Source organism: Eutrigla gurnardus (genome assembly GCF_963514095.1).
Source record: "Eutrigla gurnardus genome assembly, chromosome: 22".
Classification (NCBI taxonomy): Eukaryota; Metazoa; Chordata; class Actinopteri; order Perciformes; family Triglidae; genus Eutrigla; species Eutrigla gurnardus.
In genome coordinates this window covers 9695160-9918767 of record NC_139933.1, presented here as the reverse complement: position 1 = coordinate 9918767, position 223608 = coordinate 9695160, and the positions used below count along the sequence as shown (strand labels likewise).

General features: G+C 42.6%; 17 protein-coding genes and 1 long non-coding RNA gene across 31 annotated transcripts; 11 read left to right on the top strand and 7 right to left on the bottom strand.

Moving 5' to 3' along the window:
• Positions 1-1829: 1829 nt before the first annotated feature.
• On the top strand, positions 1830-7991 carry LOC311008492 (chymotrypsin-like protease CTRL-1; the record flags this gene model as incomplete). The annotated part of the gene is made up of 5 exons (XM_084002181.1): positions 1830-1863; positions 5689-5863; positions 6146-6375; positions 7154-7302; positions 7590-7991. The coding sequence occupies 5 exons, from the start codon at positions 1830-1832 to the stop codon at positions 7974-7976; spliced, it is 975 nt and encodes a 324-aa protein (XP_083858307.1). The 3' UTR covers positions 7977-7991.
• Positions 7992-9423: 1432 nt separating this feature from the next.
• Positions 9424-16622, bottom strand: LOC311008491 (chymotrypsin-like protease CTRL-1; the record flags this gene model as incomplete). Its single annotated transcript, XM_084002180.1, has 7 exons — positions 9424-9531; positions 12922-13158; positions 13446-13594; positions 14555-14820; positions 15705-15879; positions 15990-16004; positions 16598-16622. 7 exons carry the CDS (start codon positions 16620-16622, stop codon positions 9424-9426), a joined length of 975 nt encoding a protein of 324 aa, XP_083858306.1.
• Positions 16623-18974: 2352 nt separating this feature from the next.
• On the top strand, positions 18975-28112 carry LOC311032665 (uncharacterized protein). 2 transcript variants are annotated; one of them, XM_084039600.1, is made up of 13 exons: positions 18975-19164; positions 20968-21294; positions 21430-21723; positions 21903-22208; positions 23862-23972; positions 24506-24667; positions 25255-25569; positions 25657-25707; positions 25803-26057; positions 26142-26483; positions 26626-26895; positions 27429-27704; positions 27883-28112. In XM_084039600.1, exons 1-13 carry the CDS (start codon positions 19113-19115, stop codon positions 27912-27914), a joined length of 2793 nt encoding a protein of 930 aa, XP_083895726.1. In that variant the 5' UTR covers positions 18975-19112; the 3' UTR covers positions 27915-28112. The 2 variants fall into 2 exon arrangements, with proteins under 2 accessions (XP_083895726.1, XP_083895727.1); XM_084039601.1 differs by having other exon boundaries at positions 18976-19164; positions 25339-25569.
• A 1748-nt stretch (positions 28113-29860) lies between these two features.
• On the top strand, positions 29861-35099 carry LOC311033302 (uncharacterized protein). Of its 2 annotated transcripts, XM_084040610.1 has the most exons (8): positions 29863-30021; positions 30482-33655; positions 33749-33947; positions 34055-34134; positions 34298-34511; positions 34589-34668; positions 34750-34835; positions 34939-35099. In XM_084040610.1, the coding sequence occupies exons 1-8, from the start codon at positions 29962-29964 to the stop codon at positions 34997-34999; spliced, it is 3954 nt and encodes a 1317-aa protein (XP_083896736.1). In that variant the 5' UTR covers positions 29863-29961; the 3' UTR covers positions 35000-35099. The 2 variants fall into 2 exon arrangements, with proteins under 2 accessions (XP_083896737.1, XP_083896736.1); XM_084040611.1 differs by lacking the exons at positions 33749-33947; positions 34055-34134 and having other exon boundaries at positions 29861-30021.
• A 483-nt stretch (positions 35100-35582) lies between these two features.
• LOC311032798 (uncharacterized protein) lies at positions 35583-40978 on the top strand. Of its 3 annotated transcripts, none has more exons than XM_084039847.1 (9): positions 35583-35748; positions 36019-38057; positions 38188-38233; positions 38527-38676; positions 38883-38975; positions 39130-39255; positions 39745-39870; positions 40035-40106; positions 40618-40978. In XM_084039847.1, exons 1-9 carry the CDS (start codon positions 35745-35747, stop codon positions 40632-40634), a joined length of 2673 nt encoding a protein of 890 aa, XP_083895973.1. In that variant the 5' UTR covers positions 35583-35744; the 3' UTR covers positions 40635-40978. The 3 variants fall into 3 exon arrangements, with proteins under 3 accessions (XP_083895973.1, XP_083895974.1, XP_083895972.1); XM_084039848.1 differs by having other exon boundaries at positions 38524-38676; positions 39745-39864; XM_084039846.1 differs by having other exon boundaries at positions 38524-38676.
• A 170-nt stretch (positions 40979-41148) lies between these two features.
• eif3c (eukaryotic translation initiation factor 3, subunit C) lies at positions 41149-50304 on the top strand. 3 transcript variants are annotated; one of them, XM_084040328.1, is made up of 24 exons: positions 41149-41306; positions 42161-42278; positions 42374-42439; positions 42526-42715; positions 42849-42974; positions 43293-43344; positions 43926-44050; positions 44160-44284; positions 44597-44744; positions 44865-44968; positions 45269-45410; positions 45694-45819; positions 46050-46143; positions 46306-46493; positions 46660-46884; positions 46972-47163; positions 47824-47995; positions 48089-48248; positions 48446-48511; positions 48625-48712; positions 48798-48963; positions 49139-49180; positions 49755-49799; positions 49911-50304. In XM_084040328.1, the coding sequence occupies exons 2-24, from the start codon at positions 42181-42183 to the stop codon at positions 49964-49966; spliced, it is 2796 nt and encodes a 931-aa protein (XP_083896454.1). In that variant the 5' UTR covers positions 41149-41306; positions 42161-42180; the 3' UTR covers positions 49967-50304. The 3 variants fall into 3 exon arrangements, with proteins under 3 accessions (XP_083896454.1, XP_083896455.1, XP_083896453.1); XM_084040329.1 differs by having other exon boundaries at positions 49755-49820; positions 49938-50304; XM_084040327.1 differs by having other exon boundaries at positions 49755-49874; positions 49938-50304.
• Positions 50305-51517: 1213 nt separating this feature from the next.
• On the bottom strand, positions 51518-56461 carry prodh2 (proline dehydrogenase 2). The gene is made up of 11 exons (XM_084039606.1): positions 56361-56461; positions 55836-56223; positions 54933-55123; positions 54577-54703; positions 53889-53960; positions 53709-53789; positions 53442-53585; positions 53158-53324; positions 52958-53068; positions 52017-52105; positions 51518-51904 (listed from the first exon to the last, which is right to left on the bottom strand). Exons 2-11 carry the CDS (start codon positions 56043-56045, stop codon positions 51726-51728), a joined length of 1371 nt encoding a protein of 456 aa, XP_083895732.1. The 5' UTR covers positions 56046-56223; positions 56361-56461; the 3' UTR covers positions 51518-51725.
• A 758-nt stretch (positions 56462-57219) lies between these two features.
• Positions 57220-60516, bottom strand: tbx6 (T-box transcription factor 6; the record flags this gene model as incomplete). The annotated part of the gene is made up of 8 exons (XM_084002179.1): positions 60439-60516; positions 60013-60226; positions 59665-59932; positions 59429-59572; positions 59242-59312; positions 59090-59148; positions 58713-58992; positions 57220-58615 (listed from the first exon to the last, which is right to left on the bottom strand). The coding sequence occupies exons 1-8, from the start codon at positions 60506-60508 to the stop codon at positions 57220-57222; spliced, it is 2502 nt and encodes an 833-aa protein (XP_083858305.1). The 5' UTR covers positions 60509-60516.
• A 3019-nt stretch (positions 60517-63535) lies between these two features.
• On the bottom strand, positions 63536-66642 carry nif3l1 (NIF3 NGG1 interacting factor 3-like 1). Its single transcript, XM_084040736.1, has 7 exons — positions 66610-66642; positions 65534-66141; positions 65213-65363; positions 64684-64807; positions 64389-64527; positions 64012-64095; positions 63536-63883 (listed from the first exon to the last, which is right to left on the bottom strand). Exons 2-7 carry the CDS (start codon positions 66129-66131, stop codon positions 63699-63701), a joined length of 1281 nt encoding a protein of 426 aa, XP_083896862.1. The 5' UTR covers positions 66132-66141; positions 66610-66642; the 3' UTR covers positions 63536-63698.
• A 2577-nt stretch (positions 66643-69219) lies between these two features.
• Positions 69220-71816, bottom strand: cabp5a (calcium binding protein 5a). The gene is made up of 7 exons (XM_084040737.1): positions 71615-71816; positions 71291-71340; positions 70991-71021; positions 70711-70854; positions 70220-70329; positions 69955-70102; positions 69220-69829 (listed from the first exon to the last, which is right to left on the bottom strand). Exons 1-7 carry the CDS (start codon positions 71652-71654, stop codon positions 69801-69803), a joined length of 552 nt encoding a protein of 183 aa, XP_083896863.1. The 5' UTR covers positions 71655-71816; the 3' UTR covers positions 69220-69800.
• A 2140-nt stretch (positions 71817-73956) lies between these two features.
• taok2b (TAO kinase 2b) lies at positions 73957-94259 on the top strand. 3 transcript variants are annotated; one of them, XM_084039593.1, is made up of 20 exons: positions 73958-74525; positions 75768-75908; positions 76913-76984; positions 77080-77181; positions 78363-78408; positions 78534-78630; positions 78886-78999; positions 80281-80372; positions 80544-80637; positions 80935-81016; positions 81640-81807; positions 82262-82468; positions 83021-83268; positions 83497-83674; positions 84122-84250; positions 84517-84720; positions 85266-85505; positions 90391-90603; positions 92042-92224; positions 92677-94259. In XM_084039593.1, exons 2-20 carry the CDS (start codon positions 75777-75779, stop codon positions 93607-93609), a joined length of 3534 nt encoding a protein of 1177 aa, XP_083895719.1. In that variant the 5' UTR covers positions 73958-74525; positions 75768-75776; the 3' UTR covers positions 93610-94259. The 3 variants fall into 3 exon arrangements, with proteins under 3 accessions (XP_083895717.1, XP_083895719.1, XP_083895718.1); XM_084039592.1 differs by having other exon boundaries at positions 83497-83689; XM_084039591.1 differs by lacking the exons at positions 90391-90603; positions 92042-92224; positions 92677-94259 and having other exon boundaries at positions 73957-74525; positions 85266-89395.
• A 2979-nt stretch (positions 94260-97238) lies between these two features.
• mazb (MYC-associated zinc finger protein b (purine-binding transcription factor)) lies at positions 97239-104864 on the top strand. Of its 4 annotated transcripts, none has more exons than XM_084002236.1 (7): positions 97239-98213; positions 98416-98566; positions 99313-99719; positions 100260-100507; positions 100803-100866; positions 101339-101510; positions 102559-104864. In XM_084002236.1, the coding sequence occupies exons 1-7, from the start codon at positions 98181-98183 to the stop codon at positions 102900-102902; spliced, it is 1419 nt and encodes a 472-aa protein (XP_083858362.1). In that variant the 5' UTR covers positions 97239-98180; the 3' UTR covers positions 102903-104864. The 4 variants fall into 4 exon arrangements, with proteins under 4 accessions (XP_083858362.1, XP_083858361.1, XP_083858364.1 ...); XM_084002235.1 differs by having other exon boundaries at positions 98416-98611; XM_084002238.1 differs by having other exon boundaries at positions 97248-98213; positions 99313-99419.
• Positions 104865-106684: 1820 nt separating this feature from the next.
• On the top strand, positions 106685-113448 carry tlcd3bb (TLC domain containing 3Bb). Of its 2 annotated transcripts, none has more exons than XM_084001880.1 (7): positions 106685-107093; positions 108411-108608; positions 108817-108900; positions 109180-109405; positions 110043-110138; positions 111077-111186; positions 111342-113448. In XM_084001880.1, exons 2-7 carry the CDS (start codon positions 108484-108486, stop codon positions 111607-111609), a joined length of 909 nt encoding a protein of 302 aa, XP_083858006.1. In that variant the 5' UTR covers positions 106685-107093; positions 108411-108483; the 3' UTR covers positions 111610-113448. The 2 variants fall into 2 exon arrangements, with proteins under 2 accessions (XP_083858006.1, XP_083858005.1); XM_084001879.1 differs by having other exon boundaries at positions 106685-107098; positions 108407-108608.
• Positions 113449-114006: 558 nt separating this feature from the next.
• pagr1 (PAXIP1 associated glutamate-rich protein 1) lies at positions 114007-115929 on the bottom strand. Of its 2 annotated transcripts, none has more exons than XM_084001882.1 (5): positions 115769-115929; positions 115284-115490; positions 114676-115012; positions 114504-114592; positions 114007-114391 (listed from the first exon to the last, which is right to left on the bottom strand). In XM_084001882.1, exons 2-5 carry the CDS (start codon positions 115447-115449, stop codon positions 114156-114158), a joined length of 828 nt encoding a protein of 275 aa, XP_083858008.1. In that variant the 5' UTR covers positions 115450-115490; positions 115769-115929; the 3' UTR covers positions 114007-114155. The 2 variants fall into 2 exon arrangements, with proteins under 2 accessions (XP_083858008.1, XP_083858007.1); XM_084001881.1 differs by having other exon boundaries at positions 115753-115923.
• A 381-nt stretch (positions 115930-116310) lies between these two features.
• kif22 (kinesin family member 22) lies at positions 116311-123551 on the top strand. The gene is made up of 13 exons (XM_084039603.1): positions 116311-116446; positions 116738-116936; positions 117021-117148; positions 117428-117579; positions 117775-117984; positions 118668-119064; positions 120073-120193; positions 120560-120680; positions 120825-121005; positions 121551-121645; positions 121936-122136; positions 122263-122322; positions 123302-123551. The coding sequence occupies exons 2-13, from the start codon at positions 116749-116751 to the stop codon at positions 123326-123328; spliced, it is 1881 nt and encodes a 626-aa protein (XP_083895729.1). The 5' UTR covers positions 116311-116446; positions 116738-116748; the 3' UTR covers positions 123329-123551.
• A 2071-nt stretch (positions 123552-125622) lies between these two features.
• prrt2 (proline-rich transmembrane protein 2) lies at positions 125623-128434 on the top strand. Its single transcript, XM_084039612.1, has 4 exons — positions 125623-125914; positions 126079-126374; positions 126460-126589; positions 127516-128434. The coding sequence occupies exons 1-4, from the start codon at positions 125683-125685 to the stop codon at positions 127530-127532; spliced, it is 675 nt and encodes a 224-aa protein (XP_083895738.1). The 5' UTR covers positions 125623-125682; the 3' UTR covers positions 127533-128434.
• A 5445-nt stretch (positions 128435-133879) lies between these two features.
• Positions 133880-153433, bottom strand: LOC311032671 (double C2-like domain-containing protein alpha). Its single transcript, XM_084039608.1, has 11 exons — positions 153277-153433; positions 148669-149000; positions 148033-148112; positions 146637-146711; positions 146378-146487; positions 143675-143801; positions 142687-142746; positions 139505-139704; positions 136511-136592; positions 136150-136246; positions 133880-135296 (listed from the first exon to the last, which is right to left on the bottom strand). The coding sequence occupies exons 1-11, from the start codon at positions 153306-153308 to the stop codon at positions 135160-135162; spliced, it is 1332 nt and encodes a 443-aa protein (XP_083895734.1). The 5' UTR covers positions 153309-153433; the 3' UTR covers positions 133880-135159.
• Positions 153434-200613: 47180 nt separating this feature from the next.
• LOC311032677 lies at positions 200614-201296 on the top strand. The gene is made up of 2 exons (XR_014599197.1): positions 200614-200834; positions 201123-201296. It is a non-coding gene; the product is annotated as an uncharacterized lncRNA (long non-coding RNA).
• The last annotated feature ends 22312 nt before the right edge of the window (positions 201297-223608 follow it).

The following is a 223608-nucleotide window of genomic DNA, read 5'->3' as shown; positions in this document are numbered from 1 at the left end:
CCAAAACTGTCTGGTGCCCAGGGAAGAAAAAAAAGAAAAGAAGAGGAGGAGAAACGAGAAAAAGACAGAGGTAACGTTACATTAAATTATTTGTCTGTTACAGATAGTAACCTGGCTTTTTAGCATTAAGCTAACGTTACATGATTCGCTAATTGCTAATCAATAAATAGCTAACGTTAGTTGACTGTTTTAATGTCAGTTAATATTGTGGAGGGGGCTAAGTTGTTATGGAAAGTAATAATGTAATGTTAGGTAATTACAGTACTCCCACCTTACATTCCTCAGGGACATTTGTATTAGATCTTTTAAGAAGGTGTTTACATTTGTTTACATTTTTATTGCCTTCTGGTTAGCTCACGGTTGCCCTGCTGGTAATAGTCACTTTTCCACCCCTTTATATATTATAGTTGTAAGCCTAGTTGTTAAAGTGCACATCATTAATGTTAATTAAGCAATATCACATGAGAGAGAATGCTGTTTTGAATATGAGCACTGCTGTGATTCAGTCAAAGATAATCATAACATAACATTATCATGTGATATATATACCTGCTACTTTGCATTCTGCTATTCAGCATTTCACTGTAATGATGACAATAAATTGAATCTAATCTAATTTGCATATCAGTTAAGATCATACCTCTTTGGTTTTTCATTCATATTATATCATTTCATTTTATTCCTGGAATCATATGTTTTTATTATTAGACTGTAATACTCAATGGTGTCACATACTCCTCTCTTCAGATGCACTGTTGAAGTTTCTAAATCCCACCCCGGGCCATCTACCACATCTACCACTGCTGCCTCCACCTCAGCAGCACAACCCAGCCATGATGCAGCAGCATCAAGCTGTCTTCCTGTTGCCTTATTTATACTGTATTTTTTAATTTATTTTATGCAACTTGTTGACACGTTTTATTTTGTGTTTAGTTATATCTTATACTTAAGGCTATTTATGAATGTATGTACAAATGATTGTATTTCATATATTCATTTTATTTTTTGTATTCATTTATTTATTCATAATTTTTTATCTTGTTAACTATTCTGATTGTGAATTTGCTTTCTTTAAGTAAAAAAAGGTCAAAGATAAAGCTATTCGGTTTCTTGTGAGTATATACACTACACTGCCGATGCAAGGGGGGCGCCACCTAAAATCTTGCCTAGGGCTCCAGATTGGTTAGGGCCGGGCCTGCTGTATATGTGTGAGTGTATGTCCTGCGTGTCTGTTTCACCGAGGGGCGGGGCTGAGACACACATGCACACACATGCACACAGATCGATAGTCATGTCGAAGACATTTCTAACTTTTCTGTGAGTTTTGTCATAACAAAAATGACACAACCCACAAGAATCCTACATCAGAAAAGTTCAGAAATGAACTGATTCACAACTGAAAGTGAAACTGGAAGTCGTGTCAAGCCGTGTGCCTGTGTGTGCCTGTGTGTGTGTCTGTCTGTGCGGCAAATTCTACTCTTAAACCAGTTCTTCGTGTTTCCACAGTGAACTAATTGGCTCCATGCAGGAGCACCAACTCTTGCTGGTCTTGAACCGTTCTCTAATGAAGTCTTGCTTACGTCAGGGGCTGTGGTTAATGCTTGAGGCGATGGTGGAAAATAACACTGCTATAGAGTTCTATTAACGTAATGACTATTGATCAGAATCAGAAACATATTTATTGCCAAGAAGGATTTTACATCAACAAGGAATTTGTCATGGTGACTACATGGCGCATACATTGAGGACAATAACAAAAAACAACAATAAACAATGACTATAATATAGATAGAAACGAACAGAGCAATGAAGTGAAGGGTGATTGATAAATGGAGACGGAAGAGCTGTACAGGAATGATCCTGGTAAGTTTCACTTTTGAAATGTTTTGGCTTTTCAGCTGTTTAGTTTACCAGGCTACTGATTATGTTTGTTATAGCAGCAATTAGCTATGCTTGCTTGGCAAATGCAAGCTGACCAGCTAGCTAGTCGGCTAGCATGATATTGCGAATATTGCGATCTGACACTGCCGTTGACTAGGTGAGACTGGTTCATGTGTGACAATTGGAATATTTTTTCATTTGTAGCTGTGTTCGTCGTTCGGATATATGAAATGTGACTGTGATTACCCTGAGACTCTGACCCTGTAGGAAAGACAGATGAGTATTAGTATAAGTGAAGTAGGCAAACACAAGGTGGCAGTAGAGTTCCAGCTGCTTCTTCAACTCCTTCTGTGTAAACGTGTTCGTGTATGAAATGTGATTTTTCTGTGTTTAATGTTGTTGTGCCCAACAAATCTAAGCTGGAAGTCCAGATATTCTTTTGTTTGCGGGAACAGGTGTGATAACGGATCAACATTCTTGCCGACAGTGTTGTGTGAAATGTATCCACTTAATAAAACCTTTTATTATTGATTATTATCATTATAAAAAAAAACTTGTTTAAATGTAACAGTAACTGTTTCTAGGCCCCTTCTTTGTGAAGTTTAAATTGAGGTCCTATTTAGAAGTGTTCCTATATATCTCACAACATCAACACAATGCAATCCAGCGTCTACATCCGTAAAAATGACAATAACATCTGTCAAAACACAGTTCACAAAAACTAAATAAGAGCTTTAAAAGAGAAGAAGTACTTGGTTAAAAATCACTGTTGCCCATAAAGTTGGAATATTTTGTTTTCAGACACAATCCTCTTGTTTATTCCTATTTTAATGCATCAGTTATCACTTTTGACCAGGTGCAATGATTGCATCAAGAGGTTCTTGGAAGTCCAGAGGCACCAGCAGCCTCAAATACCTGTTTGCTGCTCATCAGTGGCTTTTTTATATCCTGCACTTTTAATTCTATAAATTTCCCTGACAGAAACTGTGACTTTCTTGATAATGTGGAACAAACTAGGTTTCCCTTTAATTGAGATCACCTGGCAAACTAACCTGTCTGAGATTGATACCAGTTATCTAAAGAAGAGGCAAATAACTGAATGAAAACATATATGTAATGGAAATCCTACTGATACGTCACTTGCATAATAATTTGGAACACAGTGTACAGTCATTCCCTCCTGCCTCAGCCCTGTTCTCAATACCTCCAAACCACACTGAATGTTCCTGCTGCCCCACCCTGTAAGTCTAACTTCTTTTGGTTTTCAAGAAAGTGTGACAGATTGGTGCAGGAAGGGTCATTTTCCAGACGAGAAGTATTTCTTCAAGGAAGTGCCAAGAAAGGAAAAACTAATAAAAAGTCAGTTCAGCTACTAGAAATATGACAACAATGTGTGAATTTTAACCTGGCATGTTCCTTCATTCTCTTGTCCCACATCGATGAGTACAGTAGAACACCTACTCATTTGAATTGCATATTTTTGCAATTTATCATAAACATTTAGAATTTATGATGGTTAACACTGGCTTCAGGATGGTTGAAAGAGTTTTTCGGGACATTTCTTAGATGGTGGTAAAAAAGAAAACATAATAAACATACTAAACAAAGATATTAAATGTAGCAGCTGCAAAACATCAACATGTTGTCACTGCTGAGTAGACACAGCAGTGACAACATGTTGTTTTGCAGCTGCTACATTTAACACCCTTACATTGCCACAAGCATAGCTTTAGATGCTTGTTTCCTGAAAGTTAAAGAATAACTTTTCTTTTTTTACCACCATCCAAGAAATGTCCCGAAAAATTATTTCAACCACCCTGAAGCCAGTGTTAATTCTAAATGTGTATGATAAATTGCAAAAATACACAATTCAAACGAGTAGAGGCGTTCTACAGCCAAGAGTCAGATGTACTGGTGTCATATTTCTAGTAGACTTTTGATTCGTTTTTTTTTCTTGGCACGTCCTTGTAGAAATAGTTCTTGCCTTCAAAAACAGGGTGGGTCAGCAGGAACATTCGGTGTGGTCCGGACTTTATTAACAGCAACAATTAAAAGCAGTTAATTGCAGAGTAATTAAGTAACTACTACGACATAACACCTTTTAACCTCAGCTTCAAAACAGGCTGGTCTGGTCTGAAAATGTTTATTATTTATTAGTCTCTCTAAAAGGAATATGAAATTGTAAGTCTACAGTGATGAATTTATTATGCCACAATAGTAAAAAAAAAACTTTTCACATCTGCTAAGAGCTAGATGAGAAAGTCAACACATCTCTCTTATGTGTCTGGGAACAAACCAAGGCACAACATGTTCTGTTGCAGCTCTTAGAACATGCTTGGTACTAAGTAATAATTTATTATTTAGGTATGAAACAGGTTTGGGGGAGGAGGGAATGAATGTATATAACAGTGCATATGAGTGGCAGAGTGACAAAGGCACAATCTAAAGGACCCTGCACATACTGAAAGGCAAAATTAGTGACAGCACAGAATGTCAGCCTGGACTGCGTGGATACTCCTGATGTGTGTGGCCCTCAGTGGGCAAGGTGAGTTTACACTCAGTTGCCAGTTTATTATCTATTTCAACCCTCTCATTTAAAGCTTATATTTAGTTTTTTGTGAACAGAGTTTTGAAAAAGGTTTTAACTTTATCTAACATTACTTTTTTGACTTTTTCTAACCATTTTTACGGATGTAGATGTGCTGGATTGTATTGTGTTGATGTTGTCAGAGAGTTGACAGAGATATATAGGAACACTTCTAAATAGGACCTAAATTTAAATTTCACAAAGAAGGTGCCTATCACACAGCTGTTGTATTGTTCGGAGCTACTATTAATCTATAAAATGAAATGCCTTTACTGTGATAAAATTACATTTCTGACATTTCCACAGTGTCTACTGGTTTTGTGCAACCACTGTGTAGCATTACAAATTTCCAGTAACTATCTGTCATGTTTGTTGGTGATTGAAATCACACCTAAATTATTTTAAAATCGTGATAAAAATTCTTAGTGAAATGTTATGTTAAGAGGTTACTTTCAAGTGTTCCAGCTGTTGCAAAAATATTTGAGACATTAGCCCCTTATGATTCCACAATACTGCCATGCAGATGTGTCTGAACTGAACCGACCAGGCAGCATAATGCACAAAAGTAACTTTTTGTTTAATCTCTCTTTTCTACAGGGTCACATGCTCAGGGTAAGCACAGTCATAAATCATGATTTTACAACAATGAACACATTTTCCTAGGGCTGCTCGATTATGGCAAAAATCATAATCACTATTATTTAGGACAATATTGAGATCACGATTATTTAACACAATTACTCATTCATTTTTGGAAACATGCATTTAATGAACTTTAAAAAAAACTTGTCTTTTTAACTGTGGATTTCCTTTAAATTTAAATATAATAAAAAAAAACTAAAATTGTAAAAAAAAGCGGTACCGGAGACGAACCGGACCAGTACTTTTATAATAAAAATGCTGCTATGTGTCTCAGTCCAAAATCCGCCTCGCCGGGTCGCACTTGAAAAAAACATCAAGCCTTGCGTGTACCGTATTACATAAAGCGCACCGCTGTAAAGGAAAGGGGTGCACTGATTTTTGAAACATGACAAAACGAGAGCATCATTGCAATCTGTAAAATAATAGTTTTATTTAGATTATATCGTTTTCATGATCGTTGGAAGCCAAAATCGTAATTTTGAGATTAAAATTTGATTAATCGAGCAGCCCTAATTTATCCTCACACATGAATCAGTCTCACTTTACCGTATATGTAGTAACACAGTTGTCTCTGTCAGATTGTGGAGAGGCACCTCTGAAAACAAGAATAGTGGGAGGTGAGAATGCTGCACCTGGGTCCTGGCCCTGGCAGGTCAGCCTTCACTACAGCTCTTCAACGTTTCGCGGTCACATCTGTGGTGGGACCCTCATCAGTAAGGAGTGGGTCCTCACAGCAGCCCACTGCATCATAGAGTAAGAGAAACACAAAACACCTACATCTGTTGTCTTATTGCACTCCGTAGGATTCAATAGGAACAACTTTTGGAAAATCCAAAAAAAAAAACTTTCATTTTCTGTTGCTGGTCCCTGTGCTGAGAACACCGAATACAATTGTTCAGACTATTCAGTATTGTTACTCTCTGTGAGTAGAAAAAACTTGATGCAACCTGTTAGTTTGCACCTAATATTTACTAATCACTGATTTATTATTTTATCCAGAAACCTACCTCAGCGTTGGCTTTTGTACTTTGGAAGACAGACTCAGTCTGGCCCCAACATTAACGAGGAGAGCCGCACCGTATCCAAGATCATCATCCATCCGAAATACAATAACGTGTTGTATAACAACGACATCGCCCTGTTGAAGTTCAAACCTGTTACTTTCACCAACTACATCAGACCTGTCTGTCTGGCAAGTTCAACCAGCACGTTTCACACCTCCACCCCCTGCTGGTCCACTGGCTGGGGCAATCTTGGAAAAGATAGTGAGTATTGGCATGCTAACATACTAACCCAAGATATCAAACAAAACAACTGATGATAGATAAATCTGTGGTAAGAGGGGATTGATTAAGAGGGCTCCAGACTAACTTTTTACATTTAGGTGCACCAGCACATAATTTAGGCGCCTTTTGGCATCGCAATAACACACCTAGACCTTTTCTTTATAGTTCCCACACAGACTGTTAATTTGTATGATAATGCAGATCGACCCACGGTCCTGGTCTGCTCCAGATTTCTGCCTAAAAGTCTGTTGAGGAAGTTTTTCTCTCCACTATGTGGCGCTGTAACTCTTGCTCCTGGTGATGTTAGGACTTGAAAACGAAAATGCATCGACTCTGAAAATCATGAGTGTGTAACTTGTGTTGTGATATGACACTATAAATAAAATAGAATTGAAATTGAATTGAAAAAAAAAAAACACCAAGGTACATTTTGAGTTGCACTTCACTGATTTTTGGTGTCATGTGGAGCCCTGCATAATCTCTATGAGGAGGACTGCCTTTGGACAGTCAGCATTTTCAATGAGAGCAGCTCATACATGGAACAGTCTGCCAACACCTCTCCTATACTGTGACACATATTCTTTGTTTTTTTTAATTAATTTGTGAGTGTGTGAACATAAACAACTGAATAACAACCTGAAAATTAGCCAAGATGGCTAAACTGATGTGTTACAATGTCTATTTATGTTTACTAGAATTATGCAAATGAAGGAAAATAAATTTTGTCTTCTGATTTCTTACGCTCTCTCTCTCTCAGATCCTTTGCCACCCCAAAACTCATTGCAGGAAGTTCAGATTCCTGTCGTTGGAAAGAAGCAGTGCACTTGCAACTACAGCCCAGTGTCGGGTGTAACAATCACTAGAAAAATGATTTGTGCTGGGGAAGAGAACAAAGGAGCATGCCAGGTTAATATAATAATCCATTGTCATATTTCTAGTAGCTGAACTGACTACTTTTGATTTGTTTTTCTTCCTTCATTCAAACTAAACATGCAGTGAAGTTTGAGTGCAGATAAAATACTATTTCTTGTCTTACATCCCTATTTACCAATTTCAGCCCCATAATGTAAACTTTCATACTTTTGCTTTTAAAATGTTTTCGTCTGTGAGAATATTTTAGTTTGGGTAAAACTAACCCAGTTTTATTCTGTGCCTGTTACCAGCAGTATAAATGATCTCACACTCTTTTTCAGGGGGACTCCGGTGGACCTTTGCAATGCAATCAAGCCTCAAAGTGGATCCAGGCTGGCATTACCAGTTTCGGAGTCCCCTGTGCCCGGGCTGGTTTCCCTGAAGTCTACACAAAAGTGTCTAAGTTTGAAAAGTGGATCAAAAATAAAGTGAGGGGGGCAAATGTTGGCTTTGTGACTTTCACATCCAGTGGCACCAACCAAGACAGAAGATATAGGTGTGAAACCAGATCTCTTGGAAATGTGACCATTGCAGCTCCAAATACAACGTCCACAACCACTTCAAATCCAACGTCCACAACAGCTTCCACAGCATCATCCGTTACAGCTGAGCTTACATTTGTTGCCATCTTTGTAACAGTGTTCCTGCAGCTCATTGAAGCTCATTAGCAGCACTTGTGTTGCATTGTGTAATGTCTGTCTAAATAATATGACACAGATTATGTATATTTCGGGCCGGGATGAAAACCACATCCCTGCAAGGTTGAACTCATTACCCTTTCCGCTGCAAATATTTGTATGTGAAAAATAATACACAATAAAAGATTGTTTTTGTTATTCTGCATGTCTTAAAATCAAAGCCATCAAGTCATTGACCCTACTTTGGAGAGTCAAGTTTAATAAACTTCTAGTTATGGCTTTCCTTGCTGCTGTAAGGAGTATATTTACCAAGTATCTGCCCCCCTCCAGTGTTACTGGTGAAATATGACCCAAGAACAAGACTGTGCAGACAAAGGAATCTCATCTCCAAACACATTGATCAAGACTAAATGTACATCTTTCCAAAATGACTTTTAGGTGTATGTTAGTTGAACACCCATAATTGATCACATTTCCACATGTAATTAATTTTCCCATCTTGATTTCAGATATGTTGAGTTGCGCTTACATTCCATAATGATTTCATAAAATATGCAGATGACGTTAACAAATTTACTATTTAAAACTGTGGCCCAATCAGCTGCCACCCATCTCATCCGGGCCTATAATAGCACAACTAGCCCCGGCAAGAACTCCATCCTTACAATTGATGAGCTGGCAACTCTGCTCCCTGGAGCACGGATATTCATTCCCAATTTCCGCAGGAGGGCCAAAGGAAAGTTTATTTATTTATTTGTTTATTTCGGGCATGTACATTAAGTCATCATCACACATCTTGCTCACACAGTAAACATGAATACACATGGCCGAAAGGGAAAGCGGGAGAAGCCGAGGCTTATCTAGTCCCGCCCCCATTACCCAGGGGGGAAAAGAAAGAAGAAAAATAATAATAATAAAATTTAAAAAAATAAAAATAAAATAAAATAAAAAATAGAAAGTAAAAAAGAACAAAAAATAAAAAATATAAAAAAATGTAAAAAATCAACATCATAGTCTTTTCTTGTCAATTGCATTTTAACATTTTCTTACACTTGTGACATTTGACATACTATGTTACAGCAGTAGGTGATACAGAGAGCTGAAGTCCAGTGCATACAGATTACGTGAGTGTCTGCACACGTGTCCATATTTGTTCATCACGAGTGAACAGCAGTCTCATCATGTAACAAAGTCTGGAGGGGGTCCAATCGACAGAGAACAGAACAAAAAAAAAAAAAAGTCCAGTGTAGCTACTATTTGATGGGATGGTGTGGGAGCCTCTTTTTTTTCCCTTTTAATTTATTAATCATCATTGTCCTCTGCAGCTTTCGCTGCCCTTAACTTCGCCATTTCCTCCCGGTTATTGGCCACTTCACCTCGCTTCCGTAACGGGAACTCGCGAGCTGCGGAGAGGTCAGAGCGCATCCCGACCATGGCTGACCGATTGGTCACTATTTCTTCCCGGTTAGTGGCCAGTTCAACTCGCACCAGAGCCGCGAACTGCAGAGATGTCAGAGCGCATCCCAACCACAGCAGACCGAGTGGTGGCGTTGTCCACCCTCACACTGGTCAGCTCAGTGGCGATCTTTCGCATTTTCCGATATAGCATGAAGATTCCACATCCCAAGGCGATCATTCCAGTTGTCATGAACGCGAACACGTACACGTCCTCGACGTCTTCCACATCCAGAGTGGCAAGGCAGATGACTCTCCACTTTCCCCAACCATCCATGATGTAGCCGGACATGAAGGTCCCATCCGGGCACGCAGGTTCGCCAGAACCCGCGCGCCGTGTTGAGAACACTCTGTCGACAGCATTCAGTGACCAGCTCAGCAACTCCATCGTGAATTGTGGGAGTAGCAGTTGTGCTTGGCATTCATACCTAATTTATGTCCACATTGTTGATACTCCCTACCACGTACAACTGACATCATACCATACAAGTTTCTCAGGTCCAGCTTATTGTTTGGGTACAGAATGTTCATTTGTTATGCTCCCATCCAGTCACAGCACCCTGCCTGCTGATTTGTGCTCCAGACCCTTATCAACTCACATGCAATAATCTGTACCGGTCAAGTGTTGAATATACATACTTTTTCTTAAAGCCACTCAGTGTTGGTGTTTTTTTGACTTCGTCTTCTAACACATTCCATTGCCTAACACCTGTGACCGATAAGGAAAAGGATTTTAGCATAGTTCGTACCTTCCTTTGCCTGTGTTGGGACCTAACCGTTAGGACTACACAATGCGGCCAGGACAACAGGACAAAGGGGATTAAAAACTACACCGCCATTTTAGTTTCACATCTCACCCAGGTGAGAGATGCGACGCTACCCAACTGGTGCCTATTGGCTGACAATCTTCAGGGAACCCCGGGGGGTCCCCTGGAGCGGCCTGAGCTTTATAAACCGAAGCCGCTTGGAGAACTCTCTTACTCACTCTTACTCCGACTCCTACTCTGGCGTCTCTTCCTACAACCGGCGCAACACCACGTTGCAACGGGAGGCGACCCCCTCCTGCAGCGCACCGCTGCAACAAGAGGAACCAAGCCGGTTCCTGCCTTCCAGCTACCAGACGCTGTCTGAAGTAAGCTGACTAAATCGCCAAGCCGCGATTATATCGCCGCTCGTGGAAGGAGGAAACACCAACTGTTTTCTTTATTTGAGTTTGATCAACGAGAGGAAACCCGCTCCGCTCTCGTCTGGACGAAGCCGACTCAGCACGTCCCCCGCTGACGCCGGGGACTCACGAACTACCGCCGTTACGGAACGCCGTCATCGTCTTACGCAACGATACCAGTAAGAGGCTATCAGTCTGGGCAGAGACACAAGTGATAGTGTAGGATATGCTTGTAATTCTTGTTAATGTGTTTTAAGTTCTGATCGCGGACCGCCGAGTCCGTTGGTTCATGTGCTGCTGTATTTGAATACTGATCGTGTACCCACGCAGCTGGGTTGATTTCTGTAACAGTGTTTCCGACTAACCTCCGCCATATTCGCGAGCTCAGAAAGCCTCTACTATCAGTTAAAAGACCGGTCTCGCGGAATAAACGCCAGTTTATTCACTCGAGCCCGTGTGATAGCAGCACGGCTTCTGGGCCTCGGAATATCGCTCGCGCATTTTCTCTCTCTTTGTTTGTGACCTGCTAACACACACACACATACACGCCGCACACACGTGTCCTAAGCCAGCTGTTCCCGGCGGACGCTAGGGACATAGCTACATCTGGTGGCTACATACGGCTATCTCTCTCTCTCTCTCTCTCTCTCTCTCTCTCTCTCTCGACATGCACACACACGCACACGCACGCACACACACGCACACGCACGCACACACACGCACACGCACGCACACGCACGCACACACATACGCACACACACACACTCCACGTGTGTCTCTCCCTTTGTTTAAGCTTAGCTTTGTGTGTTAGGTAGTTAGGTAATAAGGCTTTGTTAATTGCAGTGTTATTGATTGTGATCATTATTACTGACTTTAATAAATCTTATTATGTTATAACTAGCGGCCTCTTGTGCTTGTTGTGTATATGTCACTGGATAACAGCAGGTTGTGAAGGCTAGTGCTTGAATTTCACTCCTTTTTAATTGTTAGATTGTTTTTATGCTTCTATGCCAATGATCACGATGATTGGCATGTGAGTATAAAACCTTCATATTGAGATTGAATACAGTTTTAGGTTATCTTTTCCCTGATCCCAGGGTGGTGCCCCGTTTATTCATGATTATATCATGATAATATATTAAATATAATTATTAATACCGATAATCATATTGATATTGATAGTTAACTGTTGATAACCAAATCTGCTCCTGCTACAACCCCAACACCTGAAAATCAAGTCCCCTCTAAGATTGTGTCTCTCTCTGTGTATGAAGAATTTTTGCAGGTTCTGGGGGAGAGTTCTGTTTGATGCTTTGTACAACATTTGGGCTGTGCGATAGTTTATTAAATTATTAAAAGTTGATGCAGAGATGGACCCCAGAACCATTTGTGGTTAATTGCAGTTTATGTTTTGTGCCTGCTTTTATTTCTTATAGCTAAATGTGTTGTTAGCTATAGGTTTTAATAAATGAGTTAGAGTCTCCTGTGGCTTCCGTTCCAGAGGAAATACATGTCGGTATGTCATTTTCTAGCTTAGTGGTATGGCCCTTGTCACAGCCTCTTCATGTTACTTTCTTCCAACTATACAATGGCTGTTAATAGTAAGAACTAGCTACTTTTCCGACAGCCTATTCTGAGCGGTTATGTTCACTCTAAACTTGTCTTTGCTGATTGCAGGTTTGTAACATGCTCCGATGTTGAGCTAGCATGGTTAGTCGGGGTTGCACACGTTAGCTGATGCTGCTGTAGCTAGAGATTAGTATTTAAAATATGTATGGAATATGGAGTTAGAACAAAGAATGCCATATAGTAAGTACAGGCTGCAATGAGGCTTATTATAATTATATAATGTGAAAATATTATACTAATTAGCAATGCAATATAATGCGCGTTACTTTATAAGCAGAAAGGTTGTTAAATTTACACAAGAGCCAACAAAACGAAGCTACAATTATTAACCCACACTGTGTTAACTAAACTAAAATATACTGAATGGCTTTAATATGCTACAGTTAGCAAACTAACATTAATGAAGACATGCAGAATAACAAAAACAATCTTTTATTGTGTATTATTTTTCACATACAAATATTATATAAGGGTAATGAGTTCAACCTTGCAAGGATGTGGTTTTCATCCCGGCCCGAAATATACAAAATCTGTGTCATATTATTTAGACAGACATTACACAATGCAACACAAGTGCTGCTATGAAGCTTCAATGAGCTGCAGGAACGCTGTTACAAAGATGGCAACAAATGTAAGCTCAGCTGTAACGGATGATGCTGTGGAAGCTGTTGTGGACGTTGGGTTTGAAGCTGTTGTGGACGTTGTATTTGAAGCTGCAATGGTCACATTTTTAAGAGATCTGTTTTCACACACATCACTGTCTTGGTCCGTGCCACTGGATGTGAAAGGCACAAAGGTAACTTTTGAACTCCCCACTTTACTTTTGATCCAATTTTCAAACTGAGACACTCGTACATAGACTTCAGGGTAACCAGCCCGGGCACAGGGGACTCCGAAACTGGTAATGCCAGCCTGGATCCACTTTGAGGCTTGATTGCATTGCAAAGGTCCACCAGAGTCCCCCTGAAAAAGAGTGTGAGATCATTTATACTGCTGGTAACAGGCACAGAATAAAACTGGGTTAGTATTACCCAAACTTAAATATTCTCACAAACGACAACATTTTTAAAGCAAAAGTATGAAAGTTTACATTATGGGGCTGAAATTGGTAAATAGGGATGTAAGACAAGAAATAGTATTTTATCTGCACTCAAACTAAACTGCATGTTTAGTTTGAATGAAGGAAGAAAAACAAATCAAAAGTAGTCAGTTCAGCTACTAGAAATATGACAATGGATTATTATATTAACCTGGCATATTCCTTTGTTCTCTTCCCCGGCACAAATCATGTTGTCAGTGATTTTTACACCCGACACTGAGCGGTAGTTGCAAGTGCACTGCTTGTTTCCAACGACGGGAATCTGAACTTCCTGCAATGAGTTGTGGGGTGGCAAGGGATCTGAGAGAGAGAGAGAGCGTAAGAAATCAGAAGACAACATTTTATTTTCCGTCATTTGCATAATTCTAAGTATTTTTTTCATCAAATAACGACTGTTGATCAATCTTTTTTTTAATTATTATTTTACACCAAGACAATAAACATAAATAGACATTGTAACACATCAGTTTAGCCATCTTGGCTAATTTTCAACTGAAAATATTTATATCAACATATTTCATGAAACACAGAAAATACTTCAAAACAAGGACAACGGTATATAAAACGTAAAACAAAACACACTTCAGGTTGTTATTCAGTTGTTTATGTTCACACACTCACAAATTCATTTAAAAAAAAAAAAGGATTTTCCTCATAGAGATTGTGCAGGGCTCCAGAGTGCAACCATTTCAGGCACACATGCCACCAAAAATCAGTGAAGTGCAACTAAAAATGTTCCTTGGTCGCACAAGTGTGTCCAACATTTAGCTGGTCTGTCTGTGTGAAGTTTAATGGGTTTTTTTTTTTCAATTCACTTTCAATTCAATTTTATTCATAGTGTCAAATCACAACACAAATTATCTCAGGACACCTACACATTGAGAACTAGAACACTCATGATTTTCAGAGTCAGTACATTTTCGTTTTCAAGTCCTAACATCACCAGGAGCAAGAGTTACAGCGCCACATACTGGAGAGGAAAAACTTCCTCAACAGCCTTTTAGGCAGAAATCTGGAGCAGACCGGGGCCGTGGGGAACGGCATCATTATACAAATTAACAGTCTGTGTGGGAACTATAAAGAAAAGGTCTAGGTGTGTTATTGCGATGCCAAAAGGCGCCTAAATTATGTGCTGGTGCACCTAAATGTAAAAAGTTAGTCTGGAGCCCTCTTAAACAATCCCCTTTTCCCACAGATGTATCTATCATCAGTTGTTTTGTTTGATATCTTGGGTTAGTATGTTAGCATGCCAATACTCACTATCTTTTCCAAGATTGCCCCAGCCAGTGGCCCAGCAGGGGGTGGAGGTGTGAAACGTGCTGGTTGAACTTGCCAGACAGACAGGTCTGATGTAGTTGGTGAAAGTAACAGGTTCGAACCTCAACAGGGCGATGTCGTTGTTATGCAACGTGTTATTGTAGTTCGGATGGATGATGATCTCTTTTACGACGCGGCTCTCCTCGTTAATGTTGGGGCCAGACTGAGTCTGTCTTCCAAAGTAGAGAAGCCAAAACTGAGGTAGGTTTCTGGATAAAATAATAAATCAGTGATTAGTAAATTAGGTGCAAACTAGCAGGTTGCATCAAGTTTTTTCAAAACTAGACTGCTGATGTGCCAGTTAATTTCACTTTCTCAATTAAGTAGAGGCAGAAGAAGGTAGTAAAGGCAAGACTGACACACACCACTCTGAGAGTATACTGTTTACCATGAAAGGAAAAACTAGACTGAACATAAGAAACCCAGAGGTGACTCTCAGAAAGTAGGTTTAACAAACTCTGAGCCTGAAATCTGAGTTAATGAACCTGGAGATGGGAAGCAGACGTACCAGAACAGCTGAACAGAGTTGAATCAATTCTTAGTATGTCCACTCTGATCTAGGTGATGAATTAAAACGCCTTCATCAATTGAGCACCGATACTGCAATTCACCATGGCAACAGGTAAATAAAGGCAAACTCTCCACTTCAATCTCGGACGTAGAGATATTAATGCTATTAACTCAGAGTGAGTGAAAGAAGATGAAAGATTGAACTCTTGTGGATTTGTGGATTTTCCCATAGTACAACCTAAATATCAAAATGCAACATGAATGTCAAGGCTTGTACTCTCTTTGCCTGATACGTTTACATATTTGCTTGTTATCTATGGGCATTACAGCCAAAGGAAAAAAAAGTCTGCTCTAATGCTAAATGAGGTCATGGCTATGTGACTTAATTCTTAATCATCCAGTACTTACTGAACATCCTATTGTTGTTGCAGTGAAACTGCCTGGTGTCATCTATTATGTAGATGACGTATTGTGTATGTAATGTCAATGCATTGTCCCTTTGGGGATTTAAAAAAAGATGTTCCTATTGAATCCTACAGAGTGCAATAAGACAACAGGTGTAGGTGCTTTGTGTTTCTCTTACACTGGGATGCAGTGGGCTGCTGTGAGTACCCACTCGTTACTGATGAGGGTCCCACCGCAGATGGGCAAGTGAAACGATGAAAAGCTGAGGTAAAGGCTGACCTGCCAGGGCCAGGACCCAGGTGCAGCATCCTCACCTCCCACTATTCTTGTTTTCGGAGGTGCCTCTCCACAATCTGACAGAGCATAGACAACTGTGTTACTACATATACGGTAAAGTGGGACAGTCATGTGTGAGAATAAATGTGTTCATTGTTGTAAAATCATGAATCGTGACTGTGCTTACCCTGAGCATGTGACCCTGAAGAAAAAAAGAGATTAAAAGAAAAAAGTTACTTTTGTGCGTTTGCCTCAATATTTTTTTTAAAAAGAGGGGGTTTTTTTCTCTCCAATGATGTCAGATCTGAAACCCCACTGTGGAGGCATTATGCTGCCTGGTCAGTTCAGTTCAGACACATCTGCATGGCAGTATTGTGGAATCTTAAGGGGTTATTGTCTCAAATCCTTTTGCAACAGCTGGAGCGCTTGCAGGTAACCTCTTAACATAACATTTCACTAAGAATTATTATCACGATTTTAAAATAATTTAGGTGTGACTTCAATCATCATAGATACAGTTACTGGAAAATATGGCATGAGGCTCAAAATGTATGAAGCACCTCATGCCATATTTTCCGGGTCTACCTCCTGAGCTAACCCCCCCCCCCCCCCCCCCCCCCAGAAACTGACAACATCAACACAATACAATCCAGCACAACATCTACATCCGTAAAAATTACAATAAAGTCAAAACCTCTGTCAAAACACTGTTCACAAAAACTAAATATAAGCTTTAAAAGAGAGGAAGTACTGGATTGAAATAGATAATAAACTGGCAACTAAGTGTAAACTCACCTTGCCCACTGAGAGCCGCACACATCAGGAGTATCCACGCAGTCCAGGCTGACATTCTGTGCTGTCACTAATTTTGCCTTTCAGTAAGTGCAGAGTCTGTTTAATTTTGCCTTTGTCACTCTGTCACTCATGTGCACAGTTATATACTTTCATTCCCTCCTCCCTCAAACCTGTTCTCGATACCGCGGATAACCATTAATTAGTAGTCTGCTGAATGTTGTAATTTATTTCAAATTAATTGATCCTCTTCCTTACATAACAATAATTATGAGCAAAGCCAGTAATTAAAGTTAGACTATAATTATTGAATCATCAATGTTTAAACGTCACAGGAAGTACTGAATGGCCTCCTTCATTAGATCACAGACAAAACAGTAAGTCAACCAATGGCATTTTACTAAAGGTGTGCAAAAAGTTGCAGCATCCACAGTTAGCCTGTTCTACTAAGATCTGCCTACCGACACCTCAAAAGTTGACTTAACACGTTATGTCTCATTTGTTTAATCCATTCCATTCATATTTCACACAAGTGGGGTGTTGATTTTCTCATCTAGATCAAGTGTTTTCCCCAAAAATGTAAAGACAATTCCTTTTGGATTTAGCTTTGTTTTTTGGGGGGGATCATACATGTATCACTGTAGACTTCAAATGTCCTATATCTTTTAGAGGAAAAAAAAACCTCTTCAGGGTGACCAGCCATCAGCCTATTTTGAAAACTAGATGTTACCTCATACTAATTACATAAGTCATTAATTAACATCCAAACCACACTGACTGTTCCTGCTGCCGCACCTTGTGAGTCTAACTTGTTAATTAGGCGATGCGTGACAAGAGGGTGCACCAAACCTTCATTAAGTGACCTAGATACCAAGCAGCCAAACAGGGGAAAAAATAAAGGCCGGATGTCTTAATCATCAGTAAATCAGATCACTTGGGTTGCTGCTGTTTTTTGGTGGCTCATTATCAGCAAATAATACGTTATTGCCAAATACCAAATAAAAAAAAATTAAAAATAAAAAAAACCTTACCTATAGCACTCTGATCATAGCACTGTTGCTCTTAAGGTACTACTTTACTCAGATGAGGACCTAACACTTGTTCTATTTTTAGCTCTTACTTTATCGGCAATGATTCGTTGTGGTTTCTTTGTTTCCTTCTTTTGACAAATGGACTTATTGGAAGTCGCTTTGGACAAAAGCGTCTGCTAAATGACCTAAATGTAAATGTAAATGTAATACTATATTTTGGCCACCAAACCCATTGTTATTTATTATTATGTCTGAATAAATGCCCTTCAAATAAAAACCAAAAAGCTTCAATGCTAGGATGAACCTCCCAAGTCAAGCACTTCAGTGTGTATAACACTATGGCCAACTTCACTCTGCTTATGTATACATTGCAAAATGTGCAGAACATGCTTATCTAATCCTACAGTATTGAAATCATGTACATATTTCTGACTATCAAGCACAACTTGACCAGTGCATTTCTAAGACCTCAAGAAAAACACAAAAGAAAAAACACAAATGTATACGTGATTATACGTGTTGATTTAAAGCATGAAGAAATCTGCAAGACTATAGTTATTTTAGTCCTTCCTTCAGCCGGTGCGTCCTCCATCAAACCCTCACGTCTCTCCTGAAGTGCACTCAATCTTTTGGCCCGATGAAAGGAACGAGAGTGTCAGAAAAAGAAAGAAGAGAAAACATCAGAAAGAGCACAAAGTGCCAAACACTAACGGGGAAAGGGAACACGTTAATCACTCACTATTGTTTCGACCCAAAGCAAAGTAAAGCAGAGAGGGAACAAGAGAAAGGAATTCAGATACCCCGTGTGTTCTCCAAATAAGAGGTTTACATGTCCACTGGCAGATGTGTGTTTTAAGACCAATTAAAGTGCAAAGTCAAACAATTCAAACAGCAAATGAAGTTAATGGATATTAAGAAGAGGATGAAAGAGACAACATTGTTTCCTTCAAACATAAAGCACTTGTTCTGGATAAAACTTAACCTCAATCAGAGGCAGTGATCATAGCAGGCGCTGGCTGCACAGAGGGGGAGGAGGGGGGAGCATTCTCCTGTTTTTACCCTCTTTTTTTCTCCAAATTCAACACTGCACTAACTTTTCCACAGATAGAAAGAGTTTTAGTCTCGCCTGAGTGTTTGCCCACATAAGCTCAGTGGGATCACCCTCTCCGTTTGTTCATAGCAACACTGCACCAATGTAAAGTAGGTCCAAACTCTTGGCCAGAGGCCCGTCTGAATTTTAAGTGACCTATTTGCCCACTTGGGTGTCACTGCACATCTCCCTCCTTCTCATCGCACCATCAGTCCTCTAGGACTTGCTTATTTAAGAGGACATACACATATCAAGGGCCTCCTTTCACTGAGGCCCCGGGACAATATTTCTTATTCCCCATCTGGCAGGACAAACCCGCCCCCTGACACCTCATAGCTCTATATAAGACAGCAAAAGGGCCAGATGATAAGAACTTGGTCTCAAGACAAGCCTGGCAATGCAGTGTAAAGTCCTCGTCTATGTCGTCCTGCTGACTCTCATAAAGCATGGTGAGTATTGCGTCATTAGCTCACAGTTGGCTGACAAAGGCTGCATTGTTGTTTCTTCACCTAGTGACCAGGTGAAATGGGAAATATTGCTGCTGAGCTGTCTCAGATGGACTTAAAGGCTTGTAACGGGTGTTTTTTTTTTAAATAAGTGTGAAAGTGCAGATGTTGGGCATATTCAGACCTGTCAGTGTCTACATGTCCTATTTTTTTATTTTGTGTTTATACCTGCTAAACTTTACAGTGTTTTTAGGACCAGTACAAGTATCAGAGCTTTATGTATCCAGGGTTATGGATTTGGGCAACATGACAATACATCAAGAAATGGGACTCCTTAATGCTAATATTGGATATATAGGATATTGGTATTAATGTAATGAAGTGCCGTAATTTGTTAGATATTTAATTCGGCCAAATCAGCCAAAGCCGCACATGCAAATCTGGTTATTTTACAAAACGTCACATAAATACTACATTATAATACACTACGCATGATGTTGCAATAAAAAATGTCTGTTGAAGTGCTCCACAGTGTCGAGCCTCAGTAATAATTGCATGCACTGAAACATAACCAAAACTAAGACAGTATTTAGAAGTAATCAGTGTCACTCTTTAAATATAAGATGACACATTTGTCTGTATACCTTACCTGTACATCATGTGTCTATGTTATAATTACTATGGTTACAAGCAGTTACAAGTACATTATAATTATAACAAATTGAAACATTTGAACTAAAGTGCTTTGATTTGACAATAAATGTTGCTTGGATGGTTGATAAGTGCGATGTTTGCTGTTAAAGGGTTTAGTATTTGGACTTTTGTAGACAAAAATAAACACTAAAGTAGAACAATTAGTCACGTCTTTTTTTAAATGTTTTATTCTCATACCATTCTTTCCTATCAACCCTCTGTGATCGACACATCTATCACACTTAAGAGGTGCAGCATAAACACTCAACACTAAAGAAAGCTTTCCTTTGCTTCACTCTATACCTACAACCCTCAAGTATTTATTGTACTAGTTACTAATTAAGCTGATTGGGTGGCCAGACCAGACTCAAAGGCTTTATATTTACACTGATTCAAGGAGGTATAATGGGTTTACTGATTTACGGTTAGGGATGAAAAGAAAGAATGCGAGGCGGAAAATTTCATCAAACTCAAACCTTTGACACAATATTCCTTATCACTCAGCATTCAGGTGTTTGTGTTAGAAGACAAACAGGATAAGTTGACCGCTCTTTGCTTTGGATGTGACATTCATTTGTTGTTGAAGTTGTTGTTGTTCCTGTAAGTTCTAATTGCAGCTATTAAAAGCGCAGCATTTAAAAATCAGTCTGGCTTAAAAGGAGCATTGGTACTCTTGTTTATCTGTTTAACAAAGTGTAACAAGCAAAATCAGAGAAGTGTCATAAATTAAGATAACTGACTCGGCACTGTTAGTCATACAGCTGTTCTGTTTAAGTTGGCTAACAATGACAGCAGCTCACCCAGTGAGACAGGGGAAGCCTTTAATTTAACTGAAGAAGGTTGGTTTATGGATTACATTTTTCATTTGTAAGAGGATACTGAAGAATGAAATAGCTTTACAATATAAGCTATCGACTAGCGTTACATGTTAGCTTGACTCGGGTTATAAAACGTCTGAAGAAACTGAAAATGCAGTTGAAGATGAGGCTCAAATAAAACATTAAATGCATGCAAATATCCCATGTGTTGCAGTAAGGAGCATCATTGAGCGCTGTTCAGCAAAGGCTCTTTATTCCCCTCCCTCTAACCTGAACTCTCTTGTTCTGCTTACAGTGTCTTTAAGTGAAATCCAGGCCAGCCCAAATACAAATGCAACCCTCCCCTGCAATGTGACGTTCCCGCTTTCTGCCAAGTTGGACAAAATAAACAAGTCTCTCATTGACGTCAGCTGGATAAGCAACAGCTCTACCATCGCCTCATTCAGAGAAGCAGCGACACAAATAAAGGAAGGCTTCAGTTGGGAGACCAGTGATTTCATAAATGGGGACTTTTCACTGACCATCCTCAGAGCCGGTCTCGACCTGCAGGGGGTGTACGAATGCAGCGTCAGCTACAACTCCACAATGCTGCACTCCAGCAACGTTACATTTAGTATCCTGGGTATGTCTTTATCTAGTTATTGACAGTTGAGTTGTACATTTAAGTGCACATTTGAACACGAAAGCAAAGGTACAAAGCTCAACTTTTTTTATCCTTTCTTTCCCCCCGCAATTTCTTCTATGTCTCCTCTTCTAGCTTCCCCCACTCTGTCAGTCCCACAGCAGTGGGTGGTGTTAGAAACAGATAGCCAGCTTAAATGCCATGCAGATGGTTTCTACCCTCCTCCTGTCTCTTTCTCCTGGACCAGAGATGGCCAAGTGATCCAACCTCCCTACCACGTTGAAGGGGAGCAGACACCAGATGGGTACTACATGGCTGTGAGTAACCTGACCTTCTTCCCTTCCCTCGGCGACCAGAACGTGACCTTCGGTTGCAAAGTGTCACACAAAGGAAGCAATCGAGAGCTGGATTTCAAGCTCAATATCACATGTGAGTCACGCAAAGACACCATGTAATTAATGCGATGATTCATCACATTTTATTTCCAGTAGAACTTGAATAGCTACTTCGGTCAAACTATACAAACTGTGGGAACAAATGTACTGATCTTTTAAATCTGCCTGGTGAAGACAAAATATTTTGATGCTATTTTCGTTGTTGCTCCTCAGACCTCCCTTTTGTCAGACTGTCTGCCCTGCCCTCAAACCCCAAGAACATTCCTCTCACTCTCTTCTGTGACGTGGAGCGTTTCTACCCAGAGGAAATATCTGTATCCTGGTTTCAAAACAGCTCAGTCCTCCCCAAGCCCCCCACCACTGAGCAGAACCCCGATGGGACCTACAGAACCAGACACTACTATACCTTGAGCCCTGAGCAGAGGGAGCAAGGTGGAGAGGTGGAGTGTGCAATAAACCAACCTGGGGTAGTGCATCCGGTCACTGGCTCAGCGTACCTAGACCAACTGGACCCCCAAGGTAAACATTTCACAAGACCAGATTATCTGAGAGCTGACACAACCATTTGAGACCGATCAATTCTGTTTTTCACTATTATTTTTAAGACTTTGAATGTTGGTTTGATGGGCTGCATGATGGTGTAGTGATTAGCACAGTTGCCTCAAAGCAAGAGGGGGGTCCTGGGTCCAGGTGGACTTCTGTGACACCTTCTGTGGAGACATGTTCTAACCATATTAGCAAAAGCATTCCAAGTCATGAAATAACTTGCTCCAGGTTAGGTTCATTTATGACTCTTAATTTGCCTATAGGTGTGAATGTGGGTGTTTCCTTCTCTATGTGTCAGCTCTGTGATACACTGTGTATCAGTACAGGGTGTATCCATGTCAACTTGGATCAGTTCCGGCCCCCAAACTGTTGCGTAACTGTTTGTGGCTTGTATGTCCTGTTCTCGATGCTTGTATTCATAGTTATCATTTTTGGCTGCACTATCACTCCCTGCAGTGTTCGTAATGTTGAAATGCAAAGCTGGAGAAGTCAACACGTCTCTAACACTCAGAATACGGTGGATCTACAAGCTTAAGAGTTGTATCAGCGATTCTGGGCCGAAACATAAATGATCACATTCATCTGTTTTTACCTCACGATCCGCTAGCTGCCCGCCCCATAAGCAGGCCGTCAAAAAAACGCGTCTCTCTAGGCAGCCTAGGCTCCGAGATCGCACACAAAAACAAATGGTACTACCAACACCTCAAAAGCAAAATAAACAGTGTTCCAACCAATCACGTTCATGAAAATGCGCGTCCATGATCAAAACACGGGAGGGAGGGGCTAGCTGGCTCTGTTTGTTTTGGATCTCGCAACGGAAGTGAGGGCAACCAGAATCGCTGATACAACCTTTAAGAGTTCACCGTTACAGCAGCTGTAGCTACCTTTAGCACAGCAGCGCTAACGTTAGCACGCCTGCAGCCAGCATCCAAACAATCTGACTTCCCCCCTAATAGACAGCAAAACTCTTCATGAACTTAAATAATTGGCTCGTTGGATGCGTTTTTGTTGGAGATAACTGGGAGTTTACTGTGATAACAGCAGGATGAAAAAAACGGACTCAGTTTGCCAAGGCCTTTAAAGTCATCTCATCATTTGATTTTCAGTATGCACACAAACACACACACACACACACACACACACATTCTCCTACTAGGGAGGGCAGATAAGCACCCTTGCACTAAGAAATGTTGAATTCAATAGTTTTATTCGTACAAATGTATGTCTATTATCGGATTCACAAGTTTTTATCCGCTTTACCCGTCCCCCACCCCATCTGATTGGTTTGAGTCCAGAGAGAGAGAGATTTAATTTCTTTCTTTTTTTCTTTTTTTTACAAAAGAAACATTTTTAATAAATAAATGAATAAACAGGAAATGCTTTCAAATTTGTACGACTAAAATACTGACTAATGAATGAACTACCATATTATGAGTGTCATGTGATTAATAATAAGATCTTTCAAAACCAACAAGATATGAGTAGTACGACGTTTCCTTCCTGTAACATTTAACTAAATGCACCTTACCGGTAACCATGTCATGTGACCTACAATCAAGCACTTTGATCATACACGGTCAAGCCACATAATAGGTTTGACCTAGTTCTCACTCTGTTTCCTCTTAGATGAATCTCCGGTGTTGACCAAATCAGCCAAAGCATCTGTGGCTATGATGTGTATTTCTATCGTGCTGGTCTTCCTGCTCTGCTTCGGCTTTTCTTGGAGGAGAAGGGATGGTGAGTTAGATGGCAGAAGTACACACCACTGTCACCCCTTAAAGGAAGCATAGTCAATTTGTGACCCTCATCACAAATTATAGAGACTTTCAGTTTCTCATAAAACAAAGTAAACTGTTGCAGTTTGTTGCAGTTGTTGTGCAAAATATACAGAATTTGGGGTAATCATTTTATGACGAAAACTTATTTTATCTCCCTATGGGGTCTTGACCCCAATATGCCAGGAAATGCACACATATTAAAACATGCAAGTAAAGGTACTACAAAAAGGAGGCATTGTCTTAACAAAGAAAAACACGAAACCGCAATGCCTCTCTCCTTTCTGTAGCGTCAAATTTCCCCAATGCTCAGATGTAAACACACAGACACAATGGGTTTCAGGAGAACTTAATCCAGCAGTTTGTAAGGAATGCATTCTTTGAAATTAAACCACACAGTGTTTCAAGTAAACTCTGTAATAATTGCACAATAGCTGCCCCACCCCGGCCTTTTTTCCCCCCCACTGAATCCTCTATCTTTCTTCCCTCACTCAGAGAAACAGAAGTCTCTAAATGTGTCAGGGATTATCCTGCCTCCACGCGTGATTGCAGGTCAAAAGGGCAGGGTGACAGTGAGCATTGAGGGCAGGAGGGTGGACCGAGTCCAAACTGCATGGTTCCTCAATGACACCCCTATCTTTGACACTTCACTCACAGGTATGAGAACGTATACAAATCATCAGCGGTTACTGGTAAATATGTCTTGGACCCTTCAAAGGGTAGCGCAGCATGCATTTGTGATTATTGTATTGTAAATTGCGTTGCTTAATCTTTTATTCTATATATTTTGTCCTTGTGTTTTCTGTTTGTAACTGTGTGCTGTAACTCTGCTGCTACCTGTCTTGGCCAGGTTCTAAATAAAGGTTATAATAATAATAATAATAATAATAATAATAATAATAATAATAATAATAATAATAATAATAATAATAATAATAATAATAATAATATTAAAATAATAATAATAATAATAATAATAATAATAAAATAATAATAATAATAATAATTTTTGATTAGTGATTACTGGTCATTACTGGCTGCAGGCCAACTGTTCCTTTAAAGCTTGTTTATTGTTATGTTAATTGGTTAATAAATAGACCAAACAGAAAATAAAATGCATTTGGATTATGTCAATAACACAATGAAATGAATGATGCATGAAATATATTTTATTTGTATTAAACATGCAATGTTTTCTCTTTTACACGTAATTTTACTAACAATTCACAATTTGACACACATAGGAACCTCCAAAGCTAACTTTAACTGCCTCTATAACCCCCTAACCATCATCCATCTGCCCTACGGTCTAACTCTCACCTCCCCAGCTCCGGAGAAAGGCCCTCTGCTGCCCTCCAGAGGCGAGGCGGCTTACTACAAGCTGCACACTCAGGGCCCGCTGCACTCATCCGGAAGTGGCATTCAACAGCTGATCTCCTCACTCACGTTCATCCCCCAGATTTCAATCCACAAGGGGGCGGTGTTTAAGTGTCAGGTGTCCTACATGGGCAAAGATAAGATCGTGGTGGAGAGGGTGTCAGAGAAGTTCACAATCCTGTGTAAGAAAAGATTTTTACTTTCCACTTCTGCTTTTCTATGATTTCTACAATTTCTGGAATGGACTTTTTTTTTATTTCATCTTTTAGCTGCTCCAGAAGTATCAGAAATCCAGCTGGCAGAGACGCCAAGTAACCCTGGTAAGGCAAACAGTTTATCCGTTTGCTTTATTTCAATACACGATGTAAGGCATTGGTTGTGAGAGGACACATTCTTTGCCATTTCTGTCCTCCAGATGTCATCAGCATGACTCTCCGGGCAACACATTTCCATCCAGACGTCATTACCTTCCGCTGGTTCTGCCAGGGGAGTGAGCTGAGCCCTGTGGCCTCCCAGGCCTCGTCCTCCCCTCGGCCCAATTCTGAAGGCTTCTTTTCAGCCTTCAGTCAGTGCAAACTGCCCCGGAGTGAACTGGAACAGGGAGGCACTAAAGTGTGGGTCAGTGTCCACCACATCGCCCTGAAGCAGCCGGTCACCCGCGAGACCAGAGGTAAGAAAGACAGGAAGAAAGGGCATGCAAATTAATGATGAAAAAACATAAATTTAACTTAAATCTCCACTTAATCCCAAATAGGATTCATCAGCAGGCCGTGTGTGTCCGAAATCGTTGGCTCCACTTCTTCCCCGGAGCAGACTTTGACCCTTGGATGCGAAATCACAGATTTCTACCCTCCGAACGTGTCGGTCACCTGGCTGAAGCTCAGAGAGGGAGAGCAAGATGACAGAGAGGAGGAGGTGATAGAGGGAGGAGAGATGTGGGGCCCCGTAGAGACTAATCCCAGACTCTACAGGGCCACAGCCACTCTGAAGAGAACGCATCAGGAGAAAAAGGAGCGAGGAGCGGGGATTATTTGCAGAGTACAGCACTGTTCTCTACAAGAGCCTATTGAGAAACGCTGGAGAAATGTTGACATTGGTATGAATCATTAGAAGCACTTTGACGGATAACAACTGTTGGGTGTTGTCCTTATAAAATGGTGGATATTCGTTCAATATCTTATAGAAAAACACCCACTTTTATTTTCACTCACTTACATTTTCTGTTTGTATTCCTTTAGCTCCGTCCATTCCTCCGTTGATCTCGGTCTGTTGGAGCAGTGAGGGGGTTGGCGTGTTCTCTCTGCTGTTTAAGGGAGGTCACCCTAAGGTCAAATTGCTCTGGGCAGCAGGAGGAGCCACTCTTTCACCATTGGTGTCCAACGAGACGGAGGAGATAGGAGATGACGGACAGAGGGAGCTGAAAAGTGTGTGTGCCCTGGAGAAGTCCACATGCCTGCCGACTCAGACACACAAACAGCTGGAGAGACGGAAGAATGGACAAGCAATAAGTACTCATCATCACTGTATACTCCTACACATAGTGTTAAAGAATGGCATTTCAGAGGACCTTTTCTTAGGTGCCCTCTGTGCCGTTAGTCTAAAGCTGATGATATATTTTCCCAAAGTTTGTAATACAACAATCTTGCACAAAAGAATGAGCTCATTCTCCATGAGGATTACTAATTAGCCTGTGGAAACAGTCATGTGATGTCTTCTGTGGCTCTAGAAGAGCTATTTATTTAAGTGTTGGTAATTACAGTAACCTTTGTGATGTCATCAGGCTTGAAGTCTACAAGTTTTAATAGGAAACCTGTTTTACAAAGTGGGGCATTGGGTTTAAAAGACATGGGAACTTACTAGGTAGGAGGTGTCTAATGAAACATGCTGTTCCTGTTGCATTATGGGAAGTGTAGGAGCCAATATGTATATATTTGAGCTTGAGCCATAATATTGAGAATATTCTGCTGTATTGATTTTTACCATTCTTTTGTTGATCGAGCATCGGTACATGTCCTCATGTTTCGCTGCCGTTGCTTTGCAGAAACAAAAGCTGCCGTCACAGACCCGGACGCCGAAGGAATCGAATACATCGATGAACAAGTGGACGGAGAGAACAACAACGTAGACAAGGACGAGGAAACCAAGTCAGAAGTGGATGAGGACAGTGACAGAGAAAGAGAGGAAGACCCCGGAGCGCTGCACATCAACAGAGTCAGCTTGACGAAGGGGACCAGAGAACATGAGAGAACTCATTTTAGAGTCTGCGTGGAGATCACACACCCTGCACTCAAGCATCCCGTGTATCGAACCTGGACAGGTAAGACAACAAGCGTCCATGCACACATCACAGTGTTGACATGAAAAAACCCCTCACCAAAACCAGGAAATCTCACTGGTTGAGTTGGCAACTGTCATTTGGTTATAAAAAATGTGTCTCTCAACAGGAAGTTTGGTCAGATATATTTTTTTCAACTTGGTCTTGTGTCTTCTTTCAGAGCCAAATGAGGAAAGTTCATCTTCCGCATGAAAGACCCGATGCGTGCAAGAGTGCCTTTCCTATGCCATATATATCTAATGTATATCTCTATAGCACATATCGTGTAGTGGTCAAGTTTTTAGGATATACAATTGTATTTGATGATGTGGTTTTGCTGCCAACATTTTTGTTCTTTATTTATTACCTTATATTCTTAATCTGTCATCCATTACTTTGTTCCTACTTCCTGATTTTTACAAATGTTCATATTTTTGTACAAAGTGATAATAATAATAATAATAATCCTTTCTAAATCTGCTTTGGAAAATAAAATCAAAATCATTTTTTAGAGAGACGTGTCCTGATTGATTGATTTGTGAAAATGCGTCAACAGGTGAAGCTGCTGTAGTTCTCTTCTTTTCAGTGTTCTGAGATGTGTTGTTGTTCAACCACTGAAGTTCTCATTTCAAAATACACTTCTGTTTTATTTTCTGCCGTTGCACTCCGACCACAAGAATGTCACTTCACTTTGCTGAGCAGAGGAAGTGATGCTAGTTGATCTCATTTAGTGTAGATGGCTTTCGATACTAGTATAATACAGCTGGATATGAAATGAGCTTTTTGTGTATTTTCTGTTCTCCAGCCCATTTACTTCAGTACAGACATGTTGCATACATTATACTTTTCACCACAGTGCTGTGTTTTTAATTTCATATAATAGGTCACATGATCAAAAGAAAACAGCTACTCAATAACCAAAACAAACATGTATGTAGTATTGTGATAAGAGACAACAAATAGGCCCAACTAGAACTACAGCCCTGCGGTTTGATGCTTCAGCCAACCAGGCGTGTTGCAGTCTACGTCCATGTTATCACTTCACCATTTTATTATTTATTTTATTATCAAGCTGTTAGACTTGTGTGAATTTGTCTGTATTGTTTGTTTATTTATTTTTTTATTTATTTGTTTATTTAAAAGGGACAATGCACATCAATTGACATTTTCAGTTTACACTCAAAATGTAAATATGCCAGAGTTAGCAAAAAAGCTAATTTCCGTCTGTAGTCCCTTGGCAGGTCAACACATCATCACATTACATTAGTGAGAAAAAAATAAAAAAATGCAAGAAGGATAGAAAGCAAAAGAGAAAGAAGAGAGAGAGAGAGAGAGAGAGAGAGAGAGAGAGAGAGAGAGAGAGAGAGAGAGAGAGAGAGAGAGAGAGAGAAAGTTGTGAGGTCGACCTTGACATTTTGCAAAATTGCTCAGGGCATTCCTGAAATATGTTCACGAGAATTCAACATTGTGACCTTGACCTTTGTTTTGGGGGGGATAAAAACATAAGAAACATATCTAAATATTTACTAAGACAGTATCTCTTACTTGTAGACTTTAAAGCGAGTCTTTTGACAAATGTACTTATTTTAAGTGGCTTTGGACAAAAGCGTCTGCTAAATGCCTTAAATGTAAATGTATAACAATGGCATGGTAAACGATTTCTATCTGCTCCCTTGTCATGCTTATATCAGACGTCACACAGCTCAGCCACAAAAGGCTGTAGCTTTTTCCACACAGCAGCAGACTGTGGACAGATGTACACAATTAGTGACGTTATTATTGTGACGTGTATCAGCACAAGTCACAAAGGCAACAAACTGACTCATCAATGTGGAGATACAAATAAAAAACTCGGTGTACTGATGTGTTTATTCAACTCTTAATTTCTTAAAGAATCTTTTACTTTGAAAAATACATGGATTTACAGTCATGTTCTCAGGAGCTGTTCTTTCAGCAGGATTGTTACTAACGTGAGTAGAACAATATTTAAAAACAAAAATAACAATTACTTCATAGTAACCCAGAGACCATCACGCACGTTTGTGGCTTGAAGCCCTGCGCACATCCGCAAACTGGTCTGCAACACGCACGTACTGGTGCACGGGAGGGAGTCAGCTGTGCTAATCAGCCTCTTCCTCATACTGACGCACCGGACACGTCCGTATGAGGAACTAGCGTGGCTGTCCGCAGCCGAGCCGTTCAACCCGCGGTGCCGTTTGGATGGAGCTCTCTCGTTCACACTCGTCGGGGATTTAAACGGATGACGATGGACCCCGACGGACCCCCCTCCAGGGTGGAGAGGACTTTCTGGGCAGTTTGGGTGAGCAATCGTGCAGCTTTAAAAGTTAGACGCAGTGAAATGTGGATGGGAGGTTCCCCCCCCCCCTCCCCGTTGTCTCTGTTTGTGTACCTTACTATGATGTTAAAGGTTGAGTAGATGATTCTATTCACAAACACTTTCTGTTATATATTTTGAAATCCTCACAACATACCCAATGAATAAATTAAATGCTCTGACAAAAAAAAAATTAAATGTCGTCTGTGACCTGGCAGGACAGTAAAAACCAGTAAAAACCCTGTCCAATCAAAAAAGTCGGGCCAGAGAAAATAACAGGACAGCCTTCCTGTATGTCAACACTTACTTCCTGAGTTTAGACGGGACTTTTTCAGTTTGGCAATGCATTGTTTTTTTCCAAATGACCTACTCTTTCATGTTAAAATCTGCTTCACTGGGAAGACTTGCTAACTTTTCTCCTTCTTTCTCTCCATCGTGTTCCCAGTATTATATAACAGGAGCTGTGAACAGATTGCTCCGGCCAGAGATCACTAATGACGACACAAGCTCCACCCAGGAATCTGCGGCTGTCAGCGAGCCCGCTGACTGTGGTCCCGCAGAGGGCGATGCTAGCGGGAGGTTGGTCGCTGAGGACCAGACTCCAGCAGCAGACTCTCTGCTAAGCCCGTCTCGGCCACTTGTTGCCTGGGAGATTTGCACCGCGGACATCCACTTGGATCCTGATGAAGAAAGCGTGCGGTACGAAACCCAGCCGAGGAGAGGCGGCGAGAGCAAAGCGTCTGAGGGAGGCGAAGGCGTGAGAGAGGAACGGTTCGTCCAAGCTGGACATGATGATGAAAGGCCGCCAGTCGCAAAAGAAGACGGAGATCAGAAATTGACCGCCGGCGGACAGGAGGAGACGTCGGAGGATGGCGTGTATGAGGAACATGCGAACGCCATGTCGATAAGACTTACAGGTGATGAAGGAGACGTGGAGAAGAGTGGAAGAAAAGCTGGTGCGCAAGAGGAGACTGAGAGGGCAATGACACCGGAGGATCCTGGAAAAATTAGAAATACCCAAGTAAAGGAAGAAGACGACAAAGAGGATGAGGATGAAAACGGTTTACAGGCGACAGTTTTGAGTCCAGAAGAAGAAGACATGGAAGAGGTAAATGTGCAAATGTACGAGGCAGCGGTGAGGCATGAGGAAGTGGAAAACAGTGACGGTGTGCCACAACTGGCCTCTGAGAAGTGTGATGGGGGAGAACAGCAAGAAGAAACTCAGCCGTCAGCCTGTGAAGATTTCAAAGGAGACCCAAACGTTACTTCCTGGCATAATGAGTCTCAAATGGCCGCAGACAAAAGTGGCACTGTGTCTGAAGATGAGCCAATTGTCATGGACCAAGAACATGTGATGGTTCATAGAAGTCAGAGTGATAATGTTGAGGAGGAAGAGGAGGGTGAGAGCACATTGGATGAAGACGCTGTCATTAGGGAAGAAAATATGAACGAGGCCGCAAACAACCAGACAACAAGTGAAGAGCCGGAGCAGCGAGGCGACACCGAGCCGGTTACAGAAGACGATGTGGCCGAGGACACGGAGGTGCAAACCAAAACAAGAGAGGCAGACGACGAAGAGACGGAGAGCACGGTGATCGATGAGAAATCTGATGTGACGACGACGCACCGTTCAGTAGATGGGAGAATTGATGATGAGGATCGGGTAGGAGAGGAGACGCTCTCCTGGGAAGCAGGCGACCATGAAAACACAGCGGCCTCGGTTACAGTAAAACCTGAAGGCCAGACTGGACAGGAAATGAGCGGAGAGTTTAAAAATATTGCAGCCTTGCCGGAGCTCAGCTTTCCAACGTGTGAGGAAACACAAGAGGGAGTTCCTGAATACAACAATGAGCCTGGGCCAGATGAAAATACAACACAAAGGTTCCTGGAAGGAGGAGATGGCAAGGAAATCCAGGGCAGCCAATTACAAGAAGAGGTGGAGAGCGAAGAGGCGGAGAGTCTTAAAAGCAGTGGCGGTAGCACCGGAGCTGACTATTCACTGGAGCATGAAGAGAAGCAAGAAGGCACACAATATATTAAGAGCAGCTTTGATGCAGTAACAGACAGTCAAGAATCAGGATATCTGTTCGAGGAAGGAGAATTAGTGGTTGAGTCGATGAAGACTGGGATCGACGTCAGCTTAACAGAGGAGAGCGATGAGGCGGCAAAAGAGCTGCATGATGGGAATGAAGAGCTTTTGGTTGAATGTGAAGTAGGTGAAGGGTTGTGTTATTCCAGAGCTGATGGAGATGGCAGAGAGACGCCGGACGCTGCAACAGCAGAGGAAGCGCTCGGATCGACTGAAGGGCAGAAGACGACGGAGACAAGCTTTTTTCAGGAATCCGTTGATGCCATGAGCTCGGACCAAAGCGGCGACGTGAATCCTAATTTGCTAGAAGACATTACTGAATTTGGATTCCTGAAACATTACGATGAGACTGAACCTAAGTCACACGATGACGTGGGGATAGTTATGGAGGAGACGGGTTTTGGAGTTGAGGAGGCGGCAGAAGATGAAATGCCGAACAAAAGCGAGACGGAGAAAGCCGAATCGGAATCGTCTCGACAAGTTGATCAACCGTCACACGAAGCGCTTGAGACGAGCCACGAGGAGACGTTAAGAGACACCGAAGCAGCCGATGAATGGAAGTCCAAACCAGAAGTATTGACTTTGATATCAGTGGACAAAGTGTCCGAATCCGAGGGGAGTTGTCGCAGTGTGATCGAGGAAGAAATCCTCAACTTGATGGCTCTGTCGCAGGACGCCGATGCCATAAAACAACAAGAAGGGCCAGAGCCTGGACTGCAAATGGAGTCATCGAATGAGGAGCGAGAAGAAATATCATCCATCCAAACGGAGAAGGACGAAGAGCAGCTTGTGGTCTCTGAATTAGTGAGCGACACAGATGTGTCTTCGTCAACGGTAGAGTCTGGGTTTTTGGATCAGTCTCTCGGTGAACCACAGCTGCCGAGATCAACCAGCACAGGGTCCCTTCACGGCATATGTGACATGTTGGCTAGTGTGTCCGACCCTGCAGACGTCTCTGAACTGTCTACACAACAGCTCGACTCCCAATCTCAGGATACGGTGATGGAGGAGACGGATGAGGCTGAGAAAGAGGAGGAATCGATCACAGAGAGAGATTCAGGAGTCACGTCACCAGAGGCTCCACATCTGAATCAGGAATCGGATAAATCCCCAGAAGACACAGAGGAAGAAAGAGTTGAATCAACGGAAACCGGATCACATAACGAGTTTGAGGGAACCGACTGGAAAGACACCGAAGAAGGAGATGCGGAGTCAGAGGCGGAAATGAGCGCTCTCTTCGAAGTGGAGAAAGCAACAGCTGAAGCTGATCTTCTTGAGATAACTGCGTCTGACTCTCCAAGTGAAATCGAACGTAGTGAATCAGGACAATCAGACACTGCGTTAGAGGATGAGATGGTGTGGACCGATTCTGGTTCCCAAGGCGACGCCCACACTGAATCTGAGCAGAAATTACCCTCAGTGGAGGAACCACAGCCCGGATGGTCCGACGACGTTGCTGAATCATCACCTGGGCTGAACGGGGCTGATGTGGCAGAGCAGCCGACGACGACGACTGAAGATTGGATGCAGGTTATTAAAAACATGTCATCAAATCATGAATAAAATCAGGCAGAATTCATAACCTGCAGAGATGTTGTGAATGAGTTGTTTTTGTTGTGGCAGGTGGACACTTCTGTGCTTGACTTTACTGTGCAGAGGTCAAGAATTTCTGTTAAAAACCCTCGTGTGAAGCCACCCAAAGATGCCCGATCCCTTCTACATCTGCCCTCACTGGATCCCACACCCTCAGTGGATCCCACGCCTACACGTGTCCCTGCTGGTGTGCCTTTGGGAGGCATGGGCATTGGAATAAAACTGCCTGGTAAGCTAATTATGTAAATGGAAAGCCACGACTTACTGTCTTTCATGTCCAGTTATTTTCATAATTTTGTTTGTTTGTTTGTTTTTTGTTTTGTTTTTGTTTTGTAGGACTTGGTGGAGGTTTTCCTGTTTTAAAAAAGACACAACGGACGGTGAGAGAAGAAGTTAGTCCAGACACCTTCTCACAGGTACTATGAATAATCCTTGAATACCCCTTTTCTCTTATGTTGAGGTGTGTGTACATTATTTAAATGCACATACGCCGTACTGTAATCTTCCACTTGTAATGTAATCAAATCGTTTAATCCACAGACTAGAGATGTTATGAATGAGTTGTTTTTGTTGTGGCAGGTGGACACCTCTGTGCTTGACTTTACTGCACAAAAGTCACGAATTTCTGTTAAAAACCCTCGTGTGAAGCCACCCAAAGATCCCCGATCCCTTCTACATCTGCCCTCAGTGGATCCCACACCCTCAGAGGATGCCACACCCTCTCCACATCCGTCTGCCAGAGTCCCTGCTGGTTTGCCTTTGGGAGGCTTGGGCATTGGAATAAAACTGCCTGGTAAGTTACTTCTGTCTTTCATGTCCAGTTATTTTTCAGAAGTTGCAAATAATGTCACACATTTCTTTGTTTTTTAGGGCTTGGTGCAGGTTTTCCGGTTTTAAAAAAGACACAACGGACGGTGAGAGAAGAAAATAGTTCAGACACCTTCTCACAGGTATTATGAATAATCTTTGAATACCCCCTTTCTCTTATGTTGAGGTTTATGTACATTATTAAAAGGTTGCAATATCAACAGGATGCAAAACAAGAAGTGAAGAGTGACACGCCCAAACAAGATGAGGCACAACACACACCTAAATGGATTTCACCAAGACATCCAGGGTAAAAAAAAAAAGTCTCAGAATATTGGCATTATTATATTCAAGACAGAAGAAGCATTTTATGCTCTGATATTCGTTGATTCTTGTTTTGTTTTTTTCCCCAGAGTTGGAAATCCACTTATGTCCGAGCTGATGACCAAACTGAAGAAAACCACAAAAGAATGAGGAAGATCCATTGTATGAATGCTTTGTATGAATTTAAATATAATATACAAATGGCTTTATTTTTGTGTATTTATGAAACCGAATACAATGATAAAATGTCCATCGTGTCAATTATTTGCTCTATATTTTGTAATAAAGCTTACATAGAGCTTAAATACACAGCACAAGAAGTAGCAGCGGAAACAATAATCTCACATCTCTCAGGGGGGGAAAGGAAGGTAATTAACCATATGAGTCAACAGTGTAGACCACAAACCACCTCATTTGTCTCGTACACAAAGCCTCCTGGACTTGTCTTTCTTTTCTATACACCACAGCAGAATTCTGCGATAACAGGTAACCAAAATGAGGCTGAAGTTTCAAAAATGAATTGAGGAATTTTTGTCATTTAAACACTATTTCAAACTAAAAGGAAAATACATTTAAAGTGGAGTTTTATCGAGACCGTAGACGGCAGTATTGCCCCATCGCACGGACATGACTCACTCTTACCAGTCGTGAAGAAGAAACCCTCGTCTGTGATTGGTTGGAAATATCCAATGAGCGCGAGGGACGCTGCTGACGTTGTTTGAACCAGAGCGGGGCTCCGCACTGTGAAGTTATTTTCTCCGTGTTATTTTTAACATTCCGTTGCTGTCAGTCGTTAAATCGATACGTGTTTCATTCAACACGTTTGTATCTCAAAGATACGTTCACTTAAAGTCCTTTCACGGACATAAAGCTCCCGCGAGAAGTGCCCGTTGAGATGGGTAAGTCAAAGTTGTTACCGTTCTTCATACTAACGTTACCAAGCTAATATTAGCTTAGCATCGTTCTGGAACTGTCTGACGCCTCGAGCACAGCGCCACTACTGCAACCTCCGACGATAAAACTTAACGTTACATTAAACTGGTTTTAAAATGCTGTTACCACTAGTATCATTCACTAACAGTAGTGAGGCCATTTTGACCCCAGAGCTGGCAATAATTGTGACATAGTCATGTTAAAATGCTCTGTTAATCACATCGTTTAATCCACAGACTGCAGGCAGGCAGGGTCTGAAAGGACACCTGAAAAAATGACTTCTGGGCAATCAGCAGGTGGCTTGGACACTCCCGTGTCCTGGCTGAAGGATGAATTATTGCCAGAAACCACCCTCCTTGATGATACATGTGATTCACCTTTCCCCGGCAGCATGCCCGCTACACCTGCAACAGCTTGGTCTGTGAACCATAGGTTTACATCTCTCCAGCTCTCCCGGCTGAGTTCCTCTTCCACCAATCTAAACATCACTGCTGAAATACCCCGGCCTCAGAAAAACACCCTGGATCTTCTCAAATCTAACGTGAGTGGTCTGAAAGCGGAGAGTGAGACTTCCGACGCTCGACCTTCTAAACAGAACGACACGAACACTTTGTCAGAAACCAGCTCAAGAGACGGCACAGAAAACACTTTTGAAGTCCACTCTCTTGAACACAATGGCACAGCGAGTACAGACACTAACGATAAGATGGCTGATCCCCCTGAGAGTGTGTATGCTCCGGTGCGCTGGTTGGATGTGCGATACTTCCCAGAAATCACTCTCCTTGAGGTGACGCGTGAATCGGAGCTATCGCATGACGGAGAATCATCCTCCACGGAGGACGCACAGGGGAGTGTTTTGGAAACCAGTACGCCGTCATCGGAGCCCAGTGGACCAAACGTGGTGAAGACTCAAACATCAGCTGAGGACACGTTTACTACCCATCCTGCTAATGTTACCAACGACCTAAGCTGCTCAAGTGACGCGTCTGTTAAGTGTGCTGCATCACAATTCTCTACCCCTGACAAGCAGTCCGATTCAAAGAATGTCACCTCTGAGCTTCACGGGGAACCTGTGGTAACCTGTAATACCGAGGACACTAACGATGAAGAGATGCCTGTCAGCCACGACGCTGAGTTGACCAGCAAGGAGCCACAATCAAGCCCAACGACATCTGGGTCTGTGAACAGCATGTTGACCTCTCTCCAGCAGTCTCAGTTGAGCTCCTCCACTGATTTAAACACCACTGCTCAAACCCCCTGCCCTCGGAATCAGACACTGGATCTTCCCCTATCTGATGAGGCTACCGATCAGGCTACTCCGGTCTCCAAGATCACCATGGAAACTTCCTCCGTCATGAATCCAAATTGCTCGGCTTCAAAGGGAAGTGATCCAAGTGAAATGCAGAACGGGACTTTCGATAGACATTCTCTTCACAAACTCAGTGCCAATCCTATTTTAGGGGACGGCGGTGCTGCGACCTTTTGCCTCCAAAACAACACTTTCGATGCTAAACCTCCCAAGCAGAATGGCACAATAACTTTATCAGAAACGAGCTCAACTGACACTAGTCGCCAGAACACTTTTGACAAGCCCTCTCCTCTTAAGGACTGTAATGCAACAAGTACCCCGAAAGAAGAAGTCCAGCCTCCTGAACTGTTAAACGGTAATGGGTCAACAGAGCGTACAGACCCGAATGTCAAGATGGCTGACACCTCTGAGAGCATAATTAATCCAGCTGTTGAGGTGGCTTCTGGAGTCGGCCTAGGTGAGACTAAGGATTGTTCACAAGCGGGTCCGGTTTTGACCGACGGTATTTCTGTCTCTTTGGGTGATCAAAACGTGGATATGGAGATGGAGGACAACAAAGCAAGCAATGCGTTCAATTTGGATGATACCCTAGATTTAAGGGCGGACTCTTTGATCACCTCAACACCAATGACTAACTGCAAAATGTTTACCTTTAATAGTCAACAAGAGGAGCGCAAAACCCAAGTGGCACAGAAAAGGCTGTATGGGGATGTTCCCAGTAAGCCAGATGCTCAGGCGTCATCAGACGTTCCATCAAACATCGCTTGTGACCGGAAAACGTTCTTCACGCATCCGGCTGCAAAATCTCTCTTGCCTGCTTCAAGAGCTGCATCCCAGTTGTTGAGACCCAAGCCGGCCTCCAGACTTCCAGGAAAGTTTGAGGCGTGGACGTCGGGCCTGCCCATGACGAGACAAAGAACCCAAGCCGAAGCCTTAAGAAATGCCGCTGCTCTTGAGGAACACCAGGTAGTCGAATCTTTGTAATCCACTAAGTGAACGAAACGTTGACAGTACATTGTGTTTCATGCAACAGACAACTGCACACAAGCATTGACTGCAGTCTTTTGATGATGTCCTCTGTTCTTGTGTATTTAAGACCACCGGAATATCGAGCTCTTACAAGTTGCGCGCTACAACAAGAGGTAGGAAGTGTGTATTCTATTTTTTGGTAGATGTATCCTTCATATATGTTGAGGATTAATCATTATTTATTAAGCATGGGTTGAGAATTGTAAGAATCTGTTTAAAAATCATGAACAAATTGTAACATCAGTTCATAAAGTGCACAAAGATTTAGTTTTCTTTATTTTGCAGATATTCCTATTCCTAACTTAAGTCATGCTTTTGGCTGCATACAGTACAATGCCCTCCGAATAGCAGACGATGTGTGTGCGTAGTATTTACTAGTATCCACACCATCTTCCCTCTGTAGCAGGATCCAAACAACCCAATTCAAGCTTGCAGAAACCACAGTTGAGTGGCATCCCGTCAGGCATCCAGAGAACCGCTAAAGGCCTCAGGCCACCGTTGGCGAGAGGCAGCCCACCAGCTTCCTCAAATACCAACAGACTCCGTGGACCTACAGGTATTCTTGCAGTGGTCCTACAAATATGAAAAATGTATGTACAGAAATTGGACAGTGCTGTTTGAATTAGGCCTTGCTGTACAAAACACAACAAACGAAATGAACAGTTAGCAAGACACGCCACAATGAGAGTACTGACTGTCTTGTGCTTGGTCATTAATTCGCATTTCATTATTTTTTTGTTTTTTTCCCCCTCTTCATACAAGCGGTTTCTAACCCCGCGACGAAGACTTCCCAAGCAAAGAAGCAACCGTTAAATAGAGGTGAAGCATTACCAATACCAAAGAGGATGAAAATGGGTAAAAACACATTCAATCATTTCATTTTAGCATTTTAAAGACATGCATGGTTAGTATTTGCACAGTACCTTACTGTCAACACCTATAAGTAAAACTGTGCAACACTTTTTTCAACTTGCTAAAAACATCCTCACACCTTTTCTCATCCTTTCAGATACTCCATCACCAACTGGTAGAACTGATGTCGTAATGTCTTCCTGTGATGCTGCAAACGGAGCCAAAAACCTGAAACAACCCACAACCAGTAAGAGGGTTCTGCCAACTAAAACCCAAAGAGATGGTAGGTGGTGGTACTGTTTTCCATGTAGAACGGTTAAGCCAGATTGTGATGTAATTTATGTTGCTGGAGAGTTTTATGGTGCAGGGCCAGAAAGATTTTCAGTTAAGGAGACACGTAACCGTGGTAACGCACTCCCTCCTGCACACATGTGGAGACGCTGTCTAGTCCTGCTGCCAGAAGAGACGCTGACTGAGATGACTCTGATCAGCATGCATGGGAATGAATTTTATTATGATAGACTTGAGTATATTTCTCACCCTCATGATCTAAATAACTTGCTGCTGCTCCACCAACGTTTTCACTTATGAATTTGTGTTACAAAATGTAGGAGTTGTAGCAAGATATACAGGATTATTTTTCTTCGCTTTTTAAATGTTATTTGGAAACGGAACTGATTGGCGGGCCGGAGTTGAATAGGCCCGGTAGTGTTCGGTAATTCAAACTTTATTACTCATTGTGACTTACCTCTTCTTTATCATACGCTTTCAGATGCTACAGTGCCAGCCAGTACTTCTGCTGAAATCTCCACATCTTGTGATGCTGTTGGCAGAGCCAGAGCCCTGAAACAGCCTGCGACCAGTCATAGAAGTCTGCAATCTAAAGCCAAAGGTCAGGGTAAGCTGACAGATGAAAATAACCAAAGTAGATTAACATGGAAAAAAATGATTAAATCTAAAGTATTTTAACTTTATTTAAAGCAACCAATGAATACTCGAGTGAAGAAACATTATGCCAAAGACCTTGTCCTGAGTAATGTAATGATTAAAATGTTATTGCAGGCTGTGCCAACTGCATCCTGCTTGAACATCAACTCAAAATGCATTTAGAAGAAATAAGGAGACTGAGAGAAGGTATGACTCTTTACCGTGATTTTATTTGAATAAGGTTTAATGCAAATTACTTAGAAAACAACATGCTGCAATGTTCTGGAAGTAAACAAATATCACTGCTTTTTACATCCCTCTGGTGACTTTTTCCCTTACCGATAATAGTCGCCCAAGTCATGACATGACTTCCAACATATTGGAATTGTTGGACTCTCACCGTGGTTGGTTTAGCAGGAATTGTATTTGGTGGCATCAGCTCTGTACCAGATCATGTTGTGGCATCGTTATGTATTGTTCTCATTGCCAAACTTTTTATTTATTTTTTTTTACTTTTTGGCAAGTTAAGTGTTAAACTTATCAGCTGGGGTGCAACAGTTTGGCTATTAAAGAGCTGTCATAGCTGTAAAACGTCTATGATGCAGTGATCAAATCGAACTTCCTTTAGGATTCCAAAACAATCCACCTTCTCATCTTTGTTACATTTATTTTCCCCCATGTTTAAAATTACTAATGCAATCATCCTTTTTTCCCACAGCTGCCGGAGAAAAGTAAACGGGAGAAAGAATGCTATTTTAATTTCAATAAAATTTTACTTTTTAAATGTATATTAATTGGAATCGTAAAAGATTTTTCACATACAAGGAATTTCTGTGCACAATATTTACAAAGAATGTATGTATGTAAGAATGAATGTACTAGTAATGCTTGTATATAAATGGATAATGCCGAAATTAAGACTTACTGTGTGTATGTTGTTGCACTTTAAATGTTCATATTGTCTAATGTGTTTGACATCGTGAAAATAATCCGAGATGTTTGTGACACAATAAACTTCTTACTCTGCTTGGTGTTGTCTTAAGAGTACCTAAGTATAATCTGTGATATTTTAAATAAATATTGAGTGAATTATCCTAAGATGTAATTGTGCTTTGTATTTTATTATTCTTTATCTTCTGTGGCCCCCCTCAAATGAATGGTTCCACATCTGGTGAACTTACTTTTTTCAGCCGCTGGGTGGCGACATAACCCGCGGACTGTCGGCATTGTAGCTCTGCTATGACCATCCGTATGGTTTGTCGATCTACCGCTTACTTCCTTTCCTGACGCAAGTACCCGGCAAGGCTGTCGCACGCCTTTATTTGTGGCAGCTGTACAGCAAAACTGGATTTTATAACCATTCAGAAGAGACAGTCATACCACAGGATAACTCTCACAAGGACGTAGGTGAGTCTGGCTCAGTGTTTGACAATACAATGGGCGCTTCATCTTAGCTTTGGTGTTTTACCGGCTATACATGCGGGTAGGCCCCGTCCTCTCGGGGTCGGTGCTATAGTTAGCGTAGCAACAACCCTCGCGCCACGTTAGTGTTCGCATTCTTATCGGATAGCAATCTTGCTCGTTAATAGGCTACGGTATCTGTTCGCGTTTTGTGAAGTTAAAATAACAGCTGCTACTAAAGATAGCGTCCAGTTTAATTGGCTAACGTTACCTATAATCCGTCTGTCAATGCTAGCTAGTTTAGCGAAGGTTGTTGTTGCGCAGCACGTTCAGAAGCAGGTTGCTAACTTTACCAGCGTCTTCGCGTCGCACCATCGACTTTACTCTTTAAAACTGCAAGTTGCCAAATGTCACTAAATTAACATTTTAAACAATACTAAGGTCACATCTGAAAGTATTTAAAGTGTGCTCTGTATATTGAAGCAAACCAGACAGGCACCAATTTCTTATGGGCAAACGTTAGCTAACGTTGCTTAGCCACATTACAGCTAGCTTGACAGAACGAGAAACCTCTCTTTTGTGCCCGTTATAAGCGTCGCTCCAACAACAAACTGAATTGTGATGTCCTGCCTGCAATCAAATATATGAGAGACATTGTTTTGGGTTGTTACCCAACGGCAGTAACTTCAATATAACTAAAAAGCCACATGCTTATCTGGAAGAACTGAGGCACACCATGTTAGTCACATGAAGTCCTGTTTAATACTAGGACGCTTCCCTGTTTTTCTGCAGCACAAATGTAAACCGATCACATTCGATGTTTTCAATGACATTCCTCGCTTGTGATTTTGTTTTCACAGATTGACCACTTCCTTCAGCAATGTCTCGTTTCTTTGCCACCGGGTCTGACAGCGAGTCAGAGGAGTCCTCATCCGCTGATGAGATCACCCCTAAAGCACCCGGAGGAACTTTCAAGCAGTCAGTACCACTTGCAAGAAATCCCATCACCAGGAATCAAAACGTACTTCTTGTAGCTATCCCTCACACCCACATATATATGTTTGTTCTGATAGGTCTCTGCTTCTGAGTGATGATGAGGAGGACACCAAGAGGGTGGTGCGCAGCGCCAAAGACAAAAGGTTGGTGTGGTATCTTTTAAGCAGCACGTCTTAAGAACTGTACAGGTTGTCTTATTGGGTATTGTTTTGAATGCATTCATTCTTAGGTTTGAGGAGTTGACCAACCTCATCAAGACGATCCGAAATGCTATGAAGATTAGAGACATGGCCAAATGTCTGGAGGAGTTTGAGCAGTTATGTCGAGCCTTCCTCAAAAGCAAGACTATAGTGGACAAAGAGGGTGTTCCCTCTTTCTACATCCGTCTGCTGGCTGACCTGGAGGACTACCTGAACCAGGTCAGTGGCTTTAGAGTTTAACCACCAACTCTTAAGATACATACTGTTGGTTACTGCAGTCTGACACGATTAATGTACAAATCCCGACATTTACAGTGTAATAGAAATTATTAATGTGGTTGATTCTTTCCAGCTTTGGGAGGACAAAGAGGGCAAGAAGAAGATGAACAAAAACAATGCAAAAGCCCTCAGTACTCTACGTCAGAAGATCCGCAAGTACAACAGAGATTATGAAACGGAAGTTGCTGCATACAAGGAGGTAAATCTTTCTCTTAGTGGTTCAAAACATAGAGAAACTTTGTCTGTTAAGAGATATTAACTACAACTCTAGCTTGAAGTAAGAGGCGAGAGTTTGTTACAATTTGCAACATGAATATGCATGTTTTCGTAAAAGAGGAGTATTTTCCTATTATGCATTACCACCACATCGGTGCCAGTCCAGCTGCTCAGTGGCTTCTAGATCAGACCAAGGCTTTATTGGGCAGATTCCATGTTTGTAACTGTGAAAGTGGGGCAGGAAGCAGTTTGGATAAAGAAAGATAAAACATAAAAATCTGTCTTCTCTGGCTCTTATTAGAACCCACAGGAATCTGCAGATGAAGAGGAGGAGAAGGAGGCAGGGGATTCTGGTAAGCTTACTATTTGAGTGTGTTTTTATGTTAAATCAGAAGATGCTGTGAAAAAAAAATTAAACAAGCTTGCTCAGATCACCAGAATAGATGGGTGAAATATGTTTACATATAACCTTTATTTAAACTCGGGTATATATTGAGGAGCAACCTCATTTGCAATATAGCCGAGATAAAAACACAAAACATTTTTGGACAAGACAAAACACAAAACATTTGAAAAATACATAAGAAAATCTGAAATATCAGAAGAGTAAAGTGACACAGAATAATGAAGACAGAGAAATCTAGTTAAAAACAGGAGCAGTTAGAAGTAAAATAAGACGCATATAGAAAAGGTTACATGCCTTTAGAGGTCCTGTAGCGCACATCATGTAAATTATTGCAAAATCAGTATTTGGCTTTATCACCTTCAAAAAATCCCAATCTTTATTTACAATTTTTAACAAATAAAAAAAATCTCATATTTGCTACATGGCAGCTTTTTCCAGTCTTTGCAAAATGCGTTTGCAGACATCATACTTGTTTTATTAGATAAGTTCATTCATTAATCTCCGCAATTCAATTTCTTGTTCTATAAGGTTCATCTTCTGATAGCGATGAAGAGGCAGGCGAAGATGGAGTGTCAGCCAAGGCCTTCTTGAAGAAAAAGCCTGAGCCTACCCCAGAGGCCAGCCAGTTCCTCAAGACTGCCAAGGGCTCCGGGGTAAGAGGCTAGCATGCCGTATACAAATGTACTACAGAGAGAAAAAACCTGCTGCTAAAGACCTGAATGTTATGTGAGCTAATGTGCTGGAATTAATCTCAATTGACAGGATGAGTCCTCCTCGAGCAGTGATGAGGATGAAGACTGGGGCTCAGACACCGTAGACAGTGGTAGTGAGAGCTCAGATGATGGGGAGGGAAAGAGCTCTTCCCTGGCTCTAGTCTTCCTCAAGAAGTAAGTCTCCCTCTGAAATTCTTGGTTTTAATGATTGAAGTAATTAAAAAAAAAAAAGTTTACCTCATCTCATATGTGGAGGTATTTCTTTGCGAGCCTCACACCCATGGGCACAAAGCCCACTTCATGCCGCTCTTCATTCACTCTAAAGCTTGCTCGACCATGGTTGCTCTCTCTTCCTCGCTCATTGACCTGAGGAGCAGTGGCCAACTTCGAATGTCGTGTGTTTACAAACGGCAACAGACAAATGGAACATAGTTTGCCTTGAATGGAAATTGGTAGGAAAAGGTTAACACTCTTGTCTGTCCTCAGGACCCAGGAGGGTGAGAAATCCAGCGAAAAGAAGCTCGGGAAGAAGAAGAAGCCCAAGAAGAAAGAGCGGCTTGAGGAGGAGGCCGAGGAAGAGGGAGGAGAGGAAGTCGAGGGAGGCTGGGAGAAAGTGAAAGGCGGCGCTCCAATGGTAAAGGCGAGTCTTAACAGACTTACTGCCGTCACGTCGAAACAAGAATGTAGCATTGTTTAATTTTGTCTGTGAATCAACCAAAATCTGCCAGTATTGATGTTGTGTATTGTGTGTCAGGAAAAGCCTAAGATGTTTGCTAAAGGCACAGAGATCAACGTACCAGTGGTGGTGAAGAAGCTGAATGAGATCCTGCAAGCAAGAGGCAAAAAGGGCACAGACAGGTAACGCCGGATCGTTCACCGAATCTACACTTCATGGAGAATAATAACAATACTCTTTAAATTAGTAATGCAAGTGCCATGTAAAATTAGGTTCAATTTAAAAGTTGCATAGAGAGACACTTTATGGAAAAGCACTAACCAAGTAAAAGCCCCTTGTAAGTGTTGTAAATTGCAATAAATTAAAGGGTTTTCTACTCATTACACTTATAATAATGCTAATGAGTGCGGAAATATCAAAGTACCATATCTATATTGTAGCCGTTTCTCTGATCTAATACCCATTTTTTCTCCATATGACAGGGCCGCCCAGATTGAACTGCTCCACGCTCTGGCAAACATTGCTAATGAGAATAACTTGGGCCAAGGTATCCTGGTCAAGATTAAGTTCAACATCATTGCCTCCCTGTACGACTACAACCCCAATCTGGCAGCCTTTATGAAGGTAGGATCAGCTCTTTTTCTGAACGCTACAGTTTCTGTTAATTAGTTAGTAAGTACCTGGGAAAATGAATTAATTAATCATTCTCATTCTGAACCCATTTTGTTTTATTCAAATCTCACTCGATATGCATGTTTGTATATTGATAATGGGGCCATTGAAATTCATTATAGTATATAGATTCTGAATGAGGAGAACTGCATGCTTGAATGCAGCAACCTATGTTTAATTGTCCAGACTCTGATCCCGTTTCAAAATGAATCATTATGGCTTTGTTTCCCTTCAGCCTGACATGTGGAAGAAGTGTCTGGACTGTATTGATGAGCTGCTGGACATCCTCTTTGAACACAACAACATCTTCATCGGGGAGAACATCGCAGAGGACAGTGAGAGTCTGGTGATCTCAGACCAGGTATTCCATCTTCCCCTTTCTTTTTCTTTTTTTTTACATTTCTGGTATTTTTGGATGGCAGCTTGTATGATCTGTGTTGTATGTAATGACAGGTTTCTGCTTTATTTTAAATTGTGGAACCATCATCATTTGTAACCTTTTTCCACAACTGCATACTTTTTTGGTTGTGTCTTGTATAAGATGGCATTGAAGTAAAAAAAAAAAAATGCATTATTGTGTTTGTCTGTCAGCCATTCAGGGTGCGTGGCTGTATCTTAACGCTGGTAGAGAGGATGGATGAGGAGTTCACCAAGATCATGCAGAACACTGATCCCCATTCACAAGGTAATCTAGACCAGAAAACACACTCTATAATTATCTTTCATTATGAGTAATCAGAAAATGGCATTGCAAGGATCCCTAAAGTGTCGTTGCCGCATATTTTTTGTTTGTTTTCAAACGGCTCTTCCTGGCAGCTCATTGCTCTCTTCTCAACTGTTCCTCCAGAATATGTTGACAATCTGAAAGATGAGGGCCACGTGTGTGGCATCATTGACCGGCTGCTCGACTATATGGAGACCAAGGGCAGCACAGAGGAGATCTGCAGAATCTACCTACGCAGAATCATGCACACCTACTACAAGTTTGACTACAAGGCTCATCGCCGCAGCCTGGGCCTCCAGGGAGAGACCAAGGTGAGAGAAGCACTGGAGCAGTCCAGCCTGTGTGAGAGAGGAAGACACTTCTATATACTGAAAAACACTTTCAACAGATCTTCAATATTACCGAAATGAATATGTATGTATGTATATTAAATAAAATGATATTCGATGTGCTGAGTTGTGTTTCTCTGCCGTTTAGTCCGAGCAGGACCAGGAGGAGAGCGAGGGGGAGGACAGTGCTGTGATCATGGACCGTCTATGCAAGTTCATTTATTCCAAGGATCGTACTGACCGTATCCGTACCTGCGCCATCCTCTGCCACATCTACCACCACGCTCTGCATTCACGCTGGTACCAGGCCCGCGACCTGATGCTGATGAGCCATCTGCAGGACAACATCCAGCACGCCGACCCGCCTGTACAGGTAGGCAGACGATGTCCACTTAGCGTTCATAGTGGTTTTTCTCATGTAGCTTGGTGTCAAATAACCTATGTTCTCTCTCTGGTGTAGATCCTGTACAACAGAACCATGGTCCAACTTGGTATTTGCGCATTTAGGCAGGGCATGATCAAAGATGCCCACAATGCCCTGTTGGACATCCAGTCCTCTGGTCGCGCCAAGGAGCTCCTGGGTCAGGGTCTGCTCATGAGGAACATGCAGGAGAGGAACGCAGAGCAGGAGAAGATTGAAAAGAGAAGACAAGTAAGTCCTACATACGTAGTAATCCCATGACAGAGACCACAAACTGACTAGTTTTTTGTTAACTTGCTGGATTACACTGAGAAACTTAAGTTTGATGTAACAGAGGACCTCTCAGAGAACCATTTTGGTGGGGCTTTTTGGTCGTGATATACACAAACAGAATCATGGAATGTTAGCTAGTTTCAGGCAACACATCTTGAGGAAACCACTGTCTGTTGATCTCAAGTCTGTGTCGACTAAAAGCAGCAAAGAAACTTTAATTTATTCCAGCGTTTCAAAAAGAAGTTTACAGCCGAGTGGAGGAAGTGTGGCAGTATGAGTTGCAAAAGAGTTGCCAAAAAGGAACTAACTTTAGCAGAATCATTGTATGATTATTTTCTCATAGTAATGAGATGCCATAGCTGGAAGACTGGGTCAGCTACAACAGTGACTAAGAGCAAGGCCAGTTTTACCGTGGCTCCACCGTTGTAGGTCATGTGAAAAAGATACCTATCCAACATTTGCTAATTCAAAAAAATATATATTAACATTTATTTGAATATTTAATCCCATCAGATGATGAATCCCACAGATTTTTCACCACAAGGCTTTCTGAGTTCAGGTTGTACTGAACCTGATGACATTAAGAACCTGATAACATTGCTTTGACCTGCCCAACAGGTGCCATTCCACATGCACATCAACCTGGAGCTGCTGGAGTGTGTGTACCTGGTCTCAGCCATGCTGCTGGAAATCCCCTACATGGCCGCCCATGAATTTGATGCCCGCCGCAGGATGATCAGCAAGCAGTTCCATCACCAGCTGAGGGTGGGAGAGAGACAGCCGCTGCTGGGTACGCAACACGCCCCCCTAACAACTTGTTACCATGATGTTTAATCGATTTGGGAAACCAGAGAAGATAACTGTAGCCCTCTTTGTCCTCCAGGACCCCCAGAGAGCATGAGAGAGCACGTGGTGGCAGCCAGCAAAGCCATGAAGATGGGAGACTGGCGCACCTGCCACTCATTCATCATCAATGAGAAGATGAACAGTAAAGTCTGGGACCTGTTTCCTGAGACGCAGCGAGTACGCGAGATGCTCGTCAGGTTAGCACACACCATTCTTTATCAGTTAATTGATTTTCAAATGTTGGTTGTTCAATCTTATCAAGTTGCTGTTATCATTTAGATTCTGTTATGTCTCAATGATTTCAATTAAAGTTAGCTTTATATCAATTATATTGTTGTGCTGCCCTCAGTAAGTTTATGTGTCTGAATTTCCTGATTGTGTGTCCTTTCTATAGGAAGATCCAAGAGGAGTCACTGAGGACTTACCTGTTCACGTACAGCAGTGTGTATGACTCCATCAGGTGAGTGCGAGACGCTAACACCAGTCTTTGTGTAAACCAGCGCGTTGCATTGCCTACTATTATTAATGCAAACCATCATCAATTAATTTTATCTCCATGTCTGTGTCCTCCAGCATGGGGACACTCTCTGAGATGTTTGAGTTGGAGATACCCACCGTTCACAGCATCATCAGCAAGATGATCATCAATGAGGAGCTGATGGTTCGTTTCACAGAATCTTTTACGTGGATGTTTTTATTTGGGGTTTTTTTCTAAATTAAAATGTTTTCTGTCCTCTTGCCAACAGGCGTCACTCGACCAGCCCACACAGACCGTGGTAATGCACCGCACAGAGCCCACCTCCCTGCAGAACATGGCCCTGCAGCTCGCTGAGAAGCTTGGCAGCCTGGTGGAGAATAACGAGCGCGTCTTCGACCTCAAGCAAGGCGTCTACGGAGGCTACTTCAACAGAGGTAACACCATGATTCACTGTATGAAATATAGACCAAATAAATGCATTACTTCCACCTTGTTTGCTAATGTACATAAGTCACGTTTAATTCCTGGAACACCTCTTATGGTCTCTTCCCTTTTATTATCATGTGTTAAAAAGTGCTTACTTGGAACTTCTTGTTCTTTGCATTACAGATCAAAAAGGAGGCTACCAGCAAAACAAATCTTACAACAGAGGTATGTAGAGTCACACTGACATCGCACAAAAAAATGTTTCCCTGGCCAAGCCAACATGCCTCTGACTTCTGTAGAGGCTGTGTGCCGTTTATTCATTGTTACTTTAAACTATATCGCTGACTGAGGATGCTAAGCATTTAATCAGTTACTGACTTGTCGTGCATTAACATTTTAACACGGCTACACTGGCAGGCGTTCATGCTGCTGCGCTCAGTTGTTCACGTGAAAAGTTGTGTCAAGAATGGACGAGAAAAACATCTAGCTTTAAGGAGTAGCTAGAACACTGGCTCTTTCCTGACCTCTGTACATTTTGACAGTAAAGCTGTGTGTGTAAACGTTGATTGTTGGTCCAATTTTGGAGAGGTACTGGGGAGGAGGGTGTCAAAGCAATTGACCATCTGAAAAGCATTTCTGAAGAAGCCTACTGGCAGCTTTCGGCAGTTATGTCTAATTTAAAATAGTTGCATTTGGAATTGTGTCCGTAATCCATTAAAACAAAGTAAGATTTCCTCTTTGTTATCTGATTTTAAACCCTGCAATGTGGATGAAGTTTTTCCTCTTTGTACGTTTCCAGATAATAAGGGTGGTTACCAGCAGAACAGGGGAGGCTACAATCGTGGTGGCGGCTACAGAAATCAAGGCCATCAAGGCTATCAAGGCCATCAAGGCTATCAAGGCCATCAAGGCCATCAAGGCCACCAAGGCCATCAAGGCCACCAAGGCCACCAAGGCCATCAAGGCCATCAAGGCTATCAAGGCCATCAAAACCACCAAAGCAACTACTGAGCTTGGACCGTGTGGATTTCAGTCTCGCCACCTGAACCTTCATTCCGTGACCACGACAACAACCCGTGATTCTGTGCTCGACACTTGGCTGCGTGCGTTTCTCCTTCATCACCTGAACAGCTGGAAGTTATTGCAGTACGAGCCGTTCCCACTGCAACTGCATAGTGTGCTATTTCAGTACAGCCTAAGTCTTTGGACCAGGAGTTTTTAAGGTTATTATTGCTAATAGAAAATTGTATAATAAAGGCATTGCAGTTTGGATAGCTTGTCGCAGTACAGTTGGTGACAGATGCGTCAAGTATGGTTGACTTATCAAATAAACAATTACAACATTGAAACTGCTTGTTTTGCACTTTCTCTCCCTCTCTATTTTTCCATTACATACTGTAAGCCAAGTTTGGCTCTTCGTCTGGCCATAAGGTTTACATTTTGTTGGCCCAATCTCAATGTCCCTCCTAAGGTCTAAACCCTGAACTGGACTTAACAGACCTGGTAAATGGTTGAGCATGAGAGGCTGCGAGGGCTTGAAATGGTAGAAATACAAATGAGATAACAGTCGTGTTACTTTCATGACACAAAAACATCTAAAAACGTGTTTTTATTTTGTATTGCCTGAATTTAACATATTCCAGGCTCTTGTCATCCCAGGCGATATGTAAATGTCAAATGATGTATTTACTTGTTTTCGTGCAGGTTCAATAAGCAAAATAACTGGTTAATAAATAAATTGTTAAATTGTTGTATGTTCCATAATAAATTAAAAATGCTAACTGTGGGTAATTCCCTGAGGCAAAGTCTGCATCGATGCCGACTTACAGAAAGTGGGCAAGAGCCTGATGTTTGCTGGTTAGTCTTTACTTGAGTCTGTCTGACCTGAACCTGAACCTTGTGGCAGTGGAGGAAGTTAACTATCACATAATGTTAATAAGTAAAAATCAAGCATTTTAGTTCTATCATTTTGTTTAAGCCATGTTTCACACCAGCTGGTTTGACCAGAGCTTAGGAGGTCTGTAATCTTTCACCAGCAGGCAAATATGGAAAGAAGTATTTCATACGTTTACGTAGTTTACTCTAAAACAAAAACATTGACATTTTGAATGTACAGCAACAATTGCATGTATTTGAACAAATTGTCCATCAAACTTGGAAAAACAAATCTTATTCTGAGTTGTCATCAAATCATTGTTCAGTTTATCGTGCATTTAGTCATTTAGATCAAAACTAACTAAAAGTTTCATGCTTAATTCACATTCACTTCAATTATTCATGAACATACAGAAGGTTATGGCTTTAATATGAGCTCTTTGGTTATTGCAAACATATCAACTCCAGAAATATGTAAGTGAATAACACTATTTTGTTGAATTGGCAAGCTGTTCTGCTGTGGCTTCCTTACTCAACACCATTTCCTGATTGGGAACAGCAATATACTTGTGTACAGCGTTTCAGCGTCAACCTACATTAAAAATGCTTTTTTGGCCGATCGGATTGCAATCGGATGATGTCCCAATCAAACAGGAGAAGATTGTGATCCAATCAACCAAAAAAGCATTGTGATCACATTGAACACAACATTGAATGCAATTGTGTTTTTAATCCAGACACGACTGCGTGGGTAGAGATGCTTAAGGCTCAGCCTGTCCTGTGGAGCTCCAGAGCTTCGTTAGTAGACTTATTACCTATTAAGACCAGGTGTCAATGTAATCGGGAGACAATCTGTATAGGAGGCACATTTTGATCCAAGGTGTGCTCCGGTGGTCTAGTGGCTGCCTCTCCTCAGACTCAGTCTCCTGTAGAGCTCTTGCCTCAGTAGGTCTCTCTCTTTGCGGATTCCCTGCAATACGGTGCGATTCTCTTGAGCCCGACGCACCAGGTAGGGAAGCGTGTCATCCACGGAGCCGTATGGTACTGACTTGTACACTGAGTAACCCTCCTTAGCTGGAGGGAAGGAAAGAGAGAGGGAGTGTTTCATCATTGAATAGTACTTTACATGAAGGGTTTGGGTGAGTGACCTCTTGCAGTAAATGTAGAGAATGCCAGTTGAGCTCACCCAGCGTAAGGGAGACGTGATCACACATGCCCAGCAGCTGGCCGAAGCACACCGAGCCTCCGTCACTGTCGATCCCCAACTCTTTCATTCTGAGGATGAAATACACAATAGAATACAGGATATACAACCCGGGGCTTTGGACCCTCACAAGATACATTTGAGGACGGCATGAAATGACTCCACCAGTTAAATTTCAGTCCTGTGATGACATCATGTGACTCACAAAGTACACTTTAAAAGACATACATTTGCACAGATTAATTTTGCCTCAAGTGGATCCTGATCATGCCGAATCCATTGGTTCACCGTTTTAAATCCAGGTGTGTCAATGCTGCTAAATTACGAATACTGCTATATGCCGGAGAGATGACCTGCCCTGCTTTGCCTCTGATTGGCTGGTGTGATTGTTTGTTGCCTTCTTGGATAGATTGGTGTGGTTTAGACATGAGGAGAGAGTTGGTTATAGTAAGAATATCAGCCTAAGCCAATCAGAGGCAGAGCAGGGTGGGTCATGCCCTTCACCATAGCAGAATTCATAATATCCCATCCAGATTTTTCTCCTAGTAGTCTTCAACCCAATCCAATGCTGACTCAAATGACATCACTTGAGGCACTTATCAAATGACATCACTTGAGGCAATTTATCAAATGACATCACTTGAGGCAATTTATCAAATGACATCACTTGAGGCAACTTATCAAATGACATCACTTGTGCAAAGAATCTGATAAGTGATGTAATTTTCCTCAAGTGACTCAAATGACATCACTTGGAGCCGCAAAAGGCTTTCACAGCTTTTTTCAGAAGCAGCTGCTCCCCGTGAACTTATTTAGATGATTTATCGGAGGAGCTCCTCTCTATCAGAAGACGGAAGCAGGGAAAACAAAGTCATGCTACAAAAAGTGACTCCCATGTGATTTTAAACTTCTCGTGGACTCACCGTTTGGCGGCCCGTGTCACGGACTCCTCATTGTGAGTGGCCACTATGATCCTGTAGCGCTCGGGTTTCCGCGAAATGGCGTCCAGCATCACATCCAGTGAGCCATTGTAGCTGCACAAACACAGGTAAATGGATGAAACGTGTTGTAGTCTTGTGTTTTCAGTAGACTGCTGCAGGGATGGAGGTTGCCTCTTTTCCACCTGTCATTGGTATCCTCCCAGCACTGGTGGACGGGGTCCAGACGAGCCTCTTTCTCTGCCAGCTTCCTCTCTTTGTCCATGTAGGCTCCTCGAACCAGCTTGACGCCCAGACAGAAGCCTTCGTTGTTGGACAGCCGCAGAGCTTCTAGCAGGAGAGACCTGGACTCCTGAAAGACACCGCCGGACAGGAGGAGTACGTGATGATGTAAGAAAAGTCTCGTTAACTACAGTATTCGGTCCAATTGAAGGAAATGTTCTTATATTTGTAAATTAAAGATATTTACCTTCAGGTAACACTGATATGTGTTCCAAATCCAGGCACCATCCTTGTTAAACTTCTTCATCATCGCCATGGTGACAAGCGAGAGGGCGGGGTTCATGTAGGTGTACTCTGCGTCCACCAGGACTCTGACTTTGTTTACACTTGCCTAAAGAAGCAAAATAGATCTTAAACATACATTTTTTCAAGATGTAAAGGAGTGATTCATCATTTTAATAAACAATATAGGTTTGATGCAGTTCAAAAATGTGATATTAGTGTTCTCATGCACCTCTGCTATTTTGTTGAGTCTCTTCAGGCCACAGAGGAAATGGGCGACGTCACTTTCATCTAAACCAGGGAAGCTGATTGCCTGAAATAAGCCGAGCCAGACAAAGGTCAGAGGTCATTTCATCAAATTAAATGTATGAGTGTATGACTGTAAACTGGGGGGGAAAGGAAGACGTCTGACCTCTCCATCCATAGCTCTGACAAGGAGATTCAGGTCGTATGGCTGTTGTGCGATGAGGGTTGTGAGTTTCACCTTTACACAAGTAGTTCAGACTTATCAGTGAGAAGAAAGACACACTAGTGACCTCTGTCACTAGTTTGGGAATACAAATGTCCTTTACACGCAACATAAGTGAACACTCAAAATGATCGTCGGATTCATGACATATCGGCCCAGTTGTTTGAAGCTTCATTCATGTTCCAGTTATAAATCAGCATTCGCTCTCCAACTTACATTGATACTACCACAATAGTATCATATCATACTTGTCTTTGGTGTGTTTGTGTGGCGACGTCATATATATCAATATATTGAATAAATCAGACATTTGTGCGTAAAACGTTGAATGATTGTTTACTCAACGCTTCAGGAACAAACTGGAACGGCCCTGAACACAACTTACACCAACGTGTGTATTCTTATCTATTTTCCCCACATATTTGAACTATATTTAGCTGCTGTTGACCTCAAACATCATGGGAATTTCCCAAATGCTTTCCCTTGTAAATCAAAATACTCTGGTGTACTAAACAAAAATTCAAATTTGAAATTTGAAAATGTATTTCTTGACATTTCTTGTATTACGTCTAATTTACAGTAAATATATATAACATATAGCAGAAGTTCAATGGAAAAGGCGTGGCCTTACACACAGCTCCGGGCTGAGCAGGGCTGTGACCTTCAGCTGCATCATTGGGTCTTTACTCCAGGCGTTGCTGTGGGATATCCGCACACATTCCAACATGGCCTCCATGTTGTCGTCGTATCTCTTCTCTCTGGTGGCGACCGAAAAAAGCAAAAATGTGCATCACTTTTTAACATGCAAAGCATTTCACTTCTTAAAAAGCTGTGTGCCGAGGTGCAATATGTCACAAAGAGAGACCCATTTATTGATATCAGCAACATACAGGAACCTCCAAGCCACGACCACACAGACAGAAATGTTGACGTTAGGTTGTTGCACATGTTTGTGGGATTTTCTGAGTTATTAAGAACGTGTCGTACCCTGTGCTCTCTCCCAGATCCTCTTCGATCGGGACCGCCAGCATGGGCCTCAGTCCCAGCAAGCTCATCTTCTCCATGGACCTGGAGATCTCACTCTCCGTCTCTCCGGCCACAAACTGGGCATACACAGTGGGCCGCATCAGCAGGGCAAACCCCCTCCTCCCCAGGAGGGTCCGTGCTACCGACATCAGCTGGACGGGAGGAGATGGAGGTGAAGGAGCGTGATGGAGAGGAGGAAGAGTGATGGAATGACTACAATCTCCATCACAAATGTGAGGATTTGCTGCTTTCCCCGTTTTAAATGATCTTTAATTATTTACAATTCTGTGCAATTGTTTGGACAAAAGTAGGTGTCACTTTGGGCTCTGAGAACTTGTGATGGCATTTGTCACTATTTCAGCATTTTTTACAAACCAAACAATTGATAAATCTAAAAAAAAAAGAATCAGCAGTTTAAAAAATTTAAATAATTATCTGCTGTAGTCCTATAAAAAATAGTTAAAAATATCATCCTCAACCAACTACAGTTTTAAAATCCTGCTCTTACATTTATGCATGAATAATAATACTAATAATCTAATATTATAATAGTCATATGAGACATTTTTATGAGAATATTTTTACTACTTACAATGTATATTTTCCAGATTATACTTACATACTATTACTTAAGTAACACATGGACTTTTGGTGGTAACAGAGACTTTTTAATGTGTGGTATTAGTACATTTACTTGGTAAGTGAGGTATCTGAATACTTCCATCATCTGCACAGAAGCTCTTATTTACACGCTTGCCATGTATCTGGGCAGACATTCATAATATGCAACATGACACAAAAGCACGGCTGCAAACGCAAGAAATCATAGGATCCAAACAAATTATAAACAAACTCAATTCTTACCTTCCCACAGTTGTTGACGAGCGCAGGGTAGGAGCAGAGGCGGAAGACGCCCAGAGCACGCAGCAGCTCGCCCCAACTCTTCACCCTGAAGGCACTGGGATCCTCAAAGGCCAGAGTCTGGTGGCCCGCCGCCGTCCTGGAGGCCGCGGTACCCAGAAGCCTCAGCGACAAGAGGTGAGGCAGTGAGGGATGCAAGCGAGAGCACATCATCGTCCCTGTGTGTGTGTATGTTTGTATGTTACTGACTCTTGTTGGTGGACTCTTGAAGATCTGTGTGTGTGTGTGTGTCTGTGTATGTGTATGTGTGTGTGTGTGTGTGTGTGTGTGTGTGTGTGTGGTGCTCTGAGGTTATTAACACTGAAAGATAGTATCAATACGAGAAAAAACACTGAAACAAAGCAAAAAGAAAATGCCTTAAATGAGACGGTTTGAATGAAGTGTCTGTTAGATTACTCCAAAACTACCAAACATGTTTGATATTGACAATAAAAAGGCAAAAGAATGAAGTGAATAGAAACACCTTACCCTCCTTCCCAGCCAATTTGACCGTTTGCGTGTGAAACCCGTGAGATTCATCATCTTTTGGCAAAGTCACCTGTTAATAAGTGACTAAATTCAAGCAAACATCAAGTTGACCCTTAGCATTACCCCCAAGTGCCCCCCTGGTTTGATCAGAAAAAAAAAGACATTAAATCAGTCATGTTTGGAATAATCCCAGCTGTGAGTAGGTGTTCAGAATCCAGCTGTTTGCATTTAAAGCTACAATAATGCTGCCTTTTTTAGCAGAGCCAATGAGAGATATCGCAATAATGAATGTACAAAATCCCAACATTAAAGACTTTTTAACAGACCATGAGAGAAAAGTCGACACATCCACATTATAATCCGAGAGGGGTTGAGGTTTAACACATTTCCCCCAAAAAACATAGCAAGGAATCAGGAAAGGAAATGATTAACTGCTGTCTGTCGTCGTCCACGTCACCTAACTCTGAAAGTCTTCTAACTTCACACACACCTCACTCAGTTCTTTGCTACTCAGAAAATGAATGGAGGTTTGAAGCAGGCATAGCAATCTGTAGGGGGAAAAAAGTATTTTCTTCACTTTTATCATGAAATAAATAATTGAATCACAAAAGCCTGCAGCCTTGATAATTTTTTTATTTTTCACACTGGAATGACTATTCAAAAAGTAGATCCTCAACAGCTATTTACAAACTTTCCATTTCATTAAACTGATAACAGCTGAATTCTTGTTAAAGACACACAAACACCCACGGTATATTGGGCTACTTAAACTAATGCTAGACATTGCTAAAATCCCGAAAAGCGCTAAAGACAAAAACATTTTTAATTTTTTATATTTTTTTCTTGTTCTTATGTATTTCTAAAACACAGCTCTTGTGCTCATATCTAGGAAGGACCCTTGGGGGTGGGAGTGGGGGTGGGCGTGTCCATGCTGGTGCTGTCTGTAGAGATGCCTGAATGGGATGGAGAGGGATGAGTGAGGGTCCTGACATAGCCGGAGAGGGTAGGATGGAAAGGCAGGGTAGAGGGCTGGCGGAGGGGTGGAGGAGGGAAGGCTGGAGGGAAGGGACGGATCTAGCTGAGGGAGAAGAGACGAGTGGTGCAGTACCATCTCTGGGCGATAGGGCGCAGCAGGGTTGAACTGTGGGATGGCACCGATTTCCACTGGAGGGTATGAGGAGGTGGAGGGATTGGGCAGGTTTTGAGGATGGGCTGTCGGTGGCAGTGAGGGAGCTGAGGAGACGGCCAAGCAAGAAGAGGGCTGGAAAGAAGGGTGAGGAAGGGAGGATGGTGGATGGGAGTAGGAGGATGGTGGGTGAGAGTAGGAGGATGGTGGGTGAGAGTATGAGGATGGTGGATGAGAGTATGAGGAAGGTGGATGAGAGTATGAGGATGGTGGATGAGAGTATGAGGCTGGTGGATGAGAGTATGAGGCTGGTGGATGAGAGTAGGAGGATGGTGGGTGAGAGTAGGAGGATGGTGGATGAGAATAGGAGGATGGAGGGAAGGCAGCAGCCAGGGAGGGCGCTTGGGCTTGGTGGCTCAGATTTGGGAGATGAAGGGTGTGGTGGGCGGAGCCGGGAGACACGGTTTGAAATGACAGATTTTGCATGTGTGGAGGGACGGAGGGGAAGGCGAAAGACGTGGCGGCGCCATGAGGCGGTAGGGAGCACGACACACTGGGAGGCGGCGGGGGGTTGTAGTTGGGGGGAGGCTGAGCGGGAACTGGAGCCGGATCAGGATTCGCAGGAAGGATGTTTGGATAGATGCACGCTGCTGAGCTTTGATCCCCGGGTGAGATAGGCTGACCCTGAAGAGGCTGACCGGGCTGAGTGAGCAGAGAATGAACTGACATCTGGTCCTGCAGCTCTGGATGACATGTGGAGGGCGGGGCAGGAAACGAGGAGTCTGTAGGTGTGTGGGGGCCGATCGTCTCTGGGATGGCGTGATAGGTGTTGGCAGAGGGCGGCGAGGAGGAGGACAGGAGCGGCTGTGGGGAGGAGGAGTTAGAGGGAGGCGGGGTGGGGAAGGTAAAGGAGGTTTGCTGGAGTGAGGGAGTGGTGGCGGAGGAGGAGGAGAGCGTGGGGGAGGAGGAGAGAATGGAGGGATAGTCGATAGGCTGAGAGTTGGATGCGTCTGAGGAGTCGGGGACGGAGAAGGACGACTGAGGAAGAGGAGCTGAAGGGAATGAGGAGGAGTTGTCCTGAACGGCAGGGAAGTTTGAGGTGTAAGCTGCCTCACCCATAGTGTCTGATCTGTGGAGCAGAAAACAGAATATATATGTTGGTGCTGAAAAATGATTTGTTGATTAATAAATCGCGCACACGGTAAATTATCTCTCCACACGCCTACCTTTCAATCATACGATTTGCCACCTCGCTTCCCGGTGCGTCCTGCATCTCATTGGCCATGGAGATGTCGATGCCGGACATCTGCGACGCCATGAACGCCTGGCCGAGATCCAGTGGCTGCTCCTGGCCCAGAGCGTCCTGATAGGAGGCTCGCTCCGGTCTGAACCCGCAGGAGGGGTCGGCCAGTTGGGGCAGAGAGGCCAGAGCGAGGGCCTGAAGGTCAGTGCCGGAGGTTATCGGCGGAGGCAGGAGCTCTGTGGAGTCGCATGGATCCAAGTTCACTGAGAGAGGCACATAGAAGAGTGGCGTTTTAGGATAAGGCAAAGAAGGAATTAAGACTTTGATCAAAAATAATGTCCAAATGAAAGATTGACTTACCAATATCCAAAGTTTCTGTTAAGGCAGATATTTTGCGCTTCTGTCTCGCATCTCTTTGTCTGCAGGGGGGGAAAAGGAGTTTAGATCCTCTACAATAGATATGCAATGTATAACTGTGTAGTGTTTCTGTGTGGGCATTTGTTGCAAATTACGTTTTGCTGTTCATGCCTTCATCTCGGAAACCTTTGGCAAAAGGGTTGGCGCTGATCTTCAGCTCTGTGATCTGAAAACAACAAAAAAAAAGAAAAGTTTTGCAGTCGGTTGGCCTTCCCTCTACTCCGTTTCTTGGCTCCGTTTCATTAGCATCTTAAATAATACATAAATGTTGCATTATGGTACCTTGTTGTTCTGGTAGGCGGTAACTGTGAGAAACTGAGTCTCGGGGAAAACGAAGGAGTGTTGCCCTCCGCCCCATCTCAGCACATCCCTGGCTTCAATGACGTGAACTCTGGGCTGGTAGCGATGCAGCGAGTGCAGGATTATCTGGGAATAAAAAAAAAAAAGCAAAGACAAGTGAGTCAAAATGCACCGTGAAGATGAAATCTACCAGTTGATGGTTCGGTGCCGGGTCTTACATGTCCCTGTGAGTCCAGCGTGTTGTTGGTGAGCTTGGCGTAGTGAAAGGAGATGGTGCGGCTCTGCCAGTGAGCACCTGTGGCAGGTGAGTCTGGGTGGATGAAAACCCGGTCCGGGAGCCTCGCCTCTGCCCCGCCGACGGCCTGCCAGCCACCGCCTTGGAAGCGATAGCGGGAGTTGTCCACCGGGGTGATGTCCAGGAGGAGGATGTAACGGAGGGATGGGTTCAAGCCTGAGAGCTTCAACCTCAGCCCGGGGAACATCCGTCTAAGAGGGACAGTAGGATGTCAGACATGTGGACATGAATGGTAATTACAGGAGGATTCAAAGTTAAGACGTTCTCTCACCTGCCCTTCTTGGTGATGATCATCTCCGTGCCCACCGAGCTGAACTGTTTCCATAACGACGAGTTCTCCAGCTCCATCTTCACCTCACCTTTCGGGGTTTTGGCGGTCGGGTCGTTGGGGAGGGGCGGAGGGGCCAGCAGCCTGGGAGGCAGGGCTGTGGTTGCCACGTCGCAGGCAGGAGGGAACAACGGCATGTGGGCTGACGCCTGCCGGTCTGTGGGGGACGATTAAAAAAAAACCTTTACATGTATGGTTGGAATAAGGTGTACCAAAGTCTTATCGGGGTCAATCAGATTTGGACCGACAGAAAGTATCTCAAAAGAGCAAAAATCAAACACATTTTTGAAAGCAAAGCATGAAAAATCACATTTATTCATGGATGTCTGTCTATCTCTCTCTCTCTCACACACACACACACCCTCTCACCTCTGTAAAAGCAGTCTCCAATCCTCTGAGGTCCCAGAGTCAAACTGGGGTACATCTCCACGTTCAGCATCTTTGTCCCTTTACTCGTCCTCCTCAGCTGCTGCTCGGTAACATTTCCCTCTACACCTCTTGTTGTCTCCTGATGTGTTTCCGTCTCCGCTGGAGTCGCTTCTTCCTTTGCCTCTATTCCCGTTCCTGTCCCTCTGCTGTCCTTTCGCTCCAAATGCCCACAGTGGTGACCGGCTCGGTTAAATAGGTGTGTGGGGCTTCACACATGAGGCCAAATGGCCCTTCATTTGCCTCCCTGTCTGTCCACACCGAGCCTTCATGTTCCCTCCCGTCCCTGCTCGACAAACACAAACAACACCGGCCATATAGAGAGGTGATTCTAGGGTTTACTTAAGTGTCTGGTAGGAAAATGGACGACAATTGTGTGATTTCACGCCAGTAGAGGTAGAATAAGTATTTGTACTCGACTACTGTTGTGAGTTATTTGAACTTTTCTTGAGTACTTCATCATTTTTTTCCACTAGAGGCAAATATTGTGTGTTTTTTTTTTACTTCACTTCAGTTACTAGATTTAAAATCAGCAGATATTAGATGATATTATGTATTTCTATACCGTAAAAAACCTAAAGTAGTTCAAATGTATGAGCAGTTACAGTAAAAATGTTACTTACGCAGTCATGCATCACAAATTTAATAACATAAGTAGTAATTTTGCTTTTGATGCATTTTGTTTGTAACACTTCTGTACATTGACAGGATTTTCATATCAGAAAAAGCTAGCTCTAATGATGTTATACAGACTTATCTTCAGTTTTAGTCATTAGTACATGTTTCAGATGTAAAACTGCCGTTTGTAATCTTACTTTCAAGACTTTCTGTAATCATTCTGGGAAACGCTACTTAAATTTCAAATAACCTCTTACACATGCATTTGAATGTGGTTGTTTACTGGCAGGACCCCTGTGGCTGTTTGATGACTTCATGACATGTTTCTTCCTCTCAGCGGGGAGTCGGCCCTTGAATGAAGGTGGAAGAGGAAGACAGTTTGGCCGATGGCTGCAATTTGGCCACAAACACAAACGTGAGTGTCTAGAAGTTTATATGAGAAGCTCGGGCACGACGTCAGTACTGCAGCTGTTTCCGGCAAAGCATTTCCCCCCGAAATAAATCAGGATTTCCAGTTGAAACACACAGTCGGGTCAGTTAGTATATTCAGATCCTACACTTCAGTAAATGTAGTAATACCACTACATGAGAATACTCCATTGCAAGTAGCAGCAATCAAAATGCTATATAAGGGGGAGTATTATAAAAGAAATGTACTTCAATTAAAAGCAGTCCCGTCTGTAGGCTTTATATTTAAAATCACCGTATTAGGGGTAATATTATTTGTGATGCAATAATATTTCAGCAGCGTTTTGATGACAGTTGAGAGGGAGCTTATTCTTATGACTTATATAATTTGTCAAATGGTTTAACCTACAGCAATTTATCATATTGTATAAACTATTCATGTTTTATATGTTAACAGGTAAAAAGTACTTATTTACAACTAAAATGTATTTAAGTAAAAGAGCTTAAATGGAAATAGTCTAAAATTGTATGTAAGTAAACATACTCAACATAAAATAAATGTACTTAGTTGAATAAGACTTCTAGATATTTCACGTATCAATACTTGATTACCATAGTATTTAGTATGCCAGGGGACGATTAATTATGTCCTAATACATTTATGCCAAAAATACTAGGATGTCTGCAACCGGTCTCATTTTGCCGGATGTAAGTCAGCATGTCTTTCAGGGTTTTCTGACCCATAATCCTTTGTGCAGCGGATGTATGAGCAAGAGGTGCAATGTAATGAGGAAGTAGTATGTCCAAACGAAACAGTACGTACTTTGTAAGCTACAGTATGTACTGCAAATACAAATAAAAAACTACGCAGCTAAACAGGAAGCATCTAATGAGTGCAATGTAAAATAGCATTCACTATTTCATGTATGCAAAATGTCTTCAGCTAAAAAAAAAATGAGCACAACAAATCATCATAAGACTTTAATATGCTGTGTTTCAGCATCAATACTTCCGAAAAGGAAAAAAGGCCAAATCTACCTGCTCACAGAAAGTCCTGCCAATCTAAAGAGTGACAGCTGGAGTGGCTTTACAGGGGTGATGCATTTAATGTTGTTCTAGTTGGTGTTTTCCTTCTCCATTTGTGTATGCGTGTGCTTATGTGTGTGTGTTGGAGGGGATAAAAGCTAGTGAGGGCCGAGGGGAAGTGGAGGTGTGAATGCCACACTGAGGGAAAGGTCATTACCTCGTCGGGGGCGGGGGCGAGGTGTGTGTGATGTCTCTTAATGTTTTTACGAACTGACAGGTGTGTCAGCCACCAGAATCTGTAACAGCCCATGATGAGGATTGTTACTTGTCTGTTTGCTTTCTTTTACCATTACTGGAGTGGGGGTGGAGGTGTTTACAGTGCATTATGTATTACCAAAGGCCTCCTCTCTGACATGTATGTGCTAAGTGGTTTGATATCCACCTTTGTTTGCTCATTGGGGCCTGATGACTGAAGAAAAAAGATGCCATAAGAGGCATTTGCTTTTATATTTTCCTTGTTGGATCAGACGCTCAGACAGCAGGCTGTTTGAACCCTTCCTGCATAACAGGGGATGTCCGATTTCCTCGAGCATGTTTATGATGGAACAACAAGCCCTTTAATCTGATGAGGATTACTCTTACTGTTTGCACGATGCGACGCACTCTTCTTTTTTTGTAGATGCTGGAATTATTTCTCGATCTTGTCACAAATTATTAGGATTTAAAGGCACTGTGTGTTGTCCGTAAATACATCCTTTCCATGGAAAGGACACATGCATTACATGGTTTATTTTCGGCTCTCACTGTTTTGATTTATCCAACACGCCCACCGTCCATTATTGTGATCAACCAAAACCAATTTTTATAAAGACCCTGCCAGAAATGCATGACAAATAAGCATAAGGTGTTCCGAAGGAAGCACTTTGCATTATTAAATGAGGCCAGCTCATATATAGAAAAACTCTTTCACGGACACTAGATAGCCTTACATAAACAGCATTGTTTTTATTTCTGAATGCAATCATATCACACACGTCCATTTGAATTGCATTAGAAAAAGCAGAAGGCGCTTTGCAATGTTGTTAAGTTCCAATGAAAACAGTGAAAGTGTATCCGACAGACTAACTAGTGCAGCTGGAGGTCCAAGTGGGTCAGACCACCTCCAGAGGGTCTCTGTCAGCCTTCGACACCGCCACCGTTACACTGTCGGGAAGACGCACAGCCAGCTTCTCCCTGAACACGGCCAGGAACCCCCGCTCACTGTTGCTATGGTCACTGAGGATGACGCTCCTTCCCTCCGCCACGGCGTCAAGCACTTCATGGTGGGACATCTCACCTGGACAATGGACAAGATAATTTCATCTGCAGTCATAACAATGTAAAGCATATATATAAATACAGTAAATAAATAGTTTCAGGTATATACAATTGTTAGAATGAAAGTTAAATACTTAAAATACGTACCTGTGATGTAGAGGTCTGCCTTGACTCCGTTCAGGACTGAGGCCCCAGATCCAGCACACACAGCCGCGGTACACACAGACGACTCTGAAATATGTCACAATGACTTATTTACACACACATTTACATCTCAGGACAATTCCAAGTTTTAGGTTTGTCGTTATGGCCTTCATGTCATAGTATGTATTGCTAATTAAGTGGTTTGGTTTGGATTAAGATATGCTTAACGACCCTTTAAGCTTCACATTCCATCTCTTCATCTAAAATGTTGGACCATTCAGGACATCTACTGCACCCGACACTCGTCAGATGGATCAGAGTTCATATTCTTCACATTACATATTTATTTAGTTCGATAACCTCCTGTTTGAGTTTGTTACCTAGCATCTGCCCGAGTCCCAGAGCCAAACGGAGGTGTTTCAAACCCAAGTGGGACTTCATTTTCTGGATGGCTGTTGCCACGGTTACTGGCTGGTCCAAAACACTAACTCGTCCTTGACCGTGACCCAGGAGAGGAGGCTGCAGGAAGTGCAAGATGAACAGGTAAAAAAAACAAATTAAATACGTTTCATTAAACACGATATCTTACTGGAACTATGGCACTAACTGTTTAACCATTTTCAGGAAATCATATTTCTTTGTGTTTCTAAAACACGTGACCGGTTTGTGCCGTACCTTTTCTAACTTCATGATGCTAAGGGACAAGCTGGGAGCATTGTGTCGTAACAGAGTCTGGACACTAGGGGTCAGCGCTGAGTCACAGCAGGTTACGCTGACATGGATCCCACTGTTGTCTGGCCTGTTATGAGGGAAAATAGATGATTAATCGCCAGTGCAATGGTTGTTCATGGGGGTCACTTACTAAAGGCAATCGATCTGACTTGTTTTGTTGTCAAAGTTATGTTAGCCAGCTTGTGTTGGTGAAGCCAAGTCAACTCCAGAAATGCACTGCATTCATAAGTTAATTGTGAATACAGTTACAGTGGCTGTTTCTTCATCTAAACTGACAGGCAAATCTTGCACAAACACAGTTTTCACAACATTGAGAAAAAAGCAGAATAAAGATGGCTGTGTTGGATTGTGAAAGTCCATTTCATGCTGTACTGAAATGAAGGAAATCGCAATAAATACATTTATCGATGTAAAATGTACTGTGTGTTTTAGAAATGGTCTGCATTCACACACATGCAAACATGTACAGGACCTGCCAACTGAATGTGTTGTTTCACTGTCACAAGCCTTGAGTTCCTCCATAACGGCGTTCAGTTCCTCTGTGCTCTTGACTGTGAACTCCAGTTTGTGACTTTGGGTGGCGCCACTGAGGGCCTGACTCAGCACAGACACCTGGCCGCTACCTGAGAGTTAAAGACGGACACCAGATATGGAAAAAAGACGGGACACTTGGTCAGAATGGATGACCAGTGGGTCAGTGTAATGCGTCACCACATTTTAGCCTAAACCTTCATAAAATATGCAGGTCTTGTAGGTATGTGTGGCACATTTTCCGTTCAGGATGACGTCTTACCAAGTCCCCCGACCAGCCAGTCATTCACTCCTCCTTTAACGCTATCCCACGAGGTGTGAGGGGAGAAGATCGCGATCCTGGCCTCCACAGCCCGGATGGCCAATCGCTGCTTCCAGTCCTTCTGTGCCAGACGCTTGATCGGCCGAAACAACGGAGGGTGATATGAGATAATGAGGTCACAGCTCATGGCCTCTGCTTCCTCCATGACCCCGTCTGTAAGGTCGTTGGTTAGCAGGATGCTTTTTACAGGCCGGGGTTTGCTGGGCTCGACGAGCAGGCCAACATTGTCCCACGACTCAGCCAGAGACAGAGGGGCGAGCTGCTCCAGCACCTGCAGCACTTCTTTAAGCTCCATCAGTCCTGAAGAGTGAGTCGAAAGACGGCGGGTGGGAGAGAAGTGACCAGATGAGCGTAGGGTGGGAGAGGTGTGCCTGCAGGAGCTGTGATTTTGAGTAGATGAAGGGAGAGATGCTGGGGTGGATGACACTATTGAGGCAGAGGAGCAGAGAGCAACCTGTGAGGTCAAGCTCCTCCTGGTACAAAGTCTTCTGTAGGTGAGTGAAAGTGTCCCAGAAATGATTCTACATCCGGTCAACATCGGTGGGGGCCTGTGTGGGCAGAAGATAAATCACTAATTAAGTCCTGCCTGTACAAAAGCTAAAAACAAGCTAGTATTTAGGTTACCACATACACTTTCTAATGTTAGCCAAATATCTCATCCAATGAGACAGACAGTGAAGATTTACGGGCCTGAAACTTAATATTTAGTGTTGTTTTTATAATAGTTATGTTGCATTATTGCAAACCTGGTTTATGTCTCTTCCATGACTACAACTGCAAGTCGCGTCAGGCGCTGACAGCTGGGACGACATGCAGCTAACAGAAGAGCTAGCAAGTCAGCTAACACTAGCTACTCATACGAACTATATGACACCGCTACAGTTACAAATCACAATTTATCGATGAATGCATGAGTAAAGCTATACTTCCGCTTGGCTTTCACTATCAAGTTAGAAGACTACTAGGGCTCTGTTGCTGGAAACATTTTCCCGAAGTAGTAGAGAGAGCGAACTCACTGGTGAACCAACTTGCAGAATGTCCCTCTCCGGCTTCCGTTTCTTAAAGCAACGGCGTTGATTAGATAGAGGAAATGTCCCTGGATTTGTTCTCCTCAAATATGAAAGCATTTCCGTGTATGTTGGATAAATAATGTCAAACTAAAAATGAACGTACAAATATTACCAGATAGAGTTGTTACCATAGCAACCAGTACCAAAAAAGTATATTTTTGCAATTATCGCAGGCTAGGAATGCAGTAAGTGCAACTTTTAATTATGTTTTGCAGGGACACATTAATAATTCCCTCAATATATTAGTTCTCAGACTTGAAAGTGGATTCAAAATGATTGGAACAAAACGTTTGTGGTTATTGAAAAATATGCAACAGTATATTTCTACAACTTGCATCGAACATTGAGACCTTCACAGTCAGTTCTATCTATGATTCTTCTTTTATTTTATTACCGATAAACATTTTAATAATGGTATCATATTTTTTGTTTAAATTACCTACAAAGTCACTTAAAAATCCCACATTTAGAGTGAAAAACATTACAACCGGAACATATATAGCTGTTGGAATGACGTAATGCTGTTCATATGTAATGCTATGAAACAAATTGACAGATTAATGTGAACAGGAAAAGACGAGATGACTTTGATAAGCTGTATTAACTCTCGCTGTGCAGGTGGTCACGCTGCGGATACCCTGGGTGCATCCACCACTTCTCAGAAAGATTACTAAGACTTTTTTTGGGGATGAACAAATCCTCGCAGACAAACAAAGACAGGACGTGGGGTTATCAATGTCAGGAGATGATTGCAAATGGTTAAAACCGCCGTTCTCATCAAGTGCATGACAACAAGCTGCTGGGCAGAGTGGCTACCTCTGAGCTGAGTCAGAGAGCATCCGAGAGAGAGATTATTGTGGATTAATGCAATAAAGGTCGATGCTGGATGTTAGAGGGATCAGGGGAGGATCAGGGAAAAGGCTGGGCAGCGGGCATTACGTCATATAATTCTTCCTTTGACCTCATCAACTTCTCTTCACACTACGACCCTCAGTTTAAATGGGACCCCCTTTGAAACACCCACATATACATGTATATTATAAAAGCATGAAACAGCATGAATCCGTTCTAAATGACTCTTTTGCTGCTGCCCGCCCTCATACAAGAGCTTTAATTCCCAACACAGACAACTGGAAATGTGTTGCTTATCCATGAAGCATATTGCCACGTGCCCCCCTTTATTCAATCTGTGGAGTGCCATTGGCAGATGTGTGTTTAGTTATTAGGTCTGCGTGTTCAAGAACAGCTTCACTTTTGTTAATTGGTACTATAAGCCCCCATGCCCCATCTGTCCGTCCATTTGAACTCCCGCCACATATGTCCTGCAGTAACATCTGCGTGGCTGATGTGTCCCGGGCTGCGAGGGCGCACCTTGTCCCCGTCCACAACCCTAATTTCCCTCAACACAGGTGTTTAATCCCAGCTGTGCCGGCTCAGGGTCACTTCGGCACATCGTTGAACACAAACCACGACGGTTTGAGACAACTTCAGTATTTTTGTAAAATGTGCTGTTCCAGATCAGATACTAACTCTTTACTAACTAACTTTTTTTTTTTAATAAACAGCTAATACTCTTAAAAACGTCCCCACACACAGCAAAACGTCACTATCTAATGCTAGTTATTGTAGTGAGTTGGTTGCATGGGCTTTTCTTATCACTGATTCTTTAGATATAGATTCATTCGGAGTCGTGTAATGTCTGTTTTTTTGTTTTGTTTAATTGCATCAGTTATAATTTCCGTCACTATTTGAGTTGTATTTTGCATGATGTAATGTTTAATGTTGAAGTATTGTGTTTAATGTGATTGTGTAAATTGTATTATCAAAACATAAATCTGCAGGACCCCTGGAGGAATAGCTTCTAGCTACACTAAAGCTAAAGGGGATCCAAATAAACAAACAAACAAACAAACATTTTTGCTTCAGTGCTCAAAGGTCCCCAAACATGGAAACACTTGAAACTTAGTATTGCCAAACTGAAAGACTGGCCACAGTGTCTATTTTGCATAATTCCTAAAATGAGTTCTTTATCCCAATGTCCTTCCAAAGCCAGTTCAGAGAAGTCACTCAATCCTCAGCCTGCAGACAGTGCAGCAGCATCACGGATGTTTTTGCTTCCAAATCATTTCTTTGAAATCCATAGATCATCTGGCGATTTATTATACAACCAGTGAGTTGTTGATATTATGCAAGTAGATTTACTATGGAAGTCAAGCTTGAAATGTGCTCTACAAACTGAACGTTTTGCTTGTTAGCACTGAAACATCTCGCTGGACTGATACATTTACCTCCTGGGTCAGACAGACTTTTGGATTAAATTACAAAGTGACACATTTTGTATCGCACGCACGTCTGTAAGACTCTTTGGGGAATTTGCCAAATTATAAAGCAGTCTTTCATCACATAGGTGACGAAGCCAAAATTCAAGTTCTTGCAGACTAATTGCTGAATTAAAGACACACGGAGTCCTTGGTTTCCTTTCGGGGTCATGCAAAAAACATGTCACATTCGCTCAAACAAAACACTATTGTGGAAAAATGTATATATGTTGATGTTTTATTCAGATACAACTGGAACAGATCTGGAAAAAACCTGTTACCAGAATTTAACTCGTAGGAATAAATCCATAAATGAACGATGTAGTCCAACACATTACAACGAGCCCAGGCTTAATACTGTATATACACATAAAGCTATACACAGTAGTAAATGCTTGATACGTTTATCTAATATTGCATCAGTGATAAGAATACTGTCAGAATAATTCAATAAAGAATAAATGTTTTACATTAGCGATACATACATTTCCAAAAATCCAATCCAATTCAACAAAACAATGCAAAATAACTTTCTGTATATAAAATATTTGTCTTCAGAAAAAAACAATATACTTCCATTCATTTACACATTTGTTTCAGTGCATAAAAAATACCCATCTGTGCATAGATGTAAAATTCTCTCTGGTAACAACTTGACATTGCTTGATTATTCTTCACAGCGCTTTATTTGAATTCCACATTACTACATGTTGGTTATTGATATATACAAGTTGAAGAGCTTTGTAGAAAGACAGCATGGATATTAACGCCTGCCTGAAGGTGCAAAGGTACTTTCTTGATCGACGGTCTCCTCGACTGTCATTCATGGGACATCATTCTGACAAACTCTGCAGCAGAGAAGAAGAGTTTGATTAATTTACAGTATAGATAGAAATGCATTTGTAAAACCACTGTTATTTAATTTGCTCTATTATTGATCTTCATGTCATTGCAGCTGAGAGACGGTTCATACCTTCAAAGTCTACTGTGCCGTCTCCATTGTCATCTGCTTCTTTGACGATGGAGTCTATCTCCCGTTGGCTCATGTGCTCGCCCATCAGCTTGGTCATGGCCGACCGCAGCTCCTCTGTTGTGATCTCTCCGTCCCCGTCCGCGTCAAACTAATCAGAGAAACATCAAATAGAAGGGTCAGCATTTATCTTTGTGACGTATTTGCTCAAATCTGGCATATGATCTGCTGCTTTTTGAAAAGTTGAGGGGAAACGTTTCACTCTCACCTCTTTAAAGGCGTCTTTGAGCTCCTTCACGCCAATCATCCCAGCTGTTTCGGCCAGAAGCTTTGGGGCCATCAGCTCCACAAAGTCCTCAAAGTCCACTCTGCCACCAACTGGAGGGGAAACAGATTCAGAATGTCTGGGAGCTCTGTTGTGTTTCATCAATTCTGGATCAATGTTGGATCAAATGAGCCACTAACTGCAGAGTTTGTCAACAATTAATAAAAAAAACAGGGCTGTTTTGTTGACTAATCGATTAGTCAATTAAATCAACAGATCTGTGGTAAGTTTCTCCACAAAGACAGACACAAAGGCATCACTCTAAATATGTGACTACCAGAGATGTGCTCACATGTTTCTTGGGGAGAAAGCGCAAAAAAAGACTCATCGTCTTAAAAGATCAAGACCCAAACAACCGATTAGTCGACAAATTGACAGAAGCTTTAAAAACAACAACAACAACCCAGTCTTTCATATATTATGCAGGGACTCACGGTTCATGTTGATATTCTGGCTCAGTTCGATCAGCTCCATCTCCGTGGGCATGTAGCCCATTGTCCTCATCAGATTCCCCAGGTCCTTACAGCTGATCAGCCCGTCCTTGTCTTTATCAAACTCATTGAACGCATCACGCAGCTCTGCAGAGGTGCAAGAAAAAAAACACTCGCTTAGCCAGATAGTTCCGGTTGTGTGGCAACAGACAAGTGAGTGTATGAAATGTACAAGGTGGCAAATAATATAAACTGCATTTACTGATGAAAGTATATAATTTACCTTCAATCTCATCATCAGCTAGGCCTCTTGACTGCATAAAGAGAAGAACACACAATTAACAAAATGCACGTTTTATTTTCGTAGTTCAATATAGAACATTCCTATAGAATTAAATGGCACTGCCAGAGATTAATCTGTGGATTAAAGTGTAGATTATGCCTGTATTGGCAGGTGGACAGGTTCGTCACTGGCATGCAAGCATAAAGAGCAGGCACAGATTCTATCTCTGTGAGTCTTATCATTTTTTATTTTAACCATCAAAATTTATAATAGATAAATTGTTCGTGCTGCCGTACTTACGATATTTTTCCCTCCTCGCAAGAAAATGCAGGCTGCCCCGAAACTCATTTCTGCAAGAATAAAAAAAAATCAGGAATTTGTGACAAATGATGCGAAGCCGTTTGCCAGAGCCAGAAAATTAGGATTAAGACAGATTGAGTAGTTTCTCCTCCCTCTCTGGGATTAAACACCATGTCTTGTGTCTGAACTCTGACTGTGCAAGTGTGTCTTCATTTTCCGTATTCTGATAGATGCACAACAGCATAAAATATAAAAAAGAAACACTCCAGTTCCAGTTTACATTTACATAATTTCCTTAAATACCCATGTGGGTTTTGTGCTCACCTTCTTCTGGTGATTCCTGTTCATCAGCCAAGCGTATCATATGCGACCTCTGAAGCCGCTGACCTGCAGTGCAAAGAAGCACCTGTCTTGTTTCTTAATAGTCTGTTCCTATAGATCCTGTTGCTCCTCAATCAGCACAGCCCTGCCTCTCAGCCCGCTCTGTCCAGTCTAACGGGATGCTGGGAGGTTGTATGAGGGGAGGTGTGGCTGCATCCAGCGTTGTGTGCATCACTGGGAGGAGTCAGCGGTGTGACGGGAGGAAGGGGATGCAGCCGAGTGTTCATATTGTAAATGATACTGCCATCTGAGCCCAGGGTTGACCGAAGAAAGAGGATCCTCTCAGTTCACGTGTTAGGTGTCGAGTTCCTCTTTCTTCTGTTTACTGTGAATTAATTACAGTTGAAGGTCGACACAGCGGAATAGACACCTAAACAGAAGTTTAATTACAGAATAAAATAACTTTGGAGGTAGCAGTTACTCTGCAATAAATCAGATTTTTCTTGTATGATATTTAAGGTACAATGAAATAATAACAAATCTGAGAAACTGGGGAATGTTTGACATTTTTGTTGCTTGATGATGTTGAAAACTTGTGTTCTGTTGATCACAAATCACTTCATTGTCTTTTTAGGCTTTTATTGGACTTGAACTGGATGAATATACATTTTGCGTTTCCTCTTTGTCTTAACGCCTTGTTATTTTTGCATTGACTTGATTTTATCTGTTTTGTTTTCTGCTTTTTGAAAATTGTTTTTTCAATCTTTCAAATCCCTGTTCCTGTTGAAAAACATAGGACAGTGACTTTGTAAAACAAATGTTTCTTGCAGATCCCAGAAGACATGACAGTAAGCAGATTTAGGATGTACTGAAGACCCATGGGCCAGTAACAGCTAATATTCCAGTGTGTGATAATCTGCATCTGCATCTGCATTTGCGTGGAAAAATAAGGATTATTTCTTCCATGAAATATCCTGATGGCAATGTCAGGGATTAATGCCTCAGCCGGTCTGCACTTCCTACAGCAAGGATGTCTGAATTAACTGGCGGAGCTGAAACACCCACACCGGGTCTTCATAGTATGTGTCCTCTCTGCCCTTTCCTCCCGTTATGTAAATTCATCCAAAATCTGTTTGCATAAGAAGCATAATCCAAAGCGGCAGCTAGTAATGATTTTATTATGTTTTCCCCCTCCCTCATCGCAGTTGGCCAGCTGAGCGGTTATGCAGAGCCACGCCCATGAAAAGATGTCTGTGGAGTGGAGGGCGGGAGGAACATGGGTGAGGAAAGTATGAATGGAAACTGAGAAGAAAAGAAGGGAGGGCTGGGCTGTAGGAGGGGGAGGATGTATAGGTTTATTTTGGGGGCTAGGAGCAAAAGATTAGCACATCACAACAGCTGGAAGTCAGAAAAAAAACAATAAAAGAAGGAAGAAAAAAACAGCCCTATTTCATAATAACTCAAATAACTGTGAATAAAAAATGTCATATATCAGCTGAGATATACATGTTTGATTTTAGTGTGTGTGTGTGTGTGTGTGTGTGTGTGTGTGTGTGTGTGTGTGTGTGTGTGTGTGTGTGTGTGTGTGTGTGTGTGTGTGTGTGTGTGTGTGTGTGCGTGTGTGTGTGTGTGTGCGTGTGTGTGTGTGTCAGATAAAAGAGAGATTATACTGTGAGGAGCATGAAAGCAAAGGCTCAGATAACAAGCCATATGTGGGATTGTCGTCTGTGTAGAGATAATTTGCCATCAAACCAACTTGGCCATTTAAAATGTAAAAGATTACACCATACATATACTTGACACACAGGCAGCTTAACACAAATAATATACATTAATCCATGATGAATCATAAATGACACAGACCCTCGGTTATTTCTTGGTTTGGAATTTGTGAAATGTCGTTTTAAAGCATAACAGCAAATCTCTATTAGAAGAAGTGTTATTAATTGCTTAATTTAAAAAAAAGTTGTAATGTTTTGCTCAATCCTGATAGGTTTAGCAGAAAGATGCCTATGTTATTAGGCAGTGGTTGGTAAAATTACTCAGTTACTTGCTTACTTACTTGAATGCTCGAGTACTATTTTGAGGTACTTGTAATTAATAAATTAATTTTAACTATTACAATTTAAAGAAAAGAAAATGACTGACAGCTCACCAGTTAATGACAAACAGTCTTCTGTTTAGTATTATTAAACTAATAATATGGTCCTAGATGTTTGTTCAAATTAGCTGTAATAGAGGTAATCCAACTGTTGATTTCAATTATGTTGATGTTTATGGTGAACCTCCTTGGCCACAGGGGGGCGTCGTTGCCTGATTCTGAAGCGTCGAAGAAGAGCGCTTCCGTTTTCCTTTCGGCTCCCGCCCCGCTCCGCCATCATGAAGTCCTGAACAAAAACGAATGAGAGTCGAGCAAAATGGGGATAACACGAACTGGTAGATGAAATCCGCGGACAGCGCCAGCGTAATGACAGTACAAAGCGGAGCGCGGAGCGGACCCTTGGAAATTAACGAATCCGTTTCCCATTGAACGCGTCCCAGGCATCTCCTCGCGTTACGTTATTTAGTTAGCGGTGTTGCTAACGGCAGCTAGAGCTAGCCCCTGATTTTCTTGGGAAGACAGCTCCGCTGCTAGCTGGCTGGCTAGTTTAGCAGGCAGGCGTCAGTCAGACAAGCTGTCACTTTAATTGACTGGCGCTTTGCTCATGTCGAGTTGTGCAGACCCGCAAGCTGTGCATTTGACTGGGAGCATCAGGATGGAGAGGGGTTTAAGTAAACGCATCGACAGGCAGAATATGGCTTGTTCGTGTTGAATAGGCTCCGGTGCCGAGGAAAGGGGAGTGAGACCAATATTTTTCTTTCCAGGCCGGTTAGCTAGCCTTAGGGCTAGCTACAGTGGATCCCATAAGCCACGGTAAGACATTATAAATCATTCAGCATGCATTGCTAAAGCGGCCGAATGCGCTTCTCCATCTTCCTTTGCGGAGGCAGAGTACCTAGCATAATTACAAAGCTATTTTCAAACCCCGGAGACGTTGACATTGACATGTCGGCTTGTTGTTGGCCTGCAGCCTGAACACCCATACATCCCTGAGTTGTTGTTGTCTACTGTTGAATACACGTCCTGTATTTCTCCATTGGTGAACTGGAGCAAAGATAGCCTAATTGACCAACCAAGTGCAAAAGCCATCTCGCTTGCTCAGCTGAGATGCAGAGTGTACATGGTGCTGATGGCAAGCTTCCACTGGGATAATTACTGATCTGTCTCACCAGCCAAGGACAATAAACATTTATGTTTTTGCAGAATATGCCCAGGGTGCAAACCTGCATTCAGGATGGAGTGATCATCTTGACTGAAACCACACAATTCTGGCATTTGTTGCCTCATCCTATGTATGTCTGCAACGAGTAGGGGATGGATGGGTGCTTTAAAAAGACTGAGAGCTTGCTTTAGGGTTGGTTGCAAGATTGAAAGAACTTCTCATTTTCAAAGGGAACCACACGCTTCCTCTTTTACGGTAGCAAAAAGGACCTTGAAAGAAACTTTTCATCTGATGCTGATCAATTTGAAGTGTGTGGATAAGGACATGAAGGGCCAGTTGTTCAGTTACTGCCCACTTAAAAAAAATATGGAACACGTGTTACATTTCCACATCGATCCTTTGACAAGTTACTAATGTCCCATGATATACCTTATATTGGTCACAGTACAGAAGCTAAAAACAGCATTTAATGTATCTCGTGAAATTCTGGCCTTTCTTTGAATATCGCAGTGTTAATACAGCAGTATTAACTTTTGGCAGTATTGTTCAGCCTTATATAGTGAGAGACAGATGGATGTGTGAATGAATGGGTGGGTGGTTGGTTATTTGAAGCTGATGGGCATTTTTGATATTTCCCATCCAAATGAGCCAACACGGATTTGCAGTTTTTGTATACTTAAATAGTACTGGATATTTAAAAAAAAAATGCTCAAGCTACATCAAAAGGCAAATGTACAGTACATAAATTGAAACAGTTCATAATGTAAAGTTAGAATGTGCATCGAGAGGCCGGTGACCCTATTTCCCCAGGCGGCTGGTGTTTCCAAAATAAACGCTGGTAATCCTTCCAAATAACAGACGCTAACCCAGTGTGTCTCTTCCACGCTCGCCAGGCGCTGGCCATGCCAGCGAGTGTGCGGGCCGGGAGCCTGAAGGACCCGGAGGTGGCGGAGCTGTTCTTCAGGGAGGACCCGGAGAAGCTCTTCACAGACCTGAGGGAGATAGGTCATGGGAGCTTCGGAGCGGTCTACTTCGTGAGTTACTTTTCTTGGTGTTTGTGTCCGTCATAGGTTCCTCTTATAGGTGTGAATTGCAAGTGTTTCTTCTTTGTCACCTGGTCTCATGATATGGATACCCTAGTCATGTAAACGCAACATTTTGGGCTATATGAATTTCAGTCAAAATCATTACAAAGGGGTCTTTTTAACAGTTCGGTTTAATTAGCTAAACCTAACTAATATAATTAACACTAAAATTAACTTAAATACAATCTTAAATACATCTGTAAAATATGAATATGGCTGCCTAATTATTAGGAACCTGACAAATAACCCAGCTGAGTAAGGACAAACATTTTTTAGATTTATCGTCACATACACTTACATACTCTACTGATAAGCTTGGATTTCGATGTTTTGAGATGGAACTTTGTCACAATGTTTGATATCATATTAACCCAAAACATCTAAATTGAATTATAATAAATAAAATATAAAAGATTACTGCTTGCAGCTCTAATAGTGATAATAGTCTGTTTGTTTGTTGTAACAAGTGATAGTAAAATCCAAAAACTCGAAACACGAAAAAGATGCTTTCTCCCGTCACTGTGATGAAACTAACCTGAGTCAAAGTGGCTGATGGTATGAAAAGGTGAGACAGTAGCTGACGGACGATGGTGAGTGATGTTGTGAATCAGAGATGGTGTCTGTTAGACAAGAGGGATGGAAGTGATGAAGCTGCTGCTATACAACGTGGACAAACCTAGCCGAAGATGAAAGGTGTCAGGAGAGTATAAGGAGGTAGTCGAGTGAAGGACAAAGGACAACTTGCGAGTGGATGAAAAGCTCTGTTTAATGAAGGGTGAAAAGGAGCAGTTCATGGATGATTTGATCAACGGGTGAGAAGAAAGAAGGAGGCTGAGCAGCAGAAATCCTTGTTTTAGGAAATAGTGATTTCTCTGCTGGGCCTGGGTTCTGCTGCTTAAAGAAAACTTGAAAGAAGTAATTTTAACGCGTTGTCCCTAACCTTTCCACATTAGGCCCATGACATCCGCACAAATGAGGTGGTGGCCATCAAGAAGATGTCCTATAGTGGCAAACAGTCCAATGAGGTAAGACCTAGCAAGATTCTGATCCGTCATCTATCACAGATGTAAGAACAGTTTATCAATCTTGATTGATGATTATGGCTCTGCTGATGTTCCAGAAATGGCAGGATATCATCAAGGAAGTGAAGTTTCTCCAGAAACTACGCCACCCCAATACTGTGGAGTACCATGGCTGCTACCTGAGAGAGCACACAGCATGGGTGAGTGTAATCCAGCATGCATATCGGTGCAGATATTTGCACCACTTATAGCCCCAAACAGTTCCAGGAACTTAACTCAGGAAGTAAACTAGAAACTAATACCTCTTCCCTTTTGCGTTTCCACTGCATTTGAACAGCAATAGAGATTGGACATTTGAATTTTCACACGAGCAAAGAACGATGTAGTGTCATCATGTTGTTCCTCATATTTATTGTTGAATGACTCTGTTTAAGTTGGCTCTCATGAATTTAAAGGAAATGAGTAAAAAAACTCCTTTCTGCTGTCTCTGCTTTGCAGCCGTCTCTACTTTTGACTGCTAAGCTAATTTAGTTATTCATGTTTGGGGATGTCGGGACTAGCCAATTTCACTGTAACCGTGGTTTCATAACGGTTAGAATTGTAGAAGCGACGATAATTCTGGTTGTCCTGGTTCCTGCGTTGGTTTGTCCAATCTTCCTGGTTTGTTTTGTGTGAGTCATCCTAAGAGAAGCTGTAAAAATGTCAGAGGGAACTAACATTCCAGCCTTATATATCTGCCAAAAAAGCACCTTGCATCTGCAGCGTGGGAGCATTTTGGATAATTACAAAAAGGAGGTCTTACATAAAATGGATATCCAATTGGAAAGCTTGATATCGACAACACTTGGCCTACGTTCAAGATAATCATCCCTGCATTTATGTCCCAAGTTGAGGTAAAAAACAAACTTAAGTAGCTAATGCGCTAAGCTGGATAGATAATGGCTGGATCATAATTCCACAAGGTTTACTTTAGGAACTATCCCTCTAGACTCTCTCTGTCTCTCTCTGTGTGTGTGTAGCCTGTTTTCTGGTGTTTCTGACATCAAATGTGACGCACTAGCAAAAAAGATAAAGGCATACTCGGACTGGCAATAGGAAAGGGTTCTATTGCCTAATTTTAGAGGGTTTACGTACACTCTACTAGGAACCGGGTCATAATCGACCTCCATTTTGAGGTGGACATGAGAACACTTTCCTGGGCTGCACCCTCAGTGCATCGACAAGCTCTCGCACATAAATAACTGCACTGAACTCCCAGGGAAAAACTTCATCTTCCATTCGGGTCAAATGTGAAAAACTCCATAACATAAAGTGTACACCTGGGTTTGGCTCCCTTAAAATAGCAGCATGCAGTCTAACGCCCCCTCTGTGTTTTTCCTAGCTGGTGATGGAGTACTGCTTGGGCTCGGCTTCTGACCTCTTAGAAGGTAAGTAGGCAATAATAGAGACAAATGAGAAAGAGATGAATAAGACTCATTAATTAACAACAATGAGTTAATTACATTTGAGTCATTCACATAAATGGTCCCTGCTAATACCTCTCTCCTCCCAGTCCACAAGAAACCCCTCCAGGAAGTGGAAATAGCTGCCATAACCCATGGTGCATTGCAGGGATTGGCGTATCTTCACTCTCACAACATGATTCACAGGTAACCCCCGTTTTTCTTTTCTCACTATATGTATCTATTCTGCTCTCCTCCCCCACACTGCTTCTGACAAGAGACAGAACTAATACATGGGAGGAAGCACAATCTGTGCTGTCGAAAACGAGCTTATGCAACGGTGTTTGTGCTCACACACTGCGTGGCAACTCATTTTCTCCTTCACGTGTCTCTTGTTTATTTTGTCTCCCTCACGATTCTCCTGACTAATCATTCCTCCATATCTGATCATTCCTCTCCCAGGGATGTGAAGGCAGGAAACATCTTGCTAACAGAGCCAGGTCAGGTCAAACTGGGAGACTTTGGCTCTGCCTCCATCGTTGCCCCAGCCAACTCCTTCGTGGGAACGCCTTACTGGTAAGACATCACAGTTATTACTCATAACGGTGTCATGGACGACATGATGTGCTGATGATGAGTTACTCATTTATAAGGATTTCACCCCCCAAAAAAACACCAAAAATGGTCACCGCTTAAAAAGGATGTCATCAAGCCCAATAAGTCATATCTACCTGAGTCGTTCACCCTCTGTGTTCTCCAAGCTTCTCCTGACGTGCATGCTTTTAGTGCATGTTCGATGTGAGCATGCCCCACTGGCTGCCTCTCTGCACTGCGCTCATGCAGCGTTCACATACAGCGTTAATGCAGAAGCCTAGCACCCATCCGCCGGCTCCCCCCTCAGGTAAACACTGTTAGCTCTGTCAGCACTTTTTACGTTTTTTGTACTTTACTGCTTTTATCACTGTTAGCTGCAAGCTGCCGGCTCAGCTGTTGCTACGTCGAGAGGCTGTAGAAATGCTCCCAATCTGCTATTAGATACTACAGGTCCCAGAAGGCTGGGACAGGAAATACTGGTTCAGCAGATTCTTTTAAATTACTGCTCTCTTGTTTTATAGATGCATTTTTGTTAAACAATCGCATTAAGCGCTAACCGTGATGACAAATTCATTGTACTTCCTGTGCAAAAAATAAATAAATTAAAAATGTTTTTGATATTAAAATCTCATTATTTTTAATTTACTTCTTTATTGAATACTTTTACCCCCCATGCACAAAAAGAAACACAGTTTGCCTCTCACTCCTAATTGTCCCTAGTCATGCAAGAGGCTTCAGTTTTATTTGCAATACACCAAACTTCAAATAGCTGACTACTCACTTCTGGCTGGCTGTGCTTAATTTATCGTCATACTTGAAGCCAAAAGGGTTCCAACAAGGTGTGGCCGCCTGAGAGTCGGATTCAAATTCATTCAAAGCATGCAGCAAACTCGAACAACTGCATGGTGCCTTTACTGTCAGTCAGGAGAAACCAAAGTGATTTTCTTTTTTACTGACATACTGATACTTTAGTTCCATATTATTTATTAACATATATATTTAAGGTGCTGGAAGCAGCAAGTGTTGAATATTTTACATTCAACCAATCCTTTCAGCCCCATATATCATCCATAATTGCACTGTTAATCGTCTCCAGGTTACTGTTGTTGTTGTCCATGAGTCAGCCTAACCCTGGTTTTTGTCTATTCATGTGGCGTTGACGTGGGGATGAGGGTGAGCCCTGCGGTGGTGTTCTCTGTTGGTCCAGAATCAAAGGAAAGGAGTTGGAAATGGCTGAATTGCTTTGTTGTATCCTCCATACAGGATGGCCCCTGAGGTGATCCTGGCCATGGACGAGGGTCAGTACGATGGGAAAGTGGATGTGTGGTCACTTGGCATTACCTGCATAGAGCTGGGTAAGAGATGGCCCAAAAATGTTGTGTGTGGTTGTGTGTGTTTTTTCACAAAGCTGAAAGCATCCAACCCTTTTCTCCTCTTATTCCTTTGTTATTTTTTCTTTTTTTTTTTGTTATTGCTCTCGATCTGCCACTCTCGGTCACGCCATGCCTTGCTTTGTCACTCTGTAGCGGAAAGGAAGCCTCCTCTGTTCAACATGAATGCTATGAGTGCCTTATACCACATCGCCCAGAATGAGAGCCCCGTGTTGCAGTCTAATCACTGGTAAGAGTCCATTAATATAAATAAGACTTGATGTTGATTTCATGTGCAAAGTAGAGCATTTTCTTAGGCTGCTTAGTTATAAATGTTGCTTTTATGAAATGGCTTATAATGTTCAGGTTTTATTCACCATAATGATGAAATCTATAAGGGGTAAAAGTGCTGAAAAAAAGAGGAATTTTTGATGACGGTGATACCAAATATATTCATGGATCTGTGCCATTAGAACAACATTTAAAAGCTTCTTTCATTTAACACCTGTATGTCATGCCGATATGATGAAAATGTTATCCTTTTCAGGTCGGATTATTTCCGCAATTTTGTGGACTCCTGTTTGCAGAAGATCGCCCAGGACAGACCTACCTCTGACGTGCTGCTCAAGGTACAAACTGCTGTTTGATGTTGTACATGAAGGCGGGCAGACGCGTGTGATTATCTCATGATCAACCAAGAGGAAATATTAATAAGAAGAGCTTTAACCAGGGGACTAATTGTTTTAAACTTGAAGGAATAAATATAATTTGCATGATAAATAATGCAATGTAGATTATACAAAGGGCACAAATGGTCCTCTCAAATGTATGTATAGTTTTCAGTAATGACAATAATCCAATTTCACAGATGAAAACATTACATCACCAGGTGTTAGTGAGTTATTTAAGAATAAAGTTTCTCTCCAGTTACAACCAGCTGTTCAGTTTTAAATAAACCCCACTGTTTACATTTGCTGATCCATTTGGCCCAAGCACGAGCTGGCATAACAAGCAGATCAACTTGTTGCGGTTGGGGAAACAAATAATTTGCTGCTGCCGAATTTCCCCTTGAAATTGTCAGTGAGAGTAGTGTGAGCATTAGTGTACGGTAGGTTTGATCTTAACATCTTAACAATAATTGCCGCTGTAGATATTACATTGGTTGTTCCTGATGATTTAATGTCAGACATTAATGAACCTATGACTGTGATCGCATCGTTCATCCATTCTCCTCACCCTTCTGTCCACCCAGCACCATTTCCTATGCAGAGAGCGTCCCGTGACGGCTGTGATGGACCTGATCGCCCGCACAAAGGATGCCGTGCGCGAGCTGGACAACCTTCAGTACCGGAAGATGAAGAAAATCCTCTTCCACGAGGCACACAATGGCCCCGCACCAGAAGGAGGCGATGAGGAAGAGGTATGAATCGGACAGAGGAGGAGGAAGAGGCCGACAGAGCTGTAGGGAAACATGGGGTTCAAAAAGAAGGAAGGGGTGGAAGCAGGGTCTGTCAGGGAAAACAGCTGTTTCTAGCATCCATCCTGCCTTTGTATTGTACTTCTCAATATATATTGTGAACTTAGGGCCCCTTCCTCCCCATACAAAGGCCTTTGTTAGGCCATTAACATTTAATTCCAGTTGGGTGTCCCCCCTGGAAAGGAAATGAAGGAATTCTGAGAATGTGGGGCTGTGCTTTACTAGAGTGTAGGTCTGTTTCATATTTTACAGTATAAGAATAACTGCTATGTACTGGTCACATGACTACCACTGCTGCTGTCATCCTATGAAGTAAAGAAACCCTCCTGAAATCGTTGCCTTTCCCCAGAACCTTTTAACCGTTTTGACAGTTAACTTACTCTTTCTTTTCCGCCAGGACGTGGAGCAGTATATGCTTCGCACCGGCACAGTCAACAGCATGGAGAGCTCCCACTCTCTGCCATCCATGTCAATCAGCGCCAGCTCCCAGAGCAGCTCGGTGAACAGCCTGGCAGACGGCTCCGACGACAGCGGGGAGATGGCCATGATGCAGGAGGGAGAGCACACCGTCACCTCCAACAGCTCCGTCCTGCACAAGCCCCTGGTCAGTCCAAATGTTTGACTGAACAAACCCCTCTTTTACATGTTTGGCACCACTTCACATGGAGTCTAGTCTATATCTTAAAAAGAGAGAAGAGTGTCATAATAATAGAATAGCAATCCAATTTGTTCCAATCTCTTTACATTTGTTGCGATTATTAGAATCGGTGAGTAAATTATGTAACAATATTGGAAAGTGTGGGCCAGCTATCATTGCCAGACCAATTTTACACATGGAAACATTCACCGCCTACACGAAATGGAAAGTAATGACCAATTTAGACCTGCAGTTACACTGTAGACGTGACAGTGTTGCCACCTACAGAGCAGGAACAGAACATCTCAGCACAATAGCAAGTTCCCCAGACCAACTGGCAAAGTTTAGTTGGACTGAGTGAATCTCCACTGAGCCAAAGCCTCAAATTAAAGTTAATGTTGCTGTTGTATAATATTTAGTACTAGGATGGTAGTCAGTTGGAGTCCTGTCCTTAAACCACCACAAACTCTTCTGAATCATTTCCCTCTCTTCTGTTTTCTCCTTTGCTCCACTTTGTAGAGCCATGACAACATCTACGATGATCCCTATCAGCCAGAGGTCGACCCGCTACGAGAAGCTTCATCCGCTGTTGGCGGTGGCGGCATCGGCATCGGTGGAGGAGGAGGTGCAGGAGGTGGAGGAGGAGGAGGAGGTGGGAGGCGGCGTCGAGGCAGAGACCATTTTGCCACCATCAGGACAGCCTCGCTCGTCACTCGTCAGATCCAGGAACATGAGCAGGGCTCGGCCCTGAGAGAGCAGATGTCTGGGTAAGGTGACATTCATACCATATATTACTATAAAATGAAGAAAACGTGTTTATTTCTATAGTTCTTAACCATTCTTACTGTTTGAAAGGGCTTTACAGTCTACAGTGTAAACATCTGGAAATAAAACGGACTCCCCTAACTGTTGAACTTCTAAACCTTGTTAGAAATGAAAAGTCAGTCGGAGGGCTTACCTTCCTTCTAGCTAACTACGCCCGTGTCTCCTCGCAGCTACAAGCGAATGCGGCGGCAGCACCAGAAGCAGCTGATGGGCCTGGAGAACAAGCTGAAGGCAGAGATGGACGAGCACCAGCTGAGACTGGACAAAGAGCTGGAGAACCAGAGGAACAGCTTCTCAATGGAGGGAGAAAAGCTCTCCAAGAAGCACCAAGCTATCTTGGAGAAGGAGGTGAGCTGGTGGAAGGTGAGAGGAGAGCACACACGGAGACGAATACGATCTGTAACGATTACGAGATGGGGTGGAAAAAAATTGGCAAATGATATTGACGATGCAGCAGGTAAGGGAAGAGTTTGAGTCTGGAAACGGACAAGCTCTATAGGGACGGCAGCCTCCATCAGTCCTGATATCGGACTAGCCGGGGCAGCTTGGAGGGAGATATATGTGACTGCAGGGTTCATACAGTTATGTGGAGCTGCCACAATGGAGGCAGCAGGATAGCTGAGGTGTTGAGGAGGCTCATAAATAAGCTCTGATCAAACCAAGCCTCTCCCACTTACATCTTCAGCCACTTCTGAATCCACACCTGCTCATCACAGCCGTGAATGTTCCAGTTTTTAATCTTGTGCTTCTCATAACCGTGATGTTATTGAGATTGAGTGGTGTTGTTTTTTCCAGACGAAGGCGGTCCTCACAGAGGAGAAGAAGTTCCAGCAGCACATACTGGGCCAGCAAAAGAAGGAGTTGACGGGTCTGCTGGAGTCCCAGAAACGGCAGTATCGACAACGCAAAGAGCAGCTCAAAGAGGTGCTTCTAGGTTTTGTGATCTGACGACCAGTATTTGTGGATATATATGTTGATGAGCTCTACCACTGATGCTACTTATGCCTCTATCCAATTTAATTCACTAAGAAAGTAACTTCCATTTTCTTCTTCTTTTTCTTCCACTACCCCGCAGCTTGAAACAAATCCTGCATCTTACTGACAGTCTGACACTATATCAACAGCAGTCTTTCAGATTCTTCAGCTACTACCGTACTGTCTTCATTGCCTTTCATGTATTTCCACTCCAGGAACTGAATGAGAACCAGTCGACGCCAAAGCGGGAAAAACAAGAGTGGTTGGTGCATCAGAAGGAGTGTCTGCAGCAGCTGCAGGCGGAGGAAGAGGCAGGCCTGCTGCGGCGGCAGAGGCAATATTATGAGCTGCAGTGTCGTCAGTACAAGAGGAAGATGCTGCTGGCACGCCACAACCTGGAGCAGGACCTGCTCCGAGAGGTACCGTCTTAACATGAGATTGCCGTGTCAATGGATCAACAATTCAGTTCTCCCAAAACATATTTTTGACAACCAGCGGTCCAGGGGGAAGAGTCTTGATTTTGTATTGTATATTTACTGTCTGTTTGTTTTCTTTGAGTGGTGCACAGGTGGACATTAGTCTTAAAGAGAGACAGTAAATTACATTTCTCAGGTAGCAAAATCATCTCTGGTAGTAAAGTTTGTGATTCGATTCCTCCAACCTCATGATACTGAACCCCAAATTATCCCCAAAGGCTGGGCTATTGGCGTGTCAATGTGCGTGAATGGATTCCATTAGATCCTGATGGGGGCTGCCTCCGCCATCAGTGTATGAATGTGTGTGTGGATGAATGGTTGAAAAGACTAGAAAAGCACCGTATAAATGCAAGTCTACTCGCCATTTACTTCCCACAGATCCAATATCTTCAGAATAAAATATATAAGAATTATACTTAAATATTCTCTGATTAAAAAATGTATCCTGTGTCCTTCCCGCCTCTCTAAGATCTTTGTTTCTTCTCTAGGAACTTAACAAGAAGCAGACTCTGAAGGACTTGGAGTGTGCAATGCTTCTTCGTCACCATGAGTCCACCCAGGAGCTGGAGTTCCGCCAGTTGGGTCTGGTGCAGCGTACGCGGGCCGACCTGATCCGCACGCAACACCAGACGGAGCTCACCAACCAGATGGAGTATAACAAGAGGCGCGAGCAGGAGCTGCGTCAGAAACACGCCGTGGAGGTCCGCCAGCAGCCCAAGAGTCTCAAAGTGAGTGAGTCTCCTGAGGAGGGCCAGGCGACAGAGGGGCTGAGCGACACCTGGGACGGCGAGGCCGGGGTTGCGGGAGTAGCGGGGGAGGACGGGAGGGAGGGCGAATTGGAAAAGGGGAGGGAGTCCGTGGTGGAGGAGATGTATGGTGATGAACTTGATGGAGCAGTGTTGGAAGGTGATGAAATTTATACAGGAGTGGAGGAGAAGGGTGCGAGTGGCCCCGCGGTAGAAAAGACAGATGAGTTAGATGACGCCAATGAAACAAAGGGAAATGATGAGGAGGTGAAGGAGGAGTGGAGCGTTGGTGACGAGGGGACAGATGTGAGGGAAATAGAAGGAGTGCAGTGGGAGTACGAGGATGATGCACATGTAGACACTGACGAGGAAGAAGAGGCCAGGGGCGTGGCCGACGGTTGTCCGTCCGAGTTCATCTCGTCCCTGTCCCCAGAAAAGCGACGACTCCGTGAGCGAGTGATCGATGAGCTGTCTGAGTTTTACTTCCCTGATGCTGCGGAGGAGCTGGAGCCCGCGCCCATCTCTGCTCCTCCTCCTCCTCCCCCCGCCCAGACTTCTTTCCCTTCCCTCTTCTCTCACGCAATCTGCCTTCTCCTCTCTCTCTCCGTTGCCGCCCAGCCCTCCAACCTCACTTTGCTGCTGCTCTCCATCTTCCTCCTCTCCCTCCGTCGCTCACCTCCTCTGCCCTCGGTCGCCTCTGTTCTTCTCTCCGCCGAGCTCGCCTTTCTGGCGCTCTTCTTCTCGTACCTCTTCCTCCGCTCGTGCTGCTCTCTATCGCTCTCCACCTACTTGTCGCTCAGCCTCTGGGCCAGCGGCCTCTTCAGTCTAGGCCTCTCCCTCAGTTTGGGGATGTATTACATCCCCATGATTTTGATTTCAGCCTCCTTCCTCAGCTCTCCCTCCCTCTTCCTCTCTCTGTATTTGGTGGTGGTTCTGATCGTCAGGCCGGCCCGCGACTTCCTCCAACATGCGCCCCGCAAAGTCAACCGCCTCTGCATGCGAGTCCTTTTCCGCCTGCCGCGACCCCTGTTTGCCATGTGCCAGTCAGTCTTGGGCGGTATGGCTGAGCGTAACCTCTATGAGATGTTTCCCAAAGCGGGGCGCAACTGGGGTGGGCGTGAGTCCAAGATCCCAGTCCCCCTAAAGAGTTTGCCGTTAGAGTATCAGGCTCGCTGCAGTAATACCTCTCCTTTGACCAAGGGCTTTCTCTGGGTGAAGCGTTTTGGTCGACGCCCCCTCGGGGTCCTGGCAGACCTGGCTAACTCCTTAGTGATCAAACTTGCCGGACAGCTCCTTAAAAAGCTGCCGCCCAGCGTCCGGATCAGACTCCAAACGCTGGGCCTCTTGAAGAAGGAGAACCCAAGCAGGCTGCCCCTGCTGCTGCCCAGGGAGGTCAGAGAGAGGAGGCAGAGAGAGAGGAGGGGGAGGGAGATTGAGAGACAGAGGAGGGAAGAGAGGTTGTTCCGAGAGGAGGCGAAGTGGGAGTTTGGCTTGAGACGGACTTCATCCGGGCGGTTCGTCAGGGGGAAAATCCGCCCGTGGAGATAGCAGGAGTGTGAGACGAATTGAAGGAAAGAATGGGAAACGTGTGCCGCTGGTGTGTGTGTGTGTGTGTGTGATCATGCTCATTGCTCCATTGTTCAACCACGGTGTGTGTGTCTTTTTGATAAGGGTCCACATGTCTCTCTTCGTAACTAGTTTTTGGTGACATTTCTTAAAGATGAGCCATATTTTACCCTGCACTCGTTCATCTGTACATCCGTGTGCGCTGGCTGAAAGGGATTTTGGCTGTTGAAGTTTATCCAAACTTGTGTGCATACGGATAGACGTATTGTTGGGCCCTGCAAAAGTAAACATGCAGCCGAACCCACGGTTACTGTACCAAACCTAGTGAAGTTTTCATTATTGTGCTTTTTGTAAAAGTTTTTTTCTTTTAAATTTTATTATTTTGCTCTTAATTTGTAAGACAGATATTTTTATGGTTATTTTTTAAGACCGGTTTTGTGCAATCATTTGTTTTTCTTTATAGTGGTCTTATTTCAAAGGGTGAACTGTTGTCTCAGTGCTTAGAACAAATATTACAGTGTTGCATAGCTCCACGGCTATAATTTCACTCCCCAAAGCTGAATACTGTGAAAAAAACAACCCTAATGACTTTCATCACACCCCCTGAACACTAGCCCTCAGTATGAAAGTGCAATAAACAGCTGAGCAGAAATATCTGGGACCACTATAGGACGTTTGATATCATTTTAAAGCGTAGTTCATCTGTTTAGATGTCCAAGTGGGTGAATGTTAGCTTATAGGACTTAAAATGATCCAGTTTGGGGCCATTCATGTGGAACAATAAGCCAATCCAACTCATGGTTGGTCATTATTTACTTTCAGATTCTAGTTCTATATTCTATTATTGTTGCGCTTTATGCAATGATCTTGTTATGATTTACCATGTAAACATTTAGATATATATCCCCTTAATAATTCTATAATTGTACAGCAGTTGAGTGCCTAGTTACAACTGTTTGCACAGATGTTAATGTCTCTTGTGAAGTGACGTATCCTAAATGAATCATGGAAACATAAGAAAGCAGGATATACTCCGAGTAGTGAAATTATAATATAATTAAAAAAAAATATTTAATAGCTCAGTGCAGCTTAATTTATATGAAGCCACATAGACAATCTTTTGAGACACGCAATCATAAAAGAAGTCCAAAGATTGATGCAACTACTGAATGTAAAAGTTACGATTGAGCAGTTGACCATCATGGAAAGAGTATTTCCAGTAATAGCAGACATCTGTTTAATTTAGCAACGCTCCAAAGACCATTAAAGAAAATGTGGAAGAACAGCTCACCTCAGCTTCATTGATGATTAATCTGTTTATTTAGCTTATGAAACATCGAAAGATGATGAAAATTGCCCATCACAACTTCCCAGATCCTCAGGTGATGTCTTCCAATATTTAGTTTTGTATGACCAAAACCCATTGATATTCAGTTTACATTGATATATGACAGGGAAAAACAACAAATCCTCAGAATTGAGGAGCTGGAACCAGAGAATATTTAGATTTTTTCCCCTCTGTTTTTAAAATGACTGAACCGATGAATCTGTCAATCAATTAATTGTTTCAGAGACAATTAATAGTGCTGTTTTTTTTAATCTCGTGCACTTTGAAAATTTGAAGACACCGAAAAATGCTCTGACATTCAAATGAGTGAAGTCAAATGAACCACGTTTAGGAGAGAATGTGCAGGCGATACATGCGTCAGGTCTGAGAGGATATTCATTATAACTCGTGCATATTTGCAATTGAAGTCTGGTGTAAAATGTCTATTAATGCTAAATATGTAGGAAAGAGGTGTTGTATGTCACAGAAGGACATTTGAGCCATTTAAATGTAGGACAATTATAAACTTAACTTTATTTGACCCAGAGGGAAGGAAACAAAAAAGTAGGGTGCTTCTTTTGGGTGACCTGCATTTCGGAAGTCAAGCTTTAAAAACAAAAAAACAACAAACATCGTTTTGTTTTAATGTTACTTATTTGCCATTGATTTGTATTTGTGTTCCAGTATCAGTTACTTCCTGTTCCTCTGTATGTTTACATGTTTGTATTCTGTTTTGGTGTGACACCGTTTCCACAGAGTTATATCACCTTTTTTTTTAAATATTTTATTTATGCAGTATTTATAAGACTAGTACTGCATTCTGTTTGGCAGCCATTTTGTTGTCCTTTTATTCTCATTTCAGTTGCATGCGTGTCGGCGTACTGTATGGCTGTGTGCTCGCAAGCATAGAACAATATTTTGTCATACTTCCAGATTTTTTTTTTTTCTTTACACCAAAAATAAATTATTTTGTGTGAAAGTCATTGTCTTTGTTTGTTTTTATGATTTTGTTTCCATTATTACCACGTCGTCTTCATTTGTTTCCCCTCATTTATCATTTATTATTTCCATTTTGTTGATCCTCATTCCTCCTCCGTCATCACCAATTTGATCTCCGTTTTCGTCTGCGGTGCCTTCGCTTTTCACCGTCACCAAACATAATTCCAACAGGTTCTGTGACTCTGATATTATGTTAAGTTATGGCTAAATAATCATTAATAGTTCTCACGAGTAGTCCGTGTTATTGAAATCCTTGTCTTATATGCCAAATCACATATTTTTGTGAGTCATCACACAGAGGGGTCTGAATATGTTAAAATATGTTATAATCATAAATTCATAATGTTATTACTCACGTACACAGGTCTGTTAATATTTTAATAATATTGAAGTTAATGTTTTCTGAAACGGACCGATTCAATAGTTCTCCCCTGACAAATGCACATCATATTTTAGAACTATAGGTCGACCTTTTTAATTAAATACATTTTAATTTAACACAATTAGCAATTATGTTTAAGTCATTGACTGAAAATGACTTCTCAGATTATTGCATCCATTTGTCATCAATCTATTGCTATTAACTCAGTAACCACTGAACTAATACACATGAATTGAAATCAAGTGTAGTACTAATAAAAAATAAAACTAGCTTAAATAAGCATGAATGTGTTCATGCATTTAATTAGTCAGACCTTCATAAAACAATAATAAAATTACAACGTGTGTTATTCTGGCTATGCTGGTGTCACTTTGAAAGGATCATCATTTGACAGGTATTTATTAAGTCATGATTACTAATGGTGGACATTTTTACCATCTGAGTCATGTCGGCCTTTTTCTTACAAAATCCATAGCAAGTCGTTAGAACATTTATAAATGATTTTCTGTTTAACATCCATCTCCGTGTTCGTTTCCAAAAGCACAGGAGCAACTTTAGCCCAGCTGCTTCCTTTTCTCTTCTCTCCCCTCCAGTCCAAAGAGCTACAGATAAAGCGTCAGTTCCAGGACACCTGCAAGATCCAAACCCGCCAGTACAAGGCCCTGCGCAACCACCTGCTGGAGAACACGCCCAAATCGGACCACAAGGCCGTGCTGAAGCGGCTGAAGGACGAGCAGACCCGTAAGCTGGCCATCCTGGCCGAGCAGTATGACCACTCCATCAACGATATGCTGTCCACCCAGGCTGTGAGTAAGGCAAGGAGACGTCATTCATTTCACACTCGCACCACACCGCCACCGCTGTACCTGGCCCGGAGGGCCGTCCCGCCTGCCTGCCCTCCTGCCTGCCTGCTGTCCTGCCCACCAGCAAGCCTCCTCCTGGTACCTCAGTGTTAATCTCCACCGCAACCCACATATCCCAATTTTATACCACATGGACACCAATCCTGCTTCCCCATACAGTTAAACCGTTAAGTCCTCTTCCAAAGCATCCTTGTCCCCTGAATTCCCTGCAAGTTCATTTCTCGGGAGGGAAAGCTCAGCAGTGGGGATGGCTTTGATGACGTTTGACATCTTAGTTCAGACGATAATTGTTAGAATACTGTAAGGAAAGAAGAAAATCGACACAGAAAAACTTTATTTCAACTCCACACGTTGAAGCAACATCATTTCTCAATTTGTCAGACTTTTGAACAGACAGACTCGTTCTTTTTCTCTTAAGGAGTGCAGAAGTTATTTGGGGTGTCTGAAAGGCATATTTTGCATTTTTTTCTGCCCTAGAATATATTTTAGTTCTTTTTTTTTTCTTGCTTTTTGTGCATCGACCTTATAGGTGCATTTTGCCACAACAATGTAGTTTTAGTAAATGTACTTATTAACGTCCCACCGCTGCTTGGGAGTGTCCGGGCTCACCCACTGCCCTCTGATAATGGGACATGGGGCTCTTAAATGAATGGGACATAGTAGGAAGTGGATGGGACGTAACAAAATGTCTCGTTCCCTTCGATGACATAACGCCCTGTGCCTCTTTTAATTACCTCACATGGCGGCGTGCCATGTAAGCCCGGTAAGCCAAATCCCCGCTGCCCTTGTCTGTCCACTCGTCTGGCCCCACTGTGGTTAAAGTCTCTTTGGGAAGGTTTCCCTCGCACTGATTAAACTCAACCCCGAGGTCACAAAAACAATAGTTTGTTTTTGTTTTCTTCTTAATGAAGAAAGTCCTTCAAATCGAGATTGAATCTTTTCCTGGGACCAGGCAGCACGCACACACACACACACACACACACACACACGTCAAAGTAGTTCAACTGTTGTGCAACATTTTGTATTCTACTGATTTATTCAGAGCACTGATATCTAAATAGTCAACATCACACGTTCTTCCTGTTATAGGTTAGATTATCAGAAGAATATGTGCTGATAATTCATATTACTTGCTTCCATATACTCATATTTTCATGCTTCACTTCACAGCATATTCAAGTCCAGACTGATCAAACTTGAGACTCCCAAACAAAACACTGATCCAACACAACTCACACTCCTGATCCTCTCCTCTCTCTCGTGCATCTCCCTCTCTTTTCTTTACGTTCGTCAAACTTTTCCCTCAACACTGAAGCACGATAAGTCGCAGGTCCAACCGGGCAAAATCCATTTTTCATGACACTGTTTTTTTCTGTTTTAGCTGCGATTGGATGAGACCCAAGAAGCGGAGTACAAAGTGCTGCGGATGCAGCTGCAGCAGGAGCTGGAGCTGCTTAACGCCTACCAGAGCAAGATCAAGATCCACACCGACACGCAGCACGATCGGGAGGTCAAGGACCTGGAACAGAGGGTGTCCATCCGCCGCGCCCTGCTGGAGCAGAGGGTCAGAGTCACTTCTATCACTTCTATGAACGCAAAGCTCCTTAAAATGTTGTAAAAACCCTCGGGTGAGTTTCAGGAATCCAGTTGTGTTGCAGAGAAGATTGTAAACCGACAAGTAATGGATGACGTTAGCTGTTATTTTCTTAAATTTTGTAAGATTCCAACACATTTCACTTTCCTAGGGTTGAGAGTTATACAATTGACTTCATCTACAGCACTTTTAACACTCCATCTGCTATGAAAGATTTTTTTTTGCGATCAGGAGTTTCAAAACAGCCTTGATTGTTTTTTGTCTCATGATTTGCAGTAAAATGAGTTCCCACGGTTTATATGTTTGCAAATGTAAATCTTGAATCTTGGATTAGGAAAATGCTTGAACATCCTTTAACAATGCTGCAAACTAAAGAAAAACGACATTGTGTTTTCATGTGTATTCTGCCGCTCTCTTCCTAGATCGAGGAAGAGATGCTGTCCCTGCAGAACGAGCGCTCGGAACGCATCCGCACCCTCCTGGAGCGGCAGGCCAGCGAGATCGAGTCCTTCGACTCGGAGAGCTTGCGTCTGGGCTTCAGCAACATGGCACTGACTGGCATTCCCAGTGAGGCCTACCCCATGCAAGGCTACCCAAACGTCCCGCCCCCCAGCTCCCGCTCTGCCGGCCACTGGAGCCACGGCATGCACCCGCAGAACGTGCCCCCGCAGCAGCACTCCCGCCGCAGCCACAACAGCAGCAGTAGCAGCGGCATCAGCAGCGGAGCGGGGGACCGCAGGAACGAGTCCTCCCCTTCCTCCCACGCCCTGGGACTGGCCCTGGGACTGGGGCGAGACGGTAGGGAGGTGCACCACTCGTCCCGCTCGTCCGCCTCCTCGTCCTCCTCTTCCTCCTCCTCGTCCTCCCACCACCAGCGCCACCACCTGCCCCAGCACTACCACCACCAGAGCACGCCACAGCTCTACCGCGAGCGGGAGCGGGATCGAGAGAGGGAGCGGGAGAAGGAGAGGGAGCGGGAGTGGGCTGGAGTGCGAGGCTCCGGCGGCGACCTGGCCCACCCACACCCCCTGCCCTTCTCCCATCACCTGCCCTCACGCTCCTCCTCTCAGTCCCTGGCCATGCTACCTCCCCCTCCACCCGCGCCCCCCTCCATCTCCGGCCCATCCTCCTCCTCCTCTTCCTCCTCCTCCTCGCAGGGAGGGATCTACTCCGGCGGCGGGCTCGGTGTGCGCGGCGCGCCCAGCTTGATGGCCCTGAGGAACAGCCCCCAGCCTCTGAGGAGGACGGCGTCTGGCGGGGGGCCCGGAGGAGCCGGGGGCAGCGACGGCGTCCTGAGCCGGAGCACCTCAGTCACTTCACACATCTCCAACGGCTCCCACCTCTCCTACTCTTAGACCGGCAGGGTGGCAGCACGAAGGTTAGGAGCGATTTAGGAAGGTAGCTATCCCAGGCTGCATCTCAATACTCTCAGCTTGCCACCTTGCCTTGTGTCCTTTCTTGGACTGATCTCTACTTTCAGAATAGCTGAAAGGCAGAGGATTAAGGGATATCACTCTTTCCTTTTAACGCACACTAAGGTAAAGAGATCAGTCACCATCAGAGGCAAAGAGAGGACAAACTGACATTGTTGAGCTGCATCCTGCTCCTTTAGACTCAGGGTGGGTAGGGAGGTTTTCTCCCATTCTCACAGGTATAAAAGAGGGAGGGAGGGAGGAATGTAACCACCTGTAATACCGCTGGATTAAGGTGACATTAGATTGGGGGGAAAAAAAGAGGTGGTTTGTGTTTTTATCTTTGTTACGGCTTGTACAAAAGTGAGACAGGAAGTGTGAAAGGAGGGATATTTTTGCCCTTTTTTTCTCCCATAGCTGCTGTGAGAGGGCGACCATGTCTTCTTCTATGATGTTCTATGCTGGAATGGAGAAAGAGAGAGGACAGGGGGGACGAAAAAAAGGTGTTCTTTTGCATTGTGTATGTACTCGTATGTAGTCTGTAGTGTCTGGATAAATCTAGCAAGCACTCGTAACTGTGGCTCCAGAAAGGGGGGAAAAAAGGGGATAATCACTAAAGATGGGTTACTTTTGTCTCCAGCCTGCTGGGGGATCGGGAAAAACACTTTTTATTGATTTAAAACTGTTGATGTTTTGTTGATTTTTTTTGTATTTAGTGTATTTAAAAGGAAAAAACACACAAAAACAACTTGCTTGGAACATCACCAATGCCTTTAAGGGGTCGTTAAAGGGATGTCGTGCCATCAAAATTTTTATTTGATGACTGCGAGATGATTTAAGAAACAGAATGTTTGTAAAGGCAAGAGACTCTGTTTTAGAATTGCAGCTGGGATGAGGAGAAATGTTTGTGTGGACGTATAAAAGTACAGGAAAAAAAAGCTTTCTGGCATCCATGACATATTGAGTATCTAAACAACATAAGTGTCTATGGGAGTCACTCCGATGCATGAGATAGATGTACAAAAAACAAAAAAAACAAAAACAAAAACATTTGTAAACATGACCGAACCACATTTGAAACGTACCGTACCTGTCCAAGTTTCACTGGCATTGAAGATCACTCGTCCCACAGTTTTGATCTTTGCTGTACATATTTATGGGAATAGTAAAAAGAGAAACAAGTCATCGGTTTTATAGAGTAACAAAAATAACGATAGTAATTTTGATATATTCAAATGAGTATCGAATTCAAGATTTAGAGCTACAACTTCAACTGCATTTTCTATAGGTGTCAATATTACCATAACTAATCCTGATGTAATTGTTGTTGTGATCATGTTCACATTTTTCTCGCAAAGAAGAAAAAAGGGCCCACTTTTGACTGTAAAAAAAAAATAGATGATAAACTGTTGTCAGGTATGGTGTGTGTTCAAGGCATTAATGATTATTAATAAGGGATTATTAATAATTGTTAATTATTCATGTATGTGTGTCGAGCGGTAAAGTCTAGTTATATTGCCACTTTTCTTTTCTTTTTTTAGAAGAAACAATTGAATTTTAAAAGACACTCCTACAGCAACGAAACCCCCCCACCGTTCACGTGAACTCTGACCTCCTCTGGACACTCAAAAAGAAAAAGAGAAGAAGAAGAAGAAGAAGAAGCGATTTTTACAATTTGGCACTGGAATGTAAAAGCTGGTTTTCCTTTTTTATTTATTTGTTTTGAGTGTTGGATTACGTTTCCACACAGAAGCTCTTGAAGGGGTAAATGGACAAAAAGATGAACAGAGACTTGCACAATCTTAGTCAATATAATCTTACTGCTGAAGTGTGCAGCATACGATAGTGTGTGAAGAAGAAGAAGAAGAAGAAGAAGAAGAAGAAGAAGAAGAAGAAGAAGAAGAAGAAGAAGCGAGAGGTCGGGCGTCGACTGAGCTGCTGTGAACGTGCACCCTCTTGTGCCGACACAGCAGCAGTGACCGCAGCAGCCCGACCTCACAGTCAGACACCAATCAGTGTTTTATGGTTCACATGGTGCTTCTGAGGGTTTGTTTATTTGAAGGAGATCAGAAATAACTTGAAATGTTTTTTTTGTTTGTTTCTTTATATTTATTTTTTTTAAAAGGTGGAAAAAAGATAATCACCCTGCTGTTTGTATGACTCAGAAACACCAGCTCAAGACAATTCCCCTGTATAACCTCCTACTTTATGCTCGGTTGGATATCTCAGTGCATGCATAAACTCCTTATATAAACTAAGACTGGGCGAGTTTTTGGGGTAAATCGGTGTGGTAGTGTTTTTAGGCGGGTTGTTGTCGAGAGGTCGTGGCGAGAGCAAGGAGTCCTGCATCACGCCCCGGAGGAAAGATGAAGACGAAGAAGCAACACGGGCTTGTCTGTGTTTTGCAGAGTTTTCTGGTTGGGGGAGGGGGGGGGGGGGGTGAAATCCTTATTAAATATTCCAAATCAAGCTATTTCAAGGCTCAGGAGGAGAAGGAAGAAGGGTCTTCACACATGTATTTGGAAAAGAATGGGGTGCTTTAAAAAGTAATTTAAAAAAAAGATAATAAATTGATATTAACACATTAACTGTGTTTGATTTCATGTACTTCACTCCGATGGCATTATTTTTATTATTATCCAGATAGTAATTATAGGGCTGCAGAAGATTAATCGGCAACTAATTTGCTTTAATTTTAGATCATTTGACCAGTTTCTCAAATGTGAGTATTTGGTGATTTTCTTTGTCTTCTATGTTTTTAAACTTGAATATCTTCTGGGTTTATGTGTTTATGTCAATTTGGGTTTTGTGAAATTAAGGATTTTTTTTTTTTAAACTATTTTCTAAAATTGTATGGACCAAATAATTAATAGATACAATTGAATGATTTATTGACAACAACAACAACAACAACAAAAAAATCACTGTTCATTGCTGCCCTAAAGTTTTTAAATTATCAATCGATCTTCCAAATGTTCTCTATTTGGTCCATTAAATGTAAAAACATAAATCCTATCCCAGTGTCCCAAAGCCCATGTTTACATTTATGTTATTAAATGTGTTATTTGCTAACGGTCAAAACTCCCAATTATATTCATTTTACAGTCATAAAATAACAACTTATACACATTAAAGAAGCTGGAACCTGTACATTTAACTTGAAATTGACTTGAACGATTAATCGATTATCATTGTCATCTTAATTGATTAATCCAGTAATAATTTACTATACTATTATTATTATTTTTATTTTTTTATTATCATCATTACTTGGAGGTGTACATAAATTAAGAATGCATTGTATTACACACGACCTATTATTTTGTATCAGTATTTGTGCATATTACTTCGCATCTATTGTGTCCGCATCCTGAGCCGCGATTCGTCCTGTGTACTATATCTGACTCTGACATCATTATTATAGGCCGACTGGGAGGATCTGCGCGCACCGCCCTTTAAGATGCGTCTGTCATCTCTCCGTTAATGGAAAGTCATTCCGGCTGTTTTCTGCGGTGTGGGGGGAGATCTGCTCCAGCTGGCCCGAAGGAAGGAGAAGAAAAAACAAAAAAAACTACCGTGGTGCATTTTGTGTCGGCCGACGATCCCAGGAAGGAAGGAGAGAGGACGGGCCCCGCCGAGGGAGACGGAAATGAGAGGGGGGTGTCCATAGAGGAAACCCTATCCCTTTAAGAGCAAGTGGGACATAGCGGTGCGAGAAAAGGAGAGGAGGGGGAGAAGAAAGAGGAATTAAAAAAGAAAAGGAAGAAAGAGACAGGGAGGGAGGAGGGAGCGCGGGCGATAAAAAAAGAAAGATGACATCCTCGCAGCTGAACGGCCGAGGTGGAGCGATAGGCTGCGGCCCGGCGAGAGCGCCGCTCGCCGGGGTCAGGGCTTGAATCCAACAACGAGGCTTCGACATACACCCGATTGGCCTATTGCGAGAAATCGGAAAAATTAGATTCATAAATTAAAAACAAAGCATGACCTGCAGTTGCTACCAGATACGTGTGTTGTAACCCATATCTGTTATGTTGCGTTTGAAAAAAATGCATTTATTTCACGCAGAATGGTTTGTGTTTATAGCGAAAGTGTGATACCGTAATACGCGATTTTTTTTTTTTTTTTTGCTTTTGGTTTGTTTTTGAAAGCAGTATGGTTGTTTGATATTGCGTTTTAGTGAGATTAGCGTTGAGTGAATTAAAGTTAGGAACCAAAGTGAAAAGAGAAGCAGGCCATTGTCGGACCACTGCTGCCTGAGTACCGCAGCCTGCGTTAGTCAACAGCTGCGTGCATTTTAATTGACAGCATTAGGCTACCTCAATGACAAAAACATATTTTCGCACACGACTTTATTCGCGTTTTTCGAGAGAATCCGGAAGCCCGTCGTTTCTGCTTCGGGACAGGCGGCCTTTGGCGCCTCAATCGCCGGTGGGACGATCCAAAACCATGCGAAGGCTGCCCTCCTCGATCTCAACCGGGAGCTGACTTTATAATCTCCATCGCTGTGGCGCAAAATGGATGCTGCTTGGAGCAATTTTCTCTTCCAGGTAGGCTTGTTGAGCGGGCGTCATGGCCTCTCTTTTTTTTCTCTCTCTCTCTCTCTCCCGCCTGCCTTCATTTCGACTGCGCGCATTTTCCTCACAATGCGCGTCCCCCTGCAGTCACATCTTGTATTTAAACGCAGCACCTCGAGATAATGGTGTGACTTGTGTTTACATTTGCTGATGGCCTTCTTACTTGCTTCTCCAGAATGCTCCCACCCAAAACCAAGTGGAGGGGAGCCTCCAATCAGAGCTCATGCCAGTGCATACGAGTTCTCCCCAAACCCCACCCACAGAGCACATGGCACAGCCTCCTTCCACTGTGGACACCGCTGCTCTTAATGAGGAACCCCTGCCTGGTGAGGGACACTGCACCGCATCCTACACCTGTGGAGCTGACAAGAGTAAATACATCACACTTGACTATATTGCATGACTGAGTGCCCGTATTAAGGTGATTTGAAAATCTACTGGCGTTAACTTTTAAGGCGTAATATTTGTATTCTTTCAGGTGCCAATATTGCCCAGTATTTGTTTATGAATAGCTTTTTATCAAATCCTTATGAAGATGTGATCAGCACTTTTTACTTTGCCAGAAATGCAACGTTTGGAATTATTCAAAACACAAGTTGCAAGTTAGTAGTTTTACTTTCAATCTCAGCTACGATTGACGATGAGAGCAGAAACGATTAGGCGAGTAATCGCTTCATAGAATATGTGAACATTTGCTAATTTCTGTTGCCTTCTATGATTGTAAACTGAATATTATATTGGGATTTATTTATTTTTTGCACTGTTGGTCAGATAAAACAAACATAGAGACGTCACCCCCGTTTCTTGTGATTGGACATTTCTCAGTATTTTCAGAAATTTTATAGAGCAGACAATTCGGTTGGATTATAATTGTTGATTACATGTTCCTTCATTGTGTTTACTGACACATAATCACTTGATACTAACTTAAATGTCACCAGTGGAAGAGCAGTCATTTCTCTCTCAACCTATTTAGATGTTACTGTGAACTAATTTGCTTGAAAGAGACATTTCCTATCTCTGAAACTAACAACTTTCTCTCTGTGTTTTCTCCTGCCTCCTTGTGGTCCAGTGAAGCCAGTGTCCCGGCCGGCCCGCATGCCCCACATCTGTGCCATTTGCAACAAGCAGTTCAAGAACAACTACAACCTGCGGCGGCACCAGTCGGTCCACACTGGGGTACGCATGAAGGACAGGGCCAGAGTGCAGGCGGAGGGGGCAAAGGAGGGAGCAGCCGGCCAGGCGGCGGCCCCGTCGGTGATGGCGGTGGGGGCTGGAGGGAGGGTGGAGAGGCCTACGATTCCCCTCTCCCTGCTACACCTCTCCGCACCTCCTCCTCTCGCCCCTCCTGTCGTGCTGGCGGGGGCCCTGTGTAGTCAGGATGGTGAAGGGGTTGCCATGGCTAACGTAATGGCTAGTGTTAACCCCCACGCTCCGCCTCCTGCTGCTGTCGTCATGGCCACAGGGGCGACAGTACAGGTGGGTCAGGGCCTTGTGGAGATGGCTGTCATCACCCCCAAACCTTCAAGCATGTTGTTTCTTAAGCTGCCTGGTCACAGAGATGGTAACGCCACCTTTGTTTTACTGTTTGGGACTTGCAAGCAGTTCCTGTGTGTCACCTGCTTCGTATTTGACTGAAACGTTCCCGTGTGTTCAAAACGTCCATGTGCAGAAAATCAGGGAATCAGTACATTTCATCCCAGTGTTTGGCACTGGTCCCCAGTTTGAGAAAACAACGTGCTAGAAGCCCCCTACCCCCCGCCCCCCTGCATGATCTCTGTAACACAGTCAGAAAACAGATAAAGACTCTAGTGAGAGGTAGTTAATCTAACATGTGAATCAGAAATGTTTTGCACACGTGCGACTTTGGTACAAATAATCGAGCAGATATATCTGTTTGCATTTGCATGGTTTTGACAAAAAGGCACTAAATGTATTTCTTTTTTGTGCATGTAAACACAATTTGACTTTCCATCTAAACTCTGTAGTGTGTTTATCTGCTTGTCTGTTTTGCCTCAGCGGCCCTCAAATCCCAACCCGAACCCGGTGAGGAAGAACCACGCCTGCGAGACATGCGGGAAGGCTTTCCGGGACGTCTACCACCTCAACCGCCACCGCCTGTCCCACTCGGATGAGAAGCCCTTCTCCTGTCCCATCTGCCAGCAGCGCTTCAAGAGGAAGGACCGCATGAGCCACCACGTGCGCTCCCATCAGGGTGGTGTGGAGAAGCCTTACGTCTGCCCCCACTGTGGCAAGGCTTTCTCCAGGTGAGAAAACCTAGGGATCTTTTAGCTTAGCTTAGCTTAAAGGCTGGAAACGGCTAGCTTGTAAATAACAACATCTGCCCAAGAGCATCTCTAAAGTTTACTCATGATTGTTATATCTTGGAATGGAATGAACGTGCATTTCTGTTCTTGTTTTTTTTGTATCATGGTCAATTAGTCCTAATTAATTCTTATTAATCCTAATAATAAAGCGGTTATTACTGACACTCTCTTTACTTTGAATGTGAAAACATGGAGTGTTACCCGTCCTAATAAGTAACTCTCTTTCTCTCTCAAGGCCCGACCATCTCAACAGTCACGTCAGACAGGTGCACTCCTCAGAGCGACCCTTCAAATGCCCGGTGCGTCGTGTTTAACCTGTGTGACATCCTCACCCGCCAGCTGTGCACAGCATCTTCTTTTTTTTTTTCTTTTTTTTTTTCATGTTAACAATGAACATATTACATGCACCCCTCCAGATGACTTGAGGTTGAGGTCCTGTACATTACTGCTTTTTTTTAATCTGTCACTTAAGCTCCCTCATACTGATATCTGTTGACTCGAGCAAATGAACATGGTGCATATTACCATGGAAACTGATCTGGATAAAGTACATGCCTTTTTTTAACTGAGAATGCACAGCAGGTATAATTGCAATGTAATTATTCATGTTTACATGCAGTAGCTCAAAACCACATTTTACAAGATAACATACTAACAATTATATCAATACAATTGTTGGAATTTTCCTTGCACACATTTTCACTGTGAAGCACATGCTTGTGTTTAGGTTTTTGCTCACTTCTCCTCATCAATTAAATGTTCTTTTTTCAGACCTGTGAGTCCAGCTTTGCCACGAAGGATCGTTTACGTGCGCATATGATTCGCCATGAGGAGAAGGTCCCCTGCCACATCTGTGGCAAACTCCTGTCTGCTGCGTACATCACTGATCACATGAGGGTGCACAACCAGTCGCAGCACCACGCTTGCCATCTCTGTAACCGCAGTGAGTTTATATTATATTTTCATATTATCGTTGGCAACTACCAGTGTTGTAGTGAATACCATGCAAACCGAGGCCGAGGCATGACCAAGATCAGAGTGTATCAAGAGCAAGACCAAGATGAGATCAAGAGTTTAAGGTCAAGACCAAGGCAGGGCGAGACCCACATTGCATGACACATTTACAGTCAAATGGCGAATGTGCAAACTATACAAAGTCCTCAAATGTATCTGAAATATCCACATTGTGGGGGATATATCAATGATCAGACACTGCACAGGCATTTGAGTGATATCTCCGTAGTTGTGTTCTTGAAATAAAATCCATAGTCCTCATCTTCTAAGACTGTGATGAGTCTGAATAAAAGTGAGGCCTTTCAGGGACCTTCAAAAAGTCGAGACTGATCTTGAGCACTATAACTCTTACAAATACTATTCTATACTGTAATAAACCCAAAGAGAGTTATCCTCTCTGCAGCTTTATGGAGCTTTAAAGCAGCTTTCAGTTTATTGTTTTCTGGTCTACGACCATGAAACCCTCTGATATGGTAAAGTATTAATGTGTTCCTTCTGTAAATCCTCTGGCTCACAATAAAAATAAAGAAAAGAGAAAAAAGAGAAAAAGCTCTGATAAACCCCTGCACGCTGACTAGCTGGTGAACATAGTGCAGCATTTAGCAGCTAAAGAGCCAGATATTTCCCCCAGCAGTTGGTGGAGACCAAAACAGAGGGTGAATATTGTCGCTTAATATCTGCTGGCTGTGTAAATATGTAACAGTTTGCTAATAAGTTCATAATTTCAACTTAAAACGTGGCCAAAGAAATCTGTGCAGATTTAAGTGCGTATAAATAAATCCTATTTTTAAAGTAATGCAAGCACACACACACACACACACACACACATAACATGTTCTACCTGTCATTTTAACCTTTTTCCTTTAGAGGTCCATCAGACATCATTAAATGACTTGTCACTCTACATCACCGACCGTCTCTTTCTGAAATAATTGTCATATTCACGCCGTCCTTCCGCCTCTGCTCTCCTCCCTCAGGCTTCACCACACTGACATACCTTCGTGTCCATGCCCAGAAGCACCACGGGCAGGAGTGGAAGGACAGTCCAGGGGGCTTCGGTGGAACGTCCTCTGGCGGCATACTCGTCTGCCACTTATGCGGCGTCCACTGCAAGACACCCACCCAGCTCCAGGGGCACATGGGCACCCATAGCAACAACCAGGGCGCCCCGAGCCCCATCACCTCTAACGTGGCTGCCAGTAGCTCCGTCTCCCTTAGCAACATGGTGTCGGCGCCTACTGTGTATGTCACCGGAAACACGGTGGTGGACCTGCTTGTCACAGACTGCTCGAGCATCGCGGCGCCACAGTCCCACAGTTAGCAGTAGAGAGCTCAGCAATAACGACCTCAGTCCTTTCACAGAGGGCAAGGTTAGAGAAGGTTAAAATTACATGTAGATGCTGATCCGGTTTGCAGTTTTATAATGTTCCCACTTAGGTAAGGTTAGGATTAAGAGGTGGAGGAGATTAACTCCAGTCAGCATTAAGGGCAGTATCACCTCGTCGCTTCAGAGCTGGAGCATCGGAGGAAAGGAAGCTGTTTTTAATAAAGAAGTCACGGAAAGACAGACCGCTGTGGCTGCAGCAGGTTCGCCGACGCTAACGACAAACATGGATGTGTTGTCCAAATATTCCTGAATGCTCTTGTGCATTCAAGACTGTGGTATTGTGAGCATCTACTGTATTACTGTCCCCTCTCTGCCCTCTCTCTCTCTCTCCCTCCCCTCGACCCTGGCATCGGCTGCTCTCTGCAAGTGCACCAAGTACTGTATATCTCACACCAGCTCTGATCTTACCTCCATTTTGCAGCTCACTTTCTAAGAATCCAAATGGTTTTTGCGTTTAGAAGGAGTAGGGAGAGAATAGCTTTCAGGAAACGTCACAGAGAAACCAGAAGAAAGGAAAGTTGTGTGTTCGGGCGTTTGTGTGTGTGTAAGCCAGGGCTCTGCTAGCATGTTAGCTCATTTGTTCACAAAACTAAAAACCAACATCTGATTTTGCAACGCTGGTAACGGCAGGTTATTAAGTCTCCAGGGGGGGCGTTTATTGATCAGGACAGAAGGCCACACATGTTGTGGTCGGTATGGAGTCGTGGGATGTACTTTCTCATTAGTTTCTAAAGGTACGGAGATAAGAGTGTTGTGTTCAGGAGTGTCAAGCACCTTAAATCGTTATTGTTTGATTCAGCGAGGATCAAAATGGGTTTGAGATTTCTTGGATTTTCTTGCTCTGAGTCTTCCTCTCTGCGTCCGGCCATTAATAAAAAAAAAAAACAACAACAACAACAACAAAAGAACTGAAACACAACTGCTAATCAACACTTCCGCTTCTGACATGGCAATTCTTGCACCAGAAAACTATCTTTTGCATGAAAATAAGCTCAGTCATGCTTATTGTTAGGGAGCTGTCAAGACAACAGACACTTTTAGCAGTTAGTTGGCTGTAAACAATAATATTTATAAAAGTGTTTATTTCATTCAGAACATTTTAATATTGTTGGCCATTCATTTGATTGTAACTGTCATTGCCATAGTCCCTTTGTTTCCTCTATGTACCAGTCCAATGAGTGAAACTTATGCATTAGATTTAGTCATTTTAACTCTGTATAGCACATAATGCGCTGAACGCAAGTCATTATCTTTCTACATTAATCACGTGAAGAATGGTCACTTGTCCGTTGGATATCTTCGGTTGCTTTGAGTTATATTGTGAGTGATGTGGTGTCGAGAAAGGGCTTACAAAGTCACGAGTACAATGGGAGTTTGACAACGCCACTTGGTATGCTGTAAACAAATCCTGGTTTTGTACTGGAGTGTTGTTCTTTTCAGTTTTGTGTTGATATGTTACCTTGAAATTTGTAGAGTTTGTTTCTTTCTTCCTTTTCTTCTTTGAAAATGTGTTCTTCCTGTTGAGAAACGTAGTGATTTTATTAACAAGTTAATTTTAGGTTTTCTCCATCACACTAAGAAAAAAGTAATACCTCTACTCTAGCATTCTGTACAGCTCTTGTGATACATCTTAATGCCTTATCGTACTCAACTGCATTTTAATTCTTTTATGATGAAATATTTCAAATCTTAGTCATGAATTCATTAAGAATATTAATGGGATGTATTTATATTTATATTTTTATATTTCTCAACAGTATGCATGTCTAAAAGGTTGTTAGAGCAAAAAAAATGATGATGCTTAATACAGTCATAAATATGTTATTTTGTAGATTAAGTAGAGATCATGTTATTATTTTGTAATTTGGACAATTTAAAGTAAAAAGAGTAAACGGGCTTTGTTTTGTGTGCTGATCTGTTCACCTACTAAACACTCATGTTTTGTCTTTGTCATCGGTAACACTTTATTATAATATTGATAATACATAGTAATACATAATCAACACATGAATCCAGTCACATAAGGGAATTTCAGAGCCATGCATTTGATCAGCCTCTCTGGAAGCAGAACTGCTTTCCTCATAGAAATATGAACTGGTCAAACTGGAACACAAATGCAAACATGTACAAGTTGCTGCATGACCCAATAGACAATAGATTGAAAAAAACAATAATGGAAACATTCCCATGACAACGTGACACCACGTCGACACGATTCTTGCACAACTACGAGTTGTCAGTTATTGTGAGATAACAGTTTTTTCTAGATACAAAGATCAGCTTCTGCACACCGTCAGCGCTCATGATAAATATACTCCATAGTTTCCACCAAGGAACGCTCAGCTGTTCAATACATTTAGTGGTGACAATGCAGGATCTGATTTTTGCTCTCATTACTTATTCCACATGTCTGGATACAAGTGAGCAAACGTCACTTATCCGTTTCCTGTATGTCTTTCCAGAAACATTACTTTAATTCAAGAAATCATACTGAGAGGAACCAATTCTCTCCATTGATAGTTGCAAAAATGGCGTGCAGTGGAATGAATTACATGCTACGCATTCTCGACAGATTGATGAATGTAATACTGGGAAGAATATGAAAGCACTTTAGGTAAAGTAGGTGCTCAGAAAGGTTTGTTCTAACACGTATATAACAGAAAAATCTTCTTTTCAGTTGTTTTTGGAACAGAAAAAGCAAGTGTTTCTTAAGATGTTACATTCAAGATAAGACTGCTGCTTTTCCAACGCCCGGAGCTGTATGTCTGGTGACTAAGTAAGTAACTAAAACATTGTACTCGATTTGTCTTGCTGATTTCACTTTGACTTCTAGGCGCTTCAAAGTTCTTAGGGCAGGGGACCTTTTACAGGGGAGGACATTTTCCAGGGACCACCCTTAACGGTAATACCTCTTATATACCTTTAAACAGAGTGATTTTATTCTAAATGCATTTGGACTTTCTTTTTATGTATGTGTTTGTGTTTATTTTTTCCCCTACACACGCTTTGAGTAAACTATTATGGACACAGTACAGTAAGTGTTGTGAATTATATTCAATCGGTATGACCATGTAGTACACAGCAGTTAAAAAATATATATATTCTATTGAACAAATGTGTAACTTTTCTACCTACTCATTCCCAGATGTTTCCAGTTGTAGAAACCGTGTAAGCCCTAAACTCAAAGGACAGTTATTGCTGCAAAGCCTGAACAATGACGCATTGGTTGTCATGTAATCTGCAATCCTCCAAATATGATGAAGGTTTGCAAATGCTGCAAAATGTCCGAACCCTGAGCCTGCAGACATATAACATCTCTGATAATGTTCAGATTAGGACTGATGACTAATCCGTTTATTTCAAAATGCTGGTCCATTCCAAGGTCCTAACGTATACTCACAGACACAAAAGGCATTAATGGTTAGTGGGTGTCTCATTCTTTTTTTAACAGGTCTACTTAATTCTGTGAATTAAATACACAAATGCTGGGTCCTCTTGTCCTTTTTCATTGAGCAGATTGGATATTTGCAAACTATGAATGCAGCTTGAATAGATGCCCACCTTCTGGGGAATCCATTCAACGTTAGCTCCGCATTGAAAGCGACAATTTAGAAAATGCAGCGCAGTGACTGGTGCAAATTTCTCGTCATGACACGAGCTGCCGCCGCCTGGACCTGTAGGAACTAGCTGGCGCAGCAGAGTCCAACAGCATTGAGTCAACGTTGCATCCGCGAGGCTGAGACAGCGGCGGCATCTGTGGTCTGCCGTTCCGAGACAGATGGGATGACATAGCGACCGGACGAGCTAACGTTACCTTGACACCTGGATCGGATTGTGTCTTTGATAGTTTGATTTTTTTTTTCTGTCGCTTCGCCGTGTTTTCATTAACTATTTGCTTCTGCTTGTTGGAAGCAGGCCAGTCATCAATGCTCCCCGTGAGCTGCCCTCGCATTGATGTCGATCTAACTTGCTGCAAGCTCGCGTTAGCTCGCTGCCGCTACCCTTCAGACATCGAAGTGGCCACATAAACATGCGGATCATCGAGGCGGAGACCCCCGGGACATCTCTAAATACTTTCTGCAGGACACGAGTTTCGACCACCCGCTGACTGGACTCTGCAGAGACGTTGTGTAAATGTTGCCTACATTTATTTTGTGATTTATTCTGAACATTTTGTAGCTAAAACTCCCAATATGTTAGCCAGTTAGCCGCGGCTAGTGTGTCACGGTGTCGGCTAGCTTAGTTGCTAACTGCTACAAACAAATAAGAAGCTAACAAAACAGTTTAACGTTGCCGCGAAAGAGTGACAGAGCACGTGTGGCGCTCCATTCAATTATCAGTCATTGTTTATTGGGTGTCATCATCTTGCTTACTCTGGGTGTTTGGATTTGGCGGAGTGGTTGCTAACTAAGCCAGCGGTGCCCAACTGCCATAGCCACATTTTGGGAGATGCTAACGTTCCTAGCGTCATTGTTAGCGATTCAAAAGCGCAGACAGTTGGTCATGCTTACCAAACACAGGGGTGGGGAGGGGGCATTAGCAATATCATCTGTACACTAAATGTCCATACTTGCACGATGGACACACAGATGACAAAGCTAGTTAGTTTTGCGTTAACAATTTATTATTATTATTATTATTATTATTTTAGCTTAACTAACGTTTGCCGGTGTTTTTGATGGAAGGCGTTCCGTGCAACGTTAGCTAAGATAGCGGTAGTTCAGTAACGACCACCGGGTACATTTGACGTGTGCTCTCGGACTTAACGATTTAGACAACGTCGTTTTAAGCTAAAGTGAACCTTAACTGGTAAGCAGTGTGCGGTGCATCGTCAATACCAGAGCAGCTGAGTTGTATGTCGACCTACAGCCGGTCTCGGTGCCTCTCTGTGGTTAGCTACCTGTCAAGCTTGGCCAGTAATTCGTTTTACAGGTAAACTGTCTTAGATAACGCTGTTGCCCAGAAATATGAGCCCCAGCAGCCCATGCTCATGTCGATATTTTCGACGGTCAGGATTTTAAAAACAGCGCAATGCGTATTTTGCTCAATGGATTTCAACTTTTTATTGAGTCAGCTAGTCTAAGTGTAAGCGAACTGCAAAACATAAAGTGAATAAGATGCACTGTAGAGCAGCGCTGCCACTACACTCAGCATTTATAGCCTCCTTGCATTGGATCCCTGGCACTGTTCTATTTCTCATTTTAAAATAAACTAGATTCCACTATTTTGTCTGTATACCCCATGTTATCTTTATTGCACATAAAGCAAGTCCTCAAGTGAAGGTACAACAACACATCACCACGTATGTTGGACTTTGATAAGATGCTTTGTTGGTTATCTCAGTAAGTGCAGCCAAATGTATACATGTGGGAGTTGCCGCTGTAGTGAGATCAATTTGAAACTGTGCATTCACTGTTTGGTATTTTGTGTGTTTTCAGAGAGGGGGGAAAAGCGACAGACCTCAAGGACCAGATTGCCAGCTGAACTTTTTGCCTCTCACAGATTGCCAGGGACCATGCTGACCATTCTAGCTGCTGGGTCTATGTTCTTTCCAGGCCTTTTCCTACTGTCCAAACAATGCCTGAAGTCAATCCCAGCTCTGAGGTGGAGCGAAGGAGATGCAGTCATTGTATCTGCCAGGTAAGACTTTCTAAAACTTGTTTGTACTTAAATGACAACAATGTCCCCCCAGAAATTCCAGTATTTCAGTGGTGATTTTTCTGTATTGGCATTCAAGTTGTTAAGTTGCTAAACTGCATTTTTTTTTTTTTGCATTAATGCACTACTTTCTTAGAATGAAAATCTATTCATCATTGTTTGTTATTAACTGGCGTTTCTCTACTCCCAGGTTGGTTTCATCCATCCAGGCAGTCATGGCTTCTTCAGCTGGCTACATCATTGCTTCTTCTTGCGCGGATGTCCTTGAGGACCAGTAAGTCCAGAAGTGCTTTTATTGCATGTAACAAATAGGGATTCGTATTTTCTAAGTCTGATAATCGTGACGTGCCGTGCTGAGGTGCTTTGTTTCATACATCAGCTACAAATGTATACCAAAAATGTGACTTAATATTGCTGCAAGAGTCAGATGCTGTGTAATAGTGTATGAGCAGTTTTTAGTTAAGTTATCTGAACATTTTAAGTGCTTTTTGAGGGAATTCTTTGCTCATATTTTCTTCATCTTAAAAGTCGGCTTCTCTTCCTCTCTACACAGGCATTGGCTGACTAGCTCTTACATCATGTTTGCTGTTCCCTACTTCGTGTATGACATCTACGCAATGTTCATGTGCTACTGGTACAAGCTACGGGTCAAAGGGCACGAGGAGGCCTCTGCAGCACCCCAGAACATGAGCACAGCATTGACCAGCTACTTGCGTCGCGAGTTCCTCATGGTGCTGCACCACGTTGTCATGGTCACCGTCTGCTTCCCCGTCTCTGTGGTAACTATCACACATTGCTCTTTCTGTTGGTCTGAGATTTGATTGAAGCAAGGGGAGAAGTATAGCACAGAATCATGTGTATGTAGCTACCTACAATGTGGACGTTTTTTTAATCATTTTTATTCAAATGATACAAACTTAGTAGATGACTAAGTATGTAGTTTGAAGGTATGTTGGAAGGTGCTGTTAAATTGTGTTAAAATATCTAATCGATCATTGACCTGAAGACTGGGAATAGAGTTTTTAGTAATGTACATTTTTTTCCTAGTACACAAATGTACATTATAGTCAGAATTACCTTTTCCAAAATATAATTTGTACAAAGTTAGTTAGACATGCAACTATTTTAATTATTGATTAATATCCCAAGACAAAACCAAAAAAAATCACATCCATGAAAATAGCTGTGCAAAGTTCATTGTTAACCATGAGTTCAGAGTACTGCTTGTATGGACATTAAAACCACCCACACCGCTTGTCTGATTCTGGTAAAGTAGAAATTACATCTACAAAATGTTTTACTGGTTGCCTCTAGCTAGATATCTTTTATATTGGGTGATTTCTTGCAAATATATAAAAAAAGGAACAAACTGTAATTGTATTTTAGAAAAATAACCAACTTAATTCCTCTTCCTAGTTTTGGCGACAAGGAAAGGGAGATTATTTCCAGGGTATCATGTTCATGGCTGAGCTCAGCACTCCATCTGTCTGCTTAGGAAAAATACTCATCCAGGTAAGTGTCTTGGTTCTGCTGCAAAGAAGGCCGTTGCATGTGCATGTGTGTCACTAAAGTTCTTCTGCACTCTCCACTCCCCTCCCACTTTTCACGCAATGGGGGAAATATTTCCGGTCATTCGTGGCATGCAGCTTGTTCATGTCCATCTGCCCCCTCTGACTGTGTCTTACATGGACAGCACCGTCAGAAACATCAGACATTAATTGGTAACACAGCTTGAAGCTCCCCTTGTATTTGTTTTAGGCATGTGTTTACATTGTTTTAGTGTCCAGATGAAGGTGTTCCCTCCACCGCTTTCTGCTTGCCCCCCATCTGAGGCTCCCACAGCTGTTAGCCTCTGAATATAGCCCCCTAGTATTTAGACTGGATATTCAGCAGATAAAATATCAGCTTGTCCTTCTACCCTCTTATCACTCAACACCCTGCCCCTCCCGTCCCTAACAACTGTGCATGTGACCGTTTGATAAACAACAACTGGCTAAATGCTCTGGCTGTAGGTATAAGAGCTGCCCTCTGGTCCCTATAGAATTCAGAACAGAGTATTGTTGGGATGCCATGTAATTCTAGCATATCAGACTTTCGAACGGGCAGGAGGAAATCCTTTTTTCAAGAAAGCGTGTAAGCTTGTCCTCGGTGTTATCTCACTGAAGCAGGTGGAACGTTCGAGATAAAAGTTAAGTCATAGGCTGTAAACAAATGAGAATGTAAAAACAAAAGGACTGCTTCACTGGCACACACACGCACTGTCCTGCTGCCTCCTGTAGAAATCAGTCAGCGTCAAAACATCTGCATGGCATACGGTGCTCTCCAAATATAACAATGTTGGTATTAACTATTAAACAAGATTAACACCATCAGCTCTTACCAAACTGTACTGCTTGCCTTTCTTTCTCCCTGTCTCTCTCGACATCTCCCTCTGTTTTTTCTGCTCTCAGTACAAACAGCAACACACTCTCCTGCACAAAGTGAATGGGGCTCTTATGCTGATCACTTTTTTCATCTGTCGAGTCCTCCTCTTCCCTTACCTCTACTACGTCTATGGAAGGTATGTCTGTCTTTCCATCTCTGTTTTCTCATGTTCTGCTGTCTCGCTTAGCTTGGTTGGGTAACTTGCACAGCCACACGATCTGTATCTTTTATGGATTATGGAAACAAAACTCGGAACGCGTTTACAATCCTCTTTTATTTCTCTGGATCCAGGTACGCATCCATTCCCTTCCACCTGGTTCCCCTGTCCGTGCCCTGGCACTGTAACCTCGGTGCTGCTCTGCTCATGGCCCCCCAGCTTTATTGGTTCTCCCTAATTTGCAGGGGTGCCCTGCGACTATTCACGGGCTCCTCCCGCTCTCAGAGACCACGTGCAACCACAGGCGCAGCAAAGGAGAGGCAGCCGGATGGCAACGCGTTGCCCCAGCCTGCCAATGGCTACAGCACACGCTCCTCAGAGCCTGAGCTGGCCACTCACTGAGAAAAGTGGAGGGGAGGGAGGGGAGGGAAGGAAGGAGAATGTGTACCAATGAGTATGTAAAGGAAAGAAAGCTGTGACGGAAAGGTGAGACTCGAAACAAGTAGCAAAATGAAGAGAGCTACAAACGACGGCCTCAAATAGTGCTGATGTGTTTACGGCCAGCAGTCAAGGTCTTCGCAGCAAAATGATTTGGTTACTGGCCTTCAAGCACTTCAGCAACCTAGTTTGTATGAAACAAGTGGAGTGTTAGTGCACTAAGTATTTAAGATGTCATCGGGCACTGTGACAGATAGGAACATGCACTGACCTGAGAGGAATTTGCCTGGACGTATAGCAAGCATAGGTGGCTATTTCCCTCATGTAGATAAAATTCAGTCCTCTCTGCCTCACGGTATAGGAAGAGCAGGAAATTAGGAATGTATTATATTGTATGTTAGTACATTTGCTGTAGACGGAAGGTCGAATTCAGTTTAGTAATGAAGAAGACCTTCAAAAAAGAAAAAAAAATCATGGCTAAGCAGTATTTTGACTTGTTAGTGTTTAATATCTGTATCCTCTATGTAGTCACTGTCACTCTAACAACATGTAACCAACCTGCAGACTGACTCATCTTTAGAAAGGAGATAATTTCATAAGACTGTATTCTGCTGCCTTATCCCGTTTTCCCCATTCTCTGCAGTTTCTTTTAGTTTTTAATTTCATTTTTTAATCCTTGGAGGAGAAGGAAGAGGCTTCCTCAGTCAGAAAAATGTGACGGGTGTACATAGCCAATGTAAAATTGTCCTTATTTCCATGTCAGTATTAGGTCAATGCTGGATTTTATTTAATTTTTATTAGGTTGTGTCTCATTACTGCATCAGATGTTTCTACAGACATTTTTGAACGGCGACATTTCAGCGTCAACACAAAACATTTCACCCTTTTACAGCTTAGTCCACGCAAACTTCCCCTGAACGTTATGGCAGTGCTTCTCGTTTCAGTGTAGATATGACTTCATTCCATTGACTGGTATCACAAAGTGTTTTTTTTTTGTTTGTTTTTTTGCATACAAGGAAGTGATGCACAGTAGCGGTCACTTTACAATGAGTGTTTGTTTTTTAAGTTTGGTGCTGAAATTGAAAATATCCATTTGATTGGCTGAAATATTTCAGTGAGGGATCCATAAAGTTTGAGTGTTTATAGCTTTGCCGGGGGACTTGCAATGTTGCCGTTTGAAGGGAAACAAAAGCAACAACAACAAAATCTCGTAGGGAAGCATTCCCTTGTGATAGACATGCAGCACATTTGTCCATGGCAACCTCTTGTGATGTTCCTCATGTATTTTTTTTTAACCATTTTGAAGTCAGTGAATTGTTTTTAGCCTTTTTACATTGTACAAATTGCTTTTGATCATTTAGCCGTTTATTTGATCCACTGGTTCTATGAACTTCCTATGAACAAACTGGCTAGTTTTATCATTTTATCTTTGTTTGAAGCAGCTTCACTGTCCTAGAAATGGGTAGAGAAAAATAGAAAGAAAAACAAAGCTCAGAAACCATCAAGACCGGGCAGCGTGTGCCAAAACATCTGGACAACTGTGGGCATGTTGAACACAGAAATTCCATTGCCGCTCCATGAACTCGTATGGTTCTGCTTCTTGACACTACTAAAACATTTCAACTGATGTACTGTATATTCCACAAAATGCTCGTTATTTATTTGTAAGTATTTATTTATTTATTTATTTGGTTTGTGGTTTTGAATGCATATTTATGCATACATATTATACTATATGCTTCTGAGCCTTATGTGAAGGCTGTTGTTACTCCAACTTAGCTAAAATATACTTCTCTGTCCTGAGCCTGCCTCGAGTCTTCTTTTACTCCTAAATTTTCTCATTATTGAGAGATATAATTTTCAAAATGCCATTTCTAGAGCATGGACCTAGTTTGAACTTAGACGTCACTTCTCCATAAGGAAAATTGAACCACTAGAGGGAACCAGAATCCATATATTTGTATTATATTAACTGCTCTGATAATTAGATTTAAAGCATGGGGGGACACTCTTACCCTGATATAAAACAGCTTTTAATTGGATGTTTTATGAATGAAATTCCAAACAATGTGGAACATTTCTTTAGAAATTGGGGTATTGCATCTCTAGTGTGATAGATATCACTTTATATAGTATGCCATTGTGAGGAATGTATGTATTTGTCTAAGATTTTTTCATAAATGTCATATACCATAGGTATTTAATTCACTGTTTTGCCAACCATACATCCCTGTCTTTTATCCATGACATTTTATGCAAACAAGCATTAGTATAGCACAAACTATCATAAGCATATGCGGTTACAAAGGATGTTTAATCATATTGCCCTCCCATACTGCACACTGACTGTAAGAGTTAACATTCTCCAGGGTTCAAATGTTTATTGCCAACATACAAAACACACATAGAAAACATACAAAACTTCTTGGATAAAAAAATTCAAGTTTTGAGAAAGCCTGGAAAGCAATTGGCCGTATTTGCCTGTGGGCAAGTCCTCATCTCTTAATACTTCAGTATCTCCTCTGTCTCGGGGAGAAGATGGTGTTGGGGTTGCTGTCACGTTCCCTCTCCTTCTCCCGCTCTTTCTGGCTGTTTGGAGACAGAGCCTCCTCCAGCTTCTTTTCGCTCTTGAAGAGATCTCGACCTGTGCGCATGATGTGCTCCTCAATTTTGCGGTGACGCTTCATGTCTGACAGCACTTTGTCCAGTCGAGCTTCCCTTTTCACAGAGGAGCGGGCTGAAGATCCTAGGAGAGAAGGGAGGAAACGTGAACCAGGATTTCCCTAAAACCACCAGACCGTCGCATTCACTGTGCTTAAAGACGAAACACAAGAAACACAGAACACAATTATTATTACCTGGTGTTCTGCGTCTGTTCACAAAAGCATTTTTCGGAGTGGCTTGTGTTTGCTCTTCATCAAAGTCAAACTCTGTTGGAGTTGGAGGCCTGGAGGAGAAAAAATAAAGTCATTCACATTACCTGCACACAATCCAAAATCCTTAAAAATGATGACAAATAGGTATACTGACCTGCGGTCTCTCTCCTCCCTCTCTCTCTCCTTTACAGTATCTTCCTCGTCATCTCTTTCAGGTGAAGGGGCACGATCGGGTGTAGGAGGCCTCCTAGGAAGGGGCACAAAGTTCAATTCCAGCATCTCCCCTTTAGAGAGGAGCTCATAGAGTCTTTTGATCTCAGCAGGAGGGGGCATCCAGTTTTTGGGGTCCTCCTCCATGTCCTCGTCGCTATAGGCAAGGTCCCATTCACCGTCCCCTCCTGCGGCCTGCTTTCCCTCCTCGCCATCCACCTGTGTGCTCGCCTGAGGTTCACACTTGACTGCTTCTCCTCCCACTGCGTTTGTCCTTCCATCTGAAAAGTCAGCGAAAAATTAGTTATAGCACATTATATGTGGGTAACTTTTTTTATAGGTACCACAGATAAGGTATCATATGATACTGGGGTGGAGGGGGGTATGAAAATGAACAATGAAAAACTATTGGTGAAGGAAAAAGATCATAACTTTGAACACATCTGGATTGGAAACATAAGACTCCAAATAAAGCCTTTTTCATTAGTGGTAAAAACGTCATGCTACTACTGTAGCTGCAGATACAAAATTGTTGTTTCCTAATAGAGTTACCATGTCCATCGTTGCTTGTGGTATTCTTTTCTGCAGCAGTCATCTCCGTGTCCTGTTGCTCCGTGTTGCCCTCCTCCTCTTTGCCCGCTGCAGGTGTTTGTATGTCGCTTACACCCAGAGCCTCTATGCCCTCTCTCAGTGAAGAGTCGGTGGCCTCAGCCTGCATCCTTCCTGCTGCTGCCGGTGAACTTTAGAGCCACAGATCGGCTAAACATAAGGGATTAGGATTGTTTTAGTACAACTGGAAGTAATAGGCATGCAAGATAAGAGCTAGCAAGAGTAGCATCACACGAGTAGCATCAGTAGCATCAACTGTTAACTTTGCTGAAGGACAGCAACTGAATGGTCGACAAAGCAACACATTAAAATGCAATATCGTCTTTATTTGATTTAACTATCTAGCTAACGTCAGGCACTGACCGGCAGCTATTTCTGAACAGCAACTTACAATTAGATACAATATACGTGCCTTTAATTGTCATTACCGAATGTCCGGTCGTGTCGTAGATCCCTGGCAGAGCAAAGAAAATGTTCAAATTATCATTCGCCGCGAATAAAATCACCGAAGTTCCCCATGAGACTCTTTAGAGATAATACACGATTACACAGAGACGTAAACATAGCGCCATTTTGGACTGTGTGACGACCTGCTTGGTTCTGTTAGCCTGCGCGTCCCCGCCGATTAAACATCATATGGATAGTCCATTGACTATGCCAGCAGCCTCCTGCGGTTAACGCGCGTGCTGTAGAGATCTACTTCTGGCACGACTTCCTGCGCAGCACGTAATTGCGTACAGGCCTGAAATGCATGTCGGTAATGCATTTAATACACATATTTTACCTTACTATTCGCGATAATACCTTATTTTAAATGGTATATATTTCTACATATGCGTGTTGTTTATCATAACGTTGGCCACTATATTCAATGCACTAATAAATCGTATAAATACGGACGCTAAACGTCAAATAGGCGCCAGTGTGTGAGTGCGTCCTGATTGGTTGATGCTTATTTCCGGTTGTAGCGCTCCGTTTTTGAAAAGTGTTCGGTTAGGTTAACGTTTGACGCTTTGGAGTCTCCATCGCCATTGTTAAAAACGGTGTTAGCAATGTTGCCAAAAGTGAAATAACTTGTTTAAACAGAGGGTCCTCAAAGAGAATCGGTGAGTACTTACGACGTTAAACACTCGGTAACTTAACCTAGGTTGCTAACTTGGCGAGCAACGTACGACTATGAGCAGCTAACGTTAACGTGACCTAGCCATAGCTAAGCTAGCTTGTTATTAGCCGAATGGAGCTATCGTCAATGAAGTGAAACTTTCAGTAAGCGCATGTGTAGCCAAACTGCATTTAAACTGCCATTTTACGTAACGAAAACGTCGTACGTTCGAACGAGATGTGTCTAGTTTGGTGTAGGGGTATTATCTAACATTAGGCTTGTTTTACGTTTCGAGGAGTGACAAATATGGCTCAGCGTGTGGCTGTGTCGGATGGAGCGAACAAGAAGACGTCCAGGGTTCGGGTCGCGGTTCGTCTGCGGCCCTACATGGGCCACCAAGATGAGAAAGACGAGGGCCCGTGTGTGAGAGGCCTGGACTCGCAGAACCTGGAAATAACCAATTGGAGAAATGCCACAGAGACGGTCAAATACCAGTCAGTGTCCCCGGCATCTTGGCACTTAACTCTTAAGCATTTCTAAACGATTCTCTTGTTAATATCTCTAACTGTTTCCTACAGTTTTGACGTTTTTCATGGCGAGCAAACGACACAGCAAGAAGTGTTCCTCTCGTCAGTGAAGCCCATCCTACCGCACATACTGAATGGACAGAACGCAAGCGTCTTCGCCTATGGACCAACAGGAGCTGGTTTGTTACTCCAATATTGCTTTTGTTTATCCAATTTTCACTAAATATTTTTCTTAATGGCGATACATGTTTATGATATCAATGGTGGGATTTTTGGATGGGCATAGGTTGTGTGGACAACAATTTAATATAAATTAAATCACCAGTCAAAACACTTTTGAATGAACCTTTTTTGTTTGTTAGACCCTCTTAGTCACCTCATTAGGCCAATAATGCTCATGTTAACTCCCTTTTCTTATACTAAATGCCCAGTTTTCAAATTGCATTCCTCTTTCATAGGTAAGACCCACACCATGATGGGCAGTTCTGATGAGCCAGGCGTGATCCCCCGCGCCGTTCGTGAGGTCTTCAAGCTGGTCAAAGCAAAGACCGGGGATAATGAATGGGACTACAGCATTGGCATGTCTTATTTAGAAATTTACAATGAGAAGGTACAACTGGTTGACAGTATAGTGTGACCCAAGCATTTCATGTTTTGTTGTACATAATTGTATTTTCTATCCATTTTTGTTTCCTGCTAATTCGCTGACGGTTATAGTTTCTTTTCTTGTTTGCAGTGGTTATTTAGTCGAGTGCTATTTTCCAGTTTGACAATGCATTTCTCTAACGCAATCTTTCTTTCTCAGGTGCGAGATCTTCTATTGCCCAGCTCCCAGGATTTGCCAATCAGAGAGGACAAGGACAAGAACATCCTCATACCTGGCCTCACTCACACAACCATCTCATCCTTCTCAGAGTTTGACAAACAATTTGTCCCTGCCAGCCTCAATCGTACTACAGCTTCTACCAAACTAAACCAGCGCTCCAGCCGCAGCCACGCTGTCCTCCTCATGAAGGTTTGATATGCAGCCTGATTAGGACTAGAGAAAATACTTTTATTTGCTGATGTACCATCTTCTTTGAGAGTCACTCACTTATCTTCATTGAACTGGACTATGCGTGGGTATGCACTGAATAGTCAAACAGCATGTTAAACAGGTCGTGGCCTTGGAGCAGTAGGCCAGGATTTGGTAGCTAGTGCTGAAATAAATTCTTTCTTGCACCTTCCCCATTAGCCACTTCTGGGCTTTCTGGGATTATTCTAGGAGAGAAACCAACTGGAATATACTCTCGATTCACAAACTTTGCCTCTTTTTTTAGCTTCTTAATTCCTGTGGTGAATCGCTGAATACACAATTCATCACATTTATCAAAAAAGCCTCTTGCTGCCTATTATTACCACATTTCAAGTGTGACAATTTGCCCCCAAATTAGAAATAGATATTTTTTCATGTATGAACTATTTTCTTTCTATGAACTACACCTGCCAAACTTATCATGCAGAAGGAAACATGTATATTCCTCATGGATGATAATCTTATGTTCCTGCTCCTGACGGCATGAGATGTAATCTTTAATGGCATCCTGCTAGCCTGAGCTGTAATGTAATCTACGGTAGTTCAGTGGTGCTAGATGAGCTAGTAGTATTGGGTACCCTCTTTCTGTCATGTCTGACCACTGTGTCCTTTCAATGCTCTAGGTTGTGCGGACTCAACGTGCCCTGCCCCACAGACAACAGACAGGAAAGCTGTACTTGATAGACTTGGCTGGGTCTGAGGACAACCGTCGCACCGGCAACCAGGGCATCCGCCTGAAAGAGAGCGGTGCCATCAACCTGTCTCTCTTCACACTCAATAAAGTTGTGGACTCTCTGAACTCTGGCACTGCTGTCCGTGTGCCGTACAGAGACAGTAAATTGACACGGCTCCTACAGGACTCTCTGGGTGGCTCGTCACACTCGGTCATGATCACGAATATTGCACCAGAGTACAAATACTATTTTGATACGTTCAGTGCCCTCAACTTTGCCTCCAAATCCAAGCTCATTGTGAACAAGCCCTTCACCTGTGAAACTGTGGCCGTGCCTGTGCTGCCAGGTGAGTAAAGCTGAGAGAGGAAAGCACTCACTTTTTCCATTCAGAATGCTTACTGGTTTAGAACGAAATTTAATGGGACAAGAAGAGGAAACTGACGGAATGTGACCCAAGGCCAATAGGGGGCACCTGTGTCACATCTCAGAGGATAGTGTGACCAAGAGTAAACAGCCAGCTGTTTCTGGATGTGATGGAAGTCATTTAAAAAAAAAAAAAAAAGAAATTAAGAATTCTGACACCTTGCCTTTGGTTGTAAAGCCTTTTTTTTTTTTTTTTTTTTTTTTTCTGAGAAGATTCCTTATTGATTGAACTGCCTCAGAAGTGTTCTTCAGTGGTGAAAAGAGCAGGTTGAATTCTCTCAATGCTAAGGAACAGCTTATCTTTCAGCATAGGGTACACTGGACCATCCTTTATGACAGGAGATACTGTGGTTCTACAATCCCTTGCAAAAGCAACATTTAGAGCAACTCACCATTTCACTGTTTGTGAAAACAAATTGTTTATGATTATTTTGCATATTTTAATTATTTTCATGCTGTCATACTTATTGGGCTTTGTGTTGATATATATGAGAGGACAGTGACAACCACTCATTATTGCAAAGAGGAAATGTTTATTTTAACAGTTTAATTGATATTGCGAGTTTTTCGAGCAGGGTTGACTGTAAAATGTGACAGCAGCTCCGCCCCTTGGTTGTCTTCTCCTTCAGATCTTGCCTTGACCTCATGACGTTTTCCATTGAAGTCGAGGAAAAGTGGTTTGGAAAAGTCATTAGACATAATTTTTCTACTTTTTGACCACAGTCCCAAGTCTTTTATGCATATTATTGCCTTAAATACATTCCTGATGCTGTTCTCCCCAGTGCTGTAGTTATAGCACTGCAATGCAGCCTCGACTGATTCTGTGCCATCTTCATCCGAATTGCCCTACACTCTGGAGAACCCCACAAACAGTGTTGCTTGAGTGCCATGAATACTAAACTGTTAATTTCCTTTCTGCCTTCATCTCTAGTGAAGCGAGCCAGAGTAGACCACGAGGCAGGCGGGTCTGGCACTGAGCCACAGAAGAAGAAGCAGAAAGACGAGAGAAAACCCGAACAGGATGGGTCCTCACCGTCTGCACATCTTCACAGGTTAAACAAATGCAGATGCTTATTGTTTGGCTAATCAGACTGAGGACCTGTGATCTTGACTGTGAAGAAAATGCATTTGCATCTCAAATCAGTGGGCCAAAATTGTATAGCTTTTACTGAGCAACTCTCCCAGCAGTAGTCCCATTGGCTACAGCTGCTGTGTCTATTGGGATCTCTTTGGGAGAGATACAAGCACAGCTTCCTTGCCATCTGCTGTATAAATCCGTGCCATTATTCCTCTCAACTTGTTTTTGTCTACCTTTTTGACTTTTGAGTGCATTTCAATGGTCCTGACCATACTGTCCCCTGTGTTGTCTACTTAAGTTTCCTCTTTCTTGATTTGTGTTTTTTTGTTTGTTTTTTCAGTCCGTCGGAACCGTCGGTGATGGACAGACTAATAGCTTTGGAGAAGCTGATGATGAACTGCCAGGACAAAGATAAACTCAGTATGTTGAAAGATGTGGCCCAGTCTCGCAAGGAGATCCAGGTGAAAACACACGCCTACATTAAAAACTTCTGTCTGTACGTGATTTAACAGATGCTGATATGATCAGATCGTTATACTCGTCTATCATCTCTCCTCTTCATAGATTCTTGATAGCCAACCTTGCCACTCTTTTGTTTTTTGCAGGAGCTCAAAGAGAAGCAGAGGGAGTTTGAGAGCAAGGCTATTCTTCTCGGTCGTTTGGCTGGTGAAAAGTCCAGTACCAAACATGAGCCTGCCTTCAAGAACAGCACCGCTCCTCTGCAAAGAAAACCTTCAACTGCCACAAAGGCCAATAAGCAACAGGCTGTGGTCCAGCCGCTACAAGGTTGGTTAGAAATGAGTTGTCATTTACCCATTTTTAATTAAATTCTAGTTGTATGAATTTAGCCGACAGTCAACCAGAAATTAGTTTAATTGTAATTGGAACAATTGCAAAGGCTATATCAAAGACTATTGACATCAGATAATACTGTCTTTAAATTGCCCATGAGTGAGGAACTGCTATATGTTGTGTAATCATCTGCTGTTCATGTTTCCCTAAAGAGTAGTCGCACACTAATTCTATCATGTTGAATCACTCAAGTTATTGATGAGCTGCAATGTGATACAAGAGCTCAGTCGACAATATAGGAGCCAAAAAATGTATCCAATGACGATGAGGAGAAATTATTTTTAAACCCCTCATAACTTGGTACCCGTCACGCATATTTACTTTGAAACTGGACTAGACTCAAACAAACTTAACTGTTTTAATGCAGAATTGTGTTTTTAATGTTTTGTTTTCTTCCCTGCAGTGGATATATATTCAGAATGGGTTGTATTGTGTAGTATTGAATACATGTAACACTCATTTGTGTGGTTTCCATCCAGTGTCCCAGCTCCAGCCTCTTCAGCAGCTTGCCGTCGTCAAAAAACAGTCCGTCTGCGTCAAGAAGAAAGAGAGGAAGCTTTCGGACCAGGTTGAGGTCAGCATCCAAGCCTCGACTTTGCTGCGCTTAGCTTGACACATCTGCAGAATTGCAAGCGTCAGATCCAAGCTGACGTAGTGCATTAGGTTCATTTTGTCTTTTGGTTTCGACAGATGCTGCATGTTTTCAATTATTAGGTCAAAATGAATCCAGGCTGATGTGGATAAATACATTTTCAGTTAAAAATATATAAACGATGTACATTTTCTATAACCATAAACTGTCATGAATGTTATGTAGTGAGGTCTAACTTTATCCTTTATTTGTCCCTTTTTTTTATTCCTCAGCCTCCAGATGGTAAAGAGAACATGATAGAGACTGGCTGGGAGTCCCAACTTGACACATCTGTGCTGGAGCACTCAAGACAGAAAATCTTGCACGTTCTTAACACGGGCTCGCTCAAAGAGCTGAAGGGATTGCAGCAAATCGGCGACAAGAAGGGGAAGCTCATCCTCGGCTGGAGGGAGATCCACGGTCACTTCGTCAAGGTTATAAGAGAAAATGTCACCCACATATCGTTTTATTCCATAATCGCCCACACCAATACCACATCCTTCGTTCTTTCTGACTCCAGCTTTACTTTTAGTGACTTCATGTATGCTTTTATTTTGCAGTTGGAAGATTTGACAAAAGTTGAGGGTATGACCGCAAAGAGATTTTCCTCCTTCATGAAGGTAAGACGAATCTTCAGGAAAGTATTTGTGGGGAAGGGAGAGGGTTTAGCGAGTCAGTTTTTTTTCACCAGGTTGGTCCTTTCTGAAATATCTCAACAACTATTTGTTGCATTGCTATTAAAATCATACTGATTTTGGTGGTCCTAGCTTTTTTGCTCGCGACTCCACAAGGTTGACATTTGTGGATTTAAAGCCTGAGCTTGTAGCATTTCTGGGGATCTGTTGACAATAATGGAATACAATTTTCAGAGCTATATTTTCATTAGTGTATATTTCCTGAATCATTGTTTTTCTCCATAGGTGGGTTGCGCCACCATATTTTACAGTAGCCCAGAATGGACAACCCAAACACTGCTTCTAGTGAGGGTTACCTTATGACCAGGCTTGTGAAACTGCTGTAATGTGAGCCGCAGAGTGCAAAACCGTGGTGCCGCCAGCTGCCGATTGACTTAATTTGTTCCTAAAGTGTAGTGTGATAAGGATGGCCTCCGAGTGAGGCAAACGCGGTGCCAAAGTGTTGCACTCTACGCCTCATGTTACCGAAATCTCAGAAAGGGAGGCGTGAGCGGAGGGGTATTCAGTGGGTCGCACTCCGCAACCAGATCACTCAATGGCACCAAATCCTACACACTGTTTGAAATGTCTCAAACTGCAGTATTTGATAGTTTGGCTTTAAAATTTGGCACAAAACACGTCCTGACTTCTCATCTAGTGCCATCACCAGGTGAAAAAGGATTTGGTTTGTCGGTAATATCTGCGAAACAAGTAATGGCGTTCCCAACAGCCTCAGTTGTACTGAATGGGTTTTATATTAAGTAGTTGGCATGCTGAGTTGGTGAACATTATAACTACATAATGTGAGTGTTTATTGTACTAAGCAATTAGCTTAAAGCTCCAAATGTGCACGTCATGTAGCTTTAGGGATGGTGATGCTTTTCACAGTGAGAATCATTCTTTTTTTTCTTCTTCTTTTTTTCAGGCAAACATCCTGAGTGCCATGGGATAGTGATTTTATTTTTAAAAATGTTTTATCTCTTGCTTTTTGCTTTTTAAACTTTAATTTTTTTTAAATCCTTGTTAAATGTGTATATATTCCGTCTCCAAAGCTTTCGTCATTTGTGCTTTTTGTTTTGTTTTTGTAGTTACGGGTGTGCTCCAGTTGATGGCGCATCCCCCCCCCCCCCCCCCTTTTTTTTTTTTTTTTTTTTTAATAAATATTTTACGTGTCATTGAATGTCTTGAGTGCTTATTTCATCACCATAAAGAAATGTCAGTCACTTCACATTTGACCCAATGTACCGTCACTCACCCTGTCCCGGGGTAGTTATCGCGCGTTTCCGGTTTTAAAACCTAATTGGGCCACTTTTTGACCTCTTGTCCTCCGCGAGGCGGAGAGACACGAGGACACGTTTCTGTCAGCGGCTGGTGCGACGCAGCATCGACGCGAGAAGCCGTTTTCCTGGGTGAGGAGAGGAGGATGCTAAACAGCAACCTCCCCCCTCCTCTTCCTCACACATCACGTAGTCTGGTAGATTTCACTTTTCATTTCACCCCCTCCTCTCTGTTCCACCCGCCATCCCGGAGACTCCCCATCCATCCCAGCACACTGCGCTGGAACGAGGCGCTGCTCCGCCGCGTTCAGCCGTCACGTAAAAATAAAGGATATTGTCGGATTTTGCACATGCGTTGTGTCCGTGGAGGAGATGTTTGGTCGAGTAGGATTTTTTTCCCCCTCATGAATATAACGATGTCTAAACCAGGCATGCTCCGGCTGTGTTGAGACAAGGCGCTGGATTAAAAATAAAAAAGGTCAGTTTGATTTACTCCCCACCACCTTTTTGTTCCCTTGCGTGTTGGTGTAAAATGCAAAATTACCAGTCAGTCACAGTTCGAATTAAATGCACGAATCCGACGCGAACTGCATGTTTTTGTTTTTTTTTGCTTATCATTGCAATTTTCGCAGCCCAACATCCAGTGAATTCAAATGACGGTCTAATTGATGCCCCCTCCATCTCTCGTCTATTTCTCCTTTGTCGTCCTCCTGTTAATGCTCTATCCGTGTTTATTTTACCTTTTATGTTCTGGGCCACCATATGCCTATTAGCGCCTGTGTACACACGATGGAATAATGGTATGTACACACCTGCACAGAGATGGCTGCTACTATCGTTTCAAAGAGCCGCCACCATCTGCCATGCCTTTGTACTCCCCGTGTCATTGTGACCTGCTTTCGTTGTTACCTGCGAGAGCTGCTCTGCTGTTTTTATGAGGCCCGCTTTACAGCGGGACATGCACGCGTTTGGATCCATTTACCAGCAGTATTTATTTACAATTCAACATGATATGACTGAGCATACACGAGGATAAACGAGATCTGAAGGTGGATTATCCTGATTTTGAGCCTGATCCCAAAAATGAATCCCCTCAAGCAGAATGGATTTATTATAGTTTAAAAAAAAAAAAAACTATGACCCCAGCGTTGATGTGCTTTTTGGAGAAAAAAACATCTCTAAGTGATGACATGTACTCCATCAAATGAGCATTCCTCTCCTATAACTTATACATTTAACACACATCTCTTGTTAAAACCTGACACCCACGTTTCCCAGAATGCAACCCACCTGCTGTTAGGTTGGCTGGAGATTCTGTTGGCAGCCAATGTAGATTTCGTGCAACTCCCTCTGAATAATTGTATAGTAATTTTCACATCGGGTAATTGCCAAAATATGGTAAACATATTTTGATGTACCTCGTTTACTAGATATTCAAGCCATTATTTATTTATGAAGCAAGTAAAGAAGTTTTTTATTTGTTAGACATATGTAACTCAACTGTAGATCTGCTTTCTGTGAAGTAACTTTTTAAGAATAAAGTGAAGGTAGGAGCTGCTGTAGTAGAGAAAACCCCAACTGTAGAATATAGTTAAATCAGTAATGCCAAAGATCCACAGTGTGACTCTGACATAGATGCAGACCTTATTAAATTCTTGTTATTAATGAGGTAAATAAACCTCGATGCGGCGACACAATTGTCATGACGAGATGCAACTTCATTTTTCTTTGTCATCGTGTGTACGTTTAAATATTATTATTTGTTGGGAATTAAATAGAATTGAACTTTGGGGTTGGGAAAAATGTAAACACTGCTTTTCCAAAAATAATTAGAGCACTGTTTCTTCAGAAAAAGGAAAAGATATTCCTTTCCCCCCCAAAAAACCTTTTTGCACTCTCCTTAATCAGATGAGTGGGAGCATCTTGTGTTTACAAAGATGCTTAAAACCAATTTTCTGCCCCCAGGTGAACGACAAGCAGCCCCCACTGGACTGGACCACAAACGGGCTTCGTTTTCTCCGCTGTCAGCATGGCCGTGAACATGATACCAGCTCCCGCCGTTTGGTGCGGGGAGGAACAACCGGCGCTGCTGGACCAGGAGGACTCCGTGTCAGAACAAGCTTCCATCTCTGTGCTATGCCCACCAGTCAGCAGCGAACCGCTTATCCACAGCAGCAGCAGCAGTCCGGTCAGCACACGGCCTCCCCGCAGCAAATCCAAAGGCGAGCTAGTCATAGTCATCAACGAGAAGCTGAAGAACAGTAAGTGACTGAATTTGACCTCCCGACAGCGGGTTGGGGGGGGGGGGGGGTGATCCAGCTGCTGAGTCAGCTCACTGAGGATAGTGAAGTTCCAGTTAGAGCACACGCACATTTACCTCCTCTGTTTCAAACATTTGCCCGTCCTTTTCGTCCCTCATGTGTAGGTAACGGGATCCACTCGGCGCCCGCAGAGAACACCTCTCCGGTCATTTGCTCTCCTCCCAGAAGGCAACACTCCATCTCGTACCCCCATCACAACAAGACCAGGAAGGGGAGCAGGGCGAGCTCAATCGGCTACACAGCCTTCTCGCCCCGGCCGTCCATTTCTCGCCACTCCAGCATCGCCACCAACCCGCCCTTGGACCGGACCAAAGTCAAAGACTACCTCCTCCTATCCGTGCTGGCCTGCTTCTGCCCCGTCTGGCCCATCAACATTGTGGGATTTGTCTACTCCATCATGGTGAGGACATTTGTCTGTTTTTTCCTGAATCTGCCTCCGTATGAAAACCAAACTGACGGATGGGTTTATCTTTTTTTTCCTTCAGTCCAAGAACAGCCTGGAGCAGGGAAACCTGGACGGCGCCGTGCGTCTGGGACGCGTGGCCAAGATGCTCTCCATTGTGTCACTAGTAGGAGGGACGGTCATTATCATCGCCTGCATTGTCAACCTGGCCAGTGAGTGTCCCAAATCTGACCTTTAACCCTTAACCTCTTTTTTTGAACCCCCCCATGTGTGCAGTGATTAATCCCCCAGAGTTTGTAGCCCTTCTACCACTGATCCTCCTGGCCCCAAACACCCGCTACTGTCACTCTTCATCGCATCACTATATAATATTTAGCTCTGTTAGCACAGTCCTACTGTAATCACTGCTTTTTTTTCTTTCCTTTTTACCCCTGTTTGCACAATATTGCACCAGTTCTGATCTCTTCATACACTGCGGCAATTTAGGAACTATGTCGACATTACACAAACATCAGGTCATATAAATCGCATCAGACTCGGATCTACGTTTTCTGACATATTTCTCGACGTGCACGGGCGGCCTCCAGCTTCATGCCTCAGATTGCTGTGTGTGTATCTGTAGAGTGATGTGTGTAGTCCCATGTCTGTTGTCTTGCCCTGTGTGGAGTGTTGTTGTCCTTGTACCATGTACGTATATACAGTATGTGAGTTGTTGACTTGCTCACGAGACAAATGTACAATAATTGTACCAAATAAAGGGATTCTGATAACAGATCAGTGATTATTACTTATTAGAGACTTGTAAAGAAAGACTAGTCTTTGTCTTTTGCAGGGTCAGTCAGTTAAATGATTCTTTGCCTTTTTACTTCTGTTCAAGCAGATACTTATCTGCACTTTGTTTTCTTTTTCTAATGCAGCCTGTTGGGTCTCATTAAGTCAAGAGATGTCCTCATTAACTTAATGACTGGAAGAGCAATTGTACAAACAGCTTTAACGACTCTGGGACTCAACAACCCTTGTTTTTCTCATTATATAATTTGTCCTCTGTGGTCAGGGAAAGTTTAGACGTCCATATCAGGTTGCAGAATATCTATCTATATATATATATCAACTAATACGCTTCCTTTTCTTCTTTTAGTAAATGTGAAAACCTGAGTTTCATCCCAGGATGAAACTGGATAAGGCATCTGACCGCCTGGCCCGCACCTGCACCACCGTCTTAACCGCCTAGTCATTACCTGGATGTGTGACAAATATGCACCTGATATACAGTGCTTGTATTTCTGTAATCTATATAAATCCCTTTTTGCTATTGGAATAAAAGACATTATGCAAATGCTGCTCTGAGTCAGGAGGGGGGGGGGAGGGGGGGTCGTATTTTAGATGGAAGAGAGAGTAGGCAGTCAAATCAGTCCCTTCGTATTCTGGTCAACACATTCAGAACAATCTTGAGAAACCCTTTCCATCCTTACCCTCCAGGACTGACTGACATGGTCTAGGTGGACTAGAAAAAGGGGGAGACCCGCGGAGGTGGTCATAAACGTGAAACAGGAAGCATCACCTCCCACTTCCAGCGCCACACACACACACACACACCAAATGTCCCCCCGAGTCTATTCTTCACTGCAACCGACGACAGGACGCGTCAGGCTTGTCCTCGGATACTTCGAGAGGCTCTGGGATTTGTGGTTGCACTGGAATCACAGAGCAGAAACTTCACCCAGTAAGAAACACTTTGAATGGCAGTACGTCTTCTCTTGTCTCCGACTTGTCTCCGTGGTCCTCATGACTCCCGCCTATACAGCTTGTGTTTGAGAGTGAGCACGGGTGGGGAAAAAAAGAGGCTTATCAAGGACTGGCTACGGGTGCTAAACTGGAGGGGATTATGAAAAGTCTCACACAGAAGACATCACTGCAAGGAAAAAATGTGTGCCAAAAAAAGGGAATGAGTTCCTTGCTTCCTGAAGACCCTGACCACAGAATTAATGTAGGGTTTTTTTTTTTCTCTCTGCTGCAACTTTACTGTTCAACTGCTCGACACCACTGACCACTGTGAGCCAGGGAGGGGGGATGGGTGGGGGGATGGGTGGGGGGATGGGTGGGCGGGGTACATGTTCACACCAAAAAACACCCTCTGTAGCAAGACATTCATTTTACAGCGAGGCAATTAAGTAATGTGCTATAATCAGCTATAACCTATCTTTTGATAATGTTTGTAAAAGATCATTTTGAAAACTGAACCTCTTAATGTGATGCTCTTGAAGTGCCGCAGTTGACAGATGATGGTTGGCATGGCTATTTTGGCTAACAAATGAAATGGCTTGTGATTGCAGTCAGCGTTGCCGGCTGCAGCCTCGGTCTGCATCCACCTGTGTTTCAAACCGGACAGATTGTGGCTTTTTCTGTCCCTAAAAGTCCCTGAAACACCATAATTGTGCCCATTTTGTTGTCACACACACTTGGATGCTATCTTTGAAATGTGTTAAACTGGTACAAATTTTATGGGTGTGAGATATGACTACTGTGGAGAACTACTTATTGAATCTGATTTATTTTTATTAATATTATCATTGATGTTGTTATTATTATTATATCTCCTGTGTATCTTTAACTAACCTCTAATCCTAATCTACATGTGATTCTCACTGTGACCTGAAACAACTGGGTAGGCATAGATAAAACTCTCCTTTACTATATCCTGGATTTTTGAATCGTGTACAGAAATGCCACAACAGATCCTGCAGACAATTTTCCATAATGATTAAATATGGCAGTCTCTCCCCCCCCCCCCCCCCCCCCAGCAATTAATATGTAAATTTAATTATAATCAACAGTTGGTGTATTCTGCAGATTTAAATCTCAATATTGTGATCATTCTCTAGTTGATATGAGTTAGCATTAAGTAGTTATGATCTAACATAGGCACAGAAACTGACAGTCATCGTGTTACCACCGGGCTTCTAATCGTTGTGGTTATTGGCATGCTGTGGATTTTTTATTACTGTGTGATGAAAGAAGTTGAACATTAAAAAGATAAGATGGCACTTTGAATATTGTACTTCTGCAGCACATTCATAATAAAGACGCAATGCATGCAATGTGTTTCCGTCGTTGTTTTGCAGATGTGAAGCACTGCAGTGGAGATTTAAGAGATTTTTTATTTTTGTTAGGGAGAATAAGTGTCAAAATGATATTATGATTAATTATTTAAAAAGCGATTTTGAAAGGAATAAGACTAGGAGCATTCAGTGGTGCTGTACTTAGACACAACAGTATTTGAAGCTTAATGCTAACATCATGTCTGTTGGGAGTTAGCATGCTAGCATGTACTGATTAGCACTGAACACATTTTCTTTTTAAATAATTGGTACATAAAATGTAAGAAATGATCCTGTGCAAAGTGTTTTACTCCAGAAATGATCCTGGAGTAAAACACTTTATAATTAAAAAAACATTACTGTTATAAAATATGAAGGGAAAGCTATAGTGCATTATTTTTCTTAGCTAGGCTACATGTAGTTGTTAGCTTAGTTGCTTGCAAAAAATCCCAGTTAGGATTGAATGGCTGGCATTAGAATGTTAAGTTATTTTAAAAATTCACTTTTAGGAATTATTATTTTTCCCTAGTAAGTCCTTCTCGTCTATTTTGAAGCTTTTCAGTGTCTTCAAATTGCTAACAAGTGGCTAAATGAGACTATGAAGCGCTCTGTAGTTCGTTTATAGTCTAAAATCGTAAAAGTGGTGTTGAGTTGTGAAGATTATTTTGCATGCAACTTGTTTTTTTTTTTGCCACAGTCCAACATCCAGTGGAGAAATCCCATTGTTTTGTTTTATCGAGGGAACCAGTGCTAACTTCTGGAGTTGGCCTCCAAAAATACGTCATCCCTGCAGCACCCTATTGAGGATGCAGTTTTTGAGGGATTAAAATGGGAGCAAAAAGCCATTACTTGATTAATTTAGCAGGTATTTGGTCATAAACCAAAGTGTCGGACAAATCTAAATTCTGACCTGACCGTGGCGCTTCGTGACAAGTCGGTCAATAGTAATTACAAATCACCCTGCAGAGACATGAATGTCGTGATCCTGATGGTTGTTGAAATATTTCAGTATTTCAAGATGACAAATATTACCTTGCTCTATCTTCTTAAATGTGAAAATGTGCTGCTTTACCTGCTCTTACATTTTGGCAAATTTACTGTTAACATGGAACTTCAAAACCTTTTGAAGAAACTGTGTTTGGCACCCATTGGTTTTTTGTGATGTTTAATAGATTGAACAAACAATTAATAAATCTAAAGAGAGAATTGGGACATAAACTGGAATTGTGTTTGAATATCTGACATGGAAATGAAAATACATAAAGAGCATTAAATATGCATAGCTCCCAAGTTAGTGCTGTGTACAAGCGAACATTACAAAAAATAATGTTCTGCAAAACAAGCGTGACTGTTTTGAGTATATAAATAAATTCATGTCATATTTTTCTTGCAGCCAAATCCTTTGCTCAAAGGGAAAAAAAACAACCACATTTGCAGAAATATGACAGCGCTCACAACGTCTGACAACAGCAAATTCCTCCTCACCAATGTTAACATTTTGACAGTGAAAGGTATTTTTCTTTGTACTCAGCTAATTTGACAGTCCGTCTATACAGTACGGCACGGCTCGGAAGAGGATCAGCATCCTAGACAGAGTCACATCCAGATGCAGTAAGTGGGTCAGGGATTATCCAGCTGGGTCACATAAACACAGAGGCCGTGAGTCAGCTTGGCAGCGTTCGGACGCATCATGATCATCCCGTCGGTCAGATAATGAGATGTACTGACCTGTGGCGATGCCGTTCTATCAGTGCCTGCTTCATTTGCAGCAACAAAATCATTACGAGTGTGAATTAACGCTTCGGGCGAGATGAAAATGAAAAACACACAAAGATAAAAGTTTGCACATTTTCCACATCGGAGAACAAATCTGTATTAAAGGCTCACTTTGAGGGAAACTGTCACAGTAACTTTTATCTGTTTGTTGTCAGAAAATGGCAAATCTGTGAAGCTAGTGTGGTAAATGAGCATATATTTAAGTAGGTAAAAGGTAGGTAAAGCACAGGTGTAATAGTAACTTTAATTAACACCACACCCCATTTAGCTGCTTTAGTTGCAGGCCCCATGTTCCTTTGAATGCTGACTCACTAATGACCCCAAATGGAATGGAGCCACAAACAATATTATTTTTTACATCAGTGTCTTTTTTGCTGTGACAAGTCAAACTGTCCTGAAAAGGTCCCATTGTGGACTGAAAGGTCTTTTTGACTCATCAGGTGTTACTAATGGCATTAACGATGGCTCCCCCTGGTACGAATACAGTGTTTCCAAGTGAAGTTTTGCCTTCTTAATGACTTCAAGCCGAAGAAGAATTTAAAACAGAAATGCAGTTTTTCCAACTTCTGAGCAGGTAACTCCACACTGCTGAGCATGCCACCAAGTGGTGTCAGGGAATGCAGGTGACCCTTCTCGTGAACCGAGCTGTAACCAAGTGTGCTTTCTACATGAAGCTTAATTGAAATGTGATGTTGGCTTCAGGCTCCTATTTGGCCCGTTATTACTGCGCTGCCCTCCTGCCACCCTTCTCCTGCGAGCTTCGGCGATTCATCACACTCCTGGCTAGGTGGCAGTAATGTGCCCCATTATTTGGCTTTTACTGTAATGAAAACCACTTATCATCACAGGGTGGATTCAGAGCTCTGTGGTGAATTATCACTGTAATATTTATATGGAAGCTCTTAGTTTGTCTTCATTCTGTGGTGTCTTTGGTCCTCGTTTTTGGTCTTCAGCAGCCTTTTCTGACCACGCTGCCACTTTTATTGTTATGAGACGACCATGCAGAGATCTCTTCAGCTGGAGGGAATACAATAACATGGACTAAAATAATCATAAATCCATATCCCCCACCCTGACAACAACAATGTGAATATTTATTAAAACCAAATCCATTTGCGAGCAGCAGACAGCCAGATGTTTGTTGTCTCAGTCAGCTGTTGGGCTTGTCCCCGCAGGGAGAACATGGCTTTTTAAATAAATATATGTGGTTTCACAGAAATCTGCTAAATGACTTTTAGATATAATCCCTCCTGAGTTAAAAATAACTACTATTATTTAACGGTTATATAGTCTGTTACATCACAGTACTTTGGTTAGTTAAGTCTTTTTAGACATTTAAATGTTTTTGTAGCTTCTGTTGGTCATTTTGAAATCTTTTCTCATTTCAGATGCACCTTAAACAAGATTGAAATGAATTGTTTACTGTCCTCTATGGTCCCCTCTCAGCAGCCCAGTCTTCCATCCTGCAGCTTCCCTAAAATATATAAGATTAGACCTCTTTTTTTTTTCATCCGTAGAGACTCGTTCCTGTTTTTATTACCTCTGGACTATTGCAATGTTCTGTATCTGTGTTTACTCAAACTCTTTTAAAATTGCATGATAAAAGTTTCAGCAATGTGATGAACGCACTTCTATAAAAGTTAGATTTGTGTTGATGGTATCACCGACATGAAGACGGTGTGACAGGATCTGCAGAGGACAGACACATCTGGTGTTTGTCAGTCAGGCTGGGGAACAAACCATGACTAAGGAGAAACGGGAGCAGCCTTCTTTGATTTCACAAAGTGATTCTTTCCCTCTCGGGATTCACAGGAAACTGCACAATAATCAGAAACTGCACCGCAGCAAAGAGCTTTGTGTGTTTTTCTTCTTCTATTTAAAATGTAGGCGGAGCCTCTGTCCCGACATCCATTACTCTGCTTCTGACTCAGACACTCACAACGTGATGCTTTAGCAGCTGTGTTTAGCAAAAACCTCCCCCTGACCTCTGACCTCCCTGTCAAATGTTAAGTAAAAAGATCTGTTAATGGTGGCGATGGCTCTTACATTGTGACAGGATGGCTCTTATTCAGGGGATTTTGTTTCTTCAAATTAATGAAGATAAGATATTTAGCAACATAATGAACATATGAGCATAGAACCACTGGATCCAAACAGCTAATCTGTTTAAAATACCAGAGGAAGAAGGATCCTCAGCCATCCAGCCATTTATTTTCTTATTTTGAATTTCAGTGTCTGAATTATGATCTAATGTGGGTTTGGGTTAAACATATTTTCTTTTTACTAGATCAGTATATGACCAATCAAATTAAGTAAATTATTATTTTTTTGTATATTTTGGTTAATTTGATTTTACTTACACGCTAATCCAGTTTTTTTAAAATTGCAATGTTTAAAAATGACACTAAAGTTATTTAAAATAATTCAATGCTAATAGTTCACTGTTTTTAAATTTAGAAAAAAATATTCAGTAGATATTCAAATGATTACCGCTATTGTTGTCATCCACACTGATGCTTTTGATTTTCTTTTATCTGTGGCATGACCCCTCAATTGTGTTCACATTAGTCAGGCAAGAGGCTGCAGCTGCAGATCCCGAAGGCTAGGTGGCAGTATTGTCTTCGTTGTTTCACCACTGAGCTGCATATGGACGTTAGAGCAAATATAATAGAAACTCATGGATGCAATATCAATATGAATGTTTTATGAAAAAAAAAAATCATGCACAATTTTAAGTTTCCAAAAGACAAAACACCCAAAGCAAGTGAAACACGATATATATTTACATGAAATACCACTTTCAGCATGCCTCTTAAACCACATGAGATAAAAACCTGCAGCTTGATCAATGAGATCCACAGCAAAGCAGCAGCCGCAGATAGTTATCGGACAACACTCGGCTCCACACGCCATTCATATTTGTCATTTAGACCTCAAACATGGGCTGATGACTTCATCGACGGCGCGTCAGTCTGACCACGCACAGCTCTCCACCAACCCATCTGCTTTGAAACATTCCTGCTACCTACAGCAACTCCTCTCCTCCAAACAAATCAGGGATGGTGAAGCAAAATCAGGCCAACGTCGACGTGTCACCAACAAGAAACTGACACTGTGATATTAGAGCTGGCACGTTAAACATCTGAACAACATAAAAAAAAAAAACCCTATCACCCTTAAATTCAATTTAGAAACAAATCTCTTCAGTTAACCAGAGCAACACAGCAGAGCCTGGCACATATTTGTCTATTAGTTTGCTCCATCGACACCAAACATGCAAATAACACGAACCATCAACATGGAAGAACCAACTCTTGTTTTCTGCAGGCAATCCGATGCCAATCAGTTCAACAGATGCAACATGTCTGACAGTATTAAGACCACTTGGAGGTCTTCGGAAGCATTCGGCAAAAAATATTATTGCAAGGGAAAGGTGTGTGCGATGTGCGATGGCTGGTTTTTAATGTGGATGGAAATTAACAGGCAAGGAAACCTGACATAGGAGTCAAAATGTAGAATCATTCAGATTCCTCCCTCATTATGTCTAGGCTACTTGCACGATTTCACTTTTTCCTTGTAGCTTGAGATGTGAGCACTGAGATTGACTGTTAAATCTACAAAAGGGACACGACTCCCTATGAATATGATTATGAAAATTCTTTGTGGTTTGGGACGGTTTCCCAGATTTGCATCACGTCTATTTATACCCAAGAAAGGAGTATTGATCTTTGAGTGTGACTCCCCCCCTCCACCCCTTCCTGTGTGTGTTGTTATGAATCGTGAACTCATTTATGACACAAAGTATGTAGGATATGAATCCTTCACAGTCATGCAGAACATCCCGAGAGCATGCGATGAAACGTCTCTCATCAGGTCGGCCTCTCCGGTGTCAGCGGAAGAGGATCAGTTCATTCCTGCAGCGTGGATCCCGGCAGCTCGTTGGTCAGCGTGTGCCAGCGCTCCACCTTCGTACCCTTGTTCTTCAGACAGTCTATCCAGTGCTGCAGAGTTTCTCCCTGTGAGTGACACCCTAAGGAGACGCCACCTGACCACACACACAGAAAAAAGGAAGTCAATGTGACTGAAAAGTTAACAAGTTAAATGTATCTGATGTATCTCAATGAGCAAATATAGAAATATTAATTAGATTGGCACGTTCCTTACTTGTGATGCCAAATAGGTTGTATATTGTAAGGAGATGTAACCTACAACCCATCTCATTCTTTTAAAGTAATCATGATTATTTAAAAAAAAATACTTTTTGCATCAAATTGTATACTCCCCCCCCCACACTTGGTTTTCTTTGATTGTAAGTATAATGATCCATCAGATGGTGCCGAACAGTGTTGAAAAGAGTGTCACAATGTCTGTACTTCATTAAAAAATCAACTTGACTGACAGATAATGAGCAGCTTCTTTAAAATGCTACAGTAAAATTTAGAGTTGCCGTTTTAAAAAGAAGATAATTATTATTGCATGGGATGTCTTCAGACAAGCTGACAGGGTTCAAACCAGATTAGTTTTAGAGGAAAAAGAAGTTTGAAGCGATCGATGGAGAAACAGATGTTGGTTTGTCTTTAGGAGTTGTTGAAAATAAGAAATGGAGAAAAACACTAGACTTTAAGAGATCCTAGGAGGACAAAGAAGCTATTCAAATAGAGAAATGTAAATTCAAATGTAACCACCATCTCCCACTGGTATAGAGCAAGTGTTGTAAAGCTCATTTTTAGCCCAAAATGTTACTGACACCCTTTTGGCAGCTAAACCCTGCAAATTACACAGAGTGCTGAGCTCAGCAGCATATTAAAGAGAAGGGCTTAAATATCTTTGGTAGCATCTTGCCACTGGCACGTTATTGGACTGCTAATGAAGCAGCTAATGAGAAATCTCCTACGAACCTATGAAGTCATTGGACTTCCCCAGGTCGTAGTCCCACACCGTGACCTCCAGCGTCTTGGTGGCTAACTCCGAGAAGGTGATTTCATAGAAGAACTCCTGGGGGGGAGCAAAGGTCAGAAGATCACAACCAACACACACGTTTCTCTTCCTCTGTAAACCGCTAAAATACTTCTTAATGAGGCGACAGCCAATAATGTGCAAACAGTAATTAGCTGTAATTGGCAAATGGGTGCAGAGACTTTGCATGCAGCGTTGTGTCTACGAGGACTGTAACAATATTAATGAGTGGCCTCGTTGCATTCAACCAAAATGTGCTTCCCACTCCCACAGTTACGCACATAGACAAACACGGACGTCTACCTCATTAAACTCCGGGTTGAGAGTCTTTTTTATGACCGCTGTTTTGTGCTTGGATTTCTTCTGAACGTCTGGCTTGAGGTACCTGAGACAGAGGATTGTGTGGTCATTACATTCACAGGTCATAGCACTGCTGACATGGAGACCACCATCTCTAAATATCAAGGTAAGAGGAAGTGCATGCACAGGAAACCGGACCCTCGGAGCAACAATGCAGGTAAAAGTGGTTAATCACTGTTCATGCACCACCCGGTGGGTATGATGAGTGACACACATCTAACACACCTCCACAGGTGCATGCTGGGTCTGTCTGGCTAGCATGCTAAATGCTAACATGCTCATGGTGGATCACCCAGACTTTTTGTTTTGCCTGATAGCAACTGGGCGGAGCCACAGGTCTGGAGCCAACTGTGTGATTTCTGCTTTCACTGAGGACCTTTTCAACTTCAGTGGGTGTGTGAGGACTTTCTTCTGTTTTTGCTGGTTAAACTGGTACCAGACAGGCTGAGTGGCTGTTTCACTTTACGCTTTGGAAATGAACGAGGACCTGGACTTTCGGTCACGTGAGTGCAACAACACATTTGTGCGGAGGTGTTTTCTTTTAATTAATTAATTAATAATAATACTAATATTGATATGTGGTTGTGGCTGCAGCTGTGGTGGAGATTATATTATTCACATCTCACTGTTTACTGCCTGGGTTGCTGCTGAAGTGTCAGACTGTTTCATTTGTGTGGTGATTAATGATGCAACAGCCTGAATGATTTTTATTTTTGCTCCTGCTGTTGTGGTCACGGCTCTTTTTATTTATTGAGATTTTCATTTCATTGTCTGAGTTTTGTCCTTTTCCCTGGTTAATTCTAGTGAGCTTACACCGAGGAAGGTTGTGCAGATAATTGAAAATCAGCTGTCTGAAAATGTGAGGTGGAGCGAGACTTCCTCCAATCGGAAGATCTGTGGTTCACTTCCCGGCTCATGCTGAAGTGTGCTTGGGCAAGATACTGAAACCCAAATTGCACCCGATGGGCCTTCGTCATGTGAATCAGTTCGATAAGATTAGTTCCTGATGGTGACTCACCAACCATCAGTGTATAAATGTGAGTGAATGTAGACTGAATGTGGCCTTGAGTGGTCTAGAACAGCTCTATAGAAATGCATGTCCATTGGACACGAGGGCTCTGTGATGGGACGGATTTTTGTTTTTTAAACATTAATAGCATTTTTCTTCACCCTCAGCAGTAACATTTATGATGTCAGAGTAGGCTACATTCTAACTGACCTACTTTTTGTTATCCTTTTTTTCACACAAGGCATGTTACTTGTACTTGAGTACAATGTATTTAAAGTCGCAGTAGGCTACTTATAATTGAATGAATAAAGTAGGCTGCCCTTTCCATCACCGCTTAAAGGAATTGACATTTGGGGAATATGCATATTCGCTTTCCTCGCCTTGAGTCACGTCTATGCGGTAAATAAGAGGCTACAGCCAGAAGTCTGTTAGCTTAGCTTAGCACACATATTTAAAACGGGGAAGCCGCTCGCCTGGAAAGGTCTGTATGAATTAAGCACAAAGTGTTTCATCTTCATCTGAGATATTTCTTACTTGATGTTGTTACTTTTGGACGGAGACAGTTGGACTGAATCCAGCTAAGCAGCGGTAGCTTCATGTCTGCTCTATAGACAGTGGTATGCATCTTCTCATTTAACCCCCAGCAGGCAAATGAATACCAGTAAGCACCTTTTCTCAAAAGTTCAACCTATTCCCTTCGTGGTTTAATGTATTACTTGTGAAACTAACCATGTGTGAGTACAGATTGAAAACGGCTCAGCATCCCTTCGCGATGTGTCATTAAAAATCTCAGGGTATTTTTAAGCCAGCTGGAAGGAACGCGGCAAAATCTCCTATTCACATTTGCTTTCCACCCACCACCCACAGCTCGGAGAGCGTATGTTCCCACACACTCTCAGACACAACAAAGCATCTGGGATAAAGCTCCCCGCTAAAGGGCAAAGATGCGAGCATGCATCCAAAATGAAACAAGGTGCACGCCGTGTTGCTGTGGATGTGTGATGGGGATGTATGCGTAGGCTTGATGGAGGTACAGAAGGAGGCAGAGTTTGAGGCCCACTGGGAACGGAGGAGGTACATCGGGGTGTGCTAAAGTGAGGAGAGCTATGCCGAGCCACGAACGAGCTCATAACCACAACCAGCACTCAGGAGAACAGCCGGTGAAGGAAAAGGGAGGATTTTAAAGCCCATTTGTCCAGTTTCTGTCAGGGTGCATCATTCAACCCAGGGACCTTCCTGCCCTCTCTGACACACACACATACACACACACACACACACACACACACACACACACACACACACACACACACACACACACACACACACACACACACACACACACAGAGCATTGCTTTCCTTTCATCAGTGAGTAATGAAATTCCAAAGGACCTCTATGAGACCAGCTATAGCACTCTCCTCCATGATGCAGTACGCCCACAACACTAGATCATGTCACTGCCTTTCAATCCCTTTATGAAGGCTGTCAATACACGCAGACACACACACACACACACACACACACACACACACACACACACACACACACACACACTCACAATGTTGCCATTATCTATGTGAGTGAGTGATGTATTTCACAATGGCTTCCGCTTGTGTGAAAACCGCCCTCATATATCGCCATTATCTTGTGCGGTCTTAACTGGAGCCATCTATCACTCCCCGAGTGGCGTCAAAATGTGATTCATGGGGTCAGCATAAGCCAACGGCCAGTTAAGACCAAACACAGGTGATAAGATGGAGAGGGAGATCGCCGCTGGATAGGTCAGGTGGAAATTGTCCCCGCGATCGGGGTCGTAAAATGTCAATCCATCAGTCCAAGTTGTGTATTCATCATTTAATCGCAGCATCGCTCCATTTGAGCTAATCAAATACGCCGTGGCGTTGGGTCAGCGGTTCGACGTCGTCCTTACGTTTTAACGTAGGGGTCTGAGTAGCCGTTGACGTCCATGGCTGCCAGGTGGGCGCAGCGTTTGACGCCCACACACAGCCCACCTCGAGCCCTCTCCTTGGCTTCGCCTTTCACGTCGCCGTCGCTGGTGGGCGGGAAGTACTGCAGGCAGAGGAGCAAACGGCCTCTCTCCTCCAGACTTCTCTGCTGCTCCGTCTCCCACTGAAGAGGAAAAGAGGGATAGAAAGAGAAAAATTGATTACAAAAAGATGCATGTGTGGCTGCGATGCTAACAACACTAACAGTATAAACAGGAGAAGCTTGGATAACAACGCACACAGAGGGAGCGCGGCTTCATTCCCTACTCAGGTAGATATTACGCAGCTATATATTTGCATAGCAAATAGCCATTTTCTTCTATATTAACACTCTGAATGCTGTTCATGGCTCCTTCAGACTGATCTCATGAATCGGCGTATGTATGACACGCCAACTCGTATGCCATTATGGCGTGTTATCACTACGCACAATCGCCTTTTCGCGTGTTTGTGAACGCCGACCCCTAACCCTAACCCTAACCTTAAAGTGCGTTTATATACACGCGGGTGTGATGTGTTGTTTCGCTAGAGGGCGCTGACAAACACACGGATGTGATGGGTCGTTTCGCGCAAAACGTACACATACGCGCGGATATCGCGAATTGCATACAGATAACACGCCACAGGAAGTGGCGTGTATATTTACGAAAAGTCATGATGCCACGTTGGCTCCTTTAAACATCAATTGCAAATGTTGAGACAGGACCTGCTAATGAAACAGGCAACAATGTTCATGTTGTTCTTTAAAGCTGTTGTAACCGATACGTAATTGATTAAATGTATCGATATTTCTCTCAAGAGCAAGAGGAGAGTGGATATTGGGCTTATTGACTCAAACGTGTCTTCGAATGCTAATGCTGCTCTCTTTCGAGTCGAACGTGTAAATAAGACTGCTGTTTGTAAACATGTTAATAAGGTGATAACGTCCGCGTTGTGTTTATTGATGCCAAATAAATCAATTGATGCGGTTTTAAAGTGGCAGCGAAAGCCGACCGTGGCAGAACAGTCCAGATCTTCCTGCATCGGCAGAGCAGAACTGAAAGGAGGCTTATGTAACATGTGCTGAACAGCAGCTACTATTGTTATAGGTGACAGGATGCATGATAAAACAGTAGACCAGGTCTGTGCAGGTCTAAAACACCATTTGCATAAGACTTGACCAGACTGAATCCAGCCGTTCCTGCCAAATTATTTAATTTGATCTGTTACTAACCATGCAGTACTTCCCTCAGCTTTTCTCTCACAAGCCAACACCCAAACAGCTCGGTGTCTTTCATCTTTACATCTGAGCTCTTCTCTCACGGCTCAAGAGACAAACATGACGGGAGCGAAGTCTCGGACATACTGATGCACCTGCCTTAAAGACACATTACTGCACTTTGTCGCTCCCGGCTGCTCGGGGTACTTTCCTACCGACAACATCAAGCTGTTACCAAAGCAATTGACAACAAGCGGAACAACAGAGTAGATTCAAAGTGACAGATGAAAGAAAAGCGAGGAAGCAGCAGCGGAGGGTGAAGACGATGTTCTTGCAGGACCGTGACTCACCCTCGTAGCCGACAGCACCGGCACGTATATAGGCCTATATATATTTATAGAACCAGATTTGCTGTTTTTCATCACTCCAGGTGCAACTTTTTCAACTCATTCTTTGTTTCACCACCGACAATGCAAAAAGGGCTCTATTTTATCACCTGATGTAATTTTAATGTGAAATGGGTTCCATCACTAAGTAGCTCTCCTCTCTTTTATCAGTCTCCATCTCATTAAGTCTTATCTTCAGGCGAGAGGTGGGGCGATCAATATACCACACGCTCCTCCCTCCCTTTCTCTAATTGCCTCCACAGCTTGCCCCCTCCCACTTCTTTTTACCTGATAACTTCCCTATTTGTTCCCCTCCTTGTCGGTATTTTTTCTTCAGGAAGCATCATTACTGTCACCAGCCAGCTTGCCATCTGTCCTGACTGAGTGGGAGACTTTAAACCCAACTAATGAGGATGATTTGCACCAGGTATCTGGTAATAAAACTCGCTCAGACCTTCACAGATCGATAGAGAGCGACTCATTAAGGATGGTGAAAATGAACAGGCGTCAATGTGGAGCCGGTCGCACACTGTGACAGACGACGGGGAAGGAGACACATTTGTGGGTTGGGTTTGCGAGGCAGGAGAACTCAGCAAGCTGATCACGTTAAACATCCTTGAATCGCAGAGAGGAACACAGAAGCAGCTGTTTTACTCCAGTTATCTCGATCAAGTTAAAGGACTACGCAGCTAAGTCTGGTTTGGCCCCCTTGGTTAGTTCATGTCTGCTTAGAAAAAGAGTTTCTAACAGCTCTGAGATTGGATTAAAATTAAAGGACATGCGTGTCTGCAAGTTTTCCTATTTTTTTTATATATCATGTATAATTTGTGTCAATTACCATAGTGTTTCTATGTATTTTTATTAATAAGCAATCAAAAAAAACTATCTGGGTTTTTGCTGTTATAGCCTTATTTGGTCTGGTATGACCAGTTTTTTTTTTTTTTTTAAAGGAGATTCTTCTTTATGTATTAGGTGTCTATTTATCATTATGGCTCATCTGTACTTGTGGGACTACTTTTTAGCGTATTTATTTTAAATATAAACTGTATAGTTTTAGATATTTGTTTTTTCCATTTATCATAACAGACATTTTCATTAATTTCAACATCGTAAAAAACTAAATTATCCAGTTTAACCACAGATTGATTAAACTGCACCTAACTACCCTAACAACAATAAATTAATGCAGGCTGAATGGATTATGTGACTCATGTGAGTCTGCTTATTGATTTTTTTTAGAACGTCTATTCACAACCCATGGAAATGTTTTAGAATGATTAGCTGGGTAGAGGAAACACAACTGGTGGTAAATGCTTTAACTTTAATGTCCAAGTCAGTAATGCAGCAAAACCTCAAGATAGAACATATTAAGGTTGCTAATTAATTAACTATTTGAGTCACACAACTGATCGTATGAACAAAACTCAGTGTATTCCTTTTAAGACAGGTTGAAAGACAGACGGACAGACAGACGGACGAGGAAGAGGGTCATGTTGAGAAAAATAAGGAGTGGTGTGGTCACCTCTCTCAGGTAGCAGGAGATCCCTCTCAGGGCTGTGCTCATGGCGGTCGGTGAAGGCAGCTGGAGACAAAAAGAAGAGAAAGCAATAAGGGGATATGACTGACAGAAAAGCTGTGCAAGCATATTAAAAGCATAGAAAGGGATGGACGTATCGAGTCGAGGGCGATGCCACTTTGAAAATTACAGGCCCGACACGGCGCCTGGTTTGCAGGATGACAGAAGGGCTTTGGCGTTTGATCGCAGAGTGGCCACCGGCCTCAGAGGGCCAATCTAATACCAACAGCCCTTTCAAACTCCACGAAGAACAAAAACCCCCCGCCCTCCACCACTTTTATTTTTAATCCATTCGTTTCTCATCTCTCTTACTTGCTCTATATGTCTATTGATGCACCCCCCCTCGCTCTGTCTCCTCTCCCTTTATTCTCCCGAACTCTACGCGTGACCCAGCTGACATTTAGCCCGTGTGGGAGCTGTAAGAATAGATATAATACTCTGTCATATGTTTTACTAATATTTCTGTGTGGACACTAACTGTCCATTGGATAGTCAGTTTTTTGTTTAGTCTTTATACTGCATATAATCCAGTGATCCTGCCCCCTTACAGCAGCAGATGAATACCCATGGTTTTAGGGTTGTGGAATGCCATTATGATGGAGTGTCTGCATTCTTATCTCGAGAGTCCACATATTTTTGGCCATGTAAGCATTTGTTTGACTCTTTAGCTACCAATGGTTCAGGGATTATGAGACCTGCGTGTGTGGTTATCATCGGGCAGCTAAATATTGACATTTTTAACGCCTCCCTGTAGGCACGTAAACAATTGCCTGCTTTCCCTCTTCACCTCATCTCCACCCCCTCTGTCTCTGTTCTACTTTAGTGGTGAGTCAAGCAGGATACCTTACTATATTGAATATTACTAAGCCGTTAAGTCATTTATCTTCCACATGCATACTCATTTCCATCTCCCCCCCCCCACACTTCTTCTCACAGGAGGTGGATGCTCCAGACAGATGTTAAAGTGTTTAGTCTGGTCAGGCTTCATGCGACGCAGGGCCACCCGTGACTCCCCGATGAACTCATTATGTGTCAGCTTGTCTTCGTCACACACAGACACCCTGGGAGAGAGAGACAGAAAGAGGGAGGGGATGATAGAAATGAGGAATAGACAAAAGATGGGGGGAGAGAGGCAAACACAAATAAGAGAAGCTCACAGTAAAACGGAGGTGTGTTTGAGGGAGTTAAAGAACACTGCGCATTATGACTCATTTAATTATTCCAAAAGCTGTGGCAAAATGAAAATGAGGGAATGAAACTGTTGACTTAGACCTGACCTGAATTGAAGAGAAGCCTACATTTGTATCCGGCATCTGCATATGCACGTTGCCCGGTACGAGTAATTAGCATTTTCCCTCCCGTGGGAATTCAGATTGAGTCAATCCATATTTATGGGGCCGGCAAACATTTACACCTGCCATAATGTCACCTGAAATGCATAACTGGGTAGGAGTGGCGGAGAGGAGTGAAGGAGGCGCCTGCATGCATATGTGAAATCAATAGCTGCCGAGTGGAGGGATGGAGTGATGTGGGTGAGAGGAAGAGATGCATTTATTTGAATATGTGTGTGAGAATATGGACTCATTAATGTGCATACTGTAGGCAGAAGTGGAAAATCAGTATGCTATCGGCTAAATCGCACCCAGAGTGATAGCATCTTTCTGCGCTTTATGGAAATGTGAATGAAAGACATGCAATGAGAGACGGGAAAACTAAAAATGCAATCTGTCAGAAAAGGCCCGATATCTTGTCACTTCTTTGCTCCTGGTTTTATTCAACTCCTCAGCTCAATTCATGGCCACAGGAATGAAACGCCGCAGTCACCTGCCGCCTGCATGTTCTGGTAATAAAACACGGTAATGCAGAAATGAATGAGGTGCAAGAGGCCAGTTGCCTGGGGAAACCAGATATGTGTTGGCATCCCCTGAAGCAGCTTCAGAGCCCTTCAGAATGAAATAGCGGCAAAAAAATTGGAGTGAAAATGGGGGAAAGAAAAAGGCGGGAGGAAAGGGAGAGAGAGATGGAGACAGTCTGAGCGGAGAGTTGTTGTTAGATGTGAGTAAAGGACGGCCGCGATGAAAGGGGATTAAGGATGGGAGAGTGATGAGTGAGAGAACAATAGGTCAAAAAGTCAAGTATGAAGCGCAGAGTCATTATAATGCCAAATGTATTTAAGGCGGCTGTTCACGTACATACAGATTTTACCGTCACCATGGCGGCTCATATTTACGTCATCAAAAATATTCCATTATGTCCATAAATCAAGGTGATGAATCTAATCAACATGTGTTTACAGCTGATTATCCATATCAGACATGTAACTCACGATGTTCACTGATGCTGTCTGTTGCTGGATAATTGAATGGCTTTGTAAAGTGTCACAGCGGATGTTATTAGTACAGACATCACGAATAGATTACGACACCTTATTATACGGCTCATATGGAAGCTCATTTCTGCCAGGGGAGAGAAAAACTGATTGTTAGACATGATGAGAATTAAAATACTTTGAATTAGTGAGGCAAAACATTGACATACCACTATTGGTGTGACTATTAGGGCTGGGTGTCAATACTCAATACCTTGGACAAATTAGTTCCAAATAATCTCCAGTCAAACGATGCCGATAATGGGTAGTTTTTGTGCCTAGATCTAGAAAAAATATTTCTTGGATTTGCTCGCCGTCAGTGGAGAATTAGGAGAAAAACCTCCCTTTTCTGTGATGGATGACGACCTGAACTGGAAGTGTTGAAATTCAGTAAAAAAAAATTGCAAGTCAGCGGGGGAAAACCATGCGGTTTAACCTTATAGATACACTAGAAGTGGCCTAGCTTTTGGCTATTACTCAAAATTGCAAGGATATCTACAGTAGCTGCCTATTAAATATGATAAGGATGTTAATCATTGAGGGCTGAATTAATCCTTAACAATTTGCCCTAACAGCAGTTTAATTCTTTAATCCACCTTCATGTGGATGTAGAAAACTGATAAGACTTTGTAGACTATTTCAAGCAACAGTGCACACGTCAAGATGTTTACATGTTTCAGTGGGTTAAACGTCCTGTGTGCTGATATTTAAACGCCTCCGCTGAATTAACTCAGTGTCATAGGCCGGTGGTTGGGCCAGTTTCTCTAATTTCCCCCGAGAAATCAGCCGTCGATCCTATTTAAATCCCACTCCCACATGCAGCCGTGGCAAAGTTTTAGTCACAGGCAGAGACAATTCGCAGCTTTTGTCACCTCTGGAGGGGGTCAATGAAATTAAAACGCCCCGTGGTGCTCCGTCTGACCTCAAACTGTCACAGCAACTTGGAGAGGGAGAGAAAGGCAGGGAGACAGATGGAAAGGGAGACAAAGAGAGAGTAATGGTTTAGAAGGAGCGAGGGGTGATGTTTTCTGATCCTGGTGGACAAGGAGAGATGTGAGGATAGGAGTAACGAAGAGGGGGATCAAAGGATCAGTGGGGATAGAAGGGCAGGAGGGAGAAAAAGGCCTAAAAACCAAAAGGCTATGTGATCGAAGGTAGATGATAAGAAATCTTTTGTAAGCAGGAGTCGGCTTCCTGATGGGAAGGACAGAGCCAAGACGCAGGAAGTGAAGGGGACAGAAATAGCCAGACATGAAGCCAAACATTTACCGGAGTGTTTTGCGGTACATGTCTTCCTCGGTGATTCCACAGTAGGTGAGCGTCTCGTTCCACACGGGGTTCAGCGTGTTGCGAACAGTCTTGGTTTTCAGTTTATTGGCCTGTGAATCACAGCAGAGAGGTGAGGAAAGGAAGTACTTGGTGTCTACAAGGTAATTTTCTTTTAGAACATATCTCTATAGGTCACTTTTTCAATTGTAAAAACAATGCAGCGGGTACAAAAAGGACGCCATGATAATAAAAAGCAGACCTTGCAGGCTCCCGGTAGCAGGTGCAGCTTGACATAAGGATCAGCCAAACCGTTGAAATCCATTGGTTTCAGACCCTAATAGAGGCCGAGGGAGATATAAGGGAGGCATATAAAATAATTGGTCGAGAACATTGTGCAAACTGCCAGCACCAGTAATGAATTGTTAAACGATTAGCAGCTGAGAGGTGAGAAGTTCATTTAGAAACTGAATGCCAAGCAGCAGCAATAGCGGTGGGAGATTTTTAATTTGACAGGTAGGTTCAGTTGACCAGTGAACCACATAGAAATATAGCCAAGTGAACCATCAATAAAAATTAAGGCTGGAAAACTGAAATCCTCTGCTAAACACTAATTAGAAGATAAAGCTGTTGAATATCAGAATATCGCTCCCTGATTATTGTGAAAATAATTAACGTCAATATTTATTTCTGTATTAGAAAAAAGTAAATAATGTTCTGAGGTCAAATTAATCTTTTGTTGCATCATTGTTTGTCTCTTTTTTGGGGCAAAATGATTGCACTCAATTATAGGAAGGTGGAGAGAGAGTCAATAACCTTTGTAAAATGATTGAAGCGGTGCTGGATTATTTACATGATATAACTGTACGTGTATGATCAGCATGATATCAGTATTTCATTTTTTTAACTTCAGGACACCCCTATTAGAAGAGGTAATACATGAACCTGGAATGTAACTTCAGAGCTTTAAGGTCTCTCTCCGACATTTGTGAAACAAAAAGCTGCATTTAACTGTAGAATTGCAGATTGAGTATCTAGCAAGACAGGCATTTATTTTGAATTGGTCAGTTATAAAACTTTTTATCAGCCATTTAATGGACTTGTAAGTTAAAAAGAAACCAGAGGCATTAAGTCTGTATGGTACAACAGCATATTAGGGCCACTGTAGGAAAAACAAAAAAGTAGCTTTTTTAAGATGCTAACAACCGGAATTCATGCTAGCTAAAATCCCATGCTTTCACTTGTTGTCACAACAGCAAACATCCGGCGTTAGCGGATCCAAGCAACTTGTTTATATTGGCTATATATACACGTGAACAAAAGGAAACGGACGCAAGAGAGGTGGGCAAGATTCTTTATTGTATACAAAAGTTGCAAATTTGCTACTTTAAAACTAGCAAATTTGCCAGTTTTTCTCTGAATATTGCCCACCTCTCTCAGCTCCGTTTTTTTGCATGGTAACATTTGGTAACTTAACATTTTTTCATTACATGTAATCCATCAGTCAATCGATTGGTTGAAAAACAAGTAGAATTTCAGTTGGTAATTTTCTTTGAACACACAAGTGAGGGTAAATTGAATGTTTTACTTTCTATTGCAACAAGACAAACGAGCAGTGCTTGTGGCGGTGCAGTTTTCAGAGGAGACGTATTATTTACCTTTGCTCTCAGGACTGTGCAGTGTAAGGAGCTGGTGGCTCTCTCATACAGTAGGTCAAACTCTAACGTCCCCAACGCGGCTGGAAGGCAGTTGATTAAAAAAAAAGTGTCAGTTCATTTGGTAATTGCTTCTCAGCGGATGACTTTATTATGTTTCACAGAGAATGGTGGCAGTGAAGACATGTAGACACTCAGAATATCCCATTTAAACATTTAAGAAAATGACCCGAGGCCCGAGATTTACAGGGTTCTCCTTATTAAACAAATACCATAGAACACATTCAAAATGAGCTGGACAAGTTTTTGATCCAACTCATGAAGTAAATATGTGCTAGCTGCAGTCGACAAAGTCCACCGTCACGTCTGCTTTTTTATTTACTTCTGTGAAATTGAATAAAAAACGACTTAGAATTTAGATGTTAAATGTGCCACCGTCATCCAGTAGACAGCATATGTGCTGTGTGAGAAGAGAAAGCATGACAGGCGTAGCAACAGCACTTTAGCAAAGGGTCAATTTAGATTTATTTGAATCAATCGGGGCCTTTTGACCCAAATCCACCTCTGAGTTGAGTTAATTTCTATTCTTGGGCTCGAGTGGCTTTAGTGAAACCAGGTTGTTACTTCCAGGTGACTCACTGTTATCATCGCTGTCACAGCTGTCTATCTCGATGGAGGTGTCCATGCTGCTCATGGCTGACAGTGAGCCCCCTCCGCCCGCCGCCCCCGGTAACAGCGGTGACAGTAGGCTGCTGCTCCCTCCTCCTCCACCGGCGGCGCCGTGGCCGACTGTGGCGGGAGGCGCCATGTGATTGGGCGAGAGCGGCTCAGAGAAGGAGGATGTGGGCGACAGGCGAGGGAAGTAGGCGGAGATCTGGCGGATGGGGCGGATGGGGCCGGGGCATACGTCGATGGCCATGTGCTCCTGGATGGAGATGCCTAAACGTTTTCCTTTTCGCACCGTCATAGGGCTACAGGGAAAGAGACGGAGATGGACGGAGGGACAGTTAAATCAAACTTTTCACCAATACAATCATTCAAATTTGCATCCAACAAAAGCAAGAGACGAAACACTGATCCACTCTTGCTATTCCGAGTGAAACACGGTAGCTCAGCAAGATGGTTGGCGATAAATAAGATCCTGTCTGGCCATCGCTGAGATATCATCCCATCGCATCCCTAACAGGAGTTTCTCATTTGCCGTTTAGTCAAGAAGAAGAATTTGTGATGGGAAGCGTTTATCTCAAAGTGCTCTTGCACCGAAACCTCCTTCAACATAATTATAACTCATAGGATGTCAAAATACTGCAGAGGATGCAGACACATTTGCATCTCAATTGAATCCATCTGAATAATCTCCAGCCTATCAGGGAGGACAATGGATCACAGACAATTAGGGTCTCCCCCGATTCCTCATCATCCTCAGTGAAATGGCAGCGCGTGTGCGCGTGCGAGCCGCCGAGGCACACGTGTTATCGAAAGTGCTTAACAATCCTCCGCAGACTGGCAGGTAATTACGGGAGGAAGTCTTTACAGGCTGGAACACTTTGCAGTACTTGGAGGGGGAGAGCCCTGGCGATTTATAGAAAGTTGTGGCAGCGAGGCGTGGAGTTGACCACAAGGCTGATGTGTCTTCCCGAAATAAAAAGAGGGGGTTGCATTAGAAATAACTCCCAGCTTTTGTTTTCTAAAGCCAGCAGACCTTGAGGGGGCGTTCTGTCCTCAACACTGAGCAAACCCCCGCTGGACTACCTTCTGCTCTCCCGATTTTACTTTCACATTCGTCAGATTGCTGTACTGATGTTATAATGGGTATGTTGAAGTTGTTGTGGTTTGCACATCACAAGACATTTCACTAGGAGGAACCCCTGACAAGTCTGTCAGGTCTCCAAACTATGTTTAGTCAGCAAAACGTCAGAAGTGATACGGGAAAAGACGACGGACCACGTGCAAGGCAGTAGCTCTTTCCTTCAATAATGGAAAGCTGGAAGCCAGAGATCCAAGTTGTTCGTGCGATCTGCATCGAAAAAAATCAATGAAGAAAAAGAAAAGATAAGAAAGGAGCAGAGAATCTATTGTATTTTAGAAAGAGAGGGTTGATAAATAATTTTCCACTGAAAGCAGGTAGCTGCCTGCGCGTGTTGTGGCTCCAGAAGGACGTTTCCGTGCTTTGTTTTTGTTCCAAATAATTGGAAAGCTTGTGTGTATGCAAATTTGTTCTGATATAAACTATATTCTCCATCTCCGAAAACTCGGGGCTTAAATCAGGTAGTATATTTTTCTCAGGAGAAAAAAATGAATTAGAGCAGAGGACTTGGTTAGGATTTCCCTGCAGAGAGTTAGTTGAGAAGATTTAAATGGCTCTACTGTCTGACAGACGTGTAATTAACCTCCATGTTAATGAGTGTAATTTTCAAGCGTCTTTATGCTAAGCTAAGCTAACCAACGGCTGGCTGTAGCTTCATATTTTCTGCACAGACATGAGAGCGGTGTCGAGCTTCAATGTTATTAATGTCAGTTTCTTGTTCATCTGCTCCTTGGATTACTTTATCAGGGTCTTCAGAACTATAATTATTCCTTATTTCTGCTTGTGGGATCAAAACCAGTCAACTGATTCATTTCAGACGCTTCAGTCGCCAAGATAAAGTCGGTATGACCAGTGGCTCTCAAATTGTTGCTTCTGACTGTTGACCTTCAGGAGAATTACAGGCAGCGAGGGTCATTTGTCATGTATGGTCCGGCCTCTCTGCTGTGAGCAACAGTGGGTGATCTATACGCAGCTCATCCAGCTTTTTTCTGGCCGGAGATGAAACAAACTTCAGAAGCACTCTGCAGCCGGTGGGCCAGCAGGCAAACATCCTCCATTCAATCCACCGAGAGGACTTTGACAGACCGCTGGCTCTGGAGGGCATCGTGATGGACGTCTGGCTTTTAAATAAAAAAATTGCTGCCATTTTGGTGCGACTAATGACCACAACAGGCAAATTGTTGATTTCTAAAGCGCCCAACAACCCGGTCAGAGTTCATCGAAGCTCAATTAAAAGGCGCAGCGATGACGTCGTCCCTGGATTCTTCTAGCAGTTTTTTGCTTTTTTTCAAATCTTGAGACAAACCAGTGACAGTAAATCATTTCAGTCTGACACAACAATAACACAACGGGATAATGACCTTAAATTAAGTGGAAGATCTTTCGCCATTAAGAGGAAGGAGAAGGTGAAAACAAGTTAATGAAAGTCCCTGTGAGCATCGTGATTATGTCAAGATTGATTGAAGATTAATTAACTTGGATCAGGAGATAATGATTGTTTTTTTTATGAATAATATAATGTAGCTTTCATCCCTCAAACCACACACACACACACACACACACACACACACACACACACACACACACACACACACACACACACACACACACACTCACAAAGGCATGCCATCAAACATACGCAGATAGACTTCCGTCAGATCATTAATTCATCTCTCTCTCTCTCTATACACACACACACACACACACACACACACACACACACACACACACACACACACACTCACACACACAGAAGCACACACACACACACACACACACACACACACACACACAGAAGCACACACACACACACACACACACACACACACACACAGAAGCACACACACCATGCAGCTGTTGCAGGCTTGTGTCTGTTGATATAATGTGCGCAGTGAGTAGCCTCCCAGTGCTGGCAGATGTGGCCGAAAGCTGCAGCTGCCCGGCCACCAGCACCACCACCAGCACCATCAGCACCATCAGCACCACCATCAGCACCACCAGCACCACCAGCACCACCAGCAGTACGTGTGGAGCCGGGAGGCCTGGTGGCTCGCAGCTCGTGGGGGAAGCGGAAGCTCACGGGGAGCTCATGATTGATCACTCTCATGCTCCCAGCTGGAATCTCTCTCTCTTCTTCTCTTTTCATCAGCATCTTGTTGCCACCGCGAAACTCACAGGTTGTTTTTATGTGTCGAAGCCCCCGTTCACATGCGCTACTCTCATCCCCCGAGCACACACTGGTTCAACTTTACATAATTCCTATAAGCTACAATATAATAATGGCTCAACTTGTCAGTTACATACAGTGTGGCCCCCGTGGCTGTTGTAGTTACGCAACCGCATACAGTACAGCATCTCGTGCATGGCTCATTTGTACATGTATTCGTGATGTTGCAGGTTTCCAGCTTCGAGAAAGGGAGGAATGAAGCATTAAGCCGGCAGTCAGGAATATCTTTGTGCAACATGCGACCTCCCCCCCCCCCCTCCTCTTTTAGCTCCTTCACTTTAAATTAGAGTCATATCACAGGCATGGACGCTCCCTCCTTCAACCCTGCATACTCTGCCGTCTCATCTCCACCTTTAACGATCCACCTCTTCTCTTCTTCTCCCCTGTTTATCGCCGTCGTTGTCTCGTGTCAGACTTTCTCAGACACCATTATTCCACCTGTAGGTATGTGAGGATTCCCCCCCCTTTCTACCTCGGCTGGTTTTCTTCTTCTCTTGTGTCCTACATACAATGGACCCCTGCGGCGGGCTCCGTTCACCTTTAAATAACAAGCTGCCGGCTGACAGGCAGATGGTATAGCACACTGTACTATACACTGTAGCTACTCATTAGAGCTCGACAGTCGGCGCACGCCGATGATGGCTAACCACAGTGACAGCGAGCACTTGTCAATTAGAGCCAAGTTATTTTAGGGACCTTCAGGGATGAGTAAACTTCAATGCGTGCGAGTGACACCGTGTGTGTGTGTGTGTGTGTGTGTGTGTGTGTGTGTGTGTCTGTGTGTGTGCGTGTGTGTGTGTGTGTGTGTGTGTGTCGTGTGGCAGGTGTGAGAGAAAAGCGAAGGTAACAGGTAGATTGACTGAAAAACAGATGTCACGTGTTGCACCTGTCTGCTGTGTGAGAACGACGCTGAATAAATGTGTCCGTCTGGGCTTTGCTGCATTTGCTTCAATCTTGTCATGCAGAGTTAACAACCAAACACAAAGACACATCAAACAGACGAGTAAAGGAACGAGATGATAGCGATAGAGGGTGTGAGGGGGAAGGATGGACATATTTTTTTCTCTCTTAAACACAAGGTATGAAACATAAATGTGTTTTTCATACAGAGGAATAAAAGGGGGGGACACACACAAAAATGTTTGCAACCTTGGCAGCAGATTCAACCTGTCTGCATTTCAGAATATGAAAAATAATGAAAACATTGACTTACCTCAGTGATAGTGCAAGTGTGAAACTCCTCATAAAAAAAGCGGGGATTCCAGCGCGGAGAGGAGAGGGAGACTAACTAACAGGTGGCGAAGAGAGGAGCAGAAACTAGAGAGGGAAGGAGGAGGAGGGGGGAGACAAAGAGAGAGAGAGAGGGAGGGAGAGAGAGAGAGAGGGGGGGGGAGGGAGAGATGGAGCTCTATGTGTATCATTAGAAATGAAATGCACGGATAGTTCAAGTTGATATAAAATGAGGAGCAGAGGAGGAAGCTGGAGGAGGAAGCTGGAGGAGGAAGAGGAGACAGAGAGAGACAGGGGGGAGTTATTACTTGACAGTCTGTTGTGCATGTGACTGTTTCGCCTCACTCCCTCCTGCAACCCCCCACCATCACCACACACACACACACACACACACACACACTTGTTTTTGTCACATTGACTTACATTCATTCCTTGACCACCTGAAATACATCGTAAAGGCTAAGGCTGATGACATTCTACGTTTCACTTGATTTGCTTAAAAAAAATGCTATATTTACAACAACAGAAATCCCTGAATAGGTTATTTAAATGTGGAAACTATGACGCAAGCAGTAATAATACACTCCCAAGTCAGGGAGGATTTTCTGTTCTTACCATTCTGCCGGGGTTGCAGGAAACGCAGATTTAAATCTCTACATTTCTACAAGAAATGTTATGAAACACTTACCTGGCAAATAGCAGCCAGGAGAGGGATTTGCTTCTTGAAGTCTTGGATCACAACGAAGCAGCCAGTTTTGGTATCCTCATTCCCAAAGACCCACAGGTCCGCCGCAGGAGATCTATGGTTTGCAGGATTTCTTCCAATCTTTTAACATTCTTATCTGCAGGAAGCGTTTTAACCTCTGAATGTTTGTATCGTTCTGATAACCGTAGCCTACATTGAATCTAATATGAAAGGCTATCATGTTCATCATGTGTTTACTTGAGAGAGGAAATAACCTCTATACCTTTTAAACCCCCCCAAAGATAATATAAGTTGATGGGGAAATGGCAGTAAAAATGATGAGGAACATTCATTTACACAAAAAAGGTGCTGAGTGGATGAATAAAACTGCTGTTTGTCAAGAAATAGTTCCAGCCCAATTCAGTCCAGTCTTCTAGGAATTCTGTCCATATTGGACCAACCCACACCACACAACGTATGTCCAATGGCAATGCTCAGTACTACAGGAAGTTGGCGCCCTATAGGCAGAAAGTATGGGGTTTCTGTGCAGATCAGAATTGGCAGTCAGACCTACGATTAATGTTTACCTTTTAATTAGCTACCATCTTCCTCCAGCCTTGACCACTCGTGTCCATTATTAATTGAACCTTAATATTTGCTATAACAGGGATCTTTCTCTAAGCTTATCCATACAACAGTTGTCATCACAGATTTTTTGGAGAAAGCAAGAATGTGGAAGAATGTGGAAATATTGGCATTTAGCAGCTATCCAATATTGACGTTTCTTGCCCAGCAGTTGTTCAGCTCCCCTGAGACCTCAAACAGCCGTTTTTTTTTACATTCGTCTGCATGTACGGTTTAAACAAACAAGGCAATGTGTTAATAAATCGTTTTTTTTTTTTTTTTTTACATTTTTGACAGAGCCAGACGAACTGTCTCACCCGGCTTCCAGTCTTTATTCTAAGCTAATCTCATCTAATCACATAGTCCCCACATAATGTGAGCCACACAACGGCACACACAGACAGCATCTCTTATTAAAATGCATGCTTTGTATTAATTGTGAGGGGAAAAAGACATTTAATTAAATCTCCATCTTTCTGTCCAGGTTAATTCCGTACTAATGCACTGTCTAAATCTCTTTGCCTTTGTCTCTCGTGTGCACACACATTCAGTCTCAGTTCCTCTGTATAATTAAGCTAATGGTCCTTGAGTCAGTGATGGACAAGGGGAAACATGCTATTTCCCCCTTGCGTCGGTTGAAGGGATACATTTGGTGTTCTGTGCGTCTCTTCTTATCTGTCTTAGCCTTTCTTTCGGTTTCAAGTCCCACACTCTCTGCAACTCTCTATCAAAAAGAGGAGCCAACAAGCTGTCACACAGCACACGCCGTTGAATAGACTTACTGCTGCTTTTTTTTCTGTTATCTTGAGAAAAATTCCTTGATGTCTTTGTTCAGTGGTGTTCTCTGAGCTTTCTGTCTCTTATCTCATGCCCCCTCTCCAGCCCCCTCTCTGTTTTTCAGTCTCTCTCTCTCTCTCCCACACACACACACACACAACCACACACACACACACACACACACACACACACACACACACACACACACACACACACACACACACACACACACACACACACACACACACACACACACGTATGTTCTTGTCCCATTAAATTGATGCCATGGCACTGACATGCATGAATGCATTAACACTGCAATATAACGCATAAGCCTCCAGAGAAGCATGACTTCCTTCATGCAAACAGCTCATGCCACACACACACACACACACACACACACACACACACACACACACACACACACACACACACACATATATATATACACATACAAAAACATGGGTAGCCTTGTGTTTACTCCTTCAAGCTCGTGTTGGCCTGGGAGATCTCAGCTGTTCCTAGGACTGCCCTCTTCTGGACAGAGAGCTTGGATGTGGTTCTTGGACTCTGCTGGAGCCACTGTCCCAGTTTGGGGGTTACAGCCCATTCAAGCTCCTCTTTCAGCCCCTTGGTATTTTTCAAGTTTCTCCTGTTCCTTCTTCTTGATGTTGCTGTTGCTTGAAATAGCTACATATACCACTCCTGCTGTCCTCTGTTGTTTGTCTATAGCACGTCATCACTTGGGGCCATCTTCCTGATGTACTCCTGGATCTTGGTTGCTCCTCTGCCTCCCTCCTTCCACTTAATGTACAATCTCAGCGTGCTGGACACCTCCTTTGGCCATGTTATTATCCCAGCGTGGTATCTCTCTCTACCAGCAGGGTCTTCCATTTGCAGACTTTGGAAGTAGCTAGTAGCTACGAACCTAGAAGTGGTTTCTTATTTAATTTTGAAGCATCTGTTGATTCCCCATCCTCTGCACATAGCCCCTCTCAGTGGGGTTGCTCATATAGCTCCACATTCTCTTATAAATATAAAAAGAAATATGGGCTTTATCTTCCCTCCCTCCTGCTCATCATATATCTCCACTCTCCACTCTCCTACCTCCTGTTTATGAGGACTGGAAATCTCATTATAAATGCAAAGTCGTTATGCACTCTCTCCACACCAATTATGTCGGGGACGGGTGCTGGTGCTTCAGTGAAAACAGCTGACCACAACAGAGTCCACAATGGCTCTGACAAGAACAAATGGCATCAGTGAACCAGTCAACCCTAGCTACACACAGACGACAAGCACACAGACAGGCATGGTTTCTCTATGTGTCGCAGATAGACATGTTATGCATTCTGTTAAAGCAATACGAGCAGTGTCATACATTTTACATGATTATAGCCAACTGCAAACAGGTTTTAGTCCATACGCTCATTTTATTGCACTATTTCTTTTATATGTATGTTGGTTTAGGCCCCTGCGTATATTCGGATGCACATTAATCAGTGTTTCTGTGTTATACAGCAGGCTCGTTTTTGACATGCCTTTTGGCAAAGTGCGCTTAAACCAATGAACTGCTTCACAAATTCAGACATACATTTGGACATAAAGAAAACAATAGCAAGAAAAGCAAGAAAGTACACAACAGTGCACAATTCACTCAGAACAATGGGAGAAAACGCTGTTATTTGTGACCATAAACAGCTGCGTGAAATAATGAAATGAGAATCAAGTTAGAATGGACGAGGAAGCTGAAGAACATATTTTACAGATACCCTGCATTTTCCAGATTTATCTGTGAAATGTATTAATAGCCAACAAAAAGGCATAAATTAACACCTATCTGTTAGACAGCTCACTAAGAGCCCTTTTCTCAACTTATCGTCTACTGCTCACAGCATACAGAGCCACCTTAAAAGACATAGGTTAAAATAAAATGTAAGAATCAATGGTATTAAGCTTGCAACTCAGACAGAGGAGAATACATTCAATATAACATACGGTATGTGTTTCTGAAAGACTTTTCTAGGGAATAAGCTGGCAGCACCTCCTCTAATAGCTAAATAATGGCAAACGTAGGCGAGCAGAATCAAAGAAACAATCGCGGAGCCCAAGGTCCTCTTTTCTCCGACTCAACCACAGGACTGCAAGGTCATCGTTTCTTTATCGGAAAAAAGACTCCAGCTTCTCACGACACTCTGCACTGCTCTTGCAGAACTGATCTATTGCATGAGTCGCTGGGCCCTTAAATGTTCAAAATGGAAATGCTAGCACTGAGCCTTTTATATATTGCAGTTGACAAAGGGAAGGAGCCTGATAGCATCACTGTGAAGAGAAATACAAGAGTTGTTGTTGTGATGCCAGGGGAGTGACAGCAAGGAGAGGGACCTGAATCCAAATAACAAAGATTAAAGTTGTAGAAGAGTGTCTGAAAAGGGAGACGAGGATATACAGCATTAGTATTCGTTTTATATCTTGGCAGAGAAGTAATTAATACGCCTCCGAAAAGTGGATGGCTGACATCCCCCCTCCCCACTGCAAAATAATAATAAAAAAACAACAATAATAATAATGCAGGAGAATGTCAGCAGTATACCTGTCTTGATTCGGGTGATTAATACTGTTACATTTCTATCACTTCAGACCATCAACATGATAGAAGATGAAAGCAAACATTTCATGATGAAGTCCTGGCTGCTCGAGGCTCTGTCCTTCATGGCTTTGTTCATAATGACTAGATAATCCATACAGATCCAGAGGAAGCTCGAGGCAAAGAAGACACACACTTTTGTTATATTACTTCATAAGTCCAAGAGAGTGTGAACCAATAAATTGAAACGGCACAAAGTTTTCGCCTCAAGCCTGTGCTTCTCTGATCCAAACAGGCTTCATTACGTTACAGCATGTACTCACTGCTAATCTTCCTGGGCACTGCCCCAGTTACCTTTTTTCTCGACTCATCCTCTATGGATCTTTACATCCAAGAGACAAGAGAGTCTCTGACAACGCCAGATATTATTAGTCCACTCATGCAGGTGTAAATTGGTTCAACAGAAGGAAACATAAACACATCCTGAAGCCCTTTTCGTTTAAAGTTCTTTTCGAAGGCGTTTGATCTTCTCAAGGAAAAACACGTCGCCTGATAATGAACGGACAGACAGTGAAGAGGTGTTTGACGGCGGAGTCATTCAGCGAGCGGCCTTGGTTGCCATATGGAGACAAGCCAACAGTCATGGAGGGGCGGAGGACGAGTTTCCATGAGCGACTGTGACGTGTGCAGATGAACCCTGCAGCCCGATGCACAGATCCGGGCATGTTTGTGTGTCTGTGTACTTACATGCACTCATGATGAACTGAGGTGTGTGTGTGTGTGTGTGTGTGTGTGTGTGTGTGTGTGTGTGTGTGTGTGTGTGTGTGTGTGTGTGTGTGTGTGTGTGTGTGTGTGTGTGTGTGTTTGTGTAAGTTCAACAGCACCATCTGCATGTTGATATAGTCATGTTCCTTAAACCATGGGGGAATAGAGCTGACAGCTAATACAATCATGTACGGTCATATTTTAACAAAGGACTTATTAGACTCAATACCATGGATATGTTAATAAACACAAGCCCCGCAGGCTGCGATACATAACAATGTTTTTTGGCAAAAAACAGCAATGAACATGTCAACTTCTCTAGTGATATATACAGAGCAGAGCGCGTCCCTACAGCCCATGCATGTTAAATCAAGACATTTGTTTTACACAATAGTGTTAGCAATCGACTGTGATTTCTCATTACCACAGTCAACATTGGGAAGGAGGTAGAGGTTAGTTAGCCTGCACTGCTAACGTTTCAATTAATACTAAGTTGAAAAATGCTCCCGGGACTGTTATTTATTTATTTTAAGACACACTGGAGGGATTTTCGGACCTCTGACCACTTTATGCATAACCCTCCCGGCAATATCATTTATTTAAACACGACCCTGCAATTGGCAGAATTAATATGACCCCCCCCAGACAATTTATCTACTCAGTATGTCAAATCACAAATATTGAGTGACGAATGATTATTAATATTTCACATCAACAATATCTGCCCCATCATAAGAGCACAACTAGATCTGATTGATTAAATCAATATATTAAGTGTGCTGATAGTTCAGTGGTAGAGTTGGAGCCCATGAGGCTCCCTGCAGCGGTCCCGGGTTTGAATCCGCCCTGCAGCCCTCTTTTAAAGCATCCCATCGTCCCTTTCACTCTCACGCTGTACTCATGCAATAATAGGCCAAAAATTATTATATATTAAGACATAACCCCCTCTGAACAATCCCAAACAATTATTTTTCTTGTGAAATACTGCAGAGTTTTTGTCTTTCAAGCCTAAAAAATGAGGAGAAGCGATTTTGTTTTATGTGACACAGGCCAAAACAAAACTCATTAATATCAAAGTTTATGCTTTCAAAAGTTGATTGCATTTTCAACACACTGGATTGTGTTTTAAAAACCCACTTTTGAACTACTGAGGGATGGGGTGCAAAATCTCTTTAAAGAAAATATGTGACAAAAAGCATATATAATTGGTAAAAGATATGATGTAACCATCTGTTCAATTGTTAATATACATTTAAAAAATATATATTATATATTCATGTTGGAAGCTGATTTCATCCAAAGCATTTTCTTTTTAAATCACACATGGCCTCAGGTCGCAGTTGTAGGTGTCATCGCCATGCTCTGTTTTAATCAAATTCAGTCCCAGCTGGTTATTATAAAACATTATACAATTCACATTTACAGTATTTCTATATAGTTCTCTGCACATCATAATATTCACATACATCTTAAGTCCTGCGTCACTCAAATTTCACACAGCTTTGCATACATTGGCGAGCTGTCAAGCTCCTAAATCTGAGCAAAACGTGCAAAGTGCTGAATTGTTTCCCAGCGTGGTATCGACTTGTTTTCTTTTTTTTTTCTCCTCTCAAAAGTGCATACGTACAGCCTCGGGTCATGTGCAGCCAGCCATATTCAAAACTGAATTCTATTAAAACTACATTGATATGCAAAAAGGCTTGAAAGGGCATTTGAAAATGAAGATATTTTGTTTTAGTGCGATGTAGCTTTGCAGTCTTCATAAAATAGTAGGAGTCTTGGCTAAATAAAATAACAATTGTATTGAATATTTTGTATAAAAGACGTCCTTCTGCCAAAAAGCCTCTCAAACCGAGACAGACTTCAAGCTGTGTCATTTCAACTTGTGCCCTCAATGACCGTGTGACCTCCTTAAATTACTTTTCCATGATGGGTTTCTATAATTTGAACTTCAAGTGATCCACCAACTGTAATGATTGTATATTATCTGTTTCCATATGAATTGAGATAACAAAGGCCTCTGTGATTTAAAGAGATTTCTGTTTGAAACGTTAATCAGAGGGTGCCATCCAATGAATTATCGGGCTAATTTGAAATGGTGACCGACAGGCTGCAAAGTAACATGGATATAGCCAGGCCCCAATTATGTAAAACCTGATTAATAAACATTACAAAAATGTGTTTTGACAGTGTTTTTTTCCCTAATCATTTGTCAGCTTCATTACACGATGCAACCTCAGGGTTGTAATCAGCAAGCCTGTTGAAGTGATTGAAGGTGCGGTGTTAATTAATTATGAATTTGAGACGGAGAAAGAATCGGAGACTATGGAGAGGGTACAGGGGAAGTAAAGTGTAAACAGAGAAGGAGGAACGAAGGGGTGGGAAGAAGAGATGAGCTGTCAGATAAATGTTGCGAAAGGCGAGAGCCGTGATGGTTTCCGAGAATTTAATTGTTTTTTTGTTTTTTATCTCCTGAAATCTCTGAAAGATGGAATATAGGAATGAGAGGCGCTTGCCAGAAAACAGTCAGATAATCAAATCATCTAGAAAAAGCATCACCGAGGAGGCTGAAGTTATTCCGGCTCTGTTGAGATATTGATTTTGCATATCAGGGACACCCCCTTCACTCTCATAACGCTTTAAAAATGCTTCAGGGATTCAGGATTTATTGGAAAAAGAAAGAAAGAAAGAAAAAAAATGCTGTGCTGTTGTTCAGGAGAGATAAAGGGACGTGAACCGTGAAGCCTTCTGCATCATGAAGACAATAACTGATATAAATAATATAAAAAAAACATATCCATTGCAAACTCTCCATTGACCCCATCTGCATCTATTATTAACCAAACATTAACAACAATTTAAATGTTTAATTCAAAGACGGGGAAACCAGACAAATGAGAAGAGAATAACATAAATGGAAACTCCATTGAGTTCTAATCTAAATGGCCCAGTACGAGGAGTAATGGCTTTTCAGAAACAACTGAATTACAGTACGTCTTTCAGATGACAGCCAAGTCAAGTGATGCCTGGAACATTAACTTCAAGAGTGACCTTTCATTATCCAGTAGTGCACTTATGCTTTTACGGCAAAGCTCACAGGACAAACCTCTGAGCCCGACAGAAAGAGCTGCACTCTAATAAATTTAGATTTTTGGTAAGAATTAGAGGAAAGTTGGAGGATCTGAAAACAAAAAGTTCTTTGCTGGTTAGTTGACAGAAAAGAGCTTGTGGGAATAGTAGATGAATGATTTTCCTTTGAACTCTTGTCACCTTCATTTTTAATAGACAGATATGAGAGTGGTATCGTTCTTCTCCTCTTAACTATTTGGAGAAATAAAACAAATGTGTGTATTTTCCCACAATGTTGAACCGCCGTGAAATCAGTCTGCAACCCCAGCAAGCAGTGCAAATGAGAATCTCACGTTCTCACACTCATGTCATACTTTACAGATTCACATCACACACGCCACTAGCCCCCCCCCCACCTACACCATAGACGCTCAAATGCATGCACACACACGCACGTATACACGCGTCGACACCCCCGTAAACAGTGTTAAATCTCCGCCACGTACGGGCCCAATTGTAATCTGCCAGCCAGTTGCTAGGCAACGCTGGAACTTGTAATAGCACTCGGGTATCATGGCCCCACTGTGTGTGGGGTGGGGTGAGGGTGTGGATGGGGCTGCCGGGTGAGGAGGTTAAAAGGCTTTTTTTTTTTCTAGAGGTATCCTCTTGGGGGGGGGGGGGGGGGGGGGGGGATGCCAGACGCTCAAACTGATTGGAGACTTGTTGGCTTCTCCTTCGACCACCAATCCATCAACCGTCAACACTAATGCCACATCTGATAAGAGCAGTTCTACTACAGGGGTCACGATGTTAGACGAGGGCAGAACAGCAGGGACAGATGACGAGATTCCTCCTTGCATTTATTTTTACAGTTTGTTCTGACAGAAGTAAATGTAGAAGAAGGGATGGGTGAAACTGTAAAAAATGAACACTGCAAATAACAAGCTATTTATTTCTTTATTTTTTTAACAAATCAGCAACATGTTCTCTGGCTCTAGCAAATATATGTATATGTATATGTCAATATAAAAGTTATTTTACATAAACAATTCACCTGCTGATTATCTTCCTGATTAATTAGTTTAATGCCAAAAAGATACATTAATTTTGACATTGCCCTGCAATCAATTCAATTCAATTTTATTTATAGTGTCATATCACAACAGAAGTCATCTCAGGACACTTAACACATTGAGCAGGAATAGAATACCTTCAACATTTTCAGAGTCAGTACAATTTCAGAGTCCCAACATCACCCAGGGGCAAGCGTTACAGAGACAGTGGCGAGAAAAAAATGCCTTAATAGGCTTTTAGGCAGAACTCTCGTGCAGCCCAGGCCTTTGGGTTCCAACTGCATTTGGTGTTGGTATTCGATCGACATGGCGTAATTAATATGCCCCCCCCCGCCGCCGGACAATTTATCAACTCAATATGTCACATCACAAATATTGAGTGACGAATGGTCAGTTATTAATATTTCACATCAAGAACATCTGCTCCAGTCGCAAAAACTTGCCGACTGTGCGAATGCATAAGTCAATAGTCATATAATATGACTGCCCCATCATAAGAGCACAACTAGATCTGATTGATTAAATCAATATATTAAGTGTGCTGATAGTTCAGTGGTTGAGTTGGAGCCCCATGTACTGAGGCTCCCTGCAGCGGTCCCAGGTTTGAATCCCACCTGCAGCCCTCTTTTAAAGCATGTCGTCCCTCTCTCTCGCCCCTTTCACTCTCACGCTGTGCTCCTGCACTAAAAATATAACATAATAGAAAATATTATAAAAATATATATATTTATAAATAAATATTACAAAAATATAACTTTAAAAAAATGAATGTGTTGCTGAGATGTTTTTTTGTACTATATTTGAAATGTTGCTGTTGACATGACAAAAGCTCAGAAAAAATTGTTGGACCCACCCTATTTTCCTCTGATGGTCCATTCCATGAATGCTGAACGGTCCCTTAGTTTAGTTACACTGGAAGTTGGATTTTTGGAATGTATAATTATGTGTGAAAATGTATCCACTTATGAATCCTATCTTGAACAGTCCGCTACATTTTTGTGAGAAAGGCTGGATGTTACTAAAAAGAAGAAATGTCACATTCTAATTAAACACCTACACGTTGATAAAAAAAAAATGTTAAAGGCATTTGTCGATGAGTAAGGAAACAGAGTCCCTCCAATTATCTATCCAGTTGGAAGAAGGGCGGTCACAAAGCTGCATCGCTCATCCTCCTTTCAGGCAGACGTGGCTGCCAACACATCACCCCAGCACCCATGAGATACTCTCCTCCACTCCATCCCTCATCCCTTGGAGGCAACCTGGGAGCAAATTTGTCAGGCTAAGTCAGGCTTATACTGTACCTTCTGCCTGTCGCCAAGCAGAACTAAACTAAGCATCCCAGTGGAAAAAAGCAGCGCTGCTTACTGGAGCTCAACTGTGCCAAAGGGGGCAATTTGAAAAACATTATAATCACATGAGGAGAAATGTCTCTGGCTTGGTAATTAGCAGTGGTGAGCGGGCGATATCTTTGATGCTGTTTGGTTTGGCTGCAGTGCAACAGAATAATGGGCTTCTTCATTATCCTATTTCCAGTTGTCTCTTAAGCACATTCAGGAGGAAGGAAAAACACATATTCATAATTCATGCAGGTTTTCAGGGGAATGGTCTTTTGTCAGAACTCATCCGTAATCATTCATAAAAGCTTTGTTTTTCTAGCAATAAAAAAAAAATAAAAAAAATGAAATGACAAAATAATTGAAAGTCGAAAATAGTTTTGTATTTTTGGAAAATCCAATATGCTACTGGCTACGCTAGTCGGTTCAAGGTGTGCATTTATGGGACAGACGTAAGAATCACATTCTCTAACTCTTGAAGGAAGAAAATAGGAATATTTCTTGAAAACTTCAACCCACTCCTTCCAGGCAGTTTGTTGTGTGCAGCTACACATTTTGGCCGTTTGCAACCTGGGCTGCGATTTGCAGTCAGTAGCCACCAGCTATTACTGATGCAGCCGTATGTTTTCTCATCCTCTCTGGAGCACTCGTCCCTCGGCTACAACAATAGTGATATAGTGACTGAAACTGTGGGCACCACCACCCAGGCATATCTGCACATGGACCATTTGTTCTTAATTCACCAGCGTGCGTCTCTCCGGTGCTGCTCGGTGTCGTCCTTTATGGCCCCTGACAACTCGTGTGAAGGATCGCCTCCAGGCCGCCTCTCTCCTGATACCTCGGCTCGCCCCAACAGTCTGCACTTCCTCTTTGATGACAATCACTTGGTAGCGGCTGACCGCATGCATCAGGCCATTGGGGAATCACTGTCTGGCATTGGGGTCCACCAGCTGCCAGCGTCAATCACAGAGTCTGCCTCAAAGCCGTGTGTTGTAGTGAAACCATGCCACCCAGTGGAGGGAAGAGCTTCACAGCACACCAGATTCACGAGCAGATCACAGGTTTTGCAAGTCTACATCCAAAGCCAGAGCTCGGATCCAAAGCTTGATTTAAATGTGATGAAATGCTTTATTGATCCCTGGAGGACAATTCTCCTTTCACTTTCCTCCCTGTGCCTTGAGGTCAGAGCACTGGGTCAGATACAAAACAGCCGCGTTTGCCAGCCAGCCAGTCAGCCAGCCAGTCAGTCAGCCAGCCAGTCAGCCAGACATTTAGCCAGCCATTTAGCCACATACCTGTGACTGGCATACACCTGCCAGCACTTGAAGCTCAAAATGAGAGTGAATACCAACAAAAGAATATTGCATATATATTGGATTTTGGCAATTTTTTGGGGGGGGGGGGGCAGTACCCACACGGTTTAGCTGTGTTGCTCATTTCATGAATGCATGATCCTTACAAGTTGTACCTTGTTGTAAAGGTGAGTAATCAGGCCTTCGAACGATATATTATACAATACCAATTGGTATTCTTAAAGGGGAGGAATAATCGACTGAAATAACGTTTCCAAACTTTTTTTTAGGAGTTTATGACTAATGTTACTGTAAATTAAAGTGTTTTGCTTACTGTGTGTCTTACTATTATAATTATAATAATAATATTTGAGTAAGACGATATTATAAATTGAGGAGAAATTGGAAAAACTTCCGAGATATCCCGGAATAACTCCTTCTTCAGTCGGACGGCTTCCCTGACCACCGGTGTCCACCACGGTGTTCCAGGGTTACCGCCCCTTGAGACCTTTAGCCCACAGCTCACCGCCGCAGCTTCGGCAATGGAAGCTTTGAACATCACCCACTCAGGTTCGATGCCCCCAACCTCCACAGGGTTGCCAGAAAAACTCTGCCGGAGGTGTGAGTTGAAAATCTCTCCTCCAGCCATTCCCAGTTTACCCGCACTACTCGTTTGGGCTTACCAGGTCTGTCCAAAGGTTTCCCCCACGCTCTGACCCAACTCACCACCAGATGGTGATCAGTTGACAGCTCCGCCCCTCTCTTCACCCGAGCGTCCAAAACATGCGGCCTCAGATCAGATGAAACGATTACAAAATCGATCATCGACCTTCGGCTAGGGTGCTCTAGTACCAAGTACAATTATGAGCATTCTTATGTTCGAACATGGTGTTCGTTATGGAAAGTCCATGACTAGCACAGAAGAATTCGAGATTTTAAAGATCCCATATTTCATTGTTTTTCATCATTTTCACACAGCTGTCAGAGGTCCAACAACACTGTATTTGATATGCATTGCCCCAAACCCATCTGTGGTCCTGGATTTCAGCTGTCTAAAAGTTGCTCAAATGAGCTCTGCTGAGAACAGGCTGTTTCTGAGCCTGCGTCTTTAAATGATAATGAGCTCTGTCTGTCATTGCCTACTTGGAGAGCGATGGAGAAGATGCTGCTTACGCTAGCGGTAGCATGCGCCAATGTTAACGTGGATGCATCGCTATGACTCGCCTATGTGGCTCAGGTGAAGTTGCTGGGTCCCATATGGTTGGGACAGGTATGTAAGTCAGAATAGAATTTTGCAAATATTTTGTTAACGGCTGTTGAGTCTGAAAAGACAGCACCTGATGGGGATTTGATACTAGAAATCAACCTGGACGCTGCTGCAGCTCTGGCCTGCTGAGCCAGAAGCCTACCAGCTTTGTCTCTTTTATGACTTTTAAACATACAATAACTTTGTTTATTACTTTTTTTGACACGCTACACTATGATCTTTTTTTAATTACTTTTTCGACATACTATTGTTAAAATTGGCTTTTACTTTGTTCACTTTAGACTTGTACTTTTTCACTAAACTCATATAAATCACTGGTTGTGCTCATTAGAACAGTGTGACAGTTAACCTGATAAGCAGGAACCCGTTGAATCTTCAAGGTCCTCTTTGTTCTGACAGTTAGTATAGGAGCCTAAATGCTATTTTTAGTTGATTAGTATTTCGATAATAATTTAAGTTTACATTTAAGAAGAGGTTGTTGTTAATTATGATAAAAATGGGTTATTTACATTATTTACAGGTGAACAGTTAATATTAATAAGGTACTATTTAATTCATTTCACTTAAAAATGTGTGGATGTTTAGAGGTTAAAAAATCACGCATGTAACCTTTAATGCGGATTGATACGTGTCTGCGTGATTCACGGGAAGAAGTCAGTCAGGTCAGTCGTCATGGAGTGGAGCCACACAGTTTTTTGACCTCTGCCTTTACCTCTGCCTTTACTCAGCATTTTCTAGATATTTTGCTCTGGCCTTTTTTATTTTCATCATGCTGGATTGTATCTTGCTTTATTTTTGGAGTAAACTATGAAAAGGAGCGAAAGAACGTGTGGAGTTTTTTTTGCCTTTAAAGTGGATGTACGAGGGAGGAGAGCGTCAAGCTCACGGCTTCATTGATTAGGAACCTACATTAGTCAAAAAACTTGCTCTTCGTGGATTAATGGAACGTGGAACTGCCTGACGGAAAACGGAGGACAGAAGAAGGAAATGTGACGGAGACTTTTGGAAAAGAAAAAGTCACAAGCTGCATGAGGGAGCTCGTTAGCCTGGCGTCGGATCGTTAATTGACGCTCGTCAACTCGCCGGCGCATGTGAGTAAAAAAAAAAAAAGGAAAAAGAGGATTGTTGTTCGGCTGAATAACAAAGTGAGACTTTGTGGTGCTTCGGCATTTTTATTGAATAAACGTGGAAATACTGGCTTACTATGGATGAACAAGACAGTGAAAAAAGGACAATAAAAATGACTGAGAAGGCCATTGAAGATCACAAGGCCAGGAAGGAGCAGGCACGCAGGTACAAGCTATCACAGATAACTAGCTTGACAAAACATATTGAACAATTAATGGAAGACGATGCAAATGTGGACACTGTAAAAAATAAGCTCCGTGTTGATTTTACTGGCTTGCATCAGGAATTTGTGAACCTTAATTCTGACCTTCAGAAATTAATGGAAGAGGTGGAATTTGTGGATGATCAAAGGAGCTGGTTTGATCCAAAGATTAAACTAATGGATGACTTTTTCTGGAAATGTGAGAATTGGATGAAAGATGTTTTGAAACGTGTTGAGCAGGCTGAAGAGTGTGACAGACAGGTAACACCTTCAGACAGTAGGTCTACATCAACAAAAGTGACCACTAGAAGTCGAAGTAAAGCTACATCACAGAGCGGAAGCTCACTTTCATCAGCATCTTCAGTCAGATTAAAGGCGGAAATGGAGCAAGCATCATTAAGAGCAAAGGCTGCAGCTTTACGAGAGAAACTGGCAATAGAACAGGAAGAAGCAGACTGGCATGCAGAGAAAAAATGCAGGGAGGCTCAAATTCAAGCTGAAGAAAAGCAGCGAGAAGCAGAGTTTGAGGCCCAACAAAAAAGAATTGAAGCTTCAATAAAAGCTAGAAAAGAAATGCATGCAATGCAAACTGCACTGGCTGAGTCTGATGCCAAAATGGAGGTCTTACAAAAATACGAGAACGTACAAGAAGATAGTAGCGCAGGTAAAGCTTATGATAAGGATGGTAAAACAGACACAAAACCCATCTTTCAACCACCATCAAGACCCACCGTACCAGCACCCAGGGTTAAACAAAATACTCCAGCAGCAACGGATCAATTGGCTACGTCTGCACCAAAGACTGAAATTAAAGACCCACAGGGACCAGTTCTCGATGGGCTCTGCCAAGCCATCTCTCAGCAAGCCAACGTGACAGACTATCTCGTGAAGAGTCACAAAGCATCTCGACTTCCTGATCTGAAGATCCAAACATTTACAGGCGACCCACTGGAATACAACTCCTTTATTAGGGCCATTGAACATGGGATTGAAGGCCGCACAGGTGACAATCGTGATCGTCTTCAATTTTTGCTACAGTATACAAGTGGACAACCACACGAGTTGGTTAAGAGCTGCATCCACATGGAGTCTTCAGCGGGATATACTAAAGCAAAACAAATGTTAAAGGAGTTCTTTGGTGATGACTTCAAGATAGCGGAAGCATACATAAAAGAGGCTTTGGATTGGCCCACAATCAAGCCAGAAGATGGAGTTTCTCTCCAATCCTTCGCATTGTTCCTAACAGGCTGCTCTAACACAATGACAGATATTAGCTACATGGAAGACTTGGACAACACAGCTAATATAAAGGCACTGGCAAACAAACTTCCATATAAGCTCAAGGAGTCTTGGAGGAAATCCGCTTGCGACCTGCAAGAAAGAACAAAGAAAAGAGTTAAGTTCAAGGATTTTGTTGACTTTGTGAATCATCAAGTTAAGTATCTTCTGCATCCACTCTATGGAAACATAAAGGAAAACACAATAAACACGAAAGATCCTGTAAAACAGAAACCGAAACCACAATACTCAGAGACATTCAAGTCAAGAAAAGTGTTCACAACAGTTGTTGTGCCTCCCAGGATGGAAAATGAAAAACAGACAGTAGCAAAAACACAACCTGTCTCAGTCGACGGTTTCAGCAAACCTTGTGTTTATTGTACTGGAGAGCAACATAGTCTCACAGTTTGCAAGAAATTCAAGAGCAAGCAACACAAAGACAAGATTGGTTTCTTGAGGAGCAAAGGTTTGTGTTTTGCATGTTTAAAGCATGGTCATATGAGCAGCAGCTGCAAACAGAAACTTCAATGTGAAGAATGCTGCAGACTGCATCCCACACCATTGCACATTACCATCAAGGACTCAAGAGAAGAAGCAGGAAAGGACAGGAAAGGACTATTGTGAACAGCAATCTGTTTCAAGTGCCCTTGTACAAACGGCTGAAACTTTTGGAGTCACAGGGGCCGGTAAAGACGATTGTGTTCTTTCGATCATTCCAGTGTGTGTCAAGGCACAAAAAGGAACCAAGACAGTGACAACGTACGCGTTTTTGGATCCCGGTAGCTCGGCTACTTTCGCTACAGAGTCACTGATGAAGCAACTGAACATGAATGGACGCAATGTAAGCATCTCATTGCGAACTATGGGGAACGAATCGATCGTGAACACGCGCATTGTGGCTGGTCTGGAGATCAGCAGTTTGGACAGCAACCAGTTTGTTGAACTTTCTGAGGTGTATTCACAAAAGGACATTCCCGTAGCTAAGGACAATATACCCGGTCAAGAGGATATTGACAGTTGGCCCCACCTAAAGGAGGTGAAAATCCCCACTATCCAAGCAGAAGTTGGATTGCTCATAGGAGCAAATGTTCCCAAGGCAATGGAGCCGCTGCAAGTGGTCAACAGCGTGGACAATGGACCATACGCCGTCAGGACAATATTAGGCTGGACAGTGAACGGACCACTCAGAGGTGGAAGTGACACGGTGGAGGCAAACACACTGACAGGAATTACTGCAAACAGAATCTCAGTAGCTAAGCTTGAAGAACTCTGGCAGCTACAATTCAAGCAGGACTTTCCTGATGCTGGACAAGACGAAGACATTGAGATGTCTAAAGATGACCATCAGTTTATCAACATGGTGTCACAGTCTGCTGTACTTAAAGACGGTCATTACAATGTTTGTCTTCCAGTGAGGAAGAAATGTTTGTGCGTGCCGAACAACAGAGCAGTTGCGGAGCAACGTGCATTGAACTTACGGAAGAGGTTCTCAAAGGACGGCAAGTTCTATGGAGAATATGTGGCTTTCATGGACGACCTGCTCAAGAAAGGTTACGCAGTGAAGCTCGATGGTGATGAGCGTGAACCTGCTGAGGGGCGAACGTGGTATCTGCCTCACCATGGAGTCAGACATCCAACCAAGCAGAAGTTGCGCATCGTGTTTGACTGTGGCGCAAGCTTCCGAGGAATGTCATTGAACCAGCAGCTCCTACAGGGTCCGGACCTTACAAGCTCGCTGGTGGGGGTCCTCATGAGGTTCCGCCAGGAGGCTGTGGCGGTCATGGCTGACGTGGAGGCCATGTTCCACCAAGTCAGGGTGAGTAACGAAGACACGGATCTCCTCAGATTTCTATGGTGGCCCGATGGCAACTATGAGCTGGATCTCGTCGAACATAAGATGCTGGTCCATATCTTCGGCGCAACATCTTCGCCAAGTGTCGCCACCTTTGCGCTTCAGAAATGTGCAACAGATTTTGCAGAGGAGTTTGGACAAGAGACGGCTAAAACCGTCAGGAAAAAATTTTACGTAGACGACTGTCTTAAGTCGGTTTCTGATGAAGATACAGCCATCACTCTGTGCGCTGAGTTGAGAAGCATGTTGGCAAAAGGAGGATTCCGACTGACAAAGTGGTCAAGTAACAGCAGGAAGCTGCTTAACTCAATCCCGGAAGAGGAAAGAGCTCAAGGGTTTCAAGATCTGGACTTAGATGAGGACAATCTGCCAATGGAGAGAGCATTGGGCATCCAGTGGTGTCCCGAATCGGATCAGTTCAGGTTCAAAATCAACCTCAAAGACCGACCACACACTAGGAGAGGCCTGCTTTCCTTGGTCAGTTCAATTTTTGATCCGCTGGGCTTTCTCGCTCCAGTAATATTGCCCGCCAAAAGAATCCTGCAGGATTTATGTCGGCAGAAGTATAGCTGGGATGAAGACACTGCCAGACACTGTGGTCAAAGGTTGGAATAAGTGGATCTCAAGTTTGCCACAGCTTGAGAAATTTAGAGTCGACAGATGTGTTAAGTCGAAGCAGTTTGGTGCGCCAGTCTTCGCGCAGCTTCATCACTTTGCTGACGCGAGTGAAGATGCCTACGGAACCACAAGCTACTTACTGCTGCGCCTTTCAGCTGGTGAAACTCAATCCACCTTGATCCTGGCAAAGACAAGGGTCGCGCCCTTGAAGTCCCCAACTATTCCCAGGATGGAATTGACTGCGGCCACAGTCGCAATAAAAATGGACAAGCTTCTAAGGAAAGAGCTTGAGTTGGAGCTTCACAAATCGATCTTTTGGACCGATAGCACGGCTGTGCTAAAGTACTTGAACAGTGAGAGCACCAGATTCAAGACGTTCGTTGCGAACAGGGTTTCAGCCATCCTGGATCACTCTCAGACATCTCAGTGGAGATACATCAACACCACTCTGAATCCCGCTGATCTCGTCTCAAGAGGACAGACTGTGGAAGCATTTTTGAAAAACGAGAGCTGGCTTTCAGGACCAAGTTTCTTGCTCAGCTCACAAGACCAGTGGCCTAAAAATCCAGATCCTGGCATGCTGGATATCAACGACCCAGAGGTCAAAGGAGTGACTCAAGTGCATGTCATTCAGGCACAAGAGCTCGAGGATTCCATGGATCAGTGGATGAACCACTACTCTTCCTGGACAGCGTTGAATTGCGCTGTGGGATGGTTTCTGAAACTTAAGGATTTACTGAAAGAGCTAAAGGAAAAGAGAAAGGAACTACAAGCAGTAGACGGAGAAAGCAGGATGACGGAATTCAAGAAAGCCGTTAAAGGAAAGTATCTGACTTGTGACGACTTGACTGAAGCAGAAACAGAAATTGTGAAGTACTGTCAGAAGCGAAGTTTCAAAGAAGATTTGGCTGCGTTAAAGGAACATCAAAGAGTAAAGAAAAGTAGCTCACTCTTTAAGTTAAATCCAGTACTCCAAGATGGAGTTATGAGAGTCGGCGGAAGGTTGAGCCGCGCGGCGATGCCTGATAACTCCAAGCATCCAGCCATCTTGCCCAAGGATTCACACATCACAAGGCTGGTGTTAAGACACATTCATGACACTACAGCTCACGCTGGAAGGAATCACATGTTGGCTCAGCTACGGCAGCGATTCTGGATCCCTGGAGCCAGTGGAGCCATCAGAAGGTTCCTGTCCAAGTGCGTTGTCTGTAAAAGACTACATGGAGCCGCAGGCAAGCAGCTCATGGCAGATCTACCTACATGCAGGGTCCTGCCAGATGATCCTCCTTTTACAAGAGTCGGCGTCGACTACTTCGGTCCGTTCCTAGTGAAAAGAGGAAGAGTCCAAGTAAAGAGATACGGCGTTATCTTCACATGTCTTGCTATACGAGCCGTGCATCTGGAAGTTGCGTCATCACTTGACACTGATGCCTGTCTTAACGCCATCAGAAGATTTCTTGCCAGAAGAGGGCAAGTCAGAGAGATGTATTCAGATAATGGAACCAACTTTCGGTCAGCTGACAGTGAGTTGAGGAAATCGATCAAGGAATGGAACACCAGCAGGATTGAGAAACACTTGCAGCAGAGAGGTGTTCAGTGGAACTTCAACCCACCGGCAGGTTCTCACCACGGAGGCAGCTGGGAGCGGTTAATCCGTTCAGTCAGAAAAATCCTGAACATCACAGTTAAGGAGCAATTGTTGGACGAAGAGGGTCTCCATACCTTACTTTGTGAAGCCGAGGCGGTCATAAACGGCAGGCCCATCACAAAGGCATCAACAGACCTCACCGATTTAGAGGCCCTCACACCCAACCACCTGTTGTTGCTCAAAGTCAAACCCGAGTTACCACCAGGAGTATTTGATAAGGATGACCAATACGTTAATCGCAGATGTAGACAGATTCAGTACCTCGCGGATGTCTTCTGGAAGCGCTGGTGCAAAGAATATCTGACACAGCTCCAAGAACGTCAGCGATGGTCTTCACCTGGAAGAAACTTCTGTGTCGGCGATGTGGTGTTGATCGTGGACGATACGTCACCCAGAAATTCCTGGCCACTTGGAAGGATTGTGGAGACTTTTCCTGATGGCAACGGGCTTGTTCGTCAGGTTAAAGTGAAGACCAAGACCAACGAGCTTTGTCGCCCTATAACAAAGCTTTGTCTTCTTCAGGAATCAGAGGATAACTGATGGACTGTTATGAAGATCTCATCTTAAATGGGACTAAGAACAGCAAGCGTCTTTCAATAAGTGATGTTATAAAGGTGTTATAATAAATGTTATTCAGGCTCCTTTAATTTAAGTTGACACTTTTGGAGTAATTGTTTCAAGGACATTGATAACAATTAGGGGCCGGTAATATAGGAGCCTAAATACTATTTTTAGTTGATTAGTATTTCGATAATAATTTAAGTTTACATTTAAGAAGAGGTTGTTGTTAATTATGATAAAAATGGGTTATTTACATTATTTACAGGTGAACAGTTAATATTAATAAGGTACTATTTAATTCATTTCACTTAAAAATGTGTGGATGTTTAGAGGTTAAAAAATCACGCATGTAACCTTTAATGCGGATTGATACGTGTCTGCGTGATTCACGGGAAGAAGTCAGTCAGGTCAGTCGTCATGGAGTGGAGCCACACAGTTTTTTGACCTCTGCCTTTACCTCTGCCTTTACTCAGCATTTTCTAGATATTTTGCTCTGGCCTTTTTTATTTTCATCATGCTGGATTGTATCTTGCTTTATTTTTGGAGTAAACTATGAAAAGGAGCGAAAGAACGTGTGGAGTTTTTTTTTGCCTTTAAAGTGGATGTACGAGGGAGGAGAGCGTCAAGCTCACGGCTTCATTGAATTAGGAACCTACAGTTAGGTTTGCTATAATAGATACACGCCTCAAGGACAACACCCATACATGTTTCATATAACATTCCTGTAAGTTCAGGTCAATTCAATTCCATTTTAATTCAATTTTATTTATAGTGTCATTACAATTTCAAAGTCCCAACATCACCCAGGGGCAAGCATTACAGCGACAGTGGCGAGAAAAAACTGCCTTTTAGGCAGAAATCTTGTGCAGCCCAGGCCCTTCAGTTCCAACTGCAACAGTAGTAGTCCATGGCAGCAGGCACAGCCAGGCCGAGATGGATCCATCTCAACCATGTCGCTGTAGACCAAGAAGTAGGAGTAGGTGAGCAGTCACGCAGCAGCAGGTGGAGCTACAATATGGTGTTTCCAGCATCAGGCCAGTTAGCAATCTGCATCAGTCAGGACCTGAGCGGACTCTGCTGGACCAAAAAGCATAGCCAGACTCCAGGAATTACTCCCGGGAGTCTGCTATACTATGACTTTTTTAAATTACTTTTTCAACATGCTATACTGACTTTTTAAGTTATTTTTTGACATGCTATACTGACTTTTTTAATTACTTTATTGACATGCTATACTATGACTTTTTTTTTTTTTTTACGATTTTTTTTTTTTGGCTAGAGTGCCATTGAAGCTTTTTTTTTTATTCCTTTTTTTTAGACAGTGTGGAAACGGGGAGATAGAGGGAGATGACATGTGGGAAACGCGTCTCGGGCAGGAGTCGAACCCGGGACCATCGCATTGAGGACATTGAGCCTCTGTACATGGGGCGGCTGCCCAACCACTGCACCACCGACCGACCTTTAATTACTTTTTTAATGACATCCTGCATGTCTTTGGGAGGAAGCCGGAGAACCCGGAGAGAACCCACGCATACACGGGGAGAGAGAGGGAGATGACATGCGGGAAACGAGTCCCGAGCGGGAGTCGAACCGCATCGAGGACATTGAGCCTCTGTACATGGGGCGGCTGGTTGTGCAGTGGTTAGGCAGCCGCCCCTTTAATGACTTTTTAATGACATCCTGCATGTCTTTGGGAGGAAGCCGGAGAACCCGGAGAGAACCCACACGTACACGGGGAGAGCCCAACCCAGGAATCGAACCCGGGACCCTTTTGCTGTGAGGCAAGAGTGCTACCCACTACACCACCGTGCAGCACTATAAAATTGTAAATTACTTTTTCAACATTTTATACTGACTTTTCGAATACATTTTTTGACACACTATACTGACTTTTTTAATGACTTTTTCGACATTCTATAACGACTTTTTCAACATTTTTAATGGCTTTTTCAGCATGCTATACTATGGGTTTTTTTTTAGGATTATTTTTTTGGCTAGAGCACCATTGTAGCCTTTTTTTTAATTCCTTTTATTGTCGAAACGGGGAGAGAGAGAGAAATGACATGCAGGAAACGAGTCCCGAGCCTCTGTACATGGGGCGGCTGCCCAACCACTGCATCACTTCATAACGACTTCTTCCAGTTTTCTCCTTGAAACCATCAGTGTTGGTGAAGTCAGTGTCAATGTCAGTGTTGCTGTCATCAAACTCAGCCCAATCTCTTCTTTTTTTTGCTGCTTCTCTCACTGTCTTCTCCATCACTCTCTCTTGACCTTTTCCTGGACGGACCAGGCAGAGGTTCTTCTTCAGCAGCTTCAGTATGTTTGAATGGACGATTTCCTGTGTTCTCCTTGAAACCATCAGTGTTGGTAAAGTCAGTGTCATTGTCAGTGCTGCTGTCAGCAAACTCATACCAACTTCGGCTTTTCTTTCTGCTTCTCTTACCCTCTACTCTATCACTCTTTTTTGTCCTTTTCCTGGACAGATCAGGCAGAGGCTCTTTCACAACAACTTCAGTGTGTTCAAAAGGACTTCTTCCAGTGTTCTCCTTGAAACCATCAGTGTTGGTAAAGTCAGTGTCATTGTCAGTGCTGCTGTCAGCAAACTCATACCAACTTCGGCTTTTCTTTCTGCTTCTCTCACTGTCTTCTCCATCACTCTTTTTTGTCCTTTTCCTGGACAGATCAGGCAGAGGCTCTTTCACAACAACTTCAGTGTGTTCAAAAGGACTTCTTCCAGTGTTCTCCTTGAAACCATCAGTGTTGGTAAAGTCAGTGTCATTGTCAGTGCTGCTGTCAGCAAACTCATACCAACTTCGGCTTTTCTTTCTGCTTCTCTCACTGTCTTCTCCATCACTCTTTTTTGTCCTTTTCCTGGACAGATCAGGCAGAGGCTCTTTCACAACAACTTCAGTGTGTTCAAAAGGACTTCTTCCAGTGTTCTCCTTGAAACCATCAGTGTTGGTAAAGTCAGTGTCATTGTCAGTGCTGCTGTCAGCAAACTCATACCAACTTCGGCTTTTCTTTCTGCTTCTCTTACCCTCTACTCTATCACTCTTTTTTGTCCTTTTCCTGGGCAGATCAGGCAGAGGCTCTTTCACAACAACTTCAGTGTGTTCAAAAGGACTTCTTCCAGTGTTCTCCTTGAAACCATCAGTGTTGGTAAAGTCAGTGTCATTGTCAGTGCTGCTGTCAGCAAACTCATACCAACTTCGGCTTTTCTTTCTGCTTCTCTTACCCTCTACTCTAGCACTCTTTTTTGACCTTTTCCTGGGCAGATCAGGCAGAGGCTCTTTCACAACAACTTCAGTGTGTTCAAAAGGACTTCTTCCAGTTTCCTCCTTGAAACCATCAGTGTTGGTGAAGTCAGTGTCATCGTCAGTGCTGCTGTCAGCAAACTCATACCAACTTCTGTATTTTTTGCAGCTTCTCCCACCGTCTTCTCCATCACTCTCTCTTGACCTTTTCCTGGACGGACCAGGTAGAGGTTCTTCTTCAGCAGCTTCACTATGTTTGAATGGACGATTTCCTGTTTTCTCCTTGAAACCATCAGTGTTGGTGAAGTCAGTGCTGCTGTCAGCAAACTCATACCAACTTCTGCTTATCTTTCTGCTTCTCCCACCGTCTTCTCCATCACTCTCTCTTGACCTTTTCCTGGACGGACCAGGCAGAGGTTCTTCTTCAGCAGCTTCACTATGTTTGAATGGATGATTTCCTGTCTTCTCCTTGAAACCATCAGTGTTGGTGAAGTCAGTGCTGCTGTCAGCAAACTCATACCAACTTCTGCTTTTCTTTCTGCTTCTCCCACCGTCTTCTCCATCACTCTCTCTTGACCTTTTCCTGGACGGACCAGGCAGAGGTTCTTCTTCAGCAGCTTCACTATGTTTGAATGGACGATTTCCTGTTTTCTCCTTGAAACCATCACAGGCATCAGTGTCATCGTCAGTGCTGCTGTCACACAATTTGCATTTTTTTGTGCTTCTCTCTCCAATGTCTTGTTCATCGTCTCTTGGTCTCTTTCTGGAACCTTCTGGCAGGGGCTCTTCCTCTTCACCCTGGTTATCTTCCTGGTTTCCATCGTCCTGGTTTTCAGCGTCCTGGTTTCCATCGTCCTGGTCTTCATCATACTGGAATCCATCGTCCTGGTCTTCATTGTTGTTATAGTTCTCTTCTCGCCCGATAAAACCAAAGCCGAAGCCCCATTCTTCAGGATCTTCAAGCATATGTATCAAGGCATTCCATACACGATTAAGCTCATCGGCTGGTGGACGATTTGATCTTGGATAAAAATTATTGTGGTAGCGATTTCCACCGTTGTGAGCTCCGTCTCCTCTTCCGTCCATTTTCTCTGCAAATTGATGTTCACCTTTCACAGAAATATGAATTTCAGATAAAATATGTTTCTCCTAGAAAAGACTTTAAGTTCTATACAGTCTGTTGTCAGAGCTGGTCTTTTATAAATGAAGATCAAAGGCAAAAGAATCTGTGACATAATTGTGATGTCATGAGCTTTGTGACACGTACAGTTCTAGTGTTCTATTCTCTCTCATAGAACTACACTGATGGTGTACACCTCTCTCTCTCTCTGTCTCTCTCTCTCCCTCTCTCTCTCTCTCTCTCTCTCCCTCTCTCTCTCTCCCTCTCCCTCTCTCCCTCTCCCTCTCTCTCTCTCTCTCTCTCTCTCTCTCTCTCTCTCCCTCTATCTCTCCCTCTCAATTCAATTCATAAGGCTTTATTGGCATTTACATACATGCACATACATACATACATACACACATGCACACACATATATATATATATATATATATACTTATATATTATATATTATATATATTACTCTGTTTTTGAGTTGTTTCTTGCCAATATTCAATGTATTTTTCTTTTTGTTGGTTGATCATTTTGTTTGGTCGTAATGGGGGGTCGTCCTGAGGCTGTCCAGGCCAGTGTTGGGCAAGTTACTCTAAAAAAAGTAACTAGTTAAAGTACTAGTTAGTTCTCCCAGAAAGTAACTAAAGTAGTTACTGAGTTACAAACTTTGGAAAGTAACTATTGCGTTACTTTCAAATAATTTTTAAATACTGATGTGTCAAATAATTTGGACTGCATCTCCATCCCTCTTTGACGGAACTTAAAATACATGTGCGTGTTCAAATATTTATGATAAATCTGAGTATTATAATGAAATGTATACTCAATACATTACAAACAGAAATCCACAGTGCACAAATCTAAACAATTTTATTGGAGATATTATAATTACTATGCTTATAGAGTGGATTGATAAAAATAACACAATATATCTATTGGAACTTTTGATATTTATTGCACCCCAACAGGTCACAACTAAGCAAAATTAAATTTTGCTTTTTAAGCAATGTACCAAAAATAATTAATAAATATATTTACTCTTTGTAGTGTAAATTAGGGGAAAAAGACAGTAGACATACTATACGTGTTAAAAGAATTTTCCCGTAAACGAATAAATTCACCCAAGGAGGAGATCGGAGACATAAGTAAAGTCGACGTCTGACTTTAATCTTGTACAAGAGGAGCAGTTACAATGCAACAACGTGTGAGGATGCTACAGAGGAAGTGCTCAAATCAGTGTTGTGACTTGAGTCTTTTAAAGGCACAGGAGATGATGCGTCATTGACAGTAAACATTCGTGTAGACCAAGACATCATGTGCACAAGGTCCCTGACAACAGTTAGGCATACCTTAGACATGAGGTTATTCATACCTAAGACACAAGGTTATACAAAATTCTTAACAGTAGTCAGCGTCACGTAGTCCTTGTCTGTGTAGTTAGTTATACTTAAAACCACTGGTGAAACACAACACTGGCAATGTGCAGTTCCATGCGCAGTGGGGATTTCTGGATTACCGTACAGTGGCGGCGACTAGCGTCAGGAGCTGAAACATCACTAGGGTAGAGCTAAGAAGGCTCTAAGAGCGCTCCAGACCACTCTTACCAACTTGTGACGTACGAAAGAGATTCGTAGCAAAGAACGTTTCGGGAAACACGCGAAATGTTAAGTAGGAACTCTAAGTAGGGGTTACGAATGACATAGCGTTAAAAAGGCTTTAAGAAGGCTTCGGGAAACCGGGCCCTGTTCTGTTCACAGTAATCACTATTGGTATGTCACACCTGGTTTGTAGAGGGGGAAGACCAGACCATAGGTGCAATCCATGGGGCAACCAGCTCTTAACTCACACATGACAGCCACCATGGGGCCAGCTCCCAGGCCCAACACACCAAACCTCTCCCTTTCCCCTGGAAGATCAAGGTTCAATTCCTGGCATCAACAAACCCTGATGCAGTAGCCCCAAAGTCAGCATTACAAAATGATTTTTTCATCAGTTAAGGCTTGGCCTCTGACATCAAAGACCTTTCTTTATTACTGAACTTGAAGCTTCACAGCTTGACTAAGCCAGTCAGCAGGGTACAGCAGCCATGGGATGAGGCCGATCATGGAAAAGTATGAGGAGGAGACAAATACATGAGTAAAATTGTCTGTAAAATAAGTGTTTAATATTTTTCAAATTGTCTGTCACTAATCCACACATCCCCTCAGTAGGCATTAACATGGTCACTCTGCATCAACCAGGCCTTGAACTCACAACTTAAAACTGTATCTCTAGATCACGTGACTTGTAACAAACTTTCAAAAGCCTAGTGAGTAGTATAGCTCACTTAGATGCCCCAGAAAGAGGGGTTATATCCTTGCTGTAGGGACCCAGGGTTCCATTTTCCCTCGCTGCTTCTTTGCTGTGTGTCAATTTCCTCCTGAAGAAGGGAGTAGTCTAACTAAACTTTAAAAAATAAACACAATTATAGGTATGCTGATGAAGGTCTTGCTTTCTTATAATTAATGGTTGTGAAAATAAATTGGTAACAGAACATTTCAGTTTCAGGACTGCCATTATTTGTATGTCTGATCAGAAGGTGTAAGGTTATAGACTAGTATGGTTGACCTGATGACTCCACCCAGCTAGCAGGTTAGCTCAGTCACTACTGCCAGTGACTTTAGACTGGGTGGCAGGTGTTCAAATCCCAAGATGGGCAACTATGTTACAGTTTGATCAAAAGGATCTGGAGAAGATTTTTATCAGTAGTCACAAGGAATTGTATTTTGCACCATTATTGGTAAGTGTTATCAGGAAGTATGTTCCTGGTGACACAGGATCCATGCTTCCAAAAATCCCTGAAGAATTCTTTCTTCCAAAAACGGTTCTCTGGATCAAAATAGTTCTTACTCGAACCCTTAGCATTACCAAGAACCCTTGAAAAACCCTTTCTTCGGGAAAGGTTACATTAAACCTAGGAGATCTAAACGAAAACAAGACAGATTAACAAAAGAAATCTGAGTGAGATATCCTTTGACGCTAAGCCACTAAGCTTTATGGTACGACAAATAGGTCATATTAAGTAACCGAATATTACATTGAGTTACGCTCATGGCGGTTTCCCTATGTCAGTGAGATATGGCACAGAAAAGAATTCACGATTTTTTCAATCAATCTTCCAAAAGTACTGAACAACACCAATTACCACACCTCCGCTGTCTGCTTCAAGTCCGAGTGTTGAAAGTAGGAGACCCCAAGAGCCTACCTCAGTTCCACCGATTGCTGCTGGCACTAGCAGGCTACCTGGCACGGTAACAGCACCTTTTCAGCTCGTCAAATACAACTTCCCTGGTCGCCGTTTTGGGACAGAAACAATTTGTTGATCATTCACACCGACCTGGTTCAACAGGTGGAGATGGCTACATTAATTTCGGTGCAAGGCTGTACCGCAACATTTGTTACCTTAGCAAACGGTTACTTTGTTTGCGTTAGTATCAATCTGTGTGCGTTTTGCATTTTGTCGCCTTTTTTTTTGACAGTGATGTATGCCTGAGCTGTGTGCCATGCAATGCTAGTATGCTGTCCTGTTACAGTGGCGTTTCAATAAAATACAATCAATTTTGTACCATTTAAAATAAAGCCTACTTTTATGGATTTCTGGCAAACTACCCCCCACTACAGCACCCCCAACCAAAACTCCCCACGGCCCTATCCTGTAGGACTCCTGACCGCAGACTAGCAGACCGGTCGGTGTGTAAGCAAGATGGAGTGACAGCGGGGACGGCCAATCACACAGGCTTCAGCTTGAGCAGCCATTTTCCGCGTGGTCCTAGTGCTTGTGCTTGTTTAATATAGCGTAACATTTGTTTTTTTCTGCCATCAATGAAGTAACGCAACACATTTTTTGGCAGTAACGATAACGGCATTATAATAATGAGATGAGTAATCAATTAGATTACTCGTTACTGAAAAAAGTAACGGCGTTACTAACGCCGCTACTTATAACGCCGTTATTCCCATTCCCAGGCCTGGTCATGTGATGTGGGTGGAGCCTTTGGATCAGCTTGTTGAGGGGACTTTTCTCTGGTTTCAGCTCTCGGCAGCTCAGGGCGGTGTGATCCTTTCCGTTTTAAAAATATCATAGATTATGTCAATCCATTCCTCCACAGTAGGTTTTCCTGGTTTTAACCACCTTCTAGTAATTTTCTGCTCGCAGCACTTTGGATCCGAAATAAGTATTTGACATTAGAAGAAACATTTTCTTAAGTTATGGCACCCAAGTATAAAGACTCAAATTTAAATTGAATTTCCGTCTGAAAAATGCTTTGCAAAACTTTATATACCTCCTGCCAAAAAGGAATCAATGATGCACAGGACCAGAATATGTGAAAATGGTTTGCCTCGAGACACCCACACTGTCACCAGCAGGCAGAATAATTTGTGTAGTGCCCCTTTTGAGCCAAAGTGATGAAAAACCTTAGAAGGCTTTTCCATCAAAACTCTCGCCATACCGTTGAGCTTGTAGTTTTTGATTGTATCTCACATAAGTTCTCCCAATCTCCTTCTTTTAAAACAAGGTTTCCTTCCTGTTCCCATTTTTGTTTTACATACAGTGAACTACATTTTGTTAAGTGTAACCCCTAGATTCTTGAGATGAGTTTCTGGTTAGAGCCAGCACAAAAAGTTTCTATAAACACTCTCAACACAATATTGTCCCAGCCTACTTGTGTATACCCCTTCTCTTTTGGGGTCTTTCTTTGTACATGTAAGAGGTTCTTACAGAACAATTCAATTATTGTTTTGTCCCATTTGTCAAAGTCCTGGTTCAATTTTGGGCCCCAGATTTCACTGCCATACAGAATAATTGGTTCTAACACGAATTGGAAAAAAAGGTGTGTTTGTCTCTGATTTTGACAGCACATTCATTGTTAGTGTACATAGATTTGATTACATCATATGTTTTTCCGCCGATGCCACTCTGAAGGAGTCTGTAGAGAAGGCCCTCATGCCACACAGAATCAAAGGCCTTCCTAAAATCGATGAAGCATGCATTGACCTTCCCTTTCTTTTAGCTCCTGCTCTATCAGAGTGTGGAGGGGGAAGATGTGATCTGTGGTACGGAAATTTGGTAAGAATCCAATTTGGCATTTATTTAAAACATGGTGATCTGTGACAAAACTGAGAATCCTCTTATTCAGGATATCACAGAAGGTTCTTCCTAGGTTGTCTAACTGTTGACAGATCCCACGATAATTATTAGGATCATATTTATCTCCTTTATTCAAATATTTGCGTAATCAAACCTTTCTTCCACAGGTCAGGGAAGACACCAAATTTTAGGATAATGTTAAATAATTTAAGTAAAGCCAATTTGAATGTATCATCTGAATATTTGACCATTTCATTTAATATGCTGTCTATTCCACGTGCCTGTCAGTTTTCCATTTATATGAATTAGAGATTTTAAAGATCCCATATTTCACTGTTTTTCATCATTTCCACACAGCTCTGAGAGGTCCAACAACACTGTATTCGATATGCATTGCCCCAAACCCATCTGTGGTATATATATCTTAGAAAATTCTATGGTAAATCCATCCAGATCGGGTGCCTTTCCATTTTGCAAGGTTTTGATTGCCCCTTCGATTTAGTTTCGTCTAATATTGGCCTACGCAGATCCTCCACATGACCACCGCCGATTCTAGGGAACTCTGTTTTATCTAGGACATCCTCCATGCCAGCTGGAGAGCAGTCAGAGGAATGTAAGTCAGAAGACAATTTTGCAAATATTTTGTTGATGGCTGTTGAGTCTGAAAAGACTCCTGATGGCGATACTAGGAATAAACCTAAGCCTACCAGCTTTCTCTCTTTTATGACTTTTAAACATACTATAACTTTCTCTATGACTTTTTTTGACATGCTACACTATGATCTTTTTTAATTACTTTTTCGACATGCTATACTATGACTTTTTTAATTACTTTTTCAACGTGGTATTGTTAGAATTGGCTTTTACTTTGTTCACTTTAGACTTGTACTTTTTCACTAAAGTCATATAAATCACTGGTTGTGCTCATTGGAACAGTGTGATAGTTAACCTGATAAGCAGGAACCCGTTGAATCTTCAAGGCCCTCTTTGATCTGACAGTTAGGTTTGCTAGAATAGATACACGCCTCAAGGACAACACCCATACATGTTTCATATTACATTCCTGTAAGTTCACGTCAATTCAATTCCATTGTAATTCAATTTTATTTATAGTGTAAATACAATTTCAAAATCCCAACATCACCCAGGGGCAAGCATTACAGCGACAGTGGCGAGAAAAAACTGCCTTTTAGGCAGAAATCTCGTGCAGCCCAGGCCCTTGGGTTCCAACTGCATTTGGTGTTGGTATAATAGTAGTAGCATTAACAGAATAGATATTATCAACAGTAGTAGTCCATGGCAGCAGGCACAGCCAGGCCGAGATGGATCCATCCCAACCATGTCGCTGTAGACCAAGAAGCAGGAGTAGTTGAGCAGTCACCCAGCAGCAGGTGGAGCTACAATATGGTGTTTCCAGCATCAGGCCAGTTAGCAATCTGCATCGGTCAGGACCTCAGCGGACTCTGGTGGACCAGAAAGCATAGCCAGACTCCAGGAATTACTCCCTGGAGTCTGCTATACTATGACTTTTTTTAATTACTTTTTCAACATGCTATACTGACTTTTTAAGTTATTTTTCTACATGCTTTACTGACTTTTTTGATTACTTTTTCAACATGCTATACTGACTTTTTAAATTACTTTTTTGACGCGCTATACCGACTTTTTAAAATTATTTTTTGACATGCCATACTATGACTTTTTAAGACTTTTTTGACATGCTATAATGACTTTATTGATTACTTTTTCAACAAGATTAGTTTTTTTGGTTTGAGCGCCATTGAATCCTTTTTTTATTCCTTTTATTGAGACAGTGTGGAAACGGGGAGAGAGGGAGATGACATGCGGGAAACGCGTCCCGGGCAGGAGTCGAACCCGGGACCATCGCATCGAGGACATTGAGCCTCTGTACATGGGGCGGCTGCCCAACCACTGCACCACCGGCCGCCCCTTTAATTACTTTTTTAATGACATCCTGCATGTCTTTGGGAGGAAGCCGGAGAACCCGGAGAGAACCCACGCGTACACGGGGAGAGCCCGACCCAGGAATCGAACTAGGGACCCTCTTGCTTTGAGGCAAGAGTGCTACCCACTACACCACCGTGCAGCACTATGATTTTGTTAATTACTTTTTCAACATTTTATACTGACTTTTCTAATTAATTTTTTGACGCACTATACTGACTTTTTAAATTATTTTTTGACATGCTATACTGACTTTTTTGATTACTTTCTCGACATGCTATACTATGACTTTTTCGACATTCTATAACAACTTTTTTAATTACTTTTTTAACGTTTTTAATGGCTTTTTCAGCATGCTATACTATGATTTTTATTTATTTTTTTTAAGATAATTTTTTGGGCTAGAGCGCCATTGAAGCCTTTTTTTTTATTCCTTTTATTGAGACGATGTGGAAACGGGGAGAGAGAGAGGGAGATGACATGTGGAAAACGTGTCCCGGGCGGGAGTCAAACCCAGCACCACCGCATCGAGGACATTGAGCCTCTGTACATGGGGCGGCGGCCCTATCCACTGCACCACCAGCCGCCCCTTTAATGACTTTTTTAATGACATCCTGCATGTCTTTGGGAGGAAGCCGGAGAACCCGGAGAGAACCCACGAGTACACGGGGAGGCGAGAGTGCTACCCTGTACACCACCGTGCAGCACATGTTATACTATGATTTTGTTAATTATTTTTTCAACATTTTATACTGACTTTTCCAATTAATTTTTTGACGCGCTATACTGACTTTTTTGATTACTTTCTCGACATGCTATACTATGACTTTTTCGACACTCTATAACGACTTTTTAAATTACTTTTTCAACGTTTTTAATGGCTTTTTCAGCATGCTATACTATGAATTTTTTTTTTTTTTTTAAGATTATTTTTTTGGCTAGAGCGCCATTGAAGCCTTTTTTTTATTCCTTTTATTGAGACGGTGTGGAAACGGGGAGAGAGAGAGGGAGATGACATGTGGAAAACGTGTCCCGGGCGGGAGTCAAACCCAGGACCACCGCATCGAGGACATTGAGCCTCTGTACATGGGGCAGCGGCCCTATCCACTGCACCACCAGCCGCCCCTTTAATGACTTTTTTAATGACATCCTGCATGTCTTTGGGAGGAAGCCGGAGAACCCGGAGAGAACCCACGAGTACACGGGGAGGCGAGAGTGCTACCCTGTACACCACCGTAAAGCACATGTTATACTATGATTTTGTTAATTATTTTTTCAACATTTTATACTGACTTTTCCAATTAATTTTTTGACGCGCTATACTGACTTTTTTGATTACTTTCTCGACATGCTATACTATGACTTTTTCGACACTCTATAACGACTTTTTAAATTACTTTTTCAACGTTTTTAATGGCTTTTTCAGCATGCTATACTATGAATTTTTTTTTTTTTTTTAAGATTATTTTTTTGGCTAGAGCGCCATTGAAGCCTTTTTTTTATTCCTTTTATTGAGACGGTGTGGAAACGGGGAGAGAGAGAGGGAGATGACATGTGGAAAACGTGTCCCGGGCGGGAGTCAAACCCAGGACCACCGCATCGTGGACATTGAGCCTCTGTACATGGGGCAGCGGCCCTATCCACTGCACCACCAGCCGCCCCTTTAATGACTTTTTTAATGACATCCTGCATGTCTTTGGGAGGAAGCCGGAGAACCCGGAGAGAACCCACGAGTACACGGGGAGGCGAGAGTGCTACCCTGTACACCACCGTAAAGCACATGTTATACTATGATTTTGTTAATTATTTTTTCAACATTTTATACTGACTTTTCCAATTAATTTTTTGACGCGCTATACTGACTTTTTTGATTACTTTCTCGACATGCTATACTATGACTTTTTCGACACTCTATAACGACTTTTTAAATTACTTTTTCAACGTTTTTAATGGCTTTTTCAGCATGCTATACTATGATTTTTTTTAAGATTTCTTTTTTGGCTAGAGCGCCATTGTAGCCTTTTTTTATTCCTTTTATTGAGGCAGTGTGGAAACGGGGAGAGAGGGAGATGACATGCGTGAAACGCGTCCCGGGCAGGAGTCGAACCCGGGAACCCCCCCATCGAGGACATTGAGCCTCTGTACATGGGGCGGCTGCCCAACCACTGCACCACTCCTTGAAACCATCAGTGTTGGTGAAGTCAGTGTCACCGTCAGTGCTGCTGTCAGCAAACTCATACCAACTTATGCTTTTCTTTCTGCTTCTCTCACCCTCTACTCTATCACTCTTTTTTGTCCTTTTCCTGGGCAGATCAGGCAGAGGGTCTTTCACAACAACTTCAGTGTGACTTCTTCCAGTTTCCTCCTTGAAACCATCAGTGTTGGTGAAGTCAGTGTCATCGTGAGTGCTGCTGTCAGCAAACTCATCCCAACTTCTGCTTTTTTTGCAGCTTCTCACATTGTCTTCTCCATCACTCTCTCTTGACCTTTTCCTGGACGGAGCAGGCAGAGGTTCTTCTTCAGCAGCGTCAGTATGTTTGAATGGACAATTTCCTGTTTTCTCCTTGAAACCATCAATGTTGGAGAAGTCAGTGTCACCGTCAGTGCTGCTGTCAGTGTCACCGTCAGTGCTGCTGTCAGCAAATTCATACCAACTTCTGTATCTTTTTCTGCGTCGCCCACTGTCTAATCCATCACTTTCTCTTGACCTTTTCCTGGGCAGATCAGGCAGAGGGTCTTTCTCAGCAACTTCAGTGTGTTCAAAAGGACTTCTTCCAGTTTCCTCCTTGAAACTATCAGTGTTGGTGAAGTCAGTGTCATCGTCAGTGCTGTCAGCAGACTCATCCCAATTTCTACGTTTTTTGCAGCTTCTCCCACCGTCTTCTCCATCACTCTCTCTTGACCTTTTCCTGGACGGACCAGGCAGAGGTTCTTCTTCAGCAGTGTCAGTAGGTTTGAATGGACTATTTCCTGTTTTCTCCTTGAAACCATCACACGCATCAGTGTCATTGTCAATGCCGCTGTCCCACCATTTACATTTTTTTGTGCTTCTCTCTCCAATGTCTTGTTCATCGTCTCTTGGCCTCTTTCTGGAACCTTCTGGCAGGGGCTCTTCCTCTTCACCCTGGTTATCGTCCTGGTTTCCATCGTCTTGGTTTCCATCGTCCTGGTTTCCATTGTCCTGATCTTCATCGTCCTGGTTTCCATTGTCCTGGTCTTCATCGTCCTGGTTTCCATCGACCTGGTTTCCATCGTCCTGGTTTCCTTCGTCCTGGTCTTCATTGTCCTGGTCTTCATCGTCCTGGTCTTCATCGTCCCCATTGTCCTCATCTTGGCCTTCATTTCTCAGCAACGGCTCCTGTATAACAACAGGGCCATTGTTCCCTGGAATCCATTGCCTGAGAAAATTAATCCAGGCTATGATTGCCATGGGCAAGTCATCGCCATTTGGATTATTTTGTCTTTGTAACATATGCATGGGGGTCCCTGCAAGATTAGAGAATTATGTAAGCATTACCATTCATTTAATTTATACATTATTGAATTGAAATATAAAATCACACACACAAGGGGAGTCTTGCAACTGTAAACAAAGCTATAATAATAATAATAATAATAATAATAATAATAATAATAATAATAATAATAATAATAATAATAACTATAACAATACAGTGTTTCACACAGAATTTTTGGAGACTAAGGTGGGGGGGCTCGCGATCCTCTAGGGGGTCTGGGGGCAGAACATCTTGAATAGATTTCATTTTAATGCATCAATTTGGTGAATTTTGAGAACCAAAATATGACATAGCAATTACTGACCAATTTCTTACAAACTGCTGGTACTGATACAAATGTTGACAATAAATGGGGTTGAGGAGTTTAAGCATTCAAGATACGTCGCCACTCGCCCATCTCTGAGCGACAACTGTCAATGGAATGTGTTGTGTTCTAGGAATGTGGCCAGGACTGGCGATGAGATGTGTGCGGGTAAGGAGATTAAATAATAAAAACTATCTGCGATGCGAGTGAAGCGAGTACCAAGTGAGTACCAATCGGAATTTAGAATAGAGATGATTGACAGTTGACGTCAACAGAGAGTTACTGCTTGAACTAGCCCGGCCATTACCAGCCGGCGGCAGTAATTTTTTTTGCCAGCGAGTAGAATTCAGCGAGAAAGCGAGGGGCGATGGGCGGGTCGGTGCGGGGGACGCCTTGCCATGGCAATGGGGGAAACAGAACGTTGAGGAGCCAAACCAGCCGCGAGGATTTCCCCTTGTAATAAGCGCTGCTGCCCTCCTGTTTAGACCTACCATTAGAGCCGCTAGTTAAGTCCATTTGCCTTGATAAAATAATTTTGGGCGATTATTGAGACTATGGCGGCCTAAGTGCGCCATACTCTCGTCAATGTGTGGGTAACACTGAATAATAATAATAATAATAATAATAATATAATCAAAGCTTCATTTGATAATGTGCAAAAAGAAAATTGGTACAGTGCCATTGGCTCGGTTTGACCCACTTTGTCTGTTGGCTGTGTATGAAAGCCAGACTCCACCTTTTAAATAACTTTTGGAAAAAATACACTGGAGAGGTCTGTTTAAAAAAGTGAAACAAATACTTACAATTTCTAATGTTGTGAGCTCCGTCTCCTCTTCCGTCCATTTTCTCTGCAAATTGATGTTCACCTTTCACAGAAATACAAATTTCGGATAAAATATGTTTCTCCTAGGAAAGACTTTAAGTTCTATACAGTCTGTATAGCTGGTCTTTTATAAATGAAGATAAATGAAGATCAAAGGCAAAAGAATCTGTGACATAATTGTGATGTCATGAGCTTCGTGACACGTACAGTTCTAGTGTTCTATTCTCTCTCATAGAACTACACTGATGGTGTACACCTCTCTCTCTCTCTCTCTCTCTCTCTCTCTCTCTCTCTCTCTCTCTCTCAATTCAATTCATAACGCTTTATTGGCATGACATTTACATTTACACGCACATACATACATACATACACATAAACACACACATATACAGATACACACATACATCCTTTTTTTTACAGTGTGTGCACGCGTCCGCGGTTGGGTGCGTTAGGTTCTCCCAGTATATGGGAGTTTTTGTGTGTGTGTGTGTGTGTGTGTGTGTGTTGTATGTTTGAATTGCGGGTGCATGTGTGTATTTTGAGGGAAGTATTCCTCTCTTACAGTCTGGTATTGGGGACATGATGTGAGGAAGTGGAGCTCTTTCTCTACCTGTTGGGTGTCACAGTGGGAACAGAGTCTGTCCTCCTCTGGGAGCCAGTTATGAGGGGCCGTCAGGGACATAATTCAGAATTACCTCTCACACACACAAGGGGAGTCTTGCACCTGTAAACAAAGCTATAATAATAATAATGTGTCTTTGGGAGGAAGCCGGAGAACCCCAAGAGACCCACGCTTACACGGGGAGAACATGCAAACCCGAACCCGGGAATCAAACCCTGGACCCTCTTGCTGTGAGGCGACAGTGCTACCCACTACACCACTGTGCAGCCAGTGTTTATCATGTTCATTTATTTTTCATAAAATGTTTTAAATGTTTTATCAAAACTTTAATTCACGGAATACACTGCACAAGTGAAGAAATGTATTAACAAACCTTAACATAACTCCAATGTTATTCACTGAAGACTGCAGAAGTGAAGAAAAAACATCTATTCCATGGTTCCCATCATTTTCAATGCAAATTTTCCTGCATTATTAATGAGACCTGAATGCCACAGCTGAAGAGGGGTCTGTTGTGTCAAGAGGCCATGGGTTTTTCCATTGATTTATGAATTCTGTTACTGCTCTTTCAACCTTTGGTAAATAAACATAATGCAGACAAAATAAATGTAGTTCATTCAATGAATCCAGTACACCCTGTTCCTCCATGAAGTGAAAAGATGTTTATAAAGTGTCTAGATAGACTCTATTGCGTTCTACCCATAGTCTCTCAATCCTTTGGTTGTGTACTGATACACCTGTAATAACACTGTTCAATCCTCTTCTTTCCAACATAAGACGGGCAACATTTATATTTTCCATACCATGATCAAATCTGACCCTTAAGGGCAATCCAAAGTTCTGTACTCCTCCTAGAAATAATAACAAGATGGTTGAGGCTCTGTTGTTGGACAAGCACCGTAAGTATATAATAGTCCGGCTGAATCCATCCACACATCTATGAAAGACCACCTGACCAGCTTGTGGTTACCATCGTAAATATATATATATATATATACACATACATAGACACTTTTAACGGTGCTCAAGTAATCTGACAATTTGTATTCTCTATTTAGGGCCAAATAACATTTTAATTTACTCTGTTTTTGAGTTGTTTCTTGCCAATATTCAATGTATTTTTCTTTTTGTTGGTTGATCATTTTGTGTGGTCGTAATGGGGGGGCTGGTCATGTGATGTGGGTGGAGCCTTTGGACCAGCTTGTTGAGGGGACTTTTCTCTGGTTTCAGCTCTCGGCAGCTCAGGGCGGTGTGATCCTTTCCGTTTTAAAAATATCATAGATTATGTCAATCCATTCCTCCACAGTAGGTTCTCCTGGTTTTAACCACCTTCTAGTAATTTTCTACTCTCAGCACTTTGGATCTGAAATAAGTATTTGACATTAGAAGAAACATTTTCTGATGTTATGGCACCCAAGTATAAAGACTCAAATTTAAATTGAATGTCCATCTGAAAAATGCTTTGCAAAACTTTATATACCTCCTGCCAAAATGGAATCAATAGCCATGTTTCCATCCAAAGTGATTCGAATTACTGGGAAATGCGCATTAAAAGAAATTCGAATCATGTGTGTTTCCATCAAAAGAACGGACTTTGGTGAAAACTACAAATTCGCGCGAGTTTTCTAAGTCACGCGAGATTTTCCGCGGGTTGGCATGGCAACCAGCCTGTAAACATTCCGTCGTCTTCCTGCCGGTGACACCGGCTGGACCGGCCGGTGCTTGGGTGAGGTGCATGGGCTTTTCACACAGCCTTGTGGGCACAAGTGGCCCGAGTTCGGCCGTGTTCAGCTGTCTGTCTCCCGGCTGGTTTGCGTGCTGCGCGTCTTGGCGTTTCGCGTTCGACGGAGAGTCCGCCTGTGTGGACTCGCGTGGGGCTGGGCGGGCCGGTGTTTGACCGATGTCCGAGGGCTTTTCAGCAAGCTCTGACGGTGAGAGTCCCGACAGTTCGGCGTGGTTGAGGTCTCTATTTAAATGTCAAACACCGGAAGCAGTCGGGGTGAAAGTGCGCTACGTCACACTTGATTCGCATACAGCTGTTTCCATCCCATTCGAATCAACCAAAACCCGGCCATAGCGAGCGTATTTCATTTTGTGCGAATCAGGGGATTTTAATGCGAATCACGGCGTTTCCATCATCATTTTCCGATGCGATACATCTAGATGCGCATCTAAACAGCTGATGGAAACGCACCTACTGATGCACAGGACCAGAATATGTGAAAATGGTTTGCCTTGAGACACCCACACTGTCGCCAGAGGCGATTCTAGAGTCTGTTGGGGCCCCAAGCAAAATTTTCAGTGGGGCCCTTCTGACTAAACAATAACAATAATAATCTTCTAAATAATCTGACGCCAACGAAAGATGTATGAAACCAACGTTTTTTATATTCAAAATGTGCATATATAAATGTCAAGAACAATAAAAACAATATAATAACTAACTAGTTTATTTACACTTTATTTTTATGAGGAGGTCGGTTGAAAAAAAAAGTATCTTTTTTAATTCTGTCTTCCATTGTGGTCTTTAGCGGCAGCGGCGGCGGGGGGGGGGGGGGGGGGGCATCAAATAGATTTTTTAACATTCATAAAACAGCCCTCGGGCCGAGTCTCGGGGGGCCCCTGGCAACTCGGGGCCCCAAGCAGTTGCCTGCCTTGCCTGTTCACAAACAGCGCCTCTGACTGTCGCCAGCAGGCAGAATCATTTTTGTAGTGCCTCTTTTGAGCCGAAGTGATGAAAAACCTTAGAAGGCTTTTCCATCAGAACTCTCGCCATACTGTTGAGCTTGTTTTTCATTGTATCTCACATAAGTTCTCCCAATCTTCTTCTTTTAAAACAAGGTTTCCTTCCTGTTCCCATTTTTGTTTTACATACAGTGAACTACATTTTGTTAAGTGTAACCCCTTGTAGATTCTTGAGATGAGTTTCTGGTTATAGCCAGCACAATAAGCTTCTATAAACACTCTCAACACAATATTGTCCCAGCCTACTTGTGTATACCCCTTCTCTTTTGGGGTTTTTCTTTGTACATGTAAGAAGTTCTTACAGAACAATTCAATTATTGTTTTGTCCCATTTGTCAAAGTCCTGGATCAATTTTGGGCCCCAGATTTCACTGCCATACAGAATAATTCGATGAAGCATGCATAGACCTTCCCTTTCTTTTAGCTCCTGCTCTATCAGAGTGTGGAGGGGGAAGATGTGATCTGTGGTACGGGAATTTGGTAAGAATCCAATTTGGCATTTATTTAAAACGGTGATCTGTGACAAAACTGAGAATCCTCTTATTCAGGATATCATAGAAGGTTTTTCCTAGGTTGTCTAACTGTTGACGGATCCCACGATAATTATTAGGATCATATTTATCTCCTTTTTCAAATATTTGCGTAATCAAACCTTTATTCCACAGGTCAGGAAAGACACCAAATCTTAGGATAATGTTAAATAATTTAAGTAAAGCCAATTTGAATGTATCATCTGAATATTTAACCATTTAATTTAATATGCTGTCTATTCCACGTGCCTTTTTGTTTTTCAGGGTCTGGAGGCTCTCATTCAGTTCCTCGTCTGTTATATGAGCATCTAGAGGATTTTGATTTTCTTTGATTACCGTTTCTAAAGTTTCCAAATTGTTATGGGAAATATTTTGGAGAGAAATATATTGATCAGATGTTTAATTAGGGGATGTTCAAATGTATTCTGGTTTCTCTTTATGCTGTCAGTTTTCCATTTATATGAATTAGAGATTTTAAAGATCCCATATTTCATTGTTTTTCATCATTTCCACACAGCTGTGAGAGGTCCAACAACACTGTTTTCGATATGCATTGCCCCAAACCCATCTGTGGTATATATATATATATATATCTTATAAAATTCTACGGTAAATCCATCCAGATCGGGTGCCTTTCCATTTAGCAAGGTTTTGATTGCCCCTTCGATTTCGTTTCGTCTAATGTTGGCCTACGCAGATCCTCCACATGACCACCGCTGATTCTAGGGAACTCTGTTTTATCTAGGACATCCTCCATGCCAGCTGGAGAGCAGTCAGAGGAATGTAAGTCAGAAGAGAATTTTGCAAATATTTTGTTAATGGCTGTTGATTCTGAAAAGACAGCACCTGATGGGGATTTGATACTAGAAATCAACCTGGACGCTGCTGCAGCTCTGGCCTGCTGATCCAGAAGCCTACCAGCTTTGTCTCTTTTATGACTTTTAAACATACAATAACTTTGTTTATGACTTTTTTTGACACGCTACACTATGATCTTTTTTAATTACTTTTTCGACATACTATTGTTAGAATTGGCTTTTACTTTGTTCACTTTAGACTTGTACTTTTTCACTAAACTCATATAAATCACTGGTTGTGCTCATTAGAACAGTGTGACAGTTAACCTGATAAGCAGGAACCCGTTGAATCTTCAAGGCCCTCTTTGTTCTGACTGTTAGGTTTGCTAGAATAGATACACGCCTCAAGGACAACACCCATACATGTTTCATATAACATTCCTGTAAGTTCACGTCAATTCAATTCCATTTTAATTCAATTTTATTTATAGTGTCATTACAATTTCAAAGTCCCAACATCACCCAGGGGCAAGCATTACAGCGACAGTGGCGAGAAAAAACTGCCTTTTAAGCAGAAATCTCGTGCAGCCCAGGCCCTTGAGTTCCAACTGCATTTGGTGTTGGTATAGTAGTACACTGAAAAAAATTTGGAGTGTTATTTACTTAGGTTTTTGCACTTAGAAATTGTAAGTAAATTCTAAAAGGACAATCATCAAGTAAACCTTACTTGCAGGATACAAGTTACTTTTACTAGCAAACCTCAGGTAATTTACTGATTATTATTAATATGGACATTGAATTTTACTCTCTCCTTCTTTGTAAGTTTTACTCAGACTCTGACTGCTGCAAACTGAAAAATCTCACCTAAAAATCAATGGCCTTTCAAGGTAATTTTAAATACCTTTTTAAGTTTTATTTATGGACTATATGTAAGTAACATTTACACAGCATTTTACATATTTTCTGCAGTTTAAATTGCCTAAATTTGTTCTTAATGTTTTTGTGTATTGAAACAATGACTTTAAAAATGAGGCAGCTGTTAATTCAACACATTTATTTTTCTGTGAAAAAATATGTTTTTCAATAAAACATGTTTTAAAAGGTTTGTAAACAATACAACACTCACATCTGTGACCCTTTGAAAATGGCCCCACAATCCAACAGTTGAGAACCTCTGGTTTACCTTGAAAATGCTGATCTAACTTCCCTTCCTTCCTTTTCTCTATTCCTCCCCTTCTTCCTCGACCCGAAGACAGCACACATTCATAAAGTTCAACAAGTTGAAATAAAAATAACATCATTAAAACGAGAACATAGACACATGAACAAATGTGCCGTTTTTTTCTTTTGGTTCCCTCTTTGAAAGGACAACTCTTGGGTCAAACATGTGCACTCAAGCTATAAGCTTGTTTCGCAGAGACTGGATCTTTGGGGACAGCTTAAGGACATCAAGCTCTAGAAGAAGCTTCTGGAACACTTCAAAAGTGTACTTCATTTTTGGTGGGTAACTCAAGTTCATGGCATAAACAATGCCCATCAGCAGGAGACAGGCCTTTGTAACACTTCCACAGTTGTCAAGTACCTCAGTCCCTTCAACCACAATCGACACATCAGCGTCGGATGCACCTTCATCTTCTTCTCCTGTGTGGTAGACACAGATCCTCAGGACTTGCTCAGCCTGGTCCTCTTGAGCTGCCTCTCTGCTGATACACTGTAAAATATATGTGGATCCATGTTCAGGTGCATAGTAGAGCTTAATTTCTGATTTAAATTATTGGAATCTGGAAAATACACACAGAAATAAATCAAACCTGATTAGAACTAGATTTTCATATCAGTATAAAAGTCAACTTAAAACTAATAATGATAGGTACCGAGGGTTTTAGATTTACCTTACATTAGCCGTTCAAATCAAATACTGCGGCAGAAGAACTTTCCCGGTGGAGGCTGTAAAATACAAAGAAATCAAATGATTAATGCATCATACTCAAAGTTACTTGAATACCAAGGACAATGGAGAAGCAGCATTTATTGGGCTATATTAATATCACTAGAATATATACAACATTAGATTGTCCTTTCAACTTTTGTATCCATTACATTTTATGCTGCGCAGCACATAACTTCAAAATTTAAAACATATTCTGCTTCATTTTAATTTGGAATAGTATATGTTCTCTTTCAACTTATTAAGTGCAAAGCACTACACATTTTTTTAAATTATATTTTACTTTTTTTTTTTTTTTTACCTGAATAGCCAGATGACGTTGCTTGTGACACTGCTTGCTGTAGTTGCTGCTTGAGAGGGCACTGTGTCAACAGCAGAAAGTCGGTGGTTTGGGCTGAAGGACAAAAAAACATAGACAAGATAAGACATTAAAACTATAGAATACTACATTAAAACTACAGAATCATGTAACCAAAATAAACTGTACCATTGTCAAACCCATGTCGTTCTGAATATAATATGCACACTTATTGTCACACTATGAGGCCACAACAACCACACTCACTGCACCAATAGCTTTTAAAGACTGGTGATGCCAGGCGTGTGTTTATATAGGCCTATTTGTCTATAGCTCCATGGGCACGAGAGAGATAGGTGCGCACACACACACTGTGACGGAGCGTCTTTGAACGCACCGTCAGACCGGGGCTCGCTCGCTCTCCTTTTCCACCGAGGCATTTTGAGGGCCGGTTCGGAGCCGGTGCCCAATCGCGAACCAGTTCTTCCTGTTTCCACAGACAAAGAGCCGGCTCTCGGCCTGGAAAACTGGTTCCCGAGCGGCCCAAACTCCTTGCTGGGCTGGAACTGGGCCCGGCTTACGTTAGGGGCTGGGGGCGGGGTTAACGCTCGAGGCAACGGGGGAAAATACGCCGCTGCGCAGTTTTACTAACGTTACTGTTCCCGGTAAGTTTCACTTTTAAAATGTTTAACCTCGTTGCAAACTAACGACACATTTCTGTTTAGTTTACCAAGCTAGTGATTACGTTCGTAACAGCAGCAACTAGTGGCTTTGCTTCCTCAGGTAATGTAATACCCCTTTTCCACCGAGGCATTTTGAGGGCCGGTTGGGAAAAGGGGTATTACCCTAACCCTAACCCTAACCCTAACCCTCTAACCACTAGGCCACCTGCCAGCCATGAACAACCCTTTTTATGGCTTATTTGGACTCACTTCACCCAGACTTTGATTGACACGCGATACACAAGCATATGTTACGGCTTTTAAATCATTTTTACAACATTTTATGAATTTTGTCGATTTTTCACTTTTTTTTCGACATGCTATAGTATGACTTTTTTTTTCCCACGAAAAATTTGACCATGTCTTTTTATGCTTGTTTTGGACTCACTACACTCAGACTTGACGCGACAAGCGATATGAGCGATTTTTATGACTTTTTAATATTTTTTATGAATATTTCAAGAATTTATTTTGACTGACTTTTTCGTGAATTTTCGACATGCTTTTGTATGACTTTTTTCTAAAAAAGATTTAAGATATTCTTCCAGCGTAGAGAAGTTTTTATTTAGCAGTGGACAGAGAGGAAGCATGTGAGAGAGAAGGGGACGTGACATGCAGCAAAGGACCTCCAGGCGGGATTTGAACCGGTGTCGTCTGCATATATGTTTACATGGGTAAATGGCTTGCACTCTAACCACTAGGCCACCTGTGGACTCACTACACTCAGACTTGACGCGACAAGCGATATGAGCGATTTTTATGACTTTTTAATATTTTTTATGAATATTTCAAGAATTTATTTTGACTGACTTTTTCGTGAATTTTCGACATGCTTTTGTATGACTTTTTTCTAAAAAAGATTTAAGATATTCTTCCAGCGTAGAGAAGTTTTTATTTAGCAGTGGACAGAGAGGAAGCATGTGAGAGAGAAGGGGACGTGACATGCAGCAAAGGACCTCCAGGCGGGATTTCAACCGGTGTCGTCTGCATATATGTTTACATGGGTAAATGGCTTGCACTCTAACCACTAGGCCACCTGTGGACTCACTACACTCAGACTTGACGCGACAAGCGATATGAGCGATTTTTATGACTTTTTAATATTTTTTATGAATATTTCAAGAATTTATTTTGACTGACTTTTTCTGAATTTTCGACATGCTTTTGTATGACTTTTTTCTAAAAAAGATTTAAGATATTCTTCCAGCGTAGAGAAGTTTTTATTTAGCAGTGGACAGAGAGGAAGCATGTGAGAGAGAAGGGGACGTGACATGCAGCAAAGGACCTCCAGGCGGGATTTGAACCGGTGTCGTCTGCAAATATGAAGACATGTGTAAATGGCTTGCACTCTAACCACTAGGCCACCTGCCAGCCATGAACAACCCTTTTTATGGCTTATTTGGACTCACTTCACCCAGACTTTGATTTACACGCGATACACAAGCATATGTTACGGCTTTTAAATCATTTTTACAACATTTTATGAATTTTGTCGATTTTTCACTTTTTTTCGACATGCTATGATATGACTTTTTTTTTCCCACGAAAAATTTGACCATGTCTTTTTATGCTTGTTTTGGACTCACTACACTCAGACTTGACGCGACAAGCGATATGAGCGATTTTTATGACTTTTTAATATTTTTTATGAATATTTCAAGAATTTATTTTGACTGACTTTTTCGTGAATTTTCGACATGCTTTTGTATGACTTTTTTCTAAAAAAGATTTAAGATATTCTTCCAGCGTAGAGAAGTTTTTATTTAGCAGTGGACAGAGAGGAAGCATGTGAGAGAGATGGGGACATGACATGCAGCAAAGGACCTCCAGGCGGGATTTGAACCGGTGTCGTCTGCATATATGTTTACATGGGTAAATGGCTTGCACTCTAACCACTAGGCCACCTGTGGACTCACTACACTCAGACTTGACGCGACAAGCGATATGAGCGATTTTTATGACTTTTTAATATTTTTTATGAATATTTCAAGAATTTATTTTGACTGACTTTTTCGTGAATTTTCGACATGCTTTTGTATGACTTTTTTCTAAAAAAAGATTTAAGATATTCTTCCAGCGTAGAGAAGTTTTTATTTAGCAGTGGACAGAGAGGTAGCATGTGAGAGAGATGGGGACGTGACATGCAGCAAAGGACCTCCAGGCGGGATTTGAACCGGTGTCGTCTGCATATATGTTTACATGGGTAAATGGCTTGCACTCTAACCACTAGGCCACCTGCCAGCCATGAACAACCCTTTTTATGGCTTATTTGGACTCACTTCACCCAGACTTTGATTGACACGCAATACACAAGCATATGTTATGGCTTTTAAATCATTTTTACAACATTTTATGAATTTTGTCGATTTTTCACTTTTTTTTCGACATGCTATAGTATGACTTTTTTTTTCCCCCGAAAAATTTGACCATGGCTTTTTATGCTTGTTTTGGACTCACTACACTCAGACTTGACGCGACAAGCGATATGAGCGATTTTTATGACTTTTTAATATTTTTTATGAATATTTCAAGAATTTATTTTGACTGACTTTTTCGTGAATTTTCGACATGCTTTTGTATGACTTTTTTCTAAAAAAGATTTGAGATATTCTTCCAGCGTAGAGAAGTTTTTATTTAGCAGTGGACAGAGAGGAAGCATGTGAGAGAGATGGGGACGTGACATGCAGCAAAGGACCTCCAGGCGGGATTTGAACCGGTGTCGTCTGCATATATGTTTACATGGGTAAATGGCTTGCACTCTAACCACTAGTACCCCTTTTCCACCGAGGCATTTTGAGGGCCGGTTCGGAGCCGGTGCCCAATCGCGAACCAGTTCTTCCTGTTTCCACAGACAAAGAGCCGGCTCTCGGCCTGGAAAACTGGTTCCCGAGCGGCCCCAACTCTTTGCTGGGCTGGAACTGGGCCCGGCTTACGTTAGGGGCTGGGGGCGGGGTTAACGCTCGAGGCAACGGGGGGAAATACGCCGCTGCGGAGTTTTACTAACGTTACTGTTCCCGGTAAGTTTCACTTTTAAAATGTTTCACCTCGTTGCAAACTAACGACACATTTCTGTTTAGTTTACCAAGCTAGTGATTACGTTCGTAACAGCAGCAACTAGTGGCTTTGCTTCCTCGGGTAATGTAAGCTGACCGGCTAGCTAGCCAGCTAGCGTGATATTGCTAACAACAACGTTAGCATGCCACTTTCTGACTGCCGTTGGCTCACTAAACGTTACCAACTACCGACGTTACATAACATCTGTGTTCACAGCGCCGTGGACACGTTTGTGTTCTCTGTGTTTGTAGAGCTGTCGGACATCGGCGATATTGAACGGAGGTCCAACCTGCAGATGACTAAACATCAAACACTCTGATCTATTGATCACACACTGTTCTACACTTTAAAAAATGTTGTGATTTTAGTATTTTGTGTATTTTATTGTTATTGTATTATTTACCAAAATAAACACTTTTTCTGAAGAGACATGTCTGCTATGCTTGAAATGAGCGCTGCGGGGGAACCTCAGACGTATACAGTGACGTAATGACGTGGCTCTCTGGGCTCTCTAGCCGGTGGAAACGCAAACAGGTTCTCGGACGGTTCGCAAGTTGAACCAACTGCGAACCAGCACGGCACCGGCCTGGCTCTTGAACTATGGTTCGCGTTGGTGGAAAAGGGGTATCTGTCTCTCTCTCTCGGTCGGACAGTAGATTACATTTATATAGCGCTTTTCGGTCGTACCCGATATCCAAAGCGCGCACAGTAACCATTATTCATTCACACCGGTGATGGTAAACTACGTTTGTAGCCACAGCTGCCCTGGGCTGGGGCAGACTAAGCAGCGGTGTCGGGGGTCGGGGCGCGCTCCGTGCTCTCACACACCGTCACACACACCGTCACACACACACACACACACCGTCACACACACACACACACACACACCGTCACACACACACACACACACACACACACACAGAGGGGCAGAAGAATTACCGTTGCTACGCGACCCGTCCATGTGCCTGTGTTTAACGTTACGCCAGCTGGAGGGAGAGAGAGAGGCAGGCGAGGCCTAATGGCAAACACTGGATGCGACGGTTAACAAGTGCCCCCCGCCCCCAGTCGACAAAGGAGTAACTTACTCCAGTACTACTCGAGTAGTGACCCCGAACCTTCGGATAGTTAAATATGCCACTCGTTGCAGCCCTAAACATGTCCACCACATTATATCCTACATTGTTATGAAAACCACCGTCAACTTCACATTAAAAGAACGTGCTCGGCCGTCCGGGAGCTAGGCTACACGTTTCATAAACACAAAACAAACCACTCGGTTTAAACTTAAGATAATTATCAAAAACGATGGTGGAGCTCACAACTCGTGCACTTACCCAGGGAACAGCACATGAATGTATTAGGCTATATTATCGGAACAGCAAGGTCCGACTGTTGTACCCCGGGGGTGCACCACCAAAGTCCACAGGGACGTTGCGTTTAGTCACCATAGTAAAATTACGCTACAACATGTAGCCTATGGTAATGGCAAGTGGGGTCATGTTACATTTTATATTATCATCATATTATATTTGAACTTTTCATATGCAGGAAAACCCGGAATGACTTACCTTCAAGGTGATTTAGCCGCTCCTGCCGCCATTAATCCTGACCGCAGTCACCCCGTCTTCATGTGGTTTCGCGGTCAAAGACGCACATGCGTCCTGGAGGCGAGCATGGTCACAAGGCGCATGTGTAACACTATTAAAACTTACTTGATATTTCTAAGTTCATGTGCAATGATATGAAACCTTTGAATATTATGTGAAAATATGTAGTAAAACTTACTCTTCCCACACTGTTTATTTATTACATGAATGACATATAGATTTACTTGAATAATTCCAGTTCTCACTGATACTTACAATTAGAAAATAAAAATTGTGACAGTTAACCTAGTAAATATTACTACACCACAAAATCGTTTTTTTCAGTGTAGTAGCATTAACAGTAGAGGTGGCATTAACAGAAGAGATAGTATCAACAGTAGTAGTCCATGGCAGCAGGCACAGCCAGGCCGAGATGGATCCATCCCAACCATGTTGCCATAGACCAAGAAGTAGGAGTAGCTGAGCAGTCACGCAGCAGCAGGTGGAGCTACAATATGGTGTTTCCAGCATCAGGCCAGTTAGCAATCTGCATCGGTCAGGACCTCAGCGGAATCTGCTGGACCAGAAAGCATAGCCAGACTCCAGGAATTACTCCCGGGAGTCTGCTATACTATGACTTTTTTCAATTACTTTTTTTGCAGGGGGGGGGCTGGAGACGCTCAGCTGTCATTGGGCGAAGGCAGGGTCGTCCCGGGAGTCTGCTATACTATGACTTTGTTGGGGTTGTAGCAGGAGCAGATTTGGTTATCAACAGTTAACTATCAATATCAATATGATTATCGGTATTAATAATTATATTTAATATATTATCATGATATAATCATGAATAAACGGGGCACCACCCTGGGATCAGGGAAAAGATAACCTAAAACTGTATTCAGTCTCAATATAAAGGTTTTATACTCACATGCCAATCATCGTGATGATTGGCATGGAAGCATAAAAAATTAAGAAGGGCGTGAAATTCAAGCACTGGCCTTCACAACCTGCTGTTATCCAGTGACATATACACAACAAGCACAAGAGACCGCTAGTTATAACATAATAAGATTTATTAAACCCAGTAATAATGATCACAATCAATAACACTGCAATTAACAAAGCCATATTACCTAACTACCTAACACACAAAGCTAAGCTTAAACAAAGGGAGAGACACACGTGGAGTGTGTGTGTGTGTGTGTGTGCGTATGTGTGTATGAAGGTAAATCGATGTCAAAACACTTAGAAAGACGCGCAGTAGCGTGTGTGTGAACGCATGGTTATTTGTTATGCGTGCGTGCGTGCGTGCGTTGTCGTGCGCAGGTTGTATGTCACGCGTAACAAGAAGCGTGTAATTGATCCGGAATTGATCTGCTGTGCGCACCTACTCCGCGTAACTTGAACGTGTAATGTAGTTGCCTCCCGTGGTTGACTGAAATGAACAGGCCAACTACATTACGCGTTCAAGTTACGCGGAGTAGGTGCGCACAGCAGATCAATTCCGGCCGCGCAGCATCAGAATCTGCGACCGCACGTGCGTGTGAACGCGTAACAACATTTGTCAAACAGTGAGAGACAGACGTGCGCACGCTGCTTCATATGTACGCAGCTTCTTGTTACGCGTGACAGAGTCTGCGCACGTCGTTTCCGCGTACATGTGAGCGCCTGACAAAAATGTTCAATTATCTTCATGCGAGCGTTAATGCGTGCGTTCGCTAAAAAACGCATGAATGTTACGCGTAGTTACTCCGCGTAATGTGATCACAGGCGTGCAGCAGCCATCACGCGTGAACGTGCGCGTGAACGCGTGACCATTATAAGTCAATGAGGAAACTACATTACACGTCAGGCGCTGTGTGCTGCACAGGCGTCAAAGCACGCGGGTGTGACGCGTTCAGTTGATAGTTGCGCAAGTAATATGAAACGATTCTGACGCCATAATGTGTGTGCGTGCGTGTGCGTGTATGTGCGTGCGTGAAAACAGTCTGTTGCTCGTCCAGTGAGTTTGGGGGAAAGACTGCGGCCTAGGACAAAGGGAAACGCTGCAGACGTAATCTTCACCTCCTGGCGTAACGCGAGTTACTTTGGAGAGAGGAAGTTTTTCTGGTGGCCGCGGGATTTATAGCTCACGGCTGGTCCGGGGGACCCCCTGGAGTCCCATGCAGTTGCCAGCCAATAGGGCGCTAGCTGTGTGACGTCAGATCTCGTGACCAGGTGGAGGTGACACTAAAATGGTGGTTGTAGTTTTTTATCTCCTTTGTCCCATTGTCTGGCCGCATTGTGTAGGCTTTGTAGGCCGCATTATGTAGTCCTAACGGTTAGGTCCCAACAACTTTTTTAATTACTTTTTCAACATTTTATACTGACTTTAATTACTTTTTCAACATGCTATACTAAGATTTTTTCCTTAAAGTTTTTTTTTGGCTAGAATGCCATTGAAGCCTTTTTTTATTCCTTTTATTGAGACAGTGTGGAAACGGAGAGATAGCGGGAGATGATATGTGGGAAACCCGGGACCACCACATCGAGGACATTGAGCCTGCCCTAACCACTGCACCACTGGCCGTCCCTTTAATGACTTTTTTAATGACATCCTGCATGTCTTTGGGAGGAAGCCGGAGAACCCAGAGAGAACATGCGGGAAACACGTCGTTGGAGTCTAACCCGGAACCACCACAATGAGGACATTGAGCCTCTGTACATGGGGCGGCTGGTGGTGCGGTGGTTGGGCAGCCGCCCCTTTAATTACTTTTTTAATGACATCCTGCATGTCTTTGGGAGGAAGCCGGAGAACCCGGAGAGAACCCACACGTACACAGGGAGAGCCCGACCTGGGAATCAAACCCAGGACCACCGAATCGAGGACATTGAGCCTCTGTACATGGGGCGGCTGCCCTAACCACTGCACCACTGGCCGTCCCTTTAATGACTTTTTTAATGACATCCTGCATGTCTTTGGGAGGAAGCCGGAGAACCCAGAGAGAACATGCGGGAAACACGTCGTTGGAGTCTAACCCGGAACCACCACAATGAGGACATTGAGCCTCTGTACATGGGGCGGCTGGTGGTGCGGTGGTTGGGCAGCCGCCCCTTTAATTACTTTTTTAATGACATCCTGCATGTCTTTGGGAGGAAGCCGGAGAACCCGGAGAGAACCCACACGTACACGGGGAGAGCCCGACCTGGGAATCAAACCCAGGACCACCGAATCGAGGACAATGAGCCTCTGTACATGGGGCGGCGGCCCAACCACTGTACCACCAGCCGCCCCTTTAATGACTTTTTTAATGACATCCTGCATGTCTTTGGGAGGAAGCCGGAGAACCCGGAGAGAACCCATGCGTACACGGGGAGAGCCCGACCTGGGAATCAAACTCAGGACCACCGAATCGAGGACATTGAGCCTCTGTACATGGGGCGGCTGCCCTATCCACTGCACCACCAGCCGCCCCTTTAATGACTTTTTTAATGACATCCTGCATGTCTTTGGGAGGAAGCCGGAGAACCCGGAGAGAACCCACGCGTACACGGAGAGGCGAGAGTGCTACCCTGTACACCACCGTGCAGCACATTTTATACTATGACTTTATTAATTACTTTTTCAACAGTTTATACTGACTTTTTAAATTATTTTTGGACATGCTATACTGCCTTTTTAATTACTTTTTCAACATGCTATACTATGACTTTTTATACTGTTTTTTTCAGCATTGTTAATTCCATCCTAATTGTGCTAATTTTGACAGCTGAAATATATATCTTTTTTTTCTTTGATTTATTTGATATTTAGGAAATTGGTGCTAAATCTGATTAATGTTACTGTAAATTACGGTGTGTCTTTCTATTGTTGAGGAGAAAATTGAGGAGAAATTGAAAAAACTTGACTTCGTCCAATCTTGGCCAGTCAAACTTCTCACTGACGGCATCAGGCTTCATCACGGGTGTCTCGTTTGGATGGTTTGCTGACAGTTGAATCATCCTCTTCATCATCCAACCTTGACCTCTTCCTAGATTCTCCTGTCCGAGGGTTGTTGTCTGTAAACTCATAACACTGTCTTAATTTCTTTCTGCTTCTCCCACCCTCTACTCTATCACTCTTTTTTGTCCTTTTCCTGGGCAGATCAGGCAGAGGGTCTTTCTCAGCAACTTCAGTGTGTTCATAAGGACTTCTTCCAGTTTCCTCCTTGAAACCATCAGTGTTGGTGAAGTCAGTGTCACCGTCAGTGCTGCTGTCAGCAAACTCATACCAACTTATGTTTTTCTTTTTGCTTCTCCCACCCTCTACTCTATCACTCTTTTTTGTCCTTTTCCTGGGCAGATCAGGCAGAGGGTCTTTCTCAGCAACTTCAGTGTGTTCATAAGGACTTCTTCCAGTTTCCTCCTTGAAACCATCAGTGTTGGTGAAGTCAGTGTCATCGTCAGTGCTGCTGTCAGCAAACTCATCCCAACTTCTGATTTTTTTGCTGCTTCTCCCACTGTCTTCTCCATCACTCTCTCTTGACCTTTTCCTGGACGGACCAGGCAGAGGTTCTTCTTCAGCAGCGTCAGTATGTTTGAATGGACGATTTTCTGTTTTCTTCTTGAAACCATCAGTGTTGGTGAAGTCAGTGTCATCGTCAGTGCTGCTGTCAGCAAACTCATCCCAACTTCTGATTTTTTTGCAGCTTCTCTCACTGTCTAATCCATCACTCTCTCTTGACCTTTTCCTGGACGGACCAGGCAGAGGTTCTTCTTCAGCAGTGTCAGTATGTTTGAATGGACTATTTCCTGTTTTCTCCTTGATACCATCACACGCATCAGTGTCATTGTCAAAGCCGCTGTCCCACCATTTACATTTTTTTGTGCTTCTCTCTCCAATATCTTGTTTATCGTCTCTTGGCCTCTTTCTGGAACCTTCTGGCAGAGGCTCTTCCTCTTCACCCTGGTTATCTTCCTGGTCTCCATCGTCCTGGTTTCCATCATCCTGGTTTTCAACGTCCTGGTTTTCATTGTGCTGGAATCCAGCGTCCTGGTTTTCATCGTTGTTATTGTTCTCTTCCTGCCTCATAACACGACGGACGATTTCCCATTCTCCAGGATTTCCGTAAAAATACCGCATAAATACCAAGGCTCTCCATACACGTTGAAGCTCCTCGGCTGCTGTATTACCGTGCTGAGCTCCTTCTCCTCTTCCCTCCATTTTCACAGCAAAACTAATTTCTGGTAAAATATGTTTCTCCTAGGAAAGACTTTAAGTTCTATACAGTCTGTTGTCAGAGCTGGACTTATATAAAAGAGATCAAAGGCAAAAGAATCTGTGACATAATTGTGATGTCATGAGCTTTGTGACACGTACAGTTCTAGTGTTCTATTCTCTCTCATAGAACTACACTGATGGTGTACACCTCTCTCTCTCTCTCTCCCTCTCCCTCTCTCCCTCTCCCTCTCCCTCTCTCTCTCTCTCCCTCTCCCTCTCTCTCTCTCTCCCTCTCCCTCTCCCTCCCTCTCTCTCTCTCTCTCCCTCTCCCCAATTCATAAGGCTTTATTGGCATGACATGAAATGTGTTGCCAAAGCACAATTACATACAATGCATGCAATAAAATAATCACAATAATAATAAGAGATAACAGAATAATATAGATAATTAAATGAACATACTTATATACAAATATAAGCAGAATATACATATACATACATTTACACGCAAATACATGCATACATACACATACATACACGCACGTACATACCTACATACCTACATACCTACATACATACATACATATATATATATATATATACATATACATACACATAAACACACACATATACACACATATACATCCTTTTTTTTACAGTGTGTGCACGCGTCCATGGTTGGGTGCGTTAGGTTCCACTGGTTGTCCTCAGGTCTTCACAGGCTGCTATATATTTAGCTGCTATCGTCTCACACTCCTGTTTGTCACCCATTGTATGGGAGTTTTTTTTGTGTGTGTGTGTGTGTGTGTGTGTGTGTGTGTTGTATGTTTGAATTGCGGGTGCATGTGTGTTATTTGGGGGAAGTATTCCTCTCTTACAGTCTGGTATTGGGAACATGATGTGAGGAAGTGGAGCTCTTTCTCTACCTGTTGGGTGTCACAGTGGGAACAGAGTCTGTCCTCCTCTGGGAGCCAGCTCCTTTTGTAGCGACCCGTCTCTACTGCACAGCCAGACTATCTCCACTGAGTCTGAACACCGTCAGCACTTTTCTTAAGCTTACACTTTTAACGGTGCTCACGTAATCTGACAATTTGTATTCTCTATTTAGGGCCAAATAACGTTTTAATTTACTCTGTTTTTGAGTTGTTTCTTGCCAATATTCAATGTATTTTTCTTTTTGTTGGTTGATCATTTTGTGTGGTCGTAATGGGGGGGGCTGGTCATGTGATGTGGGTGGAGCCTTTGGACCAGCTTGTTGAGGGGACTTTTCTCTGGTTTCAGCTCTCGGCAGCTCAGGGCGGTGTGATCCTTTCCGTTTTAAAAATATCATAGATTATGTCAATCCATTCCTCCACAGTAGGTTTTCCTGGTTTTAACCACCTTCTAGTAATTTTCTACTCTCAGCACTTTGGATCTGAAATAAGTATTTGACATTAGAAGAAACATTTTCTGATATTATGGCACCCAAGTATAAAGACTCAAATTTAATGAATGTCCATCTGAAAAATGCTTTGCAAAACTTTGTATACCTCCTGCCAAAATGGAATCAATGATGCACAGGACCAGAATATGTGAAAATGGTTTGCCTTGAGACACCCACACTGTCGCCAGCAGGCAGAATCATTTTTGTAGTGCCTCCTTTGAGCCGAAGTGATGAAAAACCTTAGAAGGCTTTTCCATCAAAACTCTCGCCATACTGTTGAGCTTGTAGTTTTTCCATTGTATCTCACATAAGTTCTCCCAATCTTCTTCTTTTAAAATAAGGTTTCCTTCCTGTTCCCATTTTTGTTTTACATACAGTGAACTACATTTTGTTAAGTGTAACCCCTTGTAGATTCTTGAGATGAGTTTCTGGTTAGAGCCAGCACAATAAGCTTCTATAAACACTCTCAACACAATATTGTCCCAGCCTACTTGTGTACACCCCTTCTCTTTTGGGGTTTTTCTTTGTACATGTAAGAAGTTCTTACAGAACAATTCAATTATTGTTTTGTCCCATTTGTCAAAGTCCTGGATCAATTTTGTCCAGCTATGAGCACGTGCACATGAAAGAGGCGGCGTTTGCAGCATTTGACCAATCACAAACATGGATCAGTCTACGGCAGCGGAGCGGCGTATTTCACGTACGAGGAGCGAACCATAATCTTACAGAAATAAGAAGAAGTTTAACATATAATGCAGGTAAAAGGCAACAGTTTCATCTGCCAAATGCAGGAAGGACAGCTGGCAAAAAATCACCGACTGTGTGAATGCGAAATTCGTATTAATAGTATTAATAGTATAATATGACTACCCCATCATAAGGACACTAGTAGATCTGACTGATTACATGATAACCTTAACTTTGCTGATAGTTAGTGGTAGAGTTACCGCCCTATGAACCATGGCTCCTTGAAGTGGCGCCGGTACGAATCTGCCCTCCGGCCGTCTTTTAAATCATGTGGTCGCTCTCTCTCATCCCTTTAACTCTTATGATGTCCTTCCGCAATAAAAGGCAGAACACATAACTTTAAAATAATGAATGTCTTGCTTGGTTGTATTCTTATAACGTGGTTTTTGACAATATCAGCCTCATTCTTTCAGCTGCAATCCCGGCGGTGTAAAACGGACTTGGGAGCAAATCAAATAAATATAAAAACATAATTCAAAGTGGTCAGTAGGCTGTACGCTGACACAGAAAAGTCCTTCTCTCCGATGAGAATCTGTATCTCTCATAAAAAAACATCGTCAGACACAGACAAAAAGGTTTTGCCGGTCTCTGTACACTCTATAGTTCTCCTACGAGACCCTCTCACGATCCACCGAGCTTCTTCTTTTTTTTATATCCGCGCACCAAGACAGCTGATTGGTCAGTCGGCGGTGTGTTTCTCCACGTTGATCTCTTATCAGGAACATAACCTGCTCCGGAGCAGGTTAGCTCCACAGCGTAAGTTACCATGGCGATCTACCCCGGTAAGAAGTGAACCAGCGTCGTAGGACGGAAAACCCAGGGTTAACGCTTAAGTTACCTCGCTAAGTGTGACCAGACCACGTTGAGTAGAATTATTTGTCAGCAACAACGCCAACCTGGGACTAATACCCCGGGACACAAGAAAAATACACTAGATTGTACTGATATTAGATACCAATTTGCACCGGGTCGAATACAACAGGCGGAGACGTGAATTCCAGTAAAAACAAATGTAAGTTTATTGAAGGGAACTGGTTTACGAGATAATGGGGAAACTTTGCTGAAAGAAGACTGGCGTGAGTTAGAAAAGTATAAAAATATGTTTTATTATAATCTTTTCCTATACCACATGATTAAATAATTATAATACACATCAGCTGGAATATACAATAGTCAAGGGGAAGGAAGAAACCGGCAGGCGGGGCTTACCTGGAGGGGGGAAGCAGACTATCTGGAAGAGGTGTCCACACGTGCACGCTCGCTGCAGAAAGGTGTCACCCCCTGTCACAGAAAACCACCACCAGCGCTCTCCCTGAACACGCCAAGGTGACGTTTACAAGCCCACCACCAAGTGACTAGCTACCCCCTGCCGAAGGGAAACCACAGGCCTGCCAAAGCATAAAACAATCAAAAACACACAGTAGCCACACCAACATAGGTCATCTATAGCACATACAAATAGGACGGCTAGTTAAACAGCGGCACTAGCGGCGAGATCATGCGACAAACATGCAGTCAAAAGCACCACAAACAAATAAGAGATAACACTGCACTACACACACAGCAAACTAGCAGCATGCATTCGGATAAGCGGGGCAAGCGCTGCACGCAAATAAACCGGACAAAGCACATGCGCAAAGAAAAGCCAACAGCAGGCGGGCAAACAAAACAAACAAACAAACAAACACCCACCGCGACGCAGACGGGCAGCGGTAGGCTAAGCTAAAATAAGACAATTGGGAGTGAGCCAGAATGGAACGTTACAACTATGGACAAGACAGCAGCGTGACCACACTAGACAGACGAGCTGGACTAAGCCATGCTACCTGCAACGTAGATAGCAAACATTTAGCTATACAGGAGGGATCGTGGCAATGACTACAGTAACAGTCGGGTTTCATACATACCAAACAGGGCCAACGCTCGTAGTCGCTGATTAGGGGACGCTAAACAGGAGCCGGGCCGTAATCACGATCAGCTGCAGGTATACATAAGTAAAGATGACAATTAAAACTCCGTGCACCGACTAAGGGGAGATAAAGCCTTAAAACCGCATACCTTGAGGGAGAGAAATACTACGGTGAGGTTAGATTCCCTACGGCACTGGCAGAGTTAGGGGGCGCAGAGCTACAGGTGGAAAAGGAGTATTAAGGCTAGGCATGAATTAACCTGAACAATACAGTGGAATAGCAGCATACCTGGCGATAGCCTCCTGCGTGAAACCCAGATGCAGAAGGCGAAGGGGGGGATAGTCCTACCCACTGGGCTACTTATACCCTAGTATAACCTGGGATCTGAATGAATAGGCTTGTTTGGAATCAAGCATGCGCATGCATTTGCCTCGCAAAACCAGGCATTCTGGGAAAAAAACGTCACAAATGCTGGTGATAACTTCCCTTTGCGACATGTCACATGACTTTAAAAACTTGCGGTATCTCCAGGGTACTCCCTTCGCATGCTTTTCTCTGCAGATGGTCTGAAATAAGTGCGGACATAAGACACTCCCCTCAACGTTGCCCTAGTTGGTTAGAATTATCACGTGGTATTTCTCACGTGAGAAAATTCCTCAGCCTCCGTCAACAACGGGACTTCAAATACCTTGGCTCGAATAGAAAGAAAGCCAGCGCCACTGGGCAGGCCATATTCTTTTTGCAAAGTCCGTGAAGTTTCCCCTGGCGCGATAGTTTTTGTTATGTATATAATTATTAATAAAGTTTCATTTAAAAAAATATAAAAAATGTCTGTGAAGTGCACCTGTGTCCGACTTGACGTGGTGGGAACTTGACGTGTTTCGGCGGAAAATCTCAAGTCTCGTGCATGCATCGGCGCAAAAGCATGCGATCCGAAACGCAGCCAATCCCAGTCCACGCCTCGTCTCCTCCTCGTCTCCCACTCACGCCTTCTTCCCCTCCCTAGGCGAATTCGACTTGATGTAGCCGCCTGCAGCGCGCTACCTAACGTGATGTATTGTGGGTTGAAAGCGATGCATGATGGCTAGAATTGTGTCCGACTTAGCAGCTGACTGCAAAGACGTCACAGGGTCGCAACCATATCACGTGACCCAAAACATCGCGGGAACAAGTTTTTAAGAGCCGCTTCTTGCAGTGCTTGGCAGCGCGGTCTATGGTGGCTGCAACCGGCTTGTCCACACCTCCGCTACAGTGGAATGGTTCTCATTGGTTAAAAGTTCAATGACGTGCGTTCAGGTCCGCACTCAGCGGCCACCTTGTGGTGAAATGATACTTTTTATTTTGGTCGCATTGATCTCATGGCTTGATCTTAAGTTCCGTGCATTGTGCTGTGAGTAGGCCTATTATATGTGAGGTCTGGTTAATACAAACATAGAATGATAGGGATTATGGCAATGGGCCAATTTGCCAAAATGTTGAACTGTCCCTTTGTTTTTGGTTTGTTAAGATTTTTTTCTGGCATAGACGCCTTTTATTTAGCAGTGGTCGGAGAGGAAACATGGGAGAGAGAGAGGGATGTGACATGCAGCAAAGGACCTCCGGTCAGGATTCTAACCAGGGTCCACTGCATATATGCGTACATGGCATGTCCTCTAACCACTAGACCACCTGCGTGGCGGTGAACTATCCCTTTAACTGTAGCTGTGGCCTGAGACTCAGTTAAAGGGTTACCGTGGCAACTTGAAGTCCCCACCAGGCAAAGGGAGACAGAAACGTGGAGAAAAAGAGCCATTTTCTGCTTCTGTGCTGGTCTCATATTTCTGACAAAACGGTAGGTCTTATCAGAAAAAAAACACACCATCATCGCTGTAAGGACTTTGTTTCTGCATACAAATACTTGGCAGACATACTGGGTGGATCCCCAAGAAGACATTATGAATGTTCTAATGAGCGGAGGATGGGGAGGTGGGTCGTGGGCACTGACCTAGAATGGGTGGGAATATTCAAATGTGCCTTATTCCTACATTAGAGTAAGCGCCGAAATTGACAGGCTCATCTGAAAAAAAGGGCGGGGTATTTTCCGAAATCCGTTTCTCACTCAAAGAAGCATGTGCGGCCTTATTTCACCAAAGACCCCAAACAACACCCCAAATCCCAGAAAAAGTGGGTTTTGTCATCATATGTCAACTTTAATTCAATCAAAATGTATACTTAGATTATATTAGCATGTTATATAGTTGTGATGCATTCATTAATAAGGATTTGGGAGCACTTTTCCACTCCGTCAGCTCACATGTCAACACCGTCAGACGAAATATCTGACGGAGTTGACGTCTGACGGAGTTGAAAAAATGACATGTTTTTTCAAATTACTCATATCTAGTAAAAGGTAGCCATATACATTTTTCTCAGTTGTCAGCTGCCACTAAACTAAACCTAAATACCAACTTTTATTTCAAAATTATTGATTGAAATCACCCCTAATTTGAAGACAGTGTTGACACACACTAGCTGTGACCTCAGAGATTTCAACTTGTTTGCTGAATATTTTTAAAAATGTAAAACTTACGAGACCATGTGTTGGACTGCTGCATCCATCAGCAGGAAGGAGTCAAAGGGGGTACTCAGGGTTAAGGCTGACCAAAATATGTTTGATTTATTTAGAATTTGAAAAATATCTTACGGAGTTGACATGAATTAAGGACAAACTTTGAGAGGCTGTTGTAAATGTATAAAATAATGGAATGTCCACTTTAAATGTTTTGTGGTATTTTATTAAGCCATACAATTAACCTCATATTAATATTTGGACATTTTGGGCATTTTAAAACACTTATTTTCGGCAATTTGATACTGTGACCTCTACGGAGGACGAGTTCATTTGCATGGGCTTTCATAGTACAGTGCTGGTATTTTATCAAATTACTATGAAATAATATAAATATATACAAAACTAAGGGTGTACACATACAAAAGTCTTTCATATCCAACTTTTAAAGCCTTTTTAAAATAAATAATTTATTGTTTTTTAAGACAAATTGCAACATTTTGATGTGGGACATGTTTTGTCCCTTATCTCAAGAATCAGTGATATATATATATATATATATATATATATATATATATATATATATGTATATACAGTGGTGTGAAAAAGTATTTGCCCCCTTCCTGCTTTCTTCTTTTTTTGCATGTTTATCACACTTAAATGTTTCAGATCATCAAACAAATTTTAATATAAGTCAAGGACAACACAATTAAACACAAAATGCAGTTTTTAAATGAAGGTTTGTATTATAAAGGGAGAAAAAAAAAATCCAAACCTACATGGCCCTGTATGAAAAAGTATTTGCCCCTCCAGTTAAAACATAACTTAACTAAGGTTTATCACACTTGAGTTCAATTTCTCTAGCCACCCCCAAGCCTGATTACTGCCACACCAGTTCCCAATCAAGAAATCACTTAAATAGGACCTGCCTCCATCCATCCATCCATCCATTTTCTACCGCTTATCCTGTATTCAGGGTCGCGGGGGGGCTGGAGCCGATCCCAGCTGTCATTGGGCGAAGGCAGGGTACACCCTGGACAGGACGCCAGTCTATCACAGGGCTAACATATAGACAAACAACCATACACGCTAAATAGGACCTGCCTGACAAATATAAAACATATCTCTTTGGTTTGCTGCTGTGTTCTATCGCTTGAGCACCATAGTCACGTTGACTTTGTTGTCCGACTTGACGGCGTTTGGCTACCGTCTCTTTTAGAGCCCGCCCCCTCAGACACCTGCAGCTCTCAAGTCAAGCCAAGACCATCCCGAACAAGCCTCCTCTTTCCCACTTGCGTGGGTGGGAGTGACGGGAGGTGTGCCTGCGCGAGCCTGCGCGGTGCATGAAACTTGCAAAGTCCAGGCGGACACACCCCGTCGGCGTGGCGCAGGTGCGCTGAGAGCTGACTGCGCCTGGTCCACGAAACTAGGGCCCGTGATCTGTGGTATGGGAATTTGGTAAGAATCCAATCTGGCATTTATTTAAACATGGTGATCTGTGACAAACCTGAGAATCCTCTTATTCAGGATATCAAAGAAGGTTTTTCCTAGGTTGTCTAACTGTTGACAGATCCCACGATAATTATTAGGATCATATTTATCTCCTTTTTCAAATATTTGCGTAATCAAACATTTATTCCACAGGTCAGGGAAGACACCAAATTTTAGGATAATGTTAAATAATTTAAGTAAAGCCAATTTGAATGTATCATCTGAATATTTAACCATTTCATTTAATATGCTGTCTATTCCACGTGCCTTTTTGTTTTTCAGGGTCTGGAGGCTCTCATTCAGTTCCTCTTCTGTTATATGAGCATCTAGAGGATTTTGATTTTCTTTGATTACCGTTTCTAAAGTTTCCAAATTGTTATGGGAAATATTTTGTAGAGAAATACATTGATCAGATGTTTAATTAGGGGATGTTCAAATGCATTTTGATATCTCTTTATGCTGTCAGTTTTCCATTTATATGAATTAGAGATTTTAAAGATCACATATTTCACTGTTTTTCATCATTTTCACACAGCTGTGAGAGGTCCAACAACACTGTATTCGATATGCATTGACCCAAACCCATCTGTGGTATATCTTATAAGATTCTACGGTAAATCCATCTGGATCGGGTGCCTTTCCATTTTGCAAGGTTTTGATTGCCCGTTCGATTTCATTCCATCTAATATTGGCCTACGCAGATCCTCCACATGACCACCGCCGATTCTAGGGAACTCTGTTTTATCTAGAACATCCTCCATGCCAGCTGGAGAGCAGTCAGAGGAATGTAAGTCAGAAGAGAATTTTGCAAATATTTTGTTAATGGCTGTTGAGTCTGAAGAGACTCCTGATGGGGATACTAGGAATAAACCTAAGCCTACCAGCTTTGTCCCTTTTATGACTTTTAAACATACTATAACTTTGTTCATGTCTTTTTTTGACACACTACACTATTATCTTTTTAATTACTTTTTCGACATGCTATACTATGACTTTTTTATAATTATTACTTTTTCCAACATGCTATTGTTAGAATTGGCTTTTACTTTGTTCACTTTAGACTTGTACTTTTCACTAAACTCATATAAATCACTGGTTGTGCTCATTAGAACAGTGTGACCGTTAACCTGATAAGCAGGAACCCGTTGAATCTTCAAGGCCCTCTTTGTTCTGACAGTTAGGTTTGCTAGAATAGATACACACCTCAAGGACAACACCCATACATGTTTCATATAACATTCCTGTAAGTTCACGTCAATTCAATTCAATTATAATTCAATTTTATTTATAGTGTCATTACAAGTCCCAACATCACCCAGGGGCAAGCATTACAGCGACAGTGGCGAGAAAAAACTGCCTTTTAGGCAGAAATCTCGTGCAGCCCAGGCCCTTGGGTTCCAACTGCATTTGGTGTTGGTATAATAGTAGTAGCATTAACAGTAGAGGTGGCATTAACAGAAGAGATAGTATCAACAGTAGTAGTCCATGGCAGCAGGCACAGCCAGGCCGAGATGGATCCATGTCGCTGTAGACCAAGAAGCAGGAGTAGTTGAGCAGTGACGCAGCAGCAGGTGGAGGTGGAGCACCGAGGAGCACTAAACTATGACTTTGTTAATTCGTTTTTCAACATTTTATACTGACTTTTTTAATTATTTTTTTAAATGCTATACTGACTTTTTTAATTATTTTTTTAAATGCTATACTGACTTTTTGATTACTTTTTGAACATGCTATACTATGACTTTTTAAGTAAAAAAGATTATTTTTTTGGCTAGAGCACCAATGAAGCCTTTTTTTTATCGAGACAGTGTGGAAGTCAAACCCAGGACCATCACCACAATGAGGACATTGAGCCTCTGTAAATGGAGCGGCTGGTGGTGCAGTGGTTGGGCAGCCGCCCCTTTAATGACTTTTTTAATGACATCCTGCATGTCTTTGGGAGGAAGCCGGAGAACCCGGAGAGAACCCAAGAGTACACGGGGAGAGCCCGACCTGGGAATCAAACCCAGGACCACAGAATCGAGGACAATGAGCCTCTGTACAAGGGGCAGCGGCCCAACCACTGCACCACCAGCCGCCCCATTAATGACTTTTTTAATGACATCCTGCATGTCTTTGGGAGGAAGCCGGAGAACCCGGAGAGAACCCACACGTACACGGGGAGGCGAGAGTGCTACCCTGTACACCACCGTGCAGCACATGTTATACTATGACTTTTTCAACATTTTATACTGACTTTTTTAATTACTTTTTTGACGCGCTATACATACTTTTTTTTAATTCTTTTTTGACATTCTATATTGACTTTTTTCATTAATCTTTTTTTTTTAAGATTTTTTTTGGCTAGAGCGCAATTGAAGTCTTTTTTTATTTATTTTATTGAGACAGAGTGGAAAACGGGAGAGAGAGGGAGATGACATGCGGGAAACACGTCGTTGGAGTCTAACCCGGAACCACCACAATGAGGACATTGAGCCTCTGTAAATGGAGCGGCTGGTGGTGCAGTGGTTGGGCAGCCGCCCCTTTAATGACTTTTTTAATGACATCCTGCATGTCTTTGGGAGGAAGCCGGAGAACCCGGAGAGAACCCAAGCGTACACGGGGAGAGCCCGACCTGGGAATCAAACCCAGGACCACAGAATCGAGGACAATGAGCCTCTGTACAAGGGGCGGCGGCCCAACCACTGCACCACCAGCCGCCCCTTTAATGACTTTTTTAATGACATCCTGCATGTCTTTGGGAGGAAGCCGGAGAACCCGGAGAGAACCCACACGTACACGGGGAGGCGAGAGTGCTACCCTGTACACCACCGTGCAGCACATGTTATACTATGACTTTTTCAACATTTTATACTGACTTTTTTAATTACTTTTTTGATGCGCTATACATACTTTTTTTTAATTCTTTTTTGACATGCTATATTGACTTTTTTGATTAATCTTTTTTTTTTAAGATTTTTTTTTGGCTAGAGCGCAATTGAAGTCTTTTTTTTATTTATTTTATTGAGACAGAGTGGAAAACGGGAGAGAGAGGGAGATGACATGCGGGAAACACGTCGTTGGAGTCTAACCCGGAACCACCACAATGAGGACATTGAGCCTCTGTAAATGGAGCGGCTGGTGGTGCAGTGGTTGGGCAGCCGCCCCTTTAATGACTTTTTTAATGACATCCTGCATGTCTTTGGGAGGAAGCCGGAGAACCCGGAGAGAACCCAAGCGTACACGGGGAGAGCCCGACCTGGGAATCAAACCCAGGACCACCGAATCGAGGACAATGAGCCTCTGTACAAGGGGCGGCGGCCCAACCACTGCACCACCAGCCGCCCCTTTAATGACTTTTTTAATGACATCCTGCATGTCTTTGGGAGGAAGCCGGAGAACCCGGAGAGAACCCACACGTACACGGGGAGGCGAGAGTGCTACCCTGTACACCACCGTGCAGCACATGTTATACTATGACTTTTTCAACATTTTATACTGACTTTTTTAATTACTTTTTTGACGCGCTATACATACTTTTTTTTAATTCTTTTTTGACATGCTATATTGACTTTTTTCATTAATCTTTTTTTTTTAAGATTTTTTTTTGGCTAGAGCGCAATTTAAGTCTTTTTTTATTTATTTTATTGAGACAGAGTGGAAAACGGGAGAGAGAGGGAGATGACATGCGGGAAACACGTCGTTGGAGTCTAACCCGGAACCACCACAATGAGGACATTGAGCCTCTGTAAATGGAGCGGCTGGTGGTGCAGTGGTTGGGCAGCCGCCCCTTTAATGACTTTTTTAATGACATCCTGCATGTCTTTGGGAGGAAGCCGGAGAACCCGGAGAGAACTCAAGCGTACACGGGGAGAGCCCGACCTGGGAATCAAACCCAGGACCACCGAATCGAGGACAATGAGCCTCTGTACAAGGGGCGGCGGCCCAACCACTGCACCACCAGCCGCCCCTTTAATTACTTTTTTAATGACATCCTGCATGTCTTTGGGAGGAAGCCGGAGCACCCGGAGAGAACCCAAGCGTACACGGGGAGAGCCCGACCTGGGAATCAAACCCAGGACCACCAAATCGAGGACATTGAGCCTCTGTACATGGGGCGGCTGGTGGTGCAGTGGTTGGGCAGCCGCCCCTTTAATTACTTTTTTAATGACATCCTGCATGTCTTTGGGAGGAAGCCGGAGAACCCGGAGAGAACCCAAGCGTACACGGGGAGAGCCCGACCTGGGAATCAAACCCAGGACCACCGAATCGAGGACAATGAGCCTCTGTACAAGGGGCGGCGGCCCAACCACTGCACCACCAGCCGCCCCTTTAATGACTTTTTTAATGACATCCTGCATGTCTTTGGGAGGAAGCCGGAGCACCCGGAGAGAACCCACACGAGAGTGCTACCCACTACACCACCGTGCAGCACATTTTGTCCTATGACTTTGTTTATTACTTTTTCAACATTTTATACTGACTTTTTTAATTACTTTTTTGACGTGCTATACTATGACTTTTTATATTGTTTTTTTCAGCATTGTTAATTCCATCCTAATTTGACATTTTGATTTGATGATTTGCAAATTGGTGCCAAATATGATTACTGTTACTGTAAATTACAATGTTTTGCTCATGGTGTGTCTTACTATTTTTGAGGAGAAAATTGAGGGGAAATTGGAAAAACTTAGACTTTTTGACTTCGTCCAATCATGGCCAGTCAAACTTTTCACTGACGGCATCAGGCTTCATCACGGGTGTCTCGTTTGGAGGGTTTGCTGACAGTTGAATCATCCTCTTCATCATCCAACCTTGACCTCTTCCTAGATTCTCCTGTCCGAGGGTTGTTGTCTGTAAACTCATAACACTGTCTTGATTTCTTTCTGGTTCTCTCACCCTCTACTCGATCACTCTTTTTTGTCCTTTTCCTGGGCAGATCAGGCAGAGGGTCTTTCACAACAACTTCAGTGTGACTTCTTCCAGTTTCCTCCTTGAAACCATCAGTGTTGGTGAAGTCAGTGTCATCGTCAGTGCTGCTGTCAGCAAACTCATCCCAACTTCTGCTTTTTTTGCAGCTTCTCACATTGTCTTCTCCATCACTCTCTCTTGACCTTTTCCTGGACGGAGCAGGCAGAGGTTCTTCTTCAGCAGCGTCAGTATGTTTGAATGGACAATTTCCTGTTTTCTCCTTGAAACCATCAGTGTTGGTGAAGTCAGTGTCACCGTCAGTGCTGCTGTCAGTGTCACCGTCAGTGCTGCTGTCAGCAAATTCATACCAACTTCTGTATCTTTTTCTGCGTCGCCCACTGTCTAATCCATCACTTTCTCTTGACCTTTTCCTGGGCAGATCAGGCAGAGGGTCTTTCTCAGCAACTTCAGTGTGTTCAAAAGGACTTCTTCCAGTTTCCTCCTTGAAACCATCAGTGTTGGTGAAGTCAATGTCATCGTCAGTGCTGTCAGCAGACTCATCCCAATTTCTACGTTTTTTGCAGCTTCTCCCACCGTCTTCTCCATCACTCTCTCTTGACCTTTTCCTGGACGGACCAGGCAGAGGTTCTTCTTCAGTAGCTTCACTATGTTTGAATGGACTATTTCCTGTTTTCTTCTTGAAACCATCACACGCATCAGTGTCATTGTCAATGCCGCTGTCCCACCATTTACATTTTTTTGTGCTTCTCTCTCCAATATCTTGTTCATCGTCTCTTGGCCTCTTTCTGGAACCTTCTGGCAGGGGCTCTTCCTCTTCACCCTGGTTATCGTCCTGGTTTCCATCGTCCTGGTTTCCATCGTCCTGGTTTCCATCGTCCTGGTCTTCATCGTCCTGGAATCCATCGTCCTGGAATCCATCGTCCTGGTCTTCATCGTCCTGGTTTCCATCGTCCTGGTTTCCATCGTCCTGGTCTTCATCGTCCTGGTTTCCATCGTCCTGGTCTTCATCGTCCTGGTCTTCATCGTCCTGGTCTTCATCGTCCTCTTCTTGGCCTTCATTTATCAGCAACAGCTCCTGTATATCATTAGGGTCATTGATCCCCGGGTGGAATTCCCTGAGAAAATGAATCCAGGCCAAGACTGCAACGGGCAAGTCATCGCCATCTGGATTATATTGTCTTTGCAACAATTGCCTCCGGAGCCCTGCAAGATTAGAGAATTATGTAAGCATTACCATTCATTGAATTTATATATTATTGAATTGAATTATAAAGTCACACATACATGGGGAGTCTTGCAAATGTAAACAAAGCTATAATAATAATAATAACAATAATAATACAGTGTTTCCCACAGGATTTTTGGAGACTAGGGCTCGCGATCCTCTAGGGGGTCTGGGGGCTGAACAATTTGGTGAATTTTGAGAACCAAAATATGACATAGCAATTACTGACCAATTTCTAACAAACTGATAACTGGTACTGATACAAATGTTGACATTAAATGGGGTTGAGGAGTTTAAGCATTCAAGATACGTCGCCACTCGCCCATCTCTGAGCGACAACTGTCAATGGAATGTGTTCTAGGAATGTGGCCAGGACTGGCGATGAGATGTGTGCGGGTATGGAGATGAAATAATAAAAACTATCTGCGATGCGAGTGAAGCGACTACCAATCGGAATTTAGAATAGAGATGATTGACAGTTGACGTCAACAGAGAGTTACTGCTTGAACTAGCCTGGCCATTACCAGCCGGCCGCAGTGATATATATATATATATATATATATATATATATATATATATATATATATATATATATATATATATATATATATATTATATATATATATATATATATATATATATATATATATATATATATATATATATATATATATATATATATATATATATATATATTATATATATATATATATATATATATATATATATATATATATATATATATATATATATATATATCTATATATATATATATTTGCCAGCGAGTAGAATTCAGCGAGAAAGCGAGGGGCGATGGGCGAGGAGCGGCGTATGTGAACCGGCTATACGCGGTGCACGCACTGTCAAACTCGCGCTGCTGAGGGCGGGTCGGTGCGGGGGACGCATTGCCATGGCGACGGGGGAAACAGAACGTTGAGGAGCCAAACCAGCCGCAAGGATTTCCCCTTGTTATAAGCGCTGCTACCCTCCTGTTTAGACCTACCATCAGAGCCGCTAGTTAAGTCCATTTGCCTTGATAAAATAATTTTGGGCGATTATTGAGACTATGGCGGCCTAAGTGCGCCATACTCTCGTCAATGTGTGGGAAACACTGAATAATAATAATAATAATTTAATACTTTTAAATAACTTTTGGAAAAAAAATACACTAGAGAGGTCTGTTTAAAAAAGTGAAACAAATACTTACAATTCCTACGATTCCTATTGTGAGGTCCGTCTCCTCCTTCCTCCATTTCACAGCAATATGAATTTCTGATCAACTATGTTTCTCCTAGAAAAGTTCTATACAGTCTGTTGTCAGAGCTGGTCTTATATACACGAGATCAAAGGCAAAAGAATCTGAGCCATAATTGTGACGTCATGTGCTTTGTGACACGTACAGTTCTAGTGTTCTATTCTCTCTCATATACTACACTGATGGTGTACACCATTACTTAGTCTCTATGTGTAAGCCCTGTGATAGTCTGGCGACATGTCCAGGGTGTCTTCGCCCGAATTTTAGTTGGGATTGGCTACAGCCCCTTGACTAGTGTCATTCTTCTTCCATGTTGTGAGGCACTGCGCTCTGGCACGGTATTTCATTTAAATAAGCGCATAATTCTGCACATATTTTTTTTTCTTTTATTACTTTTTCACATGCTATAGGCCTACTATGACTTTTAAACATGACTCTTTTATGACCCTTTTCAACATACTA

Bases quoted from the DNA above. Each gene is read 5' to 3' on its own strand.
- LOC311032798 (XM_084039846.1), top strand. The intron at 38,677-38,882 runs GTATTCTTGCAG...TCTTCATACAAG, and splicing joins CAGACTCCGTGGACCTACAG to CGGTTTCTAACCCCGCGACG. The intron at 38,976-39,129 runs GTAAAAACACAT...TCATCCTTTCAG, and splicing joins ACCAAAGAGGATGAAAATGG to ATACTCCATCACCAACTGGT.
- cabp5a (XM_084040737.1), bottom strand. From the start codon at position 71,654: ATGATACGCTTGGCTGATGAACAGGAATCACCAGAAGAAG. The intron at 71,341-71,614 runs GTGAGCACAAAA...TTATTCTTGCAG, and splicing joins ACAGGAATCACCAGAAGAAG to AAATGAGTTTCGGGGCAGCC. The intron at 71,022-71,290 runs GTAAGTACGGCA...CTCTTTATGCAG, and splicing joins TGCGAGGAGGGAAAAATATC to TCAAGAGGCCTAGCTGATGA.
- nif3l1 (XM_084040736.1), bottom strand. From the start codon at position 66,131: ATGTTGACCGGATGTAGAATCATTTCTGGGACACTTTCACTCACCTAC. The intron at 64,808-65,212 runs GTCCTGTACATG...CCCTCATAACAG, and splicing joins ACAACACATTCAGTTGGCAG to GCCAGACAACAGTGGGATCC. The intron at 64,528-64,683 runs GTACGGCACAAA...CACTTCCTGCAG, and splicing joins GCATCATGAAGTTAGAAAAG to CCTCCTCTCCTGGGTCACGG.
- prrt2 (XM_084039612.1), top strand. From the start codon at position 125,683: ATGGCCGTGAACATGATACCAGCTCCCGCCGTTTGGTGCGGGGAGGAA. The intron at 125,915-126,078 runs GTAAGTGACTGA...CCTCATGTGTAG, and splicing joins CAACGAGAAGCTGAAGAACA to GTAACGGGATCCACTCGGCG. The intron at 126,375-126,459 runs GTGAGGACATTT...TTTTTCCTTCAG, and splicing joins GATTTGTCTACTCCATCATG to TCCAAGAACAGCCTGGAGCA.
- kif22 (XM_084039603.1), top strand. From the start codon at position 116,749: ATGGCTCAGCGTGTGGCTGTGTCGGATGGAGCGAACAAGAAGACGTCC. The intron at 119,065-120,072 runs GTGAGTAAAGCT...CTTCATCTCTAG, and splicing joins GGCCGTGCCTGTGCTGCCAG to TGAAGCGAGCCAGAGTAGAC. The intron at 121,006-121,550 runs GTTGGTTAGAAA...GTTTCCATCCAG, and splicing joins TGTGGTCCAGCCGCTACAAG to TGTCCCAGCTCCAGCCTCTT.
- LOC311032671 (XM_084039608.1), bottom strand. From the start codon at position 153,308: ATGAGGAGTTTCACACTTGCACTATCACTGAG. The intron at 146,712-148,032 runs GTAAATAATACG...GGCCTCTATTAG, and splicing joins GCACAGTCCTGAGAGCAAAG to GGTCTGAAACCAATGGATTT. The intron at 136,593-139,504 runs GTAAGGACGACG...CCTCTGTCTCAG, and splicing joins TCAGACCCCTACGTTAAAAC to GTACCTCAAGCCAGACGTTC.
- tlcd3bb (XM_084001880.1), top strand. From the start codon at position 108,484: ATGCTGACCATTCTAGCTGCTGGGTCTATGTTCTTTCCAGGCCTTTTC. The intron at 108,901-109,179 runs GTAAGTCCAGAA...CTCTCTACACAG, and splicing joins GCGGATGTCCTTGAGGACCA to GCATTGGCTGACTAGCTCTT. The intron at 110,139-111,076 runs GTAAGTGTCTTG...TTCTGCTCTCAG, and splicing joins TAGGAAAAATACTCATCCAG to TACAAACAGCAACACACTCT.
- prodh2 (XM_084039606.1), bottom strand. From the start codon at position 56,045: ATGATGTGCTCTCGCTTGCATCCCTCACTGCCTCACCTCTTGTCGCTG. The intron at 55,124-55,835 runs GTAAGAATTGAG...CCTCCCGTCCAG, and splicing joins TCGTCAACAACTGTGGGAAG to CTGATGTCGGTAGCACGGAC. The intron at 53,790-53,888 runs GTCAGACGTCTT...GGCTTATTTCAG, and splicing joins TCAGAGCTATGGATGGAGAG to GCAATCAGCTTCCCTGGTTT.
- pagr1 (XM_084001882.1), bottom strand. From the start codon at position 115,449: ATGCAGGCTGAGGCCACCGACTCTTCACTGAGAGAGGGCATAGAGGCT. The intron at 115,013-115,283 runs GTAACTCTATTA...CTGACTTTTCAG, and splicing joins CACAAGCAACGATGGACATG to ATGGAAGGACAAACGCAGTG. The intron at 114,593-114,675 runs GTCAGTATACCT...TTTCTCCTCCAG, and splicing joins AGGGAGGAGAGAGACCGCAG to GCCTCCAACTCCAACAGAGT.
- taok2b (XM_084039591.1), top strand. From the start codon at position 75,777: ATGCCAGCGAGTGTGCGGGCCGGGAGCCTGAAGGACCCGGAGGTGGCG. The intron at 79,000-80,280 runs GTAAGACATCAC...TCCTCCATACAG, and splicing joins TTCGTGGGAACGCCTTACTG to GATGGCCCCTGAGGTGATCC. The intron at 80,373-80,543 runs GTAAGAGATGGC...GTCACTCTGTAG, and splicing joins CATTACCTGCATAGAGCTGG to CGGAAAGGAAGCCTCCTCTG.
- LOC311033302 (XM_084040610.1), top strand. From the start codon at position 29,962: ATGACGATGGACCCCGACGGACCCCCCTCCAGGGTGGAGAGGACTTTC. The intron at 30,022-30,481 runs GTGAGCAATCGT...TCGTGTTCCCAG, and splicing joins GGACTTTCTGGGCAGTTTGG to TATTATATAACAGGAGCTGT. The intron at 33,656-33,748 runs GTTATTAAAAAC...TTGTTGTGGCAG, and splicing joins CGACTGAAGATTGGATGCAG to GTGGACACTTCTGTGCTTGA.
- LOC311032665 (XM_084039600.1), top strand. From the start codon at position 19,113: ATGCAGTGTAAAGTCCTCGTCTATGTCGTCCTGCTGACTCTCATAAAG. The intron at 21,295-21,429 runs GTATGTCTTTAT...CTCCTCTTCTAG, and splicing joins CGTTACATTTAGTATCCTGG to CTTCCCCCACTCTGTCAGTC. The intron at 26,484-26,625 runs GTATGAATCATT...GTATTCCTTTAG, and splicing joins CTGGAGAAATGTTGACATTG to CTCCGTCCATTCCTCCGTTG.
- eif3c (XM_084040327.1), top strand. From the start codon at position 42,181: ATGTCTCGTTTCTTTGCCACCGGGTCTGACAGCGAGTCAGAGGAGTCC. The intron at 43,345-43,925 runs GTAAGCTTACTA...TTGTTCTATAAG, and splicing joins GAAGGAGGCAGGGGATTCTG to GTTCATCTTCTGATAGCGAT. The intron at 48,713-48,797 runs GTTCGTTTCACA...TCTTGCCAACAG, and splicing joins TCATCAATGAGGAGCTGATG to GCGTCACTCGACCAGCCCAC.
- mazb (XM_084002235.1), top strand. From the start codon at position 98,181: ATGGATGCTGCTTGGAGCAATTTTCTCTTCCAG. The intron at 99,720-100,259 runs GTGGGTCAGGGC...GTTTTGCCTCAG, and splicing joins CCACAGGGGCGACAGTACAG to CGGCCCTCAAATCCCAACCC. The intron at 100,508-100,802 runs GTGAGAAAACCT...TTCTCTCTCAAG, and splicing joins TGTGGCAAGGCTTTCTCCAG to GCCCGACCATCTCAACAGTC.